Here is a 244,516-nt window from a genome sequence, read left to right on the forward strand (position 1 = left end):
ATATATATATATATATAGAGAGAGAGAGAGAGAGTAAGAGAGAGCCACCGAACTCTAGAAGAAAACAGAAATAAATATGAAATTATATAAATATATATTTTGTATGATCTTATGTATATATGATCTCATATAATTTATAATTAAAATATTTGAAAAAATAAAAATTGGAAGACTAATAACAAACTTGAAAAATAGCAGATATAGAAAGAAAATGGCCAACTTTTTGTTATATAAGTATTTCATTGCAAATCAATAAGAAAAATACTCTAAATCAAATAAATGGGCAAACAACATGAATGAAAAATATACAAAGAGGACTGTGTAGCTAATGAAAAAAATTTAAATGACCAATAATTAAAAACATATACAGGGGCTTCCCCAGTGGCGCAGTGGTTGAGAATCCATCTGCCAATGCATGCCCCACATGCCGTGGAGCAACTAAGCTCGTATCCCACCATTACTGAGCCTGTGTTCTAGAGCCCATGAGCCACAACTACTGAACCTGCGTGCCGCAACTACTGAAGCCCGCGCACCTAGAGCCCGTGCTCCACAATGAGAGAAGCCACTGCAATGAGAAGCCCGCGCACTGCAACAAAGAGTAGCCCCCACTCGCCACAACTAGAGAAAGCCTGCGTGCAGCAATGAAGACCCAACACAGCCAAAAATAAAAACAACAACAAAAAAAAACACATACAAAAAAAACTATATAATATTTTCTTTTATAAAATTAGCAAAAATAAATATAAGTAATGAAAATCAGTGTTGATGAGATTGTAGGACATTGCTACTTAGAATATAAATTTGTACAATATTCATGGAAAGCAATTTTTCAATATATCATGAACCTTAGATTTTTGTCATATCTTTTAATCTAATAACGTCAGAAATGTATCATAATACGTTATTACAAATATATAAAATGCTATATGTGCAAATATTTTTATAGCAGCATTATTTATGACAGAAGGAAATTAAAAATAATTTAAGGATTTATTCATAAGAGAATAATTACTTAAAGCATGAAATATTCATTTGGTGAAATGTTGTAGAGTCATTAACATTTTCAAAGAATATATAGTAACATTAAAATGTTGAAGATAGGGCTTCCCTGGTGGTGCGGTGGTTGAGAGTCCGCCTGCCGATGCAGGGGACACGGGTTCATGTCCCGTTCCGGGAAGATCCCACATGCCGTGGAGCGGCTGGGCCCGTGAGCCATGGCCGCTTAGCCTGTGCGTCCGGAGCCTGTGCTCCACAACGGGAGAGGCCACAACAGTGAGAGGCCCGCATACCGCAAAAAAAAAAGAAAGAAAAGAAAAAAAATGTTGAAGATAAAAAACTAACTGAAAAAATCCAGATAATAAATTGAATAATAGTATGATTATAATGATGTAATAAAAGCTATAACCAATACATAGAATTATAAGAAAATACCTACATTTTACCATATTGTGTTTGGATGGTGAAAAATAGGTTATAATTATTTCCTTTATTTTATATATTAAAAATTTTTACTTTTAATAACAAAAATGAACATAAAAAAGTCAATATTAGATATAAAACTTTATTGATGAGAAATTAGATAGTTTCCTGCTAAGATTAGGAACAAGGCAAGGATTTCTACTCTCACCACTTCTGTTCAACGTCATACCAGAAGTCCTAGCTAATGTAATAAGACAAGAAAAGGAAATAAAAATTATTATTTTTATAGATCGGGAAGCAAGAAATAAGACTGTCTTTGTAGGTGATGATCATTGTCAATGTAAGAAATCCCAAAGAGTTAACCAAAAAAAAAAAAAAAAATTCTGGAACTAGTGAGCAACTATATCAAGGTTGTAAAGTACAATTTAATATACAAAAATCAATTGTTTTCTTATTTACCAGCAGTGGACAATTGGAATTTGAAATTAAAAAGATAATACCATTTACATTAGCACCAAATAAAGTTAAATACTTAGGTATAAATCTAACAAAATATGTGCAAGATCTATATGAGGAAAATTACAAAACTCTGATGAAAGAAATCAGAAAGATCTAAATAAATGGAGAGAGATTCCATGTACATGGATAGAAAAATTAAATATTATCAAGATGTGAGTTCTCTGTAACTTGATCTATAGATTCAATGCAATCCCTAAAAATCCCAGCCAGTTATTTTTATGGATATTGACAAATTGATCCTAAAGTTTATATAGAAAGGCAAAAGGCCCAGAATAGCCAACATATTATTGAAGGACAATCCAGGGACTGATGATACTTGACTTTAAGACTTTCTCTAGGGACTTCCCTGGTGGTCCAGTGAGTAAGACTGCGCTGCCAATGCAGGGGGCCCGAATTTGATCCCTGGTCAGAGAACTAGTTCCCACATGCCTGCCACAACTAAGAGTTTGCATGCCACAGCTAAAGGTCCCACATGCCACAACGAGGATCCTGTGTACCACAACTAAGACCTGGCACAGCCAAAATAAATAAATAAATATTTAAAAAAAAAAGACTTTCTCTTAAGCTACAGCAATCAAGACAGTGTGGTATTAACAAAAGATACACAGAGAAATGGTACAAAATAGAGAGCCCAGAAATACACCCCCATAAATATGGTCAGTTGATCTTTGACAGAGGAGCAAAAGAAATTCAATGGAGTAAGGATAGCCTTTTCAACAAGTGTTGCTGGAACAACTGGACACCCACTTGCAAAAAAATGAATCTAGTTAAAGACCTTACACACTTCACAAAAATTAACTCAAAGTGAATCACAGACCTAAATATAAAGTGAAAAACTGTAAAACTTCTAGAAGATAACATAGAAGAAAATCTAGGAGACCTTGGGTTTGACAATGACTTGTTAGATATAACACCAAAAACATGACCCAACAAAGAAAAAAATTGACAAGTTGAATTTCATTTAAAACAAAACAAAACAAAACAAACAAAAAACCAAAAAACCAAAAGCTTCTGTTCTGCAAAAGACATTGTTAAGAGAATGAAAAATTATCAACACATTAGGAGAAAATCTGTGCAAAACAGATAAACATCAATAAAGCACTAGTATCCAAAATGTACAAAGAATGCTAAAACTCAACAAAAACAATAATAAAAAAATCCAATTAAAAGGATGCAAAAAACCTGAACAAACATCTCAGCAAAGAAAATATACAGATGGCAAATAAGTATATGAAAAGATACTCTGCATTATATGTCATTAGGGAATTGCAAATTAAAACAATGAGATACTGGTACATACTTATTAGAATGGTCAAAATCCAAAACACTGACAATACCAAATGCTGACAAGGTTGTGGAGCAACAGAAACTCTTATTTATTGTTGGTGGGAATGCAAAAACTTATGGACGATTTGGAAGGCGGCTTGGAAATTTCTTACAAAACTACTTATAAGTTTCTTACAAAACATACTCTTATCACACTATCCAGCAATCATACTCCTTGGTATTTCCCCAAATGAACTGAAAATTTATGTCCACACAAAAACCTGCACATGAATGTGTGTAGAAGCTTTATTCATAATTGCCAAAACTTGGAAGCAACCAACATGTCATTTAATAGGTGAGTGGATAAACAAAGATGTGTAATATCCATACAATGGAATATTATTCAGTCATAAGAAGAAATGAGGTATTAAGCCAGGAAAAGACATGGAGGAGCCTTAAATGTACATTACTAAGTGAAAGAAACCAATCTGAAAAAGCTACATACTGTATGATTCAAACTATAATATATGTTAAGCTGTAAAAAGATCAGTGGTCCCCAAATACTGGGGAGAGGAAGGGATGAATAAGTGGATCACAGGGGATTTTTAGGGTAGTGAAAGGAATATTTTCTAGGATACTGTACTTCCCTGGTGGCACAATGGTTAAAAGTCCACCTGCCAATGCAAGGGACATGGGTTCGAGCCCTGGTTCAGGGAGATCCCTCACACCATGGAGGAACTAAGCCCATGAGCCACAACTACTGAGCCTGAGCTCTAGAGTCCATGAGCCACAACTACTGAGCCTGCGTGCCACAGCTAAGCCCATGTGCCTAGAGCCTGTGCTCCACAACAAGAGAAGCCACCACAATGAGAAGACCGTGCACTGCAAGGAAGAGTAACCCCGCTCGACACAACTAGAGATAGCCCACGTGCAGCAACGAAGACCCAACGCAGCCAAAATAAATAAATAAATTAATTAATTTTTAAAAAAAGAGTGAACCCTAATGTAAACTATGAACTTTAGTTAGTAATATATCAATATTGGCTTACCAATTATAACAAATATACCACACTAATGCAAGATGTTAAAAATAGGGGAAATGTGCGGGGAGGGAGTGATGGAGTGTATGGAAGCTATAATTGCTCAATAAAAGTCTTTTAATTAAAAAAAGTTAATTGACAAAGGGAAGTTTTGAAATGTGTACTGAGTATTTTTAAAAATTTTTTTAATTTAACTATAGTTTATTTACAATATTGTGTTAGTTTCAGGTGTACAGCTTCAAATTCTTTTCCATTATAGATTATTACAAGATATTGAGTATAGTTTCCTGTGCTAAAAAGTAAATCTTTGTTGTTTATCTATTTTATATACAGTGGTATGTATCTGTTAATCCCTTACTCCTAATTTATCCCACCCCTTCCCCTTTCCATTTGGTAACCATAGGTTTGTTTTCTATGTCTGTGAGTCTGTTTCTGTTTTGTAAATAAGTTCATTTGTGTCATATTTTAGACTCCACAAATAAGTGATATCATATGGTATTTGTCTTTCTCTTTCTGACTTACTTTACTTAGCATGATAATCCCTAGGTCCGTCTATGTTTCTGCAAATGGTACGGTTTCATTCTTTTTTTATGGCTGAGTAATATTCCATTATATATATATTATAGTATATATTATTATATATATTATACATACTATATACATAGTATGTAATATATACATTATATATATAATGGAATATATATATCACATCTTCTTTATCCATTCATCTGTTGATGGGGCACTTAGGTTGCTTCAATGTCTTGGCTTTTTTTCTTTTTCTTTTTTTAAAGAATGAAAGAGAGGGCGCTGGCCATGGCTGCAGCGTCCCTCGTATCCACTTTGGCCACCCTGCTGCTCCAGCCCGGCACAGAGCTGTTGCCTCCACCATCGCCCCTTCCAGCAGTCAGCAGTCCGAAATGAAGCTGTTGTCAATGCTGGAAGGAAACTTGCCAAGCAGATCAAGCAGGAAGTGCAGCAGGAGCTGGAAGTGTGGGTGGTGTCAGGCAACAAAGGACCACACCTGAGCGCGGTTTTGGTTGGCGAGAATCCCTCAAGTCACTCCTCTGTCCTCCACAAAACCAGAGTAGCTGCCGATGTGGGAATCAACCATGAGACAATTGTGAAACCAGCTTCAATTTCAGAGGAAGAACTGTTGAATTTAATCAATAAACTAAATAATGATGATAATGTAGATGGCCTCCTCGTTCAGCTGCCTCTTCCAGAGCACACTGATGAGAGAAAGATCTGCAATGCTGTTTCTCCAGACAAAGATGGTGAAGGCTTTCATGTAATTAACATAGGGCGAATGTGTTTGGACCAGAATTCCATGTTACCAGCTACTCCATGGGGTGTGTAGGAAATAATTAAGCAAACTGGCATTCCAACCCTAGGGAAGAATGTGGGTGTGGATGGAAGGTTAAAAAATGTTGGAGTGCACATTGCAGTGTTACTACACACCGGAGGGGCACACGAACATCCTGGAGGTGACGCCGCTGTCATAATTTCTCATCCATACACTCCCAAGGAGCAGCTGAAGAAACATACAGCTCTTGCAGATATTGTCGTCTCCGCTGCAGGCATTCCAAATCTGATCACAGCCAATATGATTAAGGAAGGAGCAGCTGTCATTGATGTGGGAATAAATAGAATTCAAGATCCCATAACTGCTAAACCCAAGTTGGTTGGAGATGTGGATTTTGAAGGAGTCAGGAAGAAAGCCGGTTACATCACTCCAGTCCCTGGGGAGTGTTGGTCCCATGACAGTGGCAATGCTAATGAGGAATACCATTACTTCTGCAAAAAAAGTGCTGAGGCTTAAAGAGCGGGAAGTAGTGAAGTCTAAGGAGCTTGGAGTAGCAAGTAATTAACTATTGTGTCTTCTGTGTCATGCACAGCACTCCAAGCTAGTTCATGAGGAAAACCAGGCCGATAGAAGTGCAATATTTATTCTACTTAAATGGTTTAAAACAATGCTTTGTATTTATTTGTAAGCTTAAATGGGTGGGTATTTGCACACATAGTTCTGCAGTTATCCACCAGGGAGCACGCCGCTATCGTGCAGGATCATGCAATCCAGCCAAGAGAAGCCATTAACCTACTGATTAACAGGAGGACACTGTCACATTGAGAATGGCTGCCTAACTTTGTCAAGCCACTTCAGTTAAAATTTGTCTTTTTTAGGAGGGCAGATATGCTCACTATACCACCAAGGCTGCACAAATTTGTCTTTTCTACAATAGCATTTCCCAAGTGCTATTCCAATAATGAGTTGATGCTCACGTTAGGTTCCAAACCTCTTGAGTTCAACTGGTCAAGCCAAAGGAAAAATGTTGCAAGAGAAAATTAGGGAAAAGGTAAAAAGAAAGAAATGATGGTAATTGAGTGGAAAAAAAATTACCCTAATTTAATATATGTATTGATTGATAGCCAGAAGAAAAACTACATGTTAATAGTCTCCTAAGCTGTCATTTTGTAGCTTAGTCATTAGGAAAATGTTTGGGGTTGTTTCATTTGCTATTAGCCCTCGTTTTATGTTCGTTACTGTTTCTGAGGTCTCCCCATTTTAGTTTTCTAGGATTGACAGTCTTATTTTATAAATTAGTCACGTGTGTTGTCATACTTGACTTTCCTACATCCTTCAACTTCATTGTCAAAGTTTTATACTGGTGGGGGTGTCTGTATGGTTTCTTTAGTGTATCTTGAAACCTGTATTTGGACAACGTAACTTGGGCTTGATGATCATTAGGGCAGCTCGTATAAGTATGCAACTTACTTTTCCACCAAAGAACTGTCAACAGCTGCCAGCTTTTCTCTGATGCACCTGTTGGCTTTCCTCGATTGATTTCTGAGAACTTGAGTTAATACTGAATTTAATCAGAATTTCTGATTAAAGGACTTTTTGCTTCATTTTGTTTTTTAAATGAAACACTCTGACCAGTATAGAATAATAATAATAAAAAAGAATGAAAGAAAAAACACATATGAAGAAATTTTATGATGACAATGACTTAATACTGAGATTAAAAATTTCTAAATATTTATGAAAACAGACTATGAATTCATGAAGTATTTATCATGACTTAGTGAATCAGGATAGGGCATCATCTTTCCTAAACAATTATCAAATATTTATTCAATATTTTACTCATAAAATGACCCATCTTAGGTCCTAGGAGAGAACTATATATATGTCCCTGCCCTCAAAGAGTATACAGTTTAGTCAAGGAAAAAACATAATAAAAACCATAAAATGTCTAAGAATATAAATAACGTCTGCCAAGTACCAGGTTAAGTGGGACAGATATACACACTCTAGGAATTCTACATTCAAAACATCACTTCATAATGCTTTGTACAAATGACAGAATTTTACAGCTGGAAGGGTCTTTAGAGATCATCTAGGTCAGCCCTTTATTTTATAGATGAGCGTTTTGAGACCAAGATATTAGAGGCCAGAATTCATCATTTAATCATTCATCTATTCATTCAACAAATCTTTGTTGACTATCTCCTATGGATCAAGCACTTTGCTGGAGGCTGGAATTTAAAACTGAAGATGTCACAGTATTCACAAATCTTATAGATTTGTGGCCACCTGTAGAGGAAAGGCCAGCTGGACACTCTATTCTCTACTCTATATTCAATGCTGTGGAAGGGAAAGCACACATTTTGGTGTTTAGCTGGCATCCTCTGCCACGGGAGAGTGTCCTGATCAGATCTGCACTCTAGGAGAATCACTCTGGCAGGGAGTGGGTAATCCTGGGGGCAGGGAGATTGGTTAAGAGGCTCTTCTGTTAACCTGAGTGAAAAATGATTTGGCTTGAACAAAGGTAGTAGTAGTGTAGGTGGCGAGAAAGAGACAAGTTCAATAACTAGTTAGAAGGGCTTCCCTGGTGGCGCAGTGGTTAAGAATCCGCCTGCCAATGCAGGGGACACGGCTTCGAGCCGTGGTCCAGGAAGATCCCACATGCTACGGAGCAACTGGGCCCGTGCGCCACAACTACTGAGCCCACGTGCCACAACTACTGAAGCCCATGAGCCTGGAGCCCGTGCTCTGCAACAGGAGAGGCCACCTCAATGAGAAGCCCGAGCACTACAACGAAGAGTAGCCCCCACTCGCTGCAACTAGAGAAAGACCACGCGCAGCTGCGAAGACCCAACGCAGCCAAAAAAAAAAAAAAAAAAGAAAAAAGAAAAAGAACTAGTTAGAAGATAATATCGACAGGCCGCAATAATCAATTGGATGTTGAGACTGAGTTTAGGAGAAGAAGGAGCCAATGGTGACCCAGAATTCTGATTTGGGCAACTGGGTAAAACAGAATACAGAAGACTTTGGAAAGAAGATGGTGTTTCAAACATTTTGAGTTTGAGGTATGAGATATCTGATGACCAGGTAATATTTGAGACTAAAGTTTGAGGAAAGATTTTTTTCTGAAGGTATAGATGTGTGTGCATTATCAGTATATAGACAACAGTTGAAGTTTCAGAAATAAATGGAGATGCATCACACAACAAGACGTGAAAAAGTAGTTTTTCTCAAGTCTTTAAAAACATTTTTATTGTAGTAAAATATATGTAACATGAAATTTACCATTTTAACCATTTTTAAATGTACAGCTCAGTGACCTTAAGTGCATTCAAATTGTTGTGCCACCATCACCGTTATCCATCTCCAGCATTCGGTCACCTTCCCAAACTGAAACTCTGTACACATTCAACAATAACTCCCCATTTTCCCCTCCCCTGAGCCTCCAGCAATCAACAATCTACTTTCTGCATCTATATGAATTTGACTTCTCCAGGTATCTCACATACATAGAATCACACAATACCTGTCCTTTTGTGTTTGTCTTATTTCACTTAGCATTATGTTTTCATAATGGTTCATCCACTTGTAACATGTGTCAGAATTTAATTCTCTTCTAAGGCTGAACAATATTCCATTACGTGGCTATACCACATTTTGTTTATCCATTCATCCATTGATGAACATTTGGGTTGCTTCTAGCTTTTGCTTATTGTGAATAACGCTGCTATGAACGCGAGTATATAAATACCTGTTAGAGTCCCTGCTTTCAGTTCTTTGGAGTGTATACCTAGAAGTGGAACTGCTGGATCATATGGAAATTCTGTGTTTAATGTTTTGAGGAATTACTGTACTGTTTTCCACATTCGCAATTTTTGCTATGCATCAGAATCACCTCTTGAGTTTTAAAAAATACATATGCTCAATCTCCACCCCTGGAGCCTGATTCAGAAGATCTGAATAGATACCTGACTTCCGTTTCTTTTTAGAATTCAAATTCTTTAAAATACTAGAAACAAATTATTAAGAGGTGATTTAAAAGAGTAAAAATAAAAGAATATGGAGTAAAAAGCTGAAGTCCCCCCTGTTAACATTTGGAGTCTATCTTTACACACACACACACACACACACACATACACACACACTTTTTGTACTTTTAAAAACCATAAATACGATCACACACCATACACGGTATACTACAACATGCTCTATTTTGTTTTTTAAAAAAATACATTTATTTATTTTTGGCTGAGTTGTGTCTTCGTTACTGTGCGCGTGCTTTCTCTAGTTGCAGCGAGCGGGGGCTACCCCTCGCCGTGGTGCGCGGGCTTCCCACTGTGGTGGCCTCTCCCGCTGCGGAGCACGGGCTCTAAGCGTGCAGCCTTCATCAGTTGTGGCTCACGGGCTCTAGAGCGCAGGCTCAGTAGTTGTGGCGCACGGGCTTAGTTGCTCCGCGGCATGTGGTATCTTCCCAGACCAGTGCTGAAACCCGGTCCCCTGCATTGGCAGGTGGATTCTCAACCACTGTGCCACCAGGGAAGCCGTCTATTTTCTTCATAATTTATTGTGAAACTCTTTCTATGTCAGTACACATGAATCTAGCTCAATGGTTTTCAATAGATGCATAATATTCCATGGCATATATGCACCTATATATTTTATTTATTTAACTATTTACAAACTGGTAAACATATAAGTTTTTCATTTTTTCTATTACAAACAATTCTGCAATTAATAACCTTGAATCCATAACTTTGCATATGTGGGAGATACAAGAGATTGCTAAAACTGGAGTTGTTGGGTTAAAGAGTATGTACATTTTCTATGTTCAGGGATATTTCCCAACTGCCTTCAGAAAGGCAGTAGATACTTTCAAGCTCCTACCATTAGTGCATGAGGGCCATTTTTCCCTATTTTCCTCAGTATTGGGTATTATCAATAGTTCTCTTTTTTGTCAATATGGTAAAAAAATGTCATTTCATTTTTGTATTCATTTGGGTTTCTCTGATTACTAATATTTTCATATTTTTATTGCTCCTTTGAATTTCTTCTTCTGTGAGTTACCTTTTCATCTCCTTTGTTTACTTTCTTATTTTTTCTTTTTCTAAAGAATTAGAGGAGGAAGCTCATTTTATATAAAGTATTAAATCCCTTGTCCTATGTATATGTTGCAAATATTTTCTCCCAACGATCTAAGTCTTTTTAAAAACAGCTTTATTGAGATATAATCCCCATACCATAAAATCCATCCACTAAAAATATACAATTCAACAGTTTTTAGTATATTCAGAGTTGTGCAACCATTACCACAATCGATTTCAGAATATTACTGAACTTTGCTTTAAAATATTTACATGTGCAAAAGGCTTTCACTTTGAACAATCAAATTATTCATTTCCTTTTGGGTTTCTGGGCTAGGAAAGCGGTCCCCACTCCAAAATTGTAAAGATATTCTCCTATATATTGTTTTTAGTCCTTTTATAGTTTTGTTTTTCATGCGTGATCTTCTTAAAATTAATTTTTATTTTTATTAAGGTATTTGCTCCCATGTCCCCTCCCCTAATTTCAACTCTGTAGCTGTTTGTCTAGAATTTGTACATCACCACATCTGTATTTTGCATAATACTCAGGTACTGCTATCTGTCAATTCATTAGTTTTAGACTATCTATTGATGTCCTTTCATGGTAGATAAAGATTTAAGTTTCTGGTATCACCGTTTTCTGTTGGTTAAAAAAATTACCTTTTTGTTAAATTGATATCTAGAGTTTACATTATTTTTTACATAAATATAATTCATTGCAGAGTACTGTAGTATACTATGATTATGTTCTCTCTCTTTCTTTTTGTTTTTCTTATAGGTTAATAATTGCCTTGTTTTTCATTTGCTTAGTTGTCTGTACCTATTGCCAAGTTCCCACACCTGCCAATAGCTCTTAGTACAAGGTCAATCTCTTCTATTACTAGCTTCATTCTTTTTTCTTGGAGTTACTCCTCCTGCAGACCTTTGTTCCCCTCTATCTACTGATGCTCTGGGCCTGCACCATTCTGCCTCTTTGTCATTTTGGGACTTCCCTTTGCTGACAACTTAGGAATTCCTTTACCTTTTCCTAGTTTGGATTCCATTACATGAATCTCATTGTTTCATTTTTCCTGGTTTATTCCCTCCTTGTCATGGAGTAAATGTCCCAGTAGCTTTGTCCAGAGGGCACAGTGATGACAGCCTTTGCTACGCGTGTCTCCTAAGTGACACTGCTGCAGTCCGGACCGCTTGCCCTCTCTCTACACCTGGGGCACACCTGGGGATTCCCCTCCCTTTTCTTTTTCTGTGCTAGATTGCCTTTTTCTTTACCTGATATCTTCCTTTTCGTTTGCCCCCTCATTTTGATGAAGCACATTTTCTAGTAGTTTCCTGAAAAAAAGATACAGAGGGAATACATTTTGGAGGACGGGAGGGCGGATTTCATGTCTTCCACCCCCCCACCCCCACATTTGTTTGGTTGTTTGGCTGGTTTTAGACTTCTAGGTTGGGGATCATTTTCATATAAACTTTCGAAAGGAGACAGAGGTGATGCTTCCTGTGATGGTAGAAGCTGATGGGCCACTTCTAGTACCACTAGTAGTTGAAGCAGCCAGCTCCACGTTCCCCGGACTGACTCCAAATTCCTAAGGGTGGGAGGCCTTGGCAGTGGCAGGGGTCGTGAAAGCAGCAAGAGTAGTTGCAGTTTCCAAGTGTGACCTTAAAGCCAAAAGTCTAGCGATGGTGTCTGGCTTCATTTCTTAAACCTCTGCCTCTCCAACATATTAAGTACTAAATTCCTGTAAAAAACCAAAACAGTACTCTTTTCTGAATGAAATATCCAGAGTGATTTCTGCTTCCTATACTGTTGGTCAATAGATGAAATGTTCGTTTCTGTGATTATTTCTGTAAATACTCCATACATAGCTGTTCTGTATTCTGAATCGCTAGTTATTGGGAACCTAAATCTGTTTTTTGTTGTTTTTTTGCTGACTCTCACTCATGGTGCTGGTGTTTGGTCATCTTTGATTGTGAGTAGAGGCTTTGCCGTGGTGAGGAGGTGAACTATACAGATAGTTGAGGGAAGAGCACTCGGCAGAGAGTGAGTAGAGAGTGAAAAGTCCTTGAAGCAGACGCATGTCTGGCACCTTCAAGAAATAATGAAGAGGTCAGTGTGGCTGAGGTGGAATGACTGAGAGTAGTAGGCAGTAAGTGTAGAGAGGTAATAGGGCCAGATGGTGCGGGGGAACAGGGAGGAATTTGTCTTATACCCTTAATGAGAAGAGGAGCATTAGAGAGTTTTCAGCAGAGAGTGACACAATCTAACTCACATTTGAAAAGAATCAGTCTGGATGCTGGGTTCAGAGTCTGTGAGGGGAACAAAAGCTGAATCAGGGCAATCAGTCAAGAGATGATAACCAGGTGAGAGCTGATGGTGGCTTGGACCTGCATGGTACTGGTAGACATAGTGAGATTTGTTAGGTTCTGGTTATGTTATGTTTTTTTGTTTTGTTTTGCGGTGTGCGGGCCTCTCACTGTTGTGGGCTCTCCTGTTGCGGAGCACAGACTCCGGACGCGCAGGCTCAGCGGCCATGGCTCACGGGCCCAGCCGCTCCGCGGCATGTGGGATCTTCCCAGACCGGGGCACGAACCCGTGTCCCCTGCATCGGCAGGCGGACTCTCAAGCACTGCACCACCAGGGAAGCCCTGGTTATGTTTTGAAGGTAGTGCCAACAGAATTTGCTGATGGCTTGGATATGAGTGTCTGTGTGTGTGTGTGTGTGTGTGTGTGTGTGTGTGTGAGAGAGAGAGAGAGAGAGAGAGAGAGAGTGACAGAGAGACAGAGAGACAGAGAGAGACAAAGTAGGATTGCTTCAAAAATTTTTGACCAGAGCAAATGGTAGGATGCTATCAGTTGAGATGCAGGTTTGTGAGGGAAGATTAGGAGTGTAGTTTTGGACAGAGTAACTTTGATATGTCTATTAGACAGCCAAGTGGAGATGTGAAATTGGAAAATGGATATATAAATCTGAAGGTTACAGGAAAAATCAGCAGTTGATAGAAATTTGGAAGTGTCAGTATTTATATAGTATGTAAGTCTATGAGATTGGATGAAATCACCAGGCAGTGAGTATAGAAACAAGCCCTAGGGTAATCAAATATTAAAAGGACAGAAAATTAGGAGCAATGAACATAAGAGTCTGAGGACGGACTATTGACGAAAGAAGAAAACTAGGAGACTACAGATGTCCTTGAAACAAAGTGAAGAAAGTATTTCATCAAAAAATACTTCTCATGAAGAAATGTTTTGTTGAAATCATAAATATTTAAGTTCCAGGTTACTAATAATTTATCAATTATACCTTCAATTTTTTTTTAAACAAATGATCTTTTTTTTTTTTTTCCTCTGGCACGCGGGCCTCTCACTGTTGTGGCCTCTCCTGTTGCAGAGCACAGGCTCTGGACGCACAGGCTCAGCGGCCATGGCTCACGGGCCCAGCTGCTCCGCGGCATGTGGGATCTTCCCGGATCGGGGCACGAACCCGTGTTCCCTGCATCGGCAGGCGTACTCTCAACCATCTGCGCCACCAGGGAAGCCCAATGAATGATCTTCTTAAAAATTTCATTAAGCTTCATAGCCATGTTATACATTACTTGGACATAAATACAAATTTTCTAATTTCTTTGTTCATGACTATTTCTTTCATTCCAAGTCTAAAAGACATCTCAGATTTAACACGTCCAAAAAACAAATTCTTGTTTCCTACCTCCAATCCTGTTTGTTTAACAGCACAGCCATCTACTTTGGGGTCATCTTTTTTTTTTTTCTTTTTACTTAAAAGTAGTTATAGGGGGCTTCCCTGGTGGCACAGTGGTTGAGAGTCCGCCTGTCGATGCAGGGGACACGGGTTCGTGCCCCGGTCCGGGAAGATCCCACATGCCGCGGAGCGGCTGGGCCCGTGAGCCATGGCCGCTAAGCCTGTGCGTCTGGAGCCTGTGCTCTGCAACGGGAGAGGCCACAAAAATGAGAGGGCCCCGTACAGGAAAAAAAAAAAAAAAAAAAAAAAGTAGTTATAGGAAAGTTGCAAAAAGAGTACAGAGAGTTCACACGCATCCTTCACTCAGTTTTGCTTCATATTAACTTATAATCACTTGCAACGATCAAAACTGGGATACTATGCTATGCTACTATTTACTAAAGTATGGATCTTATTCAAATTTTACCTTAATTCCTTCTAATGTCCTCTCTGTCCAGGAAGCCATATTGCATTTAGTTACTGTGTATTTTATTTATTTATTTTATTTATTTACTTTTGGCTGTGTTGGGTCTTCGTTGCTGCGCACGGGCTTTCTCTAGTTGCAGTGAGCAGGGGGCTACTCTTCGTTGCGGTGCGTGGGCTTCTCATTGCAGTGGCTTCTCTTGTTGCGGAGCATGGGCTCTAGGCACGTGAGCTTCAGTAGTTGTGGCACGTGGGCTCAGTAGTTGTGGCTTGCAGGCTCTAGAGCATAGGCTCAGTAGTTGTGGTGTACGGGCTTAGTTGCTCTGCGGCATGTGGGATCTTCCGGGACCAGGGCTCGAACCCGTGTCCCCTGCATTGGCAGGTGGATTCTCAACCACTGCGCTACCAGGGAAGTCCCCTATTGTGTATTTTTAGTCCTCTCCAATCTGTGACAGTTCCTCTATCTTTCATGGCCTTGCTTTCATGACCCTTCATAACTGTTGCTGAATCCTGGTCAGTTAATTTGTAGAAGGTCTCTCAGTTTTGGTCTGTTTAATGTTTCCTCATGATCAGATTTAGATTATGCACCCATGGTGCGAGAAGGGAAAAGAGGTGAAATTCAACTATAGTAATGGTTTCAACATACAGTAATGTTACGTTTTTGCAAATCATATTCTTAGACTAAAATAAACATTTTCTGAAAAATGTCTAGGGAATCCCAGGTATTAGTGATACTCTGTATTTACTTTACCAGTTATAACGCTTCCCACCATCCCAGAGCTAATGATAATATTTATAGAAAGGCATCAAACCAGGTAAAATATTTTAAAATAGAGTCCAAAGCACTTGACTTTGTCTTAAAGCAAGGTTAGCTCTTCCTATAGGAAGTAGCAATTTAAATGCATGTTAAAAGTATTGTTTACATCCTTTTTGTGGCAATGAATCATACTTCATATGAATAAGATTTTGCTGTATATTTTACGGAAGATGAGAATTTATGGGAATTCCTTTTTCATGCGTCTTTTCTATTCTGACTTGTGTTCATTTACAAGATTTTTTTTTTAACCTCTAATATACACTACTCTGTATAAACAGTGATTACATTCAATTCTGTTTAAACTGCATGTTGAGAAAGATGACCCGTGAGATTTCCATGGAAGTTCAAAAATGTTTTTATTGCAAACTTTGTTGAAATATGAATAATAATTCTAGGTGTATCTTATTATAGAAGCTCAGATTCTCAAGAGTCTTAAAGGTCTATAATATCCAAGTATGTGGTCATTCTTACTATAGCAGCAGTTCTCAAATAACTTATAGCAGCAGTTCTCAAATAACTTATTGTAGTTTCCTTTATTTGCTACGCCTCACATTATTCCTATGAAACAACAAAAAAATTCTAGAATTACTTTGATTTGTAGGACTTGGAGAATGAAAGATTAGCCTAATCGTAAAATCTACCATAGCTACAAAATACTGTTGGCATTCCTGTTACTCTGTCTATAAACACCTTTAAAATTGCCAATGAATATTTTAGGGAGTTAATTCACAATTTGAGATACATTACATATATAATCAAATGTGTATGTCAATAGTAAAGTTATATGCTTTTTGTTAAATTTACTTTTTTAAATGTAAATGTTTCTTCTAACTTAAGTGAAGAGACTGATTTATTAATGTAACAAACTTTATTATTTGTAAAATATCATCAGTCAAGTTTATATAAATTTAGATTACTCAAGAATAATCATATTAATGATTGATCATATTAATATGATTAATATGATAATCTTAATTCATCCAAGAATTAAGATAAATGACATAGTGCCTAATTTCTTAAGTCCACTTTAATGGTGACAGATTATGACTTAATGATTATGTTCATAAATGGATTACAAGGTCAACATCATTGTTCTGGATCTCTGCAGGTATCACAAACACAGAAAAGGACAAGCTGCCTAACGGATTGTTTTCTATAAGGAAAATGTTCCAATAAACCCTGACAAAGCAGGACATGCTAATATTTATCTAGAGGGCAGAAAGTCACATTTGTTGTTGCACAGTGAAAATTCGATTGATTTCTGCCGATTTACAAAAGTCTATGTGAAAGACAATGTAACTATTGTGCTCTTGAAAAGCATTTCCAAGTGACTCCAAGTAAAGAGTTATTCCCATCACACAGATAAGTTAACTAAGGCACAGGCATTAACGCTGAGAATTTATACTGCCCTTTACAATTGTTTTTCACTTATATATGGCAGTAGTTAGTTAGATTATAAAGAATGACCAAAATTCAAGTCATGTGCTTTCTAACACACAGCTTTTGAGTCATTTTGGGGAGGGCAATGATTTAACTCCCTGTATATGTTATGGAAAGAGAACCAATTATTATTCGCTTAATCCAACTATTCACACATTTAGAAACATACTAGTAGAGATGTCACTGTCAATATTCTAACTTTTCAGGTAAAGAGTTCTTCAGGGAATGTCAACAATTCTTCTACCAGTGATATATCCCTAAGTGGAGGAGGGAAAGAGATCCCTAACTTTCACAAAATTGGCTTTGTTTGAAGCCCTTTCTTTTAAGGATTAAGAGAAGGCCAGTGAGCATCAGGTGATCAGATCCAATACATAATATATCCCTTAAGATGGGTCTTCTCTGTGGTAGGTCTCAAACCACTATTAAAAGAAAAAAATATTTAAAAAATATTTTAGGCTTTTAAAGATGCCCTTAATTCTGGAAACTGCAGTATTTATTCAATTGCTGTGTTATGTTACCAGTGTTACTCTACAAATGAATTATTGGTCTTATTTATTCATCAGCTGGTTTCAGAAACATTTATACCAAGAAGAGCTGAACTAAGGAAAGCATGACTAAGGAAAACATGAGCAGACAGTTTTTATGAAAATACTTCCAAGAAAACATGCAAGGAATCTTTGTTAGCTAATGTTTACATCACCGATAAATGACTTTCTGGGCTTCTCTAAAAAAACTATCTAAAAATCAACAGCCCTATTTTGTTGTATTCTTTCTTTGTGTATCCTCAGTTTCTTAGAGATGCATTATTGTAGTCTTTCAGTTAATAGTGAGAGATGGGGAACTTCCCTGGTGGTCCAGTGGTTAAGACTCTGCACTTCCACTGCAGGGGGCACGGGTTCCATTGCTGGTCGGGGAATTAATACCGCTTGACACAGCCAAAAAAACCCCCCTGAGAGATGGGAGTAGTTATGACCTATTATCATTTTATTCTCATTGTCGAAGAAAGGCCACACAGAGATGGAAGGGGCTGGTCTTTTGCTTGGAATAAATTCAAATTAGACACTGTTATAGACTAGTGCCCTGTAAAGGTTAAAATCCAGATGCAGTTATTATGCAGAAACAAACCTAACAGGAGACTCTGCTGCTCTCCTACAGACAAATTAAAAAAAATCATGTTTGGTAATCTTTTCAGCACTCTTCAAATTTCTCTGCCATGGGAAACCAATGAGTATCATATTTTGCCACAAAACACATAGCAATCTTTTTTTTCCTTTTTTTGGCCATAAAATACAAAGTGTAAAATGATGGGATCATAGCAATCTTTTGGCCTGAAGTCTTATGAAGCCTTTCTTTATAGCACTTACCTTATCTGAAAGTACAGAATTTATTTTTGTCTACTTACTTATTTTTCTCTTTTCCTCAAAAATATGAACTTTAGGGAAGCTGGGACTGTCTGTCTTGTTTACTATGGTTTCCCAGCATGCACATAAAAAAGTGCCGACACACAGCAGATGTTCAATAAATATTTGTTGAATGATGCATCAAAATCACCACAGTGGAGAAAATAAGCATGAATATTCTGTTCCTGCTTATTTTTTGTTACACTTTGGGTTCTTTAAAACATTTCTGTTTATCTATTACTTTACAACAATCTACCCCAAACTTAGTACCTTAAAAGAACAATAATCTTATTATGCTCACACTACTGTGGGTCAGAGAATTTAGGCAAGCCTTGACTAGATGATTTTTCTACTCTACGTAGTGCTGACTGGGGTCACTTAGTGGAATTCCACTAGCAGCTGGTATGGTGGGTCCAAGATGGTTTCACTTACAAGCCTGGTACCTGGTGGAGATGGCTGTAAGCCTGGGCTCAACTGGTCCCTTCTCCTGCTTTACATGGTGGCTCAGGGCTTCAAGAGAGCAGGGTGAGAGTTGCTGGTCCTCTTAAAGCTTACATTTGGAACCGTCATAGTATCATTCCCACCATATTCTTAGATCAAATCAGTCACAGGTCAGCCCACATTTGGGGAGAAGTATCAAAGCATATACAGCCGTTTTAAATCTGGAACGTTAAAAAAAATTTTATTTATTTATTTATTTATGGCTGTGTTGGGTCTTTGTTGCTGTGCATGGACTTTCTCTAGTTGCAGCGAGTGGGGGCTACTCCTCGCTGTGGTGCGCAGGCCTCTCACTGTGGCAGCCCCGCCTCTTGTGGAGTGCGGGCTCCAGGCGCCCGGACCCCAGCAGTTGTGGCACGCGGGCTCCGTAGTTGTGGCTCATGGGCTCAGTAGCTGTGGCTCACGAGCTCAGTAGTTGTGGTGCATAGGCCTAGCCTCTCCGCGGCATGTGGGATCCTCCCTGACCAGGGCTCGAACCCATGTGCCCTGCATTGGCAGGCGGATTCCTAACCACTGCACCACCAGGGAAGTCCTGGTACATTTTTGAGATAGAATATTTCCAAGTAAATGTTCCTAAAGAGAGCTCCCCTGGTGGTGCAGTGGTTGAGAGTCCGCCTGCCGATGCAGGGGACACGGGTTCGTGCCCTGGTCCGGGAAGATCCCACGTGCCGCGGAGCGGCTGTGCCCGTGAGCCATGGCCGCTGAGCCTGCGCATCCGGAGCCTGTGCTGCACAACGGGAGAGACCGCAACAGTGAGAGGCCCGCGTACCGCAAAAAAAAAAAAAAAAAAAATGTTCCTAAAGAAAACAATCCAATGCCACGGGGCAGCTAAGCCCGTGCACCACAATTACTGTGCTTTAGAGCCCACGCGCCACAACTACTGAAGCCTGTGGGCCTAGAACCCGTGCTCTGCAATAAGAGAAGCCACCGCAATGAGAAGCCCGCTCACTGCAGTGAAGAGTAGTCCCCGCTCACCGCAACTAGAGAAAACCCTTGTGCAGCAACAAAGACCCAACGCAGCCAAAAATAAATAAATAAACAAACACACAAATAAATAAATAAATAAATTTATTGAGGAAAAAAAGAAAACAATCCAACAAATTCAGTTCAGTATCTTTCTGGAAGTTATAGTCTTCTGACTTAATTCTCACCTGAATTCAAGGAAGGCTTCAAAATACTAAAAAAGGAATGCAAAAGTTTAAAGTAGTATAATGTAAAAGATATGTAAAACATTTAATATACATCTTATTTGCTTATTTATAACACAATGAACATTGTAAATTGGTTTAGGTTCTCTGAAGTTATAGGCAAAAATTTATGTGATGTGTCTGCTATGTACAGTTTTCTGGGGAGTAGCTTCATAGCTTATTGATTTCTCAAAGGATCTAATGACTCCTCTCCTCCCCAATCAAGTATTTTCCTGAGTAAAATTATGGTGTAGATAAGTTCATTTTTGGAAACATCTCCTTTGATAATACCTAACCTTGTGTAGTAATAATGATAATAGCTGACTTAAAAAAAAAGATTATTATCTGCTTATGTGCCAGGAGCAGTTTCATAACCTTATGAAGAACATAGTACTATTATCCTTGTTTTACAGTTGAGGAAACTTGAGGCATAGTAACTTGCCCATGGTTACACAATTAGCATGTGGTGGGGCTAGGAACCCTAGCATACTGGCTTCAGAGAGTCCCATTCAATGAGGCCCTGTTCATGAGCTATAGTTTACTCCTTTGTAAATTGGGGATAATAATAGTAGCCAGTGTCATTGTGGGTATTAGACGAGTTAAACTGGGATAGTCCATAGCTGCATGCCTGGCACATACTACAGTGGGCAGTTAATAAATAGGAGCTCTCCATGCTTAGCCTCTGTTTTATTCCTGAAGACTTTGCTATCTTTCACTGTAGAGATATGGGTGTGATAAAATGCAAGACGGAACAGGGGGTGGGATAAGGATTTGAAAGTCTAGGGCCAAAGCTGGAGATATTGCTCTTCCCATTAAACTCCTTAAGGCCTCATGTCTTCTCTTAAAATTGTATGCAAATGTCACATGCTATTCCACAGTTCAGTTGCTTATCTATTAATATAAAACTTGTTTACTCCAAAGCTTTCGGGATCATTGTTCTTCTACGGAGAAGATGTACCTTGTTTATGTCTTGGTTTCACACACCCCTTTGAGGGACTCAGCCACGCAGGTTTGGGAATTTGGAGGCCTAGATTCCCAGCTAGGACCCTTAGCTTGTTTGGGCCTTATATTTTTCACTTATAAAATGGTGTGGGTAGTAATGACTATTTTATCAAAGTCTTTTTTGCCCTGGAATTATACAACATAAAATTGTCCTAAATGTGTTTTCAAACTGTGGGTTTCCACTTAAAAGTAGGCGTCAAACATTCGTCAATGTTTGATTGGCGTTCGATTTGGCGAATCGAACGTTCGTTTGGCGTTCGATTCGTCAAACATTAAAAAAAAAAATCGGGGTAAGTACTGTTTGGTGAAATTTTTGTTTCAGAATAGATATTAAAAAGTAATATGTGAAACGTACACCTAAAAGGTGTCTTACTGAGGCTGGTAATAGAAACATTTTAAAGCTACATTTAAAGGAGGGGGGCATTGCATTCTCTAAACGTGCCCGCCCTCGGGGGAAATCAATCTCAGAACCTTCCCACTTGAGAAGCCCTTAGAGAAGCGGAAGACGCAAATCTGGGCGCGGTCCTGGGCCCTGCCTCTCCTCGCGATTGCGGCGGCCCGCGGGTCTCGGGGGCTGCACCTGGGCCCACGTGGCATCTCCCGCCTCCCGCCTCCCGGCCTGGGCCCACAGGAAGCTGCGCGCCTCGTGACGTCATCACAGGGCGCCGCTGCCTCGACCTCCTTCCACTTCGCGGGAGAAGTTGTTGGCGCGAATGGATCCCGAGCCGCGGTAACGGATTCCCCAGCCGGCCGGCCTGCCCGCCCGCGCCTTCATCCGTGGGCTGCAATGGTGAGCCCCCGGGGGAGGCTATGCGGCCAGGGGGCTGGGGAGAGTTTGCAGGCTGGGCGTGGACCTGGCATTCCTGGCATGGAGGGTCGGGGAGGATCGCGATGCGTGGCTTCGGAGGGGAGCGAAGGCAAGAAAGGGGCCACAAACTAGGCACTGGTCTCACAGCTTTCCTTGCACCGCGGGCTTCAGCTCTCAGCCGCAGCCAGTGCTCAGGGCTCTTGGTGCTGCGCAGCAGTTTTAACTTTTTGCCACTCGTGGGGGAAGGGAGAAAGGAAGGGAGTAATGAAGGTGATTTTGGGGGCTCAGCGGTACAGTTGCTTTTCCTGTTCAGTGTTGCCTCGAACCTCGGTTTGAGTCCTGCCTAAAGCGTTGATTTCAGGCTTTGGGTCTCGAAGGAGAAGAATGTAACAGACTTTCCTTTCTAATGAAAAAGTTGTCTTAGGCCTTCAACTTTCATGATTAACAGCTCAGCGAAATGCTCATCACAGAGCCGTTTTGAAATCGATGGCATGGGAAGGATGTTTTATTTTGTTTAGATGAGTTCATAGAAATCAAAGGGATAACACGGTTTACCGGGAGAAAAAACAAAAAACCTGGTAGAAACAGCTGTAACACATTTGACAGCTGTCATCGCTTATCACCTGATGTTAAAAGTAATCTTTAAAAAAAACCCTTCAGTGCATTATACCACCTCCCTATAATGATCAAAATTGCATTTTGGACTTCAGGCACTATGGTAATTGTGTAAAGTTCATGAGATTTGGAGTCCTGAAGGTGAGAGTGAGGCAATGTTTTGGTCTTGCTCTCCCATTTAATGGTTAAGTGGTTCTGATTAAGTAAATATCTTAACTTTAACCTCTTAAATCCTCTGTTTCCTTACCTGTAAAAGGGGGGAAATATAGCTGCCTTAAGTGATTGTCTTGAGGATTAAACAAGATAATAAATGTAAAGCTTCTGTTCTGTTTCCTGGCATGTGGTAGGAAGTATACAACTACGTTACTAATGATCTGATTTTCTCAGGAAGGACTCTATGAAACATTGCAAAGAGTTTTAAGGGACATCAAAGATGCCTCTGATGTTGTCAGTTATGGTGAACAACAGCTTATTTATTCAACTTTTGATTATTCAGTTACTTTAAATGATTGGTTCTTTTCCCTCTTAGTACTCCTGTTCATAGTGCATAGGAAAAATAAAGCCCTTCTCAGAAAACAAGTGGGGAAAAGGTTCTATAAAGTACATAAGAGTTTTGGATTATATTAGTGTTTAATTTAGTCCTTCTGTCTTGTAGTACAAAAATTAGCAGAATCCTAGACCAGAATTCTGTTCAACCTATGTTTATTGAACACCTATGCACAAGTTATATTGTACAGTAGTTCTTAACTTTTGCTTGGGTCACAGCTTTCTTTGATGTTGTGGTGAATGGTATGCAAGTTTTCTGCCCACAGAAATACATATGGATACATACACACCATTTTAAGGGATTTGCATATCTTCTGAAGCCCTTCTACAGGTGCAGGGTTAGCAACTCTTGCCCTGGGAGCTGCATCTTTTTCTCAAATCTTTTCCAATTAAAGTTATCAAAGGAATAAAATACTGTATATCCACAAAACGGAATACTACGCAACCATTAAAAAGGAGAAAACTTTATGCCCTGATGTGAAACAGTTGCCAAGATAAGTGAAAAAAGAAGGTGCAGGACAATATGTAAAGTATGCTACCACTTTATGTAGGAAAGGAGAGAAAAGAATATGCCTATTTTGCTTGAAGATGTGAAAGGATACACAAGGAACTAACTGATAACATTTGTTGCCTCCAAAGATGGGAAATGTGTGTCTGAGAGGCATGGTGGGAGGGAGACATTTTACCCATTTGAATTTTTGAACCATGTGAATATAATGTCTATTAAAGGAATCGAAATGAAATTAAAATAAACAGAATAAAAAGTAGCCATGTAAATGATTTGAATTGCTAAGAGGATTTAATTATTTGCTCAAAATGTGAATAAAACTTGAAAGATGCCGTTTTTAAGAAATCAACATATATAATTCATTGGCTGGCATAGTTATTTATTGAAAATATGCATAAGTTTGAATTAAACATGCATGAGACTTAAGGGAAAGCCTTTTTGAAGAGCTGTCAAAGAGAGTCTGACTACATCTAAGCTGCTTCATTGCAGCATTCTGGGGGAGACCTTTCACATTGTAGTTTACTATGCGAATGATCTCCCGGAGCAGTGTTATCGCCCTTTTATAATGTGTTGGGTTTTTGTTGCTGCGCGCGGGCTTTCTCTAGTTGTGGCGAGTGGGGGGCTACTCTTCGTTGTGGCGCGCGGGCTTCTCATTGCAGTGGCTTCTCTTGTTGCAGAGCATGGGCTCTAGGCACGCGGGCTTCAGTAGTTGTGGCACCTGGGCTCAGTAGCTGTGGCTTGTGGGCTCTAGAGTGCTGGCTCAGTAGTTGTGGTGCACGGGCTTAGTTGCTCCGCGGCATGTGGGATCTTCCCGGACCAGGGCTCGAACCTGTGTCCCCTGCATTGGCAGGCAGATTCTTAACCACTGCGCCACCAGGGATGTCCTGGAATTGTTTTCTTAATTTCACTTCTGGATTGTTCATTGCAAAAGTATAGAAATATAATTGGTTTTAGTATATTGATCTTGTGTCATGCAACCTTGGAGAACACATTTTGTAGTTCTAATAGTTTTTTAGTGAATTCCTTAAGATTTTCTCCATTTAAGATCATTTCATCGGCAAATGAAGATAATTTTTCTTCTTCCTGTCCAATCTAGGTGCCCCTTTTATAATTTATTTTTTGCCTAATTAGTTTTTTTTTTGCCACAGTGTTGAATAGGAGTGGCAAGAAGCATCTGTTGTTCCTGACCTTAAGGGACTACATTCTAACAAATTACCTGTTGTTTTTAAAGTATAATATAATTTTAATTATTTTAAAATTATTTCATTTCTCTCTTCTGTGCTGCTATCAATATACAATATTAGTCAGATGTATAATTTTGCATTTAAGTGGTTTTAAAGATAAAAGATTTTTAAATTTGGATAGGTTTTGTGAAGTGTGTTGGTGATAATCAATTTCTGCTTGTGGATTTGGTGGAGGACTTAAAAATATTAATCAGAAATATTTATATTTCTTTACTTTCAAAATAGAGAAGTAAAGCCAAAATGTAATATTTTGGTAGCTACCCCACAGAGCACTGCAGTACTTATTTTGCATAAAATCCTGTACTTGTCAAAGTAAGTGAACACGGTGGCATGATTTGCTTTCTCTTTGCATTTTTGGTAGGCACAAACAACTTGTTGGTTGGTTGAGCCCATTAGCAGTGGAAAAAAGTTATAAGAGCTGTTTGGTTATACTTCAAAGTTGATATATATCAGCTTTTGTACTTTGACTTTTTAAAGTTAAAAGGTCATTATGATGGCTTACTTTGTGCAGGTTTAGGAGTATTTACTGCAAAAAATTTTTTTTTCATCTCTATTAATAGATTTATAATCAACCAAGTTAGAAAATTCTAAAAAATGCATGATTTTTTTGAGTACCAGGGAGGTCTGGTACTTTGTCTTGACTTATGCATATTAAAATTGCATTTGGGTTGCCTGATAGGCGATGCTTCTCTTTAATAGTGTTGTAGAATTGTTAGTTACACCTTAGGGTAGGAGAGTGCAATAAATCTTTTTTTTTTTGCTTACACTTAAGAGCATTTAAATTTCAAAACTTTTACTAGAAAATGCCTTGTCATTCACAGTTTTTTCATCTGTGAATTAAAGTTAAAGAATGTCATAGATTTGTTCTGTGGATTAAATTAATTTTTTTAAGTGTTTAAATCATTGTCTGGCACAGAGTAAGTCCTATTTAAGGGTTTGTTAAAAAAGTAAAATGAAGCCCTAAATCAGGGCGCTGGCAACAGAAATAGAGGAAAGAAGACAGCAGTATTTGGGAGATTAGGTTGGGTTGGTTGATTAGGTGGAGGGTCAGAATGAGGAGGAAAAACAGTGCTCATTTTTCTGTTTTTTGGTTAATGGTGGTGCTATGCATTGAGGAGGGAAATAAAGAGAGAGAAGCAAGCCTCCAAAATATGGGCTTATGAGCTGGAGGCACCTTTGGGGCATTTGGTAGGGGTGGAGATGACAGACTATTGGCTACATGGATATGGAGCTCAGAGGTCTTGAGTCGAGACAAGATTTAGCAGGTAGCAGTGTGTTTTTAAGTGGTACTGACATTGAGAGGGATGTGAGTTAGCTTGTGCAGTGTGAATATGTGAATCAGAAGTTTTTAACTTAGGGTTCATGGAGAGCCATTAATAGGCTTCAGGAAAAAGCCCTGAAGAAGAGGAAGTATTATACTAAAAGTGAAAGTGTTTTTGCTTTTTGTAGCCACAATATTGTAATATGACAAGAGAGTACTATATGATAGAAGTAATAATACACAATAAGTGTTAATACCCACTTAAAGTTTCTTAAAACAAAGTGCAATAGGTAAAGTGATGGCAAAAAATTAGTCTCAAATAAAGATTATTTTAATACACAATCTTTAAAAACAAATTTACCATGAATTTCATTTTACATAATTAAGAACGTCTCTTTCTGAGCCCAGGTGTGAAGGTCAGTGACCTTAGGAATAACCACTCATGTGTTCAACCATTATTAATTAAGCATCTGCTTATCTGAGCTGTTGGCCCTGTACTTGAGATACAGAGGTGAGTAAGCTAGACAGGCCTGCTGTATGGAACTTACAGCAATGTTTTCAAACTCAGATTACTATGACTATCAAAAGTATCTCCTACTAATCATTTTGGGACCCATTTCAGGTGTTGCTTCTTTCGGTCAACTGTCCCTGAGGCTCTCTGTGTTAGGGGCTCCTGGTGCTCTTACAGTTTTGTGATTTGGCTCTGTCTTAGCACTGTTTTGTATTTAATTCTTTATATACTAATTTATCTCCCAGGTAGCCTCATGAGGGCATTTTCCTGTTTGTGTCCTAAGTGCCTGCCTGTAATCACACAAGGACCAAATGTATCAGGAATAATGAGAATGGAAAGGCCATATTGCTAGTTGTGGAGTATGGCTACTTTTGCATAGATCCTTAGAATTATGGTAAAACTATGAGGGAGCAGTCATGGTCAAGTAGAGAACTGTGAAAGGAATTTGTAATCAGAGGACCAGGTTCCATTCTGTTGTGCCATCTCTTCTAATCCCCACAGGAGTCCTGTGGAGTAAGTGACATTACGAGGAAACTAAGGGCCAGAGAAGTTAAGTAATTCATCCCAAGTGTCTGGAAGTAAGTGGCAAAACTGACAAAAAGCTTTTTTTTGTCTGACTTAATTCCACTTACTTACCTATAAAATGGAGATAAATCATTCTATTTGCCTTTATACCTCACAGAAACATCAGAAGAGATAAATCTATGTCCAGTAGTTGTAAGTAAAAGTGTGAAAAACTTAACTTGTTACTATTAGCTGTGTGTGATAAAATTTGTTTTAATTTTATGTAATTTTTGCCTAAATCTTTCGTCTTATTTGAACTGACCTGTTCAATTAGTAACTATTAAAAAAGAAAGTAAGAAGAGTGAATTACTACTCTCTTTTGGTTCCCGAAATAAAACTATTTCTTTCACCATTTCCTTTAGAAATGAAATTACTGGGACAAAGGGTATGCACATTTAAAATTTTGATGGATATTGTTAGATTGTCTTGGAAAGGTTATACCAATTTTTACTTTTTTTTTTAACATCTTTATTGGAGTATAATTGCTTTACAATGGTGTGTTAGTTTCTGCTTTATAACAAAGTGAATCAGTTATACATATACATATGTTCCCATATCTCTTCCCTCTTGCGTCTCCCTCCCTCCCACCCTTCCTATCCCACCCGTCTAGGTGGTCACAAAGCACCGAGCTGATCTCCTTGTACTATGCGGCTGCTTCCCACTAGCTATCTATTTTACGTTTGGTAATGTATATATGTCCATGCTACTCTCTCACTTTGTCACAGCTTACCCTTCCCCCTCCCCATATCCTCAAGTCCATTCTTTAGTAGGTCTGTGTTTTTATTCCTGTCTTACCCCTAGGTTCTTCATGACATTTTTTTCCTTAAATTCCATATATATGTGTTAGCATATGGTATTTGTCTTTCTCTTTCTGAATTACTTCACTCTGTATGACAGACTCTAGGTCTATCCACCTCATTACAAATAGCTCAATTTCGTTTCTTTTTATGGCTGAGTAATATTCCATTGTATATATGTGCCACATCTTCTTTATCCATTCATCCGATGATGGGCACTTAGGTTGTTTCCATCTCTGGGCTATTGTAAATAGAGCTGCAATGAACATTTTGGTACATGACTCTTTTTGAATTATGGTTTTCTCAGGGTATATGCCCAGTAGTGGGATTGCTGGGTCATATGGTAGTTCTATTTGTAGTTTTTTAAGGAACCTCCATACTGTTCTCCATCGTGGCTGTACCAATTCACATTCGCACCAGCAGTGCAAGAGTGTTCCCTTTTCTCCACACCCTCTCCAGCATTTATTGTTTCTAGATTTTTTGATGATGGCCATTCTGAGTGGTGTGAGATGATATCTCATTGAAGTTTTGATTTGCATTTCTCTAATGATTAATGATGTCGAGCATTCTTTCATGTGTTTGTTGGCAGTCTGTATACCTTCTTTGGAGGAATGTCTCTTTAGGTCTTCTGCCCATTTTTGGATTGGGTTGTTTGTTTTTTTGTTATTGAGCTGCATGAGCTGCTTATAAATTTTGGAGATTAATCCTTTGTCAGTTGCTTCATTTGCAAATATTTTCTCCCATTCTGAGGCTTGTTTTTTGGTCTTGTTTATGGTTTCCTGTGCTGTGCAAAAGCTTTGCAGTTTCATTAGGTCCCATTTGTTTATTTTTGTTTTTATTACCATTTCTCTAGGAAGTGGGTCAAAAAGGATCTTGCTGTGATTTATGTCATAGAGGGTTCTGCCTATGTTTTCCTCTAAGAGGTTGATAGTTTCTGGCCTTACATTTAGGTCTTTAATCCATTTTGAGCTTATTTTTGTGTATGGTGTTAGGGAGTGATCTAATCTCATACTTTTAATGTACCTGTCCAGTTTTCCCAGCACCACTTATTGAAGAGGCTGTCCTTTCTCCACTGTACATTCCTGCCTCCTTTATCAAAGATAAGGTGACCATATGTGCGTGGGTTTATCTCTGGGCCTTCTATACTGTTCCATTGATCTATATTTTTGTTTTTGTGCCAGTACCATACTGTCTTGATTACTGTAGCTTTGTAGTATAGTCTGAAGTCAGGGAGCCTGATTCCTCCAGCTCCATTTTTCGTTCTCTGGGGTCTTTTGTGTTTCCATACAAATTGTGAAATTTTTTATTCTAGTTCTGTGAAAAATGCCAGTGGTAGTTTGATAGGGATTGCATTGAATCTGTAGATTGCTTTGGGGAGTAGAGTCATTTGCACAGTGTTGATTCTTCCAATCCAAGAACATGGTATATCTCTCCATCTCTTTGTATCATCTTTAATTTCTTTCATCAGTGTCTTATAATTTTCTGCATACAGGTCTTTTGTCTCCTTAGGTAGGTTTATTCCTAGATATTTTATTCTTTCTGTTGCAGTGGTAAATGGGAGTGTTTTCTTGTTTTCACTTTGAGATTTTTCATCATTAGTGTATACGAGTGCCAGAGATTTCTCTGCATTAATTTTGTGTCCTGCTACTTTACCAGATACATTGATTAGCTCTAGTAGTACTCTGGTAGCATCTTTAGGATTCTCTATGTATAGTATCATGTCATCTGTAAACAGTGACAGCTTTACTTCTTCTTTTCCGATTTGGATTCCTTTTATTTCCTTTTCTTCTCTGATTGCTGTGGCTAAAACTTCCAAACTATGTTGAATAAGAGTGGTGAGAGTGGGCAACCTTGTCTTGTTCCTGATCTTAGTGGAAATGTTTTCAGTTTTTCACCATTGAGGACGATATTGGCTGTGGGTTTGTCATATACGGCCTTTCTTATGTTGAGGAAAGTTCCCTCTGTGCCTACTTTCTGGAGGATTTTTATCATAAATGGGTGTTGAATTTTGTCGAAAGTTTTCTCTGCATCTATTGAGATGACCATACGGTTTTTCTCCTTCAATTTGTTAATATGGTGTATTACATTGATTTCTGTATATTGAAGAATCCTTGCATTCCTGGAATAAACCCCACTTGATCACGGTGTATGATTCTTTTAATGTGCTGTTGGATTCTGTTTGCTAGTATTTTGTTGAGGATTTTTGCATCTATGTTCATCAGTGATATTGGCCTGTAGTTTTCTTTCTTTGTGACATTCTTGTCTGGTTTTGGTATCAGGGTGATGTTGGCCTTGTAGAATGAGTTTGGGAGTGTTCCTCCCACTGCTATATTTTGGAAGAGTTTGAGAAGGAAGGTGTTAGCTCTCCTCTAAATGTTTGATAGAATTCGCCTGTGAAGCCATCTGGTCCTGGGCTTTTGTTTGTTGGAAGATTTTTAATCACAGTTTCAATCTCAGTGCTTGTGATTGGTCTGTTCATATTTTCTATTTCTTCCTGGTTCAGTCCTGGCAGGTTGTGCATTTCTAAGAATTTGTCCTTTTCTTCCAGGTTGTCCATTTTATTGGCATAGAGTTGCTTGTAGTAATCTCTCATGATCTTCTGTATTTCTGCAGTGTCACTTCTCCTTTTTCATTTCTAATTCTATTGATTTGAGTCTTCTCCCTTTTTTTCTTGATGAGTCTGGCTAATGGTTTATCAATTTTGTTTATCTTCTCAAAGAACCAGCTTTTAGTTTTAATGATCTTTGCTATCGTTTCCTTCATTTGTTTTTCATTTATTTCTGATCTGATCTTTATGATTTCTTTCCTTCTGCTCACTTTGGGGTTTTTTTGTTCTTCTTTCTCTACTTGCTTTAGGTGCAAGGTTAGGCTGTTTATTCGAGATGTTTCCTGTTTCTTAAGTTAGGATTGTATTGCTATAAACTTCCCTCTTAGAACTGCTTTTGCTGCATCCCATAGGTTTTGGGTCGTCGTGTCTCCATTGTCATTTGTTTCTAGGTATTTTTTTGATTTCCTCTTTGATTTCTTCAGTGTTCATTTCGTTACTAAGTAGTGTACTGTTTAGCCTCCATGTGTTTGTATTTTTTACAGATCTTTTCCTGTAATTGATATCTAGTCTCATAGCATTGTGGTTGGAAAAGATACTTGATACAATATCAATTTTCTTAAATTTACCAAGGCTTGATTTGTGACCCAAGATATGATCTGTCCTGGAGAATGTTCCATGAGCACTTGAGAAAAATGTGTGTTCTATTGTTTTTGGATGGAATGTCCTATAAATATCAATTAAGTCCATCTTGTTTAATGTATCATTTAAAGCTTGTGTTTCCTTATTTATTTTCATTTTGGATGATCTGTCCATTGGTGAAAGTGGGGTGTTAAAGTCCCCTACTATGAATGCGTTACTGTCGATTTCCCCTTTTATGGCTGTTAGTATTTGCCTTATGTATTGAGGTGCTCCTATGTTGGGTGCATATTTACAATTGTTATATCTTCTTCTTGGATCGATCCCTTGATCATTATGTAGTGTCCTTCTTTGTCTCTTCTAATAGTCTTTATTTTAAAGTCTATTTTGTCTGATATGAGAGTTGCTACTCCAGCTTTCTTTTGGTTTCCATTTGCATGGAATATCTTTTTCCATCCCCTCACTTTCAGTCTGTATGTGTCCCTAGGTCTGAAGTGGGTCTCTTGTAGACAGCATATATATGGGTCTTGTTTTAGTATCCATTCAGCCAGTCTGTGTCTTTGGTGGAGCGTTTAGTCCGTTTATATTTAAGGTAATTTTCGATATGTATGTTGCTATTCCCATTTTCTTAATTGTTTGGGTTTGTTATTATAGGTCTTTTTCTTCTCTTGTGTTTCTTGCCTAGAGAAGATCCTTTAGCATTTGTTGTAAAGCTGGTTTGGTGGTGCTGAACTCTCTCAGCTTTTTCTTGTCTGTAAAGGTTTTAATTTCTCCATCAAATCTGAATGAGATCCTTGCTGGGTAGAGTAATCTTGGTTGCAGGTTTTTCTCCTTCATCACTTTAAATATGTCCTGCCAGTCCCTTCTGGCTTGCAGAGTTTCTGCTGAAAGATCAGCTGTTAACCTTATGGGGATTCCTTGTGTGTTATTTGTTGTTTTTCCCTTGCTCCTTTTAATATGTTTTCTTGTATGTAATTTTTGACAGTTTGATTAATATGTGTCTTGGCGTGTTTCTCCTTGGATTTATCCTGTATGGGACTCTCTGTGCTTCCTGGACTTGATTAACTATTTCCTTTCCCATATTAGGGAAGTTTTCAACTATAATCTCTTGAAATATTTTCTCAGTCCCTTTCTTTTTCTCTTCTTCTTCTGGAACCCCTATAATTCGAATGTTGGTGCATTTAATGTTGTCCCAGAGGTCTCTGAGACTGTCCTCAGTTCTTTTCATTCTTTTTTCTTTATTCTGCTCTGCAGTAGTTATTTCTACTATTTTATCTTCCAGGTCACTTATCCGTTCTTCTGCCTCAGTTATTTTGCTATTGATCCCTTTTAGAGTATTTTTAATGTCATTTATTGTGTTATTCATCGTTGCTTCTTTCATCTTTAGTTCTTCTAGGTCTTTGTTAAATGTTTCTTGCATATTCTCTATTCTATTTCCAAGATTTTGGATCATCTTTACTATCATTATTCTGAATTCTTTTTCAGGTAGACTGCCTATTTCCTCTTCATTTGTTAGGTCTGGTGGGTTTTTATCTTGCTCCTTCATCTGCTGTGTGTTTTTCTGTCTTCTCATTTTGCTTATCTTACTGTGTTTGGGGTCTCCTTTTTGCAGGCTGCAGGTTCGTAGTTCCCGTTGTTTTTGGTGTCTCTCCCCAGTGGCTAAAGTTGGTTCAGTGGGTTGTGAAGGCTTCCTGGTGGAGGGGACTAGTGCCTGTGTTCTGGTGGATGAGGCTGGATCTTGTCTTTCTGGTGGGCAGGTCCACATCTGGTGGCATGTTTTGGGGTGTCTGTGGACTTACTATGATTTTAGGCAGCCTCTCTGCTAATGGGTGGGGTTGTGTTCCTGTCTTGCTAGTTGTTTGGCATAGGGTGTCCAGCACTGTAGCTTGCTGGTCGTTGAGTGAAGCTGGGTGCTTGCGTTGAGATGGATATCTCTGGGAGATTTTTGCCATTTGATATTATGTGGAGCTGGGAGGTCTCTTGTGGACCAGTGTCTTGAAGTTGGCTCTCCCATCTCAGAGGCACAGCACTCACTCCTGGCTGCTGCACCAAGAGCCTTTCATCCACATGGCTCAGAATAAAAGGGAGAAAAAGAAGAAAGAAAGAGAAAGGAAGGAAGGAAGGAAGGGGGTAAAAGAAAATAAAGTAAGGTAAAATAAAATAAAGTTATTAAAATAAAAAAATAATTATTAAGAAAAAAAATTTTTTAAAAAGTAAAAATAAAACGGACGGATAGAACCCTAGGACAAATGGTGAAAGCAAAGCTATACAGGCAAAATCTCACACAGAAGCATACAAATACACACTCACAAAAAGAGGAAAAGGGGAAAAAATAATAAATCTTGCTCTCAAAGTCCACCTTTCTTAATTTGGGATGATTCGTTGTCTATTCAGGTATTACATAGATGCAGGGTACATCAAGTTGATTGTGGAGATTTAATCCGCTGCTCCTGATGCTGCTGGGAGAGATTTCCCTTTCTCTTCTTTGTTCGCACAGCTCCCGGGGCTCCCCTTTGGAATTGCCCCGCCTCTGCGTGTAGGTCGCTGGAGGACGTCTGTTCTTCGCTCAGACAGGACGGGCTTAAAGGAGCCGCTGATTCGGGGACTCTGGCTCACTCGGGCCGGGGCGAGGGAGGGGTACGGAGTGCGGGGCGAGCCTGCGGCGGCAGCGGCCACCGTGACGTTGCACCAGCCTGAGGCGCGCCGTGCGTTCTCCCGGGGAAGTTGTGCCTGGATCCCGGGACCCTGGCAGTGGTGGTCTGCACAGGCTCCCGGGAGGGGAGGTGTGGAGAGTGACCTGTGCTCGCACAGAGGCTTCTTGGTGGCGACAGCAGCAGCCTGAGGGTCTCATGCCCGTCTCTGGGGTCCGTGCTGTTAGCCGCGATCACGCCCGTCTCTGGAGCTCCTTTAAGCAGTGTTCAGTGCTCTTAATCCCCTCTCCTCGGGCACCAGGAAACAAAGAGGGAAGAAAAAGTCTCTTGCCTCCTCGGCAGGTCCAGACTTTTCCCCCGGACTCCCTCCCGGCTAGCCGTGGTGCACTAACCCCTTCAGGCAATGTTCACACTGCAAGTCCTCAGCTCCCAGGCCACGCCTGCCCCGGCGGGTGAGCAGACAAGCCTCTCGGGCTGGTGAGTGCTGGTCGGCACCGATCCTCTGTGCGGGAATCTCCCAGCTTTGTCCTACGCACCCCTGTGGCTGCGCTCCCCTCCGCGGCTCCCAAGCTCCCCCTCTCCGCCACCCGCAGTCTCCGCCCACGAAGGAAAGGGCTTCTAGTGTGTGGAAACCTTTCCTCCTTCACAGCTCCCTCCCACTGGTGCAGGTCCCGTCCCTATTCTTTTCTCTCTGTTTATACTTTTTTCTTTTGCCCTACCCAGGTACGTGGGGAGTTTCTTGCCGTTTGGGAGGGCTGAGGTCTTCTGCCAGCGTTCAGTAGGTGTTCTGTAGGAGTTGTTCCACGTGTAGATGCACTTCTGTTGTATCTGTGGGGAGGAAGATGATCTCCGCGTCTTACTTTTCTGCCATCTTCCCCCTCTCCCCCACCTCCCCCAATTTTTACTTTTATTAGCAGTGTAGTATGTGAGCATGTTTCCCCACAACTTTGACATATCTGGGCATTATCAGTCTTTTAACGCTTAGGGAAATATAATCAAGTTCTAATTTATCTGTTTATTATTTGTGAAGTTGAGCATCTTTTGTTATGTTTGTTGGTTATTTGCATTTCTTTATAATTTGTCTACTGGTAGCTTTTACTCATTTTTCTACTGGGTTATTTTTTATTGATTTGTAGGAGCCCTCTTATATATAACATGTTGTAGATATTTTCATGTTAGTTGCTTATATTTTAACTTTGTTTATGGCATCTTTTGTTTTATTTTTATGCAGTCAAATCTTTATGGGTGGTTTCTAGCCTTCATGTTCTGCTTGGAAGGACTTCCCTTTGCTAAGATTATAAAAGTAAACTTAAAAATTTGTTCCTTACTAATATACTCAGCAAGAATTATTCCGTGCAGGTAAGAGTGATGTCTAGATCCATTATTTGGGAGTTCGATTAGTCACTAGTCTTCGAAGACCTGAAATACCAGGCAGGGAATGTGAATTAAGAGTAAGGTGAAGTCACACTATAAATTAAAGTCAAATTGGTGACCTTTGGCTCTTAAATGTTCATACAGCAGATGGCTGCTCACACTGGAGATAATCCCTAAAAAGGTGTGAGTAGAATCGCTTTCATTCTGATGTAAATTCTTTTCCAAAAATTTAGATATTTAATGTATATTGAGTTAGATCAGGATGCTGTAATTTAATTTTTCAGCTGCCATCAGAGTATAAGGGCATGGGGAGTGGGAGAGTAGGGTAGAATAAAGGGAAAGGAAAAGAAAGGGGTTGTGAATAGGAAGAATTACTTAGGGTGGATAGGTGGCAACAATGCTGAGTATTGGCAGTATGGAACAGACAAAAATCAGAGAGCTCAACGTTACCAACAGTTCCATTTCCTGAATTATATTTTGTTTTCTTCCTCTTGCTTTTTTAAGTATTTGTGGTTCCAACACAGATGGAAAACCACCATTGACTTTAAGCTTATTATTAATATTTAGTTTTGATATTTCCATGGTACATGTGTGCTGTGTGAGTGTATGTGTGTGTATGTGTTTGTATGTGTTTAAAAAATCACCACTGTTTGAAGACTCACTTGGTCATTTCAAAAGTGAAACTCCAATGTGAAACTCTCATTTCCTCCAGAAGCAATAAAGTAAGTAGTTGTTAGCCTCAAACTCAATTCTTTGCGAATTATATGGAAGACTGTGGCTTTCTGGCTTTCTTATTCCTCTAACTTTTCTTTAGCACCTGACACAAATGTCTCAGTTTCATAACTGAGGTATCCATTCTGCAAACAGTATTTTTTATTTATTTTATTTATTTTTTAACAGTATTTTTTAGACTTAGATTTTATTAGGATGGATTTGTGACTTTTTATATTAAGAAATTTACAAAAGAGGGTATATAAAACTAGGGAAGTCTGTAACCTTTCAAAAAAAATTAACATGTCTGTGTACCTCATTTATCTGTTTTCTTTATTGCCTTAACCACAAAGCTGTGTGTGTGTGTGTCTTGGTATAACACACTTGTTTGGGATTTTTGACATTTTAAGGGTTTGACAATTACTGCCAGGATCTAGGAGAAAAGTTGTTACCTTTCTTACACTTGGTAAAGTACTTTTAACAGGCATTTTCCTCACTACAATAGAGATAGGTTGGAACAGGTAAAAAGAATTGAAGACTCAGGCTTATGACCATTAAAGATAGGAATAGGGAAAACAATACAACAGGCTCTTGAGCCCATCCTTTGGAATTCAGATCTTAAATTCTCACTATACTTTGTTCCTTATACCCTTGCCTGTGAGCAGAGACAACTGTAAATGGAGATGTTTCAGTGACATGAAGGGATAATAGTTCATAAATGAGAGAGAAGGGAAGTTTTTACTGAGCCAATATTGTGACAGATGCATGATTAATCCTCATAAAGTGTAGAGAGTATTAGTCTTACTTTACTGATGAGAAAACAGATTAAAGTAACTTGCTCAGGGTCACCCAGCTAGAAGGCACTAGAGCAGAGATTCATACCAGAGGTTTCTCATTCTAAGGTCTATTCCCTGTTCTCTATACCACAGTTTCTTCAAAGCTAAAATATAAAAGGGTAGGGAAGAATATGTATGCGAAGGATAAGAAAGGTGAGTGATATTAATTGTAAATTACATTGTAAGTGTTTCAGTATGATTAATTTGATTCTGTTGTTTAACACGGGGTAGAGTAATTGAAGAAAGTATTCTGGTCAAAATTTTTTCTTCACAATTTGGAAAAATCATGTAAAGGAAAATAATTTCAAGGTTCTTAGTTATTAAGGTCTTAAATGATCAGGGTTCTGAGAGTTATTCTTCTCTCAAACTGGAGTATAAATCCCATAGGCGGGACTTCCCTGGTGGCACAGTGGATAAGACTCCGTGCTCCCAGTGCAGGGGGCTCGGGTTTGATCCCTGGTCAGGGAACTAGATCCCACATGCATGCCGTAACTAAGGAGCCTTGGAGGTGCAACTAAGGAGCCTGCCTGCCGCAACTAAGACCCAGTGTAACCAAATAAATAAATAAATATTAAAAACAAAATCCCATAGGCAAGGATTATGTTCTTCAACTCTTTGTCTTTTCACAGACAACTCTTTGTCTCTACTATGCCCGAGATGATGGGGTATGTGCATGCATGATCAATAAATGCTTGTTACTTGCCTCTTTAGTAGTTGTGCTGTCGTTAGGAAAAATTTCCTTTGTTTATTTTTGCCCTATTTTTGGCCAGATTCTGAGAATTAATATTACTTTTCATTAGGCACACTAGTTTTTAAATCTTTTTTTGGGGGCGGGGGGATGCACACCACGTGGCTTGCGGGATCTGAGTTCCCCAACCAGGGATTGAACCCGGGCCCTCAGCAGTGAAAGTGAGTAGTCCTAACCACTGGACTGCTAGGGAAGTCCCTGGACACATTATTTTTAACTGAGGTAATTTTATCAGTTAACTTTTGCAGATAGAAAGAATGCTGCTGCACACGTGGAACTATCTCATTATGAAGAAATTACTGAGAGTAAACCAGTGTGTGTGGAGAGTTGTTCCTTTTTACAATTGAAATTAGAATTTTGTGCAGTTAATGTTTATGATTCTCCTTTTTTGCTTCTAGGATATTCGAAAATTCTTTGGGGTTATACCAAGTGGAAAGAAAGTTGTAAGTGAAACAGCAAAGAAGAATGAGAAAACGAAGTCTGCTGAAGAAACCAGAAAAGCGAAGAAAGGAATAAAGGAAACCAAGGTCAGTTTTCCAGATACAATATTGAATTGTATAAAATAAACTCAGTTCTGAGATTTGATATATTTGGAGCCTCGAGTAAATATAGATTTCAACTCAGCAGAGGAAGAAGAAAAGTAATAAGGTATTACTTATTTCTGGTTAATATATCTTACTGCATTCATAGCTTGGTGTTTTCCTTCACTAGACATGGAACCCTTTTTAGTTGTTAAAACTTTGTGTTTTAAGACCAAAATTTGCTCATAAACACAGGAGTGCCAGGTGAATGGTATTGGGCTTCTGGTGAGGGAAGGCTTTGGAGGAAAGCTTTATTCTTTTTCCTGTCCTCCTTGGGCCTCAGAGAAGTTAAGATATAACATCACTATGAAAAGCGGGCAATGACTACAATAGTGTATTTGAGTTAATATTGTTCCACTTTGTGTAAAATGTAAGAACATTCTGCAACTCTACAGGTCTGATTACCACCACCCCATCCTTTATGCCCTAATTGGCATATGTCTTATATCGACATATATTAATACTCCACACTCAGTGTAATAGTTATTGCTGTAAACTGACCTTATTTTGAAGAAATTAAAAGAGGAAAATTGATTTGTAACCACGTGTGGTGATGGATGTTAACGACTTATGATCATTTTGCAATATATACAAATATCAGATCTTCATGTTATACACCTGAAACTAATATAATGTTACATGTCAATTATTTCTCAATAAAAACTTACCTTAAATTAATAAGATAAACAAAATTAAACAAAATTTTAAAAATATGTAAGATTAAAATTATAAACAAATACATATAATAATTTAAAATAAGCAAACCATCAAAATCATCAATAAATTATAATTTAAACACATAATTTTTTTTATTTCTTAGGTGAGACTAAAATAAAAACCTCAGTTTTCTGCTCTGCAAAAAAATAAATAAATAAAAGGAGAATTGATCTTTTATACTTAACTATGTATTTGCTGCTTCTAGTGCTTTTCATTTCTTATTGAAGATCTGAATTTCCATCTAATACCATTTTCTTAAAACCTGAAGAATTTTTTTAAGCATTTCTTGTAGAGTAGATCTGTTGACAATGAATCCTGTAAGTTTTTGTTTATCTAAAAATGTCTTTATTTTGCCTTCATTCTTGAAGGATATTTTTGCTGGATATAGAGTTTTGGATTGACAGTTTGTTTCAGCACTTAAAAATGTCCCATTCTTTTTTTGGCCTCCATTTTTTCTGGTGAGATGTTAGTGGTCATGTTGTATTCTCTTGTATGTAATGTATTATTTTTCTCATGCTGCTTTAAAAGATTTTCTCTTTATCTTTGGGTTTCAGCTTTGCCCATGGTATACCTGTGTGTGATTTTCTTGTGTTTATACTGTTTAGGGTTTCTGAGCTTCTTGACTCTGTAAATTTATATCTTTCTTCAAATTTGAGAACTTTTGCCATTATTTCTTCAAATATATTTATGCCTCATTCTCTTTCTTCTCTTCTTATGGGATTCCAATTATATACACATTACAATTTTGGAATTACGGGACTTCCCTGGTGGTCCAGTGGGTAAGACTCCATGCTCCCAGTGCAGGGGGCCCGGGTTGATCCCTGGTCTGGGAACTAGAACCTGCATGCATGCCGCAACTAAGAGTTTGCATGCTGTAACTAAGAAGTCCTCACGCCGCAACTAAAGATCCCGTGTGCCGCAGCTAAGACCTGGTGCAGCCAAAATAAATAAATAAATATTAAAAAAAAGAATTTTGGAATTGCATCACAGATCATTGCAGCTTATTCATTTTTATTCTTTTTTTCCTCTGTACTTCAGATTGGATAATTTCTCTATTACTGTCCTCAAGTTCTTTGACTCTTCTGTCATCTCCAATTTGCTATTAAGCCTATGCAGTGAATATTTTAAGTATTGTATTTTTCAGTTCTAGCATTGCCTACTAATTCTAACGTCTGGATTCATCTCAGTTTAGTGCCTTTTATCTTGAGTCTGTGGGTCATGTATTAGTCAGTTTGGGCTACCATAAAATACCATAGACTGGCTGACTTAAAACAACAGGAATTTATTTTCTTACAGTTCTGGAAGCTAGAAGTCTATGATTAAGGTTCCAGTCAATTCAGTTTCTCTCCAGAACTCTCTTTCTGATTTGCAGATGGCTCCCTTCTTGCTGAGTCTTCACATAGCCTTTCCTTGGTGTGAACACGTGGGGAGAGAGGTTGAGAGACAGAGTGAGTGAGTGTATGCACGTGAGTTCTCTGGTTTCACTTCTTATAAGGACACTAACTTGTCAGATCAGGGCTCTATCCTTATGACTTCATTTAACCTTAATTACCTCCTTAGAGACTCCATCTCCAAACACAGCCATACTGGGGGTTAGGGATTCAATGTATGAATTTTGGGGGGATACAAGCTTTCATTCCGTAATATTCTGCCAATGGTCCCCCAAAATTCATGTCCTTTTTGCATGCAAAATACATTTATTCCATTCTAAAGCCCCCCAAAGTCTTAATTCAGTGCATCACCAGTTCTAAAGTCTGAAGTCCAAAGGCTTATCTAAATATCATCTAAATCATATATGGGTGAGACTTAGGTATGATGCATCCTGAGACAAAATTCTTCTCCAGCTGTGAACCTGTGAAACCAGACAAAGCATGCGCTTCCAAAATATAATAGTAAGACAGGCGTAGAATACACATTCCCATTTCAAAAGGGAGAAATCAGAAGAAAGAAGGGGTGACAGGTGCCAGGCAAGTCTAAAACCTAGCAAGGCAAATTCTATTTGATCTTGTTTGATGAAATATCTGGGCACCTTGTGGCCCAGTCAAGTTGACAGATAAAAGTAACCATCACAGGTCACATTTCCTATTTCTTTGTACATCTGGTTATTTTGGATTTACCTTGCATAGTGTGAATTTTACAATGTAGGAACTTTGGATTCTGTTATTTCCTCCAAAGAGTGTTAATTCTTTTAGTTTAGCAGGCAGTTAACCTGCCTGAACTCAAACTCCAAACTCTTGTCCACTCTGTTATGGGCAGCATCTGAAATCTTTGTTCAATTTTTTTAACCTTAGCTGGGCACTTCGAGTTTTTCTGTGCATATATAGTTCAGGAGACAGCCACAGATTTGGGCTAAGTTTACTGACAGAATTTGGAACACCCCTTCTGTGGCTCTCTCCTTCCTGGGATACCCCTTCCTCTCACTTCTGAATTATTGTCATTGTTTCTAACCCTGTCCTCTAGTCTGGTGGTGTATTTGAATTACAGTGGTTTATTCATCTCATTTTCTTCCAAGCTAGTTGATTGTGCTTAAGTTTTTTTTTTTTTGTGCTTAAGTTTTTGAAGTTTTATTATAATGGATAGAAACATATTTCTACCTTGTAATTGATTATAGTCAGTTTTTTTGCTGTCTGCTTTCTTGATTTTTTTTTGGGAAAATTTGAATGTGTTAGAAATGTGATGTATAACTACAAAATATATAAAATGTAAAATACAAAATATTAGTAATACCTTATGAATATGTTAGAAATGTGTATATAACTAAAAAATATAAATATTAATTACCCTTTGCCTTGGTTTTATTTAGTTTTCCACCAGGCAATGAGTAGTGATAGGCCCACAACTCCTTAGCTTTTATTTCTGTCTCAATTTTTCATTTTCAGGAAGCACTTGCCTTGTAATATCTGATATCCTTTTACTCTTTGTTATACATAGGTTAGTGTTGAAAGTGGAAATGAATAATAATATAGCGTTTTCTACGATCCTGCCTTTGCCATCTGATGCAATTATTATCCGGCTTATTCTCTCCCCTGCTCCTCCCCCCGCCCGAAGTTTTATTGAGAAATAATTGACATACACCACTGTAAGTTTGAGGTGTACAGCATGATGGTTTGACTTACATATATTATGAAATGATTACCACAGTGATTACCACATGTGGGTGCAGATACCCTTTCAAGTTACTGTTTTGTTTCCTTTGGTTATATTCTCGGAAGTGGAATTGCTGGGTCATATGGTAGTTAGTTCTATTTTAAATTTTTTGAGGAACCTCCATACTGTTTTCTATAGTGGCTGCACTGATTACAGTCCCACCAACGATGCACAAGGGTTCCCTTTTCTCCACATCCACACCAGCATCTGTTATCTCTTATCTTTTTGATGATGGGTCTGGCCTGTTCTTTAGCCTAATTTGGGCATTACTGACATTTGGGGCAGGATAATTCTTCCTTGTGGAGATAATTCTTCGTTGTCCTGTGCATTGCATTTTTAGTAGTATCCCTCGTCTACCCACTATATGCCAGTAACACCCTCACCCCAGTTATGACAAGCAGAAATGTTTCCTGGGGGGGCAGCGTTCCTCTAGTTGTGAACTATTGAGCCCAAATCTAATGAGGAAAAAACAGCTAAGTTATATGGTCTTCTCTGTGTTCTAATTAGACTGTGATGTTTATAGGTAAATCGTTCTTGTAAAGAAGATGACTTCAAACAGAAGCAACCAAACAAGAAAAAGAGGATCATCTATGATTCAGGTAATATTTCTTTTGAGGAGCTTTCAAGTTTAAAAACTATTTTATATCTGTTAGAACAGTGTTTTCCAGACTGATGTTCTGAGACACACAGCTCTCTATGGTGTTAACAGGTGCTGTGAGAAGAGGGTTCTATGTTCAAGTAAAGTTGAAAACAACTTTATTACACTACAGAATTTATCAGAGCCAAAATATGTTAATATATTAAAGTTTTGTTCGGGAGGGGAGATAGTATATACAGCATGTCTGAAACTTACTTTGAATATGGTATGTTTATTTTTTTAAATATTCATATTAACTTCTCTTTCAGCTGAGGTTCTTAGAAACTGAATTTGAAAAATAGTGCCGTAAAATGTTGCTTTAGAAACAAAGATCTAAAATATAATTTTTGTGCTTTTGATCTGGTCCTTTTTTGTTGCAGTTAAAAAGGAACAAACACAATTTAAAAACTTTGAATATACAGTTGACCCTTGAATAATGCAAGGGTTGGGGCTTCAACCCCCCTTGTAGTTGAAAATCTGCATATAACTTGACTCCCTGCAAAACTTAAGTACTAATGGCCTACTGCTGATCAGAAGCCTTGTCAATAACATAAAAAGTCAATTAATACATATTTTGTATGTTATATATATATTTTTACTATATTCTTACAATAAGTAAGCTAGAGAAAAGAAAGTGTTATTAAGAGAATCTTAAGGCAGAGAAAATACCTTTACAGTACTGTACTGTGTTTTTGATACCGTAAGTTTATGTCATCTGTTTACAAGATGAACCATCTCTTAGTACCTACATCAACATTGTCTAATATGATACAAAAGACTGTAGATGTTATATGTATTACTAATGCTAGACATCAAAAATGAAAAGATAATGTGAAAAGGAAGTTCGTATTTATTTACAGATACAACGATTCATACGTTAATAATGAAGAAGCGGCAGTATGATTGCTTTATGGTAGCCTAGTGTTGTTGATACAATTGCTTCATGATAGCCTAGCCTATGCACTAATGAATGAATCTGTTATAAAATTTTGGCATACAGTATTACAGTCATATTCATAATACAGTATTGGAAACATTGTTACATTAAAAAAAACTCACCTGTGATGATAGATAGGCTGATATGCAGTTTCTCCAGTTATAGAGAGGCATACTGTATAGTAATGTGATTCTTTGAAAGCAAAGTTACAAAACAGAAAACTAACACATTAATTTTATATTAAAGATCACCTTATACCTATGTAGGGATAGACTAGTATCTACATATATTTTATGCATTCATAACATACTTTTTAATTAACTTTTTCGATATTTCTAGGCTACGTGGTTTGTCTCTTTTTTCAAATTGTTGCAAATCTCCAAAAGCTTTTCCAATGTATTTATTGAAAAAAATCTGTGTATAAGTAGACATGTGCAATTCAAACCCATGTTCAAGGATCAACTATCCTTTTAAGATAGGGAACATACACTTTTATGCATGCCTTTTATGATATGTTAAAATAATAGTAGAGCTCAGGAAGTTTTAGGTTTTGCTTTTTTTGGAGAAGATCTATTTGGTATGAATTCTTAAAGTTAGAAATGTAACCTAAGGAAGCATTTATAGATTGTTAGGATTTTGACAGTGGTAGCAAAGATTCTGACTCATTTTCTAAAAGTACTTGAGTGTTTATCGTGAGTCTTTTACTGCTGTATAGAATTGTAAAGAATTTGAAATAAGTACGTATCACCATTTCTCAGGAGTTTCCATCTTTTGGGAGAGTGGAAATTTAATTGTTTGATACATTTTAGAACAATATGAGACAGGATTTAAAAATGCATGGTGAGAGGAAGAGGAAGGACACTAAAGTTTCTGAAACTCCTCTATTGTGTACCAGATGTATACTAGGTATTTATACTTTGTCTTGATTTATATTTAAGTGCTCTGGGTGATTAGATTGTGGTAGACAGAATAATGGCCCCCAAAGATGTCCACACCCTAGTTACTAGAACCTGTGTATATGTTAGGTTACGTGGCAAAAGGGAATTAAAATTGTAGGTGACATTAAGGTTGATAATCAGATGACCTTAAAGTAGGGAGATTATCTGGATGGGCCCAATGTGGTCACAAAGAAGAGGAAGGCAGAAGAAGAGATTTAGAGAGAGATTGACTATGGAAGAAGGTTAGAGAATTAGAGAGATGGCAGCATGAGAAGGACTTTGCCTAATGTTGCAGGCTTTGAAGATGGAGGAAGTGGGGGCCATGAGCTAAGGAATGCTAGCAGTCACTAGAAACTAGAAAGGTGAGGAAATGGATTCTTCCCTATAGTATCCAGAAAGGATCACAGCCATCCTGATGCTTGATTTTAGCCCAGTGAGACCCAAATTGGATTTCCAACCTCCAGAACAGTGAGATAATACATCTGTGTTGGTTTGTTGTTTTTTTTTGGCTGCTTCATGCGGCATGCGAGATCTTAGTTCCCTGACCAGGGATAGAACCCGTGACCCCTGCAGTGGAAGCACGGAGTCCTAACCACTGGACCACCGGCGAATTCCCCATTTGTGTTGTTTTAAGCCACTAAGTTTGTGGTGATTTGTCACAGCAGCAACAGAAAAGTAATACAAAGGCTTAACACTGGATAGAAGGCAACCTATGAGAATTTATAAAAGAGATTTGCCTTGAAAAGGGTCTTGAGGAATTGGTTAATAATAACCGCTTTAAGGGAATTCCGTGGTGGTCCAGTGGTTAGGACTTGGTGCTTTTACTGCTGTGGGCCCAGGTTTGATCCCTGGTCGGAGAACTAAGATCCTGAAAGATGGATGGCACAGCCAAAAAACAAACAAAACAAAAAAACCCACTTTAAAAACACACTATATTATACTATTTCTTTTCAAAGTTTTAATTTTCCTCTCATTTAGATTCAGAATCAGAGGAGACAGTGCAGGTAAAAAACTCCAAAAAGCGACCAGAAAAATTGCCACTGTCTTCTAAACCTGCTAAAATTCGACACCAGGATCCTGTTACCTACATTTCAGAAACAGGTAAGGGTACCGAATATGTTTATTGTTTTAGAAAAAAGCGCAGTGTGTGTTATGTTCTTGAGCTTCTCGTTGGTATCTAAATGTACCTCCTTCACTTTGAACTGAATTTCTGTTGCCTTTTTTGGTTTGTTGAATTATATTTACCAGGGGAAGGTTGTAATTATCTTTGGCATTTTCTGTGAGTTAAGGGCCAATTACAGGGGAATTGGTTCTTAGAATTTTTTTAAAGTGCTGTATATTGAAGCATATATGTTGAAGCTCTGTCTTGAATCATATATTCAAATATTATTGGGTTGTTTTAAAACTTTTTAATGTAAGTTTTTTTATCTTGGGTGTTAAAGTCATAACAATCTAAGTATATAATGACTATTCATATTTGTGCTTTATAATCTAGCACAGATGTGACCTAAATTCCTTATATTCTCTGGTGACACAAAAGATTTTAGCATTGGCTTTAAAAAAAAATGATTGTTATTGTATTTATATTTATTTGAGCTGTTTTGAGTGGTCAGAAAATAAGACATTTATAAATGTACACTAATCTTAAGATATCATAGTATAAATAATTGTTTCATAGATAGTATTCTTTTATGGTGAGGAACCCTGAATTATATTGTCATCTTAGGAAAAAACACTTAGATGGGTTCATTATATAGTCATTTAGATTTTAGCATTGTTAACTCCTAGAGGAGACCATCTTCAAATTCACAGAACCTGTTTTATCAGTTCCTATACAGAAATTGCTTAAAGGGGCCATGAGAGCATCTGATACCTCATTAGTTTGTTCATCTTAAGGAAAACCTCTGACACCATTATTTTTAGCACTCTGCTACTTGTATTGCTAGTGAAGTGAATACACCTGGTTTGAAGAGACAGGGTAAAAACCACAATTATTTTGACACAGCATGTTACAACTTACATTCAACAGACATTTATTGATTGTCTTTTCTGTCCTAGATACTAGGTGCTGGGATACAAAGATGATTAAAGACTCCTAAGTACTATAGGAATTGCCTGAGGCTGCAATATACAATAGTCAGGGAGAGGGCTTCATGGAGAGGGTAAGATTTGATCTAACCCTTGATGGATGAGCCCATGATGGAGGGAAAGAACATGTGTGGTTAATAAGATGGGATTATTTAAAGCACAGCATCCAGCACAAGGCTTGATGTATTCGCAGGACACTGAAGAGATTGCTTGCCCACATGATGAAGAATAATGAGAGGTGATGAAGCCAGTTTAGGGAAGATCTTGAAAGCTAGGCAGAGGAATTCTACATAGCAGGGAAAAGGGAACCATTAAAGTTTTTGAACAGATATAGAATGATGAAAATAGTATTTAAGAGTGATTGCTAGTATTTAAGAGTGATTGCGAGTATTTAAGGTGGGAAGGAGAATAGAAAAATCATAATTGGGGAGGCTGAGGCATTTATGGTAATCTACGAGTGAAGTAATGAGAGTCTTAAAAGTTAGCAATAGTTAGGGACTGATCTATAAACATTTTGGGGATGAGTTATAGGTTAGGTTTTTGGATTACCTATGGGCTTCATTCAGCCATGCTATCTATGGTTTACTATTAGGATAATTAGAGAGCTGATGTTATTAGCATGCTTACATGTAAAATTTTTTTATTTTTTAACATCAGCTTTATTGAGATATAATTCACATACCATACAATTAACCTTTAATGGTTTTTTTAATATAATTAAAAATTTTTTATTTTATTTATTTATTTTTGACTGCGTTGGGTCTTTGCTGCTGCATGCGGGCTTTCTCTAGTTGCAGCGAGCGGGGGCTACTCTTGTTGCGGTACGCTGGCTTCTCATTGCAGTTGCTTCTCTTGTTGCGAAGCACGGGCTCTAGGCGCGCAGCGTCAGTAGTTGTGGGGCGTGGGCTCAATAGTTTTGGCTCGCGGGCTCTAGAGCAAAGGCTCAGTAGTTGTGGCGCACAGGCTTAGTTGCTCCGCAGCATGTGGGATATTCCCGGACCAGGGCTCAAACCTGTGTCCCCTGCCGATTCTTAACCACTGAGCCACCAGGGAATCCCCACCTTTAATGTTTTAATGTTATTGGAATTTGCTTTCATGTATGGGCTGTTACTTGAGAGTATGAAGGTACTCATGGTAGATAAATTGGTCAGTAAGTAGGGAATGAAACAGGAAAGAAGTCCTTGAGTTGTAGAAGGAAGCTGAGACTGGAAGGTCAGAAGCCCTGCCTGGAGGGTACATCCTTAGTTCCCATCTAACAGCTGTGTGACTGGGCTAAAGGGCAGTGAGTCTGTCTCCCTTTCTGTAAAGTAGAAACACTAACTGAATAGGCTAGTTGGGAAAAAATGGGATGATGCATATGAAAGGGCCAGACCCAGTGCCTGAAACATAAATAACAGGCTGTCAAAAGGAAAAAATAAAAATGAAAGAAGCCCACAGATGAAGCTTTGTAGGCTCTCTGAAACATTTACATATTTGATAAAGTTGTTCAAATGACCAAAGAGAAAATCTAAGTGACATGAACATATTTTCTGGAAGCTGAGATAAATTTCTTCATTATGGCCTGTGGCAGATTGACTCTTGAACCTTTCTGTTCTGTTGCTAAATATCTGTTCAGGCACGTTGTGCAAATGCGCTCTTCCATTAAAAGGCTCCCTCTTACATCTGGCCACCTTTGTCAAGTTTTGAATATGTGGGAGGGATACTAAAACCAGTATGGTGATAGGTTTATTATGTAACTGAAGGTGGTGTGATCAAGCTTTCCAGTGACACCCTGAAAACGTCAAAGTTAGTGTGCAGACAGCGATGGCCTTCAACTGTGGATCAAGGCTATCGTTATCTTGTGATTTTAGGTACACAGAAGGGTCAAACAATTTAAGCTCTGATCACAGGTTTTCTTTAACATGGGACTGTTTATTTCAGACCAGGTATTTTCGAATGTTATTTTCTGAAAAGATAACTAACTGTCATCTTATCTGAAATTTTTATGACCATTAGACAGTATTCATATCACCCTGCCAAGGGTATGTACATGTGAAAGTGAATGTTGTCATCTTGTCTTAGCAAAAATTCTTGGGGTACAGTATATCTATCTCATATGATGTTCAGTATTACATAGTATTCTGCTTTTTCCTGGATTTGAGATACAGGAAAGAAGTTAGCTGTTTTTTTGCCTGTTTTATCTTCTCATACTTTTTTATGCCTTGGAATGATAGGTGAATGGGAGAAAAGCCCTTTTCCTTCCCATCATAAAAGAGAATGAGACGGTTAAAAAGAAGTCTGCAATAAAATTAGCATAATAAAATCAGAAATATAATGAGTTTCACAAAAAGAAAAGTGCAGCTTCTTGAAATTAATAAACTAACTAGAAATTTCTTGACCATAAAATAATTCTTTTATTCTTTTTTTTAAAGCTAAAACTACATACAAAATTTCAATGCTGGTTATGAATAAGTATTCATATTGTAGAAATAAATATTTATCAGTATATTGGGACTTGCCTGGAGGTCCAGTGGTTAAGACTTCATGCTTCCAATTCTGGGGGCATGGGTTCGATCCTTGGTAAGGGGAACTAAGATCCCACATGCCACGTGGCCAAAAAAAAAAAAAAAAACCCACAACAACAATTTATCAGTATAAGGTTAAGTAAAATATTTGTGGTAATAAAATTGTACTTTTTTTTTTTTTGGAGTTTGGAGCTTCTTGTGGAAAAGGATTATATGATATGATTCAGTTTTAAAAACCTGTTAATTCCAAAAGAAACAATTTTCTTTACTATTCCATATTTTATCTTTTATAAACCAACTGTTTTTTTTCCTTACAGCATAGCATGCGTAGTGTTTAAGAACATGAGCTCTTGAGTAAAACCTCCTGCCTGGGTTAAACCTTCATTTACCTTCCCTGTGTCTTAGTTTCCTTGTTTGTAAAATGGGGTATTACTAGTACCTACATCAGAGGCTTTTGTGCTTGATCAAATGAGATAATGCTTGAAAAGCAATTAAAATAGTGTCTGTCACATTACTGAAATGCTCAGTAAGTATTAACTGTTATTATTATATTTTGACCTGATCGTACACCTACATCTGCCTTTAAGATTATGCTAAAGACATTTGCTTTTGCTTAGATACTTAGGGCTTTTTTTGATTATATAACTGTGCTTTAGAAATTTAGAAATTGTATTTGGCCCACTTATGTTATAGATGTTCTTTGTCCAGTATGGGAACTACTACATGTGGCTGTTGAGCACTTGAAATATGATTAGCCCAAATTCAGAATGTTTTACTTGTGAAGTATAGATTTCAAAGACTTACTACAAAAAAAAGCATAAATTATCTTATTAATAATTTTTTAGCATTGATTACATGTTGAAATAATCTGAATATGTTAGGATAAGTGAAATATATTATTAAAATTAATTTCATCTGTTTCTTTTTCCTTTTAAAAAAGGTGGCTTGCATTTTATTCCTGTTGCACAGTTCTTTATAAACAATGAGAAACATACTTAGGAAATAACCTTACTTTATTTATTTATTTTAAAATATTTATTTATTTATTTACTTTGGGTGTACTGGGTCTTAGTTGCTCCATGTGGGCTCTTAGTTGTGGCCTGTGGACTTCTTAGTTGTGGCATGCATGTGGGATCTAGTTCCCCGACCAGGGATTGAACCTGGGTCCCCTGTGTTGGGAGTGCAGAGTCTTACCCACTGGACCACCAAGGAAGTCTTGGAAATAACCTAACTTTAGAAAATAACCTACTAAGCAACTATACTCCAATAAAAATTAATTTAAAAAGTTAAAAAAGAAAAGAAAATAACCTACTTAACCTACTTCAGGTGCTTTTGGTTGTACTATTACACAGTTCTTTAGGCTATATTGTTATACAGATCTTTAGGCTTATCATTTAGCTCCATGACACACTTTTCATCATCACTTTGTTTGATTAAATTTGTCTTCTATTATGTATTGATTTTTTTAAAGATTTTTTTTGATGCGGACTATTTTTAAAGTCTTTGTTGGATTTGTTACAGTGTTGCTTCGGTTTTATGTTTTGGTTTTTTGACCGCGAGGCATGTGAGATCTTAGCTCCCCGACCAGGGATCGAACCTGCACCCCCCTGCATTGGAAGGCAAAGTCTTAACCACTGGACTGCCAGGGAAGTCCCTTATTGATTTTTAAAGTACTTTAACTACATTAGTTTCTCATATTACAGGAAAAGGAAAAAAATTGCTTATACATATCTTCATAGCTAACCATTGACTGTAGTAAAATGTTCTTGTAGGTTGGTAAAAATCCAAATACTTGTCGTACTGGGTAAATATGTTTACTTTTAGTTGTTTAATGAAGTGAGAGACCTTGAGTTTTGTTTGACACAGGTGACCTTTTATTATGCAGTTTCATCAGGGGCTGCTTGTGTTTGGTTGAAAATGGTGGGGCTTTTCCCAATCTTGAGAATTGTTTATGACGGGTAATTTAAAAAAATTTTTTATTGGTGTATAGTTGATTTACAATGTTGTGTTAGCTTCACGTGTACAGCAAAGTGAATATATGCGCATATATATATGTCTCCACTCATTTTTAGATTCTTTTCCCATACAGGTCATAACAGAATATTGAGTCTAGTTCCCTGTGCTATACAGTAGGTCCTTATTAGTTATCTCTTTTATACATAGTAGTGTGTATATGTCAATCCCAATCTCCCAATTTATCCCCTCCCCACTTGCCCCCTGGGTAACCATAAGTTTGTTTTCTACATCTGTGACTCTTTTTCTGTTTTGTAAATAAGTTCATCTGTACCATTTTTTTGGATTCCACATATAAGCAATATCATGTGATATTTGTCTTTGTCTGATTTACTTCACTTAGTATGACAATCTCTGGGTCCATCCGTGTTGTGGCAAATGGCATTATTTCATTCTTTTTTATGGCTGCGTAGTATTCCATCATATATATGTACCACATCTTTTTATCCACTCCTCTGTCAATGGACATTTAGGTTGCTTCCATGTCTTGGCTATTGTAAATAATGATGCAATGAACATTGGGGTGCATGCATCTTTTCAAATTATGGTTTTCTCCAGATATATGCCCAGGAGTGGGATTGCCAGATAATATGGTAGTTTTATATGTAATTTTTTAAGGAACCTCCTTACTGTTCTCCATAATGGTTGTACCAGTTTACATTCCCACCAACAGTGTAGGAGGGTTTCCTTTTCTCCACACTTTCTCCATCTCTCTACTCTCTCTTCAGCATTTGTTATTTGTAGACTTTTTTTTTTTTTTTTTTTTTTTGCGGAGCACAGGCTCAGCGGCCATGGCTCACGGGCCCAGCTGCTCCGAGGCATATGGGATCTTCCCAGACTGGGGCACGAACCGGTGTCCCCTGCATCCGCAGGCAGACTCTCAACCACTGCGCCACCAGGGAAGCCCCGACTTTTTTTTTTTTTTTTTTTTGTGGTACGCAGGCCTCTCACTGCTGTGGCCCCTCCTGTTGCGGAGCACAGGCTCCGGATGTGCAGGCTCAGCGGCCATGGCTCACGGGCCCAGCCGCTCCGTGGCATGTGGGATCTTCCCAGACCGGGGCACGAACCCGTGTCCCCTGTGTCGGCAGGCGGACTCTTAACCACTGCGCCACCAGGGAAGCCCTATAGACTTTTTAATGATGGCTATTCTGACTGGTGTGAGGTGGTACCTCATTGTTGTTTTGATTTGCATTTCTCTAGTAATTAGTGATGTTGAGCATCTTTTCATGTGATTTTTGGCCCTCTTTATGTCTTCTTTGGAGAAATGTCTAGTTAGATCTTCTGCCGATGTTCTGATTGAGCTGTTTTTTTTTTTATATTGTATTAAAAAAAGTCCAAACAGGAGCTGTTTGTATATTTTGGAGATTAATCCCTTGTTCGTTGCTTCATTTACAAATATCTTCTCCCATTCTGTGGGTTGTTATGACCGGTAATTTTTATTGAGCATATAATATTCCATAGGCTGATAGTGTTCTTGAAGTTATAATTATTTTGGGGACATTAAGTGGGAAAAAATTGGGAATGTGGTGTTCTCCAGGTTACCATGTAATATCAGTGACTTGTGACTCGGGAAAATAGCAGCAGAAAATATTATTGGGGAATGTGTGTGCTAATTTTTAGTGACATACAGCTTTGTGTACCAGATAAATAGGAATAGATTTCTGTATAGGATAGAGAACTTCTCTTAGATATTTTCAGGGAAACCCAGTGTGGCTGAGACAGAGAATTTCCTTGAAGTGAGAGGAAACCTAAGAACTGTGTATTATATTTCTTTCATTATACTTGTTCAAAAATTAATATGGATTTAAAATCAATATTAAAAAATTAATAATACTATTAATATTTATAGTTTTTATAAGACTATAAAAGAAACTAAGTTTAGATTTTTGAGGATGAGTATTTAGATTAATATTATTCAGAATTACCTAAGTAACACATTCTCACTGAAAAAGAAACAATTCAGATAAAAAATGTTCCATTCCTTCGTCCATCCCTTTTGCCCTACATAGCTATATAAATTTAAAATATATATATATATACACACATGTATATTTACATATATACACGTATTTGAGAGTGGCATCTTGTAACATCTCTGCAGCTTGCTTTTTCATAACTTAATGTCTCCTTCCCTTCCTCCTTCCTTCTCTCCTTTTCTCCCCTCCCTCCCTCCCCACCCCTCAGCCTCTCTCTCTTTCAATACAGAAAGATTCCTATCTCATTCTTTTAAACTTCTGCATAGTGAATTTTAATAGTATGCATTTAATTTTTCTCATACTCTTATTTTGGATATTGGATTATTGATGTGAACATACTTGTTTATGCTTCATTGTAATAGAACATATTTAACCATCAATAAGTGGACAATTCACAATGAAGAATATTATCACTTAAAAGAGAATAGAATTTCTTGAGGTTAAGTGGCATTTGTTTTAAGGGTGTAGTTTATTCACCTGTATTATGAAGAATAGAAGGGGGTTCCACTTTGTGCTTCTCAGGTCCAGAAAAGGGACTTTATGTTTATCCTTATTAAATTTTTTTTCTGAAAATTTTTTTCTGAAACTCTTACGTTTTTATCTTGTTAGCTTCCAGGGTTTTGTATTCTGATTCTGTTATCTTTTTTTTTTAAATTTTACATTTGAATAGTTTCATTTAACAATATTAAATTCTCACTGATTTATTTATTTAACAAACGCGATTGTTCACTGTTTGTGCCCAACAGCATACTGGACAATCTATGAAACAGATAAGAGAATAAAGTTCAGCCCTGTCTTCAAGGGCTTAAATTCTACTGGGGAGATAAGCCTTTTACATAAAAATTGTAATACAAGGAAACAATTAACAGTGATAAAAATATCTTCCAAGGATATTTGGGCATGAGAGAGGTAACTTTTATTTTGGAAGTTCAGGAAACATTTCCTGGGAGAGAGAGAAATTTGAGATAAACGTCAAAGGTTTTGGTAGGATTTAACATGGAGATTTAGGTATTGTGTATACTAGAAAGGAGAATAATGTGAAGTTTGGAAATCAGTAGTGCTATTTCATGTGCATTATTCACTACTTTCTAACTTATAGAAAGAGGAAAATCTACTTTAAAAAATTCAATTTATAAACTTTCACAGATTTACTTACACCAGATTAATACTACCTAGTATTGTATCGTACCTTGTATTTTCTTAATTACAGTATCATCTGTGTAGGAATCTCTTACTTTACTTGAAACCTCTGTGTCCATGTGAAAGGCAGGGAGAATTCGACCTTAATAATGTTAACATAAATTTTGTCTTGTATACTATTATAAATTTTTTTCAAAACACTTTTATACTGACTTCATGGAATGGAATAACATTATTTATTATATGGCTTATATTTCCTATCTGTCTCATTTGATCTTCAAAACTACCTTATATCAGAGCTGACTTGCTTTAAGAAAACTTACTCTCAAAGAATCAATTTTCAATCTAAGGTTGCACAAAGCTTCAGTGTGAAAGAATCCTGTAGTTCTTTGGATGCCCCTCATCCACTTATTTTTTATATCATCTGATTTCATATCTTCTACAGATTTGATGAACCTATCTGTGTATTTCTTTCTGAATCATTAGTAAAATTGTTTAGTATTAAGGGACATGTAAAGAAACCTTTTTCAAAATTGACATGATCGAATATCAGCATCCTGGATACAGCTTTTCAGTTTCTTCTGAAGAGCTTTGCAATTAGTTATGAATCTCAGAAACCACTGTTACGTATCTTGTATTTCTCCATCTTGCCATAAATCAGTGCTTCTTAATCAAGGGTGATTTTGCCTTGCAGCAAAAAATCTGGCATATCTGGAGTGCTATTTTTGGTCATCACAACTGGCGGATGCTGCGGCATCTAGTTGGTAGAGGCCAGAGTTGCTACTAAACATCCTACAGTGCACCAGAGAGCCCCCTACAACAATTATTTGGCTCAAGATGTCAATAATGCAGAGGTTAAAAACCCTGCCATAGCCTATCGGAAGACAATTTGGTAGATGCTTTGTTACAGTCCAGACATCCCTGTTTCTAATATTCATCTCATCTACTAGTCCTAAAGAATAAATGACGGCTCAGGCCAGCATAGTTTAATCTCAGTGAATCTCTGTCTGCTTCTGTTAAATACTCTCTTTTTGGTTTTTGTTTGTTTTTTATTTTAATTTTTTATTGAAGTATAGTTGATTTATAATGTGTTAATTTCTGCTATACAGCAAAGTAATTCAGTTATACATATATGTACATTCTTTTTCATATTCTTTTCCATTATGGTTTATCACAGGATACTGAATATAGCTTACTGTGCTATACAGTAGGACCTTGTTGTTTATCTATTCTATATATAATAGTTTGCATCTGCTAACCCCAAACTCCCGCTCCATCCCTCCCTCACCCCCCTCCCCCTTGGCAACAACAAGTCTGTTCTCTATGTCTGTGAGTCTGTTTCTGTTTTGTAGATGAGTTCATTTGTGTCATTTTAGATTCCACATATAAGTGGTATCATATGGTATTCGTCTTTCTCTTTCTGACTTACTTCAGTTAGTATGATAATCTCTAGTTGCATCCATGTTGCTGCAAATGGCATTATTTCATTCTTTTTTATGGCTGAGTAGTATTCCATTGTGTATATGTACCACATCTTTATCCATTCATCTGTCGATGGACATTTAGTTTGTTTCCATGTCTTGGCTGTTGTGAATAGTGCTGCTGTGAACACTGGGGTGCATGTATCTTTCTGAATTATAGTTTTGTCAGATATATGCCCAGAAGTGGGATTGCTGGTTCATACGGTAGTTCTATTTTTAGTTTTCTGAGGAACCTCCATGCTGTTTTCCATAGTGGTTGCACCAACTTACATTCCCACCAATAGTGTAGAAGGGTTCCCTTTTCTCCACCCCCTCTTCAGAATTTGTTATTTGTTGACTTTTTAATGATGGCCATTCTAACTGGTGTGAGGTGATATCTCATTGTAGTTTTGATTTGCATTTCTCTAATAGCCATGTTGAGCATCTTTTCATGTGACTGTTGGCTATCTGTAAATACTCTCTTTTTGCCCTGCTCTTGATATTGTTGTGTAGAACTGTAACCAAACCTTTCTCCTTCTATATTTCTGTAGTTGGGGATCTGCCTTTCTCTTTTCGACAATTAGGACTCCACTTCTCCTCTTTAATCTTTAGAGACTTCTTCCATTTTATATGATGATTCAAGGTCACTGATATCCTTTAGCAAGTTCATTCCCAAATTCATTTTGACTGAAGCATCATTATAAGAGCTAGGTGCTTTCTTGTAGTCTTTTTTCCCTCGTTTGCTCTTCAGTCCCCTTTCAGTAGTGCATATTGTGAGACCTGAAAAAAAATTCAGTGGCATATGAAGAAGGAGAACTGAAAAGGACATAGTGAATAATGAAGCACTAGAGTATCTGGAATGATTATTGAGTGTCTGAAACATCTTTGAAAATGAACAGACTGTTGTTTTCTGGTGACACATATTTTGTTGTCAGGTACTTGTGAAAGTATGAGAGATACAGGATTGTATTCGAGAATGCTAAGGAAGTAGGATTATGTTATGAAAATGTCATTAAGCACTAATAAAACAGTATACAGGTGATTTATACTTGGTCTTAGCATAGAAACCAGCATTGTTATGTCCTCTCATGTGCGGGGAAGTGGAATGTGAATGGAAGTGGTGAATCGCATTGCTGAACCACTCCCTTAACTCTTCCGGTCAGTTGAGTTTTCCTTCTGTTGCCGGTTTCATGCTTTAGAGTTGTAAGAAGCTCTGGATAATGTACCTGTGGCTAGTTGTCTAAGCCCTCCCTCCCCTAACCCTGAACCTCCTTTTTCTTTTCCTGTGAGATGCAGTGGAGATGGAGGAAGGAGGTGAGTAAGTAGTAAAATGTTCCACTTTCTTCTCCTGCATTGTTTTCTTAGTAATTGAAACCAGCTGTGACTTTCCATGGACTGTTCTTCCTGCTCTGGGGAGGACTCTATGTGGTAGATAACATCACAGCACAAGCCAGTACTTTTTTCTCTTAATGATAAATATCATTACTTAGCTACCTCACTAGACCTCACGAATTATTAAGTAATTTTATTCTTAAAATATAACTGACTCCATTTGATTCTAAGAGGATTTATTAGTAAAGAATCATGATATCTCTAAATTTCTTGATTAAGGATGAGCAGTTTCAGTTTTATTTCATTATACTGAAATATATCTGATTCACCACATAAATCATTCAGTGATTCACCCCAGAATGTCCGATTCTCACACCCCATAAGCGGTGCAAAGATGATATGTGTAGTTTCTTTTCCAACCACTTAATTAACAAATATTTATTGAAGACTTGGAATATGCATATGAACCTTTCTCTATGTCCACACCAAAATGACAGTTTGGATTTTTGACTCAAGGAAGTATTGAAAAGGAAGTTAGTAGAAAAAGGCTCTAAAGACTCAGATTCCCTTTTTAGTTTTTGACTTGTTGCAAAATAAATTATTTTTAATCTCTGTAACCAGATTCTCTAGGATGGTCTCCATTAATTTGGTTTCTGTGTATTTCACACTGAGGGAAAAAAATTAGAATCCCAAACTCTCAGCAGTAGGAACTTCAGAATTAGATTTTTTTAGAGACCTGCACATTATTTTCTTGCTCTTTCATTTGTTATCCTTTTAAATAAATGAATGTATCTAACTCAGAGTGGCAAAGCAATCTTCTCTTCCAGGCAATTCCTCTGCTGTATGTTGGATAATGCTAGTTTACGTGGTGATTCTTATCACATTTGAGGTTATGTTGTATATAAATAAAAATAAATGGTGTTTTTATAAGGAGTCAGATATCCTGGGGGGAGGTTCTAAGTGTTCCGTTGCCCATGATTTTCAACTAGGTCACAGAAATTTGACTTAGATCTATTTATCATTATTTTAAGTTAATGTGAAGAAGAGAACACAGTTTTGCCTTTGGCTTCTGACAAGGCAGAACAAATTTAGGCTCATTAGGAAACAAGAACAAATGTTAAAAAAGAAAAACAACCATAACTTTATTTGGGGTGTTTCATGTCTACACACTGTGTAGAATCGTAAAATATTTATTTTACATAAGGATGGTCACAGCCTTATAGTTACAGGTCCATGTAACTGTAAGGACTGTGGAGAAGTTCACAAATCACAGGGCACTAAATAAGCATTAAATCAAGCAAGTCAATATTTTTTTTTCCTTTTTGCATAACTGTATTTCACTAGAATTGCTCCTGCTTTCCAAGGGGACTTGGAGAACCATTTATTTTGTGGTTAGTAGAGAACAAAGCACCTTGTATATAATTTTTGCTTAGTACAGTGAAAACATACTTGAAATTTCATGCAGAATATTTCCATATTTTTTCTTGAAACTTACATTTTTACTCAGTATTTATGAAAATGTTTATAAAGTTATGTCTGTGTTTAGATGTAGTATATTTTTGGGATCTGTAGCTTGAAGACATTGTTAACTTTAAACCCATTGTAAAAAGATCTCTAGTAGAGAAGGCTATGGAAAGAAGCTCTCTTTTAGGAGTGATGTTTAAGGCTAACCTAAAGAACAAAGTGATGCATTTTTGGTTTTTTGCCAGCTTATTTTTACTGTTTTCATAATTTTTTTTTGAGCTTTGAAATTTGGGCTTAATTTTTTATGACAGCATGAATTCATTGTATGACTAGATCACAATGTATATAGCCCTTCCAGTTTTAATTATTTTTGTTGCCTACGTTTTTAATGTTTTTAGTAGTGTGATGAATATATTTGTATATAAATGTTTGTCAGCACCTCTCATTATCTCTAAGAATTACTATGCTAAAGGTTATGAACTTCTTTAAGGTTCTAGATATATTTTGCCAAATTGCTTTCTAGAAAAGTCATACTGTTGGGTTGACCAAAAAGTTCATTCGGGTTTTTCGTAAGATGTTATGGAAGAACCCAAACAAACTGTTTTGGCTAACCCAGTAGTTTACACTTTCATAGTTAGTGTTTATATTAGTACAGACTTATCACATTCTCATCAGTATTGAGTATAGTAGCTACAAAATCTATGTGACTACCCACAGATTTTTCACAATTATAGAAGGGAAAATCTTAAAAGAGTTTGTCTGGTCCAACATTTTGCAGAGGACAACGAATCCCAGATAATTAAAAAAATAACAATAGAAAGCCGAAGTCAGGTTAGCATTTTAGTTTTCTGGACTTCTGGTTCAGTATTGTTTTCACCAGAGAATACTGCTTTATTGTTTATTGAATGTTTATTATAACATGGCGAGGTACTATACTGGGCACTTTGATTTTTAAAAATCTAATCTTTCCAATAACCCAAGTGGTGAGTGGTTTGAAACTTTACCATTTGTAGGGAAGAGGAGCTAAAGAAGAGAACGAAGGCAGTCTTCAAACACTGAGTGGGAAAAAAGATTAATTAGGGAAAATAGGTGGAATTCACAGGGAAGTGTTTTGGCTTAATGTAAGGAAGAACTTTTCTAAAGAATACAGTAGTGCTGTTCACCAAAGAAAGAGGAGGTCACGTTGAATTACACTGCTCCATTTTGAAAGTATTTAAGCCCAGTCTGCGTTTGCCAGGAATGTGGAAAATGGAATCCATGTATGGAATAAGAGAACTAGTTGACTAAAGATAATGCATTATAAAGAATGTGGTAGAGTACCTGGCATGGAGTTTAATGCTCAATAATGATAACTATTATAAACTAATTATATCATAAATTAGATAAAAAGATACCATGAAGTCCCTGAAGCTAGTGACAGAATAAGCAGAGATGGTAATAAATAATGAAAGAAGTAAGCAAAGAAAAATGGAGAGGAGGGAGAAGCTAAAGCCAAACCTCTTCTGTCTCAGAAAGCCAAGGGGACGGAGAGTTTCTAGGAGATAGTCAATTTGTTGTAAAATATTAGATGTAGGTTAAAAAGAAAGAGAAGTGTAATATACAGATAAAAAAGATACGATGAAAGAAATGAAAAATCACCCACAATCCCCTATCCAGAGATAAAAGTTGATAACATTTTATTCTTTTCAGATCTTTGAACATGAATTTAAAAGCATATCTATAAATATATAGATGGGTAGATTTAGATACATCACTAAACATCTTGTAATATCTCTTTTATCATTTAATACACATATGAATATCTTGATGTCAGTAAATATGGATATGCATTATAATTTTCGGTTGCTGCATAATTCATTACATGGTTGAACATAATAGTAGGTATTCAGGTTATTTGTTTTCTCACTTTATAAACAGTGTTCACTTATCTCTATCTTTGGTGCAACTGTCATAGTTGAGGCTGTCTTTTTTGCCTAAACTGTATTAGTCCCTTAATTTTTCCTTCATCTTTTCTTGCCCTCTTGCAGTCTGTTCTCCATACTTTTTTTTTGTTTTGTTTTTTGCGGTACGCGGGCCTCTCACTGTTGTGGCCTCTCCTGTTGCAGAGCACAGGCTCCGGACGCGCAGGCTCAGTGGCCATGGCTCACGGGCCCAGCCGCTCCGCGGCACGTGGGATCTTCCCGGACCAGGGCACGAACCCGTGTCCCCTGCAGTGGCAGGCGGACTCTCAACCACTGCGCCACCAGGGAAGCCCTCCATACTTTTGAATGGACAAATGCCATGATAAGCATTTTTGTACATAGGTCTTTGTGTACGTGTTCATTTGTTTTGTTTTTTTTTTGGCCTCGGTGTGCAGCATGTGGGATCTTCGTTCCCAGACCAGGGATCGAACCTGTGCCCCCTGCAGTGGAAGCGCGGGGTCTTACCCACTGGACCACCATGGAAGTCCCTGTTTTTATTTATTTATTTTAAAATTTATTTAACTTATTTATTTTTGGCTGCGTTGGGTCTTCGTTGCGGTGCGCGGGCTTCTCACTGTGGTGGCTTCTCTTTTTGCAGAGCCCTGGCTCTAAGCCCGTGGGCTTCAGTAGTTGTGGCTCGTGGGGTCTAGAGTGCAGGCTCGTTAGTTGTGGCGCACAGGCTTAGTTGCCCCGCTGCATCTTCCTGGACCAGGGCTCGAACCCGTGGCCCTGCATTGTCAGGTGGATTCCTAACCACTGCGCCACCAGGGAAGACCCCCTGTTTTGTTTTTAGACTAGTTAGTTAGAAGTGGAATTGCTGGGACTTTCCTGGTGGTCCAATGGGTAAGACTGTGCTTCCAATGCAGGGGGCCCGGGTTGGATCCCTGGTCAAGGAACTAGATGCCACATGCATGCTGCAACTAAAGATCCCGCGTGCCGCCATGAAGATCCTGCATGCAGCAACTAAGACCCGGTGCGGCCAAAATTTAAAAAAATTAAAAAAAGAAGTGGAATGGCTGGGTCCAACTAATGGGTATGCATATGTGAGGTTTTGATACATGTTGCAGGATTGCCCCCCCATAAAGATTTTTTTTAATTTACTATTTAAAAATACCATTGCCTATTGCGTATGTAAAGGTCCCATTTCCCTACACCCTTGCCAACAGTCTTTTTAATCTGATGGTCTTAGAAATTCTTGATCTCACTAGATTTCATGCTCATCTGTTACCTGTGAATATTTATGAGATTGCTGGAGAAAGCGTTAAGCTAGGGATTGCAAATATCTACAATACCATTGTTTCCCTTTCTGAGTCTATACCAGATATCAGTGATTGATCTAGTTTGAGTTAATTGCTTAAGGACAGTTACAATATTTTATATACTAAGGAAGTTCTTGAGTGTAGGGGAAGAACTATAACAGAAAAACATAGTGGTTGACTTGGTCCATTCAGTTCTGGGATTTTCTGTCATACTGCTTGTACACATGTTACTGCTTTGGGCATTTTTAAAGTGAGGGAGAAACTAGTAGAAGACTGTCATTTTGCAGATACAATTTAATTTTGTCCTTTCTCCATTAAGGAAATCCTTTTTTCCCAGAAGTACAGTTGTTGAATTCAAAACAAACCAAGTAAAAATTATAAAATTTAATAAGCTCTCGATAAGATTGAAAGTCTTGTCTTGTATACACTAGATATGCTTTTAACTTTGCACTTACTGCCTAAGGAGATATATTGGATATCTATACTTAGGAGGTTCCAGTTTTGTGGCTTTCTTATTTTATTTTATTTTTATTAAAGCCAAGATATCAGCAATGTTATTATTATTTGTTAAAATAAATTTATTTATTTATTTATTTTTGGCTCCATTGGGTCTTCGTTGCTGCACGTGGGCTTTCTCTATTCGCAGCGAGCGGGGGCTACTCTTCATTGCGGTGCGCGGGCTTCTCGTTGCAGTGGCTTCTCTTGTTGCGGAGCACGAGCTCTAGGTGCGCGGGCTTCAGTAGTTGTGGCTCGCGGGCTCTAGAGCGCAGCCTTAGTAGTTGTAGTGCACAGACTTAGCTCCGTGGCATGTGGGATCTTCCCGGACCAGGGATTGAACCTGTGTCCCCTACATTGGCAGGAGGATTCTTAACCAGTGCGCCACCAGGGAAGTCCCAGCAATGTTAATTTTGTTTTGAATCTTCTTTTAAGGGCATTTCGTATAATTTGTTTTGACTGCTAAGGTAGAATAGTTTGTTGTTGAATGCTACTGGTTTGGTTATCTGCAGCTTAACTGTGTCTAGGGATTTAAAATAGACAAACCTTAAATTATAAAAAATTGGATTTCAGTAATATAACAATTCATTATGTTGTTATCTTAGAGAAGAGGGAAGGAGTTTCAGATTATATTCTCAGTGGTTACTAGGACTGTTATGAGTGATTTGCATGGCTATGGTACCTAACTGGAATGGGGATAATGTCACCTAGCCTTTGCAGAACCATCTGAAGCAGATGGCAGAGGCAGAGAAGGACTCGTCATGTAGGAAGAACAGATATATGAGTGACTAAACTTAGTCTGTTGACTCTTGTCAATACATGGATTGAAATCTGGTACGTGTATCAAGCCTTGGATGTGCTTAGAAAGATTGATGAATGAATTTTTAATTTAATCTTGAAGGTAGATTGGCTATAGTTGGAGATAAGAAAACAAGTATGCTTTAACTAAAATCTTTGGTTGCAGGTTAAGAAGAAAACCTAGTTTGTTGTAAGCAAAATGGAATTTATTAGAAGGCCATTGCTGAATGTCATTGAATGCAAAAATAAACCTTTAGCACCTTAGTTTAAACACATTAGTTCAGCAAACTGATCAAGGGTAAGATTCACCCCACCTTGTTCAGGTGCTCACTCCTGGTCCAGTTTGTGATGGCAAGGAATATGGAACCATCTAATAAATATATCTGTGGTTATTGGAGGCCCTTGGAGGGTGGAGTGGGGTGTAAGTCCTTAGGGAAAGTAGGCTTATAGTGAACTCTATGGACATCCTCAGAGGTGTCTACTCTGCTCTTGCTTTAAATTGTGATTACTTTTTACATTTAGTACTCAGAAACCTGTAAGTTATTTATGCTTTGTAAAGTTTATAGTTTAATTTTAATATAAATATAATAATTAGAGAGTAAGGCTAAATCCTTTTTGATTTTTACATATCTTGGATACTTTTTTGTTTGCGATGGCAGCACCTAGGAACAGCACAGTGCTTGGCACGTATGACCCTTAGCAAACACTAGTAGTTGAATGAGTACTTGAGAGGAGGTAAGACCCATTCATGTGTGGCCTTGAACACCAAACTTATAACGTGAACCCTCCCTCCCCCACAGTGACCTGACCTAGTCTTCACGGCTGCCTTTTAGATTTTTTTTTTATTGGATTTCTTTTGTTATTAGGCCAAAGTAAAAAGATTTTTATCTTGTGAATCACTGAATCAAACAAAAAAGTTTACTGAGGCCCTTTTGAGGTGCATTTTTGGGGTCTTTAATTATCTATGCATTGTCATGAATGCTTAGAAAGACTTTTTTTTTTTTTTTTTTTTGTGGTACACAGGCCTCTCACTGATGTGGCCTCTCCCGTTGCGGAGCACAGGCTCCGGACACGCAGGCTCAGCGGCCATGGCTCACGGGCCCAGCCGCTCTGCGGCATGTGGGATCTTCCCAGACCAGGGCACGAACCCGTGTCCCCTGCATCGGCAGGCGGACTCTCAACTACTGCGCCACCAGGGAAGCCCTAGAAAGACTTTTAAAACCAGATGTTCAATGGAAACTTTTTGGAAAGAAAATGTTACAAGACAAAGTGTTTATAAAGTCTTCAATGAATGGTTAGATATTGCTAGATACTCCACCTTCGATGTAGAGCTAGACTCTGACAACTTCGTAACACCTCTGCAAATACCACCCTAGTCCGAGGCTTCAGCATTTCTTCTGGAACTGTGTAGAATATCTTCCTAAATGGTCTCCCTGCATTCGCTTTTATCCCTTGACAGTGTGTTCTCCAAAGGACGTGACTTAAGTTGGATTACGCACAGCTCTGCTGAAAATTCTCTGGTGGATTCCCATTCTAAAATAAAACCTAAAATTCCTTCTGTGATCTACAGAGTTCTATGGGATTTGGCCTCTACCTCTCTCACCTTAACTCTTGTGGTGTACCCCCTTCATTCTGCTGCAGTCACAGGGACCTCCAAGCACACTCAGTTTAAGGCTTCTGCACTTGTAGTTTTCATTGCCTGAACATTCTTGCCTGAGGTAACTTCATTTCAGGGCTCTGTTCAAATGTGGCTTATCAAAGAAGCTTTCCCTGACTACCCTATCTAAAAGAGCACCCTTCATCACTCTCTAATTCTTTCATTCTGTCTTAACTTTTTTTTTTTTTTGCGGTACTCGGGCCTCTCACTGTTGTGGCCTCTCCCGTTGCGGAGCACAGGCTCCGGACACGCAGGCTCAGCGGCCGTGGCTCACGGGCCCAGCCGCTCCGCGGCACGTGGGATCTTCCCGGACTGGGGCACAAACCTGTGTCCCCTGCATCGGCAGGCGGACTCTCAACCACTGCGCCACCAGGGAAGCCCCTGTCTTACTTTTCTTCATAACACTTATAACTTGACAGTATATGTTTATTTATTTCTGTATCTGTTTCCTCTTCTAGGTTCCAGGCTCCATGACGGCAGGGATTTTGTCTTTTTTATTCGCTGCTGTATCCTCAGTGCCTAGCACATAATGGATGCTCAGTAATTATTTGTTGAATACATGAGTAAATATACACGTTTGTGTACTCTGGATAGTAATTGGGGGAGATGGTGTATTACAGACCTGGCACTGGTAAATGTGAGGATAACTGTTGAATTTAGGAGATAGGAAGAAAAGAAAATCATTAGCATCCCATAGCACTTGTATATTTTTTATAAAGTTGGTGGAAGTGGTTGCTTTTGTAATTAGAATTGATATTTTATCAAGCCATATTTGGTCATATTTCGTTTAAGATGAAGAAGATGACTTTGTGTGTAAGAAGGCAGCCTCTAAATCAAAAGAGAATGGAGGATCTCCAAATAGTTATCTTGGAGCATCAAACATGAAAAAGAATGAAGAAAACACTAAGACACTAAACACTAAGAATAAGCCTTTGTCACCAATGAAGCTTACCCCCACATCAGTGCTTGATTATTTTGGAACTGCAAGTGTCCAAAGATCGGCTAAGAAGATGGTGGCAAGCAAAAGAAAAGAGGTGAGTGTTCTACAGGCAAGCAAGAATGTTCAGGCAAGCAAGAATGTTCAGGATAACCCGTTCAGTTATTAATAAGAGGTGAAATTGGATTTTATGAATAGACCAGCATTTTATTGATGAAAATAATTTTCCTATGATTATGGGTAAAATGTAATTGCTATTATGTTGGAGGACGACCAAGTTAGAATATCACACATTTAAGTTTTTAATATTTGAAAGTGAGAAAAGATCATTTAAATCATAAGAATAAATTGTGATTCTTAGAATTTAAATACTCAGAATGCAAACTCATTTTACTCTTGACCTCAGACAATATAATTGTTCCCAAATGAGGTCATGAACACATAACTTAGAATAGAGCCTCCCTATGCTATACTTGTGACCTACTCTATTTTGGCTGATGTTGGATTCATCTTTTCCTGGACGTTTAGGAAACAAATACAGATAAGTTAGTGAAAGTAGTTCCCTGCGTGGAAGCCTGCCGAGCAGTGTGTGTGTTGGTTTCATTAGTACCTCCATTAGACAGTGTAATCTTTCTCATGTGTTGGTGTGCCAGTGTTCTGGACTACTTCTGAAGCGAAGACATTAGTCTCTAGGGTTTTTTTTTGGGTACTTCTTTTGAACATTTCAATAGAATTAAGTGAGAATCATCTGTCTGTAGCATATTTGCTTGTTAAGAAATTGGATGTGGTCACGGAATAGCCATGAACATAATTTTTTGGCTGGTGTGCATTGAGTCTGTTTTATAACTGGTACATTTATCTCTCATTGGTGTATTTACTTAGCTATAGTTAAGAAAAAGCACCTTACTTTGAACTTAAGGTTTATGCTGATCTTGCTTGATTTTCCTTGAAATATAGCCTTCACAAAATGCAGATGATTCCAGATTAAATGATGAAGCCATCGCCAAGCAATTGCAACTTGATGAAGATGCAGAGGTATTAGCATTTTCTTTAGATTTCATTAGCACCTTGATATTGTCACTTGCTATTTAGTCTACCCAGGCAGGCAATCAAGATAGTTCTAGTTTCATTTTGGATTGAGCCTTATTGTAAGAGTTATGTGTAAAATAAGTTAAAATCTAATACTATATGAAAATCTAAGTTTATATAAAAGATAAATGATGAGAGCAGGGGATAACTAAAGATTTATTATTAGATTTCTTTGAATGGAAGCCTCCTTTAGAATAGTTAAAATAATTTAACTTGGTCATATCTCTTCTCTTTCCCCTCTGGGCAATCTCATCTACTCCTCTGGCTTTAAGTACTATGCATATGCTGGTGATCTCTAAATCTGTCTTCAGTTCAGAGTGCCCTTTGTAGTGAACCTGTTATATACATTCAGTAAGTATTTATCGAGCACTTACTGAGTGCGTGGCACACTTCTAGGTGTTAAGGATACTGAAATTAAAAAAAAAAAAGTCAGATCATTATAAATGCCACGAGGAAAAGTAAAGGAATAGATGTTTGGTGTGATCTATTTGAAATACAGGGGTTAGGAAAACCCCTCTGAGGAAGTGACATTGGGGCACATAATTCCTGATAATGGTGAGCCATGGGGCTTCCTTCTACCTGGAGGAAGGTTTCCTCTAAACATAGAGAATAGCAGGTGTAAGCATCCTGAGGTAGAAATGTTTGAGTTTGATGAGTTTGGAAGAAATGGCCAGCAGCAAATCCTGTTATGTCATGACTGGTCTTTGGTACGTACCAGAAGGACTTGGGATGGTAAGGAGTTTGGATTTTAGTCTCTGTGAGATGAGAAGCCATTGGAGTATTGAATAGAGAAATGACATGACTTTTGATGGCTCTTAAAAGAAAATTATTCTGGCTGCTGTGAAGCTAAAGAAACCACGGTGGGCAAGAACAAAAGCAGATCATTTTGGAGACTGTTAGGGTAGGGGAGGTGAGAGAAGATGTTGGCTTGTACCAGGATGGGGGTAACGGAAGAGGTAGTGAGAAGTGGTCATCATCTGTATATGCTTTGAAGGTGCAATCTTCAAGTTGTTGCAGATAGACTGGACGTAAGGTATGAGGGAAAGAGAAGATTTAAAGGTGACTCCATGTTTTTTGGCTTGAGCAGCTGGGTGAATGGTGATGTCACTTTTTTTTTTTTTTTTTTTGCGGTACGCGGGCCTCTCACTGCTGTGGCCTCTCCCGTTGCGGAGCACAGGCTCAGAACACGCAGGCTCAGCGGCCATGGCTCACGGGCCCAGCCACTCTGCGGCATGTGGGATCCTCCCGGACCGGGACACGAACCTGCGTCCCCCACATCGGCAGGCGGACTCTCAACCATTGCGCCACCAGCTAAGCCCTGGTGATATCATTTATTAAGACTGGAACACTGGTACAGGAAAATCAAGAATTCTGTTTCGCACTTAAGTTTGAGATGCCGAATAGGCTTCCAAATGGATATGCAGAGTGGGTAGTTGGGTAGAAGAATCTGGAGCTCAGGGGAGAGGTCTAAACTGAAGATGTTTATTTGGGATCATTAACATTTGAATGGTATTAAAACCAATGTAACTAGATGAGATCATGGGGAGAGAATGTAAACAGAAAAGAAGTCTCAGGATTGAGCTCTGGGGCACTGTTAACAATGAGAGGTCAGGAAGAGAAGGATGATCCAGCAGAGGAGATTTAAAGAAAGTGGCTAGTGAAGTAGGACAATAAGGAAAGCTTGGTATTTTATGTAAGCCAAGTGAAGAAGGTATTTCAAGGGGGAGTGTTGTCTCTGTCAGAGACTTTAGACCTTGGTACCTGCTGTTTGAACCTCCTTCCTGTTTATTAGCTTAAGTGCCACTTTCTCATATTTCCTAAACTATGTTAGAAATCCCTTCTGTATGCCCTGTAGCTACTATTAACGTTTATTTGTGTCTTCTTAAATTGCTATTTCAGTGTCTTCCTGTATGTAGACTTTAAACTCTACCTACCAGGGCTGTTTATGTCTCAACTATTGTGACATCAGTGTTCATCTTAGTGCTTGGCAAAGAAGAGGCTCTTTTTTTTTTTTAAAACATCTTTATTGGAGTATAATTGCTTTACAATGGTGTGTTAGTTTCTGCTTTATAGCAAAGTGAATCAGCTATACATATACAAAGAAGAGGCTCTTGATAACAATTGTTTTGAGAGAACAGTATTCTAGTCTTCTGAAATAGTAATACTGACTGTTCACGTTTTATTAATTTGGCAGTTTATAGTTTGTGTTTTCAAAATCTTTTTCCATCTTATTGACGACACTGAATTTTATAAACTACATACAGATATCCACATGACTCAGGGTAGGACCGATGACCTAGGTAAAATCATGAAGTGATTTTTTTAGGGACCTGACTTCTTATCTGTCTGAAATACTGGAGGCCTACCCTGTCCTTTCCAAACCAGGTGTGGCAGTTTGTATCACAATCCTCTGTTTTCCCATTTCTATCACATCCTTTCAGAATCCTGTTTGGGTCCTGTTTCTCATCTATAATGAGAAATACATTCTACTTCCACACGTTCTCTTCTGGAAGAGCTCCATTTTACTGAAAGTAAAAATATTTGGAAATAACAGCGAGGTGAATGTCTGCGTGTTACATTAGCATTTTAGGAAAACTTCTGATATAATGACTTAAATTTTCAAAAGTCAGGACAGATAAATTACTACTGTGTTGTACCCCTGAAACTAATATACTATTAAGTCTACTGTACTTCAATTAAAAAAAATATCAGAACAGATACATTTGAATTAGTAATTGAAAATAGAAGTTTGATGATATTAGTGATAGTTGCATTAGTATGTATCTTACTGTGTGTGCAAAGAAGGTATATAATTTTCTTGGTTTATAGATTCATTTTTTTGTGTGCCCCCCACGTCCCCCACATGGCTATTGTTTTTCTGTTAGGATAGTGATTCTCTCCTGAACTCGTTTTAGAGTTTAAAATAAATAGAGATGAGAGATCTGTAAGTGTTGCATTGGGACCATTAAGAAAAAGCTAAAGACTTGGAACTTTATGCTCAATTTATCTATCAGGCCTGCAAAACTAGAAATATATGTTCTGCAGTCTAATTTGGCTTCACGAAACAAACTTGTGATACTCAGCTATTAAGTGAAAAAATGTCCTAGTTACTTTCTGGGAAATGTTTTTCCAGTTTCTTTTAAGTATCATGAACCACACATTTTAAAACTTTTCATTTACAAAAAGAAAAAAAGCAGCTCACTGTGTTGACACTTTTTACAGCTAGAGAGACAACTGCATGAAGATGAAGAGTTTGCCAGAACATTAGCCTTGTTGGATGAAGAACCCAAGACCAAAAAGGTGGTGTTTTACCAGGCTGTTTGCACTCTGAATATACAGTACAGATCAGTGTGCCCTTTCAGACCTGTGTAGTCTAGGCTCTGGAGATATAACCATGAATAACTCTGCTAGAGAGAAGCTAAATTATTTTCATTTATAAAAATGTTTTTGGAGAAGCTCATTGAGAAACTTCTTCTTCCTAAAGGAAGGTTGATAGAGCCAAAGCCAACCAAAACCCTTCTTCACAAAACAACAAGTTGTAACTTTTACTTACTGTCTGTCACAAAGGGATTCTCATGTACTTGTTCAGAGAATAACATTTATAAAGATTCCAATGGAATCTAAAGTTTAGTAACTTTAATATTAATTACTGTCTTTTTAAAAACATAATTTTGCTGTTTCTAGTTAGCTAACTTTAAGATCTGTATTAGGACAGTCTCAAATAATAATGAGTGTATTTTTGGGACTCTCTAAAAGCATCAAGATTTTTTTCTTTAAGCACTTGATCTCCAAATAATTAGCCTTATTTCTGTTGAATCACATTCTGTTAATATTGTCATTATCAATACCTGACTAAAAGATTTTACAGCAGGCAGGTATAACACAATAGGGTATGGTGGGAACTCTGTCATTTGAAATGCCTTACTTCATCTAAAGGCATTTAAATTAGAATTATTTAAAAAATATGCTGTGTCATGCACCCCAGCTTGTGACCTCTTTGTAAAATGGAGAGTTTTGAAGGAGCAGTGAAGAGAATGGACATTTTTTTCTCTTGAGAAAATACTCTTTATTTTTCTTTTGATCTTTAGATTGTTTTTAATTTAGTCTTTTGGGTTTAGATTTTAGTTTTTAACTGCATAATGCTAACAATTTGAGAATGGAGATGAAACCAGCAGAAACAAGGCTTTCATTTTCAGACTCACAAGTGGGGAACAACTGGCATAATTTTTTATAGATGTATTTTTTATACCCTTTCATCTGTTTCCTCATCTGTAAAATTAAAAGTACTAAAACATGTTTCATTTGCCCCAGAAATTTTGTGTATAAATAAATGAAAATTTATTGTATTGTTCCTCTACTTTGGAAGATGACCCTTAATGTTTGGTTGATGTTAACAACATATTTTGTGGTAACAGTTTTCCTGTTATTTGTCACATTTGACACTTTTTACGTTTTCTTAGGCTCAAAAGGACCCAGGAGAGAGAGAGACGTTTTCATCTGTGCAAGCCAGTTTATGTAAAGCAGAAAAACCTAAATATCCTCATAAAGGTAAAACTAGCAGAAAAAAGTAAGCTGGAACATTTATCTTTATCGAAGAAAATTCATATGATCATTTTTAAACGTTCTGTTGAGTAATTGCCTGGTATTCTTAGATAGATACTTCATAGGAGTACTGGAGCATGTTCTACTTAGATACCTGGAAAGCTGTTTGGATATTAGTTGGTGTAGAATGCCTGTCTGCTCTGATTGCGAGAAATGTATCGTAGCTCTTGGCTTCATGTTTATTTCCAAGTGTAGAGCAACTGTGTGGACTTCAATACATGAAGACAAAAGACTAGATGTTTCAGGCTCATAGTTATCCAGGTCATCTGAAGCTCTTCTGCTGGTTGTCTGTAGGTTTTTGGGTTTTTTTTTAGTGGTCCTGATATCTAACTATCTGTTAATATAGATGGGCTTAATCTTATAAGTATATCTGTTCATATAATTTTAGTCTTGAAATCCCAAGGTTCTTTCAGATTTTATTACAAACAGAAATTTTTATGTGACATATTTTAATTAGCAACTTTTCTGTGTGAATTTCAGATCATTGACGTTTATCTGTGGGATAAAGTCCATGTTCTCAGATGTAGTTTACCATATTATTTCAATTAGTGAGTAATTTATATTGAAAAAGGCAGATCTCTTAATTTGAACTGGTTATACAAAGAAGTAATATACAGATGTTTAATTTTTTTTTTTTTTTGCGGTATGAGGGCCTCTTACTGTTGTGGCCTCTCCCGTTGCGGAGCACAGGCTCTGGACGCGCAGGCTCAGCGGCCATGGCTTACGGGCCCAGCCGCTCCGCGGTATGTGGGATCTTCCTGGACCGGGGCACGAACCCGTGTCCCCTGCATCGGCAGGCGGACCCCCAACCACTGCGCCACCAGGGAAGCCCCGAAGAACTAAAATCTTAATGTGCATGTTATGAAGTCACCATATGACGTTGTGTCCTACTAAGATTATTCAGTTGAAAAATGAAAAAATAATCTTGATATTGGGTATCATTTTCCAAAAACAACAATCATAATCTTTTCCTTCTTCCTAATAAAAACAGAACAATTTTCAGATGACAGAAAGAACTGCAGTCCTAAGAAGCAAACTAAATGTGAAAGTTCAAAAGAATCTCAGCAACATTCCAGGTCATCCACTCATAAAATAGGAGAAACTTCTCCAAAAACCAGTTCCAAGCTGACACCACTGAAAAAAAAAGAAGAAAGTTCTAATAAAGAAACAGAGCCTATGGCCTCAAAAAGGAAAGAAAATGCCATTGAGTTGAAAGAGACAAGAACTCCTAAGAAAATCAAAAGTTCTCCAGCTAAAAAAGAGGTATAAGTTTTCTGAAAGCATATCATTTGGGGGCTGTGTGTTGATCTTGGTTTGATTGTTTTCAAGTTTTATTTCTAACTTTATAAGTCATTATAGTACTTTTTTAAAAAAAAATAAATTTATTTATTTATTTTTGGCTGCGTTGGGTCTTTGTTGCTGCGCGCAGGCTTTCACTAGTTGTGGCGAGCAGGGGTTACTCTTCATTGCAGTGCGTGGGCTTCTCATTGCGGTGGCTTCTCTTGCTGCGGAGCACGGGCTCTAGGTGCACAGGCTTCAGTAGTTGTGGCACGTGGGCTCAGTAGTTGTGGCTCGCGGGCTGTAGAGCACAGGCTCAGTAGCTGTGGTGCACGGGCTTAGTTGCTCCACGGCATGTGGGATCTTCCCGGACCAGGGCTTGAACCCGTTTCCCCTGCATTGGCAGGCGGATTCTTAACCACTGTGCCACCTGGGAAGTCCCCCTTTTCGTTTTTTTTGCTTGGGGCTGGCAACTTGGCTTATACACCCAATCTACCCTGAGGTACTTGCCTTTAGAGAGAGTCAAAAGGTTTGAGAAGGGCTGATGGCAGGGATGTTTATAAGCCAGGCACGTGTAAATTGGGGAGTACCTCTGTAGCTAAAATTGTTAATATCAGGACCAAACACTGAAGTGACTTAATGTTTATTTATTGATATGTATTTTTAATTTTACATTAAATTTGCATGACTTTATTCAATTTCCTCTCCCTCTCCCCAAAGTCTATAAGTCCTGAAGATTCTGAAAAGAGACGAACTAATTATCAAGCTTATCGAAGCTACTTAAATCGAGAAGGTCCCAAAGCTCTGGGCTCCAAAGAGATACCAAAGGTAAGAGTACTGAGAGGATATGTCATGGCCTCTGGCCTGTGGGTCCATGTATGTATTTACTATGTTTATAGTAGCAGAGAATTAATAATTAAAAATGAACAGAAAAGCCTTAGTCACCATCTTTACGAATTAGGAGATAGGCTACGGCAGTCACAAGATTAATGCTCTTTGCCTTCATGGTGCTTATGGTCTAACTCAGGAAAGAGACATTAAGTAAATTATTATTTAATTATAATTGTGATATGTACCATAAGGGAACAGTCCGAGATTCTTTTAGGGGGTGTAACAGAGGAACCTGGCCCTAAGAGGAGTTGTAAGTGGGGGAAAAGTATGACCAGATTTGCATTTCAAGGAGAGCACTCTGGCTGCTGAATATAGAGTGCAGTGGAGGGGGAGGAATAAATATAGGGAGATTAATTAGGGGAGATGGTGAGAAATAATAGTGACTTGTCCAGGCTAGTAGCAGTGAAAGGGCTGAGCAGTGAAGTAGCTTCAATGGAAGAGGCAAAATCTGTAGGACTTGGCTCTCTTTGGCGCATGTCTTTTGTATTATCAAGTTAACTTTCCAATCAAGAGATTATGTGCTATTGCCTTTAAGTTGCTCGCAGGTTGTTAGATTTACTATCATAGGGGAAACAGCCAGAGAGAAGGGCAGGAGCTCAAACTTGTTTAGTTTTTTCAGAATTGAAACTTTCATTTTTTAACAATAGCAAGATATTCTGTAGGTACATTGCATCTGGTTGTTAAAGTGTTACAAGTTAACTGGTAGTTTAAATATTAAAAAAAAATGAGAATAGTATGAATGGATAATTTTAATACACTTTCCTAACCACATTGGACGTATATTTTTTATTGCTGGTTTTATAAGTTTATTAAATGTTAACCTACATAAGAATTTCTCAGGATTTGATTTGTTCCTGCTTATTTGCTGTAAATTTCCTGTAAATTTTTTCATGCTGAGATTATTTATGATGTCAAATGAGAAAAATCAACTTCCTGCAGCTTTGATGCCAAATATTTCTTTGGAAAGCTGCCATGTAATTTCCTCTCTGCTTGAACACTTTGGTTTTTAGGGAGCTGAAAATTGCTTGGAAGGCCTTACATTTGTAATCACAGGAGTGCTGGAGTCCATTGAACGAGATGAGGCCAAGTCTCTAATTGAGCGTTATGGGGGAAAAGTAACAGGAAATGTCAGCAAGAAAACAAACTACCTTGTCATGGGTCGTGATAGTGGTCAGTCCAAGAGTGATAAGGTGGGTACTGCTGTGTTCTCAGCACAGTGAAGTAGGCTGCTTGCCTTGGCGGGCTCTTCATGTGACCATATGTAGTATAATGTCCTTTACACGGAGTGAGATGAAGGAAAAAAATGGAAAAGTAATTTCTTCACTACATTATTTCTTCTCCACAGAGATGTTGTTTGGCTTTGACCCTGGGATTTTGGTTTTCCAGTTGAAGGCACAGTTCCTATTTACTTGGCTTTCTTAGCGTACTATTCTAGTCAAAATCTTGTTTTGAAAATCTCTTTTTCTAGTCCTAAGTATACCTATATATGCTGCTGTGGACTCCATCTTAAGTTTTTTAACTGGAAGATCTTTTTATTGGAAGGTCTGTTGGGTAGTATTGCATTTAGTTCCAAGTAATAGAATACCTGACTAACTGTGGTTTTGACAAATAGCTGCTTATTTCCTTACCTTATGAGAATTGCAGAGGCAGGCAGTTGCGGGGGATGGTTCAGCACCTCGGTGATGTAGCTAGACTTAGTGCCATCCTCCACTTCTGTCTTCATACACGTTGCCTTGTGTTGCAAGGTAGCTGCCACTCTCAAGTTCACATATAAGGCCGGAAATAGGGAGCAGTGACAAGATGTTATACTAGCTGTGACTGACCTTATAAGAGTTTTCCTGGAAACACCTCTTACAGAATTCCACTTAAACCTCATTGGCCGGAGCTGTCACATGGCCATTCACAGCTACACAAGAGGTTGGGGAGGATGAGGACTTTTCTGATTCTCAGACCAATCATAAGTCATCACTTGGAGATGGACACATTGGAATTCTGTTAGCAGGGATAAGGTAGAGGAGAGTGTCTGCCAGCCGATATGGCTTTGACCCTAGTGGCTTTGACCTTTGTAGGGCAGAGGGAAAGGTAAAGCAATCCACAGAAGTGGCAGTGTGATACCTCAGGTGCCAACCCACCACTCTTAGAGGAGGTATCTGTTATTTTCTTTTTTTTTTTTTTTCTTGCGGTATGCGGGCCTCTCACTGTTGTGGCCTCTCCCGTTGTGGAGCACAGGCTCCGGATGCACAGGCTCAGCGGCCATGGCTCACGGGCCCAGCCGCTCCGCGGCACGTGGGATCCTCCCGGACCGGGGCACGAACCCGCGCCCCCTGCATCAGCAGGCGGACTCTCAACCACTGCGCCACCAGGGAAGCCCTATTTTCTTTCTTTTTAATGATACTTTTTCATGAACATGGTTTTAGAAAACATTCCAGTGTTATCTAATTTACAAATGTGGTTTTTCACCTTCTGACAAGCCTGGGAATCATATTTTTTTTTTTTACAGAAAGTAATGGTTTCAATGATTTGCATTTTTAATTAATAGGCAGCAGCCTTGGGAACAAAAATTATTGATGAAGATGGCCTATTGAATCTGATTCGAACTATGCCAGGCAAGAAGTCCAAGTATGAAATAGCAGCTGAAGCTGAGGTTTGTATACAATGAACTTGACTTATTTAAGTTGGTGTATAGCAGCTTCCCTGTTTCATAGAGACATTTCTTGGGTGGATGCAGGTCTGTGGGCTAAAAAATTAACTTTTCCTTCTACCACAAATGAACTTACCTTATTTCCTTTTGAGTGGTGGACTGTGCTGTAGGCTGTTGTCTTTGACGTGTTTCCTTACCTTTCTCAAAGGAGTATGAGGAGGGAGAGGGGACCTTGTATTGCACTTACCATATCTACTTAAACCGTCCATATTTTCCATATTCTTGCAATAACATTGTGCAAAGGTTCTTGCTTAAGAGTTCTTTGAAGGATATGCTATAGGTATCAGCATGATAATATTTTCATTTAGAACTATATTAGGACTTTTCCAGTTGTGACAGAAACCGAGCCGATATTAGCTTTAGCAAAAAGGGAAAAATTTGACTCACATAACTAAACTCTGGGCAGTCGGATGCAGGAACTACTGCATGTACAGACTGCAGTGCTTTTAGGACCCTTTCAGTTTCTGTCTCTACTTCTCCTAGTGTTAGCTTTATTCATTTCCACTATATACAGGTCTTGTCCACGTGTAGGACACAGGGGTGCCAGCAGCCCAAGTTAAATGTCCCCAGCTCTGTCATCCAAGTGGTGAGGTGGTCTTCCGATTTATTCCAGTTGGAAAAATCTTGGAGAATGATTTGGATTAGCCCGTCATCAGTGTCCCCTAATGTTGACAGCTTACATAGCCGTAATACAGTTATCAAAACCAGGAGGTTAACATTGATGCCATGCTGTTAACTTCACAATTACCCCCCGTTATCCTTAGGATCCCACACTGCACTGAGTTGTGTCTTCTTAGTCTCCTCCAATCTATGATAGTTCCTTAAGACTTTCCTTGTCTTTTTATGACCTTGATTTGATGAGTACTAGTCAGTTGTTTTGTAGAATGTCTCTCAGTTTGGGTTGTTGATGTTTTCTCATGGTTAGATTGAGGTTATGCATTTTTGGCAAAGAAGACCACATAAGTGATACTCTGTCCTCCTCAGTGTATCGTATCAGCTGTGCATAATGTCGGTATGTCTTATTACTGGTGATGTTAACCTTTGTTACTTGGTTAAGATGATTTCTGCCTGCCTTTCCCACCAGTGAAGTGACAGTTTTTCCCCTTTGTAACTAATAAATATCTTGGGGAGATACTTTAATACCTTGTTGTTCCTCAAACATTCACCCACTAATTTTAGCACCCACTCACTGGTAAAGAGGCACTTTTTTTTTTTTTAACATCTTTATTGGAGTATAATTGCTTTACAATGGTGTGTTAGTTTCTGCTTTATAACAAAGTGAATCAGTTATACATATACATATGTTCCCATACCTCTTCCCTCTTGTGTCTCCCTACCTCCCACCCTCCCTATCCCACCCCTCTAGGTGGTCACAAAGCACCGAGCTGATCTCCCTGTGCTATGCGGCTGCTTCCCACTAGCTATCTATTTTACGTTTGGTAGTGTATATATATCCATGCCACTCTCTCACTTTGTCACAGCTTACCTTTCCCCCTCCCCATATCCTCAAGTCCATTCTCTAGTAGGTCTGTGTCTTTATTCCCATCTTACCCCTAGGTTCATCATGACCTTTTTTTAAATTTTCTTAGATTCCATATATATGTGTTAGCATACAGTATTTGTTTTTCTCTTTTTGACTTACTTCACTCTGTATGACAGACTCTAGGCCCATCCATCTCACTACAAATAACAATTTCGTTTCTTTTTATGGCTGAGTAATATTCCATTGTATATATGTGCCACATCTTCTTTATCCATTCATCTGTCGATGGACACCTAGCTTGTTTCCATCTCCTGGCTATTGTAAATAGAGCTGCAATGAACATTGTGGTACATGACTCTTTTTGAATTATGGTTTTCTCAGGGTATGTGCCCAGTAGTGGGATTGCTGGGTCGTATGGTAGTTCTATTTTTAGTTTTTTGAGGAACCTCCATACTGTTCTCCGTAGTGGCTGTATCAATTTACATTCCCACCAACAATGCAGAGGCACTTTTCTTTTTATTTAGACATTATTCACACATCATAAAATTCACCCTTTTAAAATGTATGTTAGTGGTTTTTAGTATATTCACAAGACTGTGCAGCTGTCACCACTGTCTATTCCAGAACATTTTCATCACTCCCCACAGAAACGCTACACCCATTAGCAGTCACTCTTCATTCCCACCCCTGGCAGCCACTACTCTACTTTCTGTCTATGGATTTGCCTGTTCTGGAAATTTTCTATAAAGGGAAACATGTAATATGTGGTCTTTTTTCCTGGCTTTTTTCACTTAGCATCGTGTTTTCAAGGTTCAGCTATGTTGAAGTATAAATCAGTGCTTCACTCCTTTTTATTGATGATTAGTATTCCATTGTGTGGGTATACCACATTTTGTTTATTTGTTCATCTTTTGATGGCCATTTTGGGTCGTTTCCATTCTTTTGGCTATAATAATATAATTATTTGTATGTATAAAATATAATAATGCTGCTATGAACATTTGTGTATGAGTTTTTGTGGAGGAATTAAATATTAACTAGTCAGAAAACAAATTCTTAATCCTTTACCTTTTTTTATTTTTTATTTTTTGCGGTACGCGGGCCTCTCACTGTTGTGGCCTCTCCCGTTGCGGAGCACAGGCTCCGGACGCGCAGGCTCAGCGGCCATGGCTCGTGGGCCCAGCCACTCTGCAGCATGTGGGATCTTCCCGGACCGGGGCACGAACCCGTGTCCCCTGCATCGACAGGCGGACTCTTAACCACTGTGCCACCAGGGAAGCCCCTTTACGTTTTTTTAAACTGATTTTATAATACTTATTACTTTCAAAAAACTAATATATTCTCATTTTTAAAATTGTATTTGGGTGCTTTTCGGTGTGCTGTTAATTTTTTTAAGGTTTGGAAGGTGGGGATTTCCACAAATAGCAGGGTCCATTGTGAAAAGACAGACCCAGGTTGGGTAGCTCATTTGGATATCTTAGATTGCCCTCTAGAGTACATTTAGAAGGATAGAAATTCTCTATATCTCATCAGGTTTCTTTTTTCCTCCAATTTTTAAGATGAAGAAAGAAAAATCCAAATTGGAAAGAACACCCCAAAAAAATGACCAAGGAAAAAGAAAAATTAGTCCAACTAAGAAGGAATCAGAATCTAAAAAGTGCAGACTGACTCCCAAAAAGCAAACCTCTATAAAGTCAATAAAAAAGGAAACAAGTATGTTTCAGAGAGGCCTGGACTTCAAGGAGCAGGTGGCTGAGGAAACAAATGGTGACAGCTGGGCTAGGAATTTGGCTGATGACAGCAGTGAAAACAAAGTGGAGAATTTGCTCTGGGTGGATAAATATAAGCCATCCTCGCTCAAGACCATAATTGGACAGCAAGGTGACCAGAGCTGTGCCAACAAACTCCTACGCTGGCTCCAAAACTGGCACAAGAGTCCATCCGAAGATAAGAAACACGGTGATTTTACAGCTTCATTCATTTTTCTGTGTGTCTGTCACCATGTCATTGCTCAGTGACACATGTGTTAGGAAGTGTAGTAGTTGGTTCATTGATCTCTCAGCAAGCATTTATTGAGAGCCTGCTCTGAGCCTAGGTGCTGTGCTAGACCCCGGGAATGCTATTGTGAACAAAACACAGTCCCCTTTAAGGCACTCCCGGTCAGTGAGGGAGACGTAGGTAAACCAGTAATTAAAATGTATTGTGCTAAGTACTGTTACAGGGTTAAGTATAGGGTCCTCAGGGGGTGGAAGTGTGTGGTCAGGGATTCCCATCCCTAGAGGAAGAGATATCTAAGCTAAGACTTGGAAACTAAGAAGGAGTTAGCGAAGTGAAGGGAGGGGAGTGTCGGGTGGGAGAGCATACATGTACCAAGGTCCGAGACATGTGAGAGCAAGACCCCTGAGAGGGCCAGAGAGACTTGGGAGGAAAGGTGCAAATAAAAAGCTGAGGCACGCTTACCGAGTAGGCAGCCTGAGAATCCCAGTAGCATGTTTACTTTTGGTAGGCACGGAAAATGAACAGTTGCAATATATATTTAATGTCCAAAGTGTTTATTATTGGAACTGAAGTTTCCAATCACAAATGTTAGTAGTGTTGTCTTGAGCTCCAGCCACAGCCCTGGGCGATACTGTGTGAGAAATAAGAAGGAAAAATTTAGTGAGCATCATAGTGAATTCCCAAAGCAATGACCGGGTTATTAATGTCTAGGTGGTCACTAGACATTGGCCAACAATGCCAGTTTATTTTATTTATAACAGATAATATAATTGTAATAATACAGGGTTAAACTTAAGCTGACCCCTTTTCTTTTTCCAACACCAAATAAAAGGTGGTATAAGCGCCTTGTGTACCTAGAGAAGACTTTTTAAGGCTTCGGGTGAACTATAGTCCGTTTTCCCGTGCCTGAAGTAGGTTTAACCATCTCTCTCTCAGTCCTGGTATGTGAATTGAGAACCCATTATGTGCCAGGTCCCCATGTGATAAGGGGAGGAGTTGAGCTGGGCAGGATAGTTGCAGATACAGCATTTTCAGTTCATTATTTTTGTGATCATGTAGGTGACTGTGCTTGTTAGTATTTACTGAGACATGCCAGGCTCTGTGCTCAGCATGTCCATCCTCACAGCATGCCCACTAGACGCATTACTATTGTTACCCTCATTTTACAAAGGAGGAAACAGACACAGAGGGGTTAAGTCACTTCTGAAGTTCTCCCAGCTGCTGGTGAGCGGTAGAGTTAGGATCAGAGCCCAGGTAGTGTGCTCCATGACCTGTGCTTTTGTAGGAAAGGAAACTTATAAGATTATTGTTTCAGATCAGGGTTTTAAAGTTTTCGTGTTTTATTTTGAGTGGAGGCGAGATAGGGAGTAGAATTTCACTAAATGCTCTGGAAACTGTTGTTTATACTTTGTAAAAAATATTCTGCAAATTTCGAACTAAACTGGAGGTGCTTCTGATGCTAACTTTACGCAGTTATTCCTGCCATTCCTGCATTTCTGTTAGGTAGTAGAGGTTAACATTCTGGAACTTCTTTCTTCCTAGCAGCAAAGTTTGGTAAATTTGCTGGCAAAGATGATGGCTCCAGTTTTAAAGCTGCATTGCTCTCAGGCCCTCCCGGTGTTGGCAAAACAACCACAGCTTCTCTGGTTTGTCAGGTGGGTATTCTGTCCTTACTTTTCTAAAATCAAACCTCTAGAATTTGCTTTGGTTCTGGGCGTATTTGTCATTTTCATCCTTTTTTAAATATTGGTAATTATAATAATAGGTGATATTCACTTGTGTGCCAGACAGTGTGCAAATAAGCCCTTGGGTGTATAATCTTATAGATAATATGTCTTGCAGACTCTTATAGATACAGATATCTTATATACCCTTGTAGGAAGAATGCTGTGTACTCAATATAGGTACTGTTGCCATCCTCATGTGACAAACGAAACAGGCTTATAGAGGAGGGTGGTGGCACAGTGTGAACCCAGGTAGTCTAACTCTTCACTGCTATGGGATCCTGCCTTTGCTCTTGTTGTCTCTACAGCTGCCATATCTCTGGACAATGAGAGGACGAGGCACTAGAGCCAAGCAGGGCTCATGTATCAGGATGCTATGAAACGATACATGAAATAGTATCAGCATAATAAAATGAGAGGTTTTAAACTTACTTTAAATTTATTGCTGGATTGGGACTTCCCTGGTGGCGCAGTGGTTAAGACGCCATGCTCCCAATGCATGGGGCCTGGGTTTGATCCCTGGTCAGGTAAATAGATCCCACATACATGCTGCAACTAAAGAGTTCACATGCCGCAACTAAGGAGCCTGCGTGCCACAACTAAAACCCGGTCCAACCCAATAAATAAATATATATGTATATTTTAAAAATTTATTGCTGGGGCTTCCCTGGTGGCACAGTGGTTGGGAGTCTGCTTGCCGATGCAGGGGATGCGGGTTTGTGCCCCGGTCTGGGAAGATCCCACATGCCGCGGAGCGGCTGGGCTCGTGAGCCATGGCTGCTGAGCCTGCGCGTCCAGAGCCTGTGCTCTGCAATGGGAGAGGCCAGAACAGTGAGAGGCCCGCGTACCGCAAAAAAAAAAAAAAAATTATTGCTGGATTTCCCAACCCTCTGTTGGATAGGCTGGTGGTTTCATTTAGTCTTTGTTGTATGGACCAGACCATAAATTTTTAGTTGGTGTAATAACTATATATTTTCTACTCTATTATTTAACATTTAAAAAAACAAAAATTTTTTCCCTAGTCTTTACAATTGTGAAGATGGCTCTTTTTTCCCTTTATTATTATCATTACTTTTTTTGGGAATTGAATTATGGTCTTTCATAATGCCTTATGATCAACATAATGATCAATTTTGGGAAATAAGTCCAAATTACTTTTCACAATTTGACAGGAAGATTGTGTATCGGGATAGTTTGACAAAGAATGATTTAACTGTATAGTTTATCTTGAAGAGTCAATAATTACTTTTTGTTATCCTAATAAAGATTAATTCTAGATCTACTATTGAAATTTTAGGATGGTTATATTTAATTCTTTTGGGGACTTTAAGAAGCAAACTTCTTAAAATTGCTTGTGTTCAAATATACTCTTCCAGATTAGTGCTATGTGAGCTAAGGTTTTAAGACCAAACTTGTGTGTGTTTACATGTGTGTGGTATGTTATGTATATGATATTTTTAAAAAATCTCTTAGTAATGTGAGGCATATTATAGTTCATCTTATTGTCTGTTAGTATCCTACTTTATCTTTTCACCCATGGTTACTCTTTCTTTCTTAATTGCCTTGTTTTTGGGGGGTGAGTTATTAATTTGCATTGTGATAGTAATGGTGTCCAATATTTTGATTAGGAATTGGGATATAGCTACGTGGAACTGAATGCAAGTGACACTCGGAGTAAGAACAGTTTGAAGGAGATTGTTGCTGAATCGCTGAATAATACCAGCATCAAAGGCTTTTATTCAAGTACGTGGATTTTTAAACTGGTTTTTTTTTGGTGGAGGGGAGAGGTTATGTAAGAAAAACAGGTTAATTTCAATGTTCAGTAACCAGTATTGAACATTACTATGTGCCAGGCACCCTTCTAAGTCCTAGAGCTAATGAGAGAATAAGAAAAGCCTCTGACATAATTCTGATAGGACAGTCGTTAACTTTTTTTTTTTTTTTGCGGTACGTGGGCCTCTCACTGCTGTGGCCTCTCCTGCTGCGGAGCACAGGCTTCGGATGCGCAGGCTCAGCGGCCATGGCTCACGGGCCCAGCCGCTCCGCGGCACATGGGATCCTCCCGGACCGGGGCACAAACCTACGTCCCCTGCATTGGCAGGCGGACTCCCAACCACTGCGCCACCAGGGAAGCCAGTAGTTAACTTTTTTTTTTGGTCAGGTCTTAGTGGTTTCTGAGAATGTGATAAAAATGTATATGTGGACACATTTATGCAGATTTTAGAGGATTCAAAAGTGAATCCTGTGAAGAGAGAAGGTTGATAAATAATACAGTGCGATGAGAGAGGAGATAAAGGCTGTAAGTGAAGGAATGATTCTGTTTGAGACATTGGGGAAAACTACCAGTAAAAGGTGACGTTTGTTCAGAGGGCCTTGAAAAATGAGAAAGGGAATAGTTTGTGGGTGGAAGAGGTTATTTCAGGCAAAGGTGGTAGAGGAGGAGAAAGGACATAGTGTGAAAGTGCCACTGTGTTTCAGGTTGTAGCTAGTGGTCTGGCATGGCCAGAGTTTATGTGGAAAATAAGATACCCAAATTACAGACTATACTGCATATTTAGAATCTATGGTATATTGCATGGTCACCTGAACGGTAGAAGATGATAAAAAGAATTTGCTCAGGAAATGTCACTCTTATACATGCTTGATGGGAGTATAAATCAGTACAGCTCTGGAGAGCAATCTGACAGTATTGCTCAAAGTTAAATTATACATACCCTTTAACCCAGAAAATCCAGTTCCTGGAATTTAGCAACCGTTATACTTGTATATATGCAAAATGACAGATATATGTAGGGGTATTCATTGCACACGATTCATAATAGCAAAAGATTGGAGGCATTTCATATTTTATCAGTGGAAAGTGGTTAATTATGATGTATGTGTAAAATGGAATATTTAAATAGCCTTTAATAAATAAGGTGTTCTGTATGTGCAGATAAGGAACAGATCACAAGAACACATTAAATGATAAAACCAAGGTGTATATTTTTATGTACACATGTTTTTAATATGTATAGAATGTCTCTTAAGGGATATACGTACAGGAGACTGTTCCCATTGTTTGCCTCTAGAAACTGCATATCCTAGGAGACAGAGGTGGGAAAGAATTTCTTTTCACTGCTTACTCTTGTGCCTCTTGAATTTCACGCCATGGACATGTGTTACATAGATGCATTTTTAAAGCAGCCGTGTTTGAACAATTGTGATTTTGTTTGTGTCCCGTCCCATTGCTTCTCAACGTGGGGCAGGTGGAGCAGCCCATTCAGTAGGCACGAAACATGCTCTCATCATGGATGAAGTAGATGGCATGGCCGGCAATGAGGACAGGGGAGGAATTCAGGTAATGAAATCACCGTATTTTTGAAGTTTTACTGTTGATTTTTATTTTTTTTAAAAAACATATATTTAAAGAACTAATTATGCTGTGATATTTACGGCAATTATTTATGCTGTGATAACTAATTATGCTATTATATAACTATTTATGCTGTGATAACTAATTATGCTGTGATATACGGCAACTAATTATGCTGTGATATTTACGGCAATTCAGGCATGTTGCTGAGGAGGTTTTAAAACCTAAAATACATACGTTGTGTGGTATTTTGTTGTTCTTTTATAAATTGTTTTTATGTTGCAAATTTTCCTTTCAGGAATTAATTGGCCTGATAAAACATACAAAAATTCCCATTATTTGTATGTGCAATGATAGAAATCATCCCAAGATTCGATCTTTGGTTCATTATTGTTTCGATCTTCGTTTTCAAAGACCTCGGGTTGAACAAATTAAGGTATGATAATTGGAATATTTTTCTCCATCACACTGTCCTATATATTTTTGGGTCAATTTTTTTTTTTTTTCATTTCTAAATCTTGACAATATATTGTGTTGTCTAGGGTATGGGAAAGGGTATTTTCATATGTTAATGACAGATGTATAAATGAGTACAATTTGGGGAGGAACTATAGCTATTACAGTTTTAACATAAACGTAACTTTTGAACCATTGCTTTAAGTTCTGAGCTTTATCACAGCATATACACAGAGAAAATATGATTTCTTTTTTGTTTGTTTTTTTATACTGCAGGTTCTTATTAGTCATCAGTTTTATATACATGAGTGTATACATGTAAATCCCAATCGCCCAATTCATCACACCACTATCCCCACCCCACTGCGGTTTGCCCCCCTTGGTGTCCATACGTTTGTCCTCTACATCTGTGTCTCAACTTCTGCCCTGCAATCTGGTTCATCTGTACCATTTTTCTAGGTTCCACATACGTGCGTTAATATACAATATTTGTTTTTCTCTTTCTGACTTACTTCACTCTGTATGACAGTCTCTAGATCCATCCACGTCTCAACAAATGACTCAGTTTCGTTCCTTTTTAGGGCTGAATAATATTCCATTGTACATACATACCACAACTTGTTTATCCATTCGTCTTTCGATGGGCATTTAGGTTGCTTCCATGACCTGGCTATTGTAAATAGTGCTGCAGTGAACATTGGGGTGCATGTGTCTTTATGAATTATGGTTTTCTCTGGGTATATGCCCAGTAGTGGGATTGCTGGATCATATGGTAATTCTATTTTTAGTTTTTTAGGAACCTCCGTACTGTTCTCCATAGTGGCTGTATCAATTTACATTCCCACCAACAGTGCAAGAGGGTTCCCTTTTCTGCACACCCTCTCCGGCATTTGTTCTTTGTAGATTTTCTGATGATGCCCATTCTAACTGTTGTGAGGTAATACCTCATTGTAGTTTTGATTTGCATTTCTCTAATAATTAGTGATGTTGAGCAGCTTTTCATGTGCTTCTTGGCCATCTGTATGTCTTCTTTGGAGAAATGTCTTTTTAGGTCTTCTGCCCATTTTTGGATTGGGTTGTTTGTTTCTTTAATATTGAGCTGCATGAGCTGTTTATATATTTTGGAGATTAATCCTTTGTTGATTCATTTGCAAATATTTTCTCCCATTCTGAGGGTTGTCTCTTCGTCTTGTTTATGGTTTCCTTTGCTGTGCAAACACTTTTAAGTTTCATTAGGTCCCATTTGTTTATTTTTGTTTTTATTTCCATTACTCTAGGAGGTGGATCAAAAAAGATCTTGCTGTGATTTATGTTAGAGAATGTTCTTCCTATGTTTTCCTCTAAAAGTTTTATAGTGTCTGGTCTTACATTTAGGTCTCGAATCCATTTTGAGTTTATTTTTGTGTATGGTGTTAGAGAGTGTTCTAATTTCATTCTTTTACATGTAGCTGTCCAGTTTTCCCAGCACCACTTATTGAAGAGACTGTCTTTTTTCCATTGTATATCTTTGCCTCCTTTGTCATAGATTAGTTGACCATAGATGCATGGGTTTATCTCTGGGCTTTCTATCTTGTTCCATTGTTCTGTGTTTCTGTTTTTGTGCCAGTACCATATTGTCATGATTACTGTAGCTTTGTAGTATAGTCTGAAGTCAGGGAGTCTGATCCCTCCAGCTCCGTTTTTTTCCCTCAAGACTGCTTTGGCTATTTGGGATCTTTTGTGTCTCCATACAAATTTTAAGATGATTTGTTCTAGTTCCATAAAAAATGCCATTGGTAATTTGATAGGGATTGCATTGAATCTGTTGATTGCTTTGGATAGTATAGTCATTTTCACAATATTTATTCTTCCAATCCAAGAACATGGTATATCTCTCCATCTGTTGGTATCATCTTTAATTTCTTTCATCAGTGTCTTATAGTTTTCTGCATACAGGTCTTTTGTCTCCCTAGGTAGGTTTATTCCTAGGTATTTTATTCTTTTTGTTGCAGTGGTAAATGGGAGTGTTTCCATAATTTCTGTTTCAGATTTTTCATCATTAGTGTGTAGGAATGCAAGAGATTTCTGTGCATTAATTTTGTATCCTGCAGCTTTACCAAATTCATTGATTAGCTCTAGTAATTTTCTGGTGGCATTTTTAGGATTCTCTATGTATAGTATCATGTCATCTGCAAACAGTGACAGTTTTACTACTTCTTTTCCAATGTGTATTCCTTTTTTTCTTTTTCTTTTCTGATTGCCGTGGCTAGGACTTCCAAAACTATGTTGACTAATAGTGGTGAGAGTGGGCATCCTTGTCTCGTTCCTGATCTTAGAGGAAATGCTTTCAGTTTTTCACCATTGAGAATGATGTTTGCTGTGGGTTTTATGTATATGGCCTTTATTAAGTTGAGGTAGGTTCCCTCTATGCCCACTTTCTGGAGAGTTTTTATCATAAATGGGTGTTGAATTTTGTCAAAAGCTTTTTCTGCATCTATTGAGATGATCATATGGTTTTTATTCTTCAATTTGTTAATATGGTGTATCACACTGATTGATTTGTGTATATTGTAGAATGCTTGCATCCCTGGGATAAATCCCACTTGATCGTGGTGTATGATCCTTTTAATGTGTTGTTGTATTCTGTTTGCTAGTATTTTGTTGAGCATTTTTGCATCTATATTCACTAGTGATATTAGTCTGTAATTTTCTTTTTTTGTAGTATCTTTGTCTGGTTTTGGTATCAGGGTGATGGTGGCCTCATAGAATGAGTTTGGGAGTGCAGTTTTTTGGAAGAGTTTAAGAAGGATGGGTGTTAGCTCTTCTCTAAATGTTTGATAGAATTCACCTGTGAAGCCATCTGGTCCTGGACTTCTGTTTGTCGGAAGATTTTTAATCACAGTTTCATTTTCATTACTTGTGATTGGTCTGTTCATATTTTCTATTTCTTCCTGGTTCAGTCTTGGAAGGTTATACCTTTCTAAGAATTTGTCCATTTCTTCCAGGTTGTCCATTTTATTGGCATAGAGTTGCTTGTAGTAATCTCTCATGATCTTTTGTATTTCTGCAGTGTCAGTTGTTACTTCTTTTTCATTTCTAATTCTATTGATTTGAGTCTTCTCCCTTTTTTTTCTTGATGAGTCTGGCTAATCGTTTATCAATTTTGTTTATCTTCTCAAAGAACCAGCTTTTAGTTTTATTGATCTTTGCTATTGTTTCCTTCATTTCTTTTTCATTTATTTCTGATTTGATTTTTATGATTTCTTTCCTTCTGCTCACTTTGGGGTTTTTTTGTTCTTCTTTCTCTAATTGCTTTAGGTGCAAGGTTAGGTTGTTTATTCGCGATATTTCCTGTTTCTTAAGGTAGGATTGTATTGCTATAAACTTCCCTCTTAGAACTGCTTTTGCTGCATCCCATAGGTTTTGGATTGTCATGTCTCCATTGTCATTTGTTTTAGGTATTTTTTGATTTCTTCAGTGATCACTTCGTTATTAAGTAGTGTATTGTTTAGCCTCCATGTGTTTGTATTTTTTACAGATCTTTTCCTGTAATTGATATCTAGTCTCATAGCGTTGTGGTCGGAAAAGATACTTGATACAATTTCAGTTTTCTTAAATTTACCAAGGCTTGATTTGTGACCCAAGATATGATCTGTCCTGGAGAATGTTCCATGAGCACTTGAGAAAAATGTGTATTCTGTTGTTTTTGGATGGAATGTCCTATAAATATCAATTAAGTCCATCTTGTTTAATGTATCATTTAAAGCTTGTGTTTCCTTATTTATTTTCATTTGGGATGATCTGTCCATTGGTGGAAGTGGGGTGTTAAAGTCCCCTACTATGAATGTGTTACTACCGATTTCCCCTTTTATAGCTGTTAGTATTTGCCTTATGTATTGAGGTGCTCCTATGTTGGGTGCATAAATATTTACAATTGTTATATCTTCTTCTTGGATCGATCCCTTGATCATTATGTAGTGTCCTTTGTCTCTTCTAATAGTCTTTATTTTAAAGTCTATTTTTTCTGATACGAGAATTGCTACTCCAGCTTTCTTTTGGTTACCATTTGCATGAAATACCTTTTTCCACCCCTTACTTTCAGTCTGTATGTGTCTCTAGGTCTGAAGTGGGTCTCTTGTAGACAGCAAATATATGCATCTTGTTTTTGTATCCATTAAGCCAATCTGTGTCTTTTGGTGGGAGCGTTTAGTCCATTTACATTTAAGGTAATTATCGATATGTATGTTCCCATTCCCATTTTCTTAATTGTTTTGGGTTCGTTATTGTAGGTCTTTTCCTTCTCTTGTGTTTCTTGCCTAAAGAAGTTCCTTTAGCATTTGTTGTAAAGCTGGTTTGGTGGTGCAGAACTCTCAGCTTTTGCTTGTCTGTAAAGGTTTTGATTTCTCCATCAAATCTGAATGAGATCCTTGCTGGGTAGAGTAATCTTGGTTGCAGGTTTTTCTCCTTCATCACTTTAAATATGTCCTGCCAGTCCCTTCTGGCTTGCAGAGTTTCTGCTGAAAGATCAGCTGTTAACCTTATGGGGATTCCTTGTGTGTTATTTGTTGTTTTACCCTTGCTGCTTTTAATATGTTTTCTTTGTATTTAATTTTTGACAGTTTGATTAATATGTGTCTTGGCATGCTTCTCCTTGGATTTATCCTGTATGGGACGCTCTATGATTCCTGCGCTTGATTAACTATTTCCTTTCCCATATTAGGGAAGTTTTCAACTATAATCTCTTCAAATATTTTCTCAGTCCCTTTCTTTTTCTCTTCTTCTTCTGGAACCCCTATAATTCGAATGTTGGTGTGTTTAATGTTGTCCCAGAGGTCTCTGAGACTGTCCTCAGTTCTTTTCATTCCTTTTTCTTTATTCTGCTGTGCAGTAGTTATTTCCACTATTTTATCTTCTAGGTCACTTATCCGTTCTTCTGCCTCAGTTATTCTGCTATTGGTCCCATCTAGAGTGTTTTTAATTTTATTTATTGTGTTGTTCATCATTGTTAGTTTCATCTTTAGTTCTTCTAAGTCCTTGTTAAATGTTTCTTGCATTTTGTCTATTTCCTAGATTTTGGATCATCTTTACTATTGTTATTCTGAATTCTTTTTCAGGTAGACTGCCTATTTCCTCTTCATTTATTAGGTCTGGTGGGTTTTTATCTTGCTCCTTCATCTGCTGTGTGTTTTTCTGTCTTCTCATTTTGCTTATCTTACTGTGTTTGGGGGTCTCCTTTTTGCAGGCTGCAGGTTCGTAGTTCCCGTTGTTTTTGGTGTCTGTCCCCAGTGGCTGAGGTTGTTTCAGTGGGCTGTGAAGGCTTCCTGGTGGAGGGGACTAGTGCCTGTGTTCTGGTGGATGAGGCTGGATCTTGTCTTTCTGGTGGGCAGGTCCACGTCTGGTGGTGTGTTTTGGGGTGTCTGTGGACTTATTATGATTTTAGGCAGCCTCTCTGCTAATGCGTGGGGTTGTGTTCCTGTCTTGCTCATTGTTTGTCATAGGGTGTCCCGCACTGTAGCTTGCTGGTCATTGAGTGAAGCTGGGTGCTGGTGTTGAGATGGAGATCTCTGGGAGATTTTCGCCGTTTGATATTATGTGGAGCTGGGAGGTCTCTTGTGGACCAGTGTCCTGAAGTTGGCTCTCCCACCTCAGAGGCACAGCACTGACTCCTGGCTGCCGCACCAAGAGCCTTTCATCAACATGGCCTAGAATAAAAGGGAGGAAAAGTAGAAAGAAAGATACAAAAACAAAGAGAGAAAGAAAGAAAGGAAAAGAAAAGAAAGAAAGAAAGGAAAAGAAAGAAGAGAAAGAAAGAAGGAAAGAAAGAGAGGGAGGGAGGAAGGAAGGAAGGAGGGAAGGAAGCAAAAAGAGAAAGAAAGAAAGAAAGAAGATAAAGTAAAATAAAATAAAGTAAGATATAATATAAAGTTATTAAAATAAAAAATAATTAGTAAGAAAAAAATTTAAACAAAAAACAAAAAAACTGGATGGATAGAACCGTAGGACAAATGGTGGAAGCAAAGCTATACAGACAAAAATCTCACACAGAAGCATAGACATACACACTCACAAAAAGAGGAAAAGGGGAAAAATTAATAAATCTTGCTCTCAAAGTCCACCTCCTCAATTTGGGATGATTCGTTGTCTAAAGGAGGGAAGGAAGGAAAGAAAGAAAGAAGATAAAATAAAATAAAGTTATTAAAATAAAAAATATTAAGAAAAAAACCAACAACAAAACCTTGATGGATAGAACCCTAGGACAAATGATGGAAGTAAAGCTAGACGGACAAAATCTCACACAGAGCATACACATACACACTCACAAAAAGAGGAAAAGGGGAAAAAATCATAAACCTTGCCCTCAAAGTCTACCTCTTCAATTTGGGATGATTCGTTGTCTATTCATGTATTCCACAGACGCAGGGTACATCAAGTTGATTGTGGAGCTTTAATTCGCTGCTCCTGAGGCTGCTGGGACAGATTGCCCTTTCTCTTCTTTGTTCTCACAGCTCCCAAGGGCTCAGCTTTGGATTTGGCCCTGCCTCTGCGTGTAGGTCGCTGGAGGGCGTCTGTTCTTCGCTCAGACAGGACTGGGTTAAAGAGCAGCTGCTTCGGGGGCTCTGGCTCACTCAGTCCGGGGGGAGGGAGGGGTGCGGATGTGGGGGCGCAACTGCGTCGGCAGAGGCCAGCAGGACGCTGCACCAGCCTGAGGCGTGCCCTGTGTTCTCCTGGGGAAGTTGTCTCTGGATCCTGGGACCCTGGCAGTGGTGGGCTGCACAGGCTCCCTGGAAGGGAGGTGTGGAGAGTGACCTGTGCTCGCACAGAGGCTTCTTGGTGGCGGCAGCAGCAGCCTTAGCGTCTCATGCCCATCTCTGGGGTCTGCGCTGTTAGCCGCGGCTCACGCCCGTCTCTGGAGCTCCTTTAAGCAGCGCTCAGCGCTCTTAATCCCCTCTCCTTGCGCACCAGGAAACGAAGAGGGAAGAAAAAGTCTCTTGCCTCTTCGGCAGGTCCAGACTTTTCCCCGGACTCCCTCCTGGCTAGCCGTGGTGCACTAACCCCCTGCAGGCTGTGTTCACGCTGCCAACCCCAGTCCTCTCTCTGCGCTCCGACCGAAGCCCGAGCCTCAGCTCCCAGCCCCGCCTGCCCCGGTGGGTGAGCAGACAAGCCTCTCGGGCTGGCAAGTGCTGGTCGGCCCCGATCCTCTGTGCGGGAATCTCCCCGCTTTGCCCTCCGCACCCCTGTGGCTGTGCTCTCCTCCGTGGCTCTGAAGCTCCCCCCCTCCGCCACCTGCAGTCTCCGCCCGCGAAGGGGCTTCCTAGTGTGTGGTAACCTTTCCTCCTTCACAGCTCCCTCCCACTGGTGCAGGTCCCGTCCCTATTCTTTTGTCTCTGTTTATTCTTTTTTCTTTTGCCCTACCCAGGTACGTGGGGAGTTTCTTGCCTTTTGGGAGGTCTGAGGTCTTCTGCCAGCGTTCAGTAGGTGTTCTGTAGGTGTTGTTCCACGTGTAGATGTATTTCTGGTGTATCTGTGGGGAGGAAGGTGATCTGTGCGTCTTACTCTTCCGACGTCTTCCCCTCGTCCATTTCTAATTTTATTGATTTGAGTCCTCTCCCTCTTTTTCTTGATGAGTCTGGCTAATGGTTTATCAATTTTGTTTATCTTCTCAAAGAACCAGCTTTTAGTTTTATTGATCTTTGCTATTGTTTTCCTTGTTTCTGTTTCATTTATTTCTGCTCTGATCTTTATGATTTCTTTCCTTCTGCTAACTTTGGGTTTCGTTTGTTCTTCTTTCTCTAGTTCCTTGAGGTGTAAAGTTAGATTGTTTATTTGAGATTTTTCTTGTTTCTTGAGGTAGGCTTGTATGGTTATAACCTTCCCTCTTAGAACTGCTTTTGCTGCATCCCATAGGTTTTGGATTGTCGTGTTTTCATTGTCATTTGTCTGTAGGTATGTTTTGATTTCCTCTTTGTTTTTCTTCAGTGATCTCTTGGTTATTAATCTCATAGCGTTGTGGTCAGAAAAGATGCTTGATATGATTTCAATTTTCTTAAATTTACTGAGGCTTGATTTGTGACCCAAGATGTCAGCTAGCCTGGAGAATGTTCCATGCACAGTTGAGAAGAAAGTGTAGTCTGCTGTTTTTGGATGGAATGTCCTATAAATATCAATTAAATCTATCTGGTCTATTGTGTCTTTTAAAGCTTCTGTTTCCTTATTTATTTTCATTTTGGATGATCTGTCCATTGGTGTAAGTGAGGTGTTAAAGTCCCCCAGTATTATTGTGTTACTGTCGATTTCCTCTTTTATAGCTCTTAGCAGTTGCCTTATGTATTGACGTGCTCCTATGTTGGTTGCTTATATATTTATAATTTTTATATCTTCTTCTTGGATTGATCCCTTGATCATTATGTAGTGTCCTTCCTTGTCTCTTGTAACATTCTTTATTTTACAGTCTATGTTATCTGATATGAGTATTGCTACTCCAGCTTTCTTTTGATTTTCATTTGCATGGACTATCTTTTTCCATCCCCTCACTTTCAGTCTGAATGTGTACCTAGGTCTGAAGTGGGTCTCTTGTAGACAGCATATATATGCGTCTTGTTTTAGTATCCATTCAGCCAGTCTGTGTCTTTGGTGGAGCGTTTAGTCCGTTTATATTTAAGGTAATTTTCTATATGTATGTTGCTATTCCCATTTTCTTAATTGTTTGGGTTTGTTATTATAGGTCTTTTTCTTCTCTTGTGTTTCTTGCCTAGAGAAGATCCTTTAGCATTTGTTGTAAAGCTGGTTTGGTGGTGCTGAACTCTCTCAGCTTTTTCTTGTCTGTAAAGCTTTTGATTTCTCCATCGAATCTGAATGAGATCCTTGCTGGGTAGAGTAATCTTGGTTGTAGTTTCTTCCCTTTCATCATTTTAAGTATATCATGCCACTCCCTTCTGGCTTGTAGAGTTTCTGCTGAGAAATCAGCTGTTAACCTTATGGGAGTTCCCTTGTATGTTATTTGTCATTTTTCCCTTGCTGCTTTCAGTAATTTTTCTTTGTCTTTAATTTTTGCCAGTTTGATTACTATGTGTCTTGGCATGTTTTTCCTTGGGTTTATCTCATATGGTATTTGCTGTGCTTCCTGGACTTGGGTGGCTATTTCCTTTTCCATGTTAGGGAAGTTTTCGACTATAATCTCTTCAAATATTTTCTCTGGTCCTTTCTGTCTCTCTTCTCCTTCTGGGACCCATATAATGCGAATGTTGTTGCATTTAATGTCCCAGAGGTCTTTTAGGCTGTCTTCATTTCTTTTCATTCTTTTGTCTTTATTCTGTTCCACAGCAGTTAATTCCACCATTCTGTCTTCCAGGTCACTTATCCATTCTCCTGCCTCAGTTATTCTGCTATTGATTCCTTCTAGTGTAGGTTTTTGTTTTTTTGCGGTACGCGGGCCTCTCACTGTTGTGGCCTCTCGCATTGCGGAGCACAGGCTCCAGACGCGCAGGCTCAGTGGCCATGGCTTATGGGCCCAGCCGCTCCGCGGCATGTGGGATCTTCCCAGACTGGGGCACGAACCCGCGTCTCCTGCGTCGGCAGGTGGACTCTCAACCACTGCGCCACCAGGGAAGCCCTCTAGTGTAGTTTTCATTTCAGTTACTGTATTGTTCATCTCTGTTTGTTTGTTCTTTAATTCTTCTAGATCTTTGCTAAACATTTCTTGCATCTTCTTGATCTTTGCCTCTGTTCTTTTCCCATGGTCCTGGATCATCTTCACTATCATTATTCTGAATTCTTTTTCTGGAAGGTTGCCTATGTCCACTTCATTTAGTTGTTTTTCTGGGGTTTTATCTTGTTCCTTCATCTGGTATATAGCCCTCTGCCTTTTCATCTTGTCTATCTTTCTGTGAGTGAAATTATGATTTCTGGGATATATGAGGTTTGGGAAAGGTAATATCCAAGATCCACAACGGCTCTTCAGTTCCACAATTTTACAAGCTCCTAGAAGATTGGAGGTGTCGGCAGAACCTCATCATAAAGCGGAAATCTTTTCAGATGAAAGCTTTGTAGAAAAATGCCCCATAAGATCTCCAGTCTTCAAAGCCTGGAGACTGAAACTTATAATATCCTTTGGGAAAGTGTCATTTTATTTTTTCCGTATTTTCTGGGTCAGTTTTTAAAAGTACCTGATAAATATTTTTTAAAAATCTGATTATATGAATTTAAAAAAATGAGTGAAGATTCATTCCCCTTTGTCAATTTCAGGGTGCTATGATGTCTATTGCGTTTAAAGAGGGTTTAAAGATCCCCCCTCCAGCTATGAATGAAATAATTTTGGGAGCCAATCAAGATATCAGACAGGTAAATGAGATATATATTATATAACATTGATGATGATTTTGAATGGATGCCTTCAGTGTTTTGGGGATGGGGAGTGGCAGTATTTTCCTGTCTTAACAGTGTCTTACTTGTGATTCTTTCAGGTTTTACACAATCTGAGTATGTGGTGTGCACGAAGTAAAGCACTAACCTATGACCAGGCTAAGGCTGATTCTCTTAGAGCCAAAAAGGATATCAAATTGGTAAAATACATTTCCACTTCTTAAGTGCCAAAGCACTTCTTTTCCTGTTAGTATTAATTTAATTGAAATAGTTATTATAGTTCCTTGAGCCACCTGTGGAACCTATGGATATTTATAGTAAGAGATATAGACAGCTGCTAAAAGTGTTTCTAATTCAAATGAATTTTTCCTTACTGGACTGTCAGTGTAATTGTAAATTTTGAGAAAGGGAAGTTTTATGCCTCAGTAGTTATGAAATGGCCTTTCTAGAGTCCCTTATATATGGATTTCATGTTTTGAATGGTTTTGGAACTGTTCAGAATAATCTTGTTTCAGTTGGCTTATAGTTTAAATGACCTCTCTGAAACTACAGGTCTGTATCAATTATCTCTGTGTTGTTTCACCTAGTCACCAGTCAGAATTTATTATTACAGTTAGAGCAATGACTAAACAGTATTTTTCCCCTCCCTTCCTCTTTTTAAAAAATCAGTAAACATTTTCAAAGCCATTTTAGGTTCACAGCAAAATCGAGATTGCCTGCATGTCCCCCTGTATAATGTCCCCCACTGTCAACACCCACCACCAGAGCGGCACATTTGTTACAATTGATGACCTACGCTGACACACCATTATCACCCACAGTCCATAGTTTAACATTAGGGTTTGCTCTTGGTGGTGTACATTCTATGGGTTTTGACAAATATGTAAGTGGCCTTTATCCACCATTGTAGTATCATACAGAATACTTTCACTGCCCCCAAAATGCTCTTTGCTTTGCCTGTTCATCCCTCCCTTCCCCTAGCCCCTGGTAACCACTATCTTTTTACTGTCTCCATAGTTTCACCTTTTTCAGAATGTCATATAGTTGGAGTCGTATAGTATGTCATCTTTTCAGATTGACTTCTTTCACTTAGTAATATATGTTTAAGGTTTCTCCATATCTTTTCATGGCTTTGTAAGTCATTTCTTTTTATGTGGATATGTTTTCAGTTCACTTGGGTAAATACCAAGGAGCGGAGTTGCTGGATGGTATGTTAAGAATATATTTAGTTTTGTAAGAAACTACCGATCTGTCTTCCAAAGTGACTGTACCATCTTGCACTCCTACCAGCAGTGAAAGAGAGTTTCTGTTTCTCCACATCTTAGCTAGCATTTGGTGTTGTCAGTGTTTTGGTTATTGGTCATTCTACTAGGTATGTCCCTCTCTCTTTTTAGGGCCCATTTGATGTTGCCCGGAAAGTGTTTGTAACTGGAGAGGAGACTGCTCATATGTCACTTGTGGACAAATTAGATCTCTTTTTTCATGATTATTCAATAGCACCCCTCTTTGTCCAGGAGAACTACATACATGTGAAGCCTGTAGCCGCAGGGTGAGTGTTCAGAGCTAATGAGGGGTAGAATTAGTACCCCTCCAAGCCCTACGAAGGCCAGATACCTGGGAGGGAGGGGTGTGGAGTGTGGACAGTGGTGTAATTCGGACTGGTTTATTCCTGCAGGGGTGACATGAAAAAGCACTTGATGCTTTTAAGCAGAGCAGCAGACAGCATATCTGATGGTGACCTAGTGGACCGTCAGATCCGGAATAAGCAAAACTGGAGTCTTCTGCCCACACAGGTAAGCATAGGGCTTTCCTTAAAGCGCAGACCCTGCTTTAGTTAGAACAAAATAGCTTTTAGCTCCTGTAATTATTTGAAATACCAGATAAACATTACGTCTCTTAATGGCAAAAAATATAATCTGTTATAGATTAAAGTACCTTGTGGTCACTATTATCTATTTCTTAATCTACTCTTATTTTTCAATGTTTTTAATGTAAATGGACATATGGAACTAGGAATGTCAGATTTTGGTCATAACTAAGATGTAAGTCAAAAGTTTCATTTGCTCTCTTTTACCTTAAGAATCCATTTCTTTTTGTCATTCTTGGCTCTCCCAGATTGTTACTAAGTAGCTCATCCCTGAAGAAATGCAACCAGGGCAGGTTCGCAGCCATTTTTCTGATATATGAATTCTGATTTTCTTTATTCTTCCGTGCTACAGAGGCAGCTTTGTATTGGGTACTTTATTTAGGCTGATATCTTTTACTCAAAACAGAGTTTTGCAAACTTTCATAATTAAGACTGGTTATTTATTCTTGAGTTTTGCATATTTATGTAATATTGACCTAACAAGCAAGGGACTTCTGGAGGTCTACTCTTCTTTTAAAGATTCCTTTCTCTTATGTTTTAAAAGTGTTCATTTTTTTTTTGTACCTAATAATTATACCTATGAGAATTTATCCTGAAGAAATAATGTTAAACACAGGAAGAGCTCAACGTGCAAAACTACTTGCTAAAGCAGGGGTCCCCAACCTTTTTGGCACCAGGGACCAGTTTCATGGAAGACAGTTTTTCCACGGATGGTAGTGGGGGGATGGTTTTGGGATGATTCAAGCACATTACATTTATTGTGCACTTTATTTCTATTATTGTTACATTGTAATATATAATGGAATAATTATACAACTCACCATAATGCAGAATCAGTGGGAGCCCTGAGCTTGTTTTCCTGCAACTAGACAGTCCCATCTGGGGGTGATGGGACCGCCTCAGCTCCACCTCAGATCATCAGGCATTAGATTCTCATAAGGAGTGCATAACCTAGATCCCTCACGTGCGCAGTTCACAGTAGGGTTCACGCTCCTATGAGAATCTAATGCCACCACTGATCTGACAGGAGGTGGAGCTCAGGCAGTAATGCGAGCGATGGGGAGAGGCTGTAAATACAGATGAAGCTTCACTCGCTTGCCCGCCACTCACCTCCTGCTGTGCAGCCGGTTCCTACCGATACCGGTGTGTGGCTCGGGGATTGGGGACCCCTGCCCTAAAGCATTAATTTTGATAGCAAGAAATGGGAGAAAATCTCCACGTTCAGCAATAGGAGTCTGATTAATTATGGTAAATCCTCTTGATGGAACACTATGCAGTCTTTAAAATTACTTGTAAAGATGATCTAATATAAAAAATACTTATGAGAATATTATTAGAACAAAGCAGGACACAAGATCTATGTATAATTCCAACCTTTAAAAAAGTAAAAACGCTGGGACTTCTTTGGTGGCGCAGTGGTTAAGAATCCGCCTGCCAATGCAGGGGACACAGGTTCGAGCCCTGGTCCAGGAAGATACCACATGCCACGGAGCACCTAAGCCTGTTCACCACAACTACTGAGCCTGTGCTCTAGAGCCCATGAGCCACAATTACTGAGCCTGCATGCCACAACTACTGAAGCCTGCACACCTAGAGCCCATGCTCCACAACAAGAGAAGCCGCCTCAAAGAGAAGCCCGTGCACTGCAGAGTAGCCCACACTTACCGCAACTAGAGAAAGCCCACAACGAAGACCTAACACAGCCAAAAATAAATAAATTTATATATAAAAAAAGGTAAAAACCCTGGATATAGACGATATCCAAGGATACCTTTAAAAAAAACTTTTCTTAAGTGTCAGTTTACTTAATTCTCTAATTATTAGATTTTCCATGCTTTGATCCACCTGGTTTATTGATATCTTATGTTAAAGACAATCATATTCCTCTTAAACAGTTTTTTCTATAACGCTGGCATTGTGAGGTTACTGGTGTATGTTGAGATCAGTTGGCTGAGGAGTCTGGGTTGGCTAGATGATCTGTGAGGCCCATAACATGTTTTGGACCAAGGCATTTACTGCAATTAATTGTTTTCTCAAGTTGAAGTTTCCCATACCAACAGATGAGGGAGAGAGGGAAGGGGCCTATCTTGGAATTAGGTACCGGGAGCAATGTTACTGCATTTTCCGGAGACTGCTTGGAAGCCAACAGCTGCTAAAGAAGCAACTTAACTCAGTACTGAATTTAACTTGTGGACTGCAATTAATTTTTTCAGGCCATTTATGCCAGTATTCTTCCTGGAGAGTTAATGAGGGGGTACATGACCCAGTTTCCTACCTTCCCAAGTTGGTTGGGGAAGCACTCATCTATGGGCAAACACGATCGTATTGTTCAGGACCTAGCATTGCATATGAGTCTCAGGTAAGCGCGGTATTACTCTATGTGTGGCATTTTATCAGGGTAGTATATCTAGCCTTTAATAAGGATAGCATGAGTCACAAAGATTTGTGTTTTAGTTTTGATTTCATTACTAACTAGATAAGTGAACATGGATAAGTTCACGGCCCTGAGTTTTATTATCTGTAACTGGTATGACACTCGTTTTATTACTTAAAAGGATACTTTGGAGAATAAAGCCAGATGGTAGATGTGCCATAATGTTAAGATAAGTTTTAAAGCTATATAAATCTGAGGTAGTGCTATCATTTATTGTTATTGTGACTGTGCCTATTACTAGTAGGCATACATAATATATTGGCCTCCAAATAAATTAATAGGAAAAAGGGAACTATTTAAATACATGAACTAGTTTTTGCCTCCTATCCTAATAGTAAACTGACCTAGTCATTTGGGACAGGGGGATACAGTTTAGCGTATTACAGAAGGTGGATACTCAGATGATTGAAAACCAATGTCCTTGGAGAAGTTTAAGGACGTTCAAAAATTCTTAATTTGGTTAAATTTTTTTACAGTTTAGAAACTTAGAAATGTGCTTGCATACAAATATTAAGTGAACTTTAGGGATTCATTTTTAAACATGAAGAACTACTTAAGCAATCTTATTTTCCTTTCTAGTCCCTGGAAAGAATATTAATATTAGTCTAACCTTAACTTTTGTTTAAAACTGAACTGAGATGTTCCTTTCTTCTGTTCCTGTAGAATTCTGCTTCCTACTATGATCCCTCTTCGTAGTTTATGGTGTGGGTCATTTTTTTGCCACCCCATGTTAGTTTTCTATTGCTGCTATAGCAAATTACCAAAACTTACTGGCTTAAAACAACACAAATTTATTCCCATCTTGAGATGGGAAGATTACCCTGGATTATCTGATGGACCCAATGTAATCATAAGTGTTTTTACAAAAAAAAAAAAAAAAAAGGAGTGGTGGAGGTAGGCAGCAGCATCAGTCAGAGAGATGTGAAGATGTTGCGCTCCCACTGCTGGCTTTGAACATGGAGAAAGGGACCATGAGCCAAGAGATACAGGTGGCCTCTAGAAGCTTGAAAGGGCTCTTCTCCCCTCTCTTCTCATAGCTCAAGCTGAAGGCCTGTCTTTCAGCTCCTTTCCTATTCCCTGCCCACCACTTTTTCAAGGTGATGTATCAGTTTGCCCTGGGGTGTGCCTCTTTGATGTTTCCACTATATTTGTGTAGATACATTGTGTAGATACATTAACATTATTAAAAGTGGATTAAACTCCAGCAAACTATGAGTTGGTGGTAGTTTGCCATCGATTATAGTGTATCTTTTGTTTTGGTTTAAGAACTTACTCCAGCAAAAGGACTGTAAACGTGGATTATCTGTCCCATATAAGGGATGCACTTGTACAGCCCTTGACCTCACAAGGGATAGAAGGAGTACAGGATGTTGTTGCTCTTATGGACGCGTATTATTTGATGAAAGAAGACTTTGAGAATATCATGGAAATTAGCAGCTGGGGAGACAGACCTAGTCCCTTCTCCAAGCTGGATCCCAAGGTAAATTGTGTACCCCACTGGTTCTCCATCATTTTGTAATTACCGTGTTACTAGGAGTACTTCAGAGATGTTTTAGATGTTTTTAAAAGTTTAATTTCTTTTCTTAAATGCTTTTTACTTATGGTCTGTGCTTTCCAAAGATACTATTTGAGTACAATATTAAGAGTAGACTTTGGGATTTGACTTTTATAATTTATAGTTTTATCTTTGCCTTATCCTGCATGGAAAAGCAAGGTGTGAAATCTGAGGAGCAAATGTAGATGTATTCCTTACAAGGATAGGCAGATTAGCCTGGGGAAGTAAAAGTGAGGTGGTGGGAATGCATTATGAAATAAGTGTTTACTGGCTGAGCATTTTTAGACTTTTTCTTAGTCTGCCTAATCTGTGTTTTAGTGTATTTATTACAGTTGGACAATCTATTATGTAATGATGTATCCCCTACTTTATATAGTGAACATGAAAAAACTAAAGTGACGTAACATGAGTTTGTGTGGCATCTAATATGTCACCCTTGTGCTGCTGTTCTAGAAGACATGTTCTCTGTGGCTTGTCTTCTCTAGAATTTTGACCTGACTACGGGTATGACTATAGGTAAATTCTCACAAGAGACATTCGTTGTTAGAATTTGTGGACCAATTCTACAGTTAGGTTTAGAAGCTTGAGGTTAAGGCTTTTCAAGTTACTATTTTATGGTAATTAAAGGACAACTTTAACTTGTACTTTATTGTAAGCCTTTTTTGATTTATTGGTTCACTGACTAACTTTGCTTGTCACTTTGTAGAACTGCAGAGAACACTGAATAGAAAAAAATTGATGACGTAAAGTGACTTTTAAAAACCTGCCTAATGTTCCCAAATACTGATTCTTATTTTTTGAGTCATGGCTCTATTAAGAATGTCATGAAAAATATGGAACTTCTCCATAGGAAAATGCATATAGATATACTTACATGTACATGCATACATATTTTACAAACAATTTCAAGGGGCTCCTAGGGTCTCTCAGAGCCTCTAGGCCTACAGAGTTTAAAGGGGTTGTTTGGCAGTTAGAGTTTTAAAAACCTCCCTCTATTCCTTTTGTGTAGGTGAAAGCAGCCTTCACAAGAGCTTACAATAAGGAAGTCCACCTTATTCCGTATTCACTCCAGGCAGTAAAGACACACAGACACAGCACAGGCCCAGCGCTGGATGCTGAATACAATGAAGAGCTAAATGAAGATGACTCTCAGTCTGATGAGAAAGACCAGGACACTTTGGAAACTGATGCTATGATCAAGGTAGTATTTTCATCTGCAAATAGGAGAAGCTATGATACTCCCTCAAAATAGCTTATCTTGTGTATAACTTGCCTTTTGAAATTATTCAGAGCCTGTTTAGCAAGTAACAGAGGAAGCTGAAAATACTTTTTGTTTTGTTCATCACAGTTCCGAGGGTGAAGAAGGTGTAGATTTCATTTTTATAAACAGTCAACTTCTCATAACAGTGGAAGAGCCAGACAGCAAAAAAATAGGCCATCATATTGATGGTCATATGCTGTGTTGGAAAAAGGACTATTTTTTTTTATTTGCCGTTGGTGTGTGCTTTACCCACAGACATATTTTCATAGCATAATCAAGAAAAACATTTTTAATGAAACCATTTGTCCTTTCTGTTATTTATTTTTTGCTATAGCTGTTGAACTGCCCATAGAGGTTTCCCAGAGCAAAACATCCTCATCTTTTGCTAGGAAAGATTAAAATTATTTATGGTATCAGCCCCCTGTTTACCATTGGCTGAGGCAAAGGAATCTAGTTTGTATCCTCTTCTGTCCTTAGTGTGTGTGTGTGTTTATCATTCTCGCTCCTTGATTCTGTTTTGTATGTGCAGGGGTGGGAATAGTGGCCTTCTCCAGTGTGGCTCTCTAGTCTTGTGTAGACATAAGAAGTCTACTCCCTCGCCTGCTCAAACTGAGTGTGTTTGGATCTCTAATCTGAAACTGAAACTGAAAGAAAGGGAAATTCTTCATGAAAACATTACCATGTGTGTAAATTATATCTTGCTTATTTTGTCTTTCCTAAATATATTGGTGTTCTGGGGAACATATCCTAGTTCTAGAGTCTAAATAGCTTTTCAGTAGTTCAAAGCTACAGCTAGCCAGTTGTTATTAGTAAACTCATCGAGGGTAGCTGTAGTTCAAGATCTAGGTGTTTGCAACCTTTCTTCTTATTAAGTTGCAGGTAAAGATTTGCTTTCTTGTAGAGATGAACTTATTTCATTTACTCATAAACACAGCTACTAACTATTTTGTGCATCTTTCCCTCCCAACAGAAAAAGACAAAATCTTCAAAGACTTCAAAATCAGAAAAAGAGTCCAGAAAAGGAAAAGGAAAAAGTTCAAAGAAATAAAACTATTTTTCACTGCTGACCGCTACTTTTTACTCAACCTGCTGACCAGTCTAGCTGGTCTTAGAGAATGCCTTGTTTTTCCAAAGGAACCATGTTTTAGTGTAATGGGGCAACCTCATGGTCCCATTACAAATAAACGGTGGTACAGCTAGAAGGATGTAAACAGTAGGCTGATGTACACCTCTTATAGAGGTTGATAGGACTGCTTGGGTCCTCCACTGTCCCCTGTCAATCTAATGAGATTGTACTTCAAAATGACTGTATATTCAGAATTAGAAACTACATGTGGGCTTTGGAGTCAGATTTTTAGTTAACAGTAATATGTCTGGGAACAGAGGTACTAAGGCGGCTTTTGCAGGCTTAAGAATTTATCCTAATGGCCATTATACGACCAATGCCGATTTTTAAAAAAAGAGGTAGGTAGTTACTATTATGTGGAGAAATTTTGTAAATAAAATACAAAACAGTCACCACCTAGAACTGGGTATTCTTTGTACATTGTCAAATATCTTGCAAAATAGAAATTAGAAATAAAAATGTTTCACATGATACATGTACAAATTCTTAAGATTGTCATCTTGTACAGTAGGATACTATGTTGGTATATTTTTTCCTTATTAATTTGCAAATGATTGGATACAAAAGCTAACTATATTCCTACTGACCTGTTCTGTGAAACATAACTTTGGCAGTTGAAGAGTCAGAACTCTAATTCCCAGCTTCATTACCCCTATGAGTGTCAACCACACCTCTGCTGTGAATAGAATTTCGTGGAGAGGGCTCTTTGTTATTATTAGAGGGTATTGTGGCTGCAGAAAGATTGTCAGACATTCCTAGCCTTCCAGAGTTTCAACTCATTAGTTTAAAACCAGTAGGGCCTAGGCTGGGTCAAACTCTTATCCTCACTCTGGTTTGGGACTAAATGAACACTGGCTTTTGTTTACTTTGTCCCTGAGGGATCCAGTTCTGTCCTGACAGATTCCACAAACCCTACTGGAACTTTAGATTGTACCTGTAACTGTGCTTGTTGACAGGCCTGAGGCTGTGGAACTAGTCTGGAATTTGGGTGTCTAGCAATTTTTAAAATCTTGTTAGTAAATGCTCAAGGGTATGTGCTACTTCTGCAAGGTATGTGCTAAAAGGAATGTAAAATCAGGATTCTGTTCCCTGCCTTTAAGGAACTGATAGTCTTGTTTGGGAGGCCAAAGTTCTTGAGACATTTAAAATGTATTTACCAGTGTGAAAAATGTCTTTCATGTAGATTAAGTTCATTATGGGAATAAAATGTTGCCTTAAGCCTTTGCCTACTAAACCACATCCCTCTTTGTTAAAAGCCCTGCTTGAAACTTCTGCTTCAGTGAAGATTTTCTTTTTAATTAATTAATTAATTAATTTTTGCTGTGTTGGGTCTTCGTTTCTGTGCGAGGGTTTTCTCTAGTTGTGGCAAGCGGGGGCCACTCTTCATCGCAGTGTGCAGGCCTCTCACTATCGCGGCCTTTCTTGTTGCGGAGCACACGTTCCAGACGCGCAGGCTCAGTAGTTGTGGCTCACGGGCCCAGATGCTCCGCGGCATATGGGATCCTCGCAGACCAGGGCTCGAACCTGTGTCCTCTGCATTAGCAGGCAGATTCTCAACCACTGCGCCACCAGGGAAGCCCAGTGAAGATTTTCTTGATTGACGACTGCCTCACCTCACCAGCGGGGTGAGCATAAATTTCTTATGCATATTTTTCCATTTCTATTGCTTTTTGATATGCAAGTCATATCTGCCTACTTGCTCTGTGCTTTCCAGGAAAGGGACTATTATCTCCTTGCAGCCAGAACAACAGATAGTGTCCTTTACTTGTTCATTATGATTTGGAGCAACCAGTAAATCCTTATTGGAGCCACTGGATGCCACACATCATCCCTGCAGCATAAAACTGTACACTTGCTTTCTTTGCGATCCATTGAGTCTTGGCCATTTGGTAGTCTATAACAAACTACTACTTTATTACTAATACTACTTCGTCCGTCATTTTTTAAGTTTTGTCAGTGTATTATTTACAGCAACATTATTGGGCCTCTTGAAGTTATTAATAAGGAGCACATAGTTATGTGTACTAGGAGTATCTTCCTAAGTAAGTTCTGGTACAATTATGCTCATTAGTGAATGTCTGAGGCCCATAACTAACTCCCAAAATATAATGTGCTTACCCTTACAGATCCCAAGTGCCTATGGCTCTTATTATTCCTGTAACCTTACAACATCCCTCAAGTGATAAAACAAAGGGACCACGGGTGGGGTTAATGATAATGACTTGTATCACTTAGGAAGGCCAGAGCCTCTAGCCAGCCTTTGGGAAGGAAAAGCATAAAGCTGGAGGCATGCATATGGATACCTGGATGCTGTAAAACTTTACTGGCACTTTGGGTTCTACCCTAGGCTCGTAGGTACCTCTGTAATGCTCAGAATGCTGGTGGCTATACTGTAAAATCATATCATCTGATACATTCAGAGTTAGTTAGGCTACATGATTCTGTCAGCTGCTCAGACTTTGATACTTTGGCTTTGGATGGCAAGGAAGCATATACTGATATGTATAGTATTGGGTGTGTGTGACATGGGAAAGGAACCCTCCACCCACCTTGGGGAAGATTCTGAATAATGTACGTCTTCAGGGGAAGTCAAATGATTTAATTTTGTGACAGGAATTCCATACTATGTAGCATAATGACTCAAGAAACATAAGCTTATAGTTTCATTCTTTAAAAATGCTGATTTTACTGATTTTTGATGTTTTTATTCTCAGACTGATTCTGCTAAATAGCCTTGATTTGTGTAAGCCTCTCACTTCAAACTTTTTAACACTGTTAATATCTGTGCTGCCCAAACTTCACAGTATGGTTTAAAGCTACCTTCCTTTATTTCTTTTGCTGTCTTTAAATCTGGGAAAACATTACAAATATCTAATCAATAAGTTTATTTTAAAGGAGGTATTTCAAAATAGAAAAGATATCAAAAAGCTGAATATTTACAGTTATGTCCTAGGTTACTATTAACAGTATAGAGCATAGACTATGTAAGACTCAGAAGAGGAAATGTACAAAGTATAAACAGCAATGCTCTATGTCACTGTTTCCCACTCTGCAGAAGTTGAAAGTGGTGGCCTGGAGAGGTGACCTTGTTTTTTCTGTATTCGGGATGGACCATCTTGAAATCTGCCAAGGGTAGAAACACAGCCTCCTGTGGAAAAATGGTATCTTCTCAGGACCATAATACCTAGAAAGGATAAAAAAATAAAAAACAAAACCCCATATGCTTTTAGAAGGGTTTCAAGTAACTACTAGCATTTAGTAATAAAGCCAAGCATAATAAAGAAGATTTTTTTGCTCATTTCTGGAATGTGGAGCAGGATCACTACATTCAAGTAAGAAATTCCCAGTCTGTAATCGAGTGTCAGTCCTGGCTTTTCAACTGACTAGAACTGCATGGGCAAGCTGCTGAACCTCTGTTATAAAGTGAGGATGATGATAACAGCCACCTTACTGAGAAGAATGAGAAAGTGCAAAGTTCGTTAGTGCTCAGCAACTCAATCCAAAGAGGCCCATACCAAGACAAGTTATAATTAAACCGCCAGAAGTTAAAGACAAGAAGACGATCTTAAAAGCAGCAAAAGAAAACAACTTGTTATGTACAGGGGAACCCCCTCGCCCCTCATAAGACTGTCAGCAGATTCTTTTGGCAGAAACTTTGCAGGCTAGAAGAGAGTGGCCTGATATAGTCAAAGTGCTGAAAGAATAAAACTGCCAACCAAGAATATTCTACCTGGGAAAGCCATCCTTCAAAATTGAAGGAGCGAGGAAGTTTTCCAGGCAAGGAAAAGCTAAAGAGGTTCATCAGCACTAGACTGGCCTTACAAGAAATGTTAAAGGGACTTCTTTAAGCTGAAACACAAGGACACTCATTAATAATATGAAAATATATGAAATTGTAAATCTCAAAGGTAAAGGTAAATATATAAATTCAGAATAATCTAATGTTGTGATGGTAAGTACTTATAAACCTAGTGTGAAAGTTAAAAGACAAAATAGTAAAAATAATAATTTGTTAATGGATACACAAGATAAAAAGATATAAATTGTGACATCACAAACAATGTGGATGGTGAGAGTAGAAATGCATTTGAACTTAAGTTGTTATCAACTTCAGACAGACTGTTGTATTTTATGTAAGTCTCATGGTATCCACAAAGCGAAACCTATGGTAGACAAAAAGGAATCTAAGCATATGACTACAGAAAATTGTCAGATCACAAAAGGAGAAAAAGGATCAAGAAAAGAAGGAACAAAGGAATTACAAAACAGCCAGAAAACAATGAACAAAATGGCAGCAAGTCCCTATCTATCAATAACTACTTTAAATATAATTTATAAATTCTCTGATCAAAAGACAGAATGGATAAAAACCAAGACCCATCTATATGCTGCCTGCAAGAGACTCACTCAGCTTTAAGGACACACAGACTGAAAGTGAAGGAATGGAAAAAGATATTCCATGCTAATGGAAACCAAAAGAAAGCTGGAGTAGCTATACTTAGACAAAATAGATTTTAAAACAAAGACTGTAAGAAGGGACAAAGAAGGCCATTATATAATGATAAAGGCATCAATCCACAAGAGGATATAACATTTGTAGATATTTATTATTTACATTAGCAGCACCTAAATATAAGCAAATATTAACATATCTAAAGGGAGAAAGAGCAATACAATAATAGGAGGGGACTTCATTACCCCACTTTCATCAGTGAATAGATTTTCATTTGCCAGAAAACCAATAAGGAAACATTGGTCTTAAATGACGTTAGACCAGATGGACTTAACGCATTTACAGAACATTCCATCCCAAAGCAGGAGAATACACATTCTTCTCAAGCACACATGGAACATTTCTCCAGGAAAGATCATATGTAAGGCCACAAAACAAGTCTTAATAAATTTAGAAGACTGACATCATATCAAGCATCTTTTCTGACCACAAAAGTATGAAACTACAAATCAGTTCCAAGAAGAAAACTGGAAAATTCACAAATACATGGACATTCAAACATGTTGCTCAACAACTGCTGGGTCAAAGAAGAAATCAAAAGAGAAATAAAATACCTGAGACATGAAAATGGAAATAGAGTTGGCCCTCCATATCTGTGGGTTCCATATCCACAGACCCAACCAACCATGGGTCAAAAGATTCAGGAAAAAAAAAAGAAGTACCAGAAAGTTCCAAAAAGCAAAACTTGAATTTGCTACATGTTGGCAACTATTTACATAACATTTACATTAGGTAATATAAGTAATCTAGAGATGATTTAAAGTATACGGGAAGATGTGCATAGGTTATGTTCAAATACTACACCATTATATATAAGGGACTTGAGCATCCGTGGATGTTGGTATCCACTAGGGATCCTGGAACCAATCCCCCACGAATACTGAGGGACAGCCATAGCATACCAAATCTTATGGGATGCAACAAAAACAGTTTCTAAGAAGGAAGCTCATAACAATAAACACCTGCATTAAGAAACAAGAAAGATCTCAAACAGCCTAACTTCACACCTTAAGGAACTAGAAAAAGAACAAGCTAAGCCCAAAGTTAGTAGAAGGAAGGAAATCTCAAAGAGCAGAAATAAATGAAATGGAGACTAAAAAGACAATAGAAAAGTTCAATGAAACTAATAGCTATTTTTTTTTTTTTTTGCCCAAAAGATAAATAGACAAACCTTTAGCTAGAATCACCAGGAAAAATAGGGGACTCAAAATCAGAAATGAAAGAGGAGATATTACATTCGATACCACAGAAATACAAAAGAGACTACTATGAAATACTAGAATGCCAGCAAAATGGACAACCTAGAATGCCAGCAAAATGGACAACCTAGAAGAAATGGATAAATTGCTAGAAACATACAACCTTCTAATACTGAATCATGAAGAAATAGAAAATTAGACCAATTACTATCAAGGAGATTGAATCAGTAATCAAAAACAACCTGACAAACAAAAATCCAGGACCAGACGGTGTCACTGGTTAATACCAATTCTCAAACTTTTCCAAAAAATAGAAGAGGAAACACTTCCAAACTCATTCCATGAGGCCAGCATTACTCTGATACCAAAACCAGACAAAGGAACTACAAGAAAGAAAATTACAGGCCAATATCTCTGATGAACATAGTTGCAAAAACCCTCAACAAAATATTAGCAAACTGAATTCAATAATACATTAAAGGAATCACACACCACAGTCAAGTGGGATTTATTGGAGGAATGCAAGGATAGTCCAACATCCAGAAAATCAAGATGATACACCACATTAACAAAATGAAGGATAAAAATCATATGATCATCTTGATACAGAAAAAGCATCTGACAAAATTCAACATCTGCTCATGATAAAAGCTTTCACAAAAGTGGGTATAGAGGGAACATACCTCAACATCATAAAGGCCATATAGGACAGACCCACAGCTATCACACTCAATGGTGAAAAGCTGAAAGCTTTTCCTTGAAGATCAGGAATAAGACAATGATGTCACTCTTGCCTTTAGGCAAGAAAAAGAAATAAAAGGCATTCAGATAGGAAAGGAATAAGTTAAACTGTGACTATTTGCAGATGACATATTATATATAGGGAACCCTGAAGACCACCAGAAAAGCTGTTAGAATAATAAATTCAGCAAAATTGCAGGATACAAAATCAATATACAAAAATCTGTTGTATCTAATAATCAACTATCAGAAAGAGAAATTAAGAAAACAATCTTATTTACAATTGCATCAAAAAGAATACAATACCTAGGAATGAATTTAACCAAGGAGGTGAAAGACTTGTGCACTGAAAAATTATAAGACACTGATGAAAGAAACTGAAGATATAAATAAATGGAAAGATTTTCTATGCTTATGGATTGGAAGAATTAATATTGTTATAGTGTCCACACTACCCAAAGCAATCTACAGATTCAATGCAATTCCTATCAATTTCCAATGGCATTTTTCACAGAAATAGAACAAATAATCCTCATGTTTGTATGGAACGACAAAGACACTGGACAGCCAAAAAGCAATGTTGAGAAAGAACAAAGCTGGAAGCACCACACTTCCTGATTTCAAACTATATTATGCAGCTATAGTAATCAAAACAGTATGGTATCGGTATAAAAACAGACACACAGATTAATGGAACAGAATAGAGAGCCCAGAAATAAACCTGTGCATATATGGTCAATTTATGACAAAGAAGCCAAGAATATACAATGGGGAAAGGCAGTCTCTTAAATAAATGGTGTTGGGGAAACTGGACAGCCACATGCAAAAGAATGAAACTGGATCACTATCTTACACCATACACAAAAATTAACTCAAAATGGATTAAAGTCTTGAACATAAGGCCTGACAACATAAAACTCTTAGACGAAACCATAGGGAGTAAGCTCCTTGACATTGGTCTTGGCAATGTATTTTTGTATGTGACACCAAAAGCAAAGGCAACAAAGCAAATATATACAAGTAAGACTACATTAATCTAAAATGTTTCCATCAACAAAATGAAAAGGCAACCTATGGAATGGGAGAAATATTTGCAAATCATATATCTGATAATTTGGATTAATATACAAAATATATAAAGAACTCATACAACTCAATAGAAAAAAAAATCCAATCAAAAAAATGGGCAAACGCTCTGAATAGACATTTTTCCAAAGAAAACATACATATGGTCAATACGTAAATGAAAAGGTGCTCAGCATCACAAATCAGGGAAATGCAGATCAAAACCACGATGAGATATCACCTCACACCTGTTAGAATGGCAACTGTCAAAATGACAAGAAATAACAAGTCTTGGCAAGGATATGGAGAAAAGGTATCCATCGTACACTGTTGGTGGGCATGTAAATTGATGCAGCCATTATGGAAAACACTACAGAGATTCCTCAAAAAGTTAAAAATAGAACTACCGTATGTTCCAGCAATTCTACTTCTGTGTATTTATCTGAAGGAAACAAAATCACTATCTTGAAAAGGTATCTGCACCCCAGTGTTCATTACAGCATTATTTACAATAGCCAAGACATGGAAATGACCTAAGTGTCCACTAATACTGGATAAAGAAAATGGCACTGGATAAAGAATATGTGGTACATATGTATACATGTGTATATACATATAAAGAAGGAAATACTGCCATTTGCAACAACATGGATGGACCTTGAGGACATTTTGCTAAATGAAATAAGAGAAAGACAGATACTGTATGATCTCACATGTTTAATTTTTAAAAAAACCCCACTGAACTCATAGATACAGAACAATCTGTTGGTTGCCAGAGGGTGGGGGTGGGCAGAATGAAGGTGGTTGAAAGGTATAAAATTCCAGTTACAAGTAAGTCCTGGGGATGTAATATACAGCATGGCGATCATAGTTAACAACACTGTATACTTGGAAGTTGCTAAGAGAATAGGTATTAAAAGTTCTCAATTAAAAAAAAATTGTAACTGTGTGGTGATGGATGTTAACTAAATTACTGTGGTAATCATTTCACAGTATAAACATATATCAAATCATTATGTTGTACACCCAAAACTAATACAAGGTGATAATTATACCTCAAAAAAAGTTGTGAAATATTAAATGTATATTGTTTTAAGATGCTAAATATGTGATAATGTTATGTGGCAACAGAAAAATAAACATATCCCAATCGTAATTTGAGTAAGATTTTAAAACAGAATTTGACAAGCTGATTCTAAAATTTTAGAAATGGAGAGAAGTAAGAGTAGTCAAAACAGCCTTGGTGGGGGCTTCCCTGGTGGCGCAGTGGTTGAGAGTCCACCTGCCGATGCAGGGGACGCGGGTTTGTGTTCCGGTCTGGGAAGATCCCACGTGCCACGGATCGGCTGGGCTCGTGAGCCATGGCCACTGGGCCTGCGCGTCCGGAGCCTGTGCTCCGCAACGGGAGAGGCCACAACAGTGAGAGGCCCGTGTACCGCAAAAAAAAAAAAAACAGTCTTGGAAAATATGACAAAGTTGTAGGATCCACAATACCTGGCTTTAAGATACACTATAACGTCACAGTAATGAAGACAGTATAGTATAAAAATAGGGGACAAATAGAGCAATGGAAAAGAAGAGAGGGTCCAGAAGTAGACCCATATTTAAAACCCAGCTGATTTTCAACAAAGGCATGCAAGCAAGTTCAATGGGGAAAGGAAAGACTTTTCAACAGATGGTGTTGGAAGACTGGATATCTACTTGAGAGGGAAAAGAATCTCAATCCCCACCTCATACTGTAAACAAAAATAACTTCAAGATGGATCACAGACCCAGAGCTTCTAGAAGAAAACACAGGCGAATATGCTCCTGACTTTTGAGTAGGCAAAAATTTTCTTAGACACAGAAAGTAATAAAAGTAATAATAAAATGAAACATTGATAAATTATAATTCATCAGAATAAAAATCTGCTCATCAAAAGACCATTAAGATATATGTATAACTGATTCACTTTGCTGTATACCTGAAACAAACACAACATTGTATTGATAAATCAACTATATTCCAAAAAAAAAGACCATTAAGAAAAAGAAGTGGGAAGCCACAGAGTGGGAGAAAATATCGGCAAAATAAATCTGACTAAGATTTATATCTAGAATATACAAATAACCTTTATAACAATAATAATAAGACAATACCGAGTAATAATAGGAAAGGAACAGTCTTTTCAACAAATGGTGCTGAGACACATGTCATCCACACACAAAAGGAAATTGGGTCCCTACCTCACATCATACACAAAAATTAAATGGATCAAAGACGTTAAGTATAAGAGCAGCAACTATAGAACTCTTAGAATGAAACGTAAGTGTCAATTTTTGTGACGCTGGGTTAAGCAGTGGTTTCTTAGACATGACACCAAGAACACAAGCAGGCAAAGGAAAAAAAATAAACTGGACTTCATCAAAATAATAAAAACTTTTGTACATCAAAGGATGCTATGAAGAAAGTAAAAAAAATACTTCCACAGAATAGGATATTTGCACGTCAGGTATCTGATAGAGGACTTGTACCTAGAATATATTAAGGATTCTTACAACTCGATAAAAAGACAAAATACCCAGTTAAAAAAATGGGTAAAGGACTTGAAGACAGGTCTCTAAAGAAGATATACAAATGGCCGACAAGTACGTGAAAAGATGCTCAACATCGTTACCATTAGGGGAATGCACATCAAAAACCACAATGCGATACTACTTCACACCTACTAGGATGGTTATTATCAAGCATACAGTCAACAGCAAGTGTTGGTGAGGATATGGGAAAACTAGAACCCTTGGGTGCTGCTGGCAGGAATGTGAGAGACTGCAGGTGCTACAGAAAGCAGTTTGGAGTCCAAGGAACAGCCAAGAGGCCAGTGGGGCTGCAGCGTAGTGAGCAGAGGAGGAGGCTGGGGCAGTTCGTGTCGAGTCTTTAGGCTCTTTATTTTTGCAGGTGCAATAAAAAGTCCCCCTGAGGAAGGGAACCAGATACACTGGAGGGGGACTGAGAGGACTTGCCCATGGACTGGGGGATTGGTGGTGTCCACATTTCCATCCTGATCAGCTGGTAGGATGGAGCTGCTGTTTACTGATGGAGTGAAGATTGCGAGAACACGTTTCGTGTGAAAACCTAGGGTTCCGTTTTAACTATGTTTAGTGCTGTGTCAGGGACTAATCTTACTTTTTCCTTTTAATTAAAGAATCTTAAAATTAAAGAGTTTTTGGGAGGGGCTTTTGGCTTTCCACCTGGAGACTACGTTTCCCTGCCTCCCCTTGCAGTATGTGTGGCCCTATGAGTAAATTCTTGCCAATGGAGTGAGAGTGGAAGCGGTATTGTGCTGCTTCCATGGAACAAAAATGACACTTGGAAAGAAAAAGAAATGGGGAGTTTTCAAGCCTCTGGAAGCAAAAATTTTTACAATATATTCTCCTGAATTATAGAACTCAAAAACCCCACTGTTAATAGCTAGCTACAGTTTTAATGGACTGGTTAAAAAGAAGCCCATGTGATTTGATAATATACATTTTGGTTGGAATCCATGATGCTGCTTGGCCAAATAACCTTTGTCACCATGGAGACTGTACAACCTACGTTTTAGCTTTTAAGTATATCAAAGGTTTGTTTCAAATCTGACAAGTTTTGTTCGTTCAAATCTTACAAGTTACATGATGCACAAAAAGGAGCCAATGGCAAAACACACTGTACAGCTGTGTCCACCCCGTGGATCTCATGCCCTGGGAAGGTAGGTGAATGGTCTGACTTACCTGCACATGCCACTCACTGCTCCACTTCCGTCCGCAGGTACTGGGTACAGTCTGAGATTTTTTTCAGCTGAGCAAAGTTTAATCTTTCTGAACACATAGGACATGTGCTTTCAGTGTTTAACATGCTGTTTGGAGAGGGAAAGACAGAGTAGATTAAATATTCCTTTACTTTTGGGTTATTGTGATGTGAAAACCAACTATTCCTTTCTACTTCTTAGTACATGTTCATCATGAGACTTAAGAATTAGGAATATTCAGTCTCATGCAAAATCCCCTTTAAAGAAAATGTTCTCAAAGATCACAGAAGGTTCTTCCAAGAAGACAATTTGAGTCTTTAGAGATTTTTAAGAACATGAACACATAAAGAGACCTCAGTATAAAAGTGGTTGAATAAAAGGCCTATTATTGGATAAACCTGTATGGCTGAGTGAAATGATGCGCACTTACATCTTGAATTCTGAATACAGTGCAGGGAAGTTGCAATGTGGACACACCGTCCAATCATCCTTTAACATATGTCGACCCTGGAAACAGTACGTTGAAGAATAAAATGCATCTTTATTTTTAAAACTCCCCCCATTATTCAATTATAATACATGGTTACAGTTAAAAGCCAGACAGACCTCTAAATTATGAAATTATTGATATTTCACATAGGTGGGTAATTAGAAAGAAATGGCATCAAAAGGACTAAAGCCAAATTTATCAGATTCATGTATAAAGAGAATAATCTTCAATATTGTGACACTACCTAGATTTATTTTCCTTTAAAATAAAGCTTACGTTAGCCTAGTGATGAACAAATAATCTGATATTTAAAAATTTTCTAATAATAGGTCTTAATATTAAAGTGTACAATAAAAGCCATCACTTATTAAGTGCTACAGCATGCCGGGAACTGTACTAAGGCTTCAGACACGTCCTCTCGTCAACCTGCAGTTTACCTCAATAGGCAGGTACTGTTAACTGACGGACCTAGCAAGGTAAAAGCAAATCGCACCAGCTTATGTAACCAGTAAGTGGCAGAAAGACGATCTAAGCCTAGGACCATCTGATCCCCAAGTGTGTGCTCTCCTGCCCCACAGTGCCTTCCTGATACTAACTTAGGTTATTATGTGCCTCGAATGTAACTTTCAACTTTGTTGACCATGAAATTGTATGCTAAATGTTGCAGGAGATTTGAGGGATAAGATTATTTCAGAAGTGAAGAAAGTACTGACAAACAAGTATTCAAATGGGCTATAGATATATATGCAAAGAAAGGGAAATGATGATAAAGAAACTTACTGTTGCAATGCAATATGGGATGTTATTTTTACATCCAGGACAGAGGAGTTCACACTCTGGGAGAAGAAATTCGCAGAATGGACATGGGGTTGTGGCCTCTTCTGTCTCAGATGTATCGGGTCTCCTGTGAGGAAGAATCACATGAAATGCACCTACTTCTTCACAGTCAGACTCTGAGACTAGAGATACACGCTCCGGCCCACGGAGGAGGGAGAGGAATGAGGACTGCTCAGGCTAGCGTTCCATGGCCACCTCTGGGAGCTGGAGTTCACAGCACATTATGTGGGAGAAAACATGGGTGGGTCTGGCTGTCTCGTGTCTTCCTTGCCACTGGAGTAGTGAGCTTGCTGCTTCTCTGTCTTTCCCTTTGTGTACTGAAGTCGTAAAGGCTGTCCAGAGCTGTGCGGCACAACTTTCTGTGGCAATGGCACTGTTCTAGTTCTGCGCTCTCCAATACGGTAGCCATGAGCCACATGGAGCTCAGAGCACTTGAAATATGGATAGTGTGAGGAACTAAGTTTTACATTTTATTCACTTTTAATTAATTTAAATTTAAATAGCCACATGCAGCCAGCAGCTACCACATTAGACCTCATAGCTAAGAGTACTCTTGCGCGGGGAGAGAAGAACCAGCGCCTCTTCAAGCTGGCACCTAGACTGGTGTGGCACGAAACTGGGGGATAAATGTGCTCTAGCTTTTTCTCCCCACCTCACTCTTCCTGATGGCAGGTATGTTGGGTCAGACTGATTGGGTCTGAAGCTACTTAGGCTTATCAGCTTTGAGAAAAAAAAAGGGAGTGTTCCGTGTAGCCCCTATCCAGGTTAGAGTTCTCTGCCATGAGCCCAGCTAACAATAAGTAGTATTTGCTTCCCTTTGCCATTACTGGTGTAGCCATCTCCCTTGGCTGAGATGAGAGAGTTCTGGGTCAAGATTCAGGTACACCTGAGTTCCCTGGTCAAAATGGGACTAACAGGTACCCCAGATGTCATCACTATGAACAAGTGGTAGTACAGAACTACTACAGGATTGCAGGTAATTTTTTCCTTTTGTAAAGATGAGTGCTACTTTCTCCTAGTTTTCCTGTTGAAAACCAGGCTTTCTGAAGTGAGGATATGCCTTATGTGCCTTTGGAGCTACACAGGATTTCGAAATGAAGTCTCTTGGCAGTAGGCGGTATAATTACCAGGTTTCTTACACTGAGAAATACCCACTCTTTGTCTGTGGCAGACACGCTGTTTGCTGCCTCCCTAATAGCCATCTTTCCTTCTTCCTTGCCAAGAGAACTTGGTTTTTACTCAGCAGTATGCTTTTCAGCTAGAGGTAGCCACGCGGCTGAGTAGTGAGATGTAAATGCAAGTCCTGGGGGTGGTGTCCTTCCTAACTAAAAAGGCAAAAGACCTTTTCATCTTTTAATTTCCCTCCTTCTTTCTGCGTTGAATGGGGTACATGATGTCACCCCACCATGACAACCACCACTGTGCAGCCATGAGGAGGAAACCTGTGTGCTCTGGATGGTAAAGCCAAAAGGCAGAGGGATCGGTCCTTGGTGACATCGGGACACGGCACCACCAGCCCTGGGCTACGATGCCTTGTGCGTGAGTCACATAAATCAGATAAAGCCGTCGTTGGGTTTCCAGGTGCTGGTAGCTGAGTACAATCCTAATTGCTACCCCCAATCTGTGTTCTTGTTGAGCCCACATAATAGCAGCTACGTTCTGAAAGATACGCTTGTGAAATGCGATTAGATGGTAGAAACAGCCGCCTACCTGACCATTGCCTCGATCTTCTTTTTGTATTTGACATCTATCTTGTTGCGGTACTCGGGCCTCATCAACATGGCTGCAAAGCTGAAGGCGGAGTTCCTTAGGCCGGCCCTGTGACACTCGATCACAGTAGACGTCAGGATCGGCACGATATCTGCAACGCACACGGAGGAGCAGAAAGAGCACGTTGCCTCTACTGGCGTGATGCCAGGATTGCACCTCTCTAAATTTGCTTTTTCTGACAAAGAACCAGACGTGGACTGTTTAACGAGGAAAGGGCACGGCAGTGGAGTCAGGTAACTGCTCACCACAATGTCTTTCCCCTGATTATACTGTGTTTTGCCTGTAACACCAGGACCCACACTCCCTTGAGGTAACCTTTTGCGTGCGTCCTTCCCCGCCTCTGAGAGAGTTTTGCATTTGACAGGACTGCTGATGAATCGGTGGGGAGATTAACAATTTCATGCACTAACCTCTCTGCGTGCACCTGTTTCTTCAGAACAGATACCTAAAAGTCAAATTACTGGCTCAAAGAACGTGACTTTAAAGAATACTCCTAGCACAAATTGTGAAACTGCTTTCTAGAAAGGCCACAACAATGTCCATTCCATCCCACCAGCAGTCATGAGAATGCCTGTCCTATCACACCCGTTGCCAGCATGGTGAACAATTATTTTAGTCTTTTTTATGTAACAAAAAAGAACACATTTAGAGAACAGGGGTTGGTGACTTATGACCTGTGAGCTAAATCTGGCCCTCTGTTTCTGTATGGCCCATTTGCTAAGAAAGACTTTTACATTTTTAAACGACTGGAAAAAAAAAATCAAAAGGAGAATAATATTTTGCGACATGTGAAAGGTTTATGAGGTTCAAATTTTAGTGTCCAAAAGAATAAAGTTCTGTTGGAACACAGCCATGCTCATCCATTTATGTATGGGTCACGCCGAAACGGCAGAGTTGAATAGTTGCAACAGAGACCACGTGGCCCACAAAGCCCCGAACATTCGACATCTGACCCTTTACAGCAAACGTTTGTTGACTCCGTCATGGAATGTGACAAAATCTAATCACTGAAAAATGTTATAATGACAAGTCTTTTAGTATACTGGGACCTTTTTCAGAGGCAATGGTCTACAGTGGTTGAGAACACAGAGTCAGACTTACTGGCTGACAGTATGGTCTTGGGCAAGTGTTACCTCACTTCTTTTGCCCCAGTTTGCTTATCTGTAAAATAGGGAAAATAACAATAGGCCCCTTGTGTGCAATCTTGAGACTGTTTTCCTTAGAAGGATCTGCCTGAAACTGGGATCTGGGAACTTGGATTTTGGGAGAGTTCCTGCCATTTCCAGAACTGAGAAGAGTGGCTGCCTGTGCCTGACCTTTTTGTACAAACAATAGGGTTTATGCAGAACACCTGCTTTCTGGGAGTCTGAAAATTTGGTACATGCTAAGCAGGGGGTGCTGACATGGCCAGCTCCCCAAGACCACCCCTGGGTACCGAGTCTCTCACAAGCACCCTGGTAGACACCACCTTCCACGTGCTGCCTGGAGGTGCTGAGTGTGTCCAGTGTGACTTTACTGGGGGGGGGGGGAGTGGTGGCAGGGGGGCTGTGGACGCTCGCCCCTGACCTCCGGCCCCCCACCCCCCGCACCTTTCCCCTCTGCCGATTTTGCTTTGTATCCTTTCCCTGTAATAAATCTTAGCTTTAGCACTACTATATGTTGAGTTATGTGAATCCCCCTCGTGAATTTTCACGCCTGGGGGTGGTCTTGGGGACGGGCGCCGGTTACACCACTTCATGGGGTTGCTGTGAGGATTAAATGAGTTACTACGTGTAGAGAAGAGCGGCTGGCAGAGTCCGTGAGGATGATCTTGGCGTGCCACAGTCGGGCAGACATGGGGACAACAGGCTCCTCTCAGTACTCACGTGACGGAAATTTGCTGATGTTGTTGGCCACCCGGATAAGCATACGTGCCCCTTTCATATGATCTCCATTTTTAACGTGAATCTGAAATAAATGATAAATTTTACTCTTCTTAGAGGCTTTGATTAACCCTAATCCATGTTTCATTCACCCAAATAAACAACTCCTTGACTGTGACCCTGAACGGGTGGTCACGGGCTCCTTGCAGCCTTACTTTAATGCCACTTGGGGTTTCTCTCTTACTTATCCTCCTTCCAGCAGCTGCCACCTGGCCCCCTGGCCTCACTGGCCTCACCCCTACTCTACACTCAGCTTTTCACTTTGCCTGAGACCACTCAACATGAGTTCACATCCTTGGTCCATCTCTTACTGGCCATTATGGGAGGACTAACAAGTTGTTGTGAGACCTGAAAGCGAGTTATGAGTTAGGCAGGAGAAAGGATGAGTTGTTATAGGAAGAGGGCGCTGCCTGTGTAAGGGAAGGGGCAACGATGGTTGGAGGGTCCTGAGCTTAGGTAAGTACGAGTGGGATCTGTGATGACAGGAGGGGGTCCACTTAGGATGACATGAGGCTGGGGAGTCGGCAGGGCCAGACCACAATGTCACTGCTGTCGTCCAGTGAGAGGAGGCGGCCCACAGAGGGCAGGCAGTGGGGATGGAGAGAAGTAGACAGACGGGGAGTCAGAACTGATGATATCTGGTGAGAACGTGAAGGGTGAGTACAGAATAACTCCCAGGCATAACATCCATCCAGTCTAAGCACGTGGATGATGGTATAATTTACTGAGCACTGCAATGTAATTCATAAATACTAACTGAATCTAAAGTCACCCTCCACTGACTCCCTGGGCCTCAGGCTACCCGGCTCAGCCACCCATGTGCGAAGGCCCCAGGCTGTCCTTCAGCCAAAGCCCCTGCCTCAGCTCTGGGGAGGAAGCATCCTGGTGGAGCCAAGTCTCCATTTCCCCTGAAATGGGGCTGACTTTCTCCAGTCCTTTGTGTCAAAGAGGGCTGTGACATTTTTACATCAATTCTTATTTGATAAGGTCTAATAGTTTCCCTTTTGATACCACAAGCAGTTAAAAATCTTGAAAATATCTGGTGCTTGAATAAGAGACTAGAGCAGAGGGGAAAAGTCACACGGGTGCTCTTCAGTGGAAGGGGAAGAGGATGTCTGGTCCAGCTGGATGGGCCAGCTCTTGGGGCCAGAGGAAAAGAAAAAGACTCGAGAACCATCCCTATGGCTTTTAGTGGAAGAAAGCCCTGGTCCTGGAGGGCTTCTTACAGCAATCCCTATTTTTGTTCCCATCTTCCACTAACTTGTTTCTATCCTCCCCTCCACCCCTAAAGGCTGGATTCTGTGCCCCAGCACATTGGCACCAGCACTGATGTCTGAAGCTGAGAAAGTCCTCCCTCCCCCTTTGTATTCCTTTCTGTACGAGAGAAGGGACCCCATGCGGCTCTGAAGGGAAATACACTCCTGGTGGTTGCAAGTTGGAATTCTAAGTTTTCTCTTACAATCAGGACTATAGACCTATGGGGCCTAAAATGGTAGCCACTAGTCACATGTGGCTAGTTAAATAAAAATTAAGATTATATAAAATTTACAGTTCAGTTTATCAGTTGCACTATCTGTATTTCAAGTGCTCCACAGCCAGGCTAGTGGATACAGAACACTTCTAGCACTGCAGAAAGTTCTATTGGGCAGTGCTGTTATGGACCATAATAAGGATCTAAGCCATTCATAACGTGATTGCTGTAACCTAGAAAGCTTCGAAATTGCATAAGCTCTTGTGGTGTGGCCTGAAAACCGACTTAGCATTAATATGGAAAGATGTACTTTGACATAAATGAAAATTTGGAAAAGTATGTAAGTTGGCATCTACCTGTATTTTTACAAAGATATGTGTCTGTATATAACTATGTGTGTGTGTGTATATATATATACACACACATATAACATTTATGTAAATTATAAATAGAAGTATTTCAGGTTTGCATGTTCTATTTCGTTTTTATTGAAAATCACTGATTAAAAAATATCAGTGATTTTTATGGACATACATATATTCCTAATGTAAAAAAAGGGTGCACACATTATTTTAGAAATATGGAGGATATATACAACACAGTGTTAACAACTGTTATATCTGGTGATGGATTTAAAGGGGGCAAGTTATTTTTTCATTATACTTTTCTATATTCTCTAAATTTTCTCACTGAATATCTATTTTATATTCAGATGAAAACTAAATAGTATTAAAACACAGTGGAATTGTATAAAATCCACTATCCTAGAATTAATAAACTTAGGAAGCTCTGGTTAAACAAAAATGTTTTCCATAAATCTTTTTTTGACCAAGTAATACACTTATATGCTTCAAAATCAAAACAGTATAAAAAGATATACTATATGGAGAAACCTGTTCTCCCTCTTCTCCCCTGACTGGGTTTGGTGCCACGCCTCCTCTGCTCCACGCCTTGATCCCCTTAGGAAACCATGTTTCCTAGGCTTTTTTTAAAAAGTATATTTCTAATTTTATTTGCAGTGAAAACATATATATATATTTCTGCCTTTTGGTACACAAAACGCAGCATATTGTATAATTATTCTGTATCTTGCTTTTTCGGTTAATGCTACAGAGATCTAGGAAATGGCTCTAATCCAATGGAGAGGTGCCCAGAACGAAAGCCCTTCAGGTGATTAGCGCACCTGGCAGACTGTGTCCCAAGTCACTCAAAGGGCCTCACCTTCACTAGTATGTAACTGTGCAGAATCATGAGGTTGGTGGCCATTTCAGAGGGAATTTTGATCTTCTGAGATTTAAGTTCTGCATACATGCTGAAGAGAACGTCATGTGCATTCCGATAGTTTCCTTGAAAATAGGTGGTAAGATGACATTACTGTAAAGGATGAAATCTGAGGACTTTCTATGGGCCACCATTTTACAGGTGGATTTTGTTAATCATCTTATTAAGTTACTAGGTAATAAAGAATGACATTTAATTCCATATTTTCCAAAATTGTATTCCATATTTATGAACATTTAAAAGAATCAGCTTGCAAAAATCAGTGAAGATGTCAGACTAATTCTAATTCTGACTTGTTCAATGAGTATTTACAGAGCATAGACATGAACAGAACCATTCTAGAGATTCTATAAACAGTCCCTGCGTGTTATAAAAGACTAGGTCAATAAGAATACCACATCATCTTCCACCTTGTAATATGTTTTATATTGTTAAGGCCAAACACCTGGGATGGAAAGAAAGTGTAGTGAAAGTGCAGGGGGGTCTGTGGGCTGGAGAGGTCAGAGAAGCCGTCGTCCAGGAGACAGAACTGTGAGGAGGAGAGGAACTAGCACCGAACATGAGAAGGCTTCAGTGGGGCTGTTCTGTGATGGTGAATGATTTTACTTCCCTGAAGCCCAGAAATGGTCATCCGCCTAGCCTTTTGGGCTCAAAGCAATCCTAGATTAGAAATGGACAGAGAAGGGACTGGAGCTGGCTTCTACTACTTGTTTGAGGAGAAAAGCATGCCTACTGGGGACCTACCTGCAGACTGCTCTTCCCTGGCAATGATGATGGCAGTCCGGGCAGCTTCTCGGTACTGCTTCAGGGCCATGTACAAGCGGAACAGGTACTTGGCATCCTGACATACAAGCCGTTAGAGAAACATCACTTTCTGCATTTGCTAAAGGGAGAAACATCTAAAATTTTGCATTTCTGTTAGAATCACATTCACTTTCCAGTAACTGAGGGTTGAAATTTTTTTTTTTTAAAGAAGATGTTGGGGGTAGGAGTTTATTAATTAATTTATTTTTGCTGTGTTGCGTCTTCGTTTCTGTGCGAGGGCTTTCTCTAGTTGTGGCAAGCGGGGGCCACTCTTCATCACTGTGCACAGGCCTCTCACTATTGCGGCCTCTCTTGTTGTGGAGCACAGGCTCCAGACGCGCAGGCTCAGTAGTTGTGGCTCACGGGCCTAACTGCTCCGCGGCATGTGGGATCCTCCCAGACCAGGGCTCGAACCCGTGTCCCCTGCATTAGCAGGCAGATTCTCAACCACTGTGCCACCAGGGAAGCCCAAAATTGTTTTTTTTTTTTAAAGCCAACAAATAAAGAATTATTTATCGGGCTTCCCTGGTGGCGCAGTGGTTGGGGGTCCGCCTCCCGATGCGGGGGGCACAGGTTCGTGCCCCGGTCCAGGAGGATCCCACGTGCTGTGGAGCGGCTGGGCCTGTTGGCCATGGCCGCTGAGCCTGCGCGTCCGTCCGGAGCCTGTGCTCCACAATGGGAGAGGCCGCAGTGGTGGGAGGCCTGCGTACCGCAAAAAAACAAACAAAAAAAGAATTATTTATCAAGTATTTATTCAGGGTTTAATATGTGCCAGGTAAGTATTCTAAGTATCCTTAGAAGTAATAACTCGGTTAAATCCTCATACCCTCCCTGGGAGGAAGGTGCGATTTTGTACTAATTTCATTGATGAGAAACTGAAACACAACAGCACCTCTCCAGAGCCAGGATCTGAAGCACAGTGGTCTGGCTTCAGAGTCTGCGTGCTAACCCTAGTCCATAGAGTTCTCTCTCATGTGCTTCAAACGGAAAGGTGCTCTTATACAATGTAGCAACTTCGCAAGATTTCAAAAATTTTTACACCTATATAAATTTCTCTGGCCTATAAAATTTTCTTTGGCCCATTTTCCATTTCTATGTTAACTCTAAACAATTTCACATACTTGATGCTGGTGTGCTGATTATCAGAATAAGTGGACATAAGGTGAGGTGATTCGGCACAGTTTAAGGGCCTGTGCCCTTTGGCAGATTAACTTAGCCTCCCTGGGTCTCAGTGTCTTTATCTGTAAAATACAGAAAATGGACTCAGGGATCAGGATGGCTACAATCCAGCTATGACATTCCAGCACCTTGTATCCAAATCACTTAAAACTGACCCTTGAACAATGCTGGGGTTAGGGGACGCCGACCTCCACGCAGGTGAAAATCAGTGTTTAATTTATAGTCACCCTTCGGTATCTGCAGTTCCTCTGTATCCTCGGATTCAATCAACCTGAGATTGGGTAGTACTATAGTATTTACTACTTAAAAATATCTGTGTAAAAGCGGACCTGTGCAGTTCACACCCGTGTCGTTCAAGGGTCAACTGTACTCGAGTTTCCTTCACAAGCAGATCCCCTTAAAACACCAAAGCAAAAGTGAAAAAAAAGGCTCTAGGGGCATTCTGAAAGGAGTCTGTCCTCCTTAGGACTGAGAGAAGACCAACTTCTGCACAAAATCCAAGAGTCACCTATTTCGAAAACGTGTTCTTAATGATTTATTTCTATTTTATATTTTCAGTGAGTTACTTTTACGGTAAATAGGATTTTTATTAAGTCCCCAAATTTCTGAAATATGAACAAAGTACACTGATTTTTAGGGATTAGTGCTAACTCATGGTTTTAGTAATCATTTTCATAGTTCCTAGAATAAATAAAACTCTATAACATTTGAGAAAAATTGTGGGTGGTGAGGATTGTTACCCAGAAGGGTGTGGCTATTTCACAGGGGGCAATGCCAATTTCAAAGAGTGAATGTACACAATATCTAAAATGCAGGGTCTGTCTAGATGACCTAAAGCTGCACCCAGAAAGAAAACTTTTTACATCTATGATGCAAAAGCCATAACAGATAAAAACAGGGCAGAATAAAGTAAAACCATAACTAAGATACTTGAGAATCTCAGTGGCGAAAACACTTTAAGTACCTTAGGCATGCCATCACTCTCCCCCATAAGGTGGTCTATCAGTTGACTGGTCAGCAGTTCATCTTTGGCCTGACCAACCTGTTTAGGAAGAGAAAGAAACAATATAAGTCCAGCATCTTAAACTTAGGAAGGGGTGGTCGTGGACGGGGGGGGGGGGGGGGGGGGGGGAGGACAAATAATCTACTGAGGAGATGAAATTTAAAAATTGTGTAAAAATACCTATAATCAAGTGCCTGAAACATGATGTAAGCTCAGGGTGTGTCTTCATTCATTTGTAGAGTCTCCACTAATAAAAATCCATCCTTAGAAGCTAGAGCTTTTCTAAGTTGCCGTATCAAAATACTGTGGTATTGTTTTTTACACACAGAGAGAATGTACTTCTTGGATGTTTCAATAAAAACTTTCTTAAGATAAGTGACTGTGACATGGAGAGAATGCCATCTTGAGCACAGGAACTGGGCCTTATACAACAATATACCTCCAAGTGCCTCATCTCCAGCAGCTCCCTGAGAAAAGGCACTTGCATATGGCTACGTGTAATTTAAAGTAGAAATAAAAGTACGGCCAGAGGGTCCCAGAAGAGGGCAGGCAGCTGGAAATGTGGGGTGGAGTTCTAGAGAGGACTTTGGCCTGGAAATCTGGATTTGAGAGTCATCTCCATAAAGCTCAGACTTAAATCACTGCCGTGTTGATCAGGAAAATTATTTATCAAATTGGAGGACGGAAATGTATTAGATTTAGATAGTAGGAATAGTTACTGACAAGATTAAGCGGCTTAAGAGTCTTGTGTCTATAAAAAAGAGGTGAGCCAAGAACCCAACTGGAGCTCAGCCGAGGAGAAGGAACACTGAACAGCACAGTCACATCAGCGATACAGTGAGAAAAGCTACCAGAAAAGAAAGGAAGCTCATTAGGGACAGAGCAACACGTTGGCCTAGCTTGCCACCCCTCCGGGAAAGTGTAAGGAAAAGTTCGGAAGTTCTTTGTGCAGGAGAGGAAGGATGAGATCAGCTGACTTGAGCACAGAAGAGGTCGCCGTGAACCTGTCGGGGACAGAGGCTCTCGGGCTGCAGAACTTCTGCACACTCCACTGACCGTGGTCGTCACCAGTGTAGGAAAGCTAAGCTTTGACCAATCTGTTGCCTCTGCTCTCGCCACTGCTCTAAGGAAGGAAGAGAAGGTAGAGCTCATCACCTCGATGGCTTTTGTGCGTGGCTTTGGGTGAATAAGCCCGTACGGAGAAATGGTTAAAGCAAGGGCTTCGGGGTCAGCCTGCCTGAGGTCAAAAGATAACCTGTGTGATCCAGAGCAGGTCACTCTTGGGACCTCAAAGAGGATAAAAATAATACCTAACTCACAGAATTGTTGTAAGGATTAAATAAGTTAATACACATAAAGGGCTTGGACTGGTGCCAAACAGGCAGTGTTGCCAGCTAAAGCAAACAAAAAATATAAGATGCCCAGTTACGTGTGAATTTCAGGGACTTGAGCACACCCAAGACATTAGTATAGACGGAAAGGGGAGCCAGCAGGGAACAGATGTGGCCACTCAGAATTAAAGTTAAAAGAAGGGTGGAGACAGAATGCTGAGGACACTTCCACTGACGGGCAGAGGAGCCAGAGAAGGAGGCTGAGAAGGGACCATCTGAGGAGTACCTGGAGAGCAGAGAAGCAGTGTTCTAAGGGAGTAAGAAGTTCGAGAAAGATGCGCTGTAATAGTGTAAAATGCTGCCATAACATGGGGTAGGGTGCAGGCTGAAGGGACATCTGTATTTAGCAAGGATGAGATCAGAGGGGACCTTTTAGAGAAGGTTTACAGAGGGGTGAAGGCAGAAGCTGACTGCAAGGTGAGCAGGCCCCCCACAAAGCTAACCGTCGGATGCTGTACAGACCCATCTTTCCCATCCCTATCGTGGGTTCTCTCAGGTGATGATTCCCAACTAGGGGTCTATTACTGCCCCCCTTCTCCAAGAAGGTATTTCAGAACTCTGAGGTGTAGAGGATGGGGGTGGGGGTGAGTGAAGCATGAACATTTTAAAGATGTTCTCAAATGGTTAAGGGCTATGCCTTCTGGTTGAGAATCAGCAGGTACCAGTGCACAGGTTGTGAGAAAATGCATGTTACAAGTAAAGGTGATTTATTTTTTTCAGGGGAGGGGTCTCAAGGTGGAAAGAAGATAAAGGGATAAAGGAATGGGAAGGAAACTAATATCACCTGCATAGTAGTTTCAATAAATATTGAGTGTCCACAATGTGCTGAACACTCTATAAAGAGATGGGCCTTTGACCTTGAGGAACTACTAATCTGAAGGGGGTTAACTGTAGCAGTAAGTAAGGTTCAGAGTACTTACAGGATTCTAAGGAGGGTGAAATTTCATCCAGAGGACAGTTCAGGAAAACTTTACAGGGAGTGGCGTGTGAAGTGGGTCCTGCATGTTGGGTAGGAGGCAGGGGTGCAGGAGGGAGGGCGTCCTAGGTGTGGGTAACAGCAAGAGCAAAGGAACAATATCAAGAAATTATTGTTGGGGGGTTTCCCTGGTGGCGCAGTGGTTGAGAGTCCACCTGCCGATGCAGGGGATGTGGGTTCGTGCCCCGGTTCGGGAGGATCCCACGTGCCGTGGAGCGGCTGGGCCCGTAAGCCATGGCCGCTGAGCCTGCGCATCTGGAGCCTGTGCTCTGCAACGGGAGAGGCCACAACAGTGAGAGGCCCGCGTACCGCAAAAAAAAAAAAAAAAAGAAATTATTGTTGGAGAAACTGGAATCCCAATACATTGTTGCTGGGAATGTAAAGTGGTGTAGCTGCTTTGGGAAACAGTTTGGCAGTTCCTCAAAATGTTAAACATAGACTTAACATGTGGCCTAGCAGTTCTGCTCCTAGGTATATACCCAAGAGAAATGAAAACACATGTCCACACAAAAACTTGTACACAAATGTTCACAGCAGCATTATTCATAATAGCCCCAAAGTGGAAACAACCCAAATGTGTATCAACTGATGAATGGATAAATGCAGTGTGTACACATTCAATTAAATATTATTAGGCTTTAAGAGGAATAAAGCACTGATACATGTTACAACACTGCATCTATCTGATGAAACGACTTGTATCCAGAATATATAATACAGTCCTACAAATCAGTAAGAATGAGATGATACAATTAAAAATTAGAAAAAAGATCTGAACAGAACTTCATAAAAGAGGATATTTGAATGGCTAATGAACACATGAAAAAATGCTCACTTTCATTATTCTTTTGAAAAATGAACTAAAACCATACAAGATACCACTGCACATCTATCAGAATAGTTACAATGAAATAGACTGATAAGTGCTGGTGAAGATGGGAAGCAACTACATTCTTTTACATTGTTGGTAGAGTGAAACTGGTACAACTACTTTGAAAAAAATGTTTGGCAGTACCTACTATTGCTGAAGATATATATGCTCTGTGACCTAATAATTCTATTCATGGATATATACCCAATAAAACTGAGGGCTTATTTATGTACACAAAAAGACATGAACAGCATTATGGCAACTTTATTCATAATATGCCCAAACTGAGACAACCTAAATGTCCATTAACAGAATAATGGGTAAAGAAATTGTGACAGTCATATGGTGGAATACTACACAGCAATGAATAAGAATGAACTATTGCTACACATGATAACACAGATGCTTTTGCAGACTTAATGTTGACTGAAAGAAATTGGACACAAAAGAGAACATATGTATGGTTTCATTTACATGAAATCCATAAACGTGTAAAACCAATCTATAAGAATAGAAGTCAGAATTGTGGTTACCCCTGATGGGGAACACTGATTGGGAGGCAGCAGTGGGCCTTCTGGGGAGCTTGATCTGGATGGGGGTTACACAGGTGTACACAGATTTTATTTGAAAAGACTAATTGAGTTGCATATTTAAGATTCGTGCATTTTACTGTATGCAAGTTACACCTAAAAGAAAATGCAAAGGTTCTTATCTTTTAGAGATAGATTTTGTATCCACAAACGAAATGATATGATGTCTGTGATTTGCTTTAAAATAATATAGGGAAAGAGGGTGGAGGTATGAATAAAATATGACTGGCCACGTGTGGACAGCTGTTGAAATGAGATGATGGGTATCTGGGGGTTTGTTATGCTGTTTGGTCTACTTTTGTAAATGTTTGGAAATTTCCTCAAAAAGTTAAAAAAATAATTAGCATTCATGAAAGTTTCATTCCAGAGTTAACTTACAGTTTCAATTGCCATTTCTATTGCTGCATTGTCTTCTGAGCTTGGACATTTCAGCAAGTGTTTAAGTGCCTGAAATGAGAATTGAATAGAAATTAAAAATTTTCAGACTGCTTTCACTTTGGGAAAAACAAAGTTTTCACACAAACAAAGTAATCACAGTTTGTGAAAGTACCTTCATCTTAACCAGGAGCTTGCACAGTGCTGAGTCTTAAAATATATACTTAAAAGGCTGAGTGTAGTTTAAAAAGTGGAAGGATCCAGTTGACCCTTTGAAACATCTAGTTCTGATTTCAAATGAAATCAGAATGAAAAATGTGCCCTCTTTAGGCAGGAAGAGTTAATTATTTTCATTCATTTATTCACTCAACAAACATTTACTGACAACTTGCTGCTCTGTATATGAGACTGTGCTAGATGCTATGGAAAATACCAGGCCGTCTCTTTGTATCATGTACAATCTAATTGGAGAGATCTATGTGATGTGATGAAAATATAATTATAATAATCAAATATTTTAAGCCATAGTTGTCTAACTCCTGAACGCCACACCACCACACCTATGAAGACGTTTAAAGTTATAAAAGTTTCAGAGACAAATGGGCCGTATTGCCAGTTGGCTTTATAGGTGGTCTGAAGAAGAAAAGATGATTAGACATGAGGATGATCTTGAAGATAACACAGAGGAAAAGGACTTGAAGATGGACAGGTCTGTGGAAGGTGGGGAAGAGGGCAAAGAGGAACCCAGGTGGAGAACAGGGACGGGAGAAGGCTAGCGAAAGCGTGGGATTCTTCAATGGAAAAAGCTAGATGCCAGATTGGGAAGTTCAGGCTGGTTGGTCAACTGTGGAAATTCTCTTGAGTGCCAGCTAAGGAGTTTAGACTCAGTAACTAAGAGGCCAGAACAGCAAATTGATGGCCTGAAGGCTGAATTCACACACAGACATGTTTCTTTGGCCAGCGAGATGTTATACAAATATCTGGGCCTATATTTTAATATTGACCCAGACTTGTGTTTCTTGTGAAAAAATCCTATGATCTGAGCTAGTAGGCCCAAACTCCTGAATGGCAACACTTTTTTGGAGGTGAGAAACAGCTGTTCCCTTCAGACAAAATGCGTCCCCGTCCAGCAGTCCCTACCCTGTCACTCAGTAAACGCACAGCCTGACCCTGCAGCTCACTTGTTTACGTCCCTTGCTTGAACACCGTAACCCCTGCTTTAGGGGCTCTTTGTCAGTCAAAGTTAGTACCATTTGGGGAACAAAATAAAGGATGAGTTATAGACAGAGAAGCTAAAAACGAGGAAAACAGGAAACCATTGCCATAATCTAAAGTGAGGTGACCCAGGTTTGGATTACATGGATGGTAGTTAGAACGAAAAAGAGAGAGCTGTGAGAGAGGTTACGAAGGCAGAATGTGACTGGATGTGGGAGAGAGGGGAAGAGTTTAAGGCTGACTCTGAGATTTCAAATCTGGGTGTCTGGGAGCGTAATATATTTTAAGATATTACTTAAAATAATATCGTTATTTTAATGATTATCATTATTTTAATATCATTATTTATTTTATCTGATCATTCCTGTGGAGTCCAAAGTATGTTTTCTTGGCAAATACTCACTCGTGAATACTGGCCACACAGCAAGAAGAATTTTCCAGCCTGAAAATGTCTTTTCTCTCCTTCGAAATATAAGGCAATGCTTTGATAGTCCTCATTAGTAGTGTCTTCAGAACCTACAACAGAAATTCATTGAGTAAAATATCTGAGCAAAACTTGTTTACCTCTTATTGCTAATCTAAAAATAGGATCTAAAAAGAGGTGATCTAAAAAGAGGTGATGAAAACCTTTTAACAGCAAATATTATTATCAGTGTCTTTTTCATCACAAAACACATTCACCATAATAACCCCACATATCAACTCTGTTCCATCTTCTTTTCGCTCTAAATAACAATCAGGAGAGGAAGTTATGACGCTTTGTGAGAAGCTGGGTTACGGTTTGACATTACCCTTAGTGACTTTTATCTTTCTTTAAGAGTCTCAATCTTATTTCCTAAAACAAGGAACAATCCAGGATTTCCCTAGGGTTTCAGAACAATCAGGAGCAAAGTTAACCATAATGCAAATGTAATCCATCTCCTTTCTCCAGTGCCCAGTTTAAACAATAGTCTGTATGTATTTGTCAGACAAGGGAGATGATACTCAAATGGACAACAGATGCTATTTAAAGATAATTACTGTTTTTCCTTTTTTAAAAAAATATTTATTTATTTAATTAATTTTTATTTGGCTGCACTGGATCTTAGTTGTGGGATGCGGGCTCTAGCGCCTTGACCAGAGATCAAACCCGGGCCCCCTGCATTGGGTGCGTGGGGTCTTAACCACCAGGGAAGTCCCTTTTCTGTTTTTCTTTTACAGGCTTAAACATATTAAGCACAGAAGACCCCAAAGCTGCTGGAATTCCAATCCATTGTTTATGTTTACCCATGGGAGTTGGAGGCCCAGTAGGGCACCAAAGTATAAGAACAGCTCTGTGTCTCCAGACCAAGGCAGATATGGAGTTTATAAAAGAAGGGAGTAAAGAAAGGTGAAGAAAAGTGTGTTATGTTTTGGGAGTGGGAGGGCATATGTGTGTATATGTGTGTGTGCATGATTTAGGATAAGCCACATCCTTCTGCAATTAGAAAAACTTAAATGCTTTAGTGCAATGATGATTTGCAATTGTTAGGACAGAAATGTCATCTGTCATGTTAAACATTAATATTGGTAATGTTGCTTTTACCTGTATTTCCTTTTTTTCTTTAGCTCTTTATTTTCTCCAATTACCTGAATGACTTCCTAAGATATTAGAAGATGCTTTTACCTATTACTTCCCTTGAAGACTGAAACAAAAATTTTCTCATGAATCCCACCAACAATTCTTACAGTCATTTTGTGAATTGTAAAAAAACGAAATAACATAACAGGACAAATATTATAATTCCACTTATAAAAGGTACCACGAGTAGTCAAAATCATAGCGACAGAAAGTAGAACAGTGGTTATGAGGCTGGGAGGTGAGGGGAATGGGAGCTATTGTTTAATGGGTATATAGTTTTAGTTTAGGATGATGACAAAGTTCTGGAGACAGATGTGGTGATAGTTGCACAACAATGCGAATGTACTTAATGCAACCAACTGTACACTTAAAAATGGTTAAAATGGTAAATTTACATTATGTATATTTTACAATAAAAAAGGAAAAAAAGAAGAAAAATCACACCACAAATAATGTTATACATGGCCCATGAAGTGAAAAATCTGAAAATTGTTTCAGTAATTTCTAAGAATAATTACGAACATGGGAAGAAAACGTATAAGCCAGTATTCTCAGAATATAAAATTTTCTTTTGTACTTTCAAAATCTTTAAAAACCACATCATATATTCTTTTTTTTTGCGGTGCGTGGGCCTCTCACTGTTGTGGCCTCTCCCGTTGCGGAGCACAGGCTCCGGATGCACAGGCTCAGCGGCCATGGCTCACAGGCCTAGCTGCTCCGCGGCATGTGGGATCCTCCCAGACTGGGGCACAAACCCGTGTCCCCTGCATCGGCAGGCGGACTCTCAACCACTGCGCCACCAGGGAAGCCCCCATATATTCTTAAGTTATAACTCAATTAAAAAAATTTATGAAAACATTTACTTTTTCAAAAATCATTCTTCATTTCCTATTACCTTCATCTTGGAACCTTGCTTTACCAGGTTCCTTGAGCAGTAGCAGGATTTGGGAAATCTGGCCTCTCGCAGAAGTCACCCAAAACACCTTAATTTTTGAAAATGGTCTTATAATTCCGTCTCATCTTTAAGGTATAGTAGGGATCTTGAAATCTAACAAGTTACATATAGCTGGTGTGTGTGTCTGTGTATAAATGGTGTGTGTGCATGTCCTTGTGGATATACAAATCTGATCATTAGACCATAAGAGTCAAAGCGTTCCTTTGAAAAGTCTTTAAGAGAAATTAGGGAAAAAAACGATATTTACCGATAATGTCCGCATAGATTTCCATTTTGTTGTGCTGCTGAGCCAGTGTGAAAGCTTCATTATTACATTTGGACATAACAAGAAACTGGATGGCAGACCCGTAGTCACCTAGCTGTAGAAAAAACCTGAAACAAAGTACTTTAATGAACTTGACTCATTTAAAAGAAGTTTGTCATTTACAAAATAAGATATTTTTCAACCTGGAGAAACCACTTAAAAGTAAAAATGTATCCGGTAAACTGCAGTTCTATACCATATGTTTATATTTGGAAAACATACTCTCATACGTTGACCACAACAAACAGCCTTTGAATTTAAACACTTAGATATAATTTAAAAAAAAACCCCCAAAACAGAATAAGTATTCCATTTGAATTGATTTTTTGATAAGAGGAAGCGGGGGCTCTCTTTTAAGGTTCGTTTTTGGAAGTCCAAAAATATTAATGCGTTATGTTACCGGGCTACCATCTTGGCTCCATCCAGGGACTGGGTTTCTCTGACAATACTGACAGCCTTTTCTGGATTGTTGAGGTGGTCCAGGTAGATGCGGATCACGCTGTTCCACTGTTTTGCATTCTCATAAGCCACAACAGCTTCTTTGTATCTATAAGAGGTACTTATTTCAGACAAACTTTCTTAACACTGTCACATTTGGGGAAAAAAATGTCAATAAATGTTTGGGACACTTTTTTATTGAGGTGGTTGCTTATTTTTCTTGAACTTCTTCATTTTTTATCAGAAAGAATACCAGGAACCATTTCACTAAAATACGTTCTTTTCAGAGGTTTGATAAACTAACAGTAAAATACCAATTTTACTGTTTTCTCATCTGAACCATATGTATATACAATTTTTTACATTTTATTGTTTTTGTTAGTGGAAAGATTATAATAGTAATACAGGCTTATTTTAGAAAACAGAAAATAAGGAATTTTTCACAATTAGAGACATAGCTTAACAGTGATATATAAAATCATTGTGTGTTGACCTCTAGACGGAGCTCAAGACTTCTGTTCAGTCCCCATGAGCTCTCTAGCTCTTTCCGTTTTAACAAGACACTTAATGTATATCTCTTTCTTAAGGTTACTTTTCTAAAAGTAGAAGGAAGTAACCTTTCAAAATCTCTTAATACATATTGCTAAATAACTTTCTAAAGACTTTAGAAATTTACAGTCTCATCAGTCATGTAAAACAAGTGCTTTTTGACAATATGGTTATTAGTTTAAAATAAATCTTTTCCCCAATATGATAAGTTAAAATGATATACTGTTTGCTTTAATTTAATTACTGTTAGTGAGATAGAACTTTTTCACATTTGCATAAAATATAATTTCATAACTGTATTTCTTCCTGTCTTTAGCCCATTTCCTCCTAGTGCCTTTGAGTTTCTTGTATTAAAGTTCCAGGAAATATTTGTATATTTAGGATACCAACTATCCATTGCTATATTTTACTGTTTTGTGGCTTAAACAGTGCAGCCATAGGTATGAACTTCATGTTTCTTCCGTTTTCTTTTCCTCTGCATCTGTAAGTTATCGTCCTTAATAAAATGACTATTGCCTAACTTCATTTTCATGCCGTATTATATCAAAATTTCAACTTCTAATATTTAACCCTCAAGTAAAAATGAGATTTTAGTCCATATATGAATACATAAAGGACTGACTGAGGTATATCAAAGTGTGAGAAAAATTTAATAGTCTGGCACTTCAAGCCAGGTGAGGAGTAAAGATATTTTCTGTCTTTCTGTGCTCTGCCTTTCTTAGAGGGTTGCAAATATCAATAGTTAATTTATAAAACATTCTTTTAAATTTGTATAAAATTGAGAAATTGTACAAACCTTCCATCTGCTTCTTTAGCTTTGGCATACTGCAGGTGAATCTTTGGAGAAGAAACATGAGGCAGAAGTTCACCAACTTTTGCCCTAGAAAGGTAGGTTTAGGAGAATAATATCAGCACTACATTTGCTCTAAAAGTAGCTTCCTACAATCAGATATTCATTTTTAGGATTCAAAAAACAGTTATCGTGATCTTTAAAAAATCTTGGCCTCCTACAGGTACAAGATTTAATTGCTCTTTCTCCGGCCCGCAACCCCACTAGCCCACCCTCTGTGGGAAAATGAAGGTTAGTTCGTTAACTCTTTGGGGACAACAGGGCTTTTTTATTCTAGCAATTTATCTATCAGGTATTTCCCCATATTAAACCAAGAAAATGTGCTGTTCTTTGAAAAAGGAACTATTAATGTAAACTCATCTAAAAAGAAAAAGAGGAGATGGAAGGAAGGCCCAGATAGAGGCAACAGTTGTACAGCTGGGAGGAGCAGCAAGAAAACCAGTGGGGAGATCGTCGACACACATTTATCTCCACACCTGCTCAGAACAAATTTTAGCAAATTCTTACCAGTTCTTACAGCGGATGTAAACAGATGCTGCTTTGTCATAGTAGAGACCTTTTTCATAGAGTTGAGCTGCTTCTGAAAATTGCTAAAATAATATGAGATTATCAAAATACTGAATTTATTATGTATGAGACCACATGAATATTTATTCACAGAAAAGTCTACCTTCATATTCTCCAATATGGCTCCACAGTCTCTTTTAAGGACCCTGCTGGGGTGCTTGAGGGCTAGGCTAACCCCTCGGCGGATGTCTCCCATTCTTATGGACATCTGGGCCACGCCAGCCAGACATACCTCATCATGTTCCTGAAATTAGAAGGCAAATAACTAATGAATCAGACCCTAACTTAAAATGATGTATTCTAGCCAAACAATTTAAATCTAAAATGAGCCCAAAGGTTATAGTTTACTTTCGGTAATCTTTTTCTGGCAAATCTCAAGATTTTGAAATAACATTGAGTCTTTTTTTAAAAATCATCTGTTGTAAAGTTATATTTTTTTCTTTAGAAGTCTAGATCTTTTGTGCTCAAGACCAAATTTTTACTGCCCCTTTGTCGTAATACCTTGCATTTCTTTGTATGTCTTCTTGGTATAAAATTTTACGTGAGAGGAAATATACTGGGCACATAGCATAAATGCTATGTGTGAATAACATTAAGAGAGAAAATATTTATCACACTGAAAATTTCTCTACTAGGCCTGATGAAACATAAAACCTTTATTTATTTATTTTGTGACAGAGGAACTGAATTTTATATTTTATTTAATTTTAAATAACTTAAATGGCCACATGTGACTAGTGGTGACTGTCTTTAATAACACAATTAAGGACGAACTTAAATAGATGCAGCCAAACAAAGAAAATGTCAAAACCCCAAGAGATAAATGAACAAAGGATATAATCAGGCAATTCTTAAAAAAACATACAATTGGCCAATAAATAAATAAAACATGCTTGACTTCACTAATAATCAAACACACACAAAGTAAAATGAAATACCTTCTTTTTTTTTGGCTGATCAAATTGGTAGAGATTGGTAGTGTTGAGAATGTGAGGGAAACAGACACTTTCCTACACAACTAACAGCTGGATGAATTACTACAAGTTCTTTTGGAGAGCAATCTAGCAGTACAAAAAATTAAAAGCACACATTTTATGACCTAGAATCCCACCTGTAAGAATATATCCTGCAGAAATACTATTTTAAGTAGCTAAAGATATATATACTAGGTAGAATATTCACTGTGGTGTTTTTGATAGAAACAAAACCCCAAACAACTAATCAATAAGGGAGTGGATGAAAAAACCATGGTACATCCAAACAATGAAATTTTAGAAGCTCTTAAAAAATTAAAACTTTCATAATGTATTGATTTGGAAAGACCATAAAGCAAAATGCTGCTTTTCACAGAATGGATTCTCAGTTGATCTTTGCTGAATGAATGGAAGTGAATGATTTCATTTTTAGTAAAAATCCCTATTATATACATATCTGTATGCTTAGCAGAGATTCTGGATGGAAATATATAAAATCATGAACAGTGGTTACCATTAAGGAGTGTGGATGGAGGAGAGAATGCTGGACTCTCACTTTGCAGGTTAACATACTTTGGTGATTTTTCAAATTGACTATACTGAAATTGTATTACTTCTGTAATAAAATGCTATAAATAATATAGAAAAGAAAAAGATTTTCAATCTTGACATCACCTAACTTAAAAACATCCATTTTTATCGCAAAATTTAGCTTCTGGAGCTAAAATTCTGGGATCGTCTGGGATGGGAGAATGGACTGGAATGGTGGGTAAAGTACATGCTTACCAGGTTCATCATAAAAGATACAGCATAAGGAATGAAATGGCAGAACAAACTTTTATGGACTGGGAATTCACTTTCAAAGTGGTTACTGAAACTTTTTAAGAGTAAAAGGAACAGCTTTATGAAAATCAATAGCTAGCCTGTAACTGGGAAGGGATAGAAATCATACTCCCAACCTTAATATGAAGCTCATAATTAGGGTGTATGGAAAACATAGCTTTTTCAGACTGATAAAAATATTGTCAACTTCAGTTTTTAAGAGTTCAGGGTTTTAAAATGATTTAACCATATCCTTGCAAAGCTGTTAATAAACTGAAAAAAGGCTCACCTGCTATATATGGAATAAATACAATGCAAATAAGATTATTTTTTAAAGGAAACTAACAACAAACCCAAAGATAATTATGCATATCTTATCTTTATTCAAGGTTACCTTATTATCACCTGTTATTCCTTTCTCATAATGAGCCAAAGCATTTACATAATCACCCCTGAAAAAAAATTGTGAATTTTAATACACATTCAAGTATCTTATTTACATATACAAGATTTAAAAGATCATCTGTCACTGAATTGCTTAAGCACATAAAAGGTGTGATATACAACATTTATACATGCATTCTTTCAAGTGCAGTCCATTATTTTGCTACTTTATGAATAATTATTAAGCTAGATTTTGCTAAGACTGTAAGGTACTAACTTTGCAGTATGCTAGGCATTTTGGGGAAGTACATTAAATTTTATGGGTCACTTTTGCTTAATTATCTCCTTTGGGGCACTAAAGACAATCATGTGACCATAAAAAAGAATGTTTTTTCCAAACACCCAATATTTATAAGTACAATATGTATTAAGAGAATCTGGGTAGAAATGAAGGAAAACACTGGGGATGACAGTATTAAGGGCCCTGGTTCTTATTCTGATTAGAAGTATTATACATGAAATAAATAATACCACTCCCTATTCCCATGACCAATGCTAACACGGATCTGCATATCTAGAAGTCATATTTATTACCTCAATTCATTTTTATTGCTTGGAACAGAATGGACCAGTGATTTACTTAAGATCAATTTGGAGATCCATTGTCCTCTGAGAAATCACCTCCTCCATAATAAATTAATCAGCTCTGAAAATGGCATTATTTGAGCTCTACCTTATCAGCTTAGACCAGTTATTCAACCTCTCTCATCCTTACTCAGTTTCCTCATCTGTTGGTTACAAGGAATTTTCTGGAAGAGAAGCCAATTGAGAACATTGTTTTGGACAGCCCAGGGCTTCATAGTCAGCAGTGTTCCTAAGTGCGAATTTCTAATACTTGGACCCAATTACATCAACACAGCTAGAGATGTCTCCTGATAGTTCCTCCTTCAGGAGCCTGAGGTTTTCCTTGGGCAAACCCAGTTAGGAGATGCTAAATTAAGACTTTGGAACTCTCACTTTATTTTTATGGTATTTTAGTTCACTCACTTTATTATTATTTTACTTTGGAACTCTCATGTGGATCTAGCTCATTATTCTAGTGCCAGACTGGAGAGCTAAATCCCTCCCACAGGTGACAGACTGGTCCTGCTTTGATCTAATCAATGTCTTGGATGCAGAATAAAACAGACTGATGGAACTGAGCACAGGCCTAGGGCCTTAGCATCAAAATCAGCAGCTGGTGGCTACTGGGATATCGGATGATGATGAGATATACTTAGTTCATTACTATTATCACAAGGGAAAGTCTCCTGATTTTGGGGGCTGGGGTGTGTATCTAGATCAGGGTCCAGGGGTCAGCACAGAAATAGCAGTGAAAGTTTGCGGAATTGGTGGCTTCACGGTGAAGTGTTGAGCAGAAAGGGTTAAAAAATATCAAAAACATCACAGGCTTTCAACTGGCTCAGCTCATCTGACTATAATGAGACAGTTTTTGAGGGTCTGCTACAAAATCTTTGATTCTCCTGAATCAAGAGACAATGGAAGTTTTCTGGATGGTTCCAGGGCTTACTTTGGTGTTTGTCCTCTGACAGGAGATGGTGGGTCATCTCCCAATGTATTGACCCTTTTCTCTTTACTCTAAGACCCAGTCACTCTCAGGACAGACATGGAGGGCCTTGTCCGTTGTGTTATGTACTAAGATTCCTATTTGACCTTTTCAACGTATAGATTAACTGTATAAGAGGCAGAAATGTGCCAAATTTAGATCAAGGTTGACTAAGAAGAAATAAAATCTCCAAAAGTTTTTACTTGCAAAATGGAAAATTTTAAATAAGATATCTTGGTTAGAAATGAAAGAATACTTTTGATGGAATAATTTCTACAACTATTATCTGTCAAGATTCTCAATGAATCTAAAGTCTATAGAAAACAAAGTGGAACTATATAAAAATGTTGTTTTAAATGCTAGAACCACATTTTCTCTGTTCAAAAAACAGTATTTTTCCCATTTTATAGTTTTTGAAATTGGAATGTATCCTATAATAAATGTCAAAAGAAATTGTCCAGTTGTGATGTAACTGCCATTGCACATATACCTGTGAACTTATATTTGCAAATGAATTATTCATTTTTTGTCTCTGCAGGTATCTGCATTAGTGGCATTAACCATGGCTGAAGGTGAGTTTACAATTGGATCTTGAATGCCTCTAAACTTACACTTTTATGCAGCATTGAAATAAAAATGTATAGTCTGTCAATTAAGACTACTGACAGTTAAGACCATCTAGCAATTAACAGCACTAGAAAATTCTAAATCTCTCAGAATGGATTACGGCATTTTCAAAGGTAGGAAAGATCTGTGAAGCCTATTCATCATGCATCATGAAGGACTATTATTCTAGCACTACGTATCCACCTGTGAAAAGTTTCTGGCTTGATTTTCAACATTAACTGTTGAATTTTTATCTATGTGCAATTCAATTTACAAAAGAAAAAGTACAAATTTAAGCAAATAGAAGTTGTAGAACAAAGCCTGGTATTTTTCACTGTGCCTTGAAATCACACTGCAAATCCTCAAAGTGTTCAAAAAGGTCAAGGTCATGCACTTAGGTTAAGAAAAGCAGAGTCACCCCAATGTTTATGTGTAACTGTTGTTGGCTGAATGTGATTCAAAATAACATTTAGACTCTAAATATAGAAAAGGCTTAGACCCAAACTTAGACTTTGATGCTGAAAATGCAAGTGGATAAATACATGGATAAGACATCATTAGTTAGAATAAAACTTTTTGGATGTATAATTAATATGGCTTTTTCCACCTAAGAAGCAATTATTAAATCAATGGATTTAATTATTAAATCAATGGCCTTATAATGAACAGCGGTTTAGAATTGAAGATATTCAATAATTAGATACTGACTGAAACATATAAAGACAAGTACTTACGTGAATTCAAGCTGAATAGCATATTCTTTTGATATAAACGGTATTTGGTCTGGGGCTAAACGCTTTGCCAGTTGTAGAGCACTGTCCCAGTGCTGTAAATCCCTTCTCATCTATTAGGAAGAGAGAGAGATTAATTTCAAATAGCAAATTATTCTGCACAGTCACCATATAGTTTTCAATAAAAGTGATTACAGATACTTTTTGTTTAAAAAATGAAACTTGGTCTTTCCAAAGACAATAAATTACTATAGCATACATTCTCAATGCAGGTGACAGAGCCTCCAAAAGGGTGAAAATTGGTTCTTGGAGACCAAAAACATCTTGGCTATTACAATGGTTTGTGGCCCTCCAAAACTCAATCCTAAACAAAATCTTATTCTCTTTAGTAGTTAATATTTCTCCATAGGAAAAAATTAAATTGAATTAAAATTAATTCAATCAGCTAAATTAATATTTCTTTTTAGAGGGGAGATAATAAAGAAAAAGTTGAGAAATACTTTACTATAGGAACTGATGTTATTTTCTGAGAAAATCTGAACCTATATCATGAGATGAATAGTAGCAAACATAAATAAAACGTGAACGTGTTTTTCTCTCTGGCTCCCAAGGTCTTTTATATGTGTCTGGTACATAATTCCACATATAAACTAACCATTAAAGATTAAATCATTAATTTTTTAGAGGTCATTCCTCACTTTATTCACTCTTTGTAAAGAATTAATAATGGTTAACATTTTGTAGGTGCTATTTTCTGCCAGGTACTGTTTTAGGACATTAGCCTATTTACTTTTCACAACTAGGCTTTTTGTAATGAGCTGCTCTTGTGCCCATTTTAGGGATCCAGAAACTGAGGCAAAGAGAGGGAGTTTTGCACACAAAGTCTCATTGTTAGTGTGTGGCAGGGCTGGGCAATAGGGCTTTGCTTCCAACCTCTTTACTTAGCTGACCTATCAGTCTTCAAAGTGAGGTTAAAGGAACAACAGGGTGCAATCACCTCTTTCCACTGTGAAGCCATCACCTTAAATCCTTTACAAATCCAGCAGCACACAAGTGTCCACAGCTAATGCAGAAGAGCTGGGATGACATCATTGCCCTCACTCAGTGCAGCCATGTTCCTACTTCAGTGCTTACCAATCCAAGTTCTGAAATTTCCCAGGGTGTCCCCAATGAGCTCAAATAATGTTGTAATATTATCTAATTTTTTCTTAAAAAAAAAGTAATTTAGTTCACTTAAAATTTTAAAATGAAAATTTGCTATAGAACAATTTGAAAAGAGAAGTTGTGAAATCAACAGCAAATATGCTTCCCTCTATGTGGTTGTAGAAATGCTGGCTGGGGTGAAATAATGTGAGTGTCAGCAGCCACCATCTCTGTTCAGGCACTGTTCCAAAAGACCTAATCTCATAATTAAATCTTTACAACACCCTGTGGGCTAGATATTGTTATCCCTCCTTTAAATGGGATCTAGGGTACAGAGAGATGAAATAACTTGTCCAAGGTTACACAGAGCTGGGATCTGAACCCAGCCACGTCTGACTCTAAAGTCCACGTTCTTAACCGCTACTCTACACAGCCACAGCTCTCTCCTTCCTTGCGTTGAACTAGGTCCTTCACTCATTTCTAATCCTTCCCCTGCAACACTCACCTCTGGGAAACTGGTGATGATAACACAAACCTTAACCCCCTCTTCATACACAAGAGAATTTCACATAATAAATAAAAGACAAATGCGCCTCAATTTTCCCATTTGGAAAATAGAGAAAACAATAGTATTATCTCACAGGACTGTTGTGAAGGTTAAATGAATTTAAAATATGTCAATGCTTAAAAAAGTACCTGGCACATGTGAGCACTCAATAAATGGTGGCTGTTCAGAGATAAACCCATGCACCTACGGTCACCTTATCTTTGATAAAGGAGGCAAGCATATACAATGGAGAAAAGACAGCCTCTTCAATAAGTGGTGCTGGGAAAACTGGACAGCTACATGTAAAAGAATGAAATTAGAACACTCCCTAACACCGTACACAAAAATAAACTCAAAATGGATTAAAGACCTAAATGTAAGGCCAGACACTAAAAAACTCTTAGAGGAAAACATAGGAAGAACACTCTTTGACATAAATCACAGCAAGATCCTTTTTGACCCAGCTCCTAGAGAAATGGAAATAAAAACAAAAATAAACAAATGGGGCCTAATGAAACTTCAAAGCTTTTGCAAGCAAAGGAAAACATAAACAAGACGAAAAGACAACCCTCAGAATGGGAGAAAATATTTGCAAATGAAGCAACCGACAAAGGATTAATCTCCAAAATTTACAAGCAGCTCATGCAGCTCAATATCAAAAACAGAAACAACCCAATCCAAAAATGGGCAGAAGACCTAAATTGACATTTCTCCAAAGAAGACGTACAGACTGCCAACAAACACATGAAAGGATGCTCAACATCACTAATCATTAGAGAAATGCAAATCAAAACCACAATGAGGTATCACCTCACGCCAGTCAGAATGGCCATCATCAAAAAATCTACAAACAATAAATGCTGGAGAGGGTGTGGAGAAAAGGGAACCCTCTTGCACTGTTGGTGGGAATGTAAATTGATACAGCCACTATGGAGAACAGTATGGAGGTTCCTTAAAAAACTTAAAATAGAACTACCATATGACCCAGCAATCTCATTACTGGGCATACGCCCTGAGAAAACCATAATTCAAAAAAAGTCATGCACCACAATGTTCACTGCAGCTCTATTTACAATAGCCAGGACATGGAACCAACCTAAGTGTCCATCGACAGATGAATGGATAAAGAAGATGCAGCACATATATACAATGGAATATTACTCAGCAGTAAAAATAAACGAAATTGAGTTATTTGTAGTGAGGTGGATGGACCTAGAGTCTGTCAGACAGAGTGAAGTAAGTCAGAAAGAGAAAAACGAATATCGTATGCTAACACATATATATGGAATCTAAAAAAAAAAAAAAAGGTTCTGAAGAACCTAGGGGCAGGACAGGAATAAAGACGCAGACTAGAGAATGGACTTGAGGACATGGGGAGAGGGAAAGGTAAGCTGGCATGAAGTGAGAGAGTGGCATGGACATATATACACTACCAAATGTAAAACAGATAGCTAGTGGGAAGCAGCCGCATAGCACAGGGAGATCAGCTCCGTGCTTTGTGACCACCTAGAGGGGTGGGATAGGGAGGGTGGGAGGGAGACGCAAGAGGGAGGAGATATGGGGATATATGTATATGTATAGCTGATTCACTTTGTTATAAAGCAGAAACTAACACACCATTGTAAAGCAATTATACTCCCATAAAGATGTTAAAAGAAACAAAAAAACAAATACTCTTAAAATAAACATCTTTGTCTATAAAATAAAGAAGAAAGAAAGAAAGAAAGAAATGGTGGCTGTTTTTATTTGTGTGTGTTTTTGTAAGTTACGGAATCTGTCCTCTCTGGACACAGTCTGACTTTAAAATTATTTGGTAATGTTACAATACCATGCCTTTTATGGCTCCACAGAATGCAGAATGAAAATATTTCTAAAGTTAATGAATACTCAGGAATTCTTAAAGCTGAAGTCTGAATTCTAGGAGGGGGAAGGCATGTGGTATCTGTTGCTGAGAGATTTTAACTCTACAAAAGGTGAGAGCCGTACCTCCAGGGCAGCAATGGGACAGCTGGATGCCAGGTACAGGTCCTGAGCCAGGTTGAAATCATTAGTAAACATGGCAAGATGTCCTGCCAAAAGACTGTAGTCCTCTATTCCCTACAAATAAAAGCAGTTTTAATGAGAAGAAATACAAGGGTTTTTTTTGTTTTGTTTTGGTTTTTTTTTTTGCAGTATGCGGGCCTCTCACTGCTGTGGCCTCTCCCGTTGCAGAGCACAGGCTCCGGACATGCAGGCTCAGCGGCCATGGCTCACAGGCCCAGCCGCTCCACGGCATATGGGATCTTCCCAGACCGGGGCACGAACCCGTGTCCCCTGCATCGGCAGGCGGACTCTCAACCACTGCGCCACCAGGGAAGCCCAATACAAGGGTTTTTTATTTAAGAACTGTACTTAGGAGGAAGTGGTAGTGGCCTATCAATTAATGTTTATGAGTTAGGTAAGATTAACTGCAGAAATTTTAAATGTTTGACTAAACACCATTTAAATGCTAATCTGATAATTCCCATAAGATGCTGTTTACCTTTATTTGTTCCAAGGACATCACCATGCCAACGTTTCCAATTGTTCGATAAACACGGATTGCAAACTCCACTTCCATGTGGTGTAGACAAGCTCTGGCCAACTCATTCCACGCAGCATGATCATTCAGAATCTTGCACATTTCCCAAGCATCAGAAAACCTAGCAGTTGAGTACATAAGCTTAATCAGGGAGCTCTATTTGCCCCGTATTAGGCAATTTTCAGATAGTATATAATTTAATGTTATGCCCTAGATAAATTTTGCAGAAACATTTCTTAATCTTTAGTCATTTTCAAGTTATGAAAAGCTACATAAACTTTTCTTCCAGTTTTATGCAGATGTTTTTTCTTGAATTAATCTGAATCTATTCTGTATAACCACCTTCCCTCATCAACAACTAATTCTGTTTATTTATTTTTGGTTTACTTCACACACAGATGAAAATTATTTTTGTTCTCACATAATTCTAATAAAATTAGTACTCTATCCCTATAAACTGGGAACTTTAAAACAGGGGCCAGCAAACTATGGCCCACAGCTGCCTGTTTTGGAGAATGAAGTGTGAGTGGAACACAGACACTCACCCGCCCGCTCTTTACGGACTGTCTTGGCTGTGCTTGCACTGCAACAGCTGACCTGAGTAGGTGTGACAGACCCTATGGCCCTTAACGCCTGAAATACTTACCATCTGGACCATAACAGAAAAAGCTTGCTGACCTCTGGTATAAAACTTAACCATAAATGCCAGTGAGACTTTTTGTGGAACCCGTACGTTAATGAATATGTTACGCCTCCCCCTCTATTCACTGATGCATTTTTCCATCCAACACACATTCACTGAGCACCATTATGTGCCAGGAACCAAGACGTAAGGCTCAAATGCAGATCACTGTCCTTTAGGCAGTCATACTTGGGGAAGGTGGAAGAGTCAGGTAAGAAAACAGATGACTATGACACAGTATGACAAAGGTACCGGAGTGCCTACACTATGTGAATCTTTGTGCTAAGTGCTTTGTATAAATTCTCTCGCTGGATCACCCTAACGACCCTATCCACTATGTATTATTATTATTTCTCCTTTAGAGCTGAGGAAAGTGAGGCTTAGAGGCCTTAAGAATCCAGCCCAGGTCACACAGTGGTAAGAGATAACATGTGCTAAACCACTCTGCACACTGGATCCTGGCTCTGAGGCAACACATCGGAAAGGCCCTGACCTAGACTGCCAGTGGTCGGGGCTTCTGGGAAGGCTTCCTGGAGGAGGAGAGCGCTCCACTGTATGGTGAAGAATGAAGAGTTACTATCTACAGAGACAGGGAGGGGCAGCCCAGGATGAAAAAGCGGCTCGTGCCAAGGCAAGAAATCATGAAAAATACTGAATCCAAGCAGTCAGTGCACAGAGAGGAGTGGAGGAGTGGGGACAGATGAGGCTAGTATTAAATCATCATGAACCTAGCATGTCATGCTGAGGTCCCCGAGAAGCAGGGGTTTCTTCCTAAAGAAAACAGGAAGTCACTGGAAGATCTTCACCAGGGAAATGACAGGATCAGATTCACATTTTCCAAAGTGTGTAGAGAATAGATTAGATTGTAATGAGGCTACCATAAGAGAGAGCAGTCAGGAGTGGTTCCGCTATACACTACTCCACGTGAGGGCCTGAGTTAAGGTGGGGGAATAGCAGAGGACAAAAGGACCTGGTGTATGTGTGTGTGGGGTGTGTGTCTGTGTGTGAGGGTGTGTGTGTGCGTGAGGGTGTGAGTGTGAACGTGTGTGTGAAGGTGTGTGAGGGTGTGTGTAGGGTGTGTGAGGGGTGTGTGTGTGTGAGGGGTGTGTGTGTGTGAGGGTGTGTGTGAGAGGGTGAATGGGTGTGAGGGTATGTGTGTGAGGATGTGTGAGTGTGTGAGGGTGTGAGAGGGTGTATGTGAGAGGGTGTGTGTGTGAGCGTGTGTGTGTGAGGGTGTGTGTGTGAAGGTGTGTGTGAGGGTGTGTGTGTGAGGGGTGTGTGTGTGAGCATGTGTGTGTGAGGGTGTTTGTGTCTGAGAGGGTGTGTGTGTGAGGGTGTGTGTGTGTGCGTGTGTGGGTGTGGGTGGGTGGTAGGGCATGTGTACAATGTGATTAGGGCAGCGGGGGAGGCTGGGGAAGATGATGAAGCAACTTTGAGGAACTCATGGACTCCCAACTACCTATGACTGGGAGGCAGTGGTAAACAGAGGTTTAAGTCAAGGATGCACATTTTGGAGTCAGCCTCGTATAGATGGTACTGAAACCATCTTTGAGGAGATTCACTCTGGAAGAATAATTAGAGTGAGAAGAGAAGAAAGGAGCTCAAGGGACCCTGCGGAAGAGCAACATTTAAGAGATGGTGAGAAGAATCAGAACCACAAAGAAATTCACAGTGGCCCTAAGAGGTGAGAGGAAAAAGCAGGAAAAGGAAATCCTAAGTAAGGTAAAATCAAACTTTGTTATGATGAAATTAAGAGTGTTGAAATAATTATGTTTATTAGAATTTCACAATAACTGTGCTATTTGGGTGATGGGAAACCTTTTTGTTCTGAAGGGCTTTTCTTGGAATAAAGCACCGATAGTGTTGTACAAAAGTACTTCCCTTAGAATTTATATACATTCTCATATCCATCATCTTATCTGAGCCTCACAATAATCCTGTGAAGTAAATGAGGTAAATACTATTACCTCTAACTATTTTAATAGAAGTTGACCTTTAAAATCACAACAGCAAATGAGAGGCCCCACGAGAAGTATTTAAAACCATACCTCTTTAGCATTAAAGTCTGCGTCAGCATCTGCCTCAGATCATTAAGCCCCACATCTTTTAAACTGTGGAGGAAGCTGTGGGTGCTAAGGTAGATGTTGTTTATTTTTCCACTCTGTGTCTGGCAGGTCAACTCTCCGTTATATAACAGCAAAGGTTTATGACAGAAGGGAACTTTGGTGCCACCAGCCAAAACGACCTTGGATCCTATATTATAAAACAGACATCTTAATGCTGAAAGCTAATACTCAGCACACACATCAGAAAGGAATGTTTTAATTTCACTGCAATGGAAATGCATTTCTCAGTAAATGTACAAAAAAAGTGATTAAGTACCTTGTATAGTGTCCTTGTGAAAGACATAAGTGTACACCTTATCATCATCGTAGGCAATAAACACACCTTTATCCATTGGCCAGTTTTCCCAAAGAACACCTTTAATGGTTGGTGAAAAATCTGGAATCTCATAGGTAGCATCATTAACCTACAAAATAAGGATTTACAGATTTGCCCCAGGTCTGTACTTAAACCACTATCATTTGCCTTGGTAGGAAGGAGCCTGTCTACAGCCTTAGCTGGCAAAGCTTACCAACCCACATTCAACTCAGCAACATCCCAAGATAAAGGAAGAAACGTTTCTTTTCCCGTTCCTAGAGGTCTGGCTTGAAAAAAACCTGTAGTTATATGGAAAATCAAGGATTTTATCTAAAATTTGGTGAATTTGCAGGAAAAACTACAAGTCTGGACACAAAACTTCAGGTTAAGAAAAAAAGTTGAAGTTGCTCAAGATGATGGAAATTTAAACTATGAACACACTTGTGCTTAGAAAATTTTCAATAGTACTGGGTACAGAAATGCTCCAACTAGAGAAGAAACAAATTAATTTGTATATGATTTGAGATTTAAATAAATTACACTCGGTATGTTTTATTTCAAAAACTTCTCTACAGCGCAATTCCAACAAACATAAACTGTAGTTACAGTAATATAAGCTATTTAAAAAAAAAAATCAGTCCACATATTCCGATTCCACATATTCCTCAGGCAGACAGGCTTATATATATCCTCAATGTGAAGCTAAGAAACACCTGCCTCCTCTCTAATCTATCTTCCTCTCAAAATAAGAATGAAATATAAAATTCCTATAGATAATAATGACTAATATTATACAGCCATACAATACAGTACGGCCACTATTTAATATCCACATGTGGCTCTTAAGCACTGAAATGTGTCTAGTCCAAATTGGGATGTGGGTAAGTGTAAACTACCCACCAGATCTCAAGGAGTTAGTATGAAAAAAAGAGTGTAAACATCTCATTAATAATTTTTATGTTGATTACTTACTGAAATGATAATGTTGGGTTAAATTAAAAATATTATTAAAATTAATTTCACCTGTTTCTTTTTACCTGTTTTAAAAAAGGTGACTAGTAGAAAATTTAAAATTATGTATGTAGTTCAAATTACATTTCTATTGGATAGTGTTGCTTACCAAGAAGTGTACTTATATTTAATTATACTTATTGTACTTATATTTACTTAATTTACCTTATAAATTACTTTTTGTAAATTATACTTACTGAATTTAATATATAGAATTACTTTAAGATATGTAAGTATATATATAATTTAATAGTTTATAATTTAATATATTGAATTCTAATCTCTTACTCTATAAGACAGATTCTATTATGCCCATTTTGCAGATGAAGAAACAGGCACACAGAAATCTGCCCAAAGTCACACAGCTAATATGCTGAAGAGTCAGGATTTGAACCAGGCAGTCTGGCTCCACAGTCTATGCTTCTAGCCACTATGTCATACTGACTGTCAGTTTGTAAGGATGAGCACACCAGTGCTAGATGGTAGAAATGTTTTAAAGGGGGTAACCATTTGTTAAATGCTTACTATGTGGCAGATGCTGTACTGAAAGCTTTATGTGCATTATCCCATTTAATTTTTATACAATCTACAAAGTAGGTACTGGAACCATTTTCATTTTATAGATGCGGAAACTGGGAATCCAATCAAAGTGAGAGCCCAGGAGGAAGCTGGCCTAGTCTCACACCACTGATACCATGTGCTGACTGTGTGACCTTGGACAAGTGACTTACCTTTTCTATGCCTTAATTTCTCCACCTGTAAAATGGTAAGACAGGAGTATTGATCTCTGGGGCTGCTTTAAGGATTACAAGAAATCCCTGATATATGTACAGCATACTCAGCATGGAAATATTAGTTGTCATTATTACTAATCTCAAATCCAGGTTTGTCTGTCTGCCCATGCACTAAACTACTATACTCTACTGCCTCTGTTTATGAACTTCCTACAGTATATCACAAGTCATCCTTTACGGGTATATAGGGAGTGATGGGGTGCAAGGTTTTCATTAGGGCACATGTAAGAAAAAAGCCATCTCTCCCAACTCTAATGTATGACAGGAGTCACTTCCTTGCCATCCACACAGTGAGGGAAAAGAGGTTGAATAAATGTACATATGAAGAGAAATTGCGAGTATGTATGGGAATTTTAAAGAGGAATACTTGTGGTTTGAATTATTATATACTTTCATATATATACATCACAGAAGCAATGTTTTTCTCACTTTGAAGTTGGATGAAAAAGTAAGCTGCAATAGTAGCACACTATGACAGGGTGAGTGTTAAAAAATAAAAACAAAAACAGCATAGCACTCTGGTCAAGAGTCCAAGGGCCTTAGCATAGCTTCCTCTTGTGTCTGAGGTGTGGGAAGGCTCTGCACCACAAGCTCTCCTTTCCCTTCCCTGCCAGGCTGGCCTTACTCCTAGGCAAGACTGGGTATTATTTAAAAGAGGGACTGCTCCTGTGGGTACCACACGCCCCTCAGATATCTTATCCAACAACCTAAAACTCTAACCTACCAATGAGACCCTAACTTGGAAAGAAGTTCACACCCAACCCCATGTTGGGTTAGGGAGGGGCTATGCCCTCGTGGAGTCATTCTTTTGTGCGGATTTGTTTCACCAGGGTTTTTGTTTTTAACTTAGCTGAGTTTCAGGTTAGACTTGGAAAAGGGATTGGGGATGAGCAGCAACAGGTGACAAAATTCTGGAATGTGAGGGTTTTAAGTTGTGATAAAGAGGTAAAGAGGGCAGAGCTTTAACTAATCCCTGCTAAATAGCTACCCTATGCCTGATAATATGTTTGGAAAAATCAGCTCACTGAAACCTCATCCCAACCCCAGGAAGGAGGTCACACTAGCCTCTTTGACAGAAATTATCAAGGAAAGGAGAACTGTAAAAGGAGAAAGAAAAAAGCATCAACTTGTTCGGGACAGGTCTTACCCCTGGCCCTTCTCCGAGCCGTCAGACCCCACTTCTCACTCTCAGTCCTGTCAGATGCCCGCTGCACCCTGCTACCCTCTTGTGCACCCTGTCTAAACAGCAGACTCCACCTGGGGTGAACCCACATAGGAAGCAAGGCAGCTTAACTCCGTATACCCTGTTCCAGAAAGGAAATCTCTACAGATTGAATTTCCTTATTAAGTAGAGGGAACGCAAGGTCATCTTTTTATTTAGGTCATTTTTCCTCATTTGTTTTGTGATCGAGAAATGGGTTGAATAAGAACTAGAATATTAGGAATTTGGCATAAATAATTCAGACACCCATGGAAACCTGTTACATTTGTCAAAGAAAGAAAAGAGAAAGAAAAAAAATGAAGGGAAGATAAAGAAAGGAAGGGAGGAGAGGAAGAGAGAGACAGAAATGGAAGGAAGAAAGTCTTTATATCTAGGAGAGTGTATTGTGAGGGGAGAGCTGTCTTCATTGAATCATGTCTTCGCTGTGGTGAAGCACAGATGCCTAGGGAACAGTTATTAAGGGTGGGTCCAAGAGCAGCTGTAGGCTGTGTGAACTGTGACCAGCAACATACAAATCATTAACTAGATATCAAAAATAAATGAAAAATTCAAGTATAGTAGATAATGTAAAAACACAACATCTCCTTTATCTAAATCTATTCTCAAAAAAGTTAAGGATGTTTAAAAGTAAGAGTAACTAAGTCTAAAAATGGGTTCATCTGTTTTCAATCACCTAATACAAAAATACCTTTCCTTTATGTTCAGGATCTTTAAGGGAAGAGGGAAATCAACTGAGGTGGACAAAAAGGACAGAGAACAGTCCCTGCCCTCTGAAGCTATTGCATTTCTAGAGAGAAAACTCATGTACCTGAAGATACACTGTAATACTGTGCAGTAAATAAGGTTAAAAATGGTGCAGAATATAACAACTATTCTTTCCACTAAAAAATCTCTCTGAAGATTTTTAACACTGAAAAATGGCAAAATAATGGAAAAACTTTTCTTGATGTAAATAGTCATGAAAACGGATCACAAACATGATTATCACAAACATGATAACAAAGTACTACAATCCTTGGCAAGGTTTAAGAGAAAATGATCTTATATATGGAATATATTTTAAAAACATTTTTTTCTTCATATGTTGCATTTTTTAAAGACAAGCATTTGAAAACTTTTCTTGACTTACTGGACAGTAGACATATCCATCACTTTTTTCATCAATGAAAACTAATCTGGTCCCATTTGGGTCAGGAAAAATCTTTTTCACACTGACAGGATGTCGATAATCATTAACAAATTGCCAATCTTCAATGTAGAAATACTGAATGACACCAGTCTAAAAAAATACAGTCATAGAAATAAAAGGTTGTCAAGAAGATACAGACTTTCAGCATTTATGTTAAACATATTTCCTAACTTAAAGAAAAAAAATGTATTTTTGATCAAGGAAGAATTTAAGAATAATATTTACTATATGAGCCAAGTACAGACCCAAGAAAATAAGTAAAATGAAAATGCACATGTGATTAAACAGTCTATTAATTCTAACATTCTTAGTGATATTAAAGCTTAATTGATTTTTCAGATTTTCCACTTGCAAGAAATACCCTTATTGTTTAAGAGTGACTTTCAAGTCATGTTACTTTAAATATTTTTGCTGTTAATTAATAGATAAATTAGAAAATTAAGTTTAAAATAAAAAATAAACCAAAACCCACCAGATACCATCAATTGTAGTTCTATATGTTAGCAAAGAACATGTAGACATCAAAATTTAAAAATATATCATTTACAATCACTCAAAAAAATTAAATACTTAGGTGTAAATTCAACAAAGCATGCATAGGATTTGTGTGCTGAAAACTAAAAAACACTAATGAAAGAATTAAAGAACATTTGAATAAATGGAGAGGTGTACTGTATTCATGGATTGGTGTCATAGTAAACATGTTACTTCTCCTGAACTTATATATAAGTTTAATATAATTCCAACAAAAATCTCAACAAGATTTTTTTGTAGACACAGGCAAGATTATTCTAAAATTTATATGGACCGGCAAAGGAACTACAATAGCTAAAACAGTTTTGAAAAAATATAGTGGGAAAATTAGTATATTAAATTTCAAGACTTTTTTTTATAGCTACAGCCATCAAGATTCTGTAGTATTGGTGGAGGGATAGACACATAGATCACTGGAATACACCAGAAAAGCCATATTATTTGTTACCAGGGATTAAGGATGAGGTGGGGGCAGGAGGAAAGTGGATGTGGAGATAAAACAGCAACATGAAGGATCCTTGTAGTGACAGAATTGTTCTGTATCTTGACTATTAATGTCAATACCCTGGTTGTGATATGCAATGTAATATTACCATTGGGGGAAACTAGGAAAAGGGTTTATTAACATCTCTCTGTATTGTTTCTTACAACTTCATGTGAATCTATGATGATCTCAAAATAAAAAGTTTAATTGAAATAAAAACACATAATAATATCTTAGATTTCTATTCAGGCCAAGATGGAATAACAGACGTGATTTAACTTTCCCACCCAAAATGACCAAAAATAACAGACAAAATACATGAAAAAACAGTTTTTAAGATATTGGAATAAGGCAACAAAGGACAGTGATCTCTGAGTGATGGGAAACAAACAAGGTAAGTCCTGTGAATGCTTCAGCTTTCGCCTTGAGAGAGTTTTCAAGCCATGGCAAAGGGAGGGAAAATGCAGGTGGAGCGTGATTCCCTGAGGTGAGGAGATAGAGCTGAGAATCCAGTGGGGGCAAGGAAGGAGGCGGCTAGACTTTGTAGGGTATAGTACCAGAGAGGAGAAAGCTGCACTGAGAGAGAACCTTGGAGATCTTCAGAGGGTCTACCTTGAGTCTTCAGCAGAGAACTAATCACTGCAGAAATATGAGAAAATTGCTGAAGCCAGGAAAAAGAACCATCCAAAAGGATGAGCGTGAACAGTGACTGGCACTCACACAGGACTGGGAAGAGTGACTGTTCCCAATAGCCAGATTGGAAAACATAATTCATGGGATATTGGGTAGAGTATTCAGGAAGATCTCGCCTCAAAAGTGGGAAGTAATCAGCTGTAGACTAAGCAGTGTTTCACATCTACCTAACAAATCACAAAATCAGACTCAAAAGGGTCAAACTGTTTCCAAGCAAATTAACTGCATCCCAAAACAGAGTTGAAGAGTATTTTTAGGAATACAAAAACATCCAGCACCCCAAAAGGTAAAAGTACCATGAGTGCAAAGAAGTAGGAAAACATAACCCATATTAAGGAGAATAACTGATCGATCAAAACTGACCCAGATATTAGAATTAGCAGACAATGTAACTACAACAGTTAATATGACTGCATGGCATATGTTTAAAAAGGTAACCGGAGACATGGAAGATACAAAAACAGACTCTAATATATCTTCTGCAGGTGAGCTACCATGTCTGAAATGAAAAATACGATGGATGAAACTACTGGCAGATTAAACATGACAGAAAAAAAGGCTAGTGACCTTGAAATACAGCAGTAGAAATTATCCAAAGTGAAACTGAGAAAAAAATAAAAAAATTTAAAGAGCATCAACTGCGGGATAATTTAAAGTGATTTAATATATGTATAATTGGAGTTTCTGAAATTGGAATGCAAACAGAGGGAGAAAAAAATATTTGAAGAAATAATGGTTGAAAATATTCCAAATTTTATTAAAACTATAAACCCTTGGATTCAACAACCTCAAGCACAAGAAATATGAAGAAACTTACATCAAGACAGATCACAATCAACTTTCTCAAAACCAGTGATAAGGTATTAAAAGAAGCCAGAGGAAAAAGACAGCTTACACACAGAGGAACAAAGATAAAGATGACCGATTTCTCATTAGAAATAATGCAGGCCAGAAGACAGAGGAGCAACATCTTTAAAGTACTGAAAGAAAAAACTGTCAACCTACAATTCTATATCTAGCAAAAATAGTTTTCAAAAATGCAGGTGAAATAAAGATGTTTTCAGACACGAAAGCAAAAGAATTCATCACCAGCAGACCAGCACTACAAAGAGTGATAAAGGAAGTCCTTTAGTGGAAGGAAAATGATACCAGCTGGAACTATGGATCCACATAATAGAATGAAGGGCACCAAAAATGGTAACTATATAGAGAAATATATAAGATATTTTTAATTATGTAAATCTCTTAATTGATTGTTTAAACAAAACTAATATCAGTGTATTATGGGGTTTATGACACCTGCAAAAGTAAAATGTAGGACAGCAACAGCTGAGGTAGGAGGGGACACATACTATTCTAATAAATGAACTTATACTATTCTCTATACCTTACAAGGTATAATGTCACTTGAAGGTAGCCTGTGATAAATTAAGGATGTATACTACAAAACCTAAAACAACCACTAAAATAAGAGTTGTAGCTAATAAGGTCAATGAATGAGATAAAATTGAATAGTAAAAAATACACAATCCAAAAGAAGGCAAAAGAAGAGGAAAAAGGCAACAAAGAAGAGATGGGACAAATAGAAAACAAATAGCGAGATGGTAGATCGAACCTAAACACAGAGATAATTTCATTAAATTCAAAAGTCTAAACAACATAATTGGACTTCCCTGGTGGCGCAGTGGTTAAGGATCCACCTGCCAATGCAGGGGACATGGGTTCAAGCCCTGGTCCAGGAAGATCCCACATGCTGTGGTGCAACTAAGCCCATGTGCCACAACTACTGAGCCTGAGTTCTAGGGCCCGCGAGCCACAACTACTGAGCCCATGTGCAACAAATACTGAAGCCCGCACACCTAGAGCCCATGCTCTGCAACAAGAGAAGCCAACGCAGTGAGGAGCCCGCGCACTGCAACGAAGAATAGCCCCCACTCGCTGCAGCTAGAGAAAGCCCACGTGCAGCAACAAAGACCCAACACAGCCAAAAATAAATAAATAAATAAATTTATAAAAAAAACCACTGTAATTAAAAGGCAGAGTTTGTCAAATTGTGAGAATTAATATGGTGCCTACAAGAAAAATATTTTACATATAAAGACACAAATGGTTAAAAATAAAAGAATGGAAAAATATATACCAGGGTAACATTCTAAAAAACTAGAATGGCTATATTAATATCAGGCAAAATCAATTCCAGAGCAAAGACTATTGCCAGGGATAAAAAGGGTCATTTCAAAATGATAAAGGGGCTAATTTATGAAGAGAACATAACCATCCTAAATGGTTATGTACCTAATAACAGAGCTTCAATACACATTAAAAAAAAAATTGACAGAACTGCAAAGAGAAATAGATAAATCCACAATTGTAATCTGAGTTTTCAATATCATTTTCTCAATAATTGACAGAACAAGTATATATAAAGTTGCAGAAGTCTTGAACATCATCAACCACCTTGATCTGACATTCTAGAACAGCATATCCTTTCCAAATACACAAGAACATTTACCAGGATAGATCACACTCTGTACCATAAATTAAGTCCCACAAATTTAAAAGGATTCAAGTCATACAAAGTATGTTCACTGACCATAACAGAACTAAATCAGAAACCAATAACAGAAAGATCTCTGTAAAATCTCGATTGTTAGAAAACTAAACACTGGACTTCTAAATAACCCATGAATCAGAGAAGGAATTAAAAGAGAAATTGTAAAACATTTTGAACTGAATAAAAATAAAACACAACATATCAGAATTTGCGGGATGTTGCTAAGATAGTACTTAGGGGAAAATGTCTAGCACTAAGGGAGTATATTAGAAAAGAATTGTCTCAACTCAATGAACTCAGCTTCCATCTTAAGAAACTAGAAAAAGAACAAATTAAAGCCAAAATAAGCAGGAGAAAGGAAATAAAGATCAGAGCAGAAATCAATGAAACAGAAAACAGAAAACAACAGAGAAAAATCAATGAAACAAAAAAGTTGTATTCTCCTAAAAGATTGATAAAACAAAACTGATAAATCTCCAGGCACACCAATCAGGAAAAATGACACAAATTACCCAAATCAGGAAAGAAACAGGTGATATTACTACAGATTCTACAAATATTTAAAAGGATAATAAGGAATATTATGAATAATTTTATGCCTATACATTTGATAATTTAGATAAATGGACAAATTCCTTGAAAAACACAAACTACCAAAGCTCACTCATGGAAAAAACAGATAACCCAAATATTTTGATATTGATTATAGGAATTAAATTTATAGTTTAAAACCTTCCCATAAAAAAACTCCAGGCCTAGAAGGCTTCGTAGGAAAACAGCTCCACCATGGCACCTGGCTACTTTGCAATGCCACAGAGTCAAGGCTCAACTGTAGTCTGACCCATGTCTTGGCAGAATCCTCTGTTATCTTACAAGGAACATGGTGAGATGGGCACTCTTGTGAAAATCTATCACTGAGTCATTTCTCATCCACCTCTCTGTCTTGTGGGAGATTTCCACGAGGAATTTCTCAGCTGCTTCCCTGGTTCCAATGATGTCCAATTCATCTTGGATTGTCCAATTCATCTTCCTTAGTGTATAGCTGCAGAGTATAAACTGCTTAGTTGTAGCAGAGTTGAGTCCTCCACCACAGAGTACATAGAAGAGCATCTGACCCCTTCAGTTTGGTATTATCCTGTGGCACTAAGGATGTGGGGAGCTCTAATAACATTATCTTGCCTTTGCTGTATACATCTATTTGGGACTGCTTCCTCCTTACCAGCTGAATCTATGGAAGTGCAGCAAGCCAACCTAGCAGGTACTACTCAACTGCTGCTAGGAATTGCTTGATCACCCAGTAGGCTTCACTGGCACATTCTTTCAAACATTTAAGCAAAAACAAACAAAAAACAAAACAAAACACTAATTCTAATCAACCCTTCCAGAAAATTGAAGATGACTAACTCATTCTATGATCATTACCCTGAAACTAAAATCAGACAAAGGCATCATAGGAAAAGAAAACAGCAGACCAATGTACCTCATGTACGTAGATATAAAGATTTGAAATAAAACTTTAGTAAATGAATTCAACAATGTATAAAAAGAAGAATACATCATGATCAAGCGGGGGTTATCCCAGGAATGCTGGGTTGGCTTAACACTAGAAAATTAATTAATATAATCCACAAATTATAAACAAACTAAAAAAGAAAACCCATGTGATCATTTCGATAGATGGAGAAAAAGCATTTGATAAAATCCAACATCCACAGAAATTCTTAGTAAACTAGGAACAGAAGAAAACTTCTTCAACCTGATAACAGGAATCTGTAAAAGACCTACAGCTAACATCATACTTAATGGTCAAGAACAAGACGAAGACATCTACTCTCATTGCTTCTATCCAACAATATATTGGAATAGAAGGCAGACTGAAAAGAAGTAAAACTATCTTTATTAGCAGATGACATGATCATCTATATAGAAAATCCAATGGAGTCTACCAAAAAAACGCTACTAGAACTAGTGAGTTTAGTTAGGTTTCAGGATACAAGATGAATATACAAAAGTCAGTTGCATGTCTATATGCTAGAAATGAATAATCAGAAATCGAAATAAAAAAGCAATACCATGTATAGGAGTACCCAAAATACGAAATACTTAGGTATAAATCTGAAACAAGATGTGAAAGACCTGTACACAGAAAACTCCAAAACACTGCTAAGAGAAATTAAAGAAAATCTAAATAAATGAAGATATATATCTTGTTCCTTGGTGGGAAGACTCAATATTGTTACGATGGCAGTTGATCTGTAAGTTCAACAATGATCCCAATAAAAATACCAGCAGGCTTTTTGTAAAACTGGACAAACTTATTGTAAAATTTAACTGGGAATACAAAAAACTGAGAATAGCCAAGACAACTTTGAAAAGGAAACACAAAAGTTAGAGGGCTAACACCACCTGATTTCAAGACTTATTATAAAGCTACAGTAATCAAAACAGTGTGATACTGACGTAAAGACAGATAAACAGATCAAGAGAATGAACAGAGAGTCCAGAAAAAGATCTGTGCATTTATGGACAATTGATTTTTGACAAAAGTACAAAATCGACTCAACAGAATAATAGTGTTTTCAACAAATGTTGCTGGAACAACCGAATAGCTATATGCAGGGAAAAAACCCCACAATACTTTGATCCATATCTCACAGCATAAACAAAAATTAACTCAAAATGGATCACAGACCTCAATGTAAAACATAAAAGTTGAAAGCTTCTAGAAGAAAACATAAGAGAAAAACTTTGTGACCTTGGGTTAGGCAAAAATTTCTTCGATATGACACCCAAAGCAAAACCTATAAAAAAATTAATTGATAAACTGGACCTGGTCAAAAATTTTTTAATTCTCCTCTTTGAAAGACACTGTTAAGAGACTGAAAAGACAACTCACACACTGGGTGGAAAATACTTGCGAAGCACATATCCGATAAAGGACTTGAATCCAAAATGTGTGAAGAACCGTCAAAGCTCAATAAGAAAACAAACAATCCAATTAAGAAATGGTCAAGGGCTTCCCTGGTGGCGCAGTGGTTAAGAATTCGCCTGCCAATGCAGGGCACACAGGTTCAAGCCCTGGTCTGAGAAGATCCCACATGCCACGGAGCAACTAAGCCCGTGTGCCACAACTACTAAGCCTGCGCTCTAGAGACCGCAAACCACAACTACTGAGCCCATGTGCAACAACTACTGAAGCCTGCGTGCCTAGAGCCTGTGCTCTGCAACGAGAAGCCCATGCACCACAATGAAGAGTAGCCCCTGCTCGCTGCAACTACAGAAAGCCCGCGCGCAGCAACAAAGACCCAATGCAGCCAAAAATAAATAAATAAATTTAAAAAAAAAAGGAATGGTCAAAAAACTTGGACACTTCACCAAAGATATACAGCTAGCAAATAAGCATATGAAAAGATGTTCTACATCATTAGTCCGTTAGTGAAATGCAAATTAAAATCATAATGAGGTATCGCTACACACTTATTAGAGTGGCTAAAATGTAAAAGACCGATCATATCAAGTGTTAGTGAGGATGTAGAGGAATTGGAGCACTCATACACTGTTGATGGGAATGTAAAATGGTACAACCAATTAATTTAGAAAAGAGTCTGTCAGTTTCTTAAAAGGTTAAACATACACTTGCTATATGACATATCATTCTACTTCTAGGCATTTATCCAAGAGAAAAGAAAGCATATGTCTATACAAAGACTTGAACACAAATTTGTTTATAGCAGTTTTATTTGTAAATATTCCAAACTGGAAGTAATACCAATGTCCATCCATAGGTTCATGGATAAGCAAATTATGATATATGCACACTGTGGAATACTACCCAGCAAGAAAAAGGAATGAACTATTGACACACACACCAACATGGATGAATCTCAAAATAACTATACTGAGCCAGACAAAAGGAGTGCCTACTATATGATTCCATTTATATACAACTCTAGAAAAGACAAACTCATTTATAGTGACAGAAAGCACTGAGTGGGGAGGGATGGGAAGACGGAATCATAAAGGGTCATTAGAAAACTTTTGGGGGTGATGAATATGTTCACTATTTTGATTAAGTTGATGGTGTTTTCACAGGATATACATATGTCAAAACTTATCAAATTATAGACTTTCAATAGTGTGGTTTATTATATAACAATTATACTTCAATAAAGCTGCTAAAAAACCCCAATATTTTCAGAATCACTCAAGAATGAGATATTTTATAGGAAAAAAAGATTTTGTAACTGTGTGTGGTGATGGATGTTAACTAGAGGGTTACCATTTTGCAATATGTACAAACACTGAATCATTATGCTGCACACCTGAAACTAATATAATGTTATATGTCAATTATACCTCAATAAAAAAAAGAAACTGAGATAGAGATAAATGCTACGTTATTGGCAGATTACTACACTTTGAGTTCTTACTTCACAATGCTGTGTGGCACAGTGGGAAGAGTAGATTTTCCATCAGAAAATCTTGCTTGTTAAGTCCACCTCTACTACAAACTTACTAACTTCTCAATCTTCAGTATCCTTATCTCTAAAACTTTTCTGCTTATATATTTATGACTATATTTACTACTTATTTACCATATCATTTACCACTTTACCTGATACCTGAAACCTACCCTACTTGTGTATATAGCTCAAAGACTCATTATTTTAGGTCAAACTTAAATTTAAAAAGTCTCTCTTCTGGCAATAAGCATGTTTTAAAATATGCTCGGTTTAAAAAACAGTATGAGAAAATGGAACCTTTGAAACAGTGAATAATTGTTTTCTAATGTGGAAAACAGTGCTTTTTTTTTTTTTTAGACCAACTTCACTGAATTCTTCTAGAGGCTAAGCAAGGTAAGAGGTATGATATGCTTTGAAAAACTCTGAAAACTTTTTACAAATATAAGATGCTATTACTAAACTATGTTTTATGTATATGTGGCTAACGTAATATTTAGGAGTACAGGGTATTGGTGGTTCAAAAGACAAAAAATTGAAGTGGGATTCTCAATATTCAAGTAATTTTAATTAAATGCCCACTAAATGGAGGCACTGGAGAGCTAAAGTTGAATGACGTGTTTTACATTTGTCATCAAATTAAATCCTTAAAGCATCTAGAGAAGGAAAATGAGGCTGGGAGGTGTCAAGCAGGAAGCAGCAAGTAAGAGAGCTAGTATCTGAGCCCAGATTGTCCAGACTCCAAAGCCGTTGTGCCATCAAAATTGCTATAGTTACAAAAGCACTTGACACTGGCAAATCACACCACCTATGTGCGCTACATAAGTATATAATGTTTGTAACTGCACATATGATATCTATATAATAGATGTATATAAACACATATATAATAAACAAATTACAAGGTAAAAATGAGAAATTCCCCCATGTCCTATATTAAGGAAGACAATACGTACATCTGTGCCATAGATGAGGAAATCACCAGTTAAGGCATGACATAAAATACGGCACTTATCATCCACTGCTGGGAAAAGTCGAGTCTCACGTTCTTCTTGAGTATCCAACATTTCACTTTCTATCTAAAACATAAAGAATAATAGTGGATCATAGATTTATCTGAATAAACCTGGTTTGCAACATCTAAGGGGTAGGGGAGAGTCTTTTTCTTAAGTTCAGCTAAACATTCAGACTCACCAAACTATCACAGACCAGTTTACTCAGAAAGATATCAGGAAGGAACCCAGCTTGCCAGCAGGGCGCATTAAACAACCCTTTTAATGGGAATAGTCTCCACAGCAGGCTCTGCAATTGTCTAGTAGCTAGTATCTTTGGCTTCCCAGAAGCAAAGAGCCAAGAAACAGATGTGGGAGATGCCCTGGTTGAGAAGTCCCATATTTCAGGGGCCAATATCTCTTGAACAACTCAACAGGCACAGTTTCAAGATCCCCACAAGTGACATGCCCAAATACATGGGTCAGTGCATTCCAGGAAGCCAGACGTATGGCATTCCCATCAGTTTTTACAATTTACTTATAGTTCCTCCTAGATGCAGTCTACACAGTCATTTTTACCATAAGCAATGTTGTGAGTAGCACAGCTGAAACTCTGTCAGGTTTCATGGGAACAGAGCTTGGGAGTCAACTGAACAGCTCGTGCAGAAGGGTAAGGAGTTCTGTTAATCCTTTATCCACATCTGGCTTTCTAGCTAGTCTGTCATATGGTTGCTTCTTTATTTTTTTAAAATAAATCTTTATTTTAGAATGCTTTTAGATTTTCAGAAAAGGTGTGAAGATAGTAGAGTTCTCATACACCCCACACCTGGTTTCCCCTATCATTGACACGTTACATGAGTATGGTACGTTTATTACAAATAATAACGAATATCGATACATCATTTATAACATAACTCCATACGTTATTCAGATTTCCTAGTTTTTACCCTAATGCTGTTTTTTGTTTGTTTTTTTTAACATCTTTATTGGAGTATCATTGCTTTACAATGGTGTGTTAGTTTCTGCTGTATAACAAAGTGAATCAGCTGTACATATACATTTATCCCCATATCCCCTCCCTCTTGTGCTCCCTCCAATCCTCCCTATCCCACCCCTCTAGGTGGTCACAAAGCATATGGTCGCTTCTTGACCAAAGTTCTTGATAATAAAACATTAGGCTGTTCATCACTTACCTGAGCAGGCCTCAGGACATCAAAATTATACTTACCAAATGTAACTGGACTTTGCCTTCAAAAAGTGCAGCTGCATAGTCAGAATGAAGGCAAACGCTGGCTACTGTCCCCAGATACTCCACATCTTTCAATTTTTTAACAGCTGCAGCAATTAAAACAAAACCAAACACATTAAAATATAAATAAAATGATCTAATTAATGATTTGCAAATAAGTTTTAAACGTGTGCCTTTGCAAGAATATTCCGAACCTAAAATTTTTATTTTAGCCATTCTAAAGAAAATCTTAGTTGCCATATAAATTTGCCTTCAGGAATTTCATAGTGGTTCACACGAAACAAAGTAATGTAAAATAAAATCACATGCAAAACAACCAAAAATTAAACCTTAGTGACAATAAGCTTAATAGAACATCTAAGGATAATTCTCAGGTTGGCTCTGTTCCTGAGGGATATCTGACCTCCAGTGGGGAAAGGGGTGGAGAGGAGGAAGGAGGGGAAGAAAAAGCAAGGCTCCCTTCAGATGCTAATGGTCATTTTTCAAAGAATAAAGCGGGGGAGGGAATCAACATTTACTAAGTACCCACCAGACCAAGAAGTGCCTAAGAAAGACGGTGTGCAAAAGCAGATCACACATTTTACTTCATTTAATTTTCCTCATAAGTAGAAGAATCCTCATTTTCCAGATAAGTAAACCAAGGCTCAGAGGGGTAAAGAATTTGTCTACAGGCACCCAGCTAAAAGGGGCAGAAGGGAATTTGAACCCAGGGCCCAATTCTAAAGATCACACTCTGCCCCGCTATACCATGGTGTCTTCACAACAAAGGTAAAGAATAAAACCTTTCCAAATATTATGCAAATTTTTTAGAAGATTTGCAAAACCATTTAAGCTAAGAAAGGGATGTCTGAAGAAAAAGAGTGAAAGACTTGGTCTTAAAAGAAACTATCAGTGCTTCCCAAATAAAAACAAATTATATGCTAGATAAGAAAACAACTGGATTTAGACTTGCCGTTCTCTCCAAGGACATAAAACCAAGCTCGATTATTCATTCCCACAGCCAGATGATAAAGCCCTACTGCTACAAAGTTGGGTTCCACATCCACAGAAACTGTGACTGGTAGCTCCTATAATAGAGAAAAATAACAGTAGTTAACCATTGAAACTGTTTTGATTTTATTAATAAATAAAAGTAACAGCATTTTCATACTCCTTCAACAGGGTTGGCTATGGTGACTTCAAGGAGGGAGGTGAGATATGCAATCCTGGTGCTGCAGGCATCCCCGAGGACAGGGAGCTTGGTCAGGAAAACATGGAGCGATCCCCTCTGGGTAGACAGTGCCAGCAACTGACCATCATCTGTCCAGGACAAGGTGCCCAACCCTGAAATAATGGACATAATAAAGGATTATTCAAAAACAGAGATTGCAGGCAAACAAGTAACTCTCCTCACTTAAGCTGCCAGAAGCATAAAAATCTTCAAATTTTAAAAATAGTTTAGTCTTTATTTAGACTAGGACATTCATCATGGATTGACTTATGGACATGAGCCCTGATTCATTCAACACTGGCTCAAAGGGAAGGTATGTAAGAATTTAGTTTTTGCAACTGGATTTGGGATAAAATGCACTAGAAATCTTTGAATCAAAGTGGACTTATATGCTTCTAGTCAAGGAGTATGACTCAACATAATTACTGAAATAAGGAGGCTATTTTAGGGAACTCTAGTGAAAGGTGTTAATTTTATTCCTCCTATAATTAATGCAAACCATACAGTGACACATTACTCTCTGTAATCGAAATGATAAAATGTCATTCTGCTACAGAAAAATCAGTACCTTTATTTTCATCATCCAGGTTGATTATAGCATACATGTCTTTTAATTCTGCCAAGTCATGGATTTTAATGCTGAAAAATAAAAAAAAAATGTCCTTTAAATATGAGTTAAATTGTTTTTCTTCACAATTATAAGCTATGGAACAGGTCTGTGCTCTTCAAAAGGAGGATCCACTGGGTTAAGGTAAGAAAATATTAAATTTTCTGTATTTAATTATATTTTATCCTTTAAATTTTTGTTTGTTTGTTGAGTTGTGGGGTAGGGTTGTACCCTAGTTCTCTAATCTACAGCTTCAGGAACAAGGAGGTTTAAGTTATCCTGAAGAAAAGTTTGAGTAGGAAAACGTTCCCCTGAGCAGTATTGATTACTGCAAGCTGAAACAGGTTTCTCTTTGCAATGTGTCCTCCCCCCCGCCCCGCCCACCCCAAGAGTTCTTTCTTACAAAAAGAAGTGACGTATAATAGAAAGAGCATTCAATTTGGAATCACAAGGCCTAGGTGGAAAGCTCTGAAAAATGCAGGCATAATGTTACTTCATGGGGTTATTGGGAAGAGTAAGTATGCTAATGCGAATGAAAGCTGTGTAGCAGGATGTCGGGACCCAACGGTTGCAACACTTCTTTCTTCCTGTCTCCCTTCCCCTCTCCTTCCTTCCTCCCTCCCACTGTTTCCCACTTATATATTTTTCCTTTCATTTAAAACATTAAATGTTTTCATTTAATTAAACTTTTAATTTTGATATAATTATAGGTCCACATGTGGTTGTAAGAAGTAAAAGAGAGATTCTGTGTAACTTTTACCTTTTTCCCCAATGGTAACACCTTGAAAAACTATAGTATAATATCATAATCAGCATGTTGACATTGATAAAACCCATGAATCTTATTCAGATGTCCCTGGTCTTACTTGTACTGTGTGTGTGTGTGTGTGTGTGTGTGTGTGTGTCTTACTTGTACTGTGTGTGTGTGTGTGTGTGTGTGTGTGTGTGTGTGTACATATATCCACTCTTTTTTAGGTTCTTTTCCCAAATAGGTCATTACAGAATATTGAGTCAAGTTCCCTGTGCTATACAGTAGGTCCTTATTAGTTATCTATTTTATATATAGTAGTATGTATATGTCAATCCCAGTCTCCCAATTTATCCCTTCCCTCCCTTCCCCCCTGGTAACCATAGGTTTGTTTTCTACATTTGTGACTATTTCTGTTTTGTAAATAAGTTTATTTGCACCATTTTCTTAGTTTCCACATATAAGTGATATCATATGATATTTGTCTTTCTCTGTCTTATTCACTCAATATGACAATCTCTAGGTCCATCCATATTGCTGCAAATGGCATTATTTTGTTCTTTTTTTTATGGCTGAGTAATATTCTATTGTATATGTGTACCACATCTTCTTTATCCATTCCTCTGTCGATGGACATTTAGGTTGCTTCCATGTCTTGGCCATTGTAAATAATGCTGCAATGAACATTGGGGTGCACGTATCTTTTCGACCAACAGTGTAGGAGGGTTCCCTTTTCTCCACACCCTCTCCAACATTTATTGCTTGTAGATTTTTTTGAGATGGCCATTCTGACTGGTATGAGGTGATACCCCATTATAGTTTTGATTTGCATTTCTCTAATAATTAATGATGTTGAGCATCTTTTCATGTGCTTTTTGGCCATCTGTATGTCTTCTTTAGAGAAATGTTTATTTAGATCTTCCGCCCATTTTTGGATTGGGTTGTGTTCCCTATCTTCTAAGTTGTCAAATTTCTGAGTATAAAGTTGTTTGTAGTATTCCTTTCTCCTTTTAATGGTTTTCAGGTCTGTAGTGATATCTCTATTTCACTCCTGATATTGGTGATTTGTGTCTTCTATTTTTGTCATCCTTGCTAGAGATTTATCAATTTTTTTCAAAAATTCCAGATTTTTAATTAATTTTTTTCCTACTTTTTAATTTTCAATTTCTGCTCTTTATTACTTTCTTCCTTCTGCTCTAGGCCTATTTTGCTCTCCTTTTTCTAGTTTCTTGAGGTAGGAACTTAGCTAATTGATTTGAAATCTTTTCTTTCCTGTGTATGAATTTATACTATAAATTTTCTTCTCAGAAATGCTTTAGCTGACTCTCATATATTTTGATATGTTGCATTTCCATTTTCACTAAGTTCTATGTATTTTTTAATTTGCCTTGAGATTTACTCTTTGACCCAAGAGTTATTTGGAAGTAGGTTGTCTACTTTCCAAGTGTTTAGAGAATTTCTTGTTGTCTTTCTGCTACTGATTTCAAGCATGATTACATGATGGTTAGAGAACACATTTTGTATGATTTCAATTTCAATTTGCTGAGGTTTGTTTCATGGTCCAGGATATGGTCTACCTTGGTGAATGTTCCATGGGTGCTTGGAAAAAATGTGTATTCTGTTGTTGTTGGGTGGAGTGTTGTGTAGATGGCTGCTAGGTCTGGTTGGTTTACAACACAGTCCAAGTCTGTTGAGAGTTTAGCTAAGCTACACCATGATGTAGCTGCCTTGGCATCTACTTTGGCCACGTGGCTTGCAGGGACTTTAAACTAACACTAGTCCTTCCTGCACATGCATGCCCTACATAGCAGCCCACAGTCACAAGCAAATGTAAGTTCCTTATGTGACTTCACCAACAGTCCTTGTGACCAACAGCCTCCCCTGCCTGGAGACCTACCCAGCTATTTACCATTACTGTTGCTTTTCTTTTATTCTTGATGTTCCAAATTTGCTTGTCATCTGTTTTCTTCTATCTGAAGAACTTCCTTCAGCAATTCTTTTAGAGGAGGTCCACGGGCAGTAAATTCTCTTCATTCTCCTTCATCTGAGGATGTCTTTATTTCATCTTCATTACTGATGGATATTTTTACTGGATATAGAGAGAGGTTTGGTTAACAATTCTTTTCTTTCAGCACTTTAAGAATGTTGTGAGTTTCCTTCTGGCCTCTATGGTTTATGGTGAGAAATCTGCTGTCATTCAAAATGTTCTCTGGCTGCTTTCAAAATCTTTTCTTTGCCTTTAGCTTTTAGCAGTTTGATTATGATGTGTCTGGGCCTAGATTTCTTTGGATTTACCCTTTTGGGGTTTGCTGAGCTTATATAACATATAGGTTTATGTCTTTTGCCAAATGTGAGAGTTTCCGGACATTATTTCTGAGATTCTTAAGACACACGTGTTAGACTTTTGGTTGTTTCACAGGTCCCTGAGGCTCTGCTCATTTTTCTCTTTTCCAATCTTTTTTTCCTCTGGGTCTGAATGGATATTTCTATTGCTCTACCTTCAACTTCACCACCTCTTTTACTCTGTGATTTCCATGCTGGTATTACATACACTGCATTAATATTATTTTTTCAGTCCTAGAATTTCCATTTGGTTCTTCTTTATAGGCTCTATTTCTTTTCTGAGACTGTTCCCATGTGTTTTGAGAATGCTAGCCCGTACTTCTTGGAGCATTTTTATAATAGCTGCTATGTGCATCACCTTGGCATTGGTGTCTTTTGATTGCCATTTCTCAAGTGAGTTGAAATTTTCCTGATTCTTCATATGTCAAGTAATTTGGGGTTATATTCTGGACATTCTGAATATTATGTTATGAGACTCTGTCTTGTTTAAATCCCACAGAGAAGGTTAATTTTTTTTTTTCTTTTTTAAAGCAGGCAATCAGCCCAGTTGGGTTCAGGCCACACATTTTAACCAGCCTTCTGTGGGTTATGATTTCAATGTCAGTTCCACTTCCAAAGCCTTTGTAGTGGTACTCGGATATGTCCCTGTATGCCCTACTCTTTGGCCAGTATAGGTCATGGGCTATGATCTATCCCTTATTTCAGTTCTCAAAGTCTTTGGTATGTGTTTAGTATGTGATACACACACACAGCTCAGGGATGAACCTGGGAGTTCATAAATATCTTTACAGGGTTGCTTTCCAGAGTTTTTCCTTCTCCAGGACCTCCCTGATATATTCTGGTTCCCTGGGGCTCCCCTTTTTGGTCTTCCAGCAGGAAAGCTGGGGCTCTAGTTGCTCTGCTCTGCCTTGTACCTCCTACAACTGTGCCTGCAGCCAAGTAGTGAGAGGACAGAGAGAAAAATAAATAACAAGGGTATGCCCCACCTTCTCGGGACCACAGCTCCTCCAATTGGAGAGGAAGGTTACCCTCCATCAGAGTTTTAGGTGCCTGTGGGCCCTTTCTGTCACTGCCATGGTGAGACTGCTTGGTGGCTGGGGCATGAGAGAACAAAGAAAGAAAAAAAAAGAAAATTGGGGGATTTCCCCAACTTTCTCTGAGTGTTAGGAGTTCTCTTTCCTGCAACTTGAGCCAGAACTAAAGGGCTTCTCTCAGAGTTCTCTCTCTCTGCCCAGTGCTTACATCCAGGGTCCAGGTTTCAGGCTGCCTTGAGTCCTGGCTGAGAGAGACCAGAAGACAAATGGGAGACTCACTGCTGGCTCAGTGATACTTCAAACGCCGGCCTTCTTCTCCAATCTGCCTGCTACTATTTACTTTTCAGAGTCCTTAAATAGCTGTTCCATGGATTCTGTTCAGGTTTTATGGCTGTATTCAGTGAGAGTGACAGGGTGGAGTGTGCTTACTCCATGTTACCCAGAAGTGCCTATTTTATTTTTAAGATTGATTTTCAAGCATACTCCATTTTAGGTTTTGTATTTAGTACGCATTTAGTATTTTAGGTATTACCCCGAGTGTTAAAGGCAGAGGTAAAGGCATGTTAGGAATTTTCAATTGCAAACATATTTTAACAGTGCAACTATGGTTGACAGATTCACATGAGTTAACAATGTCTTGTTGAATCTCTTGAATATTCCTTATATAAGCTTTCCTGGGAATATGTGAATATAACTTACCAGTTATCACCACATGTAGCAGCTTTGTTAAGGGTCTGTGATACTGCAATACTGGTTAGACTATCTTTATGGTCATGAGCCTGAAATATCTCTTGACCGATCTCTCGAATATGAGTGGAAATGACCACAAAAATTCCACGTGAAAAACCAATCAAGATGTAGCCATCACCATACCTATAGCAACAAAGGCAATAATACAGTAAAAAGGAAGATTATCATTTGCAATACAGTAAATAAGCAAATACCTTAAAACTAAGGAATTAGAGAATATAATTTATCAAGGGCCTATTTGTCAGATAATATGCTAGGTAGTTCCACATAATAAATCATAGACTATAATCCAGAAAATATTACATAGAGAAGTGAAAATGCTACAGACAAAAATTAAATATAATTAGTAAGGGAAAACACAGGGGTATCCTTCTTTAATGAGCTTTTGTACATACCAACTATAGCAGACAATGTTGCCATAGCGCTGCTGAAACTCCAGATCAATTGGGCTATCTGGTTCATTCAGATTAAAAAGAAACAAAGTTTTCTTGCCAACCACTACACTTATCTGCCAGAAAAGAAAAGAGATTATGAAATGAATTACTCAGCACTTCATGAAAAGACTAATAAGCAAATCCAAAGAGCATAAACCTAATTTAGAAAAACAATGAGCCAAATTTAGCGTGTTAAATGTTATAATTAGTAAGGTAACAATGTGACTAACTCAAAACATTTGTAACATTTTACTAATATACATTCTGGAAAGGATCCTTGGCTTCACATATATGCAATACACCCTTGGAAGTACACTAAAATAGCTCGATGGAATAACCTTTTACAATTCTCTGTACCTCTAATATGAGTCCTGTGCAGTACAGGAAGGTAGGTCTGACATAGTTCCATTGAAACTGAATTCATATCCAGAGTATAGAGAGTCTTCTATCCTAAGGCCGTCTGATTTTGATTTGGGGCTATCTGGGATTACAGATCCACACCTGTGTGGATAATCTAGCTCGGCTTTTTATATCATCACTCTTCCCATCACCAGCAGGGCACTGGTCAGTGTGGCTAGACTACTATCCCACTGTTACAAGTTGGTACTTAACTATAATTCTCAGTTGAGGGTCTAACTGTGTTGGGGAGAGAAAAGAGTGCATTACTTATTTGGGCTCATTAAGGGTAATGGATATATATATGTAAAGAGAAACACTTTGATATATTTCCTTGATTCTAAGACGCTACCAGTTAGGAGTTATTATCATTTTAATAATAGCTTCTTGAGAAATAAAGGAACATTACTTCATTAAACATATTCTTGTTGATTGTGAAAATCATCTGGATTTCAGAATGTTAAAATGTGGCAGGGAAAACAATCTAAGGTATTAAAAAAATAAAACTGTAATTTCCAGAGCTCTGGTCCCCACATCTGATAGAGTGAAAATTTTAAAAAAGATAGAGAAATCAATACTCTTGCTTTTCAAGGTGCCCCCACTGTTTTTGCTATCATAAGAACAAGAAGAACAGCAAGTGTAACAGGAAACTGTCCTCACTTGCTGTGATATTAGGTGGCAGCAGAAAAAACATTTAGGCCTGAGAAACTGGGGCCTGCATTGGTTTAATAAGTAAAGGACTATAATTTATTTATCACTATAGATTCTGAACCATACTAGAAAAGGAGACAGAATATCCTAAAAAATTACCAAAATAATTTGGGCCTGGATTTGATTTAGAACTCTTACCGTGCTTTCAGCAGTGGAGGTTCGGTCATCAGTCTTCATCATGGAAAACTGCATGTTGCCAGGCTCTGATCTCACTGGTGTCTGCAAGGGTGAAAATACTATCACTATGAATAAACCCCAAACTCAAATTCATTCTATTACTAAAACAGGTCACTTGCTTTCATTTCTGTTACAGGTTGGACTAACAGCCTGAAAATCCTACTGCTACAAACTTCTAGAAATTCTGGATGAAACTGAACATGTATCTTATTAAATGGCTAAGATAAGCTTGAAAGAAGGTTAGGAGATTTCCAGGGATCATAAGCAAAGATCAAATTGAAAACCAAAGTGTGTGCAGAAGCTGATGCTGCAGATATCCAGAGCAGCAGCTGGTAAAGGGAGATGATAAGGAAGCCCATTTGGCTCAAGCTGGGCTTTGGGTCAGAAAAAATTCTTTTAAAATCAAAGACTTTCCCTCCTATGCTCATTGTGGTCTAAGGTCCAAAGTGATACTTTGAGTGGTCTAGAAACTCCCTGCAGTGTTTGGCCAAAACGAATCTAAATCCTCTTCAAAGGCTGCAAAAAACTTCCACAGTCAAGCCCTGCTGGAGATGAGCTCACAATTCAAAATGAGAAAACTCAGAAACAAACAATGGATCAAGAGGAAGAGTCACCAGATCTAAAAAGAACAGAATTATCAGAAAGATATCATAAATACATTTTAAATGGCTAAAAACATAAAAGGACTCATAAATATAAGAAAAGACAACACTTTCTTTAAAAGTCCAGGCAGATTTTAAAAAGAACTACAAAGTACTTTCTACAAATAAAAAGTAGAGCCATTAAAATAAAGACTCAATGGGATGGACAGAAGATTAGACAAATTTGAAGAAAGAATAAGTTAACTGATTTGAGGAAATTATCCTGAAGATTGCAAAGAGTGACAAAAAGAAACTATGAAAGAGAGATCAAGAGATACAAGAAAATCCAACATATGTCTAACAGCTGCTCTGGAAAGACAGAATAGAAAGGGCGAGAGGTGAATTTCAAAGAGATAATGACTAAGAACTTTCCAGGATTGATGAAAGACAGCAATCTTCAGATTCAGGAAGCAAGACAAGTCCTCAGCAGGATAAATAAAGATAAATCCACACAAGTTACAATGGAGTGCTCTGCAGAATAGCCAAGTCAAAGCAACGCAGAGAAAATACCAGACAAAACAATACTTATAACGTATGTTTTGTTTACTGCATCATAACTTAAGTAGTATGCCAAATTCTGGAAGCATACTTCTTGGGGATTAAAAATGGGTAATAGTTGTCTTGTATGTTTATAATGGCTCAGTGGTAGTGGCTTCCTTGGATGTTATGTGTGGAAAAGTATTCTAAGGTCTTGATTCAGCGAAGAAAAAAAATGCCAATATCTACTGATGATGTGTGATATGGATACAAGAGGGGGGACCTGTAGCATTCTAATTCTAAAGGACTCCAACATAGATGGATCAAAATTACAAGGTTTCCAGAAACTATTTTTTACAGTAATGCTATATATATATATATATATATATATATATATATATATATTTTTTTTTTTTTTTAACATCTCTATTGTAATGTCATATTAACCTTCCTTAAGAACCACTGTAATCATGCTATGGTCTGCTCAACATGATTGAGTTACTTCTATCTCACTTTCAAAGCTTTCCAGATACAAGAACCAACTTTCTTCTTCAGACTTATCTTCTATAAATTCTCAAAGTCCAAATCTTCAGTCAGTCCAGTCTGGAATAAGCCATGAACAAGCTGTAATAAGTTTTTCCTCTTATCTTTGTTCTGTTCTGCTTGGAGTGAATGACAGCAACTGCTAAATGTCTTACAATACCCATTAAAACAAGTTTTAGCAGGGCACATGATCACCTAGGTAGACTAAATTTGCAGCTTCCCTGGCAGCAGCAAGGTGTGACCATATAACTAGGTTCTGGTCATATGATATGAATGGAAATTATGATTGCATCTTCCAGATTAGGTCGTTCACAAATTTCTTGCACTCCACTTCTCTTTTTTCCTTGCCTGGGGCTGAAATGAGGTGCTGGTATGCTTGCTTTAACCATGTACATGAGTGCAAAACACCCTAGAAAATGGCAGAACAATAAGATGGAAGGAAGGGAGGGGAAGGAAGGAAGGGGGAATTTATACAACCTTGAGAAGCAGAGATACATAGATGACATGCTTACCCCTCTCTGTTTTATGAGGAAAAAAAGAGGAAAAACCACCCAAACTACCATATTCTTAGAGTCCTTGTAATTTTGGGTCTTGTTGTTACAATAGTTTAGCCTATACCCTGACTGATTTAGATCATCTTTTCTCTTACAGATTCATAATCCAACTTTCATTTATCTCCTCTATCTCACAAATGTTATAGGACTTGTAAGCTATATCACACAATTTGATAATCATATAAGATGATATATGTTTTATCATGATTAGTTTTCTCTTCTTGAGAGTAGGAGGCCTATGGTGGGCAGCCTCTAAGATGGTCTGGAACGATCCTCACCTCCTGGTGTTCATGCCTTTGTGTATTCCCCATCCCGGCCCCTCAGTGTAGGCTGGGCTTAGTGACTCACCTCTAGAGAACAGAATACAGCAAAAATAATTTTGAGATCAGGTTATTTATTAACAATTGCAGCTTAAGTCTTGAATGACTATTCTCACTCTCTTGCCAGCTGCTTTGTTGTGGTCCCCAGTCAGGCCTTCAGATAAGACTGCAGTTCAGACTGATAAAATGATTGCAGCCTCATGAGAGACCCTGAGGCAGAAGCACCCAGCTTAGCTGCAGCTGGATTCCTCATCCACAAAAACTGCAAAGCAATGTTTGTTGTTTTAAACTGCTAAGTTTTGGGAGTAATTTATTATGCAGCAATAGATAGTTAATATAGGGTCATATTTCTTATTTCTTCTGTAGTCATATTTCATATTTCTTCTATAGTACATAGCACAGTGCCATGTAACTAGCAGGTATTCAAAGCACGTCAATATTGCTCTAGAAGTAATAAATCATAAGCCAAGTCATCCAAAGTGAAATTTTGCCACTGGTGAGCTTCTATAGCTATGGGTAATACAAATTCCCTTGAGAGGAGCCTCTGAAGATCTAATCAATCTTGGGAAATTTGAACATCAGTAAAATCTAATCCTAAAATTAAATTTAATTAGAATTAGTTTGGAAGCAATTTAACATATCAGCTAAAAGAGTGGGCTTTAGAATCAGGCAGTTGATTACATTACCTGACTCTGAGTCCAGTTGTTAACATTTACGCCGTAAAATACATATATAAAATAAGAGTTATTTCACAAATATACTGTTTGACTATAACCACAGAGCCGATAATCCATGCTAATAACTAGCCAATGGGAAATGTACAAAGGAGGATATTTGGATAAAGTATTCATATTAAAGAAAAATGTCCTAATACATTAAAAAAATTTGATGTTTAGAATGTGAAGTTATTGTATACATATCTCACATAGAGATTTTTAAATTTTATAGATCTGTTTGATAGACAAACTTTGTTTTGGAAGAAAATTTGAATATAGCAGACCAAAGAGATGTTACTGTATTACCTGTCTTATTGTGTCACCTTCTTGATTACTAACTGTAATCATTTTATCTTCACCACCTAAAGCAAGCATGTTTTCTGCATTCCAACATCCACATGTGATTCTCTTAGTATGCTTTCCTGAAAAAGAGATGTACATATTGATTTCTCAAAAAAAATTTTAGATATCCATGATGTTAATCTGAAAGTTTAGGTAATATACTATGGAAATTAAACAGACAAGAAATTTAAAATCTCATCAAAGCAGTTAGCGTCTAAGCAACCTTATTTAAAACAGTTTATTACCAAGTTGTAAATCAAGATAAAGGCATATGAGGGCAATCATGTTTTCCAATTTTTTATGTGCATATAAGCATAGGTCCTAACATAAAAAAGACATTCCACCCCTTGACAAGTTTGTTTACCATATAACCAAACCTATCACATTAATGTCTTAAGCACAAAATGTGCTTAAATCTCAAAGCACTGAAGCTATCTCTACTATATTCAGCTTCACAGTGTGGGAGACCCTTAGCATAAGCAGATTCAACATCACAGTTTTGACTCTTCGTATATAACTAAAGGACATACAATGATTCATGATTAACACTGAGGTACAAATATGAATGCACCTTAGTGAGACTTGTGTTAAGAATTGACTCATTTAGGTGGCACAGTGGTTGAGAGTCCGCCTGCCGATGCAGGGGACATGGGTTCATGCCCTGGTCTGGGCAGATCCCACATGCTGCAGAGCGGCTGGGCCCATGAGCCATGGCCGCTGAGCCTGTGCGTCCGGAGCCTGTGCTCCGCAACGGGAGAAGCCACAACAGTGAGAGGCCCGCGTACCGCGCAAAAAAAAAAAAAAAAAAAAAAAAAAAAGAATTGACTCATTTAGCTAGTGAGGGATATTAGATAGCCACTAAGTATCAGGACGTTTTTTTATTGAGCAATCTAGACAGTGCAAAAACCACATTTTGGAGTGGAAATTGCATGCTTGACGCTGAGGGTATTTGTTGAAGGTCCTGGGATGGATAAATACTCAAGAGCCCCAAGGTTAATTAAGTATACAGATTCTGGAGGCAAACTGCCTATTTTGAATAAGTGGCTCCACCACTTACTGCAAAACCATGGGTAAGTGACTTAACCTTTCTAGTCCTTAGTCACATCATCCAAAAATTGGGGATAATAGTAGGAGCTCTTTCATAGGGGTTGAGGATCAAACGAGTTAAAGCACTTAGAAGAGTGCCAGGCATATAGGAAATGCCATATAAATGTTAGCTATTTTAGCTGTTATTGAGACAGAGATCATGTTTATTTTATTCATGTACCCTGTACAGAACTTAATACAGTATGTATGCAGAAGGCAGGCTCTAAATAAATAGTCGTTAAGTGAGTAGACCCTGAGGCCAGAGTGTGCCAGAGTGTGTTAGAGGCTCAGGTAGGAGAAGAGTATAGCTGTGAAGTCCCGGAAGATGGGTAAGAGATGAAGTCAGAGAGTCGCCAAGGGCCAGGTCACAGAGGGCTTGGCTGGCCATAGTGAGGACTTTGACCCTGGGTGACATGGAGAGCCACTGGAGAGTTCCGAGCAGAAGGCTCACTGTGGCCTCTGGGCTGAGGATATTCTATAGCAGGGCAAGATCTGAAGCAGGGAGACCAGTTAAGATATTCCAGAAATTCAGGTCAAAGATGTCTGAGCCCCACACCATGGTGGCAGCAGTAGAGGTGATGAGAACAGTCTTGATTCTGGAGATATCTGGAGATAGATCTTACTAGATTTTCTGGCAAATTAGGTATGGAACCTAGGAGAAAGATAAGGGTGAAGGATGATGGTAAAGTTAGGCTTAAATATCTAAAAGGATGAAATGCCATCAATGAGAGGGAAAACTATTGGTTTTGGTGGTATTAAATTTGAAGTGTTTACTAGAAATCTCATTGGAGATGTTGAGTAAGCAGCTGGATGTATGAGTCTAGAGTTTGGAAGAGATAAATGTGGGACTATAGAGGTAGTATTTCAAATCAGAAGACCAGAGCACAAAAGTGAAGGGAACATTCAGAGAAGAGACTGGGATATAGGAGATTTTGCTGATCATAGATTAAGTGGCTTAAGTGGTACACTGGAACTGAGTGTCGGAAGTAATGGGTGTTAGAAGGGAAAAAAGGAGTACATAAAGAGAGGTGGAAAGATGCCAAAGACAAACTTCTTTCTATACTCAAGAAAGGGAGAAGAAAATCTCTCCTCTTCTTCTAGTGCTCAGAATTCAGGTTAACCTTAACCTCACTGATAACAGTTAACATGTTTTGTGTGCTTACTTAACATTGTTCTGGGCACTTTACACGTATTGACTCATTTAATTAGTATTAACTTACAGCTACCATACTATGGCCACTGAAATGTAAATCATGTTACTGGGAGACTGGCAATATTAGGTACACTGTGAACACTGAAATTCATGCATGTTAGAAGCATGCAAAGTGAGAACTGCCTATATCTAGTCTAGTTCAAGGAAATAAATCAGAGCATGACGAAACAAGGTAACAGACATTAGCTACTGTAAAAACCATGCATTCGTGCAGCTGCTATTGGAAGTGAAATGCCTTGGTTTTAGGAAAGTAAATTATTTCAAGGAAAAAAAGCAGAGCCACAAATCACAACTAACTCTGAAAGAGGCAGCTAAAGGACCTAAAATATATAATTAGCCTGAATCTTTTCCATTTTACACAGTGAATTAAATTAGCTGAGATTAGAATCAATATTCATATTAAATACAAAGATCACATAAAATCATGTATATATGACAGTTACTGACACAAAATAATCATGCTTTGACAAATTATTTTCTTATACCTCAAGTGTCAAAATTTCTAGGGCTTATAAGTTAACTGGTAGAATATACCTGTAAATGAAGTGGGATATAGAAAATGCCTATTTAAGTCAAACAAATTAATTTATATGGTGAAAGCAGAGTTTTGTAACTCAAAAGTTTTTAGTTTAATTTTTCAGATGGATCAATGACATAACTGTTTAGCTAGAGCACTAAAAATATTCCTATGAAAGATATACATATATGTGAAAATAATTTGAAATGAACAAGTGTCCTTAATTGAAAGGCACTTTCTCAAGTATTCTGTGGGCACTATTATCTCCAGGATTTGATTCTTTCATTAGTGGTAAGTTATACTGGCCACCTGTATGTAATTAAGCCCACTGTTTCACCATTCACCAGCATGATGTTACAATAATTGAAAAGAATCCATACTGTTTCCTCCTGGGGAGTCCCAGGGCAGATGCTAGGTGACCAGAGGCTGGGGGAATCAGAGACTGAACCAAGAAGGTCAAAGGATTAAACACGCATATCATCCAGTCATATACCCTGAGGGAAATATAACTCGAAGTCAACTCCTAGATTAAATTGGTGTTTGGAGAGAGTGAGGGGTCAGAATTAGGAATCTGGATACCCTGTCCAAGAAGCCACCAAATGTTTTAGCCCATCTACTAATGTGTTGATATGCATCTGAGCTATTCCATGCCAGAGGCACAATCTGGGTGAGAAAGGGACAGATAGAAGCCATGCTATTAATGTACTGGTGTCCAAAGGCACAGGCTCACCCTAGGGCAACCTGTTACATAGCCTGGGAAATTCTTAGTAGGTAGTGAAGATGGATCTTCTAGTTTAGATAGATGTATGGCTTGACCAGGGAAGTCTTCATTTTAAACTACAAAATTTCTCTTGCAATATCAGGGAAATCTGAGGTGGTAAAATTTCCATTTATGTAAAGCATCTCAAATATTTAGCAGTGTTTCCAGCTACAACCTACCAAGGACAGGAATCTTTCGAGATGTCTGACGATTATAAATGAGCAAATTTCCTTTAACAGTTCCAACAGCCAGGAAACTTCCAAATTTTGACCAAAGAAGGAAAGACAATTGATCCCTGTAACATTAAGATACAAATTACTAAACAATTCACAATTATAACCCCCTAAGTAGTCCTTTTAAAAAGTACTTCATGAATAGTTTTAACATCTACATAGAAGCTGAAGTACAAAATTACAACTTAATGCTTTAGGACTACGAAGAAGTGCTAAAGACATTCTGAGACACTATAAAATGATCTTAGGTGAGTGAGACTTAAAATACAAATGTATGATGAATATAGGCTTCAATTCAGTCATGATGGAATCTCAAATTTCATCAGATGATTCATGATGAGATACTTATTAATCTGTCTACTAATGATAGTTGTAACTCTAATTGTGGTAAAAATCTTCATGGATAACATCTTATGCTTTAAAAAAAAAAGTAGGGTCCAACTATACAATATACTAAATTAGAAAAATCATTGGGAATTCATGATTCATGAAAAAGGACATACATTTTCCAGCTGTGCTAAGAGTAGCTCAAAAGGAGGTAGAAGGCACGTTTGCCTACCACCAGTTCTTACTGTGCATTCTAGGATCCATAGGTTGAACTTTTATACAATCCTCTACTAAAGGGAATCAAGACTCCTTGGAGAGTAGCTCATTTATATATTGAGGAAAGAAATCACAATGGATCTAGAAAAGTGGTTATGAAAATACAATCCCAGGACCAGCATCATCACCTGGGAACTTCAGAAATGCTAGTTCCCAGATCCCACCCCTGTCCTACTGCATGAGAAACTGGGGGTGGTGCGCAGCTGTCTGTGTTCTCATAAGCTCTCCAGGTGATTCTGATGCAGCTAAACTTTGACAGTCACTGATAGATCAAGCTACTGTTTTCAGAAAGCAACACAGCTCTCAAGAATGTTGAGGGCAGTAATAAAAGGACAAAAGAGTCAGCTTAAAGGGGACTCCTCTGGCTAAATTAGAGGAATTTGAGCATTAAAAATTACATATTTAATTGCAACAAGTTGAGTTTGTGAAAGGCCATAAAACCTAATGATACTTGGAAGACAAAAATTCACTTAAAGCATTGGAAAAGTCAGTTGTAATAATAAGTGAATGTAATAAAATGTTTAGCTAAAAATTAATTTTAACAAGAAGTATTAATATACTGGGCTGCTAGCTTTCTTCAATTGAGTATATATTTACAATTGTTGAATATATTAAGTATATTTTATAAAAGATATTAAGTACATACTTTATAAAAGATAAATATGCATTTGTCTCTCAGTTTAAGTAGGTACAGCAGCCCTGAGAATATGCCTCTCAGATCTCCAACTATAGAAAGTATAACCGACCAAGGCCCCCAGCTGCTAGGCATTGGAATCCATCACCTCAACGTGCTGGGACCACACCTTCCCATGGGCTGCTCCCAGACAATGATTGCGCATGGCAAGGGTCCTGCTGAGGCCCATTTCTGGGAGGCACAGGACTCCTTTGATGGTAACCTTGGCTCAGACTGGGCCTAGCTGAACTTTTTAGAACTGTGTTGCGGTCCCAGATGTTTCTACCCCCCCCCCTTTCTTTCTTCCCTCTCTCCTTTACAAGGGTCTGACGGCTCTTCTAACTTCTTCTCCCTCTCTCTTCCCTCACAGATATTTCCTGTGATAAACACCTTACACATTTAATACCATTTTGGAGTCTGCTGCTCAGAAAACATGAATTTAAAAAACTGGAGTGAGCTAAATAGTACCAGAGAAAAGAGGAACTATATGACAAGAACAAGGTCTGATTAGCAACTGCAGTCATATATAGTAAGAGTAGTGTAACAATATTAGTCCAGTCAATAGTTGATCAGTACTAACAGTCACAGAACAACCAACTAGAAAGAGGGTTAAATAGTGTATTCCAAGAAGATCAAGTAATCAAATGTCATCAAAAGAAGAGTTAACTGAATGGGCTTTATCTTTCCTCTTAGGAGATAAGACGTCTAGAAGGTCCTACAAAGTACAGTAAGATCCCAAGGCATACATGTTTCCAATTATGCTAACTGATGAGGCCAACATATAATAATGACACATATTTCTGGCCAAGAAAAATGTAATGAATATATTATTTTAGGAAAATGCACCTGGCTACAAAAAAAGGCAACCTATGTGAAAGGCATAGGTTTGTAAAATTCTGGCTGATATGACAGTTGAAGGTCAATTAGAAAAGAAGCTGAGTAGGGTGACTAGTACTCAGGTGTGAATGGCCTTGGGAGAAGCAACCATGTCCCATGATCCAACCAAGAATCAATTGGTTTATGAATCAGATGTTGTATTCAGAGTTTCTCTGAAAAGATTGCTGTATCCCAGGTAAAAAACTAAATGATTACTGCTGTCGGCCTAGGTAGGATCAGGGTAAGTACCACTATAATCTTAAAAAGGTATAAAAAATACATTTAGTAAAAATGATGAAATAAATTCAACCCATTGTGCTAACATAATAATTTAAGATAGTTAAGTGGCATTGCAGCAAGTTTTGTAATAATTATATTTGATGCTTTGTGAATTATCTGTGTTTGAAGTGCGCAGAAGAATCTAATCAGATTAAATTTGTAAATGAAATTTTAATTGTTTAAAGGAAACTTAAGTTTGCAAAATATTTAAGAAAATTTTGCAAACTTGATATTCAGAATTGTTAACTATCGTGATGTGTTAGATTGATCATTAACAAAAAAACAAATAGTAGTAGGTATACCTTTCTATAGCCAAAGGGCTTTAGACATTAAATATTAATAGCAACAGTAAAACACCCTTAATTTTACCTTACTGATAATTACAATAACATCTACTGTTCCCTCAGTTCTTATTTTGGTGCCTGGCCACTGCATACAATTAACTATCACAACAATCCTGAGATGATGTGAGAAAATGGAAGTGGGGGAAGATAAAACAGTGGGAGGCAGAGCTGCCAATTCGAAACACCTGGGATTAATTATGCTTTTTTTTTTTTTTTTTTTCCTCTGGGTCAGGATGTGGCCTCACTGATGCTCAATTTGGTTCAAGAAGCAGTACTTGATGTTTATAAACATCCTCTTGAATGGAAGCACACAGGGTGTGTAAAATCCTTCTGAAAAGTGCTGTACCAAAGTGCTAAAGGACAGAGCAAGAAATGAAGGTTCTCAGACCTAGCAAGACTTGATGTTGGTCAGACACTATTGCCTGTGGATGCATGTCTCGTGCGTCACTTTGGAGGGTCAAGAGAACCGGCGCTAAGGTGATGTTTGGTCCTGCTCTGTTATTCCTTGGCAAGTAAGCTGGAAAAGTATAGTCTAACCTTATGGTATGTGATCTCTTCCTGCCCACCTGCAGGCCACATGATGCCATGAAGCAGATTATTATTACTATACACTCTTTACATATATGAAGAAATTGAGGATTAAAGAGAGGTTAAGCAACTTATCCAAGGTCAAAATTGCAGTTTTAGTTGTAAATACCGATAGGTTTTTCTTTTCCATATGGCAAAATGGTTTCCATTTTAGCAGAGACCTGCAATTTATTCTGTCTGCCCAGGATTTTTCCCACTTGTGAACTTCCCCACCCTCACTCCACTCTTCACTGGGTAGGATTATCAACCCCATGGCCCTGCCTACCCTATTCAGAGACCTTCTGAAGAAATGAGTGGACACTAGTCATGTGATAGGGGCATGTTCTTTCCTCTGGCATAACTTGCTGTGAAGAATGGTATAAGCTGATACCTGCCAGTAGCCATCAAGAGTCTGACTTACATATATAGGATGGATAAACAACAAGGTCCTATTGTATAGCACAGGAAACTATATTCAATATCTTGTGATAAACCATATTGGAAAAGAATATGAAGAAGAATATATATATATGTTTAACTTAATCAGTTTGCTGTACAGCAGAAATTAACACATTATAAATCAACTACACTTCAATAAAATTTAAAAAAGAGAGAGAGTCTGACTTAGAAGAAGTCAATACAGAGAAAGGAAGAGCCGAGAGATGGAGACAGTCTTGACTGCATCATTAGAACCCCTAGATCCAGCCATGCCTGCAGCCAATCCCATCTCCAGATTTTCCCATATACGTTTTCTCTCTTCTTTGGACATTTTAGTCTGTTCCATTGAAAGCAACTTTTTAAGAAGTCATATTTTATAATCATAACAACTTTATTCTAATTAACTGAACAAAGTTAATAGGATTATATATAACAATTAAAAAAGAAATGAACTTTTTCCTTTATAAGAAAATAACTCATCAATGCATCTTTATAATGAAAGTAGTATTTGTAGCATCAAATCTGCAAATAATGATATTTCTAAGTGAAGATTTAAAATATAAAAAAAACTATCCTTACCTCATGCCACTGTCTAACTGGCTGGTTTTGCTTGTGTTGGCATCCCACAGATAAATGCAACTGGATTTCTCAGCAATCACTGCTAGGATATCTCCATCCTTATCCCAATCCATAGCAACACAGTTACTTTTTAAAAAGAGAGCAAAACATCACTATGCATTTTTTTTAAGTAGGGAAAGAAATTTAAACACTCAACTATTTGTGACTTTTGTCTATAACAAGACCATTCAATCTATTTTTGAATACGTCATAAACTTCCTAAAGTGAGAAATATAACTCACCATTCAGTGCCTAGATAAAACTAACACCAATTATATCGTTGTTGAGGGAACAGAAACATTTTAAATATCATTTTCATATACTGTATTAAATATAATTATACCTAATAAGTTAGCAGATTTTCTCAACACCTATAAAGAGCCTGGCCCTTTGGTAAAACAAACTCATCAAGCACCTCTGGAAAGGAATCACACCTGGAATCAAGAGAAAATTTGTATGATCAACTTTCGAAAGGTTATTTCAGATTTACAGAGGGAAAAAGTAGGTACTGATAAGAAATGATGTTATATCTAGATAAACTGTGTATTGAACAGATCAAGGCTGGGTAGACGTAGGACTGCAAACAACAAGAAAGACTTGAATTCTGAAATAGTGAGTAAGAAAGTTTATTTTTATTTCATATCTTAATAGAATGATTCAATTAAGATAACAAAATAGTTATAAATAGGAAATGCTCTATTTAACATGTTTCTTACTGTTTAAAATTACTCCAAATGTCTACTATAATTTAAGAACTTCCTTGAAGATTAACCTTTCCTTCCTTCTCTGAGGCTATATTTCATTTGGAGACCCTCTGTTCTTGGGTATTGGCTAAGCCATACTCAGCTTTACATTTAAGACAGCTGGGCATTACTTAAGTTATTTTATTCTTTGAACTGTTAAAATATGTTTTGGGGGACTTCCCTGGTGGTCCAGTGGTTAAGACTCCATGCTCCCAATGTAGGGGGCATGGGTTCGATCCGTCAGGGAACTAAGATCCCACATGCGACACTGTGTGGCCAAAAATTAAAAAAATTAAAAATAAATAAAATATGTTTTGGGATCTCAATTTTCTATAATATTTTCAGGATTTTGAGAGTGTGGAAGAGGAAGGCTTTCAAATTGTTGATAAAATCATCTGCCAATTAAAGACAATATATAATGGCATTTTATTTATGTGGAGATCTTTTGTCAGTCTAATTCAACTATGATGAATACAGCAAAAGAATTCATAAGTGGGCTTCCCTGGTGGCGCAGTGGTTGAGAGTCCGCCTGCCGATGCAGGGGACACGGATTCGTGCCCTGGTCCGGGAAGATCCCACATGCCGCGGAGCGGCTGGGCCCGTGAGCCATTCCTGCTGAGCCTGCGCATCCGGAGCCTGTGCTCCGCAACGGGAGAGGCCACAACAGTGAGAGGCCCGCGTACCGCAAAAGCGACAACAACAACAAAAAAGAATTCATAAGTAAAAAAATAAGGCCATTGTGTAACCAAAATAGATGTCACAGAGATTATGCAATAAAGCTCATACAATTTACTCAAAGAAGTTCTTTTACTAAGTGCTTCTTACTTTTAGACATAATTATAACTAGCTTGCCCTCTGTTTCCTAGAATGGAGAAACCAGAAGCAACAATTAAGAGAGCAGTGGGATACAGATGGCCAACAAACACATGAAAAGACGCTCAACATCACTAATTATTAGAGAAATGCAAATCAAAACTACAATGAGGTATCACCTCACACCGGTTAGAATGGGCATCATCAGAAAATCTAAAAACAACAAATGCTGGAGAGGTTGTGGAGAAAAGGGAACCCTCCTACACTGTTGGTGGAAATGTAAACTGATACAGTCACTATGGAGAACAGTATGGAGGTTCCCTAAAAAACTAAAAATAGAACTACCATATGACCCAGCAATCCCACTCCTGGGCATATACCAGGAGAAAACCATAATTCAAAAGATACATGCACCCCAATGTTCACTGCAGCACTAGTTACAATAGCCAGGACATGGAAGCACCTAAATGTCCATCAACAGAGGAATGGATAAAGATGTGCTACATATATACAATGGAATATTACTCAGCTATAAAAAGGAATGAAATTGTGCCATTTGAAGAGAAGAGGGTGGACCTAAAGACTGTCATACAGAGTAAGTCAGAGAGAAACAAATATCATTTAATATCGCTTATATGTGGAATCTAGAAAAATGATACAGATGAACTTATTTGCAAAGCAGAAATAGAAACACAAGATGTAGAGAACAAACATATGGATACCAAGGGCAGCAGGGGTGGGATGAATTGGGAGGTTAGGATTGGCATATATACACTACTATGTATAAAATAGATAACTAATGAGACCCTACTGTATAGTACAGGGAACTCTACTCAATGCTCTGTGGTGACCTAAATGGGAAGGAAATCCAAAAAAGAGGGGCTATATGTATACGTATAGCCGATTCACTTTGCTGTACAGCAGAAACTAACAACATTGTAAAGCAACTATACTCCAATAAAAATTAATAATAATAAAAAAAAGAGAGCAATGGGAAATGCCAAAATGGTGGCATTAGGTGGATGGGAGAGAAGTAAAGCAACCTGATTTGCAAAGATGGTGGTGATAAAAGCAGAAAGCAGATGTGTATTTAAAAAGGCTGGCAGCATAAGACCATTTAGGTGAGGGACTCTACACATCATAATAACCACTAAGACTATCAGTAAAATAACTACTACAGGGAATGATAACACTGAATCATTAAAAATGCTTATGTTATGCTTACTGTAATCTAGAATGACTTCCTTAAAATAGATAAAATAAGGCCTTTGTCCTTTAAGAAGTATGCAGAAAGTAACTATTAGAGAGGAAATACTACAGCCATATGGGCTTATCTTATCTGCATATACACACACTAAAGCTTGTTTATAATTAAATAAGAATTATTTCACATGGACTCATTTATAATTCTGTCTTACAGCTTATCTGTGAATGTATGAGTGTTTATAAACGTTAAATTCTAATTCATATGCTATACATATACATATTTCATTAACTGTTTATGGTATAAAAAACCAAATCTCTTTGCAAATGGAGAAGGCAAAAGAGGAGATACACATTAGATATAAGTTATAAAATTCTATTTGATTATAGTTTTAAGACAGTGTTTTTTTATTTTTTAGGCCACAAAGCTTGAAAAAGTTTTTGATCTACCACTGTACTTACCCAGATAAGTTGATTTCACTTCTTTTTTGACCATGGCGATCAAAGATTTTCACAATATGATCAGCTCTAAAAGCAATCAGAACACAAAGATACGATTTAAGTGTTTCTTATTTCTCTAAAGTTTTTTTATACACCCAACTGATTTTATTTTCTCACGATAGTTTCATAATTTATATGTAAAAAGTTATTACCAGGGAAAAGGTTCTATGAATTGTGATGTTAATGGAAATATATTACTTTTCCCACCATTCAGTCATCACCCAAGAATTTCTACTGAACAGATAGTGTAGTTAGGTGGGCATACAACCATTTGGAGTCAGGACGATTTACCAACATTCACTGATTTCTTACCCTGTTACTGCAAGGTAGTTTCCTGATGTTTTCTGCCAGGTAAACTTTATTGGTGTGCCAAGCCAAGTCTTTTCTAGCAGTGAGAAAACACGCTAAAAAACACAATACAATTTCTGTATTTTCAAAACATACAATTAAGCATTGGTCAGAAAAGATGTCAAAACATGATAATGAAAACAGTAGGATTCAGGATGGTGAAGGCTTATGCTAGAGCTTACCCAAAAGAAGTCAACAATGTAACAAACAAAATGACCAATCAACCAACCAACCAAATAATCACAATCTGATCGGTAAAGTATGGACCTCAATACATATGGGAGCATTTACTATATAACGTTTTTGCTTTTGAATGTTTTCGAATATTAATTTTATAAAAATGTATGGCTTTAGTGTTTTATAGCTATTAAAAATTTAAATAATTTAAACTTGAACTTAGCTAATTATTAATAGCATAGATTTGGGGAGATTAAATTTAACAAAATTGCTATTAAAAATATTAACTCTGATAGAAATACAAAATGTCTATATTTTCTTCAAAATTATTATTTTCCTTTCCCCATCAGTTACATTTACTTTATCATTAAGTGTTTAATTTGGCTATTGGGTGGACACTTTTTCAACTGAAAAATCATTCTTTTCACTTAGACAATAAAGAACTGTGTATCCAGTATGGAAGCCACAAACCACATGTGGACTTGGAATTTTATTGAGGACTTGAAATGTGGGCAGTCCAAATTTAGATGTGCTGTAAATATAAACTACACATGTGGTTTCAAAGACTATAAAGGAGAGAATGCAAACTATCTTCACTGATAATTTTCATACTGATTACATGTTGAAATGATAATATTTTGGATATACTGGGTAGAATAAAATATATTATGAAAAGTAATCTTACCTGTTTCTTTAAAAACATTTTAATTTGGCTACTAAGATTATTAAATTACATTGGCTCACATTATATTTATATCAAAACAGTGCTGATCTAGAACATCTAGGAACTTAAGAGTTTGGGATGAATAAATGTAGGTTTTAACATTAGGTTAAATTACAGGTTAAACAATGATGCCTATATCTAGGCATGTGAAGTTTAGAGACTACTGCAGGTGGCTTGACAGTCTGAATAGCAACACAAAACTCTTCAAATGGTCAAAATTGAACAGCAATCACAGGCATTTACTATGTTAAAGATTAAATCCACCTGTACTGAAAACAGGTGCGCTAAAATCACAGGTGCATCCAAGTTTTGTGAAGCATGAAGACACCCTTAAAGAAAAAAAGAGTATAAAAGCATCTTACTTTTGCAATTTTATGACCACATTGCCCTGGAACCCCTGCATGGAAGTGAGGGGTCCCTAAACTTGAATTTTACCAGCTTCATGGTAGACCTCCTCTGGCTGTGACCTTATAAACTATTTTTCTTCAAAGGAGGTTTATAGACACTCCATACACATACAATGGACCAGAAAAGGTGCTAGCTTCACAACCAGAATACCAACGTTTATATTTGGCTTTTTATTTATTAGCTGTAGGGCTTAAAGCAGGTCGATTAAATTGCCTCAAACACAGAATTCTCAACTGTAAACCAGGAATAATAATATCTCCTTACTTCTGGTACTTCATAAGTCGTGAAGAGCTTTAGAAATGAGTTAAGATTACCAGTCTGTCAACTGCAATCTCCACATTAATAGCCACCAGAACTTATAAAAATTAAGCTTTCCATTTCTTTGCCGGATCAGGGCCGGGGTGTGTGTGTGTGTAAGGGGATATTGCTCGGTAAAGCGAAGGGTGAATCATCTGTAGGCAGTGACCCGGGAATGGGGTTCACGAGAAGCCCAAGCCTAGAAACCGTGCGTGCAGAGGATGACGCTCTAGAGCTTGAGACCTGCGTGTGCAGATTTCCCCGTGAATAATGTACATCGCCACCAGGTGATCTGTAAATTGCACCAGTCACAGGCAATACAATTTGGGATTATTTTTTCGCAGGCTTTTCACTCGTTTTAAGGCGCTGAGCAGTCGCGCGGCTTGCCAGGTGTTTAGCTGCAATAAATGAGGCAGCTCCTGACACCCGAACGAGTCAACTTCACCGCGACCCTCCAAGCGCTTTCACACAACTCGTTCTTTCTACCGTGCGAAGTTTGGGTTCTCTTCAGATCCAGTCTGCTCATTTCCAGCCGTGGCGGGGTTCCCTCTTCCCGCAAAGCACGAACCCCAGCCGCGGTCCCTGAAATGAGAGGCCTCCCTCCCCGCCTTCTCTTCAATTTTCCTTCCTATTCCCTTGTTCCTTCAACTTCGCCCCTGCGCTCCCTTCCCCACTTCTCACGCACTCGGGAGGACGAAAGGAGATCACAAGCTCCTATCCTCAAAGCGACTCTTGGCGGGCTTCTTCCCGCTCCCCCGGGGTTCGTAAGTTATTTACCTTCATCTCAAAGCTCGAGCAGCCGCGCGATCTGGCAAGTGCGCAGGCGCACGCAGTCTCCTTCAAGAAGGCTACCGCGTTCCCGTCTCCCAGGAGACCGCGCGAGCAATGGCCAATCAGCGAGCGCCAGCTGAAAACAGTGCCTAGCGGCGACCTCCGCGAAGAAGAGCGGGAGGTGTGGACTGAGATCACGTGAAGCCCGCGAAGCAAGGCCCAGAGAAGTTGAACCTCGCGAGGGTTTGCAGCGCCCTTGCTTTCTGGCTGGGCCCTGATTGGATGCGACCCAGGGGAGGCTGACTCTATGAGACGTTGGAAAGCGCCTGCGTAAATTTCGGCCCCGGCTGCTAAGAAGTCAATAGTAGCCAGAGGAGGGCGCTGAGAATTTCAAGAAAAGAAAGGAACTGAGTGTGGATAAAAGGAGGGGGGAGTTGGTTCATGGGGCAATACTCTTAAGCAATCCACGCAGAGAGATCACTCTGAAGCTATTCAAGGGATGTTAAAATTGAAGACTGATTTCTGCTGGGGATATATTTGTATCTTCAGATGTTTAAATTTGGGTGCAAGACCTGCACATTTAAACGGAGATTTTTTTTTTTTTTTTTGCGGTACGCGGGCCTCTCACTGTTGTGGCCTCTCCCGTTGCAGAGCACAGGCTCCGGACGCGCAGGCTCAGCGGCCATGGCTCACGGGCCCAGCCGCTCCGCGGCATGTGGCATCCTCCCGGACCGGGGCACGAACCCGTGTCCCCTGCATTGGCAGGCGGACTCTCAACCACTGCGCCACCAGGGAAGCCCCGGGAGATGTTTTTAATAGGTGACTGAGTGAAGGAGAAAAAGGTTAGAGAAGTAGAAATTCAGAAATTGTCCTTGTAGTATTTAAAACAGAGTGAATGGGACTTTTTTAGATTTCGGGAATGTGAGACAAAATTTTACTTTTACCTTTGGGGCCTGAGAATTAAACTGACATAAGACCAATTAACAGGGGAAAAGCATACAAATTTCTATGTATTATGTTTACCTGATATGAGAGAATGAGTTAAAAAGAAAACAAAAATCCCACATCAACATATTAATTTGGGGGGGCATATTTCCCTCTATTTTTTGCCCCTGTGTATACCAATTTTACTATGTATTTATAATTATGGTATTTATGTGTGTATTTAACACATTTATTTAGGTCAAATAATATAACACATTTATTAGGGTGCTTAGTACTGAGCAGTAGAAAAGCGTACAATCCTAATAATTTTAGTTTCCCCATACCAAGAAAATCAACTTTTTCCACTCCTTCCACTGCTTCTGAGGCTGAATCATTTACAAAAATTGGTTCTCTAACTTTACTGTGTATCTGGTAGGTTTAGTGGGTGTCAGACTCACCTAGAGGGCCTGTTGAAACACAGATTGCTTGGTTCCACCTGGAGTCTCTGATTTAGTCCTTCTGGGGTTGATGTGGAGGATTTGCATTTCTAACACATTTTCAGGTGATGCTGATTATGCCCATCTGTGGATTACACTTTGAGGCCACTGTTCTCTAAATATTTGTTTCCTAAAGCCTCTCCACTTTTTTGTCCTACGTGTTATACTAAAAACAGTCTGTATTCCTTTTTATGTTGATTAAATTTACAAAGCAACAAATCTTTTCCAAGTATATGCCTCTGAAAGTCACTTTTCAATTTATTATTTTTAAGCGCAAGGAGCATTTGGTATTATTTTAGATAAAACAGGGATCCTAATTATTGCCTAGTTTTTTATTACTCTGTTTTTCTCATTAGGCTAACAGAATAGGCAGGATTTCAACAGGTGGATAAAAGAGAAAGGATACTTAGAGGTAATGAGGTACAAGGTGGAAGATGCAGACAAACTGATTTGAACCCAGTAACAACCAGTTAGTAACAGATTATGTACTTAACTTTCTCAGCTTCACTTTTTTTTTAATTGAAACATATATTTGACATATAGCGTGGTATAGATTTAAGGTGTACAACATGTTAATTTGACGCATTTATATACTGTAATATGATTGCCATTGTAGCAATAATTATCAGCTTCACTTTTCTTTCTTTTTTTTTTTTTTTCTGGCTGCACCTTGGCTTGCAGAATCCTAGTTCCCCAACCAGGGATTGAACCTGTGTCATGGCAGTGAAAGTGCCAAGTCCTAACCACTGGACTGCCAGGGAACTCCACCTAAGCTTCACTTTTATTATCTATAATGGAACTTGAAAATTGATAAAAAATATTTTTAGTTGTGGTATTCTTCTGGAAGTTTTTGTAACCTTGGAAATATGTGTATCCTTACCTAAATACAAAATTTTATGTAAAATATTTGGGAAAGAAGAGAAATACAGCTTCCCATTCTAAAATTTAAGAACCAGGAACATGATTAAACCTGTACATCTGGGAAAGGATCTGGTGTCCATTTGTGGGGAGAGATTCACTGAAGAGTTAGCCAATCTGTTATACAATCTATGGGAAGGGGTAATTCTAGAGTGCACAGAGCTATTTTTTAAAATGAACTATACAACTTAAAATTGATTCCTTATTTAAGTATAAATAAATATGTTATTATAGTAATCTTCAGGAACCTCTAATTTATCTGGAAAAGTATGGCATTATGAGATAGTATTTGCCAGAATCTGGGTAAAAATGGTATGAAGCTTCTCAAACGGATATTGAGAAAAATGAATAACATAACTTGTTATAATATCAGAAAAACGTTTTTCCAAAGAGAGAAAGAGGAGAGCTTCCAAGGTGAAGAGAAAGGGGGATAGCATGGGATTGGGGATGGAAAATAATGACACTTAACACTAAGTACAGATAAAGAAACTAGGAAATTTAGGTGGAATTCAGATTTTAAAGATAAATAGATATAAATTCAGAAAGTTTTTATTGCATACTACACTTCCAGGAAATGCCAATATTGTTTGATCATCTTATAATTTGCCTCCAGTTTATCATTTACACTTCCAAACTTTAAAATGATAGCCATTTGAGGAAATAATTTCCTACCAACAGTATATAGAGGGCTTCCCTGGTGGCACAGTGGTTGAGAATCTGCCTGCCAATGCAGGGGACAGGGGTTCGAGCCCTGGTCCGGGAAGATCCCACATGCCGTGAAGCAACTAGGCCCGTGAGCCACAACTACTGAGCCTGCGCATCTGAAGCTTGTGCTCCGCAACAAGAGAGGCCGCAACAGTGAGAGGCCCATGCACCACGATGAAGAGTGTCCCCCGCTCGCCGCAACTAGAGAAAGCCCTCGCACAGAAACAAAGACCCAACACAGCCAAAAATAAATAAATAAATAAAACAAAAATTATATAGAAAGGAAGTCTAATAAGCCTAACAATAACTAGAGAAAGACAGTGTATTCAAAAATAATATCTGGGGCTTCCCTGGTGGCACAGTGGTTAAGAATCCACCTGCCAACGCAGGGGACACGGGTTTGAGTCCTGGTGCAGGAAGATCCCACGTGCCACGGAGCAACAAAGCCTGTGCGCCACAACTACTGAGCCTGCGCTCTGGAGCCTGCGAGCCACAAGTACTGAAGCTCACACGCCTAGAGCCTGTGCTCTGCAACAAGAGAAGTCACTGCAATGAGAAGCCCACACACCACAACAGAGTAGCCCCTGCTCGCTGCAACTACAGAAAATCCGTGCACAGCAACAAAGACCCAACAGCAGCCAAAAATTAATAAATAAATAATAAATAAATTTATTTATTAAAAAAAATATATATATAATTGAATATTCAAAATTAAGCCAATTATTTTTGTCTAGTTCTGTGCCAAGCATGATTCTAGATGCAGATACATGGCTATGAATCAAATAGCCAAGGAAATTAAGAAATTAAAATTAGTTCTGGGAGATGGAGTCAAGATGGCTGTGTAGGAAGACATGGAGTTATCATCTCCCCACAACTAGGGCACCTGCCGGCCACTGGTGGGGGACTCTGCTGCCCATGGAGACGGGAGGAACCCCAAAGTGAACCAGTGTGGTGTAGGGAGACTGAGGGGGTAGGAGAAGTGGAGCCCAGGGGGGATAGGTGCCCCTGAGACCGGGGAGATCAGGAGAGGCAGGTGGGAGGGACTCTCCGGGAAGAGGGGGAGAGGAGTAGAGGGTGATCGCCTGGCCCACCAGGCCAGGGAGCCTGCTGAGCTACCAAGCCAGTACTGCCCCCTCCAAAGTCCCATACAGGCCGTGTGGGTCCTGGGGGCAACAGGAGGGAGGCTAGGAAGATGAGGAGAGGCAGGCGGGAGGAGCCCTCCAGGAGGAGCGGGAGAGGAGCAGAGGGCGCTGGCCTTGTCCACTCATCCTGGGAAGCCTGCTGGGCTCCCAGGTGAGGTCCCCTGCCCTCTGAGACCAGGGGAAGGGCACAACTGGGCCCCTTCTGTTCCTTGAGCCTAAGCCACACCCCCCACATCCCCCAGGGCCTTTTCCAGCCCTGTGGGTCCTAAGCATTGGCCCTGCCCTCCACCCAAACCTCGCCCTTGCTTAGGACCCACCCTCCACAGCCAAGGTCTTCCCCCCTAGCTTTTTTTTTCTTTTCCCTCCTCCTCTTTTTTACTATTGTGGTACTCATGTACCTTCTGGTTGTTGATTCATCTCTATTTTAATCTTTATACTCTTCCTAACATATCTGTTAGTTTCCTAGAGTAATTTTATTTTTTACTTTGTTATTGTTCTTTTTTTTTTTTGCCAACCCAGGCAGCTTGCAGGATCTTGGTTCACGAGCCTGGGGTTGGGCCAAAGCTCCTGCGGTGGGAGCTCCAAGTCCGAACCACTGGACTAACAGAGAACCTCAGATCCCAGGGAATATTCATCAGAGTGAGGTCTCACAGAGGTCCTGATCTCAGTACCAAGACCCAGCTCTACCCAATAGACTACAAACTCCAGTGTTGGAAGCCTCAGGCCAAACAACCAGTAAAACAGGAACACAATCCCACTTATAAAAAAAAAAAAGAGAGACAGCAAAAAAATACATCACAGATGAAGGAGCAAGGTAAAAACCTACAAGACCAAATAAATGAAGAAGAAATAGGCAATCTACCTGAAAAAGAATTCAGAGTATGATAGTAAAGTTGATCCAGAACCTCGGAAATAGAATGGAGGCATGGACTGAGAAAATATAAGAAATGTTAACAAAGATCTAGAAGGACTAAAGAACAAACAGAGATGAATAACACAATAATTGAAATGAAAAATACACTAGAAGGAATCAGTAACAGAATAATTGAGGCAGAAGAATGAATAAGTGAGCTGGAAGACAAAATAGTGGAAATATTTGCTGAGAAGCAGAATAAAGAAAAAAGAATGAAAAGAAGACAATCTTAGAGACCTCTGGGACAACCCTAAATGCACCAACATTCAAATTATAGGGGTCCCAGAAGCAGAGAAAAAGAAAGGGTCTGAGAAAATATTTGAAGAGATTATAGTTGAAAACTTCCCTAACATGGGAAAGGAAATAGTCACCCAAGTCCAGGAAGCACAGAGAGTCCCATATAGGATAAAACCTAGGAAAAACACACCAAGACACATATTAATCAAACTAACAAAAAATAAATTCAAGGAAAAAATATTAAAAACAGCAAGGGAAAAACAAAATATAACATACAAAGGAATCCCCATAAGGTTATCAGCTGATTTTTCAGCAGAAACTGCAGGCCAGAAGGGAGTGGCAGGTTATACTTAAAGTGGTGGAAGAGAAAAACCTTCAACCAAGATTACTCTACCCAGCAAGGATCTCATTTAGATTCAATGGAGAAGTCAAAAGCTTTTCAGACAAGCAAAAGCTAAGAGAATTCAGCACCACCAAACCAGCTTTACAACAAATGCTAAAGAAACTTCTCTAAGTGGGAAACACAAGAGAAGAAGAAGGCCCACAAAAACAAACCCAAAACAATTAAGAAAATGGTAATAGGAACATACATATTGATAATAACCTTGAATGTAAATGGATTAAATGCCCCAACCAAAAGACACAGACTGGCTGAATGGATACAAAAAACAAGACCCATATATATGCTGTCTACAAGAGACCTGCTTCAGACCTAGGGACACATACAGACTGAAAGTGAAGGGATGGAAAAATATATTCCATGCAAATGGAAATCAAAAGAAAGCTGGAGTAGCAATACTCATATCAGATAAAATAGATTTTAAAATAAAGACTGTTATAAGAGATAAGGAGGGACACTACATAATGATCAAAGGACCCAAGAAGAAGATATAACAATTGTAAATATTTATGCACCCAACATAAGAGCACCTCAATACATAAGGCAAATGCTAACAACAATGAAAGGGGAAATCGACAGTAACACAATAATAGTAGGGGACTTTAACACCCCACTTTCACCAATGGACAGAGCATCAAAAAAATATAAACAGGAAAATACAAACAGACCTATCACAAATAATGAAATTGAAAGTGTAATTAAAAATCTTCCAACAAACAAGAGTCCAGGACCAGATGGCTTCACAGGCGAATTCTATCAAACATTTAGAGAATAGCTAACACCCATTCTTCTCGAACTCTTCCAAAAAATTGCAGAGGGAGAAACACTCCCAAATTCATTCTATGAAGCCACCATCACCCTGATACCAAAACCAGAAAAAGATATCACAAAAAAAAGAAAATTATAGACCAATATCACTGATGAACATAGATGCAAAAATCTTGAACAAAATACTAGCAAACAGAATCCAACAACACATTAAAAGGATCATACACTATGATCAAGTGGGATTTATCCCAGGGATGCAAGGATTCTTCAATATACGCAAATCAATCAATGTGATACACCACATTAACAAATTAAGGAATAAAAACCATATGATCATCTCAATAGATGCAGAAAAAGCTTTTGACAAAATTCAACACCCATTTATGATAAAAACTCTCCAAAAAATGGGCATAGAGGGAAACTACCTCAACATAATAAAGGCCATATATGATGAACCCACAGCAAGCATCATACTCAATGGTGAAAAACTGAAAGCATTTCCACTAAGATCAGGAACAAGACAAGGATGTCCACTCTCGCCACTCTTATTCAACATAGTTTTGGAAGTCCTAGTCATGGCAATCAAAGAAGAAAAAGAAATAAAAGGAATACAAATTGGACAAGAAGAAGTAAAACTGTCACTGTTTGCCAATGACATGATAGTATAAATAGAAAATCCTAAAGATGCCACCAGAAAACTACTAGAACTAATCAGTGAATTTGATAAGGTTGCAGGATACAAAATTAACGCACAGAAATCTCTGGCATTCCTATACACCAACAATGAAAAACAGAAAGAGAAATTAAGGAAATACTCCCATTTACCATTGCAACAAAAAGAATAAAATACCTAGGAATAAACCTGCCTAAGGAGGCGAAAGACTTGTACTCAGAAAACTATGAAACACTGATGAAAGAAATCAAAGATGACACAGATGGAGAAATATACCATGTTATTGGATTGGAAGAATCAATATTGTGAAAATGACTATACTACCCAAAGCAATCTACAGATTCAGTGCAATCCCTATCAAACCACCAATGGCATTCTTCACAGAATTAGAACAAAAAATTTTACAATTCGTATGGAAACACAAAAGACCCCGAGTAACCAAAGCAACCTTGAGAAAGAAAAACGGAACTGGATGAATCAGGCTCCCCGACTTCAAACTATTCCACAAAGCTACAGTAACCAAGAAGTATAATACTGGCACAAAAACAGAAATATAGATCAATGGTACAGGATAGAATGCCCAGAGATAAACCCATGCACATATGGGCACCTAATTTATGACAAAGGAGGCAAGAACATACAATGGAGAAAAGGCAGCCTCTTCAATAAGTGGTGCTGGGAAAACTGGACAGATACATGTAAAAGAATGAAATTAGAACACTACCTAACCCCATACACAAAAAATAAACTCCAAATGGATTAAAGACTTAAAGGTAAGATCAGACACTATAAAACTCCTGGAGGAAAACATAGGAAAAACACTCTTTGACATAAACCACAGCAAGATCTTTTATGACCCACCTCCTAGAGTAACAGAAATAAAAACAAAAATAAACAAATGGGACTTCATTAAACTTAAAAGCTTTTGCACAGCAAAGGAAACCATAAACAAGACAAAAAAAACAACCCTCAGAATGGGAGAAAATATTTGCAAATTAAACAATAGACAAAGGATTAATCTCCAAAATATACATACAGCTCATGGAGCTCAATATCAAAAAAACAAACAATCCAGTTAAAAAATGGGCAGAAGACCCAAATAGACATTTCACCAAGGAAGACATACAGATGGCCAAGAGGCATATGAAAAGATGCTCAACATCACTAATTATTAGAGAAATGCAAATCAAAACTACAATGAGGTATCACCTCATGCTGGTCAGAATGGACATTATCAAAAAATCTAGAAACAATAAATGCTGTAAAGAGTGTGGTGCAAAGGGAATTCCCCTCCTGCACTGTTGGTAGGAATGTAAATTGATACAACCACTATGGAAAACAGTATGGAGGTTCCTTAAAAAACTAAAAATAGAACTACCATATGACCTGGCTATCCTACTACTGGGCATATACCCTGAGAAAACCATAATTCAAAAAGAGACATGTACCACAATGTTCATTGCAGCACTATTTACAATAGCCAGGACATGGAACCAACCTAAATGTCCATCGACAGATGAATGGATAAAGAAGATGTGGCACATTTATACAATGGAATATTACTCAGCCATAAAAAGAAACGAAATTGAGCTATTTGTAATGAGGTGGATAGACCTAGAGTCTGTCATCCAGAGTGAAGTAAGTCAGAAAGAGAAAGACAAATACCGTATGCTAACACATATATATGGAATTTAAGAAAAAAAAATGTCATGAAGAACCTAGGGGTAAGACAGGAATAAAGACACAGACCTACTAGAGAATGGACTTGAGGATATGGGGAGGGGGAAGGGTAAGCTGTGACAAAGTGAGAGAGTGGCATGGACATATATACACTACCAAACGTAAAATAGATAGCTAGTGGGAAGCAGCCGCATAGCACAGGGAGATCAGCTCGGTGCTTTGTGACCACGTAGAGGGGTGGGATAGGGAGGGTGGGAGGGAGGGAGACGCAAGAGGGAAGAGATAAGGGAACATATGTATATGTATAACTGATTCACTTTGTTATAAAGCAGAAACTAACACACCATTGTAAAGCAATTATACTCCAATAAAGATATTAAAAAAAAAAAAAGAAAATTGAGTTATTTGTAGTGAGGTGGGTGGACCTAGAGTCTGTCATCCAGAGTGAAGTAAGTCAGAAAGAGAAAGACAAATACTGTATGCTAACGCATATATGTGGAATCTAAAAAAAAAAAAAAAAATGGTACTGATGAACCTAGTTGCAGGGCAGGATTAAAGAGGCAGACATAGAAAATGGACTTGAGGACATGGGGTAGGGGGGCGAAGCTGGGGCGAAGTGAGAGTAGCATCAACACTACATCATACACTACAGAATGTAAAATCGTTTGCTTGCGGGAAGCAGCAGCATAACACAGGGAGATCGGCTCAGTGCTTTGCGATGACCTAGAGGGGTGGGATAGGGAGGATGGAAGGGAGGCTCAGAGAGAGGGGCTATGGGACGTGTAAGCATATGGCTGATTCACTTTGTTGTGCAACAGAAACTAAACCAGTATTGTGAAGCAATTATACTCCAATGCAGAGCTATAAAAAAAAAAAACCAAACCAAACAAACAAAAAATTAGTTCTGGGTCCATGACAATTTAATGATTCCTATTCTCTAGGGGAAATGTTTTGTATTACTCTCCGGAGTTCATATTGTAGTTCTTAATCCTGACTGCCATTAGAATGACTTGGGGGTCACCCGGGGTGGCTCAGGCTCAACCCAGATTTATTGAAACAGAATTTCTAGAGATGAAGCCTATCTTTTATTTCTTTCCTGCTCTGTCTCTGTCTCTCTCTAATTCTGTGGTGTACAGAGGTGAGAACCATTCGTTTATTTACATTTGGACCAGTATGCCAAATGTAAAACAGCAGATGGAACGCCTGTTTTGTTTCTGAAAGTGGAGAGCTAATTCTGGTAAAAGCCTATGCTCACTAATGTAAAATGGCTCAGTTGCTCTGGAAACCAGTTTGATGGTTCCTTAAAAAGTTAAACATAGAATTACTTATATGAATCAGCAATCCCACTCCTAGGTATATACCCCAAAGAATTAAACACAGGGATTCAAACAAATACTTGTACACATATGTTCATAGCAGCACTATTCACATTAGCCAAAAGGTAGAAACAACCCAAATGTTCATGAAAGGATAACCAAATTTTGGTATACACATACAATGGAATATTGTTCCAAAATAAAAAGGAATGAAGTGTTGCTACATTTCATGCTACAAAATGGAGGAATCTTGAAAATATGCCAAGCGAAAGAAGGCTGACATAAAGTCACGTATTGTATTATTCTACATGAAATACCCAGAATAGGTAAATCCACAGAGCTGGGATGCAGATTGGTGGTTGCCAGGAGCTGGGGAAAGGAGGGATGGGAGGTTATTTCTTAGTGGCTACAGGGTTTTCTTTTGGGCTTATGAAAATGTTTTGGAACTAGATAGAGGTGGTGGTTACACAACCATATGAATGTACTAAATACTACTGAATCGTCCACTTTAAAATGGATATTATGTTACATGAATTTTGACTTAATTAAAAAAAAAAGCCTATGCACATTGAATCTTTACATTTAATGTGATTTTCTTGATAAACAAAACTAGCTTTTCTGAAAATCAGATTAAACCTTGTCATAAAACAACTATTGAATCTACCTAATCACACGATCCAGGCTTTTTGTTTGTTTCATAAAGAGCCTTAGGTAGAAGCTCTCACTTACCTATATTCTGAATATACCTAAGAATATACTGTATCTGGGGATTTGAATTTTTTTTAAATTGGGTGTTTAGGTCCTCAGTGAGGAGCATGCAGTGACCAAAGGGTATCCCTTGTCTCAATTATTAGTGATTTTTTAAAAATATTATGTCTTTATTTTTTTAAATTTTTATTTATTTATTTTTTGGCTGCATTGGGTCTTTGTTGCTGCACGCAGGCTTTCTCCAGTTGTGGAGAGCGGGGGCTACTCTTTGTTGTTGTGCGTGGGCTTCTCACTGCGGTGGCTTCTCTTGTTATGGAGCACGGGCTCTAGGTGCGCGGGCTCAGTAGTTTTGTCTCACGGGCTGTAGAGCACAGGCTTAGTAGTTGTGGCACACGGGCTTAGCTGCTCCGTGGCATGTGGGATCCTCCTGGACCAGGGATGGAACCCGTGTCCCCTGCATTGGCAGGTGGATTCTTAACCACTGCACCACCAGGGAAGTCCCTTAGTGTTAGTGATTTTAAAACTTCTGGATGGACCTGTCCTCCAAGGGTAAATCATTGAAAATAATGCTTTCTCTAAAAGGGCAGAGGAGAAGCATGCCAAAGGGAAGGAAAGAAATTAAGGAAAATAAAAAGAATAGGAAAAATCAGAGTAGTAGGGTTGAGAAATGTGAATATTGTCTTAAGTAGCTGTAGACTTCAAGATATTTCTTGAAAACACACCAGAAATGTGAATTTTTCTTAAAAAAAAAGAAAAAGATATCCTATGGTATTTAAAAATGCCAAGCGGATGGGATATATTTGGAACCAAGGGAAAAGTTACTATTTGAGAGTGAAAAGTTACTATTCTGAAAGAGTGAAAATAATGGATAAGTAATGTAACTGTTACACTACAACATTCTATGATAAACACACAGGATCAGACTTACAGGGCAGAAGTGGTCAGGGACCCGAGACCTGCCCTTAGATTTCTTCTAGCTGATACTTCTATCTATAGGAGGACCACTAATATAACACAGAGCTAAGGCCCTAAAACACTCTGGTTACATCAGGTCTTTCAAACCCTAAGGCTATCCCTGAATATAAAACACCTTTTCATCTTCCTAGTTAATGTGTACAATATATGCTACTCATTTCAAAGGTTTCAGCATTTTTTTCCACGCCTTCACTCACTTTATCTAATCTCTTCCACAGGGAAGGGTATCAATTTGCTTCTAAGAATTTCTTGGAAGGAAGAAATGGAAAACTGAATTTTGTCTGCTTCATTTGCAATATGGATCATTTTCATAAAATCGATCTCATATTGATGGAGTTATATGCGGAGAAGCTATCATTGGCAAATCTGAGATCAGATGTGCAGTTTTCAATAATCAACTACTTGTAGATGATTTTCTACTCCACTAATGTTTCCTATACATCTGAGGAAGGCAAGAAATTTGCTTTGTGGAAGACTGGAAGGAAGAGGCCTAGAACACAGTGAACATGTGTTAAGCCTAAAATGGGCCTACTTTTTAAAAACCACTTTCCCAAATTTTGAAACAATCAGAGTTACAGAAAAGTAACGCCCCCCTGCCCCGACTCCTGCCCCGAATTGTTTTGAGAGTAGGTTGCCAGCATGATGGCCCATCACCCCAGAATACATTGTATTTCCTACAAAGACAGTTATCTACAAAATCACAATACAACCATAAAAATCAAGAAGTTAACATTGATACATTACTATCATCTAATTCACAGAACCATTCAACTTTTGACAGTTGCCTCTATAATGTTGCTTACAGTGAAAGAATTCAATCCAGGATCATGCATTGCATTTAATTGCCATTTTTCTTTAGTCTTCAATCTGGTATAGCTACTCAATCTTAACTTTCATGCCTCAACATGTTTGAAAATTCCAGGCTAGTTGTTTTGTAGAATGACCCTCAATTTTACTTCGTCTAATATTTTCTCATGATTAGATTCATGTTATGCATTTTCGGCAGGAGTATCACAGAAGTAATGCTGTGTTCTTCTCATCCCATTCTATCATGTGGCATAAGATTTTGATTTGTCCCATTACTGATGATTTTCAGTTTGATCACTTGACTAAAGTGGTATCTGCCAGGCTTCTTACCTATAAAGTTATCCTTTGCCCTTTGTAATAAATGAATATTTTGGGGGGAAGATATCTTAGAACCATGTAAATATCTTGTTCCTCATCAAACTTTCAGTTTGTGTGTTTATTTATACCTGTATGGATTCCTGTGTTATTCAAAGGGATATAATTCATTATTCTCATTTATTTTTATGCTTAAATTGGCTCCATTTTGGCCAGTGGAAGCCCCTCGAAGCTGACTTCTGTGTACTTTTGCTATGTCCCCAACATTCTTTGAGCACAGCCTTGTTTACTGGAACAATAAGATGTTCCAGGTTCACCATGTATTTTCCCTGCCTCAACTCTGGAACCAGCCATTTGCCCAAGGATCCATCATTCCTTTTGGTAGAAAGTGATGTTTAGAAGTCAAGATCTGGGCACAAGATGTGATCACTGTTATTCCCAGACTCTCTGTGGACTGAGCTAGGGAATATATCTATTTATCTATTTATTATCTATCTATCTATCATCTATTTAAATCTATCTTGAAAACTGAGTTCATAATAATGTGCCCAATTCCAATTCAACACTACAGTGTTCATTCTAGTTTTTTTTCCCTTTTCTGTATTCATAACTCTCTTCTCCAACAGTGAGAATCTGGTCTTTCATTATCCTTAATATAATCACTAATTTGATTAATCCCCTTTAATAGTTCTGGGACCAATTCCAATGTCTGCAGGGTTTTTCCACACCACCAAGCAATTCTCTGATATCAGCTGGGTGTCTTGCAATTCAACTCAACTCTGACACTACCTGGAAATATCCCGGCAGATCCTACAGGTTAAGGGCTCAGTCCTTAGACTGTTACCCCCTACTCACCCACCCTCACACTCCTAACACCAATCTCAAGCCCAGGCGTCACCTGTGATTCTGACCAAACAGCTATAGATTGGAGGTTTCAACAACCTCCTCCTTAGGTTCCATCCATTTGCTAGAGCTGCTCACAGGAACATTTTATTTACCAGTTTATAAAAGGATATAACGCAGCAACAGCCAGGTGGAAGAGATGCATAGGGCAAGGTATGGAGAAAGGGTTCAGAGCTTCCAGTCCTTGCTGAGCATTCCATTCCTCAAACCTCCACGTGTTCACCAACCCAGAAGTTCTCCATCCCTTTGGGTTTTTATGGAGGTTTCATTACAAAGCACGATTGGTTAAATCATTGGCCATTGGTGATCAATTCAACTTCTAGCCTCTCTCCCCTCCCCTGAGGTAAAGGAGGTGGGACTGAAAATTCCAACCCTCTAATCACTAAGTTGGTTCTCCTGGCAACAGACCTCCATCCTTAGGTGCTTTCGGAAAGTTACCTCATTAACACACACAAGACACCCTGATCGCCCTCAGCTCAGGAAATTCCAAGGGTTTTAGGAGGCTGCCAGAAACTGGAAGACAAATAGTGATACACATTTCTTATTATAAGTCACAACATCACACTCTTGTATGCAAACACTCTCTAATCCCTGCCCCCATTCCCTCTCTGCCCAGATGCCTACGCCTCCCTGCTGGGCTCTAAGTCCTCTTTCCAGACTTTCATTATGTGTCATCATCCTCACACACACCTTCCTCACTGCTCAGGCTCTGACTTTCTAATGCCAGGCTGCTCCCTGTGTGGTTACCCTCCTTACCTTGCTTGGGGTCTGACACCCTACCCCAGGCCATCCCTCTCCTCTGTAGGATGCCCTCTTCACCCCACTTGGACTCCAATACCCCACATGGGGTTACCATGACGTCCCTCAACACCACTGCAGGTGCCATCCTTGTCATATTCCACCTAATGGCTTTAGATCGCATTATTAGGATAGGAAAATGTTTTTTTAAAATGAAATTTAAATTACTTTTTTTTTTCTAATTAAAAAAAAAAACTTTATTTATTTTGGCTGAGCTGGGTCTTTGTTGCAGTGCGCACGGGCTCTCTTAGTTGCCCCGAGGCATGTGGGATCTTAGTTTCCCTGACCAGGGATTGAACCCACGTCCCCTGCATTGGAAGGTGGCTTCTTAACCACTGGACCACAAAGGAAGTCCCTAGTATGTTTTTAATCTGAATTAGATTAATTTTACAGTCATTCATTCTGATTCTCTTACCTACTTTTAAATTGGCTTGGCAACAAAATCAGATGGTACTTTAGGTTGAAATTACTCGTAAAGAGTATACATTTTTCAAGGGCTGTTGTTTTTACTTTCAAAAGCCTTGTAAATCTTGACAGTTTGTTCCCTATTCTTTATTTCCCCCTTCCCTATTCTTTATTTCCCCCTTCTCTGTTCAACTTCATAATAACCCCTGTAAACCATTTTTTCCCCATTGCCATGTTCTTTCTTTTTTCTTCTATTATTTAGTCACTCATTTTCTTTTCTTTTCTTTTTCATTTCTCCAAGGAAGGGTCCATAGGCTGGTATGACACAGTCTAAGATGGCCACAATAGATTTTGTTGTTATTGTTAGTTCATGCAGAAAAGGAAAAGAACATCCTTTATCGCTCTCTCAATTGACGTTTAGGTAGAACGTGAGATGTACCTCCATGTCTCTGTTGAACTTCTGAATCTGAAGTTTAATTGGGGCTGGACAAGGGAATCAGATCATGGAAGGAATATTAGATGCTACACATTAATTTTAAAATTTGAGACATAGTTTAAATTCAGTGTTGCCTACCATTTACTACAAAAGCAGTGGATTCCCCAAGTCAGGGAATTTCCTACCTGGGATCTTCCACGTTGCTCATGTGGGACTTGGGAGGCAAGGGGAATTAACCCAAAGATGACAGTCACACTGCTTTCTACGCCTTGAGTAATAAAGTCCTTTTTCTCTGATCCAGGAGTTTTGTGTCTTCCGCCAGCATCCATGAAACAATAACAGGATAATTTACTAGCTTGCAAATAGGGCAGGATCAAATTCCAAATCTTAACAACCAGCCGATCCTTTGTGAGTTCAGTCCTCTATTATAGCATTTAATTCTTTATATCAAACCTCCCCTGTTCAAATTATTGCGTGGTTTCTGTCTCCTGATTGGTCCCTGACTAATACATCATAACTACAGAATCATCTTCCTCATATCCTTAGAATTTTTAAGCATTTGTCTCTATTAAATTATACTAAACTTCTAATAATGGATTCATGACTTTCTACTAATGGCTCATCTTCTCATTTCCACTCATTACTGCTCTACTCAGCATCCCTGCTCTTCACTCTATTGACAGCACCAATTCTTCTCTGTACCCAGGACATTAAATATGCCATCCTTACTAAAATGCCCTGCTTTTGTCCTCTCACCACAGAAACGTACTTAGTAAGGATCAGTTTCTGCATGTGTGTGTGTGTGTATGCACTCATGCACATAATAGGCAGAACTACCCAGCCTGTTTCTACTCCTTAAAAGCTTCAAATGTAGCACAGATGTGATGAGGACCCTATCACAATATCTAACCTTGGCATCAAATAGGTATCATCATCCTATGTAATCAGGACAGCCAGAACTCACCTTCATGTGGCAATCTTACATAGATTTTTTGTTAAAGGCTCTAAGGTCATACACATCTGGTTGGTTTTTAAATTTGGCTCTGTTAGTTTCTACATCATTAAGTGGGAATAATCATATCTACTTCATAGGGCTACTGTAAAGATTAAATGTATGAACATATACATGATGTACTCAGCACACAGTATCTGCCACGTAATCAAGTTGACTCAACCTCCCTATATTTCGGTAAACAAATGACCAAGTCTGAGGCAATTTAATAAAACATGAACCTTTAGCCCAATTTCATTTAAATGCTTCAACACCTAAGAGAGGCTCTGCTTGTCTTCAGGCCCAGAGACTCAGTGGGGAGACCTGACATACTGAGTTCAAGGCCTCATTCCTCAGTCTTTCATCTTCTTTCAATCACTTTCTTGATGTTGGAAGCTCCACCTTGGTCTACCATTTTCTTTGCTATGTAATTTCTCCACATCCTCTCCAACACTTATTTTCTGTTTTTAAAATTACAGTCATCCTAGTGGATGTGAAGTGGTATCTTATTGTTGTTTGGATTTGCATTTCCCTAATAACTAATGATGTTGAGAATCTATTCATGTGCTTGATGGCCATTTGTATATATCTTCATTGGAGAAATGCCTATTCAAGTCATTTGCCCATTTTAAAATTAGATTGTTTGTCTTTTTGTTGAGTGTAGGAGTTCCTTATATATTCTGGATACAAGACTTTTATCAGATATATGATTTGCAAATATTTTCTCCCATTGTGTGGGTTGTTTTTTCACTTTGATAGTATCCTTTGATACAGAGGCTTTTAATTTTGATGAAGTCCAATTTATCTATTTTTTCTTTTGTTGCTTGTGCTTTTGATGTCATATTTAAGAAATCATTGCCAAATCAAAGGTCATGAGGATTTATGCCTGTTTTCTTCTCAGAGTTTTATGGTTTTAGCTCTTATATTTATGTCTTTAATATTTATATATGTTGTAAAGTAAGGACCAAATTCATTCTTTTGAACATGAATATCCCTGAAGAGACTATTTTCTCCATTGAATGGCCTTGGCACCCTTGTTGAAAATCAATTGACCATACTATGTTGACCACAGTTTATTTCTGGACTTTCTATTTTATGCTTTTGGTCTATATGTTTATCCCTACACCAGTACCACATTGTTTTGATTACTGTAGCTTTGCAATAAATTTTGAAATAAGGAAATGTGAGTCCTTCAACTTTGTTCTTTTTCAAGATTGTTTTGGCTCTTTTGGGTCCTTTGCAATTTTATGCAAATTTTAGGATCAGCTTTTCCATTTCTGCAAAAAAAGGCCATTGGGCTTTTGACAGAGATTACATTGAATCTATAATTTGTGGAGTATTGCCATCTTAAGTCTTCCAAACCATGAACATGAGATGTCTTCCATTTATTTAGGTCTTATTTAATTTCTTTCAGCAATGTTTAGTAGTTTTCAATGTATAAGCCTTGTACCTCCTTGGTTAGATTTATTTTCAAGTATTGTAAATGGACTAGTTTTAATTTCCATCTTAACTTTTTTTGGGGGTGGGCCTGTGTATAGGAATCAACTAACAATTGTGTGTTGATCTTGTATCCTGCAACATTAATGAATTTGTTTATTAGCTCTAATAGTTTGTGTGTGTATTCTTTAGGATTTTTAATACACAGGATCATGTCAGCTGCAAATGGAGAGTCTTACTTTTTCCTTTCTAATTGCGATTCCTTTTATTTTCTTGCCTAATTGCTCTGGCTAGAACTTCTGGTACAATGTTGACTATCAGTGGTGGGAGTGAACATTTTCCTGATCTTAGAGGGAAACCTTTCAATCTTTTACCATTTAGTATGCTGTTAGCTGTGGGTTTTTCGTGAATGCCTTTTAACAGGTTGAGGAAATTCCATTCTCTTCCTAATTTGCTGAGTGCCAAGAAAGGGTACTGATTTTTGTCAAATGCTTTTTCTTATCAATTGAGATGATAATGTTTATGTTCCCTTCATTCTTTTTTTTTAATAACAAAGAGCTTTATTTTCATATCACTGTTCTAGTTTCTTCTGAGTTCTCTGCATTCTATTATGTGGTATACCGCATTGACTGATTTTTATATGTTGAATCATCCCCATATTCTTGCAATAAATCTTAGTTTGTCATGGTATATAATCTGTCTTTGTCTGGCTTAGGTATCAAGGTAATGCTGGTCTTATAGAAGGAATTAGGAAGTGTTAACTCCTTATCTATTTTTTTGTAAGAGTTTAAGAAGAATTCGTGTTAATTCTTCTTTTAATGTTTGGTAGACTTCACCAGCGATTTCTACTAAATTCTGGTTCTGTACTTTCTTTGTTGAGGGGTTTTTGATTATTGATTCAATCTCTTTGTTATAGATGTGTTTAGACTTTTTACTTCTTCTTGAGTCAGTTTTGGTGATTTGTGTGTTCCTAGAAATTTGTCCATTTCATCTAGGTTATCTATTTTGTTGGCAATAAAGCTTATTTTTGATGAATAAATTTGTTTATGGTTCAGCCATCCAAAATACCATGCAATTTATCTAATATTTATAAAACCTGAAATGTATGTTTTCTTGCATTTAGTCTTCTAAAGCAAAATGTATATAAAATTCCATAAGAGAATTAAACAAAATTTCCCCAATAGTAAGAAACAAAAATCTTCTGATAAGAGTGTGACTGATAAATTTCACTTCTAAAAAGCATAAGCCTTCTTCACGTTTCTTTTTGTTAAAGTAAATGATTTCTCACATAAAAGGAAACTTCTTTTTCTACCTAGAAACAGGAGTGATGACAGAATGGACTCCTGAGCCTCTGCCTGTGTTTGAATCCCTGCTCTGCCACTTATTTGCCATATAGAATCTTGGGGTTAAACTCTTCCTGACCCGGGTTCCTCATCTGTAAAAAGGAGAATAATAACAGAACATACCTCATAAGGTTGCTGTGAAGATTAAGTGCATTAATACATGCAAAAACTTGGTTCCTAGTTCATAATAAACATTCAATAATTATAAGAAATATTATTATTTTTCATAAGGTGGTCATTAATTGGGGTTAAAATTAAGAGCAGCTAGACATCTCAGTGCAGAAGCTAACAGTAAAAGTCAAGATAGCAATGTTAGATGATGCACACAAGGAAGGACCATATTTTCCTCTAGATTTATAAGATCCCAGACTAGGAGAAGAATGAATGCTTTGGTGAATGCTCTGTCACTAGAAAAGAAATAGTTTTCTTCACTAGTACCCAGAAGAGCAGAGCCTGCTGATGACAAAACTGCATTAGAGAGGCCCCTTCAGTGGAATAAAAAATCAAAGGGACTGTTCTATGAATCCCATAAAGGAAAGGAAGATCCTCAGAGAAAACAATCAGTTCCTTTACTTTAAGGTGAGTCTGACTCCATTGCGGGCACAGGGAACAAGAGAGTGGATGATGAGTGGAGATGAGAAATGATCACAAGTGTAAGTACTTTCCTTCCAAATCACAGGTCTAAGCCTCCACAAGAAGGGATGATGTACTGAAACATTTCTGCTTTTGAAATTTTTGCTTTGTTTCTTATAGCTTTTCCTCTTCTTCTCTCCCTTACCCTAAATACATAAATATACTCTACCACTGATCCCTCCTTGTCAGGAAAGTAACTGAATTCATACCCACACTATAATGAATATATGAAATATTAATGTATTTGTCACTATCACTGCTATTTTCTTAGTGGTCACACCAGTAAAATGCCCATGGAATTTGTTTTATGCATAGATGTACTAAGTTTCTTGGTTTCCTGTGTAGAAATATTTCACAAGCATTCAAAATCAGCTAAAAAAAATTTCTTTTAATTTTTAAAGGAAGCAACTAAAATAAAGGCTACCCTGATATAAAATGTAAAAACACATTAACCACAATATGGACTTTCAAAAGGTGGGAATTTAGTTTATACTCATTTTATATTAAGATATAAGTTAATGACTTATACCTTAAAGGATTTATCATAAAATGTTACTGCCCAGTGCATTTTTGCAAACAATAAATAATTCACTGAGAATATTAACATTCACATGTGTAATTAAGAGTTTACAAATGTACAAAACTTTGGGTAATAAACACTTTAAACTTATTTTTCAAACATTGAATAAGCCCCTTCCCCCCAAACTGTTTGATTACAAAGAAGCACAAAGGATTAACTAACTCTGGCAAAAGATAGCAAACAAGGCAGGGGAGGCAAATAGAGATCTGAGAACATAAGAATATCCAAACAGTTCTGTCAATATAAAAAGACAAAATCAAAACATTTTTAACGATATAAAAGAAAGCAAATTCACACGATTAAATGCTAATTAGGTGAAAGAACATTAGAGGGTATATAACATTTATTTTCTCCACAAAATTTGCATATCTTAAATTTAATGCAAAACACCATGTTTCAATTCTAATTTAAGAATATCAATAACATGGAGTTCTTGGTGAATCTAGATGGAATGAACATTTAAATAGATCCCAAAGGTCATATCAAGTTTTTATTTGGTCTTTTGTTGTTCTAACTCTTTAATATTTTTATTTATTCATTGGACTAAGCCGATTTTAGAAATATATCCACAAGCGAAGCATATATAATGCAACTATTTCTGAAAACAGCTAAATGCATAGTCTTTAGTAATATCATTAAGACACTGGTTGTAGTTAAGTAAACAAATGAATAAAAATTACCATAATTCATGTATGATAAAGTTACATAGCAAAACATTAGAAGTTTTATCTGGGGTATTTGCACTGTAAGAAAAGAAATGTGGATAATATGAGCAAAATGTGCTTGATTATTAAAAGAAATGAAATTCCCGGTTAACACTGGGTTGTGTCAGGAGCAGTGCATTTGTCCTCATATTTTATATCAGGAACATACGTTCACAATCCACCAGCTGCAGTTTTGATTTGCTAAGAAATAAAAGTATTTAATCCTGGTTCTTCCTTGTTTTAACATCTTCCCTTAGAGACCAGGCACTTTGTGCTCTGGAATGTGGCCTTGCAAATTTACTAAAAACGTATCCATTGATAGTAGAACAATTATACTAAATTCATAAAGGAAGTGAATATCTTCATTTAGAAAACAAAGCACTAAGTTATAACTTTACAGTCACAACACAAGCCCCAGCTCTTCCTAGGCACAGTGGAGCAACCTAAAAAAAAAAAAAAAAGACACGTGTTGGGTTTGTGGGTAAAAACATTGATAATACCACACCAGTCGGTGAAATACTGAAATAGTTCATACTTGTTGGCAAAGAGCTGCTGCCTGCACCCTAAGCTGGCCCAGGTCTTAAACAAGACTCTTCCTCTTGATGCCAAAGCTTCATAGACTAAATTGTTTTGGGTATATAACATAATTATGTAGTATTTACTTCTCTTTAAAGGTGATTTTTAAAGATAGCACAGGAATTGTTCTACATGAAACACTATTTTGGCCAACATGATGCACAATATGGATGTGAGGAAATGCTGAACACTTAGAGTAACTTTGTGACTAATATGGAGAAAATACCAAGTATTATCCTGAGAGGCCATGCAACAGAAGTGCTATCTCAGAGAGAGTACACAGAATATACCACATGCCCTGGGTCTGTCAACTCCAGAGGAACCACTAACTTCACATTCACTGATGACCTTCTCAGCGTGGCTGACGGGTCTAAACCCATTCTACTGTTTTTTACCAGAGTGAATAAATAATAAATACTACCGATTGAACTCCTTAGGAGTGGAAACAAACCTGGTGAATAAACTCCATGACAGTGAGATAGAAGTATGAGGTACTACGGGAAAAGTATAATCTTGACTTATGCATTAGGAACAATTCTTAAATCTTTCACTTCTTGTCTTTTTTTTTTTTTTTAAAGTACTCTAGACACTGGGCAATTCATAGCGGAGATAAGTGTGGACAAGGATAGTTTTAAAAGAAGGACTACTTGGAGCCCAGTAAGAATCTATGCATTTGAGCTAACAGAATTAAGACACTAGTATTTGGGAAGGGGTGACTAATATAAAGTACTAAGAAAGTTTGTTTTGTACTTATGTATGTGGGTGTATGTCATAAAGTATTTTTGTCAAATACATGATATCAAAGTGACTTTCTAGTCATTTTGACTCCTCCTCCCCAGACCAATGAGTGGATTTTAAGAATACATCTGACTTCAATTTTAAGAGAATTCTTGGTTGTTCTCCAACTGAATCAGTTGTTTTGATCACTGTTATATCTTTTTGAACAAATAACCTATTTTAAAACCATATCTACTTACAGTATTCTAGAAGTAACCTCTACGTCATTTAAATCAAAACGTCTGTAATCAGCTTTTCTCAAAACACTCAAGACACTAAGTCTCTACATTGTGAATAGCTGATGTTGTCACGACAACCAGCTAGAAAGTTTAGCTTAGAGAATTTATTAAATACAATGCAGTCACCTCCTGCTTTGGGTCAAGGCTGGTAGTGGGGTGGGTGATGGCTTAAGACTTAGTAATCACATTTCATTCCCTGTACAAATAAATGTCCTCTTGTCCATTTGTAGAAACATTGAATGGAAAACATTTATTTTTCAGATACTATGGTTGTAAATTCACATTTAGGAGCTTTAAAATCACTTATATGTAGAATCTAAAAAATACAACAAACTAGCAAATATAACAAAAAAGAAACAGACTCACAGATATAGAGAACAAATTATTGGTTACCAGTGGGGAAAGGGAAGGGGGAGGGGCAAAATAGGGCTAGGGGATTAAGAGGTACAAACTATTATGTGTAAAATAAGCTACAAAGATATATCGTACAACACAGGGAATACAGTCAATATTTTATAATATCTATAAATGGAGCATAACCTTTAAAATCGTGAATCACTATATTGTATACCTGTAACTTATAATATTGTACATTGACTGTACTTCAATAAAAAAAATTTAAAGAAAAGTAATGGAGATGGCATGTAAACCAAAGAGCTATGTGGTCACAGATTATTAATTTTGATACAGGGTGATTCAGCATAAGGTATTAATTATCTGTAACAGCAAGTCTGAAATACTGGCTAATAGGTTTCCTTAGAACTGGCCTAAGGGCTTAAATAAAATACACCTCAGGAAAAGAGATTCTTCTATCTCTTCTTGGATTCCTTGGTTATCATTCACAATTACTTCTGCCACGGTAGGAGGCTGATGGTATGTAATCTCATAATTTCTATGAAATCCTGTAGCTCTAACTCAAGCTCTCAAATTATGCCTTCTCGCCTTCACCAAGTGATCTCACTTACTTAAGAAACAAGATCAACGTCATAACAATCTAAGTCTCTTTTTCTATCCTTCTCTTCACTTGAAAACACTTTGCATCTTTCTACACTGATATTCTCATTTTTCCCTCCAGCTTTGGAGGATAAGACCTTTCCTCCAGTCTAAGGAGGACCTGCCTTTGCTCTCAATTCTGTTCCTGTCCTTCTTTCAGAAAAGTGCCCTTCAATTTTGCTTTCTCCTTCTAGCATCTGGAATCCTGTTCAACTCTCGTCTTCATCTCTATCGTGAAAAAGATCCTAGGCTCAAATTCTAACTCCACCATTCATCTGCTGTGTGACGCTGGGTCAGCTATTTAACCTCTCTGTCTCAGACTCCTTCATCCAACATAGTGAGGAAATAATAGTACTTTCCTCATAGTGTTGTTGGGAAGATTCTTTAATGTAAAGTACTTAGACCAGAGTCGGGTACATAAAATGTACTCAGTAAGTAAGTATTAACTTTCTGTCATCATCATCATTTTAAAATTGTATGCCCCTCTAGCTCCCACATTTACTTTTTACTCTTCTTTTTACTTTTTACACTGTGTGGTGGCTTCTGATTCTATCATATTCTCAAAGGTCCTGACAACTTCATGAATGACAAATTTTCTTCATTCTTCCTTAAGCTGTTGAAATTCCCCTCTCCTTTTTTTTTTTTTTTTAACCATTTTATTTATGTTTTTTGGCTGCGCTATGCAGCATGTGGGATCTTAGTTCCTCCACCAGGGATTGAACCTGTGCTCCCTGCGTTGGGAGCGCAGAATCTTAACCACTGGACTGCCAGGGAAGCCCCCCCTCACCTTTCTTTTAATGCTCTATTTCATTATCTACTAAGACACTCTCTAATCATTCTTCTGCTGTTTCCTTCAGAAGCTGCACCTCTCTATACAACCTAGTAAGTGTATAAATTAAAAATAAACAGGACTTGGTAATATCTCTTGGATCCATCTGTATATTTAACACCTCAAGCCTTATAACTGAAGTTTATAACTTTATAAATGTTTTCCTTTCACCCAGGCTTCACTTACCCTGCCCCTAACCCAACTTACCCTGTCCCCACCTGCTGACATGTGGACTTTCTATTACTGCATTGCTCTCTTGGTTAAAAGTCTCCACTGGTTTCTCATTACCAAACTCTTTAGATTGACCATTGCGGACCTCCATCCCGACCCCAACCTTCCTCTCCAATAAGAACTCCTACTCTTCTCAAGCATGGAGCCTTATAACCCACCACACTTCCTTAATAGAGCCTGCATATTTCTGCTTTAGTGACATTTCTTTCATGTTTTCTCACACAATTTCCTTTTTCCTCCTACCTTTTATTTTTTGGTCACGCTGCGCGGCATGTGGGATCTTAGTTCCCTGACTAGGGAGAGAACCCTCGCCCCCAGCAGTGGAAACAAGGAGTCTTAACCATTGGACCACCAGGGAAGCCCCTTCCTTCTATCTTTTTGAATTGGATCAATTCATTAAGGCTTAGAGTAAATCCCACTTCTTCCTTACCGAAGCCCTCTCAACAGCCATTTTCTCTCTTCTCTTTGATTTCCTAGGCCACTCACTGCCTATACCATGGGACACTTCATACCAACTGCTCCACACTGCGGATCCTCCCTTTACATGAGCAGATCTCACCTACCTAAGTAGTTAAGCTCTGTGACAGCAGGGATTCTCATAGGTATTGTTTTCTTGACAGTACTTACCACTGCTCCTTGTATGTAGGAAAACCTTGGCTCAGTTAAACATCTGAGTGCCTTTTATGTACCCTATACTGAATTGGATGCCAGAGGCAGAAAATTCCTGGTTCTGTTCTGGGTGATGATGGAAACAAAGATCTCAAAAGATCATTCTTAGAAGTGCTAGGCCCTCTCAGAAATAGACAAAGAGGGAATTTTTTCTGTTAAGTTTGTCAGGTCAGGTTTCTTACTTGTTAATGTAACTTAGGATTGCCATCTTTACTAGGTTATAACCAGACATTTGATCTGCTCCCAAATATCTGTGGCTTGAGTATTTAAAAATTATTGCTCATGTATGGGTAAGTGGTTCATTTGTTCCTGACTACTATCTTTGTTTTTAATTTTCCACAATCTCCCTCCCTTTATTACAGCCCTCTTGTGGTCCTATCCTCTATCTATGCTAGAACATCTCATCAATTCTCAGCAAGTAAATGGTGGCAGCTAATAATAATAACCAACTAATAAGAATTTCTTTGAGTATTAACTTACATTTTAAAGGTAATTTTGGATTTTACCTATACTATAAAATTAAACATTCCCTCTGTTTTCTTATATTTAGTTAAAAGATGACTTTATCATGTTTATGCCATATATTTTGATATTGGACATAATTGAGAGGATTTGTTTTACCAAACAACTGTTTGTAACAAAAACAGAGTAAGTGTAATAATGAAAAATGAAATGCCATACCTGGGTCCACTCATTTGTCTGGGGATCATAAGCCTCCACTGTATTAAGGTAAGTCTGTCCATCATACCCTCCGACAGCATATAATTTATCACCAAGTAAACAGACTCCCACGGCATCTCTGCTGATGCTCATAGATGCCACTGCAGTCCACATATCCGTTTTAGGATCATATCTGAAAGAAAATTTTAGAACTGGAGCTGATATTGTTCTCACAATATTTTACATAAAAATAGTTTTGTCCTTTAATCTTATCATCTGCTATATAAAATACATTTGAACATATTTTAGAGAAAAATATCAATATTTTCCTGAAAACTTTTAACTTACAACATAATAGAGCTATTTTGCAGATGCATAACACTTAAACTAGTCAAAAGAGGTAATGTAAATGTTGAAAACTGCTTTAAGGTTTCAGGTTGCCTACTGAAAATTTGAGGAAATCAATTCATGAAGCTCTATGTAAGATGACTTACAGCCTCAATCATTGCTAACTGTCCATTTTTGGAGCTTCTTGTTCCTTTCATGAAGTATGTTAATTAGAACTGCCCCAAATTGTCTATCTGAGAGCAGATACATCATGCTAAGATGACTTATACTGCTTCCAATACTTGTATCAATGAACAATTTTTCACTGGGTGCAGTCCTGTAGTGGGCCTGTAATTTATGGGGCAAAGTATATAAAGACTTCTATATCCCTTTCCTGGATTATAACATGTAACAAGCATAGTCTGAATTATTTTCTCCCCAATACAGGTGAAATGCAGGTGTAACTATCATCCTCTCTCAAAAAACACCAACCAACTCTGCTTATTATTTCATAGAAAGCACTTGTTGTCATCAACAAACCTTCATTTCACTTTTTATTCTTCTTCTATCATTTATAATTTATTGAATAATCTATACACGCACATTCATTAACTTCCCATTGCTCTTTAAAATCCAAAGTTTTTAATAAGGCATCAAGACTCTGCATGATCTGCCCCAATGTTCCCCCACTCCTTTCCTGCCACTCTCTCCATCATTCTTTGTTCTCCAATGACAGTGGCCGACTTCCAGTTTTCTGAATGAAACATATTCCTTCCTGCTTTGGAGTGTTCATACACACTCCTATTGACTCTACCTCCTAAAGCCCTTCAATTCTCCCCATTCCACTGACCATAGCAGATGGGAGCCTAAGCCACTGTCCAGAGCGTCCACTGACGTCGGGCTCTTTACCTAGGCCCATATTTGAGTTTTGAACAAGGATGACTTGATCAAGATTTCAAGCCTTACTAGCCCTTTATTTTCTTTTAGTATTTCATACTACTTCATTTTATATCAAAATATGTCAGGAATGTCCCTCTCCTTTTTGCTTATTTGGCCTCCAGCCTGTAATTAATTCTCTGTGAAATTTGTCAAACCCCTTTTCTTATTAGGTACAATGTCCAGTACAAAATAGATACACAATAAATGTTTGTCATATGATTCAATTAATAAACTGTATAATCAATTCTAAGGTCAGATTGAGAGAAGACTGAGTAGGCTCTTGGTGACAGACTGAGAGATGGCCTGAGCAGACCACCCAGTGTTTACAGAGCTCCTAAGGAACTGCCTTGCACATGGTGGATGCTCAATAAAGAGTTACCAATTCCTGTGGAAGTGTCAGAGGCTTAGGTTTGATTTTTTATTCCTAGTTTTCCTTCACAGGAAATTACCTCTCCACACAGTCTGAGAGTCTGGAAGTCAAGTTGGATGCAGGTGCGTCATGGCCTCCGATGGCGTACAGCAATCCATTCCAGGTAGTGACTCCTACTCCCCCCCTCCTTTTTGACATTTGTGCACAGAGTGTCCATTTATTAGTATGAGGGTCAAAACATTCTACTGACTTTAGACAAGAACTGCCATCACGACCACCAACTGCATAAAGTCTGTAAAAACAACAAATGGGATGATAAATAAGAGATGGTGCTATTATTATGCATAGGACAGAGGTTATTCTTATGGTATTTCATTGAATTCAAGGTGCCTATCAACGATAAGAAATACTGTCGGGCTTCCCTGGTGGCGCAGTGGTTGAGAGTCCGCCTGCCGATGCAGGGGACATGGGTTCGTGCCCTGGTCTGGGAAGATCCCACATGCCGCGGAGCGGCTGGGCCCGTGAGCCATGGCCGCTGAGCCTGCGCGTCCGGAGCCTGTGCTCCGCAACAGGAGAGGCCACAACAGTGAGAAGCCCGCGTACCGCAAAAAAAAAAAAAAAAAGAAATACTGTCAATTTATGTGCCATTAAGAAAGAAGATGGGACTTCCCTGGGGGCTCAGTGGTTAAGAATCTGCCTGCCAATGCAGGGGATATGGGTTCGATCCCTTCCAGGAAGATCTCACATGCCGCGGAGCAACTAAGCTGGTGTGCCACAACTACTGAGCCTGTGCTCTAGAGCCCGCGAGCCAGAGCTACTGAGCCCGTGTGCCACAACTACTGAAGCCCACGTGCCTAGAGCCCATGCTCTGCAACAAAAGGAGCCACTGCAATGAGAAGTCCGAGCACCGCAACAAAGAGTAGCCCCAGTAGCCGCAACTAGAGAAAGCCCGCGTGCAGCAACGAAGACCCAATTCAGCCAAAATTAAATAAATAAATACATTTATAAAAAAGAGAAAGACGTGCTACCAATTAAATGGCACATATATATATCATATATTATTCTGTACATATATAAAAAAGAAAACAAACTCACATGAAAACAATGACAACATTTTCACAGCTGCCATCTGTTTGATAAGTTATCATTGAGTGTAAAATGCGTCACAATTTTAGAGATGTTAAAGTATGTCTTAAAATAGATAAAATATTGTGTATAAATATACCGTGACATTTCTTAAATAGCTAAGATAGGACTTGGTGATAAATGAAAGAAACTAACCTTCTCTGAGCACCTACCACAGGTGAGGCACTTTACATGCATTAATTTAATCATTATAATGATGCTATGACAAACCATTTGTATCCCTGTTGCACAGGTGAAGAAACTGGGGTTAATGGAGATTAAGAGACTTGTACATAGTCACCCAGGAAGAAGCAGAACCAGGACAATAGTTATATTAATGAGCAGTTGGACAGTCAAGAGTCATCTGGTATGTACTTGTAATAGTGAAATATGAGAATAAAACTACAGATTCAAATATATTGATTTACTAGGCAACGTTTAGGACGTTAACATACCATATTTATATTTATTGGTATGTTAACGTCCTAAACATTGCCTAGTAAACCAATTTATTATCAATCAATATACTGCATTAATTTAAAAGTCTTTTTACTCTGAACTTAAAATATATATAAAATATTTTAAATATTTAAACATTTGAATATTCTTTATTAAGCACAAAATCTTCTTACACTTACTATTCACATAGGAAGCTCTTTGTAGATATTTTTTCTATCATTTAAAAAAAATAATAAATTCAGTTCGCTGCTTGTTCAAAAGCCCACACATTTTGAATTTATGGATGCCTTAGTTAATATTTAGCTATTTTTAATTCTTGAGAAATAATATTTGAACTATATCAAATTTCTGCCCATTAAAACTCTAAGTATTTATATTTGGATAAATATACATATTTTAAAGACAGATTTCATAATTTTAATTCATAATTTAAAGTACCTATGCCACTCAAACTGGTTCTTAAATAATAAGACGACCATATTTTAAACAGCAAAGCATGTTTGTAGCAGTGTCTTGTTCTAAACTTAAAATATATTAATAGTATGGAATTTGAAATTTATTTGAAACTTTAATCTGTTAAAAATTTTATCTGTTAAAAACTATTTTTTGTGCTACTGTTCTTAATATTAAGCTGTACTCATCTTTAACTAATACTTGGAAGAATAATTACCTAAATATGGATCATAGAATATTAGAAGGAATCAACTAGAAAATGTCAATAACTAAAAATATATGTACACACACACATATAGTATCATAGGCTTCCAGCACCCTACCCTCTTCACAGTGAACTCATGGGTCTTCTTGTGAAAAGTGGTGTAGTACAGTGATTTAGAGCATGAATTCTGGAGCCAGACTCTCTGGGTTTGAATCCTGGTTCTTCCACTTATCACGTACTAGCTGTGACTGTGGACAAGTTATTTAATCTCCGTCTGCCTGAACTTCATCATCCATAAAATCTAGAAGCCCTGCCTCACAGGATTATTGGTGATCAAACTTAAAGTACTTTGAATATTGCCTGGCACATGGTAAACATGGTATGTGTTAAAGGGGAAAAATAAATTCTGTCTCTATTTGCATTCTTTTAGAAAACGGTATTTTAGGAGATGTTAAATGTACAAACAACATTCATACTGAGATAACATTAAGGGCTAAAATGTATTGTAACACTTTCTGAAGAATCATATCTCACGCAATGGTTTTCAAACTGTATTCTAAGACCAGGACTCTGTGGAGGATGTTAGGGGACCCCCAAAATGGTTCATTTAAAATTAAAGATTAAAAAGTAGTTTTAATTTTCAAAAATATCACCTGGCTCAATTAAACGTCATGCAAAATTCAGAACTCATCTTTCTTCCCCATGACAATATCTATTACAATAAAAAGAGAAATATTATGTCAAACTGCAATAGTATTGTACTACATATTTAAAAATAAGATTTAGGTCTCACCTGACTTCTAAAATTATGATCAAGAATACAAGTGGTTGGTAGATATTGTTTGAGATTCAGCTGAGAAAAAAATGTCTACTACTTTCAAACTACTTGAGCAATTTAACTGAAGAATTTCCTGTGATTCCAATTAAATTGCTCTAGTAGTTAAAATAACTATTACCAATTTCAGCTTCTTATCTGCGAATCAGGATTTTCTTCATACTGGACAACCAAAACAAAACAGAAATAATCTGTGTTCTTTAAAACAGACTTATGCTTCTACATTGATTTTTACAGTAAGTATTATAAACGCAAACTTATAATAAATTTAAAATAAGCTTATTATAAACTTGAACCTCCATTTGCTTTAAGTATCGAGGTTTTTGTAAGATTTCACTTGAAAGAAAGATTCTATTGCCAAAAGTATTTGCCAGCCAATGGCTTAAAAGTAGCCTGAGCAACTGGAAGTTTAGACAAAGCTTCTTTCTGTCAAACATGGCAGAAATAAAAATTTTAACACTTTCAAAATTTTAAGATACAGAGTGTAGCTCATAAAACATTAAAACAGTTCTTCCCTAAAGAAACGAACTATAGTTTGCATCAGGAAGCATTGTAAAATAATTTAAAATAACAAAAACAGTATTTAACTGGGCTTTTCATTTTATAAATTAAAAAAATTGAGGCGCAGAGAAATGATTTGTTTTAAATCACAAAGGACTGGTAGAGAGAAAATACATAATTAATTTTTTCAATCAACTGCATATTTAAAATATTAACAACATAATTTCTATTTTTTCCAGGTTCTGGATTTGTACCCCAAAATGGAAACTAACAAAATATTTTAAAACATTGCTACTTTATTTTAGTGCAAGCTTAGAAAAATGGTGGTTGATGGATTAACACATCCTCTTCTTGGGGTGATTAAAGCACTACTGCATATAACTGGTACCAGGATATTCTTCACTAAGGTTGCACACTTCAGGTTTATGTGCTGGATACTGTGCTAGGTGTAAGAAACAAGAAGTCAGATCAGGTCATTCAAGACCATGATCTGCTACAGGAGATGGACCAGTCAATAACTACAATAATAGAGTGGTACATGCTGCAATACAATTATATACAAATTATATACAGTAAAATTGCTGAGGATGGAATGGACAATCAGTGCAGGGGGAATGAAGAGATGAGAGTGGGGATTGGAGGTTTCCTGGAGGTGATTTTTAAGCAAGTTGCAAGGATGCTGAGTTTGCCAGGAAGGAAAGTGGGGGAAACAATATTCTAAGAAAGATGGTGTTGCTTAACAGACAATAGGAATGTGAAACAAAATGTATTTTTCACAAATGGATTAGTTTTGCTGGAGTGTATTATGCATGGGTAGAGGAGAGAGAAGAGGCTAGAGAGGTGGACAGAGGCAAGATCAAAAAGGAGGCTTGGTCAGATAAGCTACTGAAAGGTTTTAAGTAGGAAAGTGACATGGTCCTATTTGTGTTTTAGGCAGAACATTAGGTGAGTCTCTAAAATGAAGAATGAAAGGAAGAGAGTTAAGGTTAGGGACAAAGTGACCAGTCTACCCCAACAGACCAGTTAAAATCACAACGTAGATATACGATACTTTCAAAATCAACTGTCTTACTACTTAGTAGATAAGAAGTCCTTAGCTTCTGATATTATTAGGTACTCTCAGAATTATACTCAATAAATTGTGCTTCAGGTAGGTTAAATACAGAAATATTTATTTCTCATTAGAGAGCAAGAAAAGGTAAGAAAGTAAGATACCTCTATGCCTAGAAGTCCAGGATACTGTAGGTTTGGAAATCAGGTTTTAGAGAAGGCAGTTATTCTTATGTCTTCTATTAGAAATAAATATTTCTAGCCAGAAATAGTAATTTCTTTTTTTTCACTTTTTATACTCTTTGGTGGCTGACTCTTCTACCAAAGAACTAGGAGAGAAATGTAGTGATAAAATTTGAAGCCATTTCTTTAGCTAAAACAAATGAGGGGAGGTGTATTGAGATCAGATATATTTAAAAAATGGGCTTCTATTTCTATATCTTATTACTTGTAATCGTGCTAAAAATTAACAAAAAAAAGGATGCAACTAACAGGTCCTGAGGAAACAAGACCTTAGGTCATAAAATATAAAAATATTACTAACATTTTCTCATTTTTTTGATAATCAGTAACAATCCAACAAATAATTTTAAGTCTCTATGTTTTAACCTTGGTTCTTTCCTCTTCCTGGAAATGATGATAAAACATTTTAAGTGAGTAAAGGTATGCAACAAACAACTTTTATTTAATAACCATAAGGGCTTCATTTTATGGAAGAAAGGCCTGAAAAAGATACTATGTATTTAGTATTTGAGTGGTGGCTCTATCCAAATTTGTTTACTCTATTTAGAGCAGATAAGAAGCAAGAAAGCACCTCTTTCTAAATGCATTCTAGTTTTCAGCAGTTTACCAAGATAAGAAGGAAGTAAAAGTAAGGAAAAATCAGTAGAAGAAATGGAAAGAATTATTTAGGGAAACATGAGAGAGACCATACAACTTTTAAAAGACCATATACTTTTAAAGCTATATGAACCACCAGATTTTGATGACATTGAATATTCATATAAAATTTATTCACTCAAAATGATAACTAGAAATTTATAGTATCTGCACATTAGAATAAAAGACTAACAATGTTGAGCTATTTATATTTAGAGCTATGATAAAAAGAGACTATTTAAAAAGGTTGTTTACATCACTCAGAGTTATTTCTCTCATGATTTCTATGTATCTTTAAGTTGGACAAGATATAGCTTAATACATTTAATTTATTGTGTTTTAAGTGGAACCTTAAATATTTCCTTACTTTCCGCTTAGTACTGCCACACCTACTGTGCTTCTGGGAGTGGACATAGTGGCAACAAAATTCCACTGGCGAGCCTGAGGGTCCCATCTTTCCACTGTATTCAGATAGCTCCAACCATCATGCCCTCCTACTGCATACATAGGACCTTCCAATACAGCCACACCTACAAGGAGACAGGAAAGAAGCAATGACTTAAAAATCTTTTAACTGAAATGTAAGTACAATGAACCTTTAACATGCAAATTTAACTAGGCAAAAATTTATGATAAAGATATCTGGCTTCCTCATAGCTCTTCTTGGTAGATAGGTGGGTGGGTGAGGGGGAGCAATAGCACTGTAGCTCTTAAAAGTTTTAGAGGTAGGCCTTCCCTGGTGGCGCAGTGGTTGAGAGTCTGCCCGCCGATGCAGGGGACACGGGTTTGTGCCCTGGTCCGGGAAGATCCCACATGCCGCGGAGCGGCTGGGTCCATGAGCCATGCCGCTGAGCCTGCGCATCCGGAGCCTGTGCTCCGCAACGGGAGAGGCCACGGCAGCAAGAGGCCCGCGTACCGCGAAAAAAAAAAAAAAAGTTTTAGAGGCAGTATTTTGAGGTCCAACAGGGGAAAGGTATTTTAAAAAAATACAAGATGCACACATTGCCATACTTAAAACATTTTTCAATAATTTGGATTTATAATATATTAGAAAACAGCAATTTTATTCTTTTCTCCCTTTAATTCAAATTCATAAGATTTTGCTGTAGATTAGATACCACAATCCACTGGCGTGTTTCATCGCGAGGGAACCAAGCCAAATTTCATTTATTCAACAAATAGCTATTGAGTTTCTACTAAGTGTCAGGCACTTAGTAGAACGTAATAGATAAGGCCTCTGCCCTGATGGACCTAATATTTTATTTTATTTTAATCATTTATTTATTTTTGGCTGCTTTGGGTCTTCGTTGCTGCACGCAGGCTTTCTCTAGTTGTGGAGAGCGGGGCCCACTCCTCATTGCAGTGCGCGGGCCTCTCACTGTGGTGGCTTCTCTTGCTGCAGAGCACAGGCTCAGCAGTTGTGGCACACAGGCCTAGTTGTTCCGTGGCATGTGGGTTCTTCCTGGGCCAGGGCTCGAACCCGTATCCCCTACACTGGCAGGCAGATTCTTAACCACTGTGCCACCAGGGAAGCCTCGACCTAACATTTTAGTTAGGAAACAGATACAAAGTATATTTCAGGCATTGATAAGTGCTAACAAGAAATAAAAGTAGTGGGACTTACCTAGTGGCACAGTGGATAAGAATCCGCCTGCGAATGCAGGGGTCACGGGTTCAATCCCTAGTCTGGGAAGATCCCATATGCCAAGGAGCAATTAAGCCCGTGAGCCACAACTACTGAGCCTGCGCTCTAGAGCCCGCGTGCCACAACTACTGAGCCCGTGTGCGGCAACAACCGAAGTCTGAGCGCCTAGAGCCCGTGCTCCGCAACAGGAGAAGCCACCGTAATGGGAAGCTCGCTTACCGCAACGAAGAGTAGCCTCCGCTTGCCACGACTAGAGAAAGCCCTCGTGCAGCAACAAAGACCCAACAGACAAAAATAAATAAATAAATATATCTTAAAAAAAAATTTAGGGCTTCTCTGGTGGTGCAGTGTTTGAGAGTCCGCCTGCCGATGCAGGGGATGCGGGTTCGTGCCCCAGTCCGGGAGGATCCCACATGCCGCAGTGCGGCTGGGCCCGTGAGCCATGGCCGCTGAGCCTGCGCGTCCGGAGCCTCTGCTCCGCAGTGGGAGAGGCCACAGCAGTGAGAGGCCTGCGTACCGCAAAAAAAAAAAAAAAAGGAGCAAAGTAAAAGAGTAGAGAGGATCAAGGGAGACCTCTCAGATAAAGTGACATTTGAACAAAAATGTGAATGAAGTTAGGAAACCAGACATGAATGTATCTGGGGGAGAAGAAGGTGAGATAAAGAGAACAGTATGTACAAAGGTCCTGAGGCATGCTTAGTGCGTCTGTGGTACATACAGCAAGGAGCCCAGTTGGCTGTGGAGGGTGAGTAAGGGGGACAGTGTAGGAGATGAGAGGAAGGGTGGAGTCAAATCACATGGTGGTCGGGACTATTGTAAGGATTTTGGATTTTATTCTAAATGAGATGGAAAGCCAGCAGAGGTTTTGAGAAGAGGTATGATATGACCATAGTCAGGTGAGATATAAATATGTATCACCTGAAGGCCAAAACACAAATATTGTGATACGAAGACATTTACTTTTGTGAAATCATGGCCAGATGACATAGTCACCATTCATGTATGACCAAAACCAACGTATCATTCCACTCATTTGTGTTCTGCCAGTACTGGTTATAGGAGATCTATCTATCTATCTAATCTATCTCCAATTATATATAATACATATTCAATTATATATATGTGTGTGAGTATAATTAATTTAAAATTTACTTACATAAAGATTTCTTTTATAAGTTCAAATTTAAAACATTATTTATTATAAGGTAAATAATATTACAAGGTAAATAGTTACAACAAAGCTGTTTTGAATGACACAAAAATGGAAATAAAGGTTTAAAGAAGACACTTTGAGTGATATGATCATTCTCCTCTGAACTTGCTGCAGTTCAATAAAGTCTTTTGTATGGTACCTAGAACTAATGATAGTATTCCATGCACAATCACATCTGCACAAGACATAGCTGGATCATGGGCATTCTCATTCTATGTAATAATATATCTATAAGATTTATCTTAAGTTAGAATTGATTTTCTTTTCCCCATAGTAGGGGAAAGTTTGCAATTGAATCACACTTTTGACCCTGGATTTTATGGTCAACACAAATTTGTAAGTCCTGTTCATGTTGCTTTTAAGATATATCTTCCCGTTCTGTGCCTACATAATAGTTGATTTTATGGACTCAAGAGTAATGTGTTATGGTTTTCTTTGTTAAATTTCATATAGTTAATTTTAAGCTCTTCTCTCAGTACCTTAGCCCCACTGTCTGGTTTTACTCACTTACCTAACTTGGAATTTAAGATCATCTTTCATTGAAACCTAAATGCAACTAGTAGAAACCCTTGTCTCTTTGATTTTTTGCTGTATCCACTACCATACCAATCTTCATGCCTAGATATTTTTCATTGGCCTTTTGGGCAACCTCTACTGAGGTGCTCAGTATTAATAAATTGAGTATAGTAGAAACCTATGCTATCCAAACTCAACTATCCTTTCACTGCTACTCATTCATCTTTTAACTCATCTTTTATGATAACCTATCAAATTCTTTATTTCAACTATTTTAAACATTTTCCAAATTGTGATAAATTGACGATAAGGTCACATATTCTTCCTTTCCCAGAATACATGCTTATTTTCAATGTGATTCTTGTAGGTCCTCCCATCAAGAGGAGGAGTCTATTTCTCTATCCTTTGAATCTGGGCTTGGCCATGTGACTTGTTTTGGCCAATGGGATGTTAGCAAACATGAGGCAAGCAGAAGCTTGAAAAGTGTTTGTGCATTGGAGCATGCCTTCTCTTCCTGCTTTTGAAACCCTGTGACTGCCAACATTTGCAGAAGCCTGGTCTAGCCTGAATGACTAGCATCATATGGCCCAGTTGCCTCTGCTGCCCAGGCTGACAGCCTGTCTACCAGTACCCACGTGAGTGAGGCCATTCTAGATCAACCAGCCAACCAGCCTGCCTGCCCAACCTAGATTCATGAGAAAACCCAGCAGAAATCTTCTAAGACAGTCCAGACCAGAAGAACTGCCCAGCTGATACACAGGTCCATGAGCTAAATAAATGGTTCTTGGTTTAAGCCTCCAAGTTTTGAAGTGGCTTGTTGTGCAGCAAAATCTGGACGATACACATACATTGCAAGCCTCATCTTTCTCATCTTTGTATACCTACAGAACACAGAGCATGGCATATAGCACACACTAATCAATATCTGCTCAGTGAATTACTGAATTAAAGAAAAAAAAGCCTCTATCATTACATTCTCTGTGCCACCTCAAAATTTTTCTGCATCGTACTCATTTCTGCTTAAAAACTAAGGGATATAGTTGAAAAACAATAATGCTAAAGGTTTTTAAGTAAGTATGCATTTCAATTAGGTTAGATAACACTAATTGTCAACATAGAACCCACATGTCAAAAGGTGGCTTGTCAGTCCATCATGGTACACCACAATTCTTAAATATTCATGTTTTCACTTGTGCTGGTTGCACAATATACATTTATGTACAGGCTTGTTTTCTCTGCTTCTGCTTCTGCTTCTGACAGGGAGCATGTGCAGGAACGCTTGGTGACTGCTGTCGGCCCAGCAGCTGCCACACTGCTCTTCTGCCTGGTAAAGAATGTGAAAATGCCATGCAAGCCTAGGGTATGATCTTATGAATGAATCTGCAGTTATGCTTACCAAGGCCATGCCTATGTGTAGACATAGGAGGCATCACACTCCAAGTTTTTGTTTTGGGGTTGTAGCATTCTACAGTATTCAAAGTCTTCAGTCCATCTCTTCCTCCAACCACATACAGTTTGTCATCTAACACTGCAACGCCGAACTGCAGCCTCCTCCCATTCATATTGGCTACAGGAGTCCACATATTTGTACGGAGATCATATTTTTCAATGCTTGTTGCTCCTTAATAGTGATAGATAGAAGTTAGGCAAATAAAAAGCTCACCATGCTTGAGTGTTTTATGAAATTAGACATACAAAAGTATATTGTTAGCAGTGACAGTAATACATTTAATAAATTACAATAAGCCCCTGCATGAGCTCGTCCTTGCTTGTATCTCTGTCCTCATCTCCTACTATTCTCTAGTACCAGAGTACACCTGGCTCTGGTACTAAGAGGTCAAATGAGAAAGGATTATCTGTAAAAGGGGGCTGAGTAGCAACAGCCAGAAGTGGGAGGAAAGCAGGGTAGTTTAGCACCGTGGAAGCCAAAGTAAAAAAGTGTATAGCTGCTGAGAGTATCAAGCAAGATGAAGACTAAAAAGTATGACTGGATTTAGCTGCATGGAGGTCACTGATGACTTTAGGCAGGGTCCCTTGTTTGAGCAGTTGAGACATGATTGAGAGGTGAGGAAATGGAGACAGTGAGCATAGACGATTCCTCTAAGAAGTCTGGCTACAAAAAGGAAGAGAGAGATAAGAATTACTCAGTGGAGGGAGGTTTCGTTTTGTTTTGCTTTTAAAAGTAGAAAAACTTGAGTCAATGGGAAGGATCGAGTTGTGGGGAAGGAAGATGAAAATACAGGAGATGAAGGGATCCTCATTAATGGTGGGAGGTTCCTGAAGAGGCAGGAAAGGGCAGTATCAGGGCACAGGGGAGGGGCTTTGATAGGAGGAGGGAGAGGATACACACTCCACTGCAACCAGGAAAAAGACAAGAGCATAAGTGTACATCAAGTGCTTTGGGAGCTGTGAGAGTGGAAAGTTTAGGGAATAACTGCTGGACAGTGTCTACATTTTTTTCAAGAATTAGAAGAGCCGAGGAACTCTTCTGTTCTCTTTATGAGGTAAGAATAGTGGAATTAAGAAAAAAAAAGACCCACTCCTCTAAAACAAACAAACACCCAACCCCCAGGTATGAAGAGTTCAATTAGTATCTACTTTACTTCTGTCTTCTAAGCTTCTAATACAACATGCTATCAGTGCTATTCTTACAAAATTACAATCAAGACAAACATTTATTCTAAAGTATTTGCTACAATTAGGTCACCAGAGCACAGATGCTATTGATATCTCCTAAAATTTATAGTTTTGCCATATACATATATGGCAAGAAACCTTTGAAGGTTTATATATATGTGTGTGTGTAAATATATGCATATATATAAAATATATTTTTCTTATATATTTGAGTTTTATTTTTTATTTACTTTACAAAAATTTTAAGTTATTTGCAATAAATACCAAGTCTTTTTCCATCTTTGCATTCTCAGTGGCATATAATAGACTCCACTGTATACAGTAGCTGTTCAAAAACATTTTTGAGGACTTCCGTGGTGGCGCAGTCGTTAAGAATCCGCCTGCCAATGCAGGGGACACGGGTTCGAGCCCTGGTCTGGGAAGATTCCACATGCCGTGGAGCAACTAAGCCCGTGTGCCACAACTACAGAGCCTGCACTCTAGAGCCCATGAGACACAACTACTGAGCCTGCGTGCTGCAACTACTGAAGCCTGTGTGCCTAGAGCCCGTGCTCCGCAACAAGAGAAGCCACCGCAGGCTTCCCTGGTGGCACAGTGGTTGAGAGTCCACCTGCTGATGTGGGGGACACGGGTTCGTGCCCCGGTCTGGGAAGATCCCACATGCTGCGGAGCGGCTGGGCCCGTGAGCCGTGGCCGCTGAGCCTATGCTTCCAGAGCCTGTGCTCCGCAACGGGATAGGCCACAACAGTGAGAGGCGCATGTACCGCAAAAAAAAAAAAAAAAAAAAAAAAAGATGATGTGGTACATACATACAACGGAATACTACTCAGCCATAAAAAAGAACGAAATAATGCCATCTGCAGCAACATGGATGGACCTAGAGATTGTCATACTGAGTAAAGTAAGTCAGACAGAGAAAGACAAATATTGTATGACATCACTTATATGTGGAATCTTCAAAAATGGTACAAATGAACTTACAAAACAGAAACAGAGTTACAGATGTAGAAAACAATCTTATGGTTAACAGGGTGAAAAGGGGAGAGGGATAAATTGGGAGATTGGGATTGATACATACACACTATTATATATAAAATAGATAACTAGTAAGGACCTACTGTATAGCACAGGGAACTCTACTCAATACTCTGTAACGAGTATTACTCTTTTCTCTATATGGGAAAAGAATCTATAAAAGGAGTGGATATATGTATATGTATAGATGAATCACTCTGCTGTATACCTGAAACTAACATAACATTGTAAATCAACTATACTTCAATAAAAATTTTAAAAATATTCATTTTTCCATTCCTTCCAATAAAAGATTATTTAATACCTTTTGTTGAATCCATTCCTCCAACTGCAAATAATGTACCAACAGTTGACTTCCTAGGTTTTGTCCGAGGACTCTGTAACATGGGCCGTCTCTCTGGTAGTAGGTGATACTTCATTGCTTCCATAATTAGTTTCTGACATTGTATATCATCTCGAAAAAGTGCATTATTTTCCATGTCTGCTAGGAACTAGAAGAAATAGTATGTGTATTGAATGCCCAAGAAAATAGTAAGGCTGAAAGAATAAACTAGTTCACAAATGGAAATGATCTCATTAAAAAAAAAATCCAAGGGACTTTCCTGGTGGTCCAGTGGTAAAGAATCTGCCTTCCAATGTAGGGAACGTAGGTTCAATTTCTGGTCAGGGAACTAAGATCCCATATGCCGTGGGGCAACTAAGCCCACGTGCCACAACTACTGAGCTTGTGTGAGCCTCAACTAGAGAGCCTGCATGCCGCAAACTACAGAGCCCACGTACCTTGGAGCCCACGCGACACAACTACAGAGAAGCCTGCGCACCACAAGGAAAGATCCTGCATGCCTCAATGAAGATCCTGTGTGCCGCAACTAAGACCCAATACGGCCAAAAAAATTAAAATAAATAAATTTTAAAAATTAAAAAATAAGATAAAGTGAAAAGTTAAAAAAAATCCAAGTCTGGACATCTATTTTTAACAAAAATATTCAACATTTACAAAATTTACATTTCATTGAAAAACAGAAACTGAGGAGAAGTGGTATGCTTTAAAATCTTAATAGTGCTTATCTCTGGGTAGTGGGGAAAGTGGTGTTTTAAATAATCTTTCTTTGTATGTTTCTATATTTTCCAGATTGTCTAAAATAAATCATTTTACTCTTTAAGTTAGAAATAGTTTTAACTGAAGAATAATAAGTAGGAGTTGACTAATTAGACTGCATTTATCTGACCTCTCTAAAGAATGTTCAACCAGCAACCAACAGCAAAAACAAAACTTGCCAATTTTTTTGAGCAGCAAAGAACTCCAAATGGTGATTTATTCTAAATGAATTAAAATTCCTTGTACTTCACTGAATCCTACTTTTTTACCTATGTAATTTTATGTAAATGCATAAATATGGTCATACCCTGCCTTTTAAAAAATTACTTTTTTTTTTGTACTTGGTTCTCCATCCCCCTCCCTGCCCCTTTATTGCCTTATTTCTTTCATTTAGGATACTGAGCCATATGAAATTAATTTTTAAACAGGAGATGAGTTGAGAAATATTTTTTCTTCCAAATGAATAGCTAGTTCTGTACTGGCACCACTTACTAAATAATTCCCTCCATTTCCAACTGAATTGAACCTTGGTCATAAATAGTCTCAGGATATATGAGATCTGCTCTTTAATCCTCTAATCTATTTGTCTATTCCTTTTCTAATACTATATTTTATTACAGCATCTATATGGCATTTCCTGCTTATATGATATAAATCTACCCTCACTATTCATTTTCCCAGTTTTCTTGGCTATTTTTTTTTTTTTTTTTGCGGTATGCAGGCCTCTCACTGTTGTGACCTCTCCCGTTGCGGAGCACAGGTTCCGGACGCGCAGGTTCAGCGGCCACGGCTCACGGGCCCAGCCGCTCTGCGGCATGTGGGATCTTCCCGGACCGGGGCACGAACCCGTGTCCCCTGCATCGGCAGGCAGACTCTCAACCACTGCGCCACCAGGGAAGCCCTTGACTATTTTTGAGTCTTTACTTTCCATATAAACTTAAGACAGATTTATCTAATTCCCCTTTGCCATCTTGATCCTGTTGGCATTCTAATATGAACTGCATTCAATTTATTGATTTTGGGAGAATTTACATTTTTATGATGCTAAGTCTTTTTGTTCAAGATGCCTTTCCACTGTTTATAGCTTTCTTTATATAGGTACTATTATGCCTTTTTAAATTAAATATGTTCATTTTATATTAAATGTATTAAATAATATATTAAATATATTTTAAAAATTATTTTTATTGCTATTGGAAATAGATTTTTGAATTTCCACTTTACATATCTTTTGTCATTGTATACTTGTATCATAACCTACAACTTTACCACATTCCCTTGTCAAACTCTAGCTATTAGGCATATAATCATAATAATCACCAAACAGGGATAGTTACATCTTTTTCTAATATGTATGCCAATTATTTCATTTTTATTTTATTATTGTAGTTGCTAAAACCTTCAAAGCAATGTTAAATAATTACGGTGATATAGAGTATCCATTTTTCTGGTTTAAATTGATATGTTTTTAGTGTTTCACTATTTAAGATAATAGTTACTGTAGCATTTAGTAATCCATCTTTATTATAGATAGGTTGTTTTCTTCTCTCCCTATTTTATGTTAGAGTTTTAAAATTAAGAATGGTTGCTAATTTTTTCCAGTATCTTTTATACATCTATTAATATGATTATTAGGCTTTTTCTCCTTGAAGTTACTGATATAATTACCTTGACAGATTTCCTAATTCTCAACCATTCTTGTATTCCTAGAAAAAGACCTTCCTGGTCATAGTGTATTATCCTTTTGATACACTGTAGGATTGTATTTGATAATATAAGGTATACTTTATATATTTTATAATTCACCATTTCAAGTATACAATTCAATGATTTTCAGTAAATTTACCAAGTTGCGCAACCATTATCATAAAACAGTTTTGGAACATTTTCATTACCCTGATTAGATCCCGCATGTCTGTTTACTGTTAATCTCTGTTCCTATCTCCTCTTCCAAGCACTAATCTGTCTCTGTAGATTTGCCCTTAGATGTTTCGTATAAAGAGAATCATACAATATGCGGTCTCTTGTATCTTGCTTTTTTCATTTAGCATGTTTTTGAGGTTAATCAATGTGTAGCATGTATCACTACTTCATTTCTTTTTACTGTTGAATAATAATTCATTGTATGGATACATCACATTTTGTCTATCCATTCACCAGTTGATGGACACTTATATTGTTTCCAGTTTTGGGCTATTAGGAATAAAGCTGCTAAGAACATTTTGTGTGCAAGTCTTTATGTGGATATATGTTTTCATTTCTCTTGGGTATATACCTAGGAGTAGAATTGCTGGGTCATGTCATAAACTTATGCTAACTTTTTAAGAAAGTGTCAAACTGTTTTCTAAGGTGGCTGCACTATTTATATTCACACCAGCAATCTATGAGCGTTCCTGTTTCTCCACATTCTCACCAACAATTATTACTATCTTCTCTTTTTAGCCACTTGAGTGGGTGGGAAATGCAGTTTTACTTTGCATTGCCTTAATGGCTAATAATGTTGAGGGTATGTTCATATTTTGATAATGGAAGAGAAGGAAGAGTCTCTAACAAAAGTCACTGTAAAATAGTTTGTGGCATTTGGAAACTGAGAACAGCATGCTAAAGGCAAAAAAGCCAAATTAAGACCTAAGTCTCAGGACCTAAGCCAGAGTATAAATTCTGGTATTAATTATTCTATATTATTCTGTGCATACAAAATATAGTTATACTTGCTGGAGAAGCCATTAATGAATATGCATTGAGTTGGTTCATTTAGATTAATCTTAGTGTTTATATTACTTCGGTTATATATAATTGCTTTAGTCCTTTGAAAAAAAAATGTGAAAAAATTATAGAAAGTAAAGTCTTGTGAGACTCAATAGTTACTGCAATATGAAGCAAAATATATTTCTTAGCATGCTGACATTATCTATAATTTTTGAACAAATGGAATTAATTATATTTAAGTAGAGAGATGAAATAATGGAAGGAAATATGCATCCATTAATCTAAGTATCAGATTAATCAAATCGAAGGTACCAGATATCATTTGGAAAATCATTCAGAAGGTACTGATAAAGCACTACAAAATACAGACTCTCATATACTCTTCATTTTAGGTGAATACTATGTACCTTCTCTGCCATAAAAGAATGGCAAATTATTAAAATGGAAACGTTTAGAAAATAGAAGAAACATTTTCCATTTGTAAATTTTTATCTTCACTCACATACTTGTTCACTATACGACTATTTCACTAAAACTGTCCCTTCAACTACTACTGAGTGAAAAACAGAATGTGAATGATTTATGAACTCTACAGCCTTTAAAAGAAGTTTTTTTTTTACAAACTTGCAAAAAAAGTTTTTACAAAACTTGTAAAATAAAATACTAAATATAAATACTGACTCGTTTTATATTTCTGAATTTTAGTAAAAAACAATAATGAGAATTGAGAACAGAATAGTGGAGACCAAGACACTTGTAATACAGGGTAACCATTGGGAACTTTAAGAATTTAGGTGCCAAAATCTTTAAAATAATGTCCTAATGCAGTTGACCCTTGAACAACGTGGATACAAAACACACAGGTCCACTTATACACAGATATTTTTCAGTAGTAAATACCACGGTATTACACAGTCCACTGGTTGAATCCACAGATATAGAGGAACCTCAGATATGGAGGTTATACGTTATACACAGATTAATCCCCATGCTGTTCGAGGGCCAACTGTATTTCTATGCACATTATTTAAAATGGGATCAAACAGAAAAGTCTGAAATGCTTTCGAAGGTAAAATAAAACTACACACACACTTGTCTTCTGGATTATTCAGAGTTTAAAAAAAAAGCCACACTAAAATGATCATTTGGATGAGGATTACAATGATATATATGATTTCTTATATCATTTTAAGGAGACACTACAATAAAATTACTATATGTCAGTTGAACTCTTTCTAGTTAGGGTAAATAGAATGTTTCTTATCAACGGAGTAGGGTAAAACCTCATTGAAAAAGGAATTATTTCACAAAAATAAACTCATTAGGTAACTGGATCTAATGTCAATTAAAAAAATTAGTCATTTATTTGATAGGCACTAGACTTCTTTTGTTTTCATTTTTCACTTTTGTTTTTTATTGAAATATAATTGACAGAGAACATATTAGTTTCAGGTGTACAACATAATGATTTGAGATATATATATATATATATATATATATATATATATATATATATATGAAAATGATCACCACAATAAGTCTAGTTAACATCCACCCCCACAGAGTTACAATTTTTTGGTGTGTGATGAGAACTTTTAAGATCTTAGCAACTTCATCCTTTTCCTCTCTTTTAAAATAAAACATTCAGAATACAATCCAACATTTTCTTGATGATTTCAGAGTCTACTTCAATACTTCATCACTTGACAACTCTAAGTCTGCAAACTTGCCCTTTACTTTTAGCAAGGGAGAAAAAAAAAACCCTGCTAGTATCTCTAAATGCCATGATGGTGCAACAGAGTATTACCACTGCAGAAAAGAAAAACAGTGCTCCAAGAGGTGTTATTAACTTGTTTAAATTATACAGAGCAATGTGGCTTCCATCACAGCTACTCATCAAGCTAAGACAGTGGTTCTCAAACTTGAGTGGGCATCAGATGCACCTGAGGGCTTATTAAAATACAGCTGGCTTGTGTTTTAATAACCACCCCCAGAGTTTCAGATTCAGTAGGTGTAGACTGGGGGCCTAATAATTTTCATTTTAAACAATTACCCATGTGGTGCTGATCCTATAGTTGGGGATCACACTTTGAGAACCATTGGGCTAATCCAGTGGTTTTTCCATCCTTATCTGTCTTCTCTGTAGCATCTGATGATGTTAAAATTTCCTCCTTCCCTGGTGGTGCAGTGGTTAAGAATCCGCCTGTCAATGCAGGGGACACGGGTTCGATCCCTGGTCTGGGAAAATCTCACATGCCGCGGAGCAACTAAGCCCGTGCGCCACAACTACTGAGCCTGCGCTCTAGAGCCCGTGAGCCACAACTACTGAAGCCTGCGGGCCTAAAGCCCGTGCTCTGCAACAGCAGAAGCCACCGCAATGAGAAGCCCATGCACTGCAACGAAAAGTAGCCCCCTCTCGCCACAACTAAAGAAAGTCCACGTGGCAAAGGAGACCCAATGCAGCCCCCCTGCAAAAAAAATTTCCTCCTTCTAGAACTTGCAATCTCTTTTTAATGGTACTACAGGTATTTAGGCAGCTTTGGGACTACCACTAAATATTAGTAATTCTTAGGGTTCCACCCCTAGTACCCTCATGTTCTCTTTGATCAGTGTCACTCTCTTCCCCTTGGCTTCAACAACATAAATAAGTAGTTTTCAAAACTTCTTAGACTCTAAGAGGATTCAAGGTGTCGAGAAGCTCTGGGAACATGGTTCTTCTACTTTCTTCCCCACCTTCAAAATCAGCTCTTCATCCTGTATTCTGTCTTAATCAACAGCACCTTCATCAACCTAGTTGCACAAATCAGAATTATTCTGGACCCTTCTTTTTTTTTTCTTTTTTACCCCACACCATTCAGTTGGTCATTAAGTTGCATCAATTCTACCTTCTAAATAGCTCTTGATTCTGGTAATTAATTTCTCTACCTCCACTTCCAGAAAGTGATTAATTCACTGGTCTGAATCCAATAGCCTTCCTAGTGTATTTCTACTTTGACTCCTCCCATCCATTCTCTGCAATGCAGTTATAGGATCTTTCTAAACTAAAAGGATAATTATGCCATTCCCTACTTAAAACCCTTTAGTGCTTCCTCACTGCTTTTAGGATAAAATCCAAACACCTTGGCATGACTGAGTTCCTTCACGATCCGGTCTGTTTACCTCTCCAGACTCATCTCTCAACATTGCCCTTTTATTTCTGTACTCTAGCCATGCAAGCTATCTTCAAATTCCAGAACACGAATTTGCTCATGGCTCTATAACTAGAACCCTTTCTTCCTTGGGCTATTATGCCCATTCTTTTGGGTGGCGAACTCAGCCTGCAAACTGACTGACACTTCAGAGGTTCTCCTAGCTTCCCGACCATCGGTCTGGGTGGGCCACTCCAATTATTTTCATAATACCATGTTTATGTATAGATCACAGCCTTCATCTCATTATATTGTAATTACTGATTTATTTATTTTTTATTTTTTTATTTTTTTGTGGTACGCGGGCCTCTCACTGTTGTGGCCTCTCCCGTTGCGGAGCACAGGCTCTGGATGTGCAGGCTCAGCAGCCATGGCTCACGGGCCCAGCCGCTCCGCGGCATGTGGGATCTTCCCGGACTGGGGCACGAACCCGTGTCCCCTGCATCGGCAGGCAGACTCTCAACCACTGCGCCACCAGAGAAGCCCCGATTTATTTTTTAATCTATTTCTTCCTCCACCTGATGTCCCTCCCCCCACCTCGCAAATTTACACAAAGTACATTCAAAAGGCAGAATAGTTCAGTGGAAAAGGCATAGAACTTTATTTGGGTTCAAGTCCTACCTCTGTTTCATAACTCTAATATATGATGTTAGCCAAGTATCAAAGCCAAAGAAAACTAAAACGCAGAAGGGATTTATGCAATCACTTTGCGATTTTGCGCATATGGTTTTACTTTTTTGGTCTGTTACTTCATTTGTACAACAGGTGTTAGACTAAATGTTCTCCAAAGTGCCTTTCAACTCTAAGATCTTATGGCTATGATTATCAGCAGTATCCTGGATAAAAGAAAATTTAAAGATCTCTTAGAGTCATGCAAATATAGTATCATAAATATTTGAAGCTACAGGATGGAAGTAAATTGTCAGGTTACTTAATTGCACAGATTCTTTTCAAAGTCCACTAGGATTTTTCAGATTTTATTTTCTTTCATTTAGAAAAGGATAAGAAAAAAATTCTGTTGTATATCAGCAAAAATAGTCCTCTCATCTTTAAATCTGATTTTAAGAGAAATGTTTTATGATGTTATTGTTCCTGAATTGTCACCAGTTCGTGTAGTTTCACTCCTATGAATTCAAACAATATTCTATCTGTAAAGAGAGGTCTTTCTTATAAAGCATCAGCACTGATTTTTGTTTCTATAAGGTAGAGAACAAACAGTAACTTTTGCTCACAACAGATGGAAATAATATATAATGCTCAAGATAAATACAAATAAAATTAAACTCATGGCACTTTAAACAACAACAACAACAAAAAATCTGATCTCAAGCAGTAACAACTCATTCTTTCTTTACTTTCAAGGACTCTATTTAAGGCCTCAAAATAAGTAGCAAAATATGCAGAGGAAATTTTTGTATATTCCAGCTGAAACTGTAAAAAGGGGAAACTACGCATGTAAATATGTTACTGATTGCTTTGAATATACCAACTAGATATCTCAATTCTAAAATAATGGTAATAATTATACTAAATTATTTATAACACATTTTATTTCACAGAGCACTTTTCTGATCCTCATAAAAATCCTGTGAGATAGAAAGGATGTTATCTCCACTTGACAGATGAAGAAACCGAGGTAAGTGAATTTGCCAAGTCACCGAGTTTTAGGATGTCAGAGCCAGAACTATTAACATGTTATTAATTTATATACCATCAGAATCCAGCATTTAGTGGATACTTAATAAATGTGTGGCAAATGAATTAATCTAAATTTTCTGGTTCCTAGAGTCCAGTGTTTCTTTCATTAGCAGCTTTATTAATTCTTCAGTTGCTAGGATAGGTCTGCAGTTGCTAGGATAGGTCTGCAGCTGAGTCAAATAAAATTACTAACCTCAAAGCAACAATGTTACTTAATGGATGCAATTTAGATAGTCAGACCTTCTGGGTTGAAAACAAACAGAATTTTATTTTTGCTACTTTTCACCTTAACATTTCATAGGAACATATATAAAATAACCATATTGAATAGAATAAATAAGCTCATATTAATGTAATTAATAGATAAGCTCATATTAATATAATTAGCATAAAGTGAATACAGTAGTCCCTCAGTATTCTGGGGACACGGGGTTGGTTCCAGGATTTGTGTGGATACAACATTTCACCTCAAATATGTAGTATTTGCAGATAACATCTACACAGTCTCCTGTGTACTTTAAATCATCTCTGGATTACCTACAATACCAAATACAATGCAAATGCTATGTAAATAGTTGTAAATGCAACGCAAATGTTATGTAATAGTTGCTGGTACAGGACAGCTTCAAGTTTTGCATTTTGGAATTTTCTGGAATTTTTAAAAAAGTATTTTCAATCTACACTTCGCTGAAATTGAGATGTGGAGCCCACAGATGTGGAAGGCTGACTACTCAAAGTTGCAGCAACTACTGTTGTTGAAATTATGACATTGATTTTAAATAATCAAAAATAGTTTACCTGTGGCGCAAGGAGAGGTAGCCTAATATAAGCCAAAAGTTTACTGAGATCTTTCCGTCTCTCTTCCAAATCATGACGGACCCAAGTAAGAAGTGCATTCAATATTGTCTCCTCACTAGGAATGTTCATGTCATCACTGGCCAAGAGCTTTGCAATTTCACTGGCTGGTAATAACACAAATTCCTGGTTTCGAATTACTTCCATGAAATGTTCCTAGAGGGAAAAAGAGCATATAATTGATATTGTTTCTTCTGTCCATCACAGTTTAAAAGAAACTAAACATTTTTTAATTAGATGCCAAAACACAGTTTACACTTCAGCCCTTCCTTACAAAGTATTATTGCCTGCAAGGGAAAAAACACAGCAGAAAATAACATTTAAACTGCAATTATGTTGTTAAAATTCTTATTTCTGTGTAAGTAGAATTAAAGTGTTGTATCATTTATTACAATTAAAAAATAAATTTGGGACTTTTAGGTATTGCTTTGCTCAAGTTAGGGAATAGTTCTGGCAAGTCTTTCAAAGGAAGATAGAAAAAATGACACAGGGCTTCCCTGGTGGCGCAGTGGTTGGGAGTCCGCCTGCCGATGCAGGGGACACAGGTTCGTGTCCCGGTCCGGGAAGATCCCACATGCCGCAGAGCGGCTGGGCCCGTGGGCCGTGGCTGCTGGGCCTGCGCGTCCGGAGCCTGTGCTCCGCAACGGGAGGGGCCACAGCGGTGAGAGGCCCGCGTACCGCAAAAAAAAAAATGACACAGACACTTTGTATGATTAACATCAAAAGTGAGTTTAGATTTGTGGTGCAGAAGATTTTGGCCAAGAGGGGAGCGAAATACCTGGGTGAGAATGAAGTTATTTCTCTTACCCAGAAATGGCCTCTAGGGTGGCTAAATTTCCCAAGACCATTCTGAACCACAGAAGTCTTCTCAGACTGCCTGGGAAGAGAATGTGTCCTTAGAGCTATCCATGAGCCAAACCGGCCTTTAAAAGTATTTTAATATTATTTATAAGACCACCAAGGATTTTAGGTCTGATTTGAAAACTTTAATCTCTTCTTACCTGATTTATGTACAAAGTTCTTTTGGTCTCATAGAAAAACAGCCAAAACAAAAATGTTGACCTACAGTACACTAGGACTCCAGGGTCTTAGACCGAAGATAACTCAGTTCTGGCTACATTCTAGAATCAGTCTCTTTATAATTTGAAATGGAAGATAAAAATGCCCTTAGATAACTTTTACTAGGCTATTATGCTAAACAATCTAAAGAGAAAAGAAACAGTCTTCTGTTGTAAAAGGTTACAAGTCTTAATGCATGGGCTGCTTACACAGTTATAATACAAACGCAAATGCTACAAGTATTGTCCCTTAATGTTTTTCTTATGCTTCTTAACGTACTATGGCTGTCTCAGCATACAGTTTTAATAAAAAGAGCTAAGGCTGTTTAAATCAGAGCTATTTAAAAATAGCTCAAGCTATTTACATTAGAGCTGGAGATAAGGACTATCAACAATTATCTTCTATATTAAGATGAGAATTGTATTTTCCATATAGTGTCCAGTAACCCAAGTTAGGTACTGATCTAAGATATATCTTGGGTTGACATTTCACTCCTTTCCAAGAAATTCTTAAGAGGAAAACCATACATGAATAATTAACTACATTCAATTGCCTCAATTCATGATGATTTGTTAAAGATGCCCAAATGAATCTATTTTAATATGACTGATTATCATTTTTCAGAAATATATTTTAATAAAACCTCAGGGCTGGAATGGCTTCAAGCAAATTGTACTACTCAATTGTATACCGACATTATAAAATGATTTGGTAATACACAGCAAGAGCTATAAAAATGTTGAAGCTCTCAACTCGTAGTTATACAAGTAGTTTAATCCTTAGTAAATAATTCACAAGAGGGGGAAGAAAAAGCTGATGCTTCTCTAATGGTGCTTCTTTGTATTATTATTTATACTAGTAAAAAAATGGGAAATAGCTTAAATGTCCAGTTCTAGGGGGTTGTAACTCAATTGGCTATTTTTCAGGCATTAACAATTTTAGGGACAAAGACCACATAGATAAATGGAAAGATATTTATTATATAATGTTAGATGAGATTCTGAAGAAATCAAATATACATTTCTAATTGTTCAAAAGTATAGTGTATAGCACTGTCAACAGTTATACAACACTTGCCATACTTTCAAATGGAATTGCATTTTATCAATGAGAAAAAGATTATATAAATATTCATTTAATTAATAGTTTATTTGTTGATATATCTATTTCAGAACAATGCCCATTCCATTCTGGTATAATTTGTATTAAGTGAAAATGGAGTTTTTCAATACCTTATAGAAATACTACTGAACTCAAGGTTAAACACAAAGTGCTTTTCAAAAGTATTAATTTGGTTTTGAAGCAAGTATTTTAGCAAAATTCAATGTTTTTTACAGGTTTTCTAGAACAAGAAACAAAATTTAAAATTGTAAAATCAAATGTTTGTATTTATTTTATCAATCCACAATAACACTCAATATTTGTAATGACATAACCAGTCTTAAGATTTTTTTTTGTAGAAGTTACATGATGTCTTCCAGGTCACGTTCAGTGGCAGTCAGAACAAGAACAAAAGTTTCCAGATTTCAGGATTACAAGAAGGAACTTTTCATCCTTTTCTATTTGTATTCGTGCAGGATGAGTGAACATCCCAAGTATGTGCACTATTTGCTAATTGTGACAGTTGATTTCACTCTGTGGCATTGTGCTTACTTCATATTTTAAATCCATTTTACGATACAAACAGCTATCATGCTACCAAACACTTGCTAGCATTATGCTCTTTCCTCCTTTGGAATAGTTTTCAAGCACATGAAATTACTGAGGGATTTATTTAAATTGAAGACTGAATTTTGCTATACATTTTGATTCAGTTCCCACAGCAACAACTCAAATCACACAACCTGCCTCTAAATTACTTATTGTTATTAGAATTCAATTTCATGTCTCTGTTGAAACTGAATAATGTCAAATAATGGCCTTGGGGAGAAAAAAACTACCACAACTAACTGGCTATGAAAATAGCTTTATAAACATCGAGTTAATTAAAATTTAATTTATATCTAAGCCTTGAAGGAGCAACTGTGCCTCTACTGTAAAGAACAGCAATGACCTAAATGCATACAAATGTTTGCATGTGAATAAAACTCCTTCTTAGGTAAGAGATATTACGTAAATTATGTAATGATTACAAAGGAAAAAAATCCACCTTTATTTTATTTATATTTATCTTATTCGAAAAAATATTTGAACCTGAGCTGTAAAAGTTAAACTAAGAAATCTACAGGGAAGAATAAAGACTGGGGGGGAAGATAACTTCAACCACCAGAGGGCAGACAGCAGAAGCAAGAAGAACTACAATCTTGCAGCCTGTGGAACGAGAACAACATTCACAGAAAAACAGACAAAATGAAAAGGCAGAGGACTATGTTCCAGATGAAGGAACAAGAAAAAACCCCAGAAAAACAACTAAAAGAAGTGAAGATAGGCAATCTTCCAGAAAAAGAATTCAGAATAATGATAGTGAAGATGATCCAGGACCTCGGAAAAAGAATGGAGGCAAAGACTGAGAAGATGCAAGAAATGTTTAACAAAGACCTAGAAGAATTAAAGAACAAACACCTAGAAGAATTAAAGAACAAACAAACAGAGATGAACAATACAATAACTGACATGAAAAATACACTAGAAGGAATCAATAGCAGAATAACTGAGGCAGAAGAACGGATAAGTGACCTGGAACACAGAATGGTGGAATTCACTGCCGCAGAACAGAATAAAGAGAAAAGAATGAAAAGAAATGAAGACAGCCTAAGAGACCTCTGGGACAACACTAAATACACCAACATTTGCATTATAGGGGTCCCAGAAGGAAAAGAGAGAGAGAAAGGACCCGAGAAAATATTTGAAGAGATGATAGTCGAAAACTTCCCTAACATGGGAAAGGAAATAGCCACCCAAGTCCAGGAAGTGCAGCGAGTCCCAGGCAGGATAAACCCAAGGAGAAACATGCCGAGACACATAGTAACCAAATTGACGGAAATTAAAGACAAAGAAAAATTATTGAAAGCAGCAAGGGAAAAACAACAAATAACATACAAGGGAACTCCCATAAGGGTAACAGCTGATTTCTCAGCAGAAACTCTATAAGCTAGAAGGGAGTGGCATGATATACTTAAAGTGATGAAAGGGAAGAACCTACAACCAAGATTACCCTACCCAGCAAGGATCTCATTCGACAGAGAAATCAAAACCTTTACAGACAAGCAAAAGCTAAGAGAGGGCTTCCCTGGTGGTGCAGTGGTTGAGAGTCTGCCTGCTGATGCAGGGGACAT

General features: G+C 38.1%; 3 protein-coding genes and 1 pseudogene across 17 annotated transcripts in view; 2 read left to right on the plus strand and 2 right to left on the minus strand.

The window, feature by feature from the left end:
* Positions 1-5,042: 5,042 nt before the first annotated feature.
* LOC113618854 (bifunctional methylenetetrahydrofolate dehydrogenase/cyclohydrolase, mitochondrial pseudogene) lies at positions 5,043-6,425 on the plus strand (annotated as a pseudogene).
* Positions 6,426-21,643: 15,218 nt separating this feature from the next.
* Positions 21,644-104,907, plus strand: RFC1 (replication factor C subunit 1). 7 transcript variants are annotated; one of them, XM_027103141.1, is made up of 25 exons: positions 21,644-21,922; positions 37,889-38,017; positions 42,459-42,534; positions 45,426-45,548; positions 65,387-65,628; positions 66,489-66,566; positions 69,843-69,920; positions 71,081-71,168; positions 72,214-72,485; positions 73,221-73,328; positions 74,402-74,581; positions 75,931-76,035; positions 79,135-79,534; positions 81,116-81,228; positions 82,926-83,040; positions 84,546-84,637; positions 84,951-85,088; positions 95,330-95,425; positions 95,548-95,646; positions 96,841-96,995; positions 97,122-97,239; positions 99,527-99,672; positions 101,014-101,227; positions 102,312-102,503; positions 103,534-104,907. In XM_027103141.1, exons 1-25 carry the CDS (start codon positions 21,920-21,922, stop codon positions 103,609-103,611), a joined length of 3,438 nt encoding a protein of 1,145 aa, XP_026958942.1. In that variant the 5' UTR covers positions 21,644-21,919; the 3' UTR covers positions 103,612-104,907. The 7 variants fall into 7 exon arrangements, with proteins under 7 accessions (XP_026958942.1, XP_026958943.1, XP_026958944.1 ...); XM_027103142.1 differs by having other exon boundaries at positions 81,119-81,228; XM_027103144.1 differs by lacking the exon at positions 21,644-21,922 and adding an exon at positions 40,161-40,254 and having other exon boundaries at positions 37,912-38,017.
* A 1,650-nt stretch (positions 104,908-106,557) lies between these two features.
* On the minus strand, positions 106,558-190,417 carry WDR19 (WD repeat domain 19). Of its 9 annotated transcripts, XM_027103148.1 has the most exons (37): positions 190,269-190,417; positions 187,850-187,941; positions 187,499-187,564; positions 184,239-184,364; positions 179,826-179,941; positions 176,035-176,150; positions 172,439-172,519; positions 171,155-171,267; positions 170,709-170,882; positions 165,846-165,916; positions 165,218-165,390; positions 165,020-165,134; positions 164,047-164,153; positions 162,783-162,905; positions 153,042-153,191; positions 148,847-148,994; positions 148,513-148,717; positions 145,744-145,903; positions 145,209-145,319; positions 141,536-141,645; positions 138,600-138,657; positions 136,513-136,653; positions 136,350-136,432; positions 135,789-135,872; positions 134,406-134,552; positions 133,949-134,073; positions 131,550-131,662; positions 129,935-130,003; positions 125,690-125,767; positions 123,487-123,583; positions 122,683-122,807; positions 119,934-120,015; positions 118,009-118,159; positions 116,242-116,365; positions 115,402-115,478; positions 114,955-115,079; positions 106,558-106,873 (listed from the first exon to the last, which is right to left on the minus strand). In XM_027103148.1, exons 1-36 carry the CDS (start codon positions 190,272-190,274, stop codon positions 114,968-114,970), a joined length of 4,029 nt encoding a protein of 1,342 aa, XP_026958949.1. In that variant the 5' UTR covers positions 190,275-190,417; the 3' UTR covers positions 106,558-106,873; positions 114,955-114,967. The 9 variants fall into 9 exon arrangements, with proteins under 9 accessions (XP_026958949.1, XP_026958952.1, XP_026958950.1 ...); XM_027103151.1 differs by lacking the exon at positions 179,826-179,941; XM_027103149.1 differs by lacking the exon at positions 184,239-184,364 and having other exon boundaries at positions 190,269-190,379.
* Positions 190,418-210,554: 20,137 nt separating this feature from the next.
* The window catches only part of KLHL5 (kelch like family member 5), a 75,566-nt gene continuing 41,604 nt past the window's right edge, over positions 210,555-244,516 (minus strand). Inside the window, exons 6-12 of the mRNA XM_027103157.1 lie at positions 240,126-240,338; positions 230,938-231,124; positions 228,358-228,582; positions 223,955-224,117; positions 218,160-218,372; positions 216,466-216,637; positions 210,555-211,913 (exon numbers count right to left, since the gene is read on the minus strand). Of these exons, the coding sequence (XP_026958958.1) occupies positions 211,857-211,913; positions 216,466-216,637; positions 218,160-218,372; positions 223,955-224,117; positions 228,358-228,582; positions 230,938-231,124; positions 240,126-240,338 (1,230 nt within the window). The 3' untranslated portion in view covers positions 210,555-211,856. The remainder of the gene's footprint in view (positions 211,914-216,465; positions 216,638-218,159; positions 218,373-223,954; positions 224,118-228,357; positions 228,583-230,937; positions 231,125-240,125; positions 240,339-244,516) is intronic.

Source organism: Aethalodelphis obliquidens, unplaced genomic scaffold (assembly GCF_003676395.1).
Source record: "Aethalodelphis obliquidens isolate GAN/ISIS:26980383/991018 unplaced genomic scaffold, ASM367639v1 scaffold6, whole genome shotgun sequence".
NCBI lineage: Eukaryota > Metazoa > Chordata > Mammalia > Artiodactyla > Delphinidae > Aethalodelphis > Aethalodelphis obliquidens.

What these genes read in the sequence shown, in the direction of transcription:
- WDR19 (XM_027103148.1), bottom strand. An exon ending in TCGAAAGATTCCTGTCCTTG is followed by an intron (nt 176,151 to 179,825) that starts GTAGGTTGTAGC and finishes TCTCTTTTTCAG; the next exon opens with GAAAGCATACTAAGAGAATC. An exon ending in AAGGTGACACAATAAGACAG is followed by an intron (nt 172,520 to 176,034) that starts GTAATACAGTAA and finishes TCACCCTTGCAG; the next exon opens with ACACCAGTGAGATCAGAGCC.
- RFC1 (XM_027103141.1), top strand. An exon ending in CATCAAAGGCTTTTATTCAA is followed by an intron (nt 83,041 to 84,545) that starts GTACGTGGATTT and finishes AACGTGGGGCAG; the next exon opens with GTGGAGCAGCCCATTCAGTA. An exon ending in CCAATCAAGATATCAGACAG is followed by an intron (nt 95,426 to 95,547) that starts GTAAATGAGATA and finishes TGATTCTTTCAG; the next exon opens with GTTTTACACAATCTGAGTAT.